Source organism: Pongo abelii, chromosome 8 (genome assembly GCF_028885655.2).
Source record: "Pongo abelii isolate AG06213 chromosome 8, NHGRI_mPonAbe1-v2.0_pri, whole genome shotgun sequence".
Lineage (NCBI taxonomy): Eukaryota > Metazoa > Chordata > Mammalia > Primates > Hominidae > Pongo > Pongo abelii.
In genome coordinates, this window is record NC_071993.2 from 137099742 (window position 1) to 137388099 (window position 288358).

At 45.9% G+C, this 288358-nt stretch overlaps 4 protein-coding genes and 1 long non-coding RNA gene across 11 annotated transcripts; 3 read left to right on the forward strand and 2 right to left on the reverse strand.

The window, feature by feature from the left end:
• Nucleotides 1-69640: 69640 nt before the first annotated feature.
• On the reverse strand, nt 69641-132473 carry C8H10orf143 (chromosome 8 C10orf143 homolog). Of its 4 annotated transcripts, XR_008510717.2 has the most exons (6): nt 128772-128921; nt 96130-96294; nt 95959-96021; nt 80493-80656; nt 79748-79944; nt 69641-70083 (listed from the first exon to the last, which is right to left on the reverse strand). XR_008510717.2 is itself a non-coding variant. In XM_009245939.4 (4 exons), exons 1-4 carry the CDS (start codon nt 128838-128840, stop codon nt 80627-80629), a joined length of 327 nt encoding a protein of 108 aa, XP_009244214.1. In that variant the 5' UTR covers nt 128841-132473; the 3' UTR covers nt 77579-80626. The 4 variants fall into 4 exon arrangements, 2 of the variants coding, with proteins under 2 accessions (XP_009244214.1, XP_063583892.1); XR_008510716.2 differs by lacking the exon at nt 69641-70083 and having other exon boundaries at nt 77579-79944; XM_009245939.4 differs by lacking the exon at nt 69641-70083 and having other exon boundaries at nt 77579-80656; nt 128772-132473.
• On the forward strand, nt 124019-126682 carry LOC100435311 (cTAGE family member 2-like). The gene has a single exon (XM_009245937.4). It carries the CDS (start codon nt 124089-124091, stop codon nt 126411-126413), a length of 2325 nt encoding a protein of 774 aa, XP_009244212.3. The 5' UTR covers nt 124019-124088; the 3' UTR covers nt 126414-126682.
• Nucleotides 132474-145219: 12746 nt separating the features above from the next.
• On the reverse strand, nt 145220-155058 carry LOC129048396 (uncharacterized). 3 transcript variants are annotated; one of them, XR_008510719.2, is made up of 7 exons: nt 154801-155058; nt 154611-154707; nt 151132-151892; nt 149752-150022; nt 149276-149412; nt 146030-146093; nt 145220-145491 (listed from the first exon to the last, which is right to left on the reverse strand). It is a non-coding gene; the product is annotated as an uncharacterized LOC129048396 (long non-coding RNA). The 3 variants fall into 3 exon arrangements; XR_008510718.2 differs by having other exon boundaries at nt 154611-155058; XR_010141646.1 differs by lacking the exons at nt 154611-154707; nt 154801-155058 and adding an exon at nt 152307-153047.
• GLRX3 (glutaredoxin 3) lies at nt 153593-196642 on the forward strand. 2 transcript variants are annotated; one of them, XM_002821285.6, is made up of 11 exons: nt 153593-153977; nt 162312-162420; nt 177350-177424; nt 178143-178344; nt 183840-184012; nt 184251-184312; nt 186459-186516; nt 188622-188674; nt 191897-191936; nt 192027-192119; nt 196374-196642. In XM_002821285.6, exons 1-11 carry the CDS (start codon nt 153649-153651, stop codon nt 196422-196424), a joined length of 1245 nt encoding a protein of 414 aa, XP_002821331.2. In that variant the 5' UTR covers nt 153593-153648; the 3' UTR covers nt 196425-196642. The 2 variants fall into 2 exon arrangements, with proteins under 2 accessions (XP_002821331.2, XP_054379044.1); XM_054523069.2 differs by lacking the exons at nt 191897-191936; nt 192027-192119.
• Nucleotides 196643-196778: 136 nt separating this feature from the next.
• Nucleotides 196779-211550, forward strand: LOC134762088 (collagen alpha-3(IV) chain). Its single transcript, XM_063727823.1, has 2 exons — nt 196779-197345; nt 200897-211550. Exon 2 carries the CDS (start codon nt 207072-207074, stop codon nt 208104-208106), a length of 1035 nt encoding a protein of 344 aa, XP_063583893.1. The 5' UTR covers nt 196779-197345; nt 200897-207071; the 3' UTR covers nt 208107-211550.
• Nucleotides 211551-288358: the final 76808 nt, after the last annotated feature.

Sequence of the window (288358 nt, forward strand, 5' to 3'; positions counted from 1 at the left end):
AGAAGGATCTGACACAAAATAGTTCAAGTGATGGAAAAAAGAAACTGTTAACCCATAACCCTATATCCTGAAAAAATGTTCTGCAAAAATATAGAGAAAATAAATACGTTTTCAGATGGACAACTAAGATAAGTTGATTCTTTAACACCTATCTCAAAAGAATGGCTAAAGGAAGTTCCCTAAACAAGGAAAAAAGAAAAGAAGGAACTTTAGAACAAATAGACTGATTCATGGAGAAACAGACAGTTACCTCAGTGAAATTCTAAAAAGGGTTTCAAGTAACCCACAAGAAAGTGGAATAAATAAAAGAGATAAATAAAAAACAGAGAAAATAAACTGAGAACAAAAAATAAAGTGGCAGACTGAAGCCCAGACATATTAAAACTGCATTAAATGTAAATGGTCTAAATACATCAATAAAAGAGAGAGACTAGCAGAGTGGATTAAGACTCAACTATATCCTGTCTATAAGATACTCACTTTAAATATAATGATATAGGCAGATTGAAAGTAAAAGGATGAAAAAAGGATATATAGACTTTAATCAAAATAAAGCAAGATTGGAGGTGAGGTTAGGAAAATGGCTGATAGGAGGCAGGACTAAATTGCAGTTTCCACTTACATGGACAGAGCAGCATGTGGAGACTTACATAGTAAACACTTACTTCAAGAACTACCACAGGAACATACTAGGAAAGCGGAGACAATCCACAGACTCTTTGAAGGAAGCAGATTCTGCCTGCAGGCCCTGGGAGACAGCCCAAAAACTGTGAGTGCCCAAAGTGTGAAAGGGGGATTGTCTGCTTCCAAACACACATTCTTACTGGGGAACCTGAAGGTCCAGATCACGAGAGAAGGATTTGACCTTACCTGGAGCTGAGACAATTTTAGAGAGCTGAGTGAAATACAGGGGTAGAAGAAGCAGTGGGAGGAGACCGGTGGGCTCTCTCAGTCCCAAGGGAAGACATTTCTGACTTTATATTGCAGAGTTCCTTGGGGAGGGCTGCCAGAGGAACTGGGAAAAGATCACAGGGAGAAGAAAACCTCCAGCTGAACTTTGTAACAATTTTAACCCTGTGAAGTTTTCTGGACAGAACTTGGGGTAGGGGGTGAATCCAGAGTGCAGATATAGCCCAGAAGTTGCAGCAGGCAGGGAGGGGTGAAACCTAAAAGCCCTACTTGCTTTCACAGCCCTGAAAGGTAGCCTGGGGCAAGTTCTCACCCCTGCTCACCTGCTGCATGGAAATAAACTTGGTGCTGTTGGGGGCAGGGGCACTGTGGGAGTGAGACCAGCCTTTTGGGCTGTGTGGGAGCTGGGTGAGGCCTGTAACTGCCAGCTTTCCTCCACTTCCCTGGTGAGCTGCATGACACAGTAGAGGAAGCCATAATACCCCTGGGAACATATCTCCATTGGCCTGAGAACCATAACCCATCTTCCACAGCAGCTGCAGCAAGCCCTGCCCAAGGAGACCCTGAGCTCAGATATACCTAATCCCCACCTGATGGTTTTTCTCTACCCATTCTGGTAGCTAAAGACAAATGACATATTCTCTTGGGAGCTCTAGGGCCCACCCACAACCCAATCATCCCTGTAATACCACAGCTGACGCTGTCTTGAAAGCACCACCTCCTGGCAGGAGACCAATCAGCACAAAACTAGTGCAATTAAAAAAACTACAACTCAACAAGGCGCAGTGACTCACACCTGTAATCCCAGCACTTTGGGAGGCTGAGGCGGGTGGATCATGAGGTCAGGAGTTTGAGACCAGCCTGGTCAATATGGTGAAACCCTGTCTCTACTAAAAATACAAAAATCGTCAGGGCATGGTGGCAGGTGCCTGTAATCCCAGCTACTTGGGAGGCTGAGGCAGGAGAATCCTTTGAACCCAGGAGGCAGAGGTTGCAGTGAGCTGAGATTGCGCCATTGCACTCCAGCCTGGGTGACCAGGCGAGACGCCATCTCAAAAAAAAAAAAAAAAAAAAAAGACAACCAAAAAAAACTACAACTCACTACCCTCACAGAGTCCATTTCACTCCCCTGCCACCTCCACTGGAACAGGTGCTGCTATCTATGGCTGAGAGAGCTGAAGACAGTTCACATCACACAACTGTGCAGAAAAGGCCAGAGCCCAATAGCTCTGCTAGGTGGCAAGGTCCAGAAGAGAAATAATAATCACAACTGTTCAGCTCTCAGGAAGCCACATCCCTAGGAAAATGGAGAGAGCACTACATCAAGGGAGCACCCCATGGGACAAAAGAATCTCAACAGCAGCCCATGAGCTCCAAATCTTCCCTCTGGCATAGTCTATCCAAATGAGAAGGAACCACAAAAACAATTCTGGTAATATGACAAAATAAGGTTCTTCAACATCCCCAAAATATCACACTAGTTCACCAGCTGGTGGGAAATAAAGGAAATAAAGTAAATAAAGGACACACTTTGAGAAATGCAAAATGTACTAAAAAGTCTCAGCAATAGAATCAAACAAGCAGAAGAAAGAACTTCAGGCTGGGCATAGAGGCTCAGGCCTGTAATCCCAACACTTTGGGAAGCCAAGGCAGGTGGATCACTTGAGATCAGGAGTTCAGACCAGCCTGGCCAACATGGCGAAACCTCATCTCTATTAAAAATACAAAATTTAGTCGGGCATGATGGCACATGCCTGTAATTCCAGCTACTCAGGAGGCTGAAGTGGGAGAATCACTTGAACCCAGGGGGGCAGATGCTGCAGTGAGCCGAGATTGTGCCATTGCACTCCACTCTGATGACAAAGCAAGACTCTGTCTCAAAAAAACAACAAAAAAAGAACTTCAGAGCTCAAAGACAAGGTTTTCAAATTAACCCAATGTAACAAAGACAAAGAAAAAATTTTTTTTAATGAACAAAGCCTCCAAGAAGTTTGGGATTATGTTAAATGACCAAACCTAAGAAAACTGGTGTTCCTGAGGAAGAAGAGATATCTAAAAGTTTGGAAAACATATTTGAGAGAATCATTGAGGAAAACTTCCCTGGTCTTCCTAGAGATCTAGACATCCACATACAAGAAGCTCAAATAATACCTGGGAAATTTATCACAAAAAGATCGTCACCTAGGCACATAGTTATCAGGTTATCTAAAGTCAAGACAATGAAAGAATCTTAAGAGCTGTGAGGCAAAAGCACCAGGTAACCTATAAAAGAAAACTTATCAGATTAAAAGTAGACTTCTCAGCAGAAACTCTATAAGCTAGATGGGATTGGGGCTCTATCTTCAGCCTCCTTAATCGAAACAATTATCAGCCAAGAATTTTGTGTCTAGTGAAACTAAGCTTCATAAATGAGGGAAAGATAAAGTATTTTTCAGACAAACAAATACTGAGAGAATTCGACACTACCAAGCCAGCACTACAAGAACTGCTAAAAGGAGCTCTAAATCTTGAAATAAATCCTTGATATACAGCAAAATAAAACCTCTTTAAGGCACAAATCTCACAGGACCTATAAAATAAAAACAATTTTTTTTTTTTTGGAGACAGAGTCTCGCTCTGTCACCCGGTCTGGAGTGCGGTGGTGCAATCTTGGCTCACCACAACCTCCACCTCCCGGATTCAAGCAATTCTTCTGCCTCAGCCTCCCAAGTAGCTGGGACTACAGGCACACGCCACCATGCCTGGCTAATTTCTTTTTGTATTTTAGTAGAAATGGGGTTTCACCGTGTTGCCCAGGTTGGTCTCAAACTCCTGAGCTCAGGCAATCCACCCACCTTAGCCTCCCAAAGTGCTAGGATTACAGGCATGAACCACTGCACCTGGCCACACAGTTTTCTTGAAAAAAGATATTCAGGCAACAAATACCATGATGAATAGAACACTACCTCACATCTCAATACTAACATTGAATGTAAATGGCCTAAATGCACTTAAAAGATACAGAATGGCAGAATGGATAAGAATTCACCAACCAAGTATCTGATGTCTTCAAGAGACTCATTTAACACATAAGGACTCACATAAACTTAAGGTAAAGGGGTGGAAAAAGATATTCCATGCAAATGGACATTGAAAGTGAGTAGGAATAGCTATTCTTATATCAGACAAAACAAACTTGAAAGCAACAGCAGTTAAAAAAGACAAAGAGAGACATTATATAATGATAAAAGGACTTGTCCAACAAGAAAATATTACAATCCTAAATATATATGCACCTAATACTGGAGGTCCCAAATTTATAAAACAATTACAACTAGATCTAAGAAATGAGATAGACAGCAACACAATAATAGTGAGGGACTTCAGTACTCCACTGATAGCACTAGACAGGTCATAAAGACAGAAAGTCAACAAAGAAATGATGGATTTAAACTACACCCTAGAACAAATGGACTTAACAGATATTTAAGATTTACAGAACATTCTACCCAACAACTGCAGAATATACATTCTATTCATAAAACAATACAAAAGATAAATGAAACAAAAAGCTGGTTCTTTGACAATATAAATAAAATTGATAGGCCATTAGTGATATCACTCAAGAAAAGAAGAGAGAAGATCCAAATAACCTCAATTAGAAATGAAATGGGAGATGTTAATATTACAACCGATACCACTAGAAATACGAAAGATCATTCAAGGCTACTATGAACACCTTCACACACATAAACTAGAAAACTTGGAGGAGATGTATAAATTCCTGAAAATATATAACCCTCCTAGGTTAAACCAGAAAGAAAAAGAAACTATGAACAGACCAATAACAAGCAGTGAGATTGAAATGGTAATCTAAAAATTGCCCACAAAAAAAGTCCAGGACTAAATGGATTCACAGCTGCATTCTATCAGACATTCAAAGAATAATTGGTGCCAATCCTATTGACACTTTTCCACAAGATAGAGAAAGAAGGAATCCTCCCTAAATCATTCTATGAAGCCAGTATCACCCTAATACCAAAACCAGGAAAGGACATAACAAAGGAAGAAAACTACAGACCAATATCCATGATGAATATAGATGCAAAAATCCTTAACAAAATACTAGCTAACCAAATACGCAGTATATCAAAAAAAAAAAAAAAAAAAAAAGTCCACCATGATCAAGTGGGTTTCATACCAGGGATGCAGGGATGGCCTAACATACGCAAGTCAATAAAGGTGATACAGCACATAAACAAAATTAACAAAAATCACACAACCATCTCAATAGATGCAGAAAAAGCATTTGACAAAATCCAGCATTGCTTTATGATTAAAACCCTCAGCAAAATTGGCATAGAAGTGACATACCTTAATGTAATGAAAGCCATCTATGACAAACCCACAGCCAACATAATACTGAATGGGGAAAAGTTGAAAGCATTCCCTCTGAGAACTGGAAAAAGACAAGGATGCCCACTCTCCCCACTTCTATTCAACACAGTGCTGGAAGTCCTAGCCAGAGCAATCAGACCAGAGAAAGAAATAAAGGGCATCCAAATTCGTAAAGTCACTGTGTGTGGATGATATGATCATATACCTAGAAAACCCTAAAGACTACTCCAAAAAGCTCCTGCAACTAATAAATGATTTCAGCAAAGTTTCAGGATATAAAATTAATGCACACAAATCAGTAGCTCTGTTATACACCAACAGTGACCAAGCTGAGAATCAAATCAAGAACTCGACCCCTTTTACAATAGCTGCAAAAATAATAAAATACTTAGGAATACACCTAACCAAGGAGGTGAAAGACCTCTACAAGAAAAACTACAAAACACTGCAGAAAGAAATCATGGATGAGACAAACAAATGGAAACACATCCCATGTTCATGGATGGGTAGAATCAATATTGTGAAAATGACCATACAGCCAAAAGCAATCTATAAATTCAATACAATTACCATCAAAATACCACCATCATTCTTCACAGAACTACAGGGAACCAAAAAAGAGCCCACATACCCAAAGCAAGACTAAGCAAAAAGAACAAATCCAGAGGCATCACATTACCTGACCTCAAACTATACTATAAGGCCATAGTCACCAAAACAGCATGGTACTGGTATAAAAATAGTCACATAGACCAATGGAACAGAATAGAGAACCCAGAAATAAAGCCAAGTATTTACAGCTAACTGATCTTCAACAAAGCAAACAAAAACAAAAGTGGGGAATGGACACTCTATTCAACAAACGGTGCTGGGATAATTGGCAAGCCACATGTAGAAGAATGAAACTGAATTCTCATCTCTGACCTTATACAAAAATCAGCTCAAAATGGATCAAAGATTTAAATCTAAGTTCTGAAACCATAAAAATTCTAGAAAATAACATCAGAAAAACCCTTCTAGACATTGACTTGGGAAAAGACTTCATGACCAAGAATCCAAAGGTAGGTGCAACAAAAACAAACATACGAGATGGTATTTAATTAAAAGATAAAGCTTCTGCACAGGAAAAAAAATCAGCAGAGTAAACAGACAACCCAAAGAGTGGGAGAAAATCTTCACAATCTATACATCCAACAAATAACTAATATCCAAAATCTTCAAGAAACTCAAACAAATTAGCAAGAAAAACACACAATCCCATCAAAAAGTGGGCTAAATACATGAATAGACAATTTTCAAAAGAAGATATACAAATGGCCAACAAGCATATGAAAAAATGCTCAACATCACTAATGATCAGGGAAATGCAAATCAAAACCACAATATGATACCACCTTACTCCTGCAAGAATGACCATAATAAAAATAAAATAATAAAATAGATATTGGTGGGGATGTGGTGAAAAGGAAACACTTTTACACTCCTGGTGGGAATGTAAACTAGTACAACCACTATGGAAAATAGTGTGGAGATGCCTTAAATAACTAAAAGTAGAACTACCATTTGATCCAGCAATCCCACTACTAGGTATCTACCCAGAGGAAAAGAAGTTATTATACAAAAAAGATACTTGCACATGCATGTTTATAGCAGCACAATTCACAATTGCAAAAATAAGGAGGCAGCCCAAAGGCCCACCAATCAATGAGTGCATAAAAAATTGTGATACACACACACACACACACACGCACACACCATGGAATACTACTCATATTTTATTGCGTTCATAAAAAGGAATGCAATAATGGCATTTGCAACAATCTGGATAGAATTGGAGACCATTTTTCTAAGTGAAGTAACTCAGGAATAGAAAACCAAACACTGTATGTTCTCACTCATAGGTGGGAGCTAAGCTATGAGGATACAAAGGCAAAAGAATAACACAATGGACTTTGGGGACTCAGAGGAAATGGTGGGAGTCAGGTGAGGAATAAAAGACTACACGTTTGTTACAGTGTACATTGCTCAGATGACGGATGCACCAAAATCTCAGAAATCACCACTAAAGAACTTATTCAGGTAACCAAACACCACCTGTTCCCCAAAAACCCATGGAAATAAAAAATAATAATAAATAATAATAATTTAGAAACAGAAAGCAAAATTGGCTATATTAATATCAGAAAAAGTAGGCTTCAGAGCAAAGAAAATTACCAGAGATGAGAGACATTATATAAAGATAAAAGGGTCAATCTACAAGGAAGAAATAGCAATGCTAGATGTGTTTATACCAAAAGACAGAGCTGCAAAATGTGTGAAGCAAAAACTGATAGAAATAAAAAGATAATTAGACAAATCTACAATTATATTAGGAGATTTTGACACCCCATTCTCAACAATTGATGGAATGATTTTACAGAAAAACAGCTAAGAGAAAGAAGAATTCAACCACACCATCAACATAATTTGATCCAGTTAGGGTCTAGAGGACATTTATAAAACATTTCACTCAACAAGGGCATTGTATATATTGTTTTTAAATATCTATTGAACATATACCAATCTAGACCAAATAACCTATGCCATAAAACAGACCTCAACAAATTTAAAAGAATTAAAATCATACAAAGTGTCTTCTAGGATCACAACAAAATCAAAATCATATTTAATGGCAGAAAAATCTTCAAATACTTGGAAACTACACAAGGTAACTTCCCCCCACCCCCGCCCCCCGAGATGGAGTCTTGCTCTGTCACCTAGGCTGGAGTGCAGTGGTGCGATCTCAGCTCACTGCAACCTCTGCCTCCTGGGTTCAAGCAATTCTCCTGCCTCAGCCTCCCTAGTATCTAGGATTATAGGTGCCCACCACCACGCCTAGCTAATTTTTGTATTTTCAGTAGAGACGGAGTTTCATCATGTTAGCCAGGCTGGTCTCAAACTCCTGACCTCAGGTGATCCACCCGCCTTGTCCTCCCAAAATGCTGGGATTACAGGCATGAGCCACCACACCTGGCTATACAAGGTACTTCTACTAAGTCCATGAGTCAAAGAGGAGATCTTGAAGGAAATAAAAAACAAATGCATTCAACTGAATGAAGATGAAAATATGATATATCAAAATTTCTAGGATACATCTAAAGCTGTGTGGAGAGGAAAATTTATAGTATTAAATGCAATGCATACATTTGAAAAGATTCCAGATCAAATGGACATTCATAGATAAAAACATGAACGTTAACCTAAGTGTAACTAACACCTTATACAAAAACTAATTCAAAATAGGGGAAAATTTTGAGTACCTTGGGCTAGTCAAAGAGTTCTTGACTTGACATAAAACCACAATCTGCATAAGGAAAAATTGATAAATTAGTCTTATTAAAATAAGAAAAAACATTTGTTCTGCAAAAGATCCCACAATAAAAAGATCAAAAGATAAGTTATAGACTAGTGGAAAATATTTGCAAATTATATATCTGACAAAGAAAAGGTATCTAGAGTATACACAGGACTCTCAAATCTCAACAGTAAAAAAACAAATAATCTAACCAGAAGATGAGCAGAAGATATGGAGACATTTCACCAAGGAGGAGACACAGATGGAAATTAATCACTTGAACATATTTAAAACACTGTTAGTCATTAGAGAAATGCAAATTAAAATCACAATGAAATAACACTACATTCCTATCAGAATGGCTAAAATACAAAATAATGACAACATGAAATTCTGGTGAGGATGTGGGGAAACTGGATAACTCATATATGGCTGGCGGGACTGTAAAATGATGCAGCCGTGAGGTGAAGGAAGATGGCCAAATAGAAGCCTCCAGCAATTGTCCCCCTGGCAGGAACACCAAATTGAACAACTATCCACACAAAAAAAGCACCCTTATAAGGATCAAAAATCAGGTGAGTGGTCACAGTACCTGGTATTGACAACATATTAAGGAAAGAGGCACTGAAGAGGGAAGGAAAGACAGTTTGAAGGACAAAAGATTCAGCAACCATCTTATTGAAGTCCCAAGAGGAAAATAATGAGATCAGGGCTGAAAAAGTACTTAGAGAAATAAAAGTTGAAAACTTCTCAAATTTGGCAAAAGGTATAAATCTACAGATTCAAGAAGCTGGGCAAGCCGGGCACAGTGGCTCACTCCTGCAATGCCAGCAGTTTGGGAGGCCGAGGAAGGTGGATCACTTGAGGTCAGGAGTTCAAGACCAGCCTGGCCAACATGGCAAAACCCTGTCTCTACTAAAAATACAAAAAAGAAAAAAAAGGAAAAAATTAGCCGGGCATGGTGGTGCCTGTCTGTAGTCCCAGCTACTCGAGAGGCTGAGCCATGAGAATCACTTGAACCCTGGAGGCTGAAGCTGCCATGAGCCAAGATCAAGCCACTGCACTCCAGCCTGGGAAACAGAGAGAGACTCTGTCCTCCACCCCTCAAAAAGAAAGAAAAAGAAAGAAAGAAAGAGGAGGGAGGGAGGGAGGGAGGGTGGGAAGGAGGGAAGAAAGGAAGGAAGGAAGAGAAAAGAAAGAAAGAAAGAGAAAGAAAGAAAGAAAGAAAGAAAGAAAGAAAGAAAGAAAGAAAGAAAGAAAGAAAGAAAGAAAGAAAGAAAGAGAAAGAAAGAAAGAGAAAAAAAGAAAGAAAGAAAGAGAGAAAAGAAAGAAAGAAAGAAGCTGGGAAAATCCCAAAACAAATTCAAAGAAATCTACACTAAGGCACATCACAATTAAACCTCTGAACACTAAAGACAAGGGGAGCTTCTTGCTGTCTTTTGATTAATGTCTATGTAATATATCTTTTTTCATCTTTCTACTTTCAACCTGCCTATATCATTATATTTGAAGTAAGTTACTTACAGACAGGACATGGTTGAGTCATGTTTTTTTTTTTTTTTTTTTTGAGACGGAGTCTCTCTCTGTCACCCAGGCTGGAGTGCAGTAGTGTGATCTCAGCTCACTGCAAGCTCCACCTCCCGGGTTCATGCCATTCTCCTGCCTCAGCCTCCCAAGCAGCTTGGGACTACAGGTGCCCACCACCACACCCAGCTAATTTTTTGTATTTTTAGTAGAGACGGGGTTTCACTGTGTTAGTTAGGATGGTCTCGATATCCTGACCTCATGATCCACCTGCCTTGGCCTCCCAAAATGCTGGGATTACAGGTGTGAGCCACCGCGCCCAGCCGAGTCATGTTTTTAATCCACTCTTTTAGTCACTCTATTTTTAATGATGTATTTAGACCATTTACATTTACTATACCACCCCTCTCCCATCCCCTAGCAGCAGCTGTGTGGCTTGGAGAGAGAATCTGTGCACTTGGGGGAAGGAAAGCATGGTGATTGTGGGACTTTGAATTGGAACTCAGTGCTGCTTTGTCACAGTGGAAAGCAACATGGGACAGAACTCGGCTGGCACCCACAGAAGGAGCATTTAGATCAGGCCTAGCCAGAGGCAAATCACCCATCCCAATGGTCAGAACCTGAGTTATGGTAAGGCATCACAGGCTAACTTGCTCTGCAGTCCTAAATAAACTTGAGAGACAGCCTAAGCTACAAGGACTGCAATTCCTGGGCAAATCCTGGTGCTGTGCTGGGTTCGGAGCCAGTGGACTTGGGGTACATGTAACCTAGTGAGACACCAGCCAGGGTGGCCAAGTGAGTGCTTGTGCCACCCCTCCCCCAACCCCAGGCAGTGCAGTTGCCACAATGAAAGTGACTTCTTCCTTCTGCTTGAGGAGAGGAGACACACCAGAGTAAAGAAGATTTTGTCTTGCAACTTGGATACCAGCTCAGCTGCAGTTAAAATAGGTCACCAGGCAGAATCCTGAAGCTCCTATTCTAGGCCTTCGCTCCTGGATGACATTTCTAGACACACTGTGGGCCAAAAGGGAACTCACTGCCTTGGAGGGAAGGACCCTGTCCTGGCAGGATTCATCATCTGCTGACTAAAGAGCTTCTTTTCCTCTGAATAATCAGCAGCGGTAGCCAGGCAATACTCACCACAGGCCTGGGGCAAGACTCAGAGCCACACTGGCTTCAAGTGTGATCCAGCACATTCCCAGAATGATGCATGCCTACGAGATTTAGAAAACTGCCTCAAAGCCAAATGTAAGAGTGACTGGAGGTAGAGAGAGAGAGATAAAAGCAGAAAGTTTATTCAAAGGTCTAGTTAACACAGAACTTCCCAAACCTAAAGAAAGATATCAATATTCAAGTACAAGAAGGTTTTAAAACACCAAAGAGATTTAACCCATATAAGACTACCTGAAGATATTTAATATTCAAACTCCTAACAGTCAATGATAAAGAAAGGATCCTAAAAGCAGCAAGAGAAAAGAAACAAATAACACACAAAGGAGCTCCATGTCTGACAACAAACCACTCAGTGGAAACCTTACAGGCCAGGAGAGAGTGGCATAACATATTTAAGGTGCTAAAGAAAAGAAGTTTTTACCCTAGTATATACCCTACTATATGTACCGCAGTATATCCATCAAAAATATCCTTCAAACATGAGGGAGAAATACTTTCCCCTACAATCAAAAGCTCAGGGATTTCATTAACACCAGATGTGTCTTACAAGAAATGCTAAAGCAAGTTTTTCGATCTGAAAGAAAAGGATGTTAAGTGAGCAATAGACATCATCTGAAGGTAGAAAACTCACTGGTAATAGTAAGTACACAGAAAAACGTAGCCTATTATAACACTGTAACTGTTGTGTAAACTACCCATATCTTGAGTAGAAAGATTAAAAGATGAACCTATTGAAAGTAATAACTACAACAACTTTTCAAGACGTAGTATAATAAGATATAAATAGAAACAACAAAAAGTTAAAAAGCAGGGTGATGAAGTTAAACTGTAGAGTTTCTATTAGTTTTCTCTTCGATTATTTGTTAGTTTGTTTATGCAATCAGTGTTAGGTTGTCATCAGTTGAAAATCGTGGATTATAAGATATTATTTGCAAGCCTCATGATAACCTCAAATCAGGAAACATACAACAGATATACAAAATATAAAAAGCAAGAAGTTAAAACACGCCACCAGAGAAAATCATCTTAACTAAAAGGAGGACAGAAAGGAAGGAAAGAAGAAAGGAAGGAAGGGAGGACCACAAAACAATCAGAAAACAAATAACAAAATGCAGGAGTAAGTCCTTACTTATCAATAGTAACATCGAACATAAATTGACTAAACTCCCCAATCAAAAGACATAGAGTGGCGGAATGGATTTTCAGAAACAAGACTCAATAATCTGTTGTCTACAAAGTAAAGATACAGGTAGACTGAAAATAAAGGGGTAAAAAAAGGTATTTCATACAAATGGAAAACAAGAAAGAGCAGAAGTAACTATACTTATATCAGACAAAATAGATTTCAAGACAAAAAGTATAAAAAGAGACAGAGAAAGCCATGATACAATGCTAAAGGAGTCCATCAGCAAGAGGGTATAGCAATTGTAAATATAAATGCACCCAACACTGGAGCACCCAGATATATAAAGCAAATATTTTTAGAGCTAAAGAAAGAGATAGATCCCAATGCAATAATAGCTAGAGACTTCAACACCCCACTTTCAGAATAGAACAGATCATGCAGACCGAAAATCAAACATTGGACTTAATCTACACTACAGAACTTAATCTACACTACAGACCAAATGGACCTAATAGGTGTTTACAGAACATTTTATCCAACAAGTTCAGAAACACATTTTTCTTCTCAACACATAAATCATTCTCAAGGATAGACCATATGTTAGGCCACAAAACAAGTCTTTAGAAGTTAAAAAAAAGTTGAAATTATATCAAGAATATTCTCTGGCCACAACGGAATAAAACTATTAGTTAATAACAAGAGGAACTTTGGAAACTATACAAACACATGGAAATTAAACAATATGATTCTGAATGACCAGGGGGTCAATAAAGAAATTAAGAAGGAAATTTAAAAATTTACTGAAACAAATGAAAATGGAAACACAACATACCAAAACCTATGCAAAAGCAGTACTAATAGGAAAGTTTATAGCAATAAGTGCCTACTTCAGAAAAGTAGAAAAACTTCCAATAAACAACTTAATGATAAACCTTAAAGAACTAGAAAAGCAAGAGCAAACCAAACCCAAAGTTAGTAGAAAAGAAATAATAAATAACAGAGCAGAAATAAATAAAACTGAAATAAAAAACAATAAAAAAGATCAACAAAATGAAAAATCGGGTTTTTGAAAAGATAAACAAAATTGACAAACCTTTACTCAGACTAAGAAAAAAAGAGAGAAGACCCAAATAAATAAAATCAGAGATGAAAAAGACATTGCAACCAAATACCACAGAAAGTCAAAGGATCATTAGAGGCTACTGCGATCAACTGTATGCCAATAAATTGGGAAACCTTGAAGAAATGGGTAAGTTCCTAGACACATACAACCTACTGGCATTGAGCCATGGAGAAATCTAAAACCTGAACAGAACAATAACAAGTAATGAAACAGAAGCCATAATAAAAAGTCTCCATCAAAGAAAAGCCCAAAACCCAAAAGCTTCACTGCTGAATTTCAGGTCTTGGTTAGTTTTGAGTGGAAAGACTAAAAGATGAACCTATCAAAAGTAATAACTACAACAACTTTTCAAGACATGGACAGTATAATAAGATATAAATAGAAACAAAAAAAGTTAAAAAGCAGGGTGATGAAGTTAAACTGTAGAGTTTAACCAACCCTACTCAAAGTATTCCAAAAGACAGAGGCAGAGGGAATACTTCCAAACTCATCCTATGAGGCCAGTATTACCCTCATATCAAAACCAGACAAAGACACAACAAAAAAAGAAAACTACAGGTCAATATTCCTGAGGAACACTGATGCAAATGTCCTCAACAAAATACTTGCAAACTGAACTCAACCAAGCATTAAAAAGGTCATTCATCATGGTTAAGTGGGATTTACCCAAGGATGCAAGAATGGTTTAACATATGCAAATCATTAAGTGCGATATACCATCTCCATATATCCAAATGATCATATGGTTTTTGCCCTTCATTCCATTGATGTATGGAATGAAGGGCAAAAACCATATGGTTATTTTGATTGATGCTGAAAAAACATTTAATAAAATTCAACACCCCTTCATGATTAAAACCCTTAAAAAACTGGGTATTAAAGGAACATACATCAACACAATAAAAGCCATATACAAAGGACCCAAGGCTAGTATCATACTGAATAGGGGAAAACTGAAAGGCTTTCCTCTAAGATATGGAATAAGACAAAGATCCCCATTTTCACCACTGTTATTCAACATAGTACTGAAAGTCCCAGCTAGAGGTATCAGATAAGAAAAAGAAGTAAAGGGCATCCAAATTGAAAAGGAGTAAGTCAAATTATCCTTGTTTGCAGATATGATCTTATATTTGGAAAAACCTAGAGGCTCCATCAAAAACTTATTCGAACGGATAAAGAAATTCAGTAAAGTTTCAGGATATGAAATCAACATACAAAAATCAGTAGCATTTCTATATGCTATAAGTGAGCAACCTGAAAAAGAAATCAATAAAGTAATCCTATTTACAATAGCTACAAATAAAATAAAATACCTAGTAATAAATTTAACAAAAGAAGTGAAAGATCTCTACAATGAAAACTATAAAACATTGACGCAAGAAATTGAAGAGGAAGCACACAAAAAATGGAAAGATATTTCATATTTGTGGATTGGGAGAATCAATATTTTTAAAATATCCATATTACCCAAAGCAATCTCCAGATTCAATGCAATCCCTATCAAAATGCCAATGACATTTTTCACAGAAATAGAAAAAAAATTCAAAAATTTATATGAAACCACAAAAGACCTAGAATAGCCAAAGCTACCCTGAGGAAAAAAAAAAAACTAAACTGAAAATACAAAACCGGAAAAATCCCATTACCTGACTTCAAATTATACCACAAAGCTATAGTAACCGAAACAACATGGTATTGGCATAAAAACAGACACACAGACCAATGAAACAGAATAGAAAACCCAGAAATCAATCCATACATCTATGGTGAACTCATTTTTGACAAAAGTACCAAGAACATACATTGGAGAAAGGGTAGTCTCTTCAATAAATGGTGTTGGGAATACTGGACATCCGTATGCAGAAGAATGAAGCTAGACTCCTTTATCTGTCTATAAAAATGAAATCAAAATGGATTAAGGAATTAATTCTAAGATCTCAGACTATGAAACTACTAAAAGAAAATATTTCAGAAACTCTTCAGGACATTGGTCTGAGCAAAGATTTCTTGAGTAATACCCTACGAGCACAGGCAATCAAAGCAAAAATGGACAAAAGGGATCACATCAAGTTAAAAGTCTTCTTCACAGCAAAGGAAACAATAAAATTAAGAGACAATCCACAGAATGGGAGAAGTATTTGCAAACTATCTGACAAGGGATTAATAACCAGAATATATTAGGAGCTCAAACAACTCAATAGGAAAAATCTAGTAATCTGATTTTAAAATGGGTGAAAGATCTGAGTAGACATTTCTCAAAAGAAGACATACAAATGGCAAACAGGTATATGAAAAGGTCATATACCTCAACATCATTGATCATCTGAGAAAAGCAAATCAAAACTACAATGAGATATAATCTCACCCCAGTTAAAGTAGCTTTTATCCAAGAGACAGGCAAAAACAAATGCTGGTGAGGATGCAGAGAAAAGGCAACCCTGTACACTGCTGGAAGAATGTAAATTAGTACAACCACAATGGAGAACAGTTTGGAGGTCCTCAAAAACTAAAAATAGAGCTACCATATGATCCAGCAATCCCATTGCTGGGCATATACTCAAAAGAAAGGAAATCAGTATATCAAAGAGATATCTGCACTTTCATGTTAACTGCAGAACTATTCACAATAGCCAAGATTTGGAAGCAACCTATGTGTCTGTCAACAGATGAGTGGATAAAGAAAATGTGGTACATATACACAATGGAGTACTATCTAGCCATAAAAAAGAATGAGATCTTGTCATTTGCAACAACATGGGTGGAACTGGAGGACATCATGTTAATTGAAATAAGCCAGGCACAGAAAGATAAACTTCACATGTTCTTACTTATTAGTGGGAGCTAAAAATTAAAATAATTGAACTTATGGAGATAGAGAGTAGAAGGATAATTACCAGGGGCTAGGAAGGATAGTGGGTGATGGGGAGTGGAGATGGTTAATGGGTACAAAAATATAGTTAGAATGAATAAGATCTAGAATTTGATAGCACAACAGGGGGACTACAACCAACAATAATTTATTGTACTTCTTAAAATAACTAAAAGAGTATAATTGGATTGTTTGTAGCACAAAGAAAAGATGAATGCTTGAGGTGCTGGAGACTCCACTTACCCTGACATGATTATTATGCACTGCATCCCTGTGTCAAAATTTCTCACGTACCCTATAAATATATACATCTACGATGTACCCGCAAAACAAAATTTTAAATACTTAGAAAATCAACATTTATTTATTTATTTATTTATTTGTTTATTTATTTTGAGACAAAGTTTTGCTCTGTTGCCCAGGCTGGAGTGTAGTGGCACAATTTCAGCTCACTGCAACCTCTCCTTCTAGGGTTCAAGTGATTCTCGTGCCTCAACCTCCCAAGAAGCTGGGATTACAGGCATGTGCTACCATGCCCAGCTGATTTTTTGTATTTTTTTTTAAGTAGAGATGGGGTACTCTGTGTTGGCCAGGCTGGTCTCTAACTCCTGGCCTCAAGTGATCAGCCCTCCCCAGGCTCCCAAAGTGCTGGGATTACAGCCATGAGCAACCATGCCCAGCCAGAAAATCAATATTTAGAAAATGGTGCAGCCCCTCTGAAAAGACTGGAGCACCTTCCCACAAAAAAACAAAACAAAAAAAACCCTTTGATTTTGTAACTACTATATGATCCAGCAATTGTACTTCTGGACATTAATCCCAAAGAAATGAAAACTTATGTTTCCACAAAAACCTATACACAAATATTTAAGCAGCCTTATTTAGAATAGCCAAAGACAAAAAACCAACCCAGATGTCCTTTAGTGGGCAGCAAATGGTTAAACAGACAGGTACATCCATACCATGGATACCACCAAGCAACCCAAAGGAACAGGCAATACACACGGCGACCTGGCTAAGTCTCCAGAAAATTATACTGAATGGGGAAAGACATCCCAAATGGTGATATACTGTGTGATTCTACTTCTTCCAATATTATTGCCATTCTTGAAGTGAGCACAGTATAGAGGATTCTCCAGGGGTTAAGGAAGGGTGGAGATAGGGAAGAAGCAGGTGTAGCTGTAAAAGGACAGCAGGAGGGATCCTCGTAGTGAAGGAACGTTCTGTATCCTGACTTTATCAACATCGCTTTCCCAGTTGTTGTACAGTACCTTGTATGAGTGCACCAACACTGTACTGTACTCATATGAGATGTTATCACTGAGGCAGCTTTTCCTGCCTGATTTCCCCACACCCCTCTGAGTGTGTCCTAGGATCACCTCCCTGGTAGACCAGTGATATGGTTTGACTGTGTCCTCACCCAGATCTCACCTTGAATTGTCATCCCCATAATCTCCATGTGTTGAGGGAGGGACCCAGTGGGAGGTGATTGGACCTTGGAGGCAGTTTCACCCATGCTGTTCTCATAATAGTGAGTGAATTCTCAAGACTTCTGATGGTTTCATGAGTCAGTTTTCCCAGCTCTTGCTAACACTTCTCTCTCCTGCTGCCATGTGAAGAAGGTCCCTGCTTTCCCTTCACCTTCCACCATGACTGTAAATTTCCTGAGGTTCCCTACCCATGTGGAGCTGTGAGTCAATTAAACCTCTTTCTTTTATAAATTACTCAGTCTCTGGTATGTCTTTATAGCAGTGTTAGAATGGACTAATACAACCAGCTATCTCAGAGGCTGGGGCCCCCATCCTGGGATGTGCACACCAGCTCCCTGGGAGCCTTCCTGCACACGGGTGATGCCAAACACCTCTGTGCCTGGAAGACTACCTGTGTTCATGTCCTGGGGCTGCTGCAACACATGGCCACAAACTTGGTGGCTTAAAACAACAGGGACCTATTCTTTCATAAGAAATGGAAGCCCAAAATCAGAAATCAGTATCACTGGACTGAAGTCAAAGTATCAGCAGGGCTGCGGTCCTAACGGAGGCTCAAGGGGAGCAGCCGTTCCTTGCCTCTTCCAGCCTCTGGAGGCTGCAGGGCCTCCTTGGCTTGTGGCTGCATCACTGCTCTCTACCTCTGAGGTCATAGCGGCTTCTCTTCTCTGTCTGAATCAAATCTCCCTCTGCCTCCTTTGTATAAAGATCCTTGTGATTGCATTTAGGGCCCACTTGGATGATCCTGGACACTCTCCTCATTTCCAGATCTTTATCACATCTGCAAATACCCTTTTTCCTTATGAAGTAAGATTACAGGTTCTGGGGGTTAGGACCTGATATCTTTGGGGTGGCCATCATTCAGCCAACTACACTCCTCAATCTGGGGCTCCAGCCCAGACTGGTCCCTTCTCCACTGGGCATGTGTCCTGTCTAACTCTGAACTCCTCCTTCTTAACTGACAGCTGGGCTGCCCTTCATTTTTTTTTTTTTTTTTTTTTTTAGACACAGTTTCCTTCTGTCTCCCAGCTGGAGTGCAGTGGCACTATCTGGGCTCACAGCAAACTCTGCCTCCTGGGCTCAAGTGATCCTCCCACCTCAGCCTCCCAAGTAGCTGGGACTACAGGTGTGCACCAACACACCTGGCTAATTTTTGTAGTTTTGTAGAGGTAGGTTTTTGCCATGTTAACCAGGCTGGCCTTGAACTCCTGGCCTCAAGTGATCCGCCCACCCTGGCCTCCCAAAGTGCTGGGATTACAGGTGTAAGCCACTGCACCTGGCCCTCTGGACATCTTTAACCAAGGCTGCAGCACCCATCTGTTGTAGAAACCAGAAATCAGGGCGTCATCCTCACTCCCACCTCTCCCTCAACCATTTTGGCCACGGGTCCACCCAGGGCCTGTGCTGCCACCAGCATGGCTATGGGGGCCTTCACCCTTGGGAAGATGCAGGAGGAGCTCCTCTCACTCAGAACCAGCAGCTGTAACGTCACCCAGGAGCACACGGCCATGCAGGACACTTGCCTATTCTAGAGATGAGCGGTGGTTATTGTTTGTTGCCTCAGAAACCATAAGCCCATTGGTTTCTCTGGGGCCTGGGTCTGGCTCCTGTCCCACTGCTGGCGCAACCTCTCCCCATGATCTTAAGCTGAGAAGTAGCCATCCTCTGGGCCCAGATGTGTTGTGGACTGCAAGCTTTCCAGACACAGGGTGGTGGCTGTGGACCTGTGCTGGGACTCTGAGGGTGCCAGGCCTGTCCCAGCAGCCCCACACCCAGATACCCTCTGTGAAGGAGATGCAGAGGCAAGGGGGAGGCCAGCTGCCCAGACGATCCTGCCCGGCATGCTGGGCACTGCCAGCCACTGGCTCCGGCTGTCATACCCAGGCCGGATTCTGAGGCCGGGGCTGGCCTCCAGACACCTGCAGTGGGCAGCCCCAGCCAGCCCAGCTGTCTTCAAAGACAAAACTGGGGATGGCCTCTTCTCAAATGTGCAGGAATTTCCTCCCATCTGCCTTTTGGCCAGGCCAGGGACCTGGGCTTCCACAGCAAGGCAAGGTGTCCAATCTGCATCTGGGCCCAAGGATGACCTGGCATGCCCTGCACAGACTACCCAAATGGAAGGCACAATGCCGAGAGATGGGGCAAAGGGAAAACGACATCCAGGTCTTAGGGGCCCAGCTGCAAGGGTCCCTGGAAGACCCCATCAGAGTCTACCAGTGCCCAGGAGCACACCACAGTGACTCACATAATTGGAGCCAATTGTCCAGCTGTGCCTGGGCATCCGCAACCACAGTTTACAAGGGGAAAGACACTGACCTCAGGTACTCACTCAAATCATTTCCGTCAAGAACTTTCTCTCTCTCAGCTGTTTGTCTTCAAACCTCCCTCAAGGTGGGAAGCTGGGGAGCAGGGCATAAATGAAAGTTGCCAGACAGATGTAACATTTGGGGTCTTGTTCTGACATGTGACTTCATAGAAACTGGATATGGGCAGGCAGCCACAGGTGATAACTCCACCCCAAGCCTAGGCGATGACAAGTTTCTAGACCTCTGCTCCCTAGAGCTGGCTGAGAACAAAGGCATGGCTGATGTGAGCACTTCTGGGAGGACTCTGAAACTGGGTTCCCACTGGACCCAGGCAGCGCGATGTTAGCCTGACAGGTTAAGTTGTTTCAGTGCCGACTGCAAAGACGTTCCTGATTTCTCAGCTGGACCTGTGATGTGTCAAGGACTTGACGTCACGGTTCTAAACTGTGCCTGCATAACAGGCTTTGTTAACCAGCCATTGCAACGCTGGCACACTTTCAGAACCATAGTGCCAGACAGGTTACCCTCATCTGTGTGTGAGTCAGGGTGTGAGTGTGCTTGGTGTGGGTGAGGAAGTGGAGTGTGTGGGTACTGTGGTGGTAGGAGGGGCTCTGTGCCACAGAAGGTCTCCATGCACATGCCAAGAACTAGAGCTTCCTCGGACCTTACAACTCTCTGTTTACCTTTCCTGGGAGCTGTTGGCCCATTAGCCACTCACACCTTAGTATGAATTTGTCTGCCCTGCACAGGCCCTCTTACAACACAGCAGCTGGCCACAGCCTGCATTCATGTTTCAAGCTACCCAACCCTGTTGGTCCTGTGAGATTCTGTTTCTTGTGCACCTCGTACCAGACTTGGGGAATTTCAGGATATCAAGAATTATGGAAAGATCTCTGGAGCAATCACACAGGAAAAAACAGGCAAACCACAGAGAAATGGGGATCTGATTGGCAACATACTTTTCATCAGGCTCAGTGGGTGCTGGAAAACCACAGAGCTGACCTTTAGAATTGTAAGAAAGAAGAGTACTTTGAACTCAGGATCCGTGCCCAGCTAAACCATCAATTATGTCTGGGGATGAATTTCCAGATATGCGAGTTTGGGGGATGTTTATCTCCTGCTCCTTCTTTTGTGCTTTTTCTGAGAAGAAATTGTTTCAGGATGTACTCCAATAAAGCCAGTTACAACAAAAGGAATTCAAGAAAAAGAGAAATGGGATCAGAAAACAGTTGTATTACCCCATGTGCAACAGAAAAAAAATTCTAGTCTGAAAGTCTAAAAAGCAGCTGATACAAATGAGCCATTCAGAATAGTACAATGAGGATGCTGGATGGTCTTCCTCACGTGTTTCTTCCATCAACACGGAAAAACAAAGGCAATTAGCAAGGCCAGGATAAACAAAGAGTTATAGAAGAGTATCATGGGCAATTGATAGAGTGTAAAAAAAATCCATTTAAATGTTAGCTCCCAGATTATCCCCTGCCAGCAGCCAGGCTTAGGAGTGTAAGATTTCATTTCCTTCCTGGGTACAGAAAGGAATCATATTTATGAAATCATAATGCATATTTCCTAGCTTAAGAATTATAGACTCAAAATATTGGCAATTACAGGGAAGACATAGTTACAGATTCAGAACAGGGAGTTAATGTTATACATCTTCTCTGGCTACTTATTAAGTTATGACTCTCTCTTCCTTTATTCCTTGCTTTAGTTTTCTCCATAGTTCTTATCACCACCTGACATATTGTCTAATTTACCTACTGATTTTGGTTTATTTTTTGTCTCCTTCAAACTGGAAAGTGAGCTCTGAAAGGCTAGAGGCTTTTGTCTGTTTGGTTTGCTGCCCACAATAGTGGTCGGCATATAGCAGGTGCTCACTACATTTTTTTGAGCAAATGACATCTGAGCAATGTAAACATAAGGGCTTCATGACACCAGCTGGCACACAGGGTATAGAGCATAGGAGCCCTCAGCGCTTCACTTGACACAGAAGGGAGTCATGAAACAGTGCCCAGGCTGGTGAAACAGAAACAGAGGTCTATGCACACGACTCCAGGCTATTTCCAAAAACATGGAAGAGCTAAAAATGACGTAACTAACAAAATTAAGGGGATAATGTAGGAAGTGGAAATGACTTAAACTTCTCTTTCATGCTGGGACATCAAATAGAAATGGTCAAAAATTGATAAATCCAGAAACAAAGTAAAAGCATTTGATTTAGAATTATGGTGGTAACAAGAAGATCTGAAAACATAAACTGTTAAAATGGTTCTCTCCCGAGAGCGGGACTAAGGGCAGGAAACTTTCCTTTTTTCATTTAATATCAGTCTATACTGCTTTAATATTTTTACTTTGTGTGTGTATTACTTTTATAATTTTAAAAAATGTGTGGAAAAAGCTATGTACACAGACCTCAATATCCTTGTTTCCTCTAAAAATGTCTTCACTTATTTATGATTTAGTATTATGCCACTGGACTTTATAGAGGGTCAATATAAAAAATGGCCATCTGAAGAGTGTATCTATATTGTTTGAAAACTGCAATAAAAGACACTCATGTCCATTATGTCACCAAATGTCCCTTATGTGAGGATTCATGCTGTAAACTTCTAGAATTTCACATCTGAAAAAAGTTTGTCTCAACTAGGGAAAAATATCTGCCACAGATATGGAGGACAAAGAGGTTGACATTCTTAATACAAAAAACTTTCTCAAATTAATAACAAAAATCCTTAAATACGTCTATAAAAAAAAAGAGAGAAAGGATACAAACTCACCAAAGAAGAAATTAAAAATCGCCAAATAAGACAGTCAATTAACATTTTACCTCTAGCAAAATTGAAGGAAAAGCGGTGTGGGGAGAAGTGGCAGGAAGAGGAGGAAAGGCAGGAAGGTGAGGAGGGAGGGGAGAAGAGCTCATAATGACAGGTGTATGGGGAGCCTGGTCCCCTGGTCTATTCAGGCCAACTGGATAACATGATCAAAACTTAGAAAAAAGATTGCTGTGAGTCCAGCAGTTCACATCTAAGAATTTAGGCTAAGAAAATAATTGAGTAAGTATGTAAAAATACATTTCAATTGGATCCCTCAGCTCTTCACTTGACACAAATGAACAATTGGACGAGGAACAGTATTGATTGAGTGCCTATTCTGTCCCTGGTATTTACTAGGATATTCATTTAAGGAATTAAAAAATAATAACAATCCAAAACATTGGAAACCAACTCTCTATCCCTGTATTAGCTTGCCAGGGCTGATATAAAAAAACTACCCAAAAATAGGTGATTATAAATAACAGACATTTGTCTTCTCCCAGTTCTGGGGGCTGGAAATCTGAGATCAAGGTGTCAACAGAGTTGGTTCCTTCTGACTATAGGAGGCAGCATCTTCCCCAGGTTGCCCCACTAGCCTCTGGTGATTTGTTGGCAATCTTAGGTGTTACTTGGTGATATGGTTTGGCTCTGTGTTCCCACCCAAATCTCATGTTGAATTGTAATTCCCAGCGTTGAAGGTGGGACCTGGTGGGAGGTGATTGGTTCATGGGGGTGATTTCTAATGGTTTAGCCTCATCCCCCTAGTGCTCTCTCGTAATTGAGTTCTCATGAGATTTGGTTGTTGAATGTGTAGCACCTCCCCGTTAGCTCTCTTCCTCCTGCTCCATCCATGTACAACATGCTGGCCTCTCCTTTGCCTTCTGCCATGATTGTAAGTTTCCTGAGGCCTTCCTCAGCCATGCCTCCTACGCAGCCTGTGGAACTTTAAGCCAATCAAACTTCTTTTCTTAACAAATTACACAGTCTCTGATAGTTCTTTATAGTGATTTGAGAATGGAATAATTCCCTTGGCTTGCAAATCTCTGCCTTCATCTTCACCTGGTGTTCTCCGTGTGTGTGTGTTTCTGTGCTCACATTTGCCCGGTCTGTAAGGACTCTAGTTGTATTAGATTAGGGCCCACCCTAATAATTTCATCTTAACTTGATCCTGCAAAGACCTCATTTCCAAATCACATCATATTCACAGATACTGGGTATAGGGGCTTCAACATCTTTCCGGGGAACACGATTCAACTCATAACAATTCCAGATAGGGAAAGGGTAAAGTAAATGGAGGTAACCCATATCATCAGTGCTACCCAGTCAATAAAATAGTACTGGACATACATATTCTTAATATAAATTAAATGTTTAAAAAAGATTATACATCAGTATAATAGCATGATTCAATTGTAGTCACATACATGCGCATTTGCACACACAGCTGGAAAAATACATTCTAGAATGCTCACAGTTACTTTCATTTAAACATTTAACTTATTTAATATCAAGATAGATGAGGGATCTCCCTGGAGTCTCATGGTTACAAGTGGAGAAGAGGTTTTTTCCTTCCTTTCTAGTATTTATCAGAATTCACAATATATTCACTCGTGTGTCCTTCTATTTCTCACTGCTGCTTTACTAGTCCAGGGGAGCCATGAGCACCAACTTTGCTCACAAAAATTGCTACTGGGATCCGCCCAGTAGACCCAAAATTGGTAAAGTCAGGCAATGCATAACAACATTTAGGTCAACAATGAACCATATATACAATGATGGTCTCAAAATTCTAATGCTGCATTGTGACTGTACCTTTGTGATATTTAGATATGTTCAGATACACAAATACCTTCGTACAACCGCCTACGGGATCGGTACAGTGACGTGCTGTACGGTGTGTAGCTCAGCAGCAAGATTGCTTAACAATGCACTCCCCAGAACATGTTACTGTCACTAAGCGAAGCATGATTGCTTTTAATAAATGGATGAATAAAGGAATTGTGGATGCTTTAATTTTTGTCTTTACTTTCTTTGTCTGGATTTTCTAATTTTTCTACAAATGGACACATATTATCACTTTTATAATCATCATAAAAGGCCTACATGGTTTTTGTTGTGGCTCAGATGAATTCTGTGCCATTTCCCTGAGAGAAGGGTAACTCCATGTAATGGGCTGATATTTGGAAGACACTCATGTTCTTTTTCTTGTTCAGCACAAAGACAACCTTCTCCCGGGCAGCTAGGAGCATCCACCCCACTCTGTGGGCAGATGGTGGGTGAGCATTTCTGCAGCAAGAAGAAGTTAATGTCCAGGTTCTGACATTCCAATCCAAGCTGGAATTTATGGCAAGACTTAGAGTACAGGCATTTTTAAAAACAAAGGACTTTCTAAATTCATTTAACTTCTAGTATGTTGTGGGTTAGGTTTGGTGGATCAGATCCTGGGATCTTACCTTTAAAAAGGTCCATTGAGGACAGAGAAGGAAAGGAAAGCCTGCCCCACTGCCCCACAGATCATGGGAAGCGGGGGATAGAGCCAGCTGTCTGGGAGAGGGGGTGTCCAAATTGTGGCTCCCAGCCCAAGACTTCAGATGTGGGTTGGAGAGTTGAAGGGCATGCAGAGGGCAGAAAGGCATTTACACTGATCCTGTCCTGGGACCCTGGGAACCCCAGTGCAGGGAGACGGACCTTTAACACAAGTCTCAAGGGTAGAGCAGCATGGTCAGGGGCAGCCCTTCCAGCTCCCAGCAGACGCTACGCGGAGGGGCTGGTACAGGCCCCGCCACAATGGGGGCAAGGTCTCCCACAGGAGGTGCTACATATGGGAACTCTCTAAGCTGGAGACAGAGGAACCCAAGGCAGCGGCTAGAGGGTCTTAGCTAGGGGCTGCAAGATGCACCATCTTTCTTTTTATAGAGATGTTCTATTTCTGAAGTTAGCACGTCCTCTGTTCGAGGTGTCAGCTCTTCCTGGCTGCTTTGGCCCCTGGCTCAAATCACCAGGGAGGTAACCTGACTGGTTAGTGTGTTAGGATACAGGTAAAGCTATCATAACCAAGGATCTCAAAGGATACTGCAATTTAAATAAGATGCTATTTCTCTCCTTGTACTCGGCTGGATAGCATCCTCCCAAATTCACATCCACCCTCAGAATGGGGCCTTATTTGGAAACAGGGTTCTTTGCAGATGTGACTAGTTAAGATGAGGGTGCACCCTGATACCCTTTGGATGTGTGTCCCCTCCAAACCTCACACTGAAATTTGATCCCCAGTGTTGGAGGTGGGACCTGGTAGAAGGTGTTTGGGTTGTGGGGCTGGATCCCTCGTGAATGGCTTGGTGCTGTTCTTGCAGGATTGAGTAAATAAACTGAAACTATCTGAGACAGGTCTCAGTCAATTTAGAAAGTTTATTTTGCCAAGGTTAAGGATGTTGCCATGACACAGCCTCAGGAGGTCCCAACAACATGGGAGGTGGTTGGGGTACAGCTTGGTTTTACACATTCTAGGGAGATGTGACTCATCGATCAACACATGTACGATGTACGTTGGCTTGGTCAGAAAGACAGGACAACTTGAAGTGGGGTCTTCCAGGTCATAGTAGATTTAAGGATTTTCTGATTGGCAATTGGTTGAAAGAGTTATTATCAATAGAAAGTAAAGTCTAAGTTACGATAAGGGGTTGTGGAGACCAAAGTTTGATCAGCAGATGAAGCCTCCAGGTAGCAGGCTTCAGAGGGAATAGATTGTAAATGTTTCTTATCAGACTTAAAGATCCTGTTCAATCAGTGATTCCAAAAGGGAGGAGGGTAACGAGGCACGTCCAGCTCCCCCTTCCCAGCATAGCCTGAATGAGTTTTCAGGTTGACTTTACAATGCCCTTGGCTGAATGGAGGGGTCCATTCAGATGGTTGTAGGGCTTAGAATTTTATTTTTGGTTTATAAATGCAAGCTTTCTGAGTCCTTACCAGAAGCAGATGCCAGCACCATGCTTCCTGTATAGCCTGCAGAACCATGAGCCAAACAAACCTCTTTGCTTTGTAAATTACCCAGCATCAGTATTCCTTTATAGCAATGCAAAATGGACAGAGACACACCCTAACCCACTGACTGCTGTCCTTATGAGGAGAGGAGAGGAGAGGACACACAGAGACACGGACAAGGAGAATGACATGTGATGACAGAGGCAGCTATCACTGTGCTCCAGCTCCAAGCCAAGGAATGTGGAGGGACCCCAACAACCCCTTGAAGTAGGAGAGACAGGAAGGAGCCTCGCCCTGGAGCCCTCGGAAGGAACACAGCCCTGCCAACACCCTTGATTTTGGTCATGAGAAAGGCCTCCAGATCTGTGAAAAAACAAATTTCCATTATTATAAACCACCAGCTGGTGGCACTTTGTCATGCAGCCCTGGGAAGCCCATGCGTACCTCAAATAGTGCTGAGATGGGCACACAGTTGGCTCCACAGGGCCCTCCAGCCCCTAGGCCTGGGGGTTGCTCCCACACATGGCTCCATCGCTGCTCCATGGCCACCATCACCAAGGCCCCTGCTGTTTGGCCGGGAGGCAGAGGAAGATGTGGGGCGAGTGTTTGTTTCTAAGGAGCCTGCTCAGGGTAGCACCAGTCCTAGTCAGCCCAGCTGCTCAGAGCTGTGAAAGGCAGTCTCTCAGGGGTCCATGGTTTCAGCTGGGACTCACAGGAGTCCTTTCCATCTCTCAGGAGGTCCATGGTTTCTGCTGGGACTCACAGGGGTCCTTTCCATAGAGGAAGATGGGTGAAGACCCTGAGGCTGGTTCAGGGCAGTTTGGCTGCTCATATCCCTCATGCAGTGACTGTGGCCTGGGAGGTGGGTCTAGGGAAACAAACAGGGCTCTGAGGACCACCTGGTTAATGAGGGCGGGTCCTCCAAGGAAGCAGGGCTCTCCAGGTCAGCTGTGCAGGTGAGAGCAGGATAAACACAGCAGACAGAGCCACGCTTCTGAGTGTTCATGGAGTAGCCCAAAACCACGGTGCCTATTTCCTTCCATTCTTTTAAAAATAGGCCACATAGGAACTTTATGCCACATTTAGAAGGGGATGCATTACTTGTAGGCTACAGCAAGAAAGCCAAAATCAAAGGTGATTTGTCCGTGTCTGACCAAAAGCCACCAAGCATGCAGGTACCAGGATGTCCTGTAGCCCAGCTGGTACTCGAGAGAGTCCCAGCGCCATTTGTCAAATCTTCCAGACTCAGATGGACACATTCCTTTGACCTTTGACAGGTCCACATGAGGGTGATGTGTCACTTCCTGACAAACAGTTTAAGGGCCTCAGTTCTATGTTCAAAACCCCTTCGCTCCCCACTCTGGGAGGTCGCAGAGCCTGTGAAGGAAGGTGTCTCCACCAGCCTGGGCTCCTGGAGCGGGCCAGGCTCCCCCATGCTGCACTGGCAGTGCAAGCTAGAAGTAACCGGGCTATGTTAAGACAGTATGATCTGGGAGTTGTCTATTGCTAGCTCATTCAATCAAACAAAAGAAGCAACATAAACATCTATCAGTGGAGGAGTCTTTAGCTCAGAATCGCAACCCCCATCCTTCAGGGGCCAGGCAGGAGCAGGAGTGCCAGCCAGCAAGGCAGGCCAGCAAGGGTGGCCAGGACGAAGCTGCTGGGGTGATGGGCAGGTGCTCCTGCAGAGCCGATGCCAAGTGGGGAGGGGTACAGGTGGCTGTCTCCTCCCAATTTCCAGAAAAGCTGGACATGCAGATTCTACGTGCTTTCCGACACCGAGCAGGAAGTTCAGGAAGCCAGAGGACGAGACAGCGCATATTGTACGACTCCATTTATCTGAATTGTCTAGAGCAGGGGACTCTATAGAGACAGAAAGGAGGTTGGTGTAGTTTAGGGATCCGGGCATGAGGTGGGGGAGGTGGGGGGGGACAGTTAAAGGGGAGGGGTTTGTTTTTGAGTGCTCAAAATGTTCTAAAACTGCTGTAGTGATGAGCGTACTTATCTGTGGATATACTAGAAACCTCTGCATTGTATGCTGTGAATGGGTGAATTGGTTTATATGTGAATTTTATCTCAACAAAGCTGTTTAAAAGGGAATGTGTATATTTGTACATAGACAGACAAGACTGGCTGGTGGCCTTTGCTCCAGGGAAGGGGTGTGGAAGGAAGAGAAGGATGACAGGGGTTTTCCCTTTGAACTTCATGCTATGTCTGCTTTATTTCTGTGTTAGATGAATTTTTGCAATAAGCAATTACTTTTGTTTTGTAGGAACTCAGTAAGGATTGAAAAAAGGAGAAAAAACAAAAAGGAAGATACAAATAGTTTCTACGAATGTGAACTTCCGTGGCTTTGCTGGCATTGTCTTTCTGATTTTGAAAAAAGTGGACGTCCCCATGGGCCAGCCCAGGTGAATAACCTCAGTGTCCACGGCCTGACCGAGATGCACCGTCCTCCACACAGCAGCAAGTACATATGTGAACATCCAGGAAACACACGTGTGTGCTCGTAGGTAAACATGGCAGACTCTCATTTCTGGATGGCATCACAGCCATTTAGGGCAAACCTGAATCGGGTTCCATATCAATCACATCGTTATTGAAAGGGTCTGGTTATAAACCTTGTCCTCAGAACGGATAATTAGAAGATGGATTAGACACAAAGTGCCGTTTCTTTTTCTTAGAGCAGGGAACCTGACGCAAGGCTCTGCAGCCGCTGCGGGCTTGCCGACCGTCGCCTGGTTGTAATCACCATGACTTATGGGTCTTGGCTGGTGTTTTAGGCAAGATGAACATTGTTGGAGCAGAAATTCATAGCGTGTCACAAGCATTCTGCTTTTTTCACTTTTAACAAAACAGACTTTCAGTTCCAAAGGCAGCCTGGGTCTGGAATGTGTGTTAGATCTTTCAGAAGCATAAACTTGTTTCCTCGCGCTCACCCCTGACGTGTGCTTCCAGGAAAGCACGACAGGCCACAGGCAAAGTGCAGTCACAGCGGGGCCTTGCGCCGAGCAGGAAAAGCCTGGATTTGAAATCAGAGTGGGGCCTTGCCAATGCCACTCTGTTCCTTCCCAGCCGAGATCTGGATTTCCACATTCTGCTTTATTCTTGCTTTTGAGGTTGGGGAAGAAAACATCTGCCTGGTGTACTTAGTCCTGAAATCTAGCCCAAGGCAGGCGCAGGACATGTTCAGGAGATCCACAAATCCCCCTTTGGTGAGGTCCCTCCGAGCCCATCCGGAGGATGCAGGAGGTTAGTGAGGGGAGCTTTGGAGCACAGGAGCAGGCCTGGAAGAGCAGGGCCTTGGTGGGGGCCAGACCCCAGGCTGGTGGCATTGAGAGATTCAAGGGTGGTGCTGGCGGCTCTCTGGCAGGACCAGCACAGGGCACCAGGGCCCAGGGATACGAATAGGGCCCTCCCCAGCACAGCTGCCCCACTGGGGACCAGGCACACAGTGGCCCTGGGCACACATTTCCTGGTGGAAATGCGTAAGCAGCTCCCAGAGTCTCAGTAACACGGGGGCCTCTCATCCTGCAAGAAACACCCTGGGGCTCAGAGCCGGGGCGGAGCTATGACCAATGTCCCATGACTCCGCTCCTGGCTGCAGTGTTCAGCCTCATGCAGGCTGAACAGAACAACCAGGGCGAGCAACCAGGGCCGCCAACTGGAAACCAAGCGACATCTCCTCTGATCCCCACCGTGCCTGAAAGGTGGTGGAGTGGGCAGAACGGTGGCCCCAAAGGTGTGTCTATGACCCAATCCCCAGAACCTGCAAATGTGATTTTATATGGCAAGCAAGTGATTATTACCTTCGTGACAAAAGATGCAATGAAGTGAAGATCTTGAGTGCGGAGTGCACCCCAGTCATCCCAGCGGCCTTCCTAAATGCCACCGCGTGTCCTCATAGAGGTGTGCACGGGAGATGTGATACAAACCCAGAGGGGAAGGCAGACTGGCGGGGTGCAGCTGCAAACCCAGGAAAGCCTGGACCACCTGGACCTGGAAGAGGTGAGAAAAGACCCTCCCTGGGAGCCTCCGCAGGGGCTCGGCCCTGCTAGTACCTTGGTTTTCAACTTCTGGCTCCTGGAGCTGTGAGAGAATAAATGTCTGTTGTTTTAAAATAAACTTAAATGCACTCAGTTTGCGATCATCTGTCCAGGCAGCCGTGGAAAACAATACAGGCAGCATCACACTCCCAAGCCAGCAGCGAGGTTTTCCAGGCTCAAAATCTCCGGGCGGCTCTCTGAGGCCACGAAGCTGGGAGCTGGGGGACCTGGGGTTCACCGGCGGGTCTTTCCGAGCACAGTCGCTCCCGGCCCACCCACGTGACTGAGCATTTCTTCTACTCCCGCCCTCACTCCAAGTCATTTCTGAATCTCCGCCTGATATGACAAAGCTAGCGGAAGAGAAGGCGGGCCACGGCAGGGGTGAAGGCGTACTGAAGATGCTTGCCTGAATGAACAGCAATGCTTTCCTGGCTTTTTGTGTTGACCTAATGTTTCCATTCGCTTCTCAAGGACATTTCTCTTGGGCATGAATGGGATGGCCTCACAGAATCTCCGAGGCTCAGGGTTTCAAGGCCCCTTGGTGTGATGTGCAACCTAAGTCAAGTTCATTATCCAAACAGGAAAACTGAAATGTCTGTGAATGAGCAGGGTAGAGCGCCGGTGAGGGTGAACGGGTGGGCGCTGGCATAGCGGAGCTGCGGGACTGGGCCTGGGGCACTGGCCCAGGATGTGGGCGTGTCTCTGTCAGGTCAACCGGCTGCCACAAATGTTGGGCCACTGCCCAGCCAGGAAGCCTCCTTCCCTTGCCATGTGGGTTGAAAATAACAGCAGGAATAATAATAACAGATGATACCAATCAGCAATGGGAAGAGCTCAGATGGAACTCTGCAAGGTGGGAAGGATCCTGCCCCTGTCACAGAGATGCAGAAACAAAGAGCCGCTGCCCCAGCTGTGGCTGGAACACACCCAGGTCACACTCAGTGCAGGGACTTGGTTCCAGACACCTCCTGTCCGCCTGGGTCCTGGGCTGCTTCCTCAGGAGAGCTATTTCAAACTTACCAAAACAAGTGGTTGATTTGAAGGCTTATATTTTACATGGAATTTCATGGTTTTCCTATTATGTGGTGTGCTCTTAGATGTGAATGAAAGCGTTGATTCAGAGACAAAAATCATACGGAAACCTCCATTTTCACCTCCAGGGCTTTGGTTGTGCACAGCAGCCGAGCTCAGGGCCCTATTCCAGTGGGCCTGGGGCCAGGCGGGCAGGCTGGGGATTGGGGAGCAGGGGTGGGGGTTGGGCTGCTGCTGTGCTGCTTCTTCCCCTCCAGATTCTGCCCCCAGCCCTCCACCCACGCCACTGTCCCCCCGAGGCCCCACCATCCCTCTGCTGGCCACTGGTCGAGTCTCCCATGCATTTTGGGAGACATGGAAACCTGACTGGTCAGCAGAACAGCAGCCAGAAGTGTCTGTCCCCTCCCTCTGCATGGGAGAGACTGTCCTTCCTCTAGTGTCCCCTCTGAGAGAAGCGCAAGGGGTATATGCAAAAGGAAATAATTCATTCTATCAAAAAGACACACAGGCACTCGTACGTTCACTGCAGCACTGTTCACAATAGCAAATGGAATCAACCTAGGAGCCCTCCAACAGTGGATGGACATATACACCATGGAATACTACACAGCCCTTAAAAAGAACAAAACCATGTCCTTTGCAGCAACAGGGTTGGAGCTAGAGGCCATTATCCTAAGTGAATTGACACAAGAACAAAAGACTAAATATCACATGTTCTCACTTGTAAGCGGGAGCTAAACATTAAATGTACACAGACATGAAGATGGGAACAACAGACACTGAGGATGACCAGGTGGGGAGGAATGGACTGAAAAACCACCTACTGGGTCCTGTGCTCACCACCTGGGTGACAGGATCATTTGGACCCCAAACCTCAGCATCATGCAATATACCCATGTAACAAACCTGCACACGTACCCCTTCATCTGTAATAAAAGTTGAAATTATAAAATAGTAAGAAGAAGGCAGAAGGAAGCCATAGGGGACCTGGCCCTGAATGGGCCCACGGCTCAGAGGGGAGATGCAGGTGAGGTGCCAGCACGGGGTCCCAGGGACTGCTCCAGAGAACGGGGCCCTGCACTGGAGTCTGGAGGCAAAGTGGTGGACAGGAGAGCGCAGCCCCCTTTAGTGACGTTGGATCTACTTGAAACCATCTGCCCATTTCCCTTATCTTTCATCGTTTCAGGGGGACTTTGGGTCAGAACCATGGCTGGCATCTAAAAGATTCATCTATGGCCTTCCTGGGGCAGTGCTGAAGAGGCAACACAGGAAGGATTTAGGTTCTTATCAAACAGTTCTCATAAAACAAAATAATGAATTCACCCAAAGTATGAGATATTGATTTAGCATCACCTAAGAAGTCATCCTAACACTCCATGAAGAATACGTTTTCAGTTCTAAAATCTTCTAATGGATATGTCAATTTTAACAGATTTTTCCCCATCTAAATCTCTGCTTTGGACGGTAGTGTGCGGCCGTCAGGAGCACGATCGCATGACAAATGGGGTTATGACGTACATTTCCATTTTCCAAATGAGCCTTGCAGCTGGGGCTGCAGCCGGCCTGCCTCTCTCCAGGCAGAGTCCTGAGGCTTGGGCAGCAGCCGGAAGCTGGGGTCCCGCGGGTGGGAGGTGGCTCCATCCACGGAGAGCCAGGCAGGGTGGGCCAATGCCAGCTGGGGCCATCCGTAAATTTAATTGTTTTATGGTGATACCTAGTGTTATTGTCTCCATTTTGCAGGGGAAAAGTCTGAAGCCCAGGGGTAGGAAATGACTTGTCTGAAGTCCTGCAGCTGCTTGTGATCATGATAGCAGCTTCCATAACAAACACCGCTGTGGTGCCCATTCTGTGCCAGGGGCTGGTCTGAGTGCTGCATCCTTATTAACCCCGTTTGCCCTCACAAGTCACGGCATTATTCACATTTTACGGAGGAGGAAACTGAGGCACGGAGACGCAAAGTTTAGAGATACTCACCAGAGGCCTTTTGGTTGATAGGTGTGAAGCTGCGACTTACCCCCGATCACCTGGGCTCTTGCCTTCAGTGACAGAAGCATCTGCTGACTCCTTTGCCCTCTCCCAGGTGTTCACACGCACCCCCACCTTCGGCCCCACCCTGGGGGCAAATCACAGCTCTCAGCTATGTGAGGCTCCTTCCCTCCAGAAAGACAGGGTCTGTCCTGCCACAGCACCGGGCTCTCAGCCAGCTTGGCCATCCTGGGCTACAGTCAGGGTGGCCGGTTGTCCCTTGGGCAGGGTTCCAGGCCTGCCTGCAAGCAGCCCTTCTGAGGCGGCCAGAGCAACTCGGCGTAGTGAGGGTCCTCATGTCCTTCATCACACAGGCCACGTGCTGCTGGGTTTTTTTTTCATCGATTTTGTTGCCTTGCTCTGCAAGGTTTTCCCCAGGACTTTACCATAATAATGTTTCTAGTCAGGCTGATGATGTCTCCCTTAAGAGATATTAATATTCGAATAATGTTCTTAAGGTGCATCTCCTTATGAAATAAACTGTAATAAGCATGCTGTAGTGTTCCATGGAACACAGTATGCATCATGATATATAGAAGGGCTGTCACATATCCATAACTTTGCTTCAATTTCCTGAATCAGTCTGCAAGGGCTAGGATGCCTTTCTAGAACAATCTGTATTGGAGAGGAAAACTCACCAAGGCTTCTTCAGAATGAGCTAGGATGTTGGGCTGGACCAGCCTTGGCGGTCAGCTGGGATGCAGCGGTTTCAGGGCTCTTGGGGAGCCCCTCCCGATAGCAGGAGGGGGCTGCTGTGCTGCAGGCTCCGAGAGCGAGTCCACTGTCCAACCAGGGAGCTGAGGTGTGCGATCCACCTCCTTCAAGATCATCCTTCCCCTTGCAACTCAGCTGGACGATTCATTGCTTCCTGCTGCAAACTACTGCTGGAGGAGGGCTTCACTGCATTTGAAGCTCTTTTCTTTAATGGCAGGTGTTTGATGCATAGCCATATCCAAATTTACTCTTCATTTAGTATTAAACATCTGTTCCAAACAGCATTGTGAAATGCAAATGATAGCATCTGTGTTAAACCTTAATACAAAATTCATTAAATGCATAGCCCAAAACTTTCCAACCTCATTATAAAGCCATGTGCTCTGCACTCACTTACCAGAGCTGTGTCATGGCCCTGCAGCCTGTGCTTGAAGGCTCAACATTCAGGCTGTGTGGCACACAAAAACAATGCCAGGGGGATGGGGTGAGGTTGCCACCATTACCCAAGAGAGGCAGGAAGTCAGGCTCTGCTTGTTTTGTGCATCTGCAAGAGAAACTGGATGCCCAGTCCAAAGAACTCTCAGGCTTCACCACCCGCGTAAACTCCAATGTGTCCAGGCCTGGGACCTTGGTGGCTTCTGCAGTGAGGGGCAGGACAGGGTGGACCACTGGTCAAGACCTGTGGGCTGCTCGTGTAGTCAGCACCCACAAGGCCAAGAAGCCATTTGCAGAGAGGACTTGCAGGCAGTAGGGCCCCCACCCACCTGGGGTGCCAGGGAGGTGAGCTCACCATGCTAGTCTAGAACTGAAAGGCAGACAGGCCACAGGGCTGGCTAGAGTCTCGGAGCCTCTCCTTCTTAGTGCACAGATGCTCAAAACCATTTCCATAGGATCTCTGCTAAAACACAAGGGACACCTCAGGGCAGCTGGCTACACAGAGGCACCAGATGCCACTTGGCCACTGTTGTGTTTGGTGACCGGGACATGTGTAGGGAGATGCAACTGAAGGCAGAAGAAATGGGCAAATCCCTTGGAATAGAGAGGAAACTCAAGAGCACCAAGAGGCTGCTGTGACTGATTCTGCTGTTCCAGATATCTGTCATCAATGCCTTGCACCATGGTTTAATTGGCTGTGTTCTCTTTCTTCGTTGGTCATAAAATCATGGTACATCCACTTAGGTGGATGAAATAAATAATGTGTAACTAAAATAGGTTTTGCAAACCAGCACTCATCTGTAGTATGTAATTTGCTCTAAACGTGTTCTATTTTATTCTATCTCATTTTTCAAACATACTGGTCATGGTCTACTATATAGTCATGACCAAGATTTCCTGGTCCACTAATGGGCTGCAGTCTGAATAAGATGGTGCTGGGAGCCAGCTCACCAACCCTGTGTGGAAAACCTACCTGGATGTGGAAGAAACACGCCACATGGTTGAGCCTCTAAATCAGCCCTGTCTGACAGAAATGCAAAGGGAGTCACAAATACAATTTCAAATTTGTAGCAGCCCTGTTAAAAGCGTAAAAATAGGCTGGGCGCAATGGCATGCACCTGTCATGCAGCTACTAGGGAGGCTGAGGCAGGAAGATCACGGGCCCGGGAGTTCAAGACCAGCTGGGGCAACACAGCAAGACCCCATCTTTGAAAAAAAAAAGTGTAAAAATAAGCAGGTGAAGTTAACTCTATGTTTTATTTAACCCAACAATTTAAAAACATCTTACTATGTAATCAATATACAAACATTACTAATGAGCTACTTCACATTCTTCTCTTCACACTAAGTCTAAAACCTGGTGTGTTCTGTAGTTTGCACTGACAGCCCATCTCCATTCAGACTAGACACGTTTCGAGAGTGCAGAAAACAAGAGCCCCATGTGGCCAGTGGCTGCCATATTGAACAGCAGAGCTGCAGGGCAGAGGTCGGTCAATCTCTTCTGTAAAGGAACAGACAATAAATATTGTAGGCTTTGCAGGCCAACGGTCTCTGCCACACCTACTCAACCTTGCCACGGTAGAGTAGAAGCAGACAAAGACAATACTTGAACAAATGTCCATGGCCGCATGTAGGCGGCAGGGCAGATCTGGCCTTCGGGCCACAGGCTGCCAACCCCTGATATGGGTCACTCCATGCCTGAAGCCACTGATGTTTCTAGACTCTCCAGTTCAACCCAGTAAATCCTCTTTCTAAACTTGCTCAAGCTGTCATCAAAAATTCCCAATTCAGAGAGTTACCATTTTGATATCTGGCCCCCATTGAGAAGCACTGGGCAGCCCTCAGAGGTCCTCTGGTCCACAGATTCCTCCCGGCTCTCTCCCAGGAGAACACTCCCCTGCCTGTGTGGCCCAAGCGCTCTGTGTCTGCCTCTCCTCCTCTCCCTTCCACCCCTTACTTCCTGCTGTCTTCTCTGAGCTGTTGACGGGCTCGCCTGCACTTGAAAAGCATGCAGGAACATGAGGCTGTCATCGGTGAGAGCCAGGACTGTCTGCTCAGGGACTTGGAATCCCCAATCCAGGGAGTGGGGGTGACTGTCAGGCTGGCTGCGGGCAAGCTGATGGAAAAGGCCCTCTGAGAGCATGGTGTTCCTGGCCTAGAGAAGCTTCCACACCCTCCCTGGTCACTGCACCTCAAGGCCCTGGAAGAAGCTGGTGGCACCGGCGCTGGAGCATCACTCACTTATAAGCACAAGCAGATGCCAGCCAAATGGTTCCAATGGCTGCTCTGAGCTCCAGACCAGGCACTTGCCCAGCCCTGCACAGGGAATGAGTTTCAAATGACAAACATTTGCCTAGTGGCTTCCAAATGCCATTCCCGGAACTGAAGATCACTGTGTGATGGCAGCGTGGTGTGCACTTCCCTGGTTTGCCTGCCCAGTCCCCCACCATCCCCCGGGGGCTCCTTGTCCCTGGCTGGCCTCTGCTGATTAGGAGGCCCTGACCAATGAGTTGCTGCTCTGAGGTTTCTGTACTTGGAGAGGGGAGTGGGGCTCTCTCTGTCAGCTGAGATCCCATTTGGAAGCTGTTGGCTGCCATGGAGAAAGCCAATTTGCAGTGCAAGCGAAAGAAGCCAGTGGCCCATATGCCAAGGGAGGAGAGTGGGGAAGGAACAGGAGGGCCCCAGGGGCATCTGTGGCCTGGAGCTCATGTCCAGAGTCTGGCTCATTCTTGCTTTTTCTAGTAGCTTAGTGGCTCTTGAGACGTCTCCAAGTGTTTTCACTGAGTCATTCTTTCTGCTTGAGCCAGTTCCCATTTTGTGTCTACCACATGCAAGCAGATGAGCCCTATGAAGTCCGGTTAAATGAGTCCAATCTAAAGCAGTGGTGGAAGCTGCAGCGAGTGCAACCAGCAGAGAGGGGCAAGAATGGTGTGTCCAGGGACACCAGGAGGAGCTCAGCCCTTCAGTGGCTGGAACCTGAGGCCAGCAGCTCCGTCCCCACCCATTGCCCCGTTGTCACTGCTGTAGGGCTTAGTTTAGGCTTTGGGGGAAGCACTTCCCCTCCCCAGAGGAGAAAGCACAGGGCCGCTTGTCTAACCCAGACAGAACTCCGTGCCCATGCTGTTTTCATCGTGGAGAATGCAAAACACTTGCGATATTCATCGATAGCACATGAGGCTTTGGGGGCATCATAGGCATCACCTGGAGAAGAAAAGCCGAAGTCATCCCAAGCTGGGCGCACAGGAGCTGCTCTTTAGACTTCCCAAAGAGACTGGAGTGGGTTGCACAGTGTCCCCCCAAATCCACATCCACTTGGCACTTCAGAATGGAACTTGTTGGAAATAGGGTCTCTGCAGATGCTGTTAGTTAAGAGGAGGTCATGCTGGATTAGAGTGGGCCCTAACCCAGTGACTGGTGTCCTTATGAGGAGAAGAAAGGACACACAGACAAAGGGAGGAAGACGGCCATGTGGTGCTGGAGAGGCAGACGGGATGCAGCAGCTGCAAGCCACGGAACCCAGAGAGCACTGAGAACCCAGAGGCCAGATGGAACCCTCCCCAGAGCCCTGGGAGGGAGCACCGCCCTGCAGACACCTTGATTTTGGACTTCTGGCCTCCAGAACTGTGGAAGAATAAATGTCTGTTGTTTTCAGCCATCCTAGTTTGCAGCCATTTGTTGCGATGGCAGCCCTAGAAAATTCATTCAGGGATTCAGGGAGCCACTGGAAAAACTCAGCTCCCTGCAGCCAACGCTGCAGCCCACCCACCCTGCACTGTCAGGTTGCCCTGCCGAGGCAGCGTGGGGCACCCCCAGCACAAAGCCTTCATTCCCTCTCGGTGCGCCATGGGCTCCTTGCCTTCCTGGGCCCTGCCCTGTCCTCTGGGTTCCCTTTGCTGCCGCACATCCAACTTTTCTGATGACCTCAAGGAGTGTTATTATATCATCTACATTGGCATCTGCCTCTCCTTCCTGCACGCAGGTTCTGGAGGCTGTCCCCGGCCCACAGAAGCACTCATGAATGAATCACCAAATAGGATCATTCAGCTGAACTGAACTTTACCTGTACTTCAAGAAGAAACAGTTGGGCCTTGTTGGCAAAGCAGGGATTAGAGAAGCAACTGTCGCTGTTTGTCAAGGGCTTGACATTTGTCAGAACAGGGGCCAAGCGCACGTTACCTGGATGGATTCGTTCTTTCCCACATCCAGTGAGGGAGATGCTCCTATCCCCATTTGACGGATGAGGTGACGGAGCCCCCGTGATGTGTCACTGGGGGGCCCTGCCAGTCTGGCTCTGGCAGCCACAGGGTGCCACCCACTCTCTTGTGCACCCCTGCTCTCTCAGGTGGTATCAGCTCCGCAAAAAAGGGAGGAGTGAGGCCAAGAGTAGTTTTCCTCAGAAGGACCTGGAAACCACCTCAGCTCCATGCTCGATTTGCTAACAGGACAGTCACCCAGCTCGCATTCACAGCGACAATGGCTGACATTTTGACATTAAATTCAAATTCCCTTAATTTAGGCGATTCTGTTTATAATCAGCAGCAGCCACACTCACTTCTGAGCCCTGCTTCACGAGGTTGGAGAGGGCGCCTCTTTTGATCATCCAGACTCCTAGGTGGGGAGCACCGGGGCTGGCTGTCCTGGGAGCCTAGGTGGGCATGGGGCACAGAGCTGGGTGGGCCAAGCAGGGCTGCCTTGGGGTCAAAGAGCTTTGGGGTTCCTGCAGACATAGTGGAGCAGGATGGGATGTGTTCCCGGGCCTCCCTCCCCACCCTGGTGTGCCTTACCATCTGCCTCCTCCAAACCTGGCCCAGGCCCAGCCAGCACACCTGGTTGCAGAGGGCACGAGTCCATGAGGACCAGACCACAGAGCCATGTGTCAGCTGGACTGCTCATCCTGAGCCCGGGACCCCACTGGCTTGGCAGGACAGGCCTCCCCAGGAGCCACAGTCAGCTTCTCTGTGCAAGCCAAGGTGGTGAGGATGGTTCCGCCCCCACAGGGCGCTGGGCCCGGTCTCCTTCATTCAGACTGTGCCTTGGTGAGAATCAGTGTGTGGCCCCTTCCCAACAGGCTTCACTCCCACTTCACGTCCTCGCTCAGGAAGTCGTCCTGCAATTTCTGATGTGTTAGAACAAGACAGCCATGGCCTCAGCTCTCCAATGGACAAGGTGGCAGTGTTTGCCAAGCAGCCTGGCCCCTAGTGGCCCACTACCCTGTCTCTGATGCCATGAAGAGCTGCCCCGGCCCCACGGGATGCACCAGGAGCAGAGACCTGGGGCGGCTTTTCCTCAGGGCCCACCCTGTTAGCCCACATCCTGCCCCACTTCAAGCCTGTCCCCCCAGCACACTTCTGGCCGCCTTCTGCCTGTGCCCGTCTCCCGCCTGTGCCCGTCTCCCGCCTGTGCCCGTCTCCCACCTGTTCCCGTCTCCCGCCTGTGCCCGTCTCCCGCCTGTGCCCGTCTCCCGCCTGTTCCCGTCTCCCGCCTGTGCCCGTCTCCCGCCTGTTCCCATCTCCCGCCTGTACCTGTCTCCCGCCTTTGCCTGTCTCCTGCCTGTACCCATCTCCACCTGTACCCATCTCCCGCCTGTACCTGTCTCCCGCCTGTGCCCATCTCCTGCCTGTACCCATCTTCTGCCTGTGCCCATCTCCTGCAGATGATGGAAACAGCCCCAGAAGAGCCTGCTGTGCACACTCATCACCTAAGACCAATTCATTCCCACTTGAGAAACTCTTGCTCCTAATGAGGTCAGCAGACATTTCATGAAACACAGGTGTAAGAGGTGCTGGAAGTTCATTTTCTTTTACATTCGTTGGAAGCAGCTTACAAATTGCCTTCTAAAAGTAAACAAAAAGTGCAAATTGGAGACAGGATGGTTCAAAAACGCTTCTGAGATGAACCCCCGCCCATCAGCGTGGCCATTTGATGCTATCCACAGGGTACATGGGCACCTCACGGGTTTGTCTCTCACCCTGGACAAAGCCAGGAAGGTCTATGGCCCAGCTCCGTCTCCAGGGCCTGGACACATGAGTCCAGTGGCTTGGGAAAATGGCCTCACCTCCTAGAAACTCGGTTCCACCCTCTACAAATGGGACTGTTACCCCTGGTCTTGTAGGTGTGGCAAGGATCAAAGATGAGGTGCAGAAACCCCCAGCAGCGTGGCTGGCGTGGGGGAGGCCCTCACCCCAGGGCCTTCGGTCCCAGGCTCCCTGCTTCAGAGCAGTGATGGGCGAGCTTCTATTCTGGGTTCTGAGATTCTATGGGCCAAAGCCAAGCAGGAGCTTTAACCAACACTCAAGCCAGGAAGGAGAGCATGTTGGTGTTTGTCAGGGTCTGAACTGTGCCCCTCCTGGTTCATAACTCCAAACCCTGACCCCCATTGTGACTATATTTGGAATTGGGGCCTTTAAGAAGGTAATGGAGGTTAAATGAGGTCCTAAAGGTGAGGCCCTAATGCAGTGGGACTGGCATCCTTATAATAAGAGGGAGTGGCACCAGGGATGCATGCACAGAGGGTAAGGCCAGGCGAGGACACAGCACCTTTGCTGTCTGCAAGCCAGGAAGAGAGGCCTCAGGGGAAACCCACCTATTGGCACCTTGATCTTGGACTCTCAGCCTCCAGATAATGAGAGAATAAACACATTGTTTAACACATCCTGCCCCAGGTGGTGGCATTTTGTCAGCCCCAGAAGATGAATACAGCAAGCCTCCGTGATCTTATTCATTTGTCCTTAGAATTCTGTATTTTGACTGATTCGCTGATTGATACCCTGCCATATGCCAAGAAGGACGTGTTCTAATGTCTGTGTTTACAGGCAAATGGTTCCCATGAACAGTGTTAGGAGCCGCTCACAGTGGTGAGAATTATCCTTTCACATTTCCAGGCACGTGGTCGGGCGCTCCCATTTCACGGGTGATCTTATGGAGTGAATCGCGTCTGTCTGCAGCATTGACAGTGGGATTTGCAGTTGAAAGGTGAGGGGACACTTGGGCGGCCGGACGTTCGTGCTGCTGTCCACATCGCGCCTGCCTGTGCTTCTTCAGGCTCCACACTGCCTGTGCTATACTATCCAGGGGATGCCAGCCTGGGCGCTCTTCACATCCTCCTTCCAAAGAATTCGAGACGCATCCACGTGCCGCTCCAGGGTATTCTCTGCTGGGCAATTTCAAGGGATATTCATGGAGGGTAATTTTTCCTCTCTTTGAATCGCATTTAGACAAGGTTGTGTTTGTGAGGCTGGAGATTCCAAGTGCTCCTAGTTACTGGGCGTCCTCCCTGATTTGAAAATGTTTTCCCCTCACAGCCCTTGAGAATCCACAAAATGATCCCAGAGGCCAGCTTTGCACCAGAGCTCCAGTGCTGACCAGTGTGGGGGGTGGGGACAGGTAATTTGGATACCATGTTCAGGCAATAAACACCTCTCCATGCATACCAAAATATACAAAAGGAGCCAGGCACGGTGGCTCACGCCTGTAATCCCAGCACTTTGGGATCACAAGGTCAGGAGTTTGGGACCAGCCTGGCCAATATGGTGAAACCCTGTCTCTACTAAAAATACAAAAAGTAGCCAGGCATGGTGGCAGGCGCCTGTAGTCCCAGCTACTCGGTAGGCTGAGACAGGAGAATCGCTTGAACCTGGGAGGTGGAGGTTGCAGTGAGCCGAGATGTCACCATTGCACTCCAGCCTAGGTGAGACTCCATCTGGAAAAAAAAAAAAAAAATATATATATATATATATATATATATATATATATGCCCCTGGCAGGACCCTGTGCCCACGGTGTTCCAGGGAGCACAGCCCTCTGTGTGGGAGGCAGGAGGCTGACAGTGAGCACCTGCCAGCCCTGAGTCCTCAGGCTCAGCCCGAGCCTAAGTGCCCCTTGGCTCCGAGGGGTTCCGAGTGAGGGGAAGGTTCCCACACCCACCGCCCACCTGCTGCCAGGCCCTGGGGGAGCTCTAGTGAGAAACGTCCACGTACTACTGCCCAACACGCTCGCCGCTCCTGAAGAGTTTTGTTTGAGTAGAAATGTCCCCGTGTCCACTGCCGTTTTGCTGGAACAGACTCCAGGCCGCACAGAGGCACCAACACTGTCCCCAGCTGGAGGCCACCACTGCTGCCCTCACTGCTGCCAACTCACAGTCTCCCCCTGCCCCACTGCAGGGCTCTCCCGGGGGGGCCAAACAAGGCCCGGCGATGGGGTGGAGTCACCAGCAGCCTCCCCCAACCCACGCGCCTGCCCACCACCCCACACCCTCCCCCCAAACCTCCACACCCGAGTGGAGACCACGGCCAGCCGGGGACATAGGGCCACACTCTGCCCCCAGAGCTGTTGGGATGGAGAAGAGTGTGCTACATTCCCATGTGTGGGACCGCTATCCCACCAGCAAGATCAAATTAAAGGTAGACTGAGAGCTGGCGTTCAGGAAGGTGGGGAAGGATGCGCTACAGTCCTACCCGGGGACTTGCTATCCCACCACGGGGTGAAGTTAGGGTGGATTGGGAGTTAGCATTAATTCAGGAAGGTGGGGAAGGATGCGCTGCAGTCCCCACCTGGGGACTTGCTATCCCACCACGGGGTGAAGTTAGGGTGGATTGGGAGTTAGCATTAATTCAGGAAGGTGGGGAAGGATGCGCTGCAGTCCCCACCTGGGGACTTGCTATCCCACCACGGGGTGAAGTTAGGGTAGATTGGGAGTTAGCATTCAGGGAGACAGGAAAGGATGCGCTACAGTTCCACCTGTGGACTGGCTCTCAGTGAAGCTAAGGTGGGCTGAGTTAGCGTTCAGCAAGAGCCAAGGCTGCAGCCGGGGCTCAAGTCAGCATCATTGTCAGAGCTGAGACTCCAGTAGGTTTGATTGCAGATCCCTGAACACCTCATCTCTATGGGGGATCCTGAGACCCTGAATGGCCACCACCCCAGTCCTGGCAACCCCGGCCCCTCGGCCGTAAGACTTTCCCTTGCAGCTGCTCGGAATAATCAGGACATTCCCTGAAGGCCCAGGTGCTGCTCTGCTCTCCTTGGGGGCCGAAACCCCTTCCTCAGTGCGTGTGCTGTGGGCGTCACATGCAGAGCTTCACCTGCTGCCTCCTCAACTTGTCTCAGCAGGAGGGCCTGGCGAGGGGTCGTTCTGCCCCTGGCGAGGGCGGTCCCTGGATGTAGGGTCCCAAGCCCTCTGCTCAGCTGCCTGTCCTGTTGAAGGGGATGACCCCCTGGGATTCTGAATCCTGCATGGACAACTGTCTTTTGTGCTAAGTGCCTGCCTCTGAGGGCCTTGCATAGGCCACACAATTCAGGCACCACCACTCTAAATGCACCCTGTATAGAACCAGCGGCGGTGGACGGGGACTCTCCCTTTGGTCCTGTGCATTGCTTGGGCTCAGCGCCAACAGTGCCAGGGCCTCCCTTCCTTGGGTGAGCCCAGCCGGCCAGCTGCACAGGTCTCTCTGGCAACAACCTAGATGCCTCGCCTGCCTGAGTGACAGGTGGGCTCTGGGCAAGTCCTCAGCAGCTGGCAATTGTGGGGGAGCGGCAGGGCAGGGGTCCCCTTACCCCACAGCTCTGCCTGACCTGAAAGGAAGCTTGAGAAGAAAAGGCAAAGAGGGAGTGACCCAGTGTGTGGGCCCAGACTACTCATCCACAAGTCCCAGAGGCTGGGTGGCTTCAGGGTATAAGAGGTGATGTGGCCTCCGATGAGGCCCCAGCCATGACCGTAGGGATTCCTGCTGCTGCTGTGGCCCTGGGCAGAGTGGGTCTTGGGCATGGGCCAGCACCCAGGGAATGGACAGGGGCAGGAGGCCAGGCCAGCTCCTTTGTCAGGGCTGCTAGGAAGGTAGAGGGGAGACCACTGATGCCTCAGGAACTTCACTGCAGGCAGAATGAGTCCAGAAAAGCCCAAGAAGGAAGTGAGTGTGATTCCCCATGTCTGCTCCTGCCAGCCGACGTGGCAGCCTGGTTCTCCCTGGAGCCCTTGGGCATCTGCTTCTGGTGGTGACAGTTCAGGAGACCAGCACTCTGGGCAGATTGGTTTCCTATGGCTGCCATAACAGACCAGCAATTGGGTGACTTAAGCCAACAGAAGTGTATTATCTGACAGTTTCAGAGACTAATGTCTGAAATTAAGGTGTGGGCAGGGCTGGTTCCTCCGGGAAGCTCTGAGGGAAAACTCATCCCATGCCTCTGTCCCAGCTTCTGGGGCCTGCCAGCATCCTTCACACTCCATGGCTTGCGGACACATCACTCAGTGTTGGCATTCACGGTCACAGCGCCTTCTCCTCTGTGTCTGAGTCCTTTCATCCACCCTCATCCAGCAGGATCTCATCTTGAGCCTTAATTACATCTGCAAAAACCCTACTTTCAGATAAAGTCATATTCTGAAGTTCTGGGTGGACATGAATTTTTGGATGGACACTAACCAACCACTAAGCTGGGTAGGGGAATTGCTCGTCCAGCCAACTGTGAAAAAGGTGAACATTGCTGTCCAAACCCCACTGCAGTGCCAGGCAAGGGAGGCACAGGGGGAGCCAGATGCAGCTCTCCTCCAAGACACGCTCCTCTTTAGTTTCTAACCTCCTTAATTTTAATTAAGCCTAATTATTGTAACAACCCTAGTGAACTGAAATTTGGGGTTGTATTAATTTTCTATTGCTGCCGTAATAAATTACGACATACTTAGTGACTTAACACAAAATTTATTATTTTACAGTTCTGTGAGTCAGAAGTCCAACATGGGTTTCACTGGGCTAAACTGAAGGCACCAGGCAATTTGCATTCCTCTCCAGAGGTTCTGGGAGAGAATCAATTTCCTTGCTTTTCCTGGATTCTAGAGGCCACCTGTGCTCCTTGGCTCATGGCCACCTCCTTCATCCTCAAAGCCAGCAATGGCTGGCAGAAACTTTTTCACATTACTCCCTTCTGATTGCTTCTTCTCTTCCCTCTTCCACTTTAATAGGCCTCTGTAATTACATTGTACCTAACCAGACAACCCAAAATAATATTCCTATTCTCTGAGTAAGCTGCCTAGTAGCCTTAATTGCATCTGCAACCTTAATTCTCCTTTCCCATGAAAGGTAATATATTCCCAGGTTCCAAGGATTAGGATATGGATATCTTGTGGGGTGGGGGGTGACCTTATTCTGTCTAACATAGGAATTTTTCCAGATATCTTATTATTGATTTCTAACGTATTCTATTTTTGTTGATGTACATCTGCATTATCTCAATTGTTTAAATGTATTAAGACTTGTTATGTGCCCCAGCATGTGGTGGTCTATCTTGCAGAACATGCCACACACTTGAAAAGAATGTGTATTCTGAAGTTGCAGCATATAGTATAAATACCAATCAGGTCAAGGTCATTGATCATCTTTTTATATCACCAATATTTTAACTGAATTTTTCTCTATTTTTTCTATCAATTGCTGGGAAATGGCTGCTAAAATCTCTTAGACTGTACGATTGTCTATTTCTTCTTTTATTAGGTGCATACATATTTATGATTGTGAGGTCTTCCTGATACACGGACTATTTCACCATCATGAAGTGACTCTCTTTATCGCCCTTTTTGTTTGTTTGTTTTTGTTTTTGTTTTTGAGACAGTCTCGCTCTGTCACCCAGGCTGGAGTGCAGTGGTGTGATCTCAGCTCACTGAAAGCTCTGCCTCCCAGATTCATGCCATTCTCCTGCCTCAGCCTCCCGAGTAGCTGGGACTACAGGCGCCCGCCACCATGCCCGGCTGATTTTTTTATTTATTTATTTTTTATTTTTTTTAGTAGAGACAGGGTTTCACCGTGTTAGCCAGGATGGTCTCGATCTCCTGACCTTGTGATCCACCCACTTCGGCCTCCCAAAGTGCTGGGATTACAGGCGTGAGCCACTGCGCCCAGCCTCTTTATTGCTTTTAATGCTCTTTGTCTTGCAGTTGGTTTCATTGGATATTAATGCAGACACTCCAGTTTTCTTTTTTCTTTCTTTCTTTTTTTTTTTTTTTTTTTGAGATGGAGTCTCGCACTGTTGCCCAGACTGGTATGCAGTGGTGCGATCTCAGCTCGCTGCAACCTCCACCTCCCAGGTTCAAGTGATTCTCCTGCCTCAGCCTTCCGAGTAGCTGGAACTACAGGGGTGCACCACCACACCCAGCTAACTTTTGTATTTTTAGTAGAGATGGGGTTCCACTGTGTTGGCCAGGCTGGTCTTGAACTCCTGACCTCGTGATCCACCCACATCAGCCTCCCATAGTGCTGGGATTACCAGCATGAGCCACCATGCCTGGCCGCCACTCCAGTTTTCTTATGCTTGCTGGCTGCATGGTATATCTTTCTCTGACTATTTATGCTCAATCTGTCCAGGTTTTCAAATTTGAAGTGAATTCTTAAGATAATTGTTACAGCTAGGTCTAGCATTTTTAAAAAAGTCACTTTTTGTTGTGTTAAAATACAGATAACATGTAATTTACCACCTTAACCATTTTTAAATACACAGTTCAGTAGTGTCAAGTATATTTACATTGTTATGCAACCAATCTCTAGAACTTTGTCACCTTACAAAACAAACTCTATACCCATTGGATTCGTCCATTCTTGCATTGCTATAAAGAACTACCTGAGATTGAGTAATTTATAAAGAAAAGAGGTTTAATTGGCTCACAGTTCTGCAGGATGTATAGGAAGAATGGCTGGAGAGGCCTCAGGAAACTTACAATCCTGGCATAAGGGGAAAAGGAAGAAGGCACGTGGCTGGAGCAGGAGGAAGAGAGAGAAGGGGGAGGCACTACACATGTAAACAACGAGATCTCATAAGGACTCACTCACTATCATGAGAACAGCAAGCAGAAATCCACTAATAATCCAATCACCTCCCACCAGGCCCCTCTTCCAACACTGTGGGTTACAATTCAACTTGAGATTTGAGTGGGGACAGAGACCCAAACCATGTTACTCATTAACAATAATTCCCCATTTTTCTCTTTCTCCAGCCCCTGGCAACAACCATTCTGTTTCTATAAGTTTGTCTACTCCAGATATCTTAGGTAAGTGGAATCATGCAGTATTTGTCTTTTTATGACTGGCTTATTTCACTTAGCATAATGTCCTCAAGGTTTAGCCATGTTGTAGCATGTATCAGAATTTACTTCTTTATTACGTTTAAATACTATTCCTTTTTTTGGATATATCACATTTGTTTGTTCACTCGTCTGTCCATAAACTTTGGTTCCACCTTTTAGCTATTGTGAATAATACTGCTATTAATGTGGGTGTCATGAGTGTATAAATATTTCTCTGAAACTCTGCTTTGAATTATTTTGGATATATATCCAGAAGTGGAATTGTTGGATCATATGGAAATTCTACGTTTAATTTTTTGGAACTGCCATACTGTTTTTCTACAGCAGCTGTGCCATTTTACATTTTCCACCTACAAGGTACGAGAGCTCTGATTTCTCCACATCCTTTTCAACATCTGTCCTTTTTCTGTTTTTGATAGTAGCCTTCCTAATGGTTGTGAAATGTGGGTATTGTTTCTTAAAATCTAGTCTGACAATCTCTGCCTTTTAATTATAATGCTCAGTCCAATAACATTTAACATGATTTTTTATATGGTTAGATTCGGTGTGCTAATTTATTATTTGTTTTCTGTTTCTTCCCTCTGTTTCATGTTCCTCATTTCTGGGAAAGGGACACCTTTCCCAGTTTTGATACTCTTCATTACTTCTTGAAATCTGAATTTCCAACTGGTATCATCTCCCTTCAAAGAACTTCTAAGTGTTCTTTGATCTGAGAATAGCTTCATTTTGCCTTTATTCTGATTACAGAATTCTAGGTTGATAGTTTCTTTTTCCAGAGCTTTTTTTTTCTTGAGACGGAGTCTCGCTCTGTTGCCCAGGCTGGAGTGCAGTGGTGCGATTTTGGCTCACTGCAAGCTCTGCCTCCCGGGTTCACACCATTCTCCTGCCTCAGTCTCCCGAGTAGCTGGGACTACAGGTGCCTGCCACCAAACCCAGCTAATTTTTTGTATTTTTAGTAGAGACGGGGTTTCACTGTGTTAGCCAGGATGGTCTCAATCTCCTGACCTCATGATCCGCCCGCCTCAGCCTCCCAAAGTGCTGGGATTACAGGCGTGAGGCACCGCACTCGGCCTCCAGAACTTTAAAGATATTGTTCCACCGCTTTGTGGCCTCATAGATTTGAGGAGAATTCTGCAGTTATTTAAATCATATTCCTCCATGTGTAATGTGTCTAGTTTTTCTCTGGGTGCTTTAAGGATTTCATCTTTCTTTTGGTTTTCAGCAATTTAACAATAACGTACAGGCATAGATTTCTTTAACCCTTTCCCTGTTTTCCCTGAGAACACTGGGGTTGGCACTGCAGTGTTTAACCTGAGATAATTTTGCCACAGAATATCTCACTTTTATTATTATTATTATTATTATTATTATTATTATTTTGAGATGGAATCTCACTCTTTTGCCCGGGCCATACTGCAGTGGCACTATCTCGGCTCACTGCAAGCTCTGCCTCCCAGATTCACGCCATTCTCCTGCCTCAGCCTCTTGAGTAGCTGGAACTACAGGGGTGCGCCATTACACCCAGCTAACTTTTGTATTTTTAGTAGAGACAGGGTTCCACTGTGTTGGCCAGGCTGGTCTTGAACTCCTGACCTCGTGATCCGCCCACCTCAGCCTCCCAAAGTGCTGGGATTACAGGCGTGAGCCACCACGCCTGGACTTTTATTATTATTTTGGCATCACTCTGGTATATCTACTTTGGAAACAAAATACATCATTCTATTTATAGCATTCTGTTTTCAGCAGTGATATTTTCATTTACATAATATAGTAAATCTTCATTGCTGAAAATGTCAAATCTTAGAAGATGTGGCTTTCGTACACATGATGTTATCATCATTCTCAAACAGTTGTTGGCCAAAGATTCATTTGATGAATCAGATTTTTCTGGAATAGACAATTCTGATGATTCAGACAATTCTGACGTGAGCTCTGTTTAGAAATAACTCCAAGAGGCCAGGCACGGTGGCTCACGCCTGTAATATAAGCACTTTGGGAGGCTGAGGCAGGCAGATCATGAGGTCGGAAGTTCGAGACCAACCTGGCCAACATGGTGAAACCCCATCTCTACTAAAAATACAAAAATTAGCCAGGCATGGTGGCACACGCCTGTAATCCCAACTACTCCAGAGGCTGAGGCAGGAGAATCACTTGAACCTGGGAGATGCAGCTTGCAGTGAGCCAAGATCGTGCCATTGTACTCCAGCCTCAGTGACCAATCTCAAAAAAAAAAAACCCAAGAATAATTTTATATTTTATTTTCACATTGAAATTTAGCCAGATTTGCTTCAGCCTCAAAGAGCATGTTTATGTAAAACTAAGTGACTGCTGGCAGCAAGCTGCACATTTTTTTCTGAACAAGAAAAGGACTAAATCATCCAATTCAGAGTTCACTGAACTTTTACAATCCCACATTTGTGCGGCACAACAACAAATTTAGGAAATGTTTTGGCCACTATACCTTCGAATGTTTTGTCTGCGCCATCCTGTTTCCTTTACTCATAGGACTCAAATTATATCTATGTTACACCTTTTGATATTACCCCCTAGGTTCCCACAGCTCTGTTCATTATTTTTAAATCATTTTTCTCTCTCCTCTTCAGAATAGATTTTATCTGTATTCAAGTACACTGATCTTCATTTCTCATCTCTGTTCTGCTATTAAGACAATCCACTGAATCTTTAATTTCAGATATTGTCTTTTTTTCAGTTCCAGAATTTCCACTTGGTCCTTATTTTCAGTTTCTATTTCTTAGCTGAGATTTCTTATCTTTTCTTTCCTGCAAGCATATTTCCCTTTACTTCATTGAATATTGTTGTAATATCTTTCTTAAAATCCTTGTCTTTTTTTTTTTTTTTGAGATGGAGTCTCACTCTGTCGCCCAGGCTGGAGTGTAGTGGCATGATCTCGGCTCACTGCAAGCTCCGCCTCCTGGGTTCACGCCGTTCTCCCGCCTCAGCCTCCTGAGTAGCTGGGACTACAGGCACCAGCCACCACGCCCGGCTAATTTTTTGTATTTTTAGTAGAGATGGGGTTTCACCATGTTAGCCAGGATGGTCTTGATCTCCTGACCTCATGATCTGCCCACCTCGGCCTCCCAAAGTGCTGGGAAAATCCTTGTCTTTTAATTTCAACATCTTGATCATCTCAGAATTGTTCTCAGTTGATTGACTTTTTGGTTTAAACTGGGTCACATTTTCCTGGTTCTTCATATGTCAAGCAATTTTAGATTGTATCCTGAATATTAGGAACATTATGTTGTGGAAGTTCTAGACTCTGTTCTAATCTTCCAGAGAATGTTCATTTTTTTCTCAGTTAAAATTAAACGGCAAATTTGTCTCTTTAGTATCAGCTCAAATCACAGTTTAGATATTTTATCCTTAGCTAAAATGCATTAAGTCTGCCTAAAAGCATGTGTAGTTCAAAGGTTAAGCAGAGAATTGAGTAGAGCTTGTTTTCTGTTTTTCTTTTTTGTTTAGAGTTTGTAGTTTTTATTTGCAAGAGGTTTAGGTCCAGTAGGAGTTAAAGCCATGCCCTATTTTTTCTAACATGTAAGTGTTTTGTTCACCTGTCACAAAGCTGGGAGGCCTGTGAGCAGATGACTTAGTGACAGACGGAAAAACCTTCAGAGGAGATTGAGGAATAAAAGAGCAACTCTCTCTAGGCAGAGGGCAGAGGCAGCTGTGAACAAATCAACCTGTATTAGGCAGCTCAGGCTGGGTGGTTTAACCAAGAGAAATTTATTTTCTCACCATCCAGGAGGCTGGAAGTCCAAGATCAAGGTGTCAGCAGGTATGGTTTCCTCCAAGGCCCCTCTTCTTGGCTTGCTGATGCTCACCTTCTCCCTGTGTCATCCTATGGCCATCCTTTGGTGTGTTTCATCTGTGTCTTTGCCTCCTCTTCTTCTGAAGGCACCAGGCATATTGGATTAGGACCCACCCCAAAGACCTCATTTAACTTTTGTTACTTTTAAAGACCCTATCTCCAAATACTCACATTCTGATTTACTGGGGGTTAGGATATCAATACATGAATTTGGGGGGACTCAATTCAGCCATAACACTGCCCTTCAGAGGCTGAGGACTACCCTCTCCTAAAAGGCTGCAAAGGGGTACAGCTGCCTCATGGCCCCTATGTTGTGGGGCATTCAGGCAGCAACTCCCCAGGCATGAGTTGCCCCCTCACTGCTTACACGGTGCCCTCACATGTCCTATCTTGCTTTATCCTCCCTATCCTCTAGGGTGGTAGCTGCCAGGATTCCCATTTTGCAGACATGAGAATGACTCCAAACCACACAGCTGGGAAGTGAGTAGACCACCACACATCATGTGTTCACTGCATCCTGGGCCTGTGCTTTACATGGTTAATTCAGTTATCTACCCAATGTTGTCTTAGTCTGTTCAGGCTGCTATAACAAAATGCCACTGACTGTGTGGCTTAAACAACAGAAACTCACTTTCTCTCCATTCTGGAGGCTGGAGGTCTGAGATCATGCTGCCAGCATGGCTGGGTTCTGGTGAGCCCTCCTTTCCTGGCTTGCGAATGCTTGTCTTCTTGCTGTATCTTCACCTGGTGGAGAGAGAGGGACAGTGAGCTCTCTGGTTTCTCTTCTTATAAGGACACAAATTCGATCATATCTGGGCCCCATCCTTCGGACCTCACCTAACCCTTATTACCTCCTTGTAGGCTCTATCTCCAAATAGGGTCACACTTGGAGTTAAGGCTTCAGCATAGGAATTTTAGGGGGACCCAATTCAGTTCATAGAAACTCCATGTTTCTCCTGTACTCTGATGGGGAAACTGAGGCTCAGGAAGATCCAGTCACAGAACTAGGGAGTGACACAGCTGAGTGCCCACTTCCCAGGCCAGGCCTGTCTGCCCGGGAGCCCATCTGGGGTCTTGAGCCCGATAGGTCATGGACACCATCCACAGACCTCAGGCCATTCTGTCATAGGACGATGGTAATCACCTGTCCAGGCAGCTGCCATGCTGGCTGGAGGGGACGACACGGTTCTTTGGTCCCAATCTCAAGGCTCAGCCCCAGTTCCTGGCAGCCCTGATTGTTTGACCCAAAAGCAGGCAGCTCCCTCTGCAGGTCCCCAGAACACCTTGGGCTGGGCCATTTCTCCAAGCCCTGCCTGGAGCCTCCACCCTGAGAAGAGTGGCCCCCATCTCACCAGCTGCCACCTGGTTCCTGTAAGCATCCTGCGTTTCAATAGTATTTGACAAAGTGGGAAGCCCACATGGCTTGGAGATTGTTCTGACTCACTGTAGAAAGTGTCCTAGGTTCCCAAAATATGATGCAGCAGCGAGTCAGGCATGCAGCCCACCTAGGTGCACACTGTCCTGTGTTGCTTTCTCTCCAGAGCACCCTGGGTGCTGGCTGCAAGTTCCCAGAGAACAATGGTGCCCAGCAGGTGTGCAGAGTGTGGGCCTGTCCTGGAGCACCCAGCATCCCACACTTTTTGCTCACCCTTCCCACCAGGGGCCGCACTGGAGACGAAACCTCTAGGAGGATGTGTGCACTATGGATGGGGCTGGCTCCTCTGAGGTGCAGATGCAGGGATGCACCTGCTACAAGCAGAATTGGACTATTTTGGAAAGCTTGAACGCAATGGCATTTTAAAGTGCAGATGACCCTGAAGAGTGCCCTTGGAGAAAGTCTGGGTGGGGACCATGGGGACAGGGCGATGCCCTCTGCCCTGTGGGAGGAGATGGGTGAGCAACAAGGCTTCTTAGCATTGAAATTCACCGAGGCCAGGCAGCCTCTTCCGCTGTATGTTACATGTCAAAGAACACTTTTAACTAAGCACTGCCGCTTTCCTCCGGCTGACTTCACCCAGTTACTTACCCCAGTCACACTGCTAGCAGCCCATCTGCATCCTAGAGGAAGCACTGAATGAACAAGCAAAACAAGAGAAGGCTCACCCCCCAGCCCATCATTCACAAGCCCTGCCTGCTGTGGGTGGACTAGGGTGCCCGGTCTCCAAGAGAGTGGCCCTGACTCTGTCCCCTGTCTTTAGCACGTCCCCTCTTCCCCTCCAGCCACCCACCAAGGGAGGTGCCACTGACAAGGTGTGCACACCCCGGGGAGGGCAGCCCCACCTGTGCGTCCTGCCGAGGGCAACTGTAGCTCAGCGCAACCGAGGCTAGCGCCACAACAGGAGGCTGTGCGCTCACAGGGACAAAAATACCCCAAGGAAATCAATGCAGGCCTTATTAATATCAGACCCATACGTGACAACTGTCAGACAATCGGTCAACAAGGGGCCTCGTGTCTGCATGATCCTGGCTAACCCACTGTGATCTTCATGAAGTGTCCTTCTGGGGGGTCCGGATCTTCAAATATGAGGGGAAGACCCTTCCCTTTTATTAGCAGCTAAGCTCTTTATACTTTTCCCATATTGCAGCAGGTTAGAAGTCTAAGCTTTATTGTCTTATGTTATTGAAAATCCAGATTCCGGCAGGCATCTCCCTCAGGTCAAGCTTTGTCTGCGAATACATTCTCATTTTTCCATATACAGAGACCGTCTGGAGAGGGGCAGAAAAAGATTATGACTGTAATATACTTAAATCCAATTTATTTGCCTGGCCAGAAACTTCCACCCTCCACAATTGCTTCCTACCCAAGATGCTCTCTTTAATTCTTTCTTGACAGGGAGTAACATGCGGCGGCCTCTTCCAGCAGGTACAGGCACGGAGGGAGGTGTGGACCCTGCAGCAACTGGGCCAGCAGGTGACAGGTGGCCTGAGAGAGGGGGCCAGCCGCTGACTGAAGTTTCGGGTTCGGAACTGCTCATTTGTGCATGAGAAGTGGGTCCTCAGTTGTATGTTGTTTACCGGGTGAGAAATGTGGTAACTGGAGAATAACAGGCTGTTGTCCAGGCAAGGCCGCCCCGGCCTGTGGCTCCCTTGCAGCCTCTGGCTTGCACTGCATTTCATCCAGGAGCGTCTGTCGCGGGGGCCCCTGGGATGAGGGTGGGCCCCACAGCCTCACTTAAGGTCTTGATGAGCCTGTGTAACACTTCCCTGCAGGCTTACCTCTGATGCAGGCTCACAGTCTGGGAGGAAAGTGGTTTTGGGGTATTATTTTATTAATCAGCATTTGCTCGTTTTAAAGGATGGGATGTCAAGGGACTGCCAGGACAGACGGAGGTGTGGGCGTCAACCACTGCCCAGGCCCTTCCCCACCCCCAGGCTGAGCCATGCCCGGGGCCGTCCTTGGCCTTAGCCTGCCCGGCTAATGAACCTGGGACTGGGCTGCCCTCCCAATTATCATCTGCTGGCCCTGCCTACAGTCCACCTCAGTGCAGCACAGAGCACAACCATTAAGCACCGACTGTGTGCTTTTTCCTGCTAAGCTGGAGGAGGCAGAGATGGTAGCAAGGCAGGAGGGAGTGATGGGCCAGCAGGATCTGACCACAGGGCAGGGGAGTGCTGCACTGGGCAGGGAGGATGCAGGGAGGGGCTTGACAGATAATGTGTGGAGCCACCACTCTTCCCAGTTTGCCCAGGATGTTCTGGTATTGCTGCTAAAAGTCCTGCATCCCAAGAAAGGCTCAGCCTCAGACAAACCAGGACAGTTGGTCACCCCAGCAGCCAGGAACAGTGACACTAGTCCAGCCAGTGCTGCTGTGTCACCCTAGCAGCTGGGAACGGTGACACTAGTCCAGCCAGTGCTGCTCTGTCACCCTAGCAGCTGGGAACGGTGACACTAGTCCAGCCAGTGCTGCTCTGTCCATCTGTGTATTGGCCAGTGTCTCTAGGGAAAGAGAACCAACAGGATATATACAGATACATGGAGAAAGATTTCTTATGGGGTCGGCTCATGTGATTTTGGGGGCTGAGAAGTCCCACACTCTGCTGTCTGCAAGCCGGAGGCCTGGGACAACCGGTGGTGCATTCCAGTCCGAGCCCAAAGGCCTGAGAGCCAGGGGAGCCCGCCATGTGAGTCCCAGTGTGAGTCTGAAGACTGGAAAACCAGGAGCACCAGCGTCTGAGGGCAAGAGAAGACTGGCAGCCCAGATCAAGCAGACAGAGCAAACGTGCCCTCCTCATCTTCCTGTTCTACTCAGCCCTCGGTGAGCTGGATGCTGCCTGCCCACACTGATCTCACGAGTGTTTCATGCAGTCTCCTGATTTCAAGGCCTTTTCCAGAAACGTTCTCACAGACACACCCAGAAATAATATTTCGCTAGCTATCTGGGTAGCCTGTGGCACAGCCAAGAGGACCGTGTACAGAGACCATCTGTACACTCACGCCCTGCAAGTCAGAAGATGCCCTGGGTCTGTTTCTCATCCATACGCTGCAGGCAGGGAGGCTGACCTCTGCCTCTAGGAAAGCTCCTGATGTCTCATGTGCTCTTCTCCTTGGGTCAATGGCCTTCTCCAAGGGTACTGTGGATGACTCTGAGCAAAGCACAGTGGGTGACTACCAATTTGTTGTCCCCAGAGAGCCACTGGGCATGAACCATTTAGGGACGTGGCAAATCACACAGCATTGCAAATCACACAGTTTCTTATTGGGATAAGAAACTGGCCTGCCTGGGGAAGCTAATTCTGAAGTCATCAGTGGGAGGTCTGGAAGCTCCAATTTCTTGGCATCTTAGTGAGGATGCCCCAGGAGGGGACCTGTCCCCTGCCATTCTCCCTTTCCACGGGCTGAGTGCACTCATCAGCAGGGAACATGAGGAGCTGGGATGGGAGTCATCTGAGCCTGGATGCCCCCTCCCTAAGGGAGTGCTGGGAAGTTCAGCAGCTAGCATGAGGAGGCCTGGGATCCATGCCCCCAGCCCCCAGTCCCTGCTGGGCTGAAGGCACCCCAATCCCAGCTGGCCTGTTGCAAAGCAGCCCAGAAAGAGCACCGAGGACCATATCATGACATCTGCCTGTCCCTGTATATGGACAGAGCAGCCTGATCCCTAGCCTGCCATGCAAAGGTGGTATGAGTTCTGGGTCTCTCCAAGGTGATCACTCAAAGGCTTCTTTTGCAAAACGGCTTAGGAAGTGGATCATTTGGTTCATAAGACACTGAGTACTGGAGTCACATTCTTCCTGCACATCAGAATAAGGCAGCAGCAAGTCCCCTGAGACTCTCCACTCCACCCTGCAGCCTCCAGACGGTGAAGCGCCTTATTCAAGACAGTAGAATGGGCCGGCGTGGTGGCTCACGCCTGGGGAGGCCGAGGTGGGTGGAGGTCAGCTGAGGTCAGGAGTTCAAGACCAACCTGGCCAACATGGTGAACTCCCGTCTCTACTAAAAATACAAAAATTAGCTGGGCTTGGTGGCAGGTGCCTGTAATTCCAGCTACTCAGGAGGCTGGGGCAGAAGAATTGCTTGAACCTGGCAGGCAGAAGTTGAGATCACGCCACTGCACTCCAGCCTGGGTGAAAGAGTGAAATTCTGTCTCAAAAAAAAGAATGAAGGGACCACAGTGGCAGGTCCTATGGCTCAGTGAGGGGGCACCAAGGGACATGGGGCTACAGGAAGCTGCACTAGCCTCCTTGCTCGGGGAGCACTCCTGGGCGTGAAGCAGCATGGGAAGGGACACTGGGTCTTAGTGAGGACCCCCGCCACCGGCACTCCCAGACCTCCAGGAGGCCCTGGCAGGTGGGTGGGAGGGGCTGCGCCATCCTAATGGTATCAGCTCTTCCCTCCACTGAAGGGCAGGTGGGTTGAAATCCGTTCTACTTCTCAGGAGGCCAAACTCCTGAACTGCCGTCTTGCCAGGGAGAAGCTGTGTTTGAGATAAAATGGAAAGCAGCGAGCACCTAAATACCGAGGCTCTGGTTCCTGAGTCCAGATGGTTTCCACAAACCTGAACCTTTAGGTGTGCGGACAGGTGTCACCAGCTTGACCCCTACTGAGTCCCCTCCAAAGGTCAGGGGACAAGGCTGGGACAGCAGCTTCAGGCATGAATCTAAGCTCAGAGTCAGTGCCAAGGAGGCCATGAGGGACCAAAAAGCAGGGGCATTTCAAATAGCGATAGGTTTTGCCAAATTGTCTTCCACAATGATCGAAACTCTTTTTTCATTGCTACCAATGGTGACTGAGTGCCTATTTTCCAACATCCTCACCAGCGCTATTATAATTTTTAAAACATGTTGCCAACTTGATAGTAAAATGATATAAATTTGATTTGCATTTTTAACTTACGAGTTTTAACACTTTTGCTGTAGCCAAAATTTGAGAGCAACTTAGGTGCCTGTCAGGGGGATAGCAGCTATGTGAATTACTGTTAATCTTTTCAATGTAGTAACACATGGCTTTTAAAATGATGAGTTCCATCTGTGCTGATGAGATGTGTCCATAGGAAACACTTTCAGGACAAATTAAGTGAAAAAAACTTGTAGGACTTTTATGTATAATTTTAATAAGCTCTACACACACACACACATATATATATGCATGTATACATGCACCCATGTGCATACTCAGACATGAACACGTGTAACACATGCACACATGCACACACACACTGCACACGTTCATACAATTACACACATATGCCCTATGTGTACACATAACCACGTATGTACATGCCCATGCACACCCTAAGCACACATTCACATGCATATTCATACACATTACACATGCACACACGTTCATACATACCCAGATATGCACTTGTGTGCACACCTGTACACACACACATGCACACTATGAACACACAGACACACATTCATGTGCATACCCATATGCACACACACATCCCCAGGCAGAGCTCTGTGGGCTTCATGCGGGAAGAAGGGAATGATTGTTACTTTCTGATTCAGGGCTAGACTGTTTAGGCTAAATCAGAAAATGTGCGTAGAGTTATCATGTACATGGAACGATCATTCTGCAAATGTTAACCACTTTCAGGCCGTTTGTTAGCCAACTTAACTGACAAAGGAAACAGAAGAATAGAAAATCTGCTAATTTGATTAAACTTACATTCTTAGAAGAGTTTGTGAATGGATAAATATGAGGAAGTTCCTTTGGCTCACTTCCTCAGAAGAAACATCGTGATCGATTTCACCAACACTTTCTCAAACAGTCTCAATCCTGGACAATTAGCTGGTGTGTTTGCAGATTGGAGCCCAGAAGCCCTTTCTGTGCTGCCCAAGGCAAGCTCAGCCCCTCGGATGGGAGACCTCCCTCAGCTCCGGCCCACCCCTCCTCGAGGGCATCACTCTGCTGTTGCACCACGGGCATCCGAAATCAGTTCTTTGCCGTCAGGTTTGGATCCACCTCTCTGTCCTTGGATCCAGAGCTGCCAAAAGCCACATACTGTTTTCATCACCTCAGCCAACGTCTGGAGAGCCTATATTCATATAGCCAGTGTGAGAAGGTGGAAACTGAAAATACAAGCAGGGAAAGCAACGCTGGGAAAGGAGGTGGGCCGTCACGGCTTGGAGGAATCTTGAAAGTGAACTGAATATCAGACTCTATTAAGGAATTACGGATCATTTTGTTAGATGTATGTATCAGTCGTGTCAAAATACCCTTATCTGTTAAAGACACATACTGAGGTACTCAAGGTGGAATTACGGATTGCCTTAATACACTCCAGGAAAAAACCTGGAGACAGTGCGGAAGCAAGCCTGCAAAACGCTGATGCTCACTGCAGCTGGGTGAGGGGCGCGGAGGCTCATTGGCCTAGCATGCTTGAGTATGTTTGAATTTTCCATAACAATACATTTTTTAAAATAAGAAAGTTAAGCAGCCGATATAATTAAAACACCAACAGATGAGACAATGCTGCCATAAGTCTCAAGGTTACTGCAGGGAATGCTTCATAACCTAAGTGTGTTTTCCCGAGGAGTTATACCGCAAAAAATTGATCACCATTACTTATAAACATGCTGGTATTCCTGGAAAATTGAAGAGAACGTGTTAACATATTAAAGCAAATTGGAAAGGTTATCAGCTGGCTAGACACAAAACACACCAAATCTAACAGTCCTCCTAAATATTAGCCGTAACCCACTAGAAAGTATGATTTTTACAAGATGCCCATTACCAAGATGGGCAGGTGGGAAAAAGCCCCGCCCCTCTGTATTGTGCTTCGCTCTCTGGGCGGCTCAGCAACTTTGCTCGTTCCAGCAGCAGAAAGTCTCTCCGCAACCCCTCCGTCAGCCCTGGTCTTCTTCTCCCCTCCTCAACCATGGCATTCATGCCCAGACCAAGGGGCAGTTTGGGGGAACAAACCCCATCAGCACCCCCAGGCACCCTGCTCTCCCGCTGAGTCAGACGTGCCTTTTCTCCTGTGCTTGATACCCAGATGTTCTCCCCGAGGGGTGTGGTCTTCCAGAAGTTGAAGCATCTCCACCCCACTGTTCCAGAGGTGCTTATGCCCTGCCTTGGCATAACAAGGGCACCGTCCATCCTGGCAGTTAAACCAAAATGAGCAAGCAGATGCCCCAGCAGTGCAGAGCTCCGCCTCTTGCAGGTGGAACCTACTTGTAGCTCGTCATGATGGGAGGCTTTTTAGTTTCTGCATATTACAGAAGTGACACTCTTAGGGTTGGGGCTCAGCCTGGGCACCTGGACAGTGCCCAGGGGCCTTTGCAGGCTGCAGCAGGGAGAGAGAGAGAGAGGAAGAGGGAGAGGGAGGAAGGGAGAGGGAGAGAGAGATGGTAAAGAGGGAGAGGACTTTAGCTTGGGACAGCTGCTTTCCTCCAGTCTGACCAGGCCAGCCTGTGAAGCTGGTCAGGAAAGCTTGCAAGGCTGTGGGGACGCTGTCTGGGGACTGTCCCTGAGGAGCCACCCACTGGTGCACTATGGTAGGAGAAGCCTTGGCGGGAAAAGTGGCCGAGACATTTGAGAACAGGCTGAGCCTCGATGGGGGCCAAGCTGGGAACTGGAGGTGAGATTCTCTGTGACTTAAGAAATAGGATATGGGGATATGGCTGGAGGAGGAAAGTGGAGAGGTCTTGGCTGCACCACATGACGCCTCCTCCAGCCCAGCCCAGCCCGGGCTTCCCTTCACTCCCAGGCTTGCTTTTATTCCTTCCTTCCACGTCTACCTGCCAGGTAGGCTCTGCTCCAGCCAGGGCTGCCAGGGAGCCAGGGGCTGGGAACCCTGGGTGTGGCCTTTGAGAAAGGGGGCTTCATTGAGGTGAGCTGGTCGCTCTGCTAAGGGCTCAGAAAGGCATCATGCTGGGCTACAAAGTGCACCCAGCTGCAGATGAGCAAAGTCAGGGAAAGGGATGCTTGGCTCTTAAATCCCATTTGGCTTCTGATGGAAGGGGCACGTGTAAGTTGCCAGCATGATGGAAGGGAAATCATGAACCAGATGACCCGGTGGATCCATTTGTCAACGGACCACTTGTCAGCCTTGGGAAGTCCAGACTTCCTCTGGGGATGTACCCTCGCCACCTCTGTACCCCAGAAAGGGCTTCCTATGGCTTGTGGGACAAGAGGTGCAAACAGAGAGGCCGTTACTGCCAACAGCAATGCCCAGCCCTGCACACAGGTGTGCGGATTGCAAGCAGGGTCCTTACTCAGTGAGGTGAAGACCTAGGCTGGAGCTCAGGTCTACCGGCCCATCACTGGCATGTGGCTGATGCTTCAGTGCCTGCCACACGCCGATGCCTCCCTGCCAGCCCCTCCTGCCCTGTCCCCCCGTCCCCTCTGTTCTCTGGGGTCCAGGGGCCCCCACTGCCTGTGGAGGTGAACAAAACCCAACCCATGGAGAAAGTTTAGGACCTGACCCAGCGTGGGTCTGGCTTTCCTGAGGGCAGGGAACAGCTTTGTCCCAGTACTGGCCACTTGGGGCCTCCAAATGGCTTTTTCTTGCAGGGCAAGGCAGGCTCTGGGCAGGCACCTCGCCAGGCATTGCGCCCTCTGCCTGCAGGTCGGCAAGGCCTGCTCTCCCCGGCTCCTGAAATGCATTTCCTTCCCGACTCCGAGGCCCTGCTTCCAGAACTTTTGGCAACAGAAAAGGAAACCCGCACAGGCGTCAAATGTCTTCGGACTGAAACCAGCAGGTAACGAACCATACAGCCCCAACTCTGCTGCCTCGCCCACAGTGTGGCGCAGACAGGGGCAGCAACGCCCCGCCCCGCAGCACTGCAGCTGCACCCCCCAGGACGCCCCCCGCGAGCGCCACGACCCAAAACCGCGAGGCGCCCCTGGGAGCTGCCTCCAGAACTTCGTTCCGGGAACGTTTCTGTTCTTTGGAATTTTCATTTGAAGCAGAGGTGTCAAAAATAAATGCAGCCAAGGTGTCAATAGGCTGCCATGGTATGTCCAGCCACACCCCACACAATTGGACGTGAAGTCACGACTCAGAAAGTCACAGCCGCGTCCCGCCACGTGGGCGGGAAAACGTGGAGGCAAATGCGATTGCCTGGACTCGAGCCCCAGCTAAGGAGCAGTCAGGTCCGCGTCACCTGTGGCTTCCACTCCCAGGAAGTCTGATGGCTCCCGTCGTGGATGTTGCGCGGAATCCGTCGTGTGGAGAACGTGCCTGCCACGTGCGGGGGAGAAAGGAGCCACCTTCCGAGGACGTGACCTCACCTGCCGGGCGTGAGGTGCTGGACTGGGACCAGGGTGGGGCTCGGGGCATGGGATGTGGGGCTGGGCGTAGGGCGCGTGGCACAGAGGGACGCGCGTGGCAGGGCTCAGGGCAGACGGAACGTGGAACGGGGAGTGGCTCAGGGCATGGGGCATGGGGCAGGGCGTGGGACGGGGCGGGGCGTGGGGGCACAGGAAGAGGCAGGGCACGAGGAGTGGGGCGAGAGGTGCTAAGTGGGGCCTGAGTGGGGCGCGGGGCGTGGCGCGGAGTGGGGTGGAGCGGGTGGGGCGAGGCTCGGCGTGGGACACGAGGGACGGGACGCGGGGCACGGCAATGGGTGGCGCAGGGCGCACACTCGGGCTCCCTGCAGATGGGCAGCCCCACCTGTGCACGCCGCTCCCCCGCCCAGCGCCTCCCCCGGGACCTGCTCCAGAAGCGCCAGCTGCGGGACCCCACACGGAAGGCAGTCTTCGGTGGTTCTCACCGCAATTCCTCTTAATTATGTGTGACATAAAAAGACCACCTACAGACGAGACAATGCTGCCGTAAGAGTCTCAGGGTTACTGCAGGGAATTCTTCATAACCGAAGTGTGTTTTCCCCGAGGAGTTATGCTACCATTTGATTTAATTTTTAATTTTTACATTTTAATCAAAAATAGATCAAATGGTGGTGGTCTCTCCGGGGAAACACACTTCAGATAGGAAGCCGGCCATGCTCCTTTAAATATGGAAACTGCCGTCTCCGCGCCGCGGGCTGGGCGTGTCCTTTCTGGGAGGGGCCTTGGGCTGTGCACCTCAGGCCACCTGCTCACCCACGCCGCCGGCTCACCTCCACGCGGAGGTTCATTTAATCGGTGCGTCTATGCAGCGCCTAGGCCTAAATCTCCCAGGAGGCGCCAGTCACGTCCCCCAGGGGGAGCTCCCTGACCTTTCTGGGGGTGCCAGAGTGGGGAAGTGGGCAGTGTGAGCCCACCCCTGAGGCGTGTGTGTGTAAGCGTGCACACGTGCTTTTTAATGTTCTGTATTCTAGTCAACAGACAGTACAGCTGTTCAGTTGCAAGGAAAGGCGTGCACACTATAATCCAGGTGTTTCACTGGAAGAGATGTGTCTTGCATCCACAGTGGTCAGCTGGCTTGTCACATCAGGGCACTGAGGTTGGTCTAGGCTCCTGCCAACATCCAGATGGGCTCCAAAAGCAGCCACCCAATCCCCTGTGTGAGCCTGGCAGATGCACTGGGTGCATTCTGCAGCTTCTCTGGACCTGGTGTTGTCACACAGGGGAGGCTTGTGTGGACCCCATGCGGTTGCCGTGGGGAGGAAGATTCCATGGGTGAAGTGCTACAGTACTGGCTGCAGGTAGGAAGTGAAGCTATTTTGTTCCTGTTGTTATTGCAAGGGAAATAAAGGCAGTCTGCTCCCTCGCTCTCTCTCAGCCCCAGCATCAGCACAGGGCATGGGGGGTCTGTGTAAGGCACTGAGGGGGGCTGCGTACTTGGTAGGGAAGCCTCCAGAGCCCGCCTTCCCTGAGGCTGCCTTAATGCCCTGATGATGCCCACAGCTCTCAACCTGCAGCCGCTTTCTCAAATTCCTGGATTCCTGCACTAAGTAACTCACTAAGGCCCCCGCACTCCAGGCTTCCTGCGTCCAGAGCTGGTCAGACCCGGACAAACCTAGCTGAGCTGAATGATGAGGTGTCCACCTTCTCTTTCACTCCTGTCCCTAAACCCATGGACAGGTGACACCCAGGCCACGTGACCCTAGCTCCATGAGACACGCTTTCACATGCTTCTATTTTAACACGGTGGCCTTGGCCTCTAGTGCCCATAAGAGATGCGCAAACCCAGGTTTCCCCTCCTCCCATCAATGTCATTTCCATAAAGACCCACTGGAAACTTTTTTTTTCGGATTAAGCACCAGGAAAAGTAATGTGGCTTCCCCTAAAGCACAGATGTGCTTCCTTTCTGGAGGCCAGCTGTTTTTGCCTTTGAAGCCCAGACAAAAATCGAGTGCTCCAGTCCGGCAGCCTGACTTTTGGTCCAAGTGTCTCCCCCTCAATACTATTTGCAATTTGTCTCCTGCCTCTGCCTCTGTGGCCCATCACAGGACTTCATCCCAGTCATGGGGCACCACAGGCCCCCTATCATCTTGGTGCCCTGGAGCCCAGGAAGCAGACAGATGGAAGCTATCAGGGAGGAGGAGGCAGGAAGGGGAGGACAGCAGGCCTGCCAGCCCTCTGTGGATATATGAGGGCTGTCTGGGGGTCAGCTGTCCAGCTCACCCCTACAGCTGCAGGACAGCAGGCCCAGGGTAAAGATGACCTGGCTGTGGTCCCTCTCTGGACCCACCTGCCTTGACAGAGGGTAAGAGCCCCAGTCTGTGGGTGCCCCTCCTACTGGCCAGGTTGGCTGAGAGTAGGTTCCCTCTCTCCTGGGGCACCCACTCTCTGGCATCCCCCTCCTTAGCCCCATCATTATCTAGCCTGTGACTGGCTGGATACACACTCGCCTAAGTCCCCTGTACCCTCTGCTGGGACACCAGGGTCTCTGCAAGTCCCCAACTCACGTCACAGGGCAAGTGGATTTGGCTATTCCAGATCCATGGGAGCCCAAGGAATTGAGATGTGCAGGGACCTCGGTCACTTTTAGGCTCCAAGGGCCACCTACTAGCCCCACGGCTACAAAAGCTCCAGATTCTCTGGTGCACCAAGTCTTCCTGTAGACCACGCAATGCAGAGGAAGCCATAAGCTTGAGAGACATCTTCTTTTTAAGAGTCAGAATCTCCTCTGTCTCCCAGGCTGAAGCGCAGTGGTGTAACCATGGCTCACCGTCATCTTGAACTCCTGGGCTCAAACAATACCCCTGCCTCAGCCCCCCAAGCAGCTAGGAGTACAGGCATGCGCCACCATGCCCAGTTAGTTTTATTTATTTATTTATTCTTAGACATAGGGTCTCACTATATTGCCCAGGCTGGTTTCCAACTCCTGGTCTCAGAGGATCCTTCTGCCTCGGTCTCCCCAGTCACTGGGGTTACAGATGTGAGCCACCGTGCCCAGCTCCATTTTCTTAATATAACCGAATGCAGAGGCTCTGAAATGTGCAAGGCCGCACCTGGCCCCTAGGACTCCGGGGCTCCCTTCTCTCAGCACTGTCCCAGGTTTACCCCTGAGAGACAAGCCCCAGCTTGTGCTCCTTGGCAGCCCACTGCCCGGGCTTCCTTTGCAATGTCAGGTGCAGCGCCTGGGCTCACGCGTTTGCACCTCCTACGTTGGATCTCCATCCACAGGAAAATCATCCCGTGGTGATCATGGAGGCAGCAGGCATCTTGGAGCAATGGGGGCTTGGGCAAGCTCCCCCTCTGCCACTGGAGGGAACACCGTGCAGGGACCCCTTGCCACTGTGGTGTGTTGTGACTCTGTGGCTCATTTATTCAGAGCCGGAGCTCCAAACGACTGATCCCAAGTGGAAAACATGCCCCAGGTGCCATCCAGGGTGGGGCAAGTATGGTGTGCAGCAGACCAGGCAGCCCCTGGGCCAGCCAGATCGCCTCCATCTGGAGGGGCCCTTGTTGAACCAGCCCTGGAAAGATGCTTGAGTACCCTTTGGTCCTGGGCAGGGGCTTGGGGACTAGAGCCCCACTCAAACTGGAGCCCCCACTCATACCGGTGGGCGCTCAAAGGTGGGTCCTGGGAAGGGAACCTACAGGGGTTTTGGGCTCATGCTGTGGCCAACTCGCGCTGACTTCACAGTCACTTTGTTGTCACTGCTACCAGTGACAGTTCTTTTGCAGACATGTGGAAAGAGCCGCTTTGAGTCCTGAGGAGGGAGACCATTCCACCGGCAGGGCTGATTCTGGGTTTTTAGGATTTGAAGACTTCTCCAAAATAACAATTAGGGAGATTTAAAAGTCAAAGGAAATGATTTAAATATTAAATGAAAAATTCAAGATGTTAATTTGAATTTCTATCCTTGTAGATGGTATTGCTACAGAATCAAAGGAGAGAAAGAGGGAAAATACAGCAACATTTAAAACATGGCTGTAAAACCATCTGTGATGAAATTGAGTGGTTTAAAATCTCATCTCCAAGTGTTCTGTGTTTTCAGGGCCTCGACAGTGTGCATGGATAGCTTTTATACCCAGGAGAAAATCATCAGCCATAATGGAAAAACGAGAAGCTGGGGCAGGATTCAGAAACAGAAAACAGGTGGTGGGACCCGCCTGGGCGAGACATTCCCGGCAGGCTGCAGGCGCATGACCAAGAAGCAGGAATGGGCCAGCCTCACACCCAAACTTGCACTCTCGCTGGCCCCGGCCAAGTGCAGAATTGCGGCTGTGGCTCCCAAAGTTCTGAGGCTCATTAAGAATAGGTTCGGCCAGGTGCAGTGTCTCATGCCTCTAATCCCAGCACTTTGGGAAGCCAAGGCAGGAGGATCACTTGAGCCCAGGAGTTCAAGACCAGCCTGAGCAACATGGCGAGACCCCCACCTCAACAACAACAAAAATTAGCCAGACGTGGCAGCGTGTGCCTGTGGTCCCAGCTACATGGGAGGTCAAAGCTGCAGTGAGCCCTGCTTGCTCCACCACACTACAGCCTAGATAACGGAGCAAGACCCTGTCCATTCATTCATACATAAACAAAATAATCAGAATCACCTTAGTCACAAAATAAAGGCAAAATGGAAAATAACGGGTACTAAGGCCTTAAAACAATGTGTTGTTTTAAAGAAATTCGAACATCTATACATGCCATTTTCTACCTCAATTACAATAGGGAGCATCTGAGTTCATTTCACATAAACAAAGAAGCATGCATTATCTCTCAGATGCTATTTAAGAAATTATTCTACGAGATCGTTTTGAATATAAAGAGCATGTGGCAACCGAATCAGCTCTTAACACAGGACGTAAACCCTGGCGCCTCTCCGTCTGGGGTCAGTTCCTGCTGGAGCACCGATCTCAGCCATAGGCAGCTGTGTGGCCTTGGCCAGTCCCCCGACTTCCTTGTCTCCAACATGGATGATGGTCCCAACTCAGGCTGTGGCGGGACCACTGAGCTGTTATGTGCAAAACACATTGGCCCGTGCGTGGACAGATGCAGCGCTGGCTGTGATTACAGTCCTTAGATTCCACCGCTAAGCCAACTTGCCATTTATTCAAGGTTCATGTTAGAAATGCACAAAAAATGGAAAACTACAATACATAGCGAACATCCATGTTCTCACCAGAATTAACTGTTAACACTTGGTCATACTTGCTTTTGATTTTGTGATACTTAGTAAACGGTGACCGTTGTGCTCACCTTCCTTCAGTGGCTGTTGAGAGTCTCATCTCCCTCTCCCACCCCCGCCTCGTTAAGAGTCTCATCTCCCTCTCCCACCCCCGCCTCGTTAAGAGTCTCATCTCCCTCTCCCACCCCCGCCTCGTTAAGAGTCTCATCTCCCTCTCCCACCCCCGCCTCGTTAAGAGTCTCATCTCCCTCTCCCACCCCCGCCTCGTTAAGAGTCTCATCTCCCTCTCCTGCCCCTACCTCGTTGAAAGTCTCATCTGCCTCTCCCTCCCCCACCTAGTTAAGAGTCTCATCTCCCTCTCCCACCCCCACCTCATTAAGAGTCTCATCTCCCTCTCCTGCCCCCACCTCAGGAGGCCACCGCCATACATCCTTCCGGCCTGTATAAAATAGCTTCTCTACAATGCACTTCTGCCCTGGGTTAGGAACCCTGATGGGGATCACATGCTGCTCCATGGAGCTCCTTGAGGCAAAGAAGTGGGGGTTCATGTACCCCGCACAGGACAGCGGTCAGCCCTGGGCCACCCAATCATGGAGCGTGACTCCAGGCACCTCTGGGTGAGGCAGCTTGAACCACCAGGGAGATCTCTGGAGAAGGTAGCCATGGATGGGAGCTGGGAGCACCAACCACAGTCCCCCACACCCAGAAGCATCCCCGTGATAGTTACTGCCCCCAGATGACACAGCCAGGACACGTGAGGTGCAAGCTGGGTCTCACGCCCAGACCAGCTTTGAGGAGGCTGCCCCAGCCTGCATCAGCCCCATGGTACACTTGAGGTTACACAGCTGAATCTTTGGACCCCCTCACCTCGTCATCATAGACTTTCACTGTACCTATCTGATCATAAACGTAAGCTGCCTATTTTAATATCAGGAGCTATTTTAATAAAAATACAGGATTAAAGGAAGAGCTTAGACCAGGACACGAGTGAATAAGACTAGTGGCCAACTAATCAGCGTTGCTATTTTGTGGGCCTCTCAGTACCCTTGAAGATAAAGAAAATTATTAGTAGAGCATTTGAAAATTCTTGCATTTACTCTGAAGACAAAAACAATGCATGTTCTAAGAATGTTTTCCAAACAGCTAACTCTAGTCGAATATTGGTGGAGGTCATTCATACAGTAAACCTTTGCAGCCAAACAGGAATACCAAGTCTGGGGCAGAGTCTTGCACATTTCTATGAATTGTGTATACAGAGGAACTATGGGCAGGCAGTGGCAAAATGTTGGGTTTTGTTACGCTAGAAGTTTCTAAGTGTTTTTTGTTTGTTTGTTTGGAGATGGAGTCTTGCTCTGTCACCCAGACTGGAGCGCAGTGGCACGATCTCGGCTCACTGCAACCTCCAACTCCAGGGTTCAAGCGATTCTCCTACCTCAGCCTCCTGGGTAGCTGGGACTACAGGCCCCCGCCACCATGCCCAGCTAATTTTTGTATTTTTAGTAGAAACAGCGTTTCACTATGTTGGCCAGGATGGTCTCGAGCTCCTGATATATCACATGACCTCGTGATCCGCCTGCCTCGGTCTCCGAAAGTGCTGGGATTACAGGCGTGAGCCACCACACCCGGCCAAAGTTGCTAAGTTTTTATACTGATGGAGAGCTTGAAAGAATACAAAAAATACTTCAGGATGTTTTTTAAGCTGCTAAAACAAAACTGTTATTCATTAAGGTTTTTGGGACCAGAGTCAGACCCCCTGGTTCTTGCCTCTACCTCTGTGATGGTGTTTTCCAGAACAAGGCCCCAGGCATGTGAGACCCCCACAGGAGTATTTCCACCTGTGTCAGGAGCTTGCTGTTGGGCGTGAGACTCGAGGGGGCGAATGGCTGGGACTCGGGGCGGTTTGCGGGTAGCACAGCAGCCAAGAGGGCTCCTCGAAAGCCAGGACTTTTGGACAAGGGATCCCGAGTACATCTGTCAATTACTATGGATGCCAGCAAAACCGCGTCTTAAGTGGAACCATCTGGAAAGACAAGGAAGCTTTGTCAGAGTCTCCTCCCACTCTGTTGCCAGGAGGCTGGCCCAGCGCCAACTCAAGGAGAAACTGCGGGTCCCCGGGAGAGTGGGGGAAGGCCCCTTAGGGACCATCCAGGGATGGGGAGATTCTCACGTGGGAGAGTGTCTGAACCCAAATGGAAAGGACGAGAGCAAGCGTGAGCCCTCCCTCCAAGTGCCACCGTGGGTCACGGGCCAGTATGCTGTTTTTAATTTTATTGTGGCAGGAACACTTGCCATCAGATCTGCCCTTTTAGCAGAGTTTTAAGTGTACAATATGGCATTGTTACCTACAGGCACAGTGTTGTTCGTGGATCTTGGGAACCCATGCATCTGCCATAAGTGAAATTTTATACTGGCTGACTTGCAACTGCCCGTTTTCCCTCCCTCCAGCTCCTGGCAAGCATCATTCTATTCTGTGCTTTTGTGAGCTCAAAGTTTCCAGGTTCCACATAGAAGTGAATCACACAGTATGTTTTTTCCTGTGTCTGGCTTGTTTCACGTAGCATGATGTCCTCCAGCTTTGTCCATGTTGTCACATAGGACAGGGTTTCCTCCTTTTTAAAGACTGAGTAATATTCCATCATATGTATACGTCACATTTTCCTCATCCGCTGTCTTTGGGCATGCAGGTTGTTTTCACATCCAGGCTATTGTGAATAGTGCTACAATGAACACAGGAGTGCTAATACCTCTTTGAGATCTCATTATAATTCTTTTGGATACATACACAGAAGTGAGATTGCTGGATCATAGGGTAGTGCTATTTTCAGTTTTCTGAGGAACTTCCACACTGTTTTCCATAGTGGCTGCACCATTTTGTGTTCCTACCAACAGTGGGCGTGGCTTCCAATTTCTTCACATTCTCACCAACACTTGTCTTTTGTTTTTTAAATGGGTGTGAGATGGTATCTCATTGTGATTTTGATTTGCAATGCCCCGATGAGTAGTAACATTGCATATCTTTTCATATATCTGTTAAAGGCATCACACTTTCTAATTTCAAAATATATTACAAAGCTACAGTAATAAAAATGGTACAGTACTGACATAAAGACAAATCTATAGACCAATGGAATAGAGTCAAGAAATAAATCCAACCATATATGGTCAACTGCTCTTCAATAAGGGTGCCAAGAATATAAAATGGGGGAAAGACAGTCTCCAACAAATGGTATTGAGAAAACTGGGTATGCAAATGCAAAAGAATGAAACTGAACGATTCTCTTACACCATACAAAAAAAATCAACTCAAAATGGATAAAAGACTTCAATGTAAGTCCTAAAACTATAAAACTCCTAGATTTCACCAAGTGGGCTAATGTCTAGCAAACAAACAAAAAACAAAAACCTCCTAGAAAAAAACAGAGTTTCATGACATTGGAATTGATTTCATGGATATTACCCCAAAAGCACAAGCAACAAAAGCAAAAACAGACAAGTGGGATTTCATCAAACTGAAAAGCTGCTTTACAGGAAAGGAAGCAATGAAGAGTGAAAAGGCAACCTACAGAACGGGAGAAAATATTTGCAAACCACATATCTGATAAAAGGTCAATTTCCAAAATATATAAGGAATTCACACAACTCAAAAGCAAAAAAAGTAATAGCCCAATTTAAAAATGGGCTTTGGACATTTCTCCAAAGGAGACATAGGAATGGCCATGGGTCATTTTTGTTCATCAACAACTTGCAGTGATTGCCCAAGGCATTTATGACTCCTGAGATTTAACTTCTTCTACTGATTCAAATTAATTTTTAAAAGGCTTGTTAAGAATGTTTGAAAAAATTAAGAATTATGAATCATCACTGAATTGGCTTTCCTGAAATCTGAATAAATGGGCCTCACCTGGCTGGGCACGGTGGCTCACGCCTGTAAGCCCAGCACTTTAGGAGGCCGAGGCAGGCAGATCATGAGGTCAGGAGTTTGAGACCAGCCTGGCCAACGTGGTGAAACCCCATCTCTACTAAAAATATAAAAAAAAAGCTGGATGTGGTGGTGTGGGCCTGTGGTCCCAGCTACTTGGGAGGCTGAGGCAAGGGAACTGCTTGAACCCAGGAGGCAGAGGTTGCAGTGAGCTGAGATCGCATTCCAGCCTGGGTAACAGAGCAAGACTCCGTCTTGAAAAGTGGAAAAAAAAAAAAGGAAAAGAAAAGAAAAATGGGCCTCAACAGAAGAGTGATGAAATAGATCATTTTAACTGAAAAATGCATTGGTGGCTGATGGTTGTTAACTTTTTAAATAACTTCACTCTTTTTAATAATGGTCACTGAATAAATGAGTAAATGCAATTTAAAGTAAGTAAATTTAGATGTCAGAAAGGAAATCTTGTCTGTCCTGATTTAGGGCTGAAAACATCGCCGTGTATTTAGTAAATGTGCAATTAACCCTTACCGACCCTAGCAAGCCCCTGGTGGTCTTTGGGCTCCTGCCCAGAGGGAAGCGCTGCCCCTCATGGCTCCAAGCTCCACTGGCCGGACCGGAAGATCGGGGGTGGGGGTGCCGTCATGAGCAGGACGAGGGCAGCACCCCTGAGAGCCGCTGCATGCACAGGGCTCAACAGCAAGGGTCATGCTGAGTCGAGCATTCAGTGAATACCCCAGGACCTTCATGTGGGTGACTGAGAACTCGTACTTGGCTGGTCCATAGTCAGTGAGAAATGAGGAAAAGAAACAATGTCATTTCACAGAGAAAGGGAAGGGTTGAGCCACTGAGGTTTTTTTTTTGTTTGTTTGTTTTTACATTTTATTTTATTTTATTTATTTATTTATTTTTTTTTTTTTGAGACGGAGTCTCGCTCTGTCGCCCAGGCCGGACTGCAGTGGCGCTCTCTCCGCTCACTGCAAGCTCCGCCTCCCAGGTTCACGCCATTCTCCTGCCTCAGCCTCCCGAGTAGCTGGGACTACAGGTGCCCGCCACCGCGCCTGGCTAATTTTTTGTATTTTTAGTAGAGACGGGGTTTCACTGTATTAGCTAAGATGGTCTCGATCTCCTGGCCTCGTGATCCGCCCGCCTCAGTCTCCCAAAGTGCTGGGATTACAGGCGTGAGCCACCGCGCCCGGCCAGTTTCCTTTATATTTTATACAGAGTCTCACTGTGTCACCCAGGCTGGAGTGAGGTGGCTCAATCATGGCTCACTGCAGCCTTGATCTCCTGGGCTCAAGTGACTCTCCCACTTCAGTCTCACTACTCGCTGAAAGTACAGGCATATGTTACCACCATGCCCAGCTATTTTTTTTTTTTTTTTTGGTAGAGATGAGGTTTCACTGTGTTGCCCACGCTGGTCTTGAATTCCTGGGCTCGTGTGATCCTCCCACCTCAGCCTCCCAAAGTGCCGGGATTACAGGTGTGAGCTACCACATCCAGCTGAATTTTTAATTTTTCGTGGTGGTAAGATATACACGGCATAAAATTCACCATTTAAACCGTTTTTAAGTGTGTAGTTCAGCAGCATTAAGTGCTTTCACACTGTTGTACAACCATCATCCCCATATCCATCTCCAGAACTCTCATCTTCCCCATCTGCAACTCAGTGCAACACTAACTCCCTGCTGTCCCCTCTGGGCCCTTCCAAGTTTGCACTAGGACCACCCTGTCTTTCTACCAAGCTGCCGAAGACTTGACAGTGATCATAGACACCAAGGCCAGGAAATCCTCACCAAATACTCTTGACATATTGGTAAGCAACTGGGGGGCCAGAAGTTTCTAAAGGTCCTCAAAAAACTGCATAAAAATCACAAATCCTAGCTAAGAGGCAGTGGGTAGAGAAGATGAGGTCTGAGACAGCCTCTCCGCAAGGCCTGCGATTGTGGGGGAAGGGGGGCTTCACAACAGGGTCAGCATGTGGATGGCAGAGGGCTGGCTTTAATCCTATACCACTGTAGCCCTGGGTGCTGGAGTGGCGGGTTCTGAGGCCTGTGCAAGCACACGCGGTAAAAGTGGCTACGGCCACCATGCTCCATTCCAAGAGCGTCAAATACAGACCTATGTCACTAACTCCTCAGTGAGTGATGACGCGGGTACTGTTGCTATTCTCATTTCACAGATAAGGAAACTGAGTAAGTGGCAGAGGAGCCCCAGGCAGGCAGCCTGCCCAGGCCCCCAGATGTCATGACTCCAGGAAGTGGCACCAAGGTGAGGGGCTTCCTAGACTGGCAAGGTAAGCTGTTCAAATTATTCCCCAAAACAGAATGCTTTCCACTCTAGAGCCGGGGAATTGTCTGCACCTCCACAAGATCCCATGTTACCACATTCTAAATGATGTGGGCAGGCAATGTGCTGTAACAGTCCTGAGCATGGTCTGTGGCATCTCCTGGGAGCTTATTCGAAATGCAGAATCCCAGGCCTTGGCCCAGACGTAAGAGTCTGCATTTTAACCAGACACCCACCCCTACTCCGCCACCCCACGATCCATGTGCGGTTCTAGGAGTGAGGGTCTGGAGGAGGCAGATGCTGGAGTGCAGGCCAGGTCTGACCCCAGCACCTGACTGTGGACAAGTGATGCAGCCTCCTTGGGCCTCTCTTCTTCTTAGTACAATGAAAGTACTTCTTCTCTCAAGGAGTTCTGGGGGTTAAATACGATAATGTAAGTCAAGTATTCAGCATGGTGTCTAACATACAGTGTGCTCAGGAAGGATGGGCTTCCTGAGGACGGCCACACAAAACAAAATCATTATGAAATTGATGAAGCATGTAGAAATTTGATCAAAATTTCCCTTTGCATCTGGGGAAAATGCACTAGTAGGTTTTAAACAGCATTTTTTTTTCCAGAAATGATCTGGTATAACAGTTATACACAGAAACAGTAATTGAACAAAGATGATCTGGGATGAGCTTAAAGTGCAGGACCTATACTAACAAAACAGGAAAGTGTTTATCAGAGCAAAATGTATCATGTGTCTGCATAAGTCTCAATACTGTAAAGCTACCCCTTATCCTGCAATTCATCAATAATCAGCACAGACCCCATCAACACTTTATGTGGGTTTTTTGAGATTTGACAAAATGATCCTAAAGTTGATCATACCCATGCAGGTGCACTAGACCTGGACACACATTTATTCACTCTTCTGCATGTGTGTTATATTTTAATAAAAAGGCCACCCACACACATGCACAATGTTACAGCCACTGCATAAGAAAGATCGAAGAACAGAGAAGCAAGTACAGAAACTGATCCATGTAAGATAAAAATGGAATGGACAGTCAATGGAAAAGATGTGGTTAGAATAACTGGTTAATATTTGGGGAAAAAATAAAGTTAGACATATCACTCTTTACCCTCCAGAAAGTTGTAGCTAGAGTAAAGTTTTAAATGTCAGAATTGTGCAAAAATGTAGATGTGTAAGTTACAATCAACTCATGTAATGTAGATGACCTTGGGGAAAGGAAGGCCTTTCTCGAATGATTGTAAGGCTAGAAGCCAGCAAAAAAGAGGCTGACAGATATGACAGAGAAAAATTGTTTGGCAAACGATATATAAATATCATTGAAAACAAAGTGAAAAATAATAAACTGGGAAAAATATTTCCAACATGAGAGAAAAACAGATTCAATGGCCTTAATATATAAAGAACTCTTAAAAATAAATAAAGACACATGCTCCAATAGAAAAATGGGCAAAGGTGGAAAGTTTACAAAAGACACACATGGCCAGTAAGCATCTCTGAAAAGCAGTGTGTGGCATGCAAATTAAAACTGCAACTAGCAAAGATCATACTGGCATCAATCAAAAGAGAAGACTTGCTAAAAAATCAAAATAGAATCCGCTTAAGCTTCTACATCAACTACCAATCTGTAGGAAACACAGGTCAGGGAAGCAGATAAAACCTCAGGGAGATATAATTAGCGAAATCAGCACAAACTCTATAATCCAGTTTCTGGAGGGGGGAGAGAGAGAGAAGATCCTTGCATAGAGAGAGAGACTTAGGAACCCATCAGCTTGTCACAGTGTGTGGCCCTGATTTGGATCTCAATTCATACAAGCTGTAAAACACAAAACAAAACAAAATCATCATGAAATTGATGAAGCATGTAGAAATTTCATCAAAAGCTAGCTATTTCATGATATAAGGAATTACTGTAAATTTTGTGTTAGGAGTGACAATTGTATTGTGGTTTTGCTTTTTTAAATGTCTCTTTAGGAGAAACACTAAAAAAAAGCACAGCTGCAGTCATATTCTGTCTGGTATTTGCATCTAACAGTGGGACCAGGTGGGAACAGGCAGGCAGGACTGGCAGTGGCCAATCATCACTGGAGCTGGATGAGAGCTGATGGGGCTCCTTGTCCTGTCTGTTTGTCCTGCCTACTTTTGTGGGTGCAAAATGCTCCATGCTAAAAAAAAATGTTTCTGCCAATGTTGGTGCACAGGGACAGGACATGGGCTCTTGGTACCTTTCCAGAGGGCAGAAAACTAGAAGGTGCCCTCTGCTCCAGCAGCACAACTTCTAGAATGTTCTTTTGAATATAATTGCAAAACTTTACAGAATATAAGGATGTTTAGACAGCAACTTCTATTATAGCAAGTAGACAGATACAACCTAAGCACTCATTATAAACGAACTGGGTAAATGTAGCATTTCCATTTAATGGTATACTGTGTAATCACTTAAAATGGTAATCTAATATATATTAATTGACATGAAAATATTTACATGATGTTAACTTTAAAAAGTATATGCGGCCAGGCGCGGTGGCTCACGCCTGTAATCCCAGCACTTTGGGCGGCCGAGGCGGACGGATCACGAGGTCAGGAGATCAAGACCATCCTGGCTAACACGGTGAAACCCCATCTCTACTAAAAATACAAAAAAATTAGCCGGGTGTGGTGGCGGGCGACTATAGTCCCAGCTATCGGGAGGCTGAGGCAGGAGAATGGTGTGAACCTGGGAGGTGGAGCTTGCAGTGAGCCGAGATTGCGCCACTGCACTCCAGCCTGGGCGACAGAGTGAGACTCCATCTCAAAAAAAAAAAAAAAAAAAAAAAAGTATATGCTAGGCTGGGCGCAGTGGCTCACACCTGTAATCCCAGCACTGGGAGAGGCCAAGATGAGCAGATGGCTTGAGCCCAGAAGTTCAAGACCAGCCTGGGCAACATGGTGAAGCCCCACTTCTACAAAAAATACAAAAATTAGCCGGGTGTGGTGGCACACGCCTGTGGTCCCAGCTGCTCAGGAGGCTGAGGAGGTACTCATCTGCGCCCGGGGAAGTCAAGGCTGCAGTGAGCCATGCCTGCACCACTGCACTCCAGCCTGGGTAACAGGAGTGAGACCTTGTCTCAAAATAAAATAAAATATAAATGTTAAAAGTACATGCTTAGGAGCATATATTCACACAGAAAAAATTTTGAAAGGATGCACATCAAAATGTGAACATTAGTTACTTTTGAGTAATGGGATTATGGATGACTTAGTTTCATTTTTATCTAAAATTTATAATTAAAAATTTTTTTCTTTAATAAGTATGGATTTCAAGTATACTTTTTTATTGTTTTAAAAACAAATTTGGAAATAAACTATATTTTTAAAGGAGGAAAAACATGTCAAATGATGTTAACACATCTTTGTTAACCACTTACCATGCTTTTGAATGTTCTAAAATGAGTTTCATAAGTTGTTGGTTTAGAAACCATTACAAACTTTGTGAAATTATTAAAGGTATGTTTTGACATTTTTAGCCCCTATATCCCCCTAAAAGCAGTAACAGATTATAATTAAAGAACAAATTGAAAATTTATCTAATGGAAATACACACACATCAATGCCCAGTCTGTTTCCTCAGGGTGTAAGAAAATGTCTTTTTCCTCCTCTTTTGACAAGAATACAAAGATGAAGCACTTTAAAGGGATAATCCCATTTCACGCTTGTCACGGGTGCATCAAGACCCAGTTTAGTGAAATCTATGCAGGTTTTGCCTATTAGCTAATCTGTTTTAGTACCTGTGGTGCTGACAAATTAATTTGCCAGGGAGAAACAGTTCTGCACGGGGTGAGCTCCTCCAGGTAATCCCAGCAGGAGGCGGGTTGGGCTGGAGAGCAGAGACCGTCCTGTGGCCAGGGATGACTCTGGAGCCAGGGATGACTCTGGAGCCAAGGAGGTGGGGCTGAAGGCCAGGATGGATGCCAGGGCAGCTGTGACAGCAAGTCAGGGGGTGGGCGGGGGGCGGCTGCCAGGGGACAACAAGGCCACGGGCAGGACCTCTGTCCACACAAGGCCAGACTAGGATGGGACTGAGGTGTGGACCACACCTAGAAAAATCTAGAATTTCTGAGCCTTCTGTTTCATGGCCTGTACTAAAATGGCTGAAAACACCAAGAAAATGCTGCCATCCCCCTTTTTAGGTACCCAGTGACAAGCTCCTCCATTCCCTTCACAGTCCAGAAACTCCAGCACCTGGATAAAGCTGCTGGTTCTCCACTGTGGTGGTTAATATCAAGTGTCAACTTGATTGAAGGATGCCAACTATTGATCCTGGGTGTGTCTGTGAGGGTGTTGCCAAAGGAGATTCACATTTGAGTCAGTGGACTGGGAGAGGCGGACTCACCCTCAATCTGGGTGGGCACCACCTAATCAGCTGCCAGCTTGGCCAGAATAATGCAGGCAGGAGAATGTGGAAAGACTAGACTGGCTGAGTCTTCCAGCCTTCCTCTTTCTCCCGTGCTAGATGCTTCCTGCCCTTGAACATCAAACTCCAAGTTCTTCAGCTTTTGGACTCTTGGACTTACACCAGTGGTTTGCACGGGCTCTTGGGCCTTCAGCCATACACTGAAGGCTGCATTGTCGACTTCTCTGCTTTTGAGGTTTTGGGACTCAGGCTGCCTTCCTTGCTCCTCAGCTTGCAGACGGCCTATTGTGGGACCTCACCTTGTGATCGTGCAAGTCAGTACTCCTTAATAAACTCCCCTTCACTTATACACCTGTCCTCTTCTGTCCCTCTAGAGAACCCTAATACACCCACATTCCGGCCAGTTGCACCTCATCCCTTTCGTCCTTGTCACCTGGGTCATCATGTTTCGTGAGCTTTGCTTTTACAGAACAGAAGGCCTGCTTTGGGCTGAAGGGGCTGTGTACAGGGAGGGAGGGCACAGACACCGAGGAGTCGCACTGTGGGCTAAGGGCAAACCCCGAGGGCGACCTCCCCACCACACAGATGGGAACCAGAGGCTCCAAGAAGTCCAAGGACTCATCAGGGTCATGTGGAGATGGTAGGTGGAGATGAGATGGGAACTCACATCTGTCTGACTCTGAAGCAGGGGCATTTTCCTTGGGGCAGGAGGATGCCCGGGGACTGTTCTCTACAAAAGCCAGCTTCGTATGAACAGCTGGAGGGACGTGCGCCATGTCAGCTACAAAACACCCACCTGACACCACGTGGACACCTGCTCTCTCCATGAACGAGGGTGAGAAGGAAGAGTTTACACACAAAAAAGAACATGCTGTGAATCTAAGAGTTTTCTTTTTTTCCCATAAAAATTAGATGTGTATCTCATTTTGAAAAGAGAAGAACAAACTAAACCTCTTCATAAAAATCTTTCGTAAGGCCACGAACGCCAATACCTTCTCCCTCTCTCCCGGCTTTGGTTGTTTGGCGCGAACTGGCATTTTTTGATCGAGTCACAGCTCTGGGATCTTACCCAGGGTTAATGAAGATGTGTCCTGTAATTCTGGATCATCCATATCCCAGGTGGCACTGTACCGGTTTCAACACCTTGTCTTCCTCTGCTCCATCTTTCCCGTACAGAACTCTCCCATGACTGAATTCCATGATGACTTATAGAGGGGGCTCTTCCCACATCAGTGCCGAGGGCACTCCCTGGAGGGAGCACGTTCCCTGCAGATAACGTGATGCGGACAGGAGCTTACAAACAGGACATCTCAGGAAGCTTTCAAACCCAGAGAAAATAATGCCAGCCTCACAGTCAGACGATACATTGAAAACCCAAGAGAAAATGAGTAATTTCCACTTGAATATAAAAGGGATTCTGTCTCTGATAACTTCAGTTGGGGAACAGATTGGACACTAGCATTTAGTAAAATTCACTCCAAGATTAGCACATTTTAAATATAAAAATAAGCCTTTTAATGAAAGAGTGTGTAAATAGCCCTGGGTACATCCACAAAACAATGAAAAAGCATGATGGCGGGGCTGCGTCTGGGCGGGCCTCCATAGGCCATGAGTGCCCAAGCTCATAGGAAGTTTGATACAAAATTTTTTGACTTGAAAATAATGCAATTGATGTCCCTCTCAACCAGGAACATTCGAAAAGAGGCCGTAGTACGTAGTAATGATTTGGGGGCTCTTTTGAAGTGACGTAGATTCTCCTGGCTCTCATGCAGAGGATGGTGGATTTACTAGAATGAAAGGACAGGCAAACCTACCCCACCCACAGAGGACACCGGGCTGCTATTTGAACAGGTAAATCCCCAAACCCATCTGTAGGAGATTCACAATTGCTGCAATATGAAGGGTTGGAAACCAAAACTGGGATCTTCTTTTTTCCAGCTTGCATCTTCTAATGATTCTTGGTATGGCTAAAATGTCCCTACAAAGATAAAACAGCACATCGCGGGAATTAGTTTACCTTGGCCAAATTAATACACCTTGGCTATATATACATTTGCCAACACAAAGCACTACATTTAAAATGACTACTTTTAAGTGATATCTTAATTCCTGATGTATCTGTTTATAGACATATTAATATATATTACATTATAATTAAGATATTTAAAGCATTTCCAGTAGTGACTGGTACACAGAACACTTTCGATAAATGTTACTTCCCTTCTTTCCTATAGTACTTTGAGGAATAGCAAGAGAATGAAAACACTATTCATATATTCATAAAATAAATTTTTAAAAAATGTCTAAATATTGAATCAGGATTCAGCACAAAAGCAACACAAAAGTGGCTCCTCTCACCAGGGACACCTGGGAGTAACAGAGGCTCACGGCAATCCCCGCCAGGGCCCCTCCGGCCCCCCACCCATCTCCTGGAGCAGGCAACTCATCTCCTCACCTTCACCCGCAGAAGTAACTGGGAGAACCAGATGGCTGGGGATAGACAGTTGGCCAGACACTGTACCACTGTGCAATGAGAGGCTCGTCAGCATCTAGGAATCTCTGTCACACTTGGCCACATATCCTGGCACATAGCAGCACGGCACTCTGGCCCACAGGCAGAGACAGGCACAGCCTCCCTGTCCTGCAAGGACTCCACCATCAGGGCAACAGGCTCCTGAGCTGGCTGCAGCCCAGTAAGGGTGGGGTAGGCTGGGTGGTGGGGGGACAAAGCAGTCCAGTCCTTGATGATGTCCCTGCTTCCTGGAAGGCAGGGGCTGCCCTGACCCACAGGAACCAGACAGGAGAGACTCTGGACTTGCCTGGAGGGAATATCAGACAGCAGAGTACTGGCGTGAGATACTGATGGCTCCTTCGAGTGATCAGAATGAAATGCTACAGGAGCCAGGGAAGACAGCACGTGACCCTACCTGGTAAGGGGCCTGAAGAAGGCTTCACACAAGACAGGAATCTCGGGTGGGCCACGAAAGAGCAAGAGAATCTTTGGAGGTGGGAAGGTATACCCCAAGCAGTAAGAACAGCACAAGGTCAGACCGTTCCAGGATCAGAGAAGCTGTGGCGGCTGGAGCAGGGGCTTGTGGCGCACATGGTAGGGATGGGAGCAGCTGTCTGGGAGGTCAAGCAGCACTGAGATTTGAAGGGCCCTGGATGCCATGGTGAATACAGGTGCTGCATTTACTCAACAGGCCTGTGCTTCCCAATATATTCCCGGAATCACATGTGTAGCAGGTATCCCTTTACAAAAGGACATTTTGGAAACAAGTTTCTTCATGCAGTTCTTGAGGTCTTTCATAGTCTAATGGACATCAAATCTCTAAAAGGTAGGGGAAAGTACGTAGCATTTCCTGAACTTCTTTGGATAAGAACCTGTTCTGTTGGGAGACTCTGAGCACAGGAGCCCAGCTGGCAAATTGTGGCTCTGGGCCGTGCACTGAAGGGGCAGAGTCAGAGGAAGCCTGGGAGGCTCACTTGGAGGTGCCGTGGGGTGTGCAGGCCCAGGAGACAGTGGGCCTCTCTTAGGGGAGAGACGGGGGGATTGCAGGGAAATGCTGTTTAATTCATTTCATCATCACCAACCACGTAACTTGAAAAACACGACTTTTTTTTAAAAAAAGCTATTCACTGAGGTGACTTTCTCCTGACTTTCTTCCCCGCTCTGTTCAAGGAGGGGTACATCTGGAAGACATGTTTGAGACAGAAAGGATAAAACTTGGGTACGAAGAGCCACATCAATTTGAGGACTGAGACCCAGAATTTGTTTTTTTGTTTTTTTGTTTTGAGATAGGGTCTGGCTCTGTCATCCAGGCTGGAGTGCAGTGTCTCAGTGATGACTTACTGCAGCCTCAGCCTCCTGGGCTCAAGAGATCCTCCCAGCTCAGCCTCCTGAGTAGCTGGGACTACAGGTGCTTGCCGCCACACCTGGCTAATTTTTTTTTTTTTTTTTTTTTTTTTTTTGGTAGAGACAGGGTTTCATCATGTTGTCCAGGCTGGGCTAGAACTCCTGGCCTCAGGCGATCCACTCGCCTCAGCCTCCCAAAGTCTTGGGATTACAGGTGTGAGCCAAAGCAGCTGGCCAAGACCAAGAATCTTAGACACAAAGGAACCTTTAGAAATTGCTCTTTAGACCTTTTGCCCCAGTGTGATCTCAAGCCCCTGCATCATTCTACTCTCTCTTAGACACAAAGGAACCTTTCGAAATTGCTCGTGTAAACCTCTGCCCTGGCATGATCTCAAGCCCCCCATCATCCTACTCTCTCCTCTTGACATGTCCCAGTTTGTCTCTCTCAAAGCAAGCAGCCCCCAGTGACACCCAAAGAGAAACCTCATACTGACCCCAATCTAGACTGGGGCTGGGCCAGTGGGACCTCAAGCCCTCGGACTCTGGGACTCACAGATGGCCCACACCAACCACCAGAGGCAGGTCTGATGAGGAGCGTCAGGCTCATTGTGCCTCGACTGTGAGTCTTACTGTGGACAATTAAAATGCCCTGCCTCCTGTCTGGTCAGGCTTGAAAAGTGATTTGATCAGCAATAATGGGAAACCCTTTTCCACTTTTGGTAAAACACAATTCCACGGAGCAAGAGAACAATGTTTGTGAAGAGGGAGTTTTTATTTGCTTCTAACCCTGGGATGAAAAGGGCCCGGGGCCAGCTGCTCCTGGCTGCACCCGCTGCCCAGAGCCTTCTCCTCCACACCCTTGGGGCACACGTGTGTGGCCTCAGCCCTTCTTTCATCTCTCACTGCAACGGCTTCTTTGCGGGGTTTACCACCACTCATGAACTCCCTCAAAACGTCCCCCTTTCCTTTTTGGAAGCCTTCCTCGCTGGGCTCTCCATGACCTGTCTGTGGAGCCAGCAAGGACAGCAGCGCCAACAGGGACACACCTCACTCCATCTGGGACCACCACGTGAAACACCCAGATTGATGCCTTCACCTCCGGTACATCTAGCTGCAAGTCATCCCTGTGGACTGGGGGAGGAGAGAACTGCACCCGCATCCCCTTCCCTTTTTGTTGAAGCCATTTTTCCTTAATGGGCAGAGTCCTGGCCGTGGCTAGCTCTCCGCTTCTCCTCGAGTACCTGTGTGACAGAATGACAGCAGCCCTCTGTGGGTTAAAGATGTTGATGATTCCTGCCATTACCATCTGCCAGAGGAGTCATTTTTTCTTCCTTTAACAGCATATTCGTCTTTACTGCCATAAAACACTGTCCCTTCTCAAGAGAATTCTTCAAAGGCCTAAAGTAAAAGCTTGGACCTCTAAGACAATCATCTGTCTTTGCCTGCATGCATCTTTGTATGATGAAATGTCTTTAGAGCACCTGCTGTGCCCTGTGCCGATGGACACCTGTCACACCCTTGCCTCATCTTCCTCCCTTCCTTCTTGGAGGCATCAACACTCGAAAGTGGGCGTGCACCCTTCTGTACCAGTCATAGCCCCAACAAGAAACAGATACATGGGTGAATAGGAGACCTCACAAAGGGGTTATTACAAAAGGATTTGTCACAAAGTTGTCCTGGGAGCCGCGAGGGACAGTGCAGGGGCCAGACCCAAGGGATAAAGGGGAGCAGCGGCTACCAGAACCTCGAAGGAGGAGGTGACACATGCTGCTGAGTGACACTGGCCAGGGGACATGGCCACATACACTGCCCTCGTTCTCCGGCCTCCTGTTGCCGGCCCCAAATCCCCCTAGTGGCTGAGCCCAAAGGGAAGTGGGAGAGCCCAAGCACCCCCTGGATGTAAGCCATGCAGGCTGGCCTCCTGCGCAGATGCCAGGAAAGGTGGGCCAGTGGATCTGACCTGGAAGGGCAAACAGAACACAAAGCCCAGACATGAACTTACCAGACAGATACTTCACCTCAGCCATTTTAAATATGGTCAAAGAACTAAAGAAGGTCATGGCCGGGCATGGTGGCTCTCGCCTGTAATCCCAGCACTTTGGGAGGCCGAGGTGGGTGGATCACTTGAGGTCAGGAGTTTGAGATCAGCCTGATCAACACGGTGAAACCCCGTCTCTACTAAAAATACAAAAGTAGCCAGGCGTGGTGGCGCACACCTGTAATCCCAACTACTTGGGTGGCTGAGGCAGGAAAATCGCTTGAACCTGGGAAGCGGAGGTTGCAGTGAGCTGAGATCATGCCACTGCACTCCAGCCTGGGCAACAAGAGCAAAACTCCATCTCAAAAAAAAAAAAAAAAAAAGATCATGATTAAGAATTAAAGAAAAGCAGAATGATGTCTCACCAAATAGATAATTATCAATAAAGAGAGAATTTTATACATACAAACTAAACAGAAGTTCTACAGTTTAGAAGTATAAGTGAAATTAAAAATTCATGAAAGGGGCTCAACAGCAGATTTAAGCAAGCAGAAGAAAGAACCAATGAACATGAAATCAATTGAGATTATCCAGTTTGAGGAACAGAAAAAAAAAAAGCGAAGGAAAATGAACAGAGCTTCGAAGACACCAGTGCAGCACCATCAGGTGTCCCAACACACCTGTATGCGGAAGTCTCAGAGGAAAAGGACACAGAGAAAGGGCAGAAAGAATATTTTTAAAATCATGGCCAAAGACTTCGCAGATTTGATTTGAAAACATTATATATACAAGAAACTCAATTAACTTCCACTAGCATGAACCCAGAGGGATCCACACCTAGACACATCATAATAAAATGATCTAGAACCAAAGAATCTTGAACACAGAAAGGGAGAAGCGACATACCACATGCAAGTGAGCCTCAGTGATACTAACAGCTGATTTCGCATCAGACATCATGGAGGGAGAGGCAGTGAGGTGACATATTCCAAGTGCCAGAAGAAAGACTGTCAGCACCTGTTACTCTACTTCAAAACCATGTGGCCACACACGCCTTTCCTCAATATCCAACAAAACCAAACGACATTGAAATTATAATGATAGAGAAATTAAGACATCCCCAGATAAACAAAAACAGAAAATCTGTCGCTGGAAGACTTGCCTTACAAGAAATGCTGACGGGAGTCCTTCAGGATGAAATACAGAACACTAGATAGTAACTTACATCCTCATGCTGCAACCATATGAATGGAGTTTTGTTCTTCTAATTGACTGTTACCAGTAAATAAGAGTCTATCTATTTTTGTGGGTTCATCTTATATTCAACAACCTTGCTGGATATTAGTTCTAGTAGTCTATCTGCAGATTTTCTGGAAATTTTTTTTTTTAAGAGATGGGTTCTCACCCTGCCGCCTGGGATGGAGTACAGTGGCATAATCATAGCTCACTATGGCCTCCAACTACTGGGCTCAGGCAATCCTCCTGTCTCAGCCTCCCAAAGTGCTGGGATTATAAGCATGAGTCACTGTGGTCAGCTTTGGATATTCTATGTAGATAATTATACCGTCGGGAAATAACAATTTAGATTTTTCTCTTTCCAATTCTTATGCCCATTGTTTCATTTTTTTCTTATCACATTATGCCAGCTAGGAGCTCTAGCATACCGAGCAGAAGTGCTAATAGCATCCTCGTCCTTTTCTCTTCAACACAGATGCTTCTACTAAGTATCACGTCCTTAATTTTTACCAGAAGAAAGCCTTCTATTTCTGGTTTGTGGAGTTTTTAAATATATATCATGAATGGGATTAGCATCTGTACGCTGTTTCTGCATCTAATAGATGATCTCTTTTTTCCCTTTGATCAGACAATGTAGTCGTTTTTCTAATGTTAAATCATCCATGTGTTCTTTCACACAGGGTTTTTAAAATCTGTAAAATCCCTGTGATGGGAGCTTTTTGATAACCTTCCCAGATCCTTCCATTGTTACTGATCTGATTTTGTTCTCTGTTCTTGAGTCAGTTTTGGTAACTGAATTTTCTGGGGTGGGGAGAGGAACCCCACTGCAGTGGCCATCGCAGCCCCAGACCTGGTGCAGCCTGTCCACATGCACGTCACAGAGCAGTCCCCTTAGCAGCTCAAAGATGCGTTCCCAGGTCTTCTGACATCTATTGCTACTAATAAGAGATCTGTTGTCAAATTATCATCCCTGCGTGCTTAGCCAGTCATTTATCTCTAGCAGCTCTACAGATGTTTCTCTGCCTTTGATGTCCTCCAGTGTCACGATGACCTATCTATGTGTGGATACATAACACCCAAGACTCACTGTGATCCTTCAGACATACAAAAAAAGGTACAGACGACAGTATAACAAACACTCATGAACCATCACAAAACTTAGGAGATAAAACATTAGATATCACCAAAACACTGCGCCCTGAGCCCTTCCACTCAGTAGAAGTAACTCCCTTATTTTGAAGTTGTTTACCACTCTCACAAATGTTTTTATTCCTTTAGTAGATATATATCAATGTTTCCCATGCTTAAAATTGTATCTAGAATAGTATCATTCTACACAGATCCTTCTGTAGTTTCCTTTTTTCTCCATTTGATCCATTTTCACTGCTCTCTATAACATTTCATTGAGTAAATCGATTGCAATTCATTTATCCATTCTATTGATGAACATTTAGGTTGTTTCTGGCTTTTCTTACGCTAACAGTGCTACAACAAATATTTTGTTTTGAGACAGAGTCTTGCTGCGTCACCCAGGCTGGAGTGCAGTGGTGGGATCTTGGCTCACTGCAACCTCCACCTCACAGGCTCAAGTGATTCTCTTGCCTCAGCCTCCCGAGTAGCTGGGACTACAGGCATGCACCACCACACCCAGCTAATGTTTTTGTATTTTTAGTAGAGATGGGGTTTCACCATATTGGCCAGGCTGGTCTCAAACTCCTGACCTCAAGTGGTCTGCCCGCCTCAGCCTCCCAAATACAACAAACATTTTGTATACACTTTCTTGGGCATCTACTAGGGTATACACCTAGGACTATATCTTCTAGCTTACCAGAAATGCCCACCATAAGCTTTACCCATTTACGTGGCTTCTGAGGAAGTGAACACGTCCTTTCACTCTACAACCTCACCCACACTTATAGCAACATTTTTATTTTTGCTAATTTGATGGTTTCATTTGCAAGCCCTTAAATTACTGGTTTAACACCTATTTATATTTATTGGCTATTTTGAGTTTCCTCTTCTCTGAACTGCCAGGTGATATACTTTGCCCATTTATTTACTGGACTGATTTGCATATTTATTCAAGATACCCATCTTTATATTTTGTGCATTGTAAATATCTTTCCTGCAAAGAGCTTTTCTTAGACAATGATGAAAGAATTCTGATATGTAGCATGTCTTAATATATGCAGTTATATTCTATATATATATATATATATTTTTTTTTTTTTTTTGAGACAGAGTTTCACTCCTGTTGCCCAGGCTGGAGTGCGATGGCACAATCTTGGCTCACCGCAACCTCTGCCTCCCAGGTTCAAGTGATTCTCCTGCCTCAGCCTCCCGAGTAGCTGGGACTACAGGCATGCACCACGCCTGGCTAATTTTGTATTTTCAGTAGAGACGCAGTTTCTCCATGTTGGTCAGGCTGGTCTCAAACTCCCAACCTCAGGTGATCTGCCCGCCTTGGCCTCCCAAAGTGCTGGGATTATAGGCATGAGCCACCGCACCTGGCCATCATATTCTATATTTTCTAACCTTAACTAACAATGTTAAAGGTTTTGTTTTTTTTTTTTTTTTCATATATAGGTTCTTATTAACTCCCATCCCCACCTCCCACCTCCTAGAATTGATTTTGTGTGAGACAGAGATCTAATTTTATCTTTCCTCATATATGGATAACTAATTGCCCTGGCACAATTTATAGGTGTATGTAAATCTCATTTATAATGCCTTCATACTGCCATGTATGCATGTTTAAAGATCTCAATTTTATTTCATTGGTTAGTCTACACTTAGGCCAGTTAACACATTGTCTTAATGGTCACAGCTTTGTAATGTATCTTGATATCTGATGGATAATTTCCCTTGCTTGTTATTCTACTTCAAAATTGTTTGACCACATAGGCCTTTCTTCAATTCTGGAAAATTCTCAGCCATTATCTTTTCAACTATTCTACTCAAACGTTCTCTAAAGTCCTTCCTTCTGGATTTCCTAATGGGCATTCTCATTCTTTCCTCTATGACTCCTAATTACACTTTTATACTTTCCATCTTTTTATCTCTCTTGCTATGCTTGGGGGATTTATCCAGCTCTGTCTTCTAATTCACTAATTCTGTCTTTAACTTTGTTTAATCTGATGACTTTTTAAAAAAACTTCAATGAACGTATCATGCACTTTTAGTTCTTTTTAAAAGAACCTTCCAATATTTTTTTCAAACTGTCTTCGTTTCTTACTATGGCTCTATTTCTTCTTTAATTGTTTTATAAAATAACTACAGGACACCTCACAGACACGGCAGGCTTGGTTGCAGAACACTGCCATAAAGTGAGTCACACAAATTTTTTGGTTTCTCAGTGCATATACAAGTTTTGTTTACAATATGCTTGTAGCCTATTAAGTGTGCAACAACATTCTGCCTAAAAATATGTACACACCTTAATTTAAAAAATACTTTGTTGTTTAAAAATGCTGACACAGAAGCATGAGATGAGGATATGTTTTTGGGACAATGGCACCAAACAGGCTTGTTCAATGCAAGGTTGCCACAAATCTTCAATGTGTAAAGACCACAATACCTTCAAAGCACACTAAAGTGAAGTGCAATAAAATGAGTTGTGCCCATACTTTATATCCAACTTCAGGTTCTTCAATTATTTCTAGATTGTTGGAGATTTCGATTCTACTGTTTATTTCCCGGCCCCTCTTCTCACCATGGTGGTAGATTTGTTTATGTGCTTATTTTTCTGTTGTGATCTTATCCTCCATGGGGGTTGTTTTATCTCCAAATCTTCTGCACACTGGGTGGTGGAGGCATGCCTACAGGACAATTCTGCACCTGCCGCCACCCAAGGCCTTCAGGACTTCAATGGGCTGCAACTGTTTTTATGGCAGGGCTTCTACTTTTTGTTCCTATACGATTGCGATAAAATAAACTTGGAGCCCACACCCATGCATGGCCTGGTATTGTAATTTCCAGTCCCCTTTTAGGGTATAATCAGATCTTCATGCTCTAAACTTTATGCAAGGATCCAAATTCTAGCTCCCACACCTCTGTTAGGCCAAAACCACATCTATCTCTGGACATGAGCATTCCAGTTCCCAGCCCTGGGTGCATTCTAGGACCAAACCCAAAAAGTACCCAGACCCAGGAACGGCCACTAAAGAGTGTGTTGGTCCCAAGGGCTCTACTTTTGATTTCTCTCTTCGCCTATTACATGATCAGCTGTGTGTTTTTTATCAGAGTCTACCTTGAGTCTCCGCAGCAGGAGGAGGACACATCTGTGTCGGTTTTATCTAACATGTTTGTAGGAAGTCTAAATTGAACTTTTTTCTTTTTTCTTCTAGTCATCTGAAGCCCCTCAGCTCCTTCAGCACCAGAAAATGATCTAAATAACAGTTAAAATTTTTTTTAAAGGTAGTTTTTCAATATCCATATTCCAGAGAAAGTACTCACTGTCAGCTACTGCTAGTAGCTAAATCCGAAGATTTTGTCAGTGGTCTATTCAGACCCGTCTATTCTGGGATTCGTATTTGGCTATACTGACACAGCCAGACTCTTCTGTTCCCAGCTTATTCCCTCACAGTGTGAGTAAATCAGCCCTGTGTCTTAGCCAAGAGCTTCTCACTGTGTCTGGGGATGAAGTCCACAAAAACCCGCACTGTCACTGCCACACTTCTCAGAGGGTGTTTGAGCCTGACGCTGGGCTGTCAGTGTCAGGGAGTGATGTCGACATGCTGACTGCAAACACACTGATCAGCCAAAAAGAGCAGAAAGCAGAGGGGGCTCCAAGCCGAGTGCTCAGGCCCCTGCCTCCCCATCAACCACGGTACGTGGCAGGCCAATGGCTTAGCCCCTGGGGACCTCACTTTCCTTATCTGTAAATTGACAGGGTTAGACCAATGAACTCCAGGATCCTCGACAAACCTGGGGGGAGAAATGCATGGAGCACAACTTGATTCTCAAAGAATGATCAATGAAGTTCCCGTTGATCCCTCCATGATTGTGTTTTCTTCTCTCAGGACAGAAAAAGAAAGAACTGACAAGGATGCTTGCTATCAGCTGTGGCCGAGACAGGACACAAAGAGCAGGGCACTGCGCATCGATCTCTGTTCATCGATGTCAGAACGTTACATTTCCATCTTTGGTCCCATCCCCAGCTTGACACTCGGACCCGCCCTAGCAAGCACAGGCAGCGTTCTCGGCCATCACTGCAGGCACCAGAGGAGGGCAGAGATCACTGGGTTCCAGGCCTTCCTGTTCTAGTGCAGTATTTATAGATGATGTAGATGTAGAAAGCAATGACCAATAACGTACAGACATGTAAACAAAATAAACAGAAATACTTTAAAGGTAACCCATTTGGAGATAAAAAGAAATACAAAGAAAAAATGCATCCATTTAGAATCAGAATAATCATACTTTGGCTCCTCCTGGTGTCCCTACAAGGGAAAACTGAACCAAAGCAATAGGTTTGGACCAAACACCTTCCTTCCCCTACCCTCAATTTCTACTCCTACGTTGCCTGACTCCACACACACAGACGTGCACACACACTACATACGTACACAGACACACACAGGCACACATACCATATATACCACACACACACAAATGTTGTCAGGCAATAGATTTCAATGTCAAAAGTGAATAATATGGAAGCTTATTAAGACTGCTCCTTTGCTATTTGCCCTCAATAAAAAAAAAAAAAGAAAAAAAAGATAAGGCTAATGACAATGCTGGTATCCAGAATCAACGCGGGGAGCGGAGGCTGCATGGAACCAGGAAACACCACGTTTTGCATGCTGGCTTTTCAGTGGTAACTCCCTACCCGTTTGAGCAATAAAAACCAATAACCACAGATAAAAGGGAGCGAAGGAGCATTAGCAATGGGCAACATTGAAGGGCCTGACTGTATTTTTAACTTTCATGTCCAGGCTCTCGGGACTCATGTGGCTTATCACCAGGATCAGCCCTGCCAGCACTCTGGAGTGCCAAGCTTGTGGACTACTGACTGAGCCCTTGCAGGGGACAACAAAGGCCGGAGACCTCTGTTAGAAACAGCAACCTTCCTCCCCAGGAGAATCTGTCCATTCATTAGATGATTAACGCAGGTAAGAAAACAGAAACCAATCTAGGTATATTTCAAACAGAGGGACTGTAACAGGATTTGGCTACACAAATGATGGAAGAGATGAGAAGCCAAATGGGGGAGCTGATATGGTTCAGCTCTGTGTCCCCACCCAAATCTCATCTCGAATTATACTCCACACGTGTTGGAGGGGAGCCGGTGGGAGGTGACTGGATCATGGGGGCGGACTTCCCCTTGCTGTTCTCGTGATAGTGAGTTCGCATGAGATCTGGTTGTTTTAAAGTACACGGCACTTCCCCTCTGGCTCTCTCTCTCTCTCTCTCCTGCTGCCATGGTAAGGCATGCTTGCTTCCCCTTCACCTTCCACCAGGATTGTAGGTTTCCTGAGGCCTCCCAGCCATGCTTCCTGTACAGCTTGTGGAACTATGAGTCAACTAGATCTCTTTTCTTTATAAATTATTCAGTCTCAGGTAGTTTGTGTGTGTGTATGTGTGTGTGTTTTTTGGCTTTTTTTTTTTTTTTTTTTTTGAGATGATGGAGTCTCATTCTGTCACTCAGGCTGGAGTGCAATGGCGCAATCTTGGCTCACCGCAACCTCCACCTCCCAGGTTCAAGCAATTTTCCTGCCTCATTCTCCCAAGCTGGACACTGACAGGCACCAGGTAGTTCTTTATAGCAATGTGAAAATGGACTACTATAGGAGCCAAACACTCACAGGGAGGACAAAGGGAGGAGGAGGTGGACCTCGCAAGAGATGGGCCCAGAGGGACTACTCTGCAGGAGCTATGTCCTGGGGGAGGGCTGAGAGAGAGAGAGAGAGAGAGAGAGAGAAATCCTCTGGCCTCCTCCTCCTTCTCCCCCACATTCCTGTGTCCTACCAATGCCTCACGTTGGCTGGATTCTCCCAGAAGTCAGAAGCAAAGGAGTCTGGGAAACACAGTCTCCACAACACAGAGGAGGGGCAGACAAAGGAGGTCGGAGCTGAGAAAAAAACAGGCAACGGGCTGACCAGTGACCCAATAAGATCTGAGGGTGGCCCCTTCTCCAGAGGATTCCAGCACTGAGAGGCTACAAAACGTCAGAGACCAGAGACCACTAGGAAAACACGGTGCTCAGGAAATATCATCACGTCTCCCCTCAACCAATATCCTAAATCCTTTCTACAGTTCTCTGCCTTATAAGCCTTCCTCCCCTTTTCATGTACCTTCTTTTCATTATTTTGGAGACCTCTGGCAGACCCCTAAGGTTTCATTTAATTGCTCTGAATTTGCAAGGAGCAGCTTCATTTCCATTTTACACTCAGTTACCATGTGGCCTGTGCACACGCAAGCCGCGCAGATCCGGGAACGGAAGGCTGCAGCCCAGGTGACTGCCCAGCGTGGAAGCCATTAGTGGCAGGAAAGGAAGCCTCCTAGCGATGGCGATCATCCTCTACGGGACTTGCAGCCCCAGACAGCGCACAACAGGGAGAGCAAGCAGCCCGACCCTGGGCAGAAGCGGACGCCCTGGATGCTGCAAGACCGGGTCCCACCACATTCATTTCGATCATCAATAACATGAGCAGGGTGATTCAGGGCTACGAGGTGACGCTCCTAAATAATAATGTACAGCAGGAGATAAACCCTAACAGTAATTACTATAAGAAACCACCTCAGTCACTCCTGCAATAGTAACCATTGTAACAATGGTTACAATGCGCCAGAATGGGTCAACAGAAATAGACCGAAATGCAAACTTGGAAAATGAGGTTGAAGAGGTCTACCGAGGAAGTCCTTGCATATGAGAAAATGTCAAAACCCTCTATGTGTGAGAAACAACTCAATCATAAACGTAAGGAAAAGCTTAGGAACAGAAGGACCACCAAGCTCAGACGGCTATACTGAGAATTCAGAGCAGAACAGATCAGATTAGCTGACATCCTACGAAGGTCAAAAATACACTAGAGAATTCAGGATGCAAAGGAGCTTACTGGAGAAAAGCCAGCAAATAAACTGAGAATCACATGTAAGTTTCCCACTAGGAATTCCACACAAACTACCCCTCACATCACTTTGGCTTCTCTCTGACCAAGAGAACCATTCTGAGCTGCCTACGGGCATCACGGGAGAGTGGGCAGGCCCATGTGTAAGCGGGCATTTGTGAATGGAACTGCAAGTTTAATAAAGTCTTCTGAAATTTGGAATTGTGCCCCATTGGTGATTTATTGTTAAGCACGACTCCCAGGGATCTTGCATTTCTAAAAATACTATTTGCTTTTTATTTAACACTGAACCTTTTGATGTTTTATAATACAAAAATAGTGTCTTATTATTTTAAAAGCTTAGGAGAGAAACTAGCCATATTATTAGAAGAAGAAGATATATGCAGCTATAGTCTGTTCAAATATCAAGAGGTGTGACTTTTCAAATTCACATTTCAATCTTTATTTACATTAGACTTTCAGAAATAGTGGGTGTAAATATTAAAACGCCCAAGCCTGGGTGAAATTTTATTGAGAATAACTACAAATAAAAGGAAACTGATTTTTTAAAGTCAGTTTCTGAAATTTAGATGAAAAGAATATTGAGTATTAACAAAAAAAATGATATTTACATATCAATGAAGGTTTTCTGCTCATAGATTCATTTCCAACGAAACATAACAGAGGCAAGCTTGGGGAATTACAAAGAAAGGAAAAACCCTAATCAAATAGGTACTGTTGTTCAAACAGAATATTAGCCAAAATGATCCAATCAGTTGCTTGAACTAAATTTTTTTTTTCTTTAAGCCATTCATGCCAGAACACAAGCTCTCAAAGCAATAAGAATCTGGACTACATTCCAAGTGTTTGCTTCCAACAGATGGGGGGGATGTGAAAGATACATTCCATGGAAATGGGGTGGGGACAAACAAGGCACTGGTCAGTCATCGGCAAACAAGGAATTCAACCCCAATGGAGGCGTAGTTCTCAAAGTAAGCATTATTCGTTTGTATTCTAGGGTATGTTTAACAGTTACATGAATCAACCTAAGCATACTAAATTCAAGTTGCTGGATCTTTAATTTCAACATTGTTCAGAATTACAACATAGAATGCAACATAACCTATGAAAATTTTTCTAAAGAGAGTACAAAAAGTAGCAAAGTATACCTTCATGGAATGAGTTACATACTAAACTTTGTTTTCCTATTTGTCTAAGGACTTCAGATAATTAGAGGTTCACCCTGTCATCAGACACGGTGATGGCTGTCATGGTTTTAGGTCTTCGTTTGAAACACAATCAGTGCTTATCATTGTAAAACACAGTAGCTTACAGTATGTCAATTGAGGATCTCCATAATTTATTGACTCAATCTTTTGCTTATCAAAAACAGCAATACATTTCTCTAAAGATCTTTAGGGGGCAATCTCAGAAATACACACGAACACACACACAAATTCCTGGTTTCTAGGTGGAATTTAAATATAATTCTATTTTATTGCAGTATTAAGATTTCAAATGTAAAATTAAAGAAACCCAAGAATTATAGAGGTTATCAAAGACATATTAACTTGTTCCTGGAGTACGTTCAAAATTAATAACAAAGGTATTATTATGCTAATATATACTTTATGATATTCTGCCCAGTAGAAGAGACTGAGAATCTGACTCTGGCAGTTTCTGACCTCCCTTTACTTTGAATTAATGGTGTGAACACTGTGTTTCCTTCTGAAATCTGTGATTTATGTGAAGTTTACGATAGAAACATGCAAGAAAAGCATAAACAGGGAAAAGAAAAAAGCAATGTTGATTGCTATTTGAAAAATTAAATGAGAAAGATCTTTTCTCCAAGATGTCCTTAAATGATTCTCTACTTTAACCAAATCCAGTGGTCCCTTTCCTAAACCTTTCCTAAACCCTGTTTTTTAGAAGGAATTTTAAATGTATTTGCAATTTCTATTTCCAATCTGAAGCTGGACACAAATTAGTTTGTACCCCGATAGAATGCTAAGAAAAGCTTAAATCAATTTTCACCTTTTTATTTATGTTCCTCATTCTTCAGAAACGTAACTGCAGTTTTTATTAACTTTGTTTTATGGATGTAATATTTAAGAAGAAGTCTATCTTTTAAGTCACAGCAAGAAGGTTAATGCACTTACAGATTCCCCTGCAATACATCTTGGGCAAGGCTGGGCTGAGCTCCTTCCACCATTCTGAGAAATCTAGTTAACAAATCACAGTTGCAGATATATCAGAACAATGATTATTTACACTTTCTATTAAAATATTTCAACATGCTCACAACTAGTTTTGTGGGAACAGGAACATACCCCTGTACTTAGCCTCCCCTGGCCACTCTCTGGCCTCGGTGCTGGGGGGCAGCCTCTTGATGGAGGCTTCCGGTCCTCTGGGCCCCAGGACGCCAGGGCACAGACGTTCACCTGGTGGCAGTCACGCTCGTGCCCACTGGCTTCTAATCTCCTGCATGCCCGTTTCTGAAACAAACAAAATTTCACTTTAGATGGTCTCATAAAGCATACAACACTCTAATTGAATTTGCTTTCAGAAAACTTCAGCTGCAAATACAGACCCCTGTGGAGCTGGAAAACTTTATAGGGCATTTGAGGAGATGACTTTAAACTTTATCTTTTCAGAATAACAATCATCCACTACATTTAACCTCATTATTTCTTGCATTGCCTGATATTTACTTAGCTTTATACATTTAAAATAGTCATTTCAAATAATTTTGGCTGAAACTCTTGTAATAAACTATGGTGACTGGTTTATTGATATTGAAAATGTGCAAAACCTATAAATTTTGTTCAAGAAACTAGTTATATGCTTTTGCTTAGTATCAAATTACATACTTTCTTAATACAATATGAATAATTCACAGGTGACTACTTCTGTGTCTCACTGGCACTGAAGAGCAAATTAATTTTATTTATTTCAAAGGTTGCACACACAGTCCATAACTGATAATCTTTGGGAAAGTTAGCATTTGGTTTTTACTACTATGTGAACTAAAGAAAATAATTACAAAAGGAATCCTCTAATGCTAAAGGAAAAAAGTACTCAGTTTGAAAGTCCCAAGACTTTGTGTATTTTTAGGGTAACAGTGTTGTAACTGACACAGAGTTTCAGAGGCAGGAGGACCTCTGTAAACAGTCATGGAGGCCACCCTGGCCCAGGGCCAGCAATCCACCCCAGGAACCCTGGCAACCAGCCCAAGAGGCCCCGCTGCTGGACGGCCCCGATGTCAGAACACACTTCATGGTACACTGGCATCTCCCCAACCTCTGCAGTCACTTGCAAACCACCTTTATCACTTTTGTAAAATGTATTTATTATCCGTACTACTATTATTTAATATATTCTTAATGGACTTTTTTCACTTAATGCATTTACACAATATAGAAACCTTATGACAGACTAGAAATGATGCATTAAAAATGGGAGATGAGGGAAAAGGAAGAGAGGAGAATTCTTATTATTGTATAGTTCATTATTGTATAAGCAATAGGTGAGTATTAACTGATGCTGAAAAAAACTGAGAATCAGACAATAAAGGGTTAAATAATAAAACAGGGGACCTAAGGATATTAAATCGGTTTAAATACAAATAATCACTAGAAAATACAAATCCTTCTACACCCAAAATTTTAAAAGAACAAGACCCAACTATACAGATGCACTTAAAATCAAGTGATTTTGAAAGGCTAAAAATAAAAAGGATGGACCAAGGTATAATAGAGAAATAAAAACAAAAAGAGAGCAGGAGCAGATCACATAGAACATAAGCCCCAAAGTGTTAAATACAACCAAGGACTTTTTTTTAATGCTAAAAGCCACAGTTCACAGTGAAGACATAATACTCATGAACACCTATGAGCCGAACAATACAACCATAACCTTTATCGAACAAAGACTACAGGAGATGTGAGCAAACACGGTTAGAAACATACTAATAACAGGAGGTTTCATACACCATTCTCAGTACAAGGCAGAGCAAGTATACAGAAAACAAGTAAGGAGATAGATTTAAACAACATAATCAACCAAGGTTGACCTTATGGACACATATATTGAACTCTATACCCTGATAATAGAGTATACACATTCCTCTCAAGAACCCACATCACAGTCACAACTGATGGCATTAAAGGAAAAAACAATGATTTCTGTAGGGTAGAAACGTAACCAATACTTTCTGATTATAATGCAATGAACTATCAATTATTAACAAAAACAAAAAAACAGAAAGGCACTTCCACCTGGAAATTGAAGAGTCTTATTATTTCTTAGGTCACCAACTGAGAGGAAAGAATTAAAAAAAAAAATTACAATGAAAACACCACATATCAGAATCCATGAAATACATTTAAAGCAGTAATCAGAGAAAAATTCATGGCACTGGCACTTTTATCAATAAAAATCAAAGAATGAAAATTAATTAATAATTCCCAGCCAGGCACGGTGGCTCATGCCTGTAATCCCAGCACTTTGGGAGGCTAAGGCAGGCAGACTGCTTGAGGCCAGGAGTTTGAGACCAACCTGGGCAACATGGTGCCCTGTCTCTACCAAAAAATATAAAAATTAGCCAGGCATGGTGGTGCACCTGTAGTCCCAGCTACTCAAGAGGCTGAGGTAGGAAGATTGAGCCCATAAGGCTGAGGCTGAAGTGAGCTGAGATCATGCCACTGCACTCCACCCTGGGTAACAGAGCGAGACTGTCTCAAAAAATAAATAATAACAATAATAATTCCCAGCTCATAAAAACTAGGAAAAGAACAAGAAAGCAAAACAATAGAATACACAAAGAAAAAATGAAGGAGAAAGCTAAAATTAATGAGAAAAAAGAATATATAAGATAAAATTAATGAGGTCGAGAATAGAAAAACAGTAGATCTAATGTACAAATATAAATCCTGGTTTTTGGAGGGAAAAAAGTAGACAAACCACTAGTTAAGTTACTCAAGAAACAGGAGGAGTAAATACAAAAATAGAAAATAAGAAAGGACACATGGGAAATAACCAATGAAACAAGAAATTATAAAAATCTTAAGGGAATATTTCACAGACCTCTATGCAAATGAATTTGAAAAATGTAGATGTAACTGATAACTTCCTAAGGATAGTCTGATTACCAAAACTGATCCCATTAGAGTTAGAAAGCTTAAACTGATGATTTCCCAGAAGAAACAAAAGAGTTATTAAGTAACTACCCACAAGCCCCAGGACCAGACGGTTTCCCAGGGGAATTCTCCCAAACCTTCAAAGGCCAGGTAATGCCAATGCTCTATGAAGAAGATTCTAGCACACTGTCTCCTTTTATGAAGCAAATGTAACACTGATAAACCAGACAGAAAGAAGAAGAAAATACAACTACACACCAATCAATTGCTCGATATCGATGTAAAAATATGAAATGAGGTCTAAGATATTCAAAATATTAGGAAACTCTCAATGTAATGTACTATATTAATAAACATAAGGAAATAGTGTGATGACCTCCATAGATTCTGAAAAATCCTTTAACAAAATTTAAAACTTATTTACGATAAAAGTTAAAGAAAACAGGAATTGAGGGTTATACTGTTAAATTAATAAAATACACATTCCTTAATTCATTACTAAATGGGGAAAAACTAGTAGCATTTCTACTACTATCAAGAACAGGGCAAAGATGCTCACTGTCTCCATTTCTGTTCAACATTGTATGAGAGGTATTACCCAATATATTGAGACGAGAGAAATCAATCAGCATTATAAGACGGGGTAAAGCAGTAAAACCACTTCTATTTGCAGTTGATAACCATATATATCTGGAAACCCCCAGAGAATCAATGATAAAACTAACTCAAACAATAAAAGAATTCACTAATACAGAATTAACAAATAAAAATCAATAGCTTTCAAATACAAAATAATAATCAGAGAAAACTCCATTTAAAATAATTGCAACAAGGATTAAATATCTAGGAACAAATTTAACAAGCATTGCACAAAATCTATACAAGGAGAATGTAAGGCATTCTTGAAAGACACTAAAGTAGATATGAACAAGAGAAAAGACATCCCCAACTCTTGGACAGGATAACCCAACATTATAAAGATGACAGTTCTCCCTAAAAATTAATTTGTAAATTCAATATAATCCCAGTAAAACTCCCAGTAAACTATTTTATAGAGTTACACTAGTTGATACTAACGGTCACGATGAAAAACAAATATGCAAGAAGAGCTAGGAAAACCTTGAAGAAAAAAATAAAACAACTCCTGGACATGAAAACAAACCATAGACACTCCATAATTAAACACGGTGGCACACAAGGAGACAAACAGACCAGTGTGGTAGCGTTAAAAGTCCAGATATAAATCAAAATGTATATGAAAGTTTGGTTTCAAATCACTGTGATAAGGATGGACTTTTTATATATTCATATATAATTTTCTTTTTTTTTTAGAGATGAGGTCTCACTATGTTGACCAGGCTGGTCTCACACTCCTGGCCTCAAGCAATCCTCCCATCTCGGCCTCCCAAAGTGCTGGGATTATAGGCATGAGTCACTGTCCCCAGCAGGATGGACTTTTTAATATACGGTGCCAGGACAACTTGGAGCCATTTGAAGAAAAGAAATTTAGGTCTGCACCTCACACCATGAGATGGTTTGGCTGTGTCCCTACCCAATCTCATCTTGAATTGTAGCTCCTATAATTCCCACGTGTTGTGGGAGGGACCCAGTGGGGGATAATTGAATCATGGGGCGGTTCCCCCACACAGTCCTCGTGTTAGTGAATAAGTCTCATGAGATCTGATGTTTTATAAGGGGCTTCCCTTTTGCTTGGTTCTCATTCTCTCTCATGCCTGCTGCCACGTAAGACGTGCCTTTCACCTTCTGCAATGATTGTGAGGCCTCCCCAGGCACACGGAACTTTGAGTCCATTAAACTTCTTTTTCTTTATAAATTACCCAGTCTCCAGTATGTCTTTATCAGCAGTGTGAAAACAGACTAATACAACCACATACAAAACCAAACCAGATGCATCAGGGACCTGAATGCAAAAGATCTAATTATAAAGAACTATGCAATTCCTAGGAGAAAATATGAGTGAATTCTCTCATCTTGGTGTAGGGAAAGATTTTCTAACTATGATTCAAAATACAGAGGCAATAAAATCAAGATTGATAAGTTTGACTATATGAAAATAAAAACTTCTGTAAGGCCAAACAAACAAAAAAATCCTAAACAACATCAAAAGATAACTGATAAAAGGGGAAGAAAAATGTTTGCAACATATACCACAGAAAAAGGGTGAATAACCTGAATATAAAAAACTATTACAAAAGCCGAGCAACAAAGGACCAAAAACCTGAAAGATAAATGGAGAAAAGACATAAACAATTTACAAAAGCTATTAAAATGGTCTTCAAACATGAAAAGTGTTCAAATGCACTCATATTTAAAGAAATACAAATTAAGACAACATCAAGATATCATTTATTATCAGAATGGCAAAAATTGTAGAATGTGGTGTAGCCTCTGTTGGTGAGGCTGCAGGAAAACAGGCACCTCCCGCTTTGCTGGTGAGAATGCAAATTCCTGCAGGGAAATTTGGCAATACCTTACAAAGCTATATGCACATTTTTTAACCCAGCAATTACAACTCTAGAATCTACCCTAAACATACACATCCAACAATGTGGGAAAAAAGCACATTTGCACAGAGTTATTCAATAGTGCAATATATTGGAAACAACCTAAATGCCCCTACACTGGAGAGTGGTTGGATAAACTATGGTACATCCAAGCAATGAAGTACTATGCAACTAAGAAAAGGAAGAGGAAGATTTCCATGAACTGGTCTAGAGTGATTTCCAGAATATATTGTTAAGTGAAAAAAACAAAGTGCAAAAGAGTATCTATAATATGCTATCCTTTGTGTAAGAAAGAAGAGGTTATAAGAAAATGGACACTATCTGCTCATTTCTGCAAAAGAAATACAGGAAGGATATTTGAGAAATGAAAGAGACTGCTTTCCTATAGAGAGTGGGTAGGAAAGGGTTGGGGAACAGGGTGGCATGGGAACAGAAATGAAGAGGGAGTGTATAGCTCTGCATTGAAGCACCAGAGTAACATTTCACACGCCAAAAAGTGAGGGAAAAATGTAAGTAAACCAGGACATAGGGGGAGGGGAACCCAAGTGGAATACAAAAATAATGAACCTAACTACATTATAAATAAGTAACATAGCAACACTGAAAAGAACTACCCCAAATAACTTTTAAAAATACTATTTTGGGCCAGGCGTGGTGGCTCATGCCTGCAATCCCAGCACTTTGGGAGGCCAAGGCAGGCAGATCACAAGGTCAGAAGTTTGAGACTAGCCTGGCCAATATGGTAAAACCCCATCTCTACTAAAAATACAAAAAAAAAAAAAAATTACCCAGGCATGGTGGCAGGCACCTGTAGTCCCAGCTACTTGGGAGGCTGAGGCAGAAGAATCACTTGAACGCGGGAGGTGGAGGTTGCAGTGGGCCGAGATCACGCCACTGTACTCCAACCTGTGCAACAGAGTGAGACTCCGTCTCAAAAAAAAAAAAAAATACTATTTTGACTAGAAACTCAAATGCTAAATAAAGACAAAAAGCACTGTATAGAAATGCTGTACTCTAGCTAGTAAATGTGTTTATTACAGGGTTAGCAATTTTGAAATTACTTTATTGGCATTGGATAAATAAGTAAATACACTGTAAATAATAAGAACTAAGTTTCTCACTGTTGAAGAAATAAGCTACAAATACAGAAAAGGGAGAGGCTACAATGAACCCAGTGATGTTGTATTAGAATTTTTAATACATACCCAGACAGAGATATAGAAATATATAAAGATATGTATGTGTGGGTTACTGTGTGTGCGGGTGATACACACACACACACACACACACACACACACGTATATACATCCTAGCTGTGTCCGCTAAGGACAGTGGCATCCTAGTAGCAAGATTATACTAAGCACCTAGAAATTGGTTTCTAAATATCATTTTCCCATAAAAGGAATCTGGACTCCATGGGAAGCAGCTGATTTAGGGAAGGAGCAGGGAATATACAAGATGAGCCCGAAACACTTTATAGGCCAAAAACTTAGAAAGTTCTTGTAAAATGAGGGCATGTCAAAAAGACAAAGGCATCCACCTGAAGAACTTCCTGTTGGCCAAAGCTGGAATTATTTAAGCAATAAAATAAATAAAAACAGCACTAGATAATCCACAGAATAATGTAAATGCCTATTAGTCTACCCATATCAAAAATGATTGAGTAAATAAATAGCTGAGAAGGGAAAGGACTTCCTTACGTTGAATTCTATTAACAAATGCAAAAGGAAAGAGGGAAATGCATTAAGTAAATACCACAGTAAAAATTATTGCGGGCAAGATCTAATAAGAGATGCTAAAATCAGGAGGCAAGTTTAAGGTGAAACTGGATGTTTGCACAGCCTCCAACTATCTTCCCCAAGATTCGTGTTAATTGTAAAGAGAAAAATAGTAACTTTACAATGGATAAAACCATTGTAGTCAAGTGACAAGGTGAACAACAGCAGTAATGAGACGCGATACCATGAACCCTCCTCCGTACAACGTACCAAGATGGCACAACATCACTTCTGCAGTGCTCATGCCACAAATGCACACCCTGACTCTAATCATACGAAAACGTGGGACAACAAATAACCAACCAATAATCACTAAGGGTCGAGGTCCTAAAAGACTGTCAAAGTGTCACAGATTGGAAGAGAGGAAGGAAACACAACAACTAAATGCAATGTGGGATCCTGGGTTAGATCTTGCAACAGAAAAAGGACATTAGTGGAAAAACTGGTAAAATGGAATAAGGTCTATAGTTAACAGTACTACACCAACATTAATTTCATGGCTTGCTAACTATACTAAGATCATTAACAAGCTTAAGTGAAGGATGTATATGAACTCTATACTATGTTTTTGCAACCTTTCTGTATGTCTAAAACTATTTCAAAATAACAAGATTTTTAAAATGAAAAAAATATATATATCTTGCATCCCTAATGTGAGAGAAATACTGATCTAAACCAAATTGCCTTCTCACAAACTCAACCCACTGTTTCTAACTATTCTCCTTTGAGCAACATAAAATAAACAAAGCCCCTTGTGTATGAGATAAACATTCAGATATTTGATGATCATTCTCAGACACTTTGGAGGCTTGTTCTCTCCAACCAAACATCCCTAGTCTCTCTCACTATTCCATTTCAAAGATGTTCTTCAGACTCTTCATATCCTAGACACCCTAGTCCAGTGTTTCTAAATTGCCAATATCCCGCTTAAAATCAACCATGCAAAATACTTTCAATGCCATGTAACTAGCAGAGTAGAATCACCACTTGCCACTGTGTTTGCACAGGAGAAACCCACACTAGGCCAACAGCCCCAGCAACCACAACACACACAGGTCCATGCGAGCTCACCTCCCCTGCAACCCCCTCAGCTTCTCCACACAAACGTACTCTCTCATTCCTGGGGCTTATTAAGCCGTCTTTGTCTTCCTCTTTTTCTTCTTTTAATTTAACTGTAGGCTCTCCTATGTACACTAGTTAAATCTGATTTCCCTGGAATATGTATTTGATTTGTAGCATATCAAGATATATTCAATCCTTATTCTGCCATATATTACAGTAATCGTATTAATCATCTTTAGGACTTTTGCAAATAATGCAGCCTTCTACGTCTTCACCTAAGTTGGATGACAGTTTGAAGAACTAACACCAAGGCTTTCGATCTCTGGTTATTCAGGATCTGCTCAATCCTTACAGTGCAAAAGGAGGTGTGTTATGTTAAAACTGGTTTGCTGTCAACTTTCAATCATCTGATTAAAGGGGAAAAGTGGAAATATTAAGTATTCCCCACATAATTTTACAAGTTTCAATTTTCCCCCATCAGTAACACCATAGTCAGCTAATAGCAATAATATTATTTCCCTTCCTCTTTTCTCAATAACACAGGACTTACTCAAAAGGAAAGCAAACAGGCATGCATGAATATGAATGAGAACCTGTACTTTCTGGATGAAATTTACAACACTTATGAAACTATATTCTACACCTTTTCTGTGTGGTTGAATGACCCTTGGCACGTTAAGGTCAGCAGACTTGTGATTATCTGCAATGAAAAGCTGACATTCTTCAAGGGGCGCAGGGGGCTGAAGGGCCAGGGTCCCGACAGCCTGTAGTAGGAGAAAGGAGAGCCAAGCCATACTCTGCCACCAAGGCGAGCAGAGCGTGGGTTCCACTAGGGAATGTGAGGATGACGTCTCAGTGGCACTCAGCCAGCACAGTGAATTAATTTATTCATATTTTCTGTTACTTACTGTGGATTATTGAGAGCTGACCACATACAATATTGATCTATACACTTACTTGGCAAATAGTTCAGTTGTCATGGATTGGCCTGGACCAAAGATAAATGACTGCCACAGAGGCATTTACATCTGGGGCTGCTTATGTTGAACAAGAAGATCTGTCAGCCTTCGCAAAGGCAGATGAAGACTTATGCCAAGCTAAAAAGACACTTGCGCTATATGAATGAAATGAAAATCCTAAGTATACACAAAGACCCCATTACGTAACAATAACTAGAATAGATCAAGTGACCAGCATCCTCATCAGAGAAAGGTGAAGCAGGAGCATGGCCGAGAAATAGATGCTGTTTCAAATGATGCTAAATTAAAATAGCAAACAGGGATGGTGCTGCCTCAATGATAGAAACACATGAAGCTGCCACAGGTCTCAGGAAGCCTTGCTGCCTGTCCTGAGGAGGCAAGAACAACCATTTGTTGAGGGGGACTTTATTGGCGGTGATGGTCCCAAGTGAGCTTAATGAGTGAAATGTCTATAAGGGATAGGGGATTGAAGACCTAACAGTTTGCCAGAGATGAGATTCAAAGCTTTGGTTTCTATGCTGAGAAGAGCCAGCCCTTATACAAACCAGACAAGGGATATCTCCCCAAAGCCCCTAGAAACACACAGCAGAGCCAGAGAACAGGGAGCAGGGTGAGCAGAGCCCAGTGCCAGCTCTGCCACCAGTGGGGATCAGCCATGCTGGCAGCCTCCGCTCTGGGCTCAAAAGGAGGGTGGAGAATAGAGAAGAGGCATGGTTCTCTGACCTCTTCAACAGAAAAGCACCACATGCTCTCTTCAGTCAGCAAAGCAAGAAAATGGCACACTCTTCAACATCAAACACACTGAATTAAGCGTATGTATTACATGTGTTAACACATGAGCAAGCATATGAGTTAAGCCAATATACAGCAAATTAAAATACCAAAGGAGCTGGCCAGGTGCAGTGGCTCACGCCTGTAATCCCAGCACTTTGGGAGGCCAAGGCGGGTGGATCACCTGAGATCAGGAGTTCGAGACCAGCCTGGCCAACATGGTGAAATCCCATCTCTACTAAACATACAAAAAATTAGCCAGGCATGGTGGCACGTGCCTGTAATTCCAGCTACTCAGGAGGCTAAGGAAGGAGAATCACTTGAACCTGGAAGGCAGAGGTTGCAGTGAGCTGGGATCACGCCATTGCACTCCAGCCTCGGCAACAAGAGCGAAACTCCATTTCAAAAAAATAAATTAATTATTTAAATAAAATACCAAAGGAAATCATTAGAAATCACTAATGCAATTAATAAGTCCACAAGAAAATATATTTTATATAAAATAAAATAATCTAATATTTCATTTTGAAGGTATTTTGAGAATTTTTATTGACTAATGGCCCTTATGCTGAAGATCATTTGTAGTGTAAGTGTATAATGCTGGGTAATTCATCCTTAGGTACTAGGAACAGTCGGCTGAGGGAGGTTTCTTCGGTTCAGTTTAGTTCAAGTCCTACCATGATAAAGTTTCTTCTGCAGGATGGAGCAGCTGATATGGATGCCCACTGGTCTGAACACAGAACAGGTAATGCTGGATGGAACAAGATTAAGAAGGCGCCATAGACTGCCATTTAGAAAGAAAGCATTCTTTCCATCAAGTAAAGATTCCTTTCCTATGACATTTTCATTTGGAGAATGACCTTGTAGTCTTAGGAGGTTTCTTTCTATGACATTTGGTACTGCATCAACTAAGGAGGGCCAGAAGTTAGGATTCTCACACTGAACTCCTGCATTACCAGGGCACACTGGGGCTTTAACCAACTGGATCTTAACATCTTGATACTGTGACCTTTTTTAAAAAAGACTCCTCGGCCTACTATGCTCAAGCTTTCAGTCCACACTCTTGACCAAGTCTAGCTTGGCAAAGAGAAGGCAAGTTCTGATATGAGCAAGCCAACACTCAAAGTAAGAGGGCAACTGAATTCTAGGGGAGCGAGTTATCTTGAGATAATGGAGAAGATTAAAGAAAAACCACTCTTCTACTTTGATTTTGAAAAAGACATAAATGAACACACTGGACTTGTTGAGGATTAATTTTAGGCTTGCAAGGTTTACCAAGCACACTGTAAACCTAGGTTATAGTCCTGAATAAATTAAGGATCTTAAGGAAAGCAGTTATGCACATTTACTTGCAACAGGCAGAGCCTAATAAATGTCCTTTGCATTTATAGAAAACTAGTTTAGATGTTTCCACGTTTGTTATTTCATTTGACGCTCACAATAATCCTGTCACAATGGAGGGATGTGGAGTTCTATTTCTATTTTATAGATGAGGAAAAAGAAGTAAAAAAAAAAAAAAAAAAAAAAAAAAACCTTAGCCAACTTGCCTGAAGTCTGGTGACATGAAATGACCAAGCTGGGTCTTGAGTCTGCTTTCAGGCTAGGTGGAGAAATAAGACTGAAAAATACAACTAAAGAAACACTAGAAACTAAACAATGTATAAAAAAGACTTCAAAACTTAATATAATAGAAACTTAATATACAGCTCCAGTAATCAATATGGTATTGGCATAAGGATGAACATACAGGTCAATGGCACAGAACTGAGAGTCCAGAAATGAACCCTTATATTTATGGTCAAATGATCTTTGACAAGGGTGCCAAGAAAATTCAACAGAGAAAGAACAGTCTTTAGAAGACATGGTGCCGACATGATTCAATATCCACATATAAAAAGATAAAGTTGGGTTCTTGACATATATCATGCACAAAAATTAACTTGAAATGGATCAGAAGCCTAAATGTAAGAACTAAAAGTATAAAATTTTTAAAGGAGAACATAGGGAAAAAAAATCCTTATGATCTTGGAATAGGCAAATATTTCTCAGATGCAACACCAAAAGAATGATCCCTAAAAGAAACAAGTTGAAAATTTGGATTTCATCAATATTCAAAGGTTTGGGGCTTCAAATGACACCATTAAGAAAGTGGAGGCTGGCAAGATGGCCAAATAGGAACAGCTCCAGTCTGCAGCTCCCAGCAAGATCAATGCAGAAGGCGGGTGATTTCTGCACTTGCAACTGAAGTACCTGGCTCATCTCACTGGGACTAGTTAGACAGTGGGTGCAGCCCATGGAGGGAGAGCTGAAGCAGGGTGGGGCATCGCCTCACCCGGGAAGCACAAGGGGTCACGGAACTCCCTCCCCAGCCAAGGGAAGCCATGAGGGACTGTGCCATGAGGAACGGTGCACTCCAGCCCAGATACTATGCTTTTCCCATGGTCTTTGCAACCCACAGACCAGGAGATTCCCTTGGGTGCCTACACCACCAGGGCCCTGGGTTTCAAGCACAAAACTGGGTGGCCATTTGGGCAGACACCAAGCTAACTGCAGGAATTTTTTTTTCATACCCCAGTGGTGCCTGGAACACCAGTGAGACAAAACCATTCACTCCCCTGGAAAGGGGGCTGAAGCCAGGGAGCCAAGTGGTCTAGCTCAGTGGATCCCAACCCCAAGGAGCCCAGCAAGCTAAGATCCACTGGCTTGAAATTCTCACTGCCAGCACAACAGTATGAAGTCAACCTGGGATGCTTGAGCTTGGTGGGGGGCGGGGCATCTGCCATTATCAAGGCTTGAGTAGGTGGTTTTCCCCTCACAGTGTAAACAAAGCCTCCAGGAAGTTCGAACTGGGTGGAGCCCACCACAGTTTGACAAAGCCACTGTAGCCAGACTGCCTCTCTAGATTCCTCCACTCTGGTCAGGGCATCTCTAAAAGAAAGGCAGCAGCCCCAGTCAGGGGCTTATAGATAAAATTCCCATCTCCCTGGGGCAGAGCATCTGGGGGAAGGGGCGACCACGGGCACAGCTTCAGCAGACTTAAACGTTCCTGCCTACTGGCTCTGAAGAGAGCAGCGGATCTCCTAGCACAGCACTCAAGCTCTGCTAAGGGACAGACTGCCTCCTCAAGTGGGTCCCTGGCCCCTGTGCCTCCTGACTGGGAGATACCTCCCAGCAGGGGTTGAGAGACACCTCATAGAGGAGAGCTCCAGCTGGCATCTGGCAGGTGTCCCTCTGGGACGAAGCTTCCAGAAGAAGGAAAAGGCAGCAATCTTTGGTGTTCTGCAGCCTCTGCTGGTGATACCCAGACAAACAGGGTCTGGCGTGGACCTCCAGCAAACCCCAGCAGACCTACAGCAAAGGGGCCTGACTCTTAGAAGGAAAACTAACAAAGAGAAAGCATCAACATCAACAAAAAGGACATCCACACAGAAACCCCATCCAAAGGTCACCAACATCAAAGACCAAAGGTAGATAAATCCACGAAGATGAGGAAAAACCAGCGCAAAAAGGCTGAAAATTCCAAAAACCAGAATGCCTCTTCTCCTCCAAAGGAACACAACTCCTCGCCAGCAAGAGAACAAAACTGGAGAGAGAATGAGTTTGATGAATCGACAGAAGTAGGCTTCAGAAGATGGGTAATAACAAATTTCTCTGAGCTAAAGGAGCATGTTTTAATCCAATGTAAGGAAGCTAAGAACCTTGAAAAAAGGTTAGATGAATTGCTAACTAGAATAACCAGTTTAGACAATAACATAAATGTCCTCATGGAGCTGAAAAACACAGCATGAGAACTTCATGAAGCATACACAAGTATCAATAGCCGAATCAACCAAATGGAAGAAAGGATATCAGAGATTGAAGATCAACTTAATGAAATAAAGCATGAAGATAAGATTGAGAAAAAAGAATGAAAAGGAATGAACAAAGCCTCCAAGAAATATGGGACGATGTGAAAAGACCAAACCTACATTTGACTGGTGTACCTGAAAGTGACGGGGAGAATGGAACCAACTTGGAAACCCTCTTCAGGATATTATCCAGAAAAACTTACCCAACCTAGCAAGACAGGCTAACTTTCAAATTCAAGAAATACAGAGAACACCACAAAGATACTCCTCGAGAAGAGCAACCCCAAGACACATAATCATTAGATTCACCAAGGTTGAAATGAAGAAAAAAATGTTAAGGACAGCCAGAGAGAAAGGTTGGGTTACCAACAAAGGGAAGCCCATCAGACTAACAGCAGATCTCTCAGCAGAAACCCTACGAGCCAGAAGAGAGTGGGGGCCAATATTCAACATTCTTAAAGAAAAGAATTTTCAACCCAGAATTTCATATTTGGCCAAACTAAGTTTCATAAGTGAAACAGAAATAAAATCCTTTACAGACATGCAAATGCTGAGAGATTTTGTCACCACCAGGCCTACCTTACAAAAGCTCCTGAAGGAAGCACTAAATATGGAAAGGAAAAACTGGTACCAGCCACTGCAAAAACATACCAAATTGTAAAGACCATCAACACTATGAAGAAACTGCATCAATTAACGGGCAAAATAACCAGCTAGCATCATAATGACAGGATCAAATTCACACATAACAATATTAACCTTAAACATAAATGGGATAAATGCCCCCAATTAAAAGACACAGCCTGGAAAACTGGATAAAGAGTCAAGACCCATCGGTGTGCTGTATTTAGGAGACCATCTCACCTGCAAAGACACACATAGGCTCAAAATAAAGGGATGGAGGAATATTTACCAAGCAAACGGAAAGCAAAAAAAGCAGGGTTGCAATCCTAGTCTCTGATAGGATTGCAGACAGGGTTGCAATCCTAGTCTCAGACAGACTTTAAACCAATGAAGATCAAAAAAAGACAAAGAAGGGCATTACATAATGGTAAGGGGATGAATGCAACGAGAAGAGCTAACTATCCTAAATATATATGCACCCAATAGAGGAGCACCCAGATTCACAAAGCAAGTTCTAAGAGACCTACAAAGAGATTTAGACTCCTACACAATAATAGTGGGAGATTGTAACACCCCATTGTCAATATTAGATAGATCAACAAGACAGAAAATTAACAAAGATATTCAGGATTTGAACTCAGCTCTGGACTAAGTGGACCTAACAGACATCTATAGAACTCTCTACCCCAAATCAGCAGAATATACATTCTTCTCAGCACCACATTGCACTTATTCTAAAACTGACCACATAATTGGAAGTAAAACACTCCTCAGCAAATGCAAAAGAACAGAAATCATAACAGTCTCTCAGACCACAGTGCGATCAAATTAGAACCCAGGATTAAGAAATTCACTCAAAACCACACAACTACATGGAAACTGAACAACCTGGTCCTTAATGACTACTAGGTAAATAACGAAATTAAGGCAGAAATAAATAAGTTATTTGAAACCAATGAGAACAAAGACACAATGTAACAGAATCTCTGAGACACAGCTAAAGCAGTGTTTAGAGAGAAAGTTATAGCACTAAATGCCACAGGAGAAAGTGGGAAAGATCAAAAATTGACATCCTACCATCACAATTAAAAGAACTAGAGAAGCAAGAGCAACCACATTCAGAAGCTAGCAGGAGACAGAGATACAAAAAAACCCTTCAAAAAAATCAATGAATCCAGGAGCTGATTTTTTGAAAAGATTAACAAAATAGACCACTAGCCAGACTGATAAAGAAGAAAAGAGAGAAAAACAAAATAGACACAATAAAAAATGATAAAGGGGGCCGGGAGCGGTGGCTCATGCCTGTAATCCCAGCACTTTGGGAGGCCGAGGCGGGCGGATCACGAGGTCAGATCGAGATCATCCTGGCTAACACAGGTGAAACCCCGTCTCTACTAAAAATATAAAAAGTTAGCCAGGTGTAATGGCGGGCACCTGTAGTCCCAGCTACTTGTGAGGCTGAGGCAGGAGAATGGCATGAACCCGGGAGGCGGAGCTTGCAGTAAGCCGAGATGGTGCCACTGTACTCCAGCCTGGGCGACAGAGCGAGACTCCGTCTCACAAAAAAAAAAAAAAAATTATAAAGGGGATACCACCACTGATCCCACAGAAATACAAACTACCATCAGAGAATACTATAAACACCTCTACACAAATAAACTCGAAAATCTAGAAGAAATGGATACATTCCTGGATACATATACCCTCCCAAGACTAAACCAGGAAGAAGTCAAATCCCTGAATAGACCAATAACAAGTTCTGAAATTAAGGCAGTAATTAATAGCCTACCAACCAAAAAAAGCCCAGGATCAGACAGATTCACAGGAAAATTCTACCAGAGGTACAAAGAGGAGCTGGTACCATTCCTTCTGAAACTATTCCAAACAACAGAAAAAGAGGGACTCCTCTCTAACTCATTTTATGAGGCCAGCATCATTCTGATACCAAAACCTGGCAGAGACACAACAAAAAAAGAAAATTTCAGGTCAATATCCCTGATGAACATTGATGTGAAAACCCTCAATAAAATACTGGCAAACTGAATCCAGCAGCACATCAAAAAGCTTATCCACCACAATCAAGTTGGCTTCATCCCTGGGATGCAAGGCTGGTTCAACATACACAAATCAATAAACGTAATCCATGACATAAGCAGAACCAATGACAAAAACCACATGACTGTCTCAATAGATGCAGAAAAGGCCTCTGATAAAATTCACCAGCCCTTCATGCTAAAAACTCTCAATAAAGTAGGTACTGATGGAATGTATTTCAAAATAATAAGAGCTATTTATGACAAACCCACAGCCAATATGATACTGAATGGGCAAAAGCTGGAAGCATTCCCTTTGAAAACCAGCACAAGACAAGGATGCCCTCTCTCACCACTCCTATTCAACATAGTATTGGAAGTTCTGGCCAAGGCAATCAGGCAAAAGAAAGAAACAAAGGTATTCAAATAGGAAGAGAGGAAGTCAAGATGTCTCTGTTTGCAGATGACATGATTGTATATTTAGGAAATTCCATTGTCTCAGCCAAAAATCTCCTTAAGCTGATAAGCAACTTCAGCAAAGTCTCAGGATACAAAATCAATGTGCAAAACTCAAAAGCATTCCTATACACCAATAATAGACAAACAGAGGGCCAAATCATGAGTGAACTCCCATTCACAATTGCTACAAAGAGAATAAAATACCTAGGAATCCAACTTACAAGGGATGTGAAGGACCTTTTCAAGGAGAACTACAAACAACTGCTCAAGGAAATAAAAGAGGACACAAACAAATGGAAAAACATTCCATGCTCATAGATAGGAAGAATCAATATCGGGAAAATGGCCATACTGCCCAAAGTAATTTATAGATTCAATGCTATCACCACCAAGCTACCATTGACTTTCTTCATAGAATTAGAAAAAACTACTTTAAATTTCATATGGAACCAAAAAAGAGCCCGCATAGCCAAGACAATCCTAAGCAAAAAGAACAAAGCTGGAGGCAACATGCTGCCTGACTTTAAACTATACTACAAGGCTACAGTAACCAGAACAGCATGGTACTGGTACCAAAACAGCATACAGACCAATGGAACAGAACAAGGGCCTCAGAAATAACGCCACACATCTACAACCTTCTGATCTTTGACAAAGCTGACAAAAACAAGCAATGGGGAAAGGACTCTCTATTTAATAAATGGTGTTGGGAAAACTGGCTAGCCATATGCAGAAAACTGAAACTGGACCCCTTCCTTACACCTTATGCAAAAATTAACTCAAGATGGATTAAAGACTTAAACATAGGACCTAAAATCATAAAAGCCCTAGAAGAAAACCTAGGCAATACCATTCAGGACACAGGCATGGACAAAGACTTCATGACTAAAACACCAAAAGCAATGGCAACAAAAGCCAAAATTGATGAATAGGATCTAATTAAACTAAGGAGCTTCTGCACAGCAAAAGAAACTATCATCAGAGTGAACAGGCAACCTACAGAATGGGAGAAAATTTTTGCAATCTCTCCATCTGACAAAGGGCTAATATCCAGAATCTACAAGGAACTTAAACAAATTTACAAGAAAAAAATAAACAACCCCATCAGAAAGTGGGTAAAGGACATGAACAGACACTTCTGAAAAGAAGACATTTATGAGGCCAACAAACATGAAAAAATGCTCATCATCACTGGTCATTACAGAAATGCAAACCAAACCACAATGAGATACCATCTCATGCCAGTTAGAACGGTGATCATTAAAAAGTCAGGAAACAACAGATGCTGGAGAGGATGTGGAGAAACAGGAACGCTTTTACACTGCTGGTGGGAGTGTAAATTAGTTCAACCATTGTGGAAGACAGTGTGGCAATTCCTCAAGGATCTAGAACCAGAAATACCATTTCACCCAGCAATCCCATTACTGGGTATAAACCCAAAAGATTATAAATCATTCTACTATAAAGACACATGCACATGTATGTTTATTGCAGCACTATTCACAATAGCAAAGACTTGGAACCAACCCAAATGCCCATCAATGATAGACTGGATAAAGAAAATGTGGCACATATATACCATGGAATACTATGCAGCCCTCAAAAAGGATGAGTTCATGTCCTTTGCAGGGACATGGATGAAGCTGGAAACCATTATTCTCGGCAAACAATCATAAGGACAGAAAACCAAACACCACATGTTCTCACTCATAAGTGGAAGTTGAACAATGAGAACACATGGACACAGGGAGGGGAACATCACACACCGGGGCTTTTCAGGGGGCGGGGGGGCTAGGGCACAGATAGCATTAGAAGAAATACCTAATATAGATGATGGGTTGATGGGTGCAGCAAACCACCATGGCACATGTATACCTATGTAACAAACCTGTACATTCTGCACATGTATCCCAAAACTTAAAATATATTTTAAAAAAAAGAAAGTGAAAAGACTAGCCACATTTGTGAAGAAATGTTTACAAATCATATATATGATACAAGTATCCAGAAAATATATATATATAAAATTTAATTTACTTTTAATTTTTTATTTTTTTTTTTGAGACAGAGTCTCGCTCTGTCACCCAGGCTGGAGCGCAGTGGCGCGATCTCAGCTCACTGTAACCTCTGCCTCCTGGGTTTAAGCGATTCTCCTGCCTCAGCCTCCCAAAATGCTGGGATTACAGGCATAAGCCACTGCACCCAGCCCAGAATATATTAAAAACTCAACTTGACAAAAAGACAACACAATTTTTTAAAGGGGCAAAAGATGTGAAGAGTAATTTCCCCAATGAAGATATACGAAAGGTCAATAAGTATATGAAAAGATGCTCAACATCAATACTACAGTGATGGCCAGACATGGGCGCTCATGCCTGTAATCCCAGCATTTTGGGAGGCTGACTTGGGAAGATCATTTGAGGCCAGGGTTTGAGACCAGCCTGGGCAACATAGCAAGGCTGCACCTCTACAAAAAAATTAAAACTAAAAACTGCAGTGAGATACTGCTCTGTGTCTACTAGAATGACCATATATGAGGGTGTGGACAACATGGACCCTCATATGTTGGTAGTGGGCATGCAAAATGGTGTAGCCACTTTGGAAAATATTTTGGCAGTTTCTTAGAAAGTTAAAAACAAATTTACCATAGAAACCAGCAATTTCAGCCCTAAGTATCCATCTAAGAGATATGTTCACACAATGATCGGTACCTATGTGAATTTTCAGAATTTTCTGCACTATTCATAACGAAAATGAATGGATAAACAAAACGTGTTCTATTCACACAATGGAATATTAAACAGCCATAAAAAGGAGCACACTACTGATCTATGCTTTATCTGGATGAACCTTGAAAACATGATGCAAACTGAAAGAAGCCAGCTGCAGGAGACCCTATCAGGTATGACTCCCTTTACAGGAAAGTTCCAGAAAAGGCAAATCCAGAGACAGAAAGTCAGTCAGTGGTTGCCTGGAGCTAGGGGTGTGAACGGAGTGACTGCCAATGGCCAGAGATTTTTCTGAAGTGAAGAGAATGAAAACTGGGTGGTGATAGTTGCACAGCTGTAAATTTACTAAAAACCACTTAATTACACACTTAAAAAAAAAACTCTAAACCTGGCTAGGCACGGTCACTCACACCTGTAATCCCAACACTCTGGGATGCCCAGGCAGGAGGATCACTTGAGGCCAGGAGTTCGAGACAAGCCTGGCCAACATAGGGAAACCCTGTCTCTACTAAAAATACAAAAATTAGCTGGGCATGGTGGCACGTGCCTGTAGTCCCAGTTACTCTGGAGGCTGAGACATGAGAATCACTTGAGCCCAGGAGGCGGAGGTTGCAGTGAGCTGAGATCGCACCACTGCACTAAGGCCTGGATGATAGAGGGAAGCTCTGTCTCTAAAAACAAAAACAAAAAAACTCTAAACCCAAATAACATGGTCTTGATAACTGCCAAGAGAGAAATCTAAAAAGATGGTAGCTAGGTGATGATAATGAAGGGTGCCATGTGGCATGCTGATGGCGTTTTCCCCAAATGAATTATAATTTGCCCTAAACAAAGATGTTTTGAAAATACCAACAATTTTCTGCATTTGCTTAATCCTCCTTTCACCAATTCTCAGTTAAACACACGCACACCCTCACGTGTCAGTCAACCAAAAAGCCTTTCCTGAATACCTACTATGTGCCCCGCTCAGTTCTGGGCACTTGGTAATTACAGAACCAGAAGCCAAGGCAGAGTCCTTCCAGGGTCAGTGCTGGACACAACAGACACCTGAAGAGGTGGCTAACCACAGAAAATGGCCTCCTTGCCGATCCTAACCTCATTGTGACTTTCTGTGTCATATATAAAGAAACCTGCCAAAAATCAGAAATGACTGGCTGGGCGCGGTGGCTCATGCCTATCATCCTAGCACTTTGGAAGGCCGAGGTGAGTGGATCACTGAGATCAGGAGTTCGAGACCAGCCTGGCCAATGTGGAGAAACCCCATCTCTACTAAAAATACAAAAATTAGCCGGGCGTAGTAGTGCACGCCTGTAAAATCCCAGCTACTAGGGAGGCTGAGGCAGGAGAATCAGTTGAACCCAGGGGGCGGAGGTTGCAGTGAGCCAAGATCATGCCACTTCACTCCAGCTTGGGCAAAAGAGGGAGACGCCATCTCAAAAAAAAAAAAAAAGAAATGATTGAGTGTGGGTATAACTGGCAGGGTGAACACCTGTATTAGGGTTGTAACCAAACATGAATTATCATCCATCAATTTCCTATATCTAGATGGGAGGATAGTGGAATCTCATTAAACTGAGTATAACAAACAGTATAATATAGCTCAACAGATTGTTTCCAAAATACAAAATGGGTGAGAGAATTAAATACCTTGCTTCTTGAGGAATGGGTGATAATTATTTAGAAGGAGAAGAGTGACCACAGAAGGCAAAATGACGGCTTCTGTCAGGGGCTGCATCATCAGCTGGTTATTTACTAGGTTCTCACAGCAAAGATCTCACTCAGCAGATGAGCTATAAAATCTGCAACCAATGGTGTAAAACAAGGAAATTTAACTCTGAATCTTCTTCTTTTATTTTTATTTATTTATTTTTTTTGAGACACAGTCTCACTGTGTCGCCCAGGCTGGAGTGCAGAGGCATGATCTCGGCTCAGTGCAACCTCTGCCTCGTGGGTTCAAGTGATTCTCCTGCCTCAGCCTCCTGCGTAGCTGGGGACTATAGCCATGTGACACCATGCCCAGCTAATTTTTGTATTTTTTGGTGGAGACGGGGTTTCACCATGTTGCCCAGGTTGGTCTTGAACTCCTGACCTCAAGTGATCTGTCTGCCTCAGGCTCCCAAAGTGCACGGATTACAGCCACCACGCTCGACCTAATTTTTTTTTCTTTTTTCTTTTCTTTTTTTTTTTTTTTTTGAGACACAGTCTCACTCTGTCACCCAGGCTGGAATGCAGTGACGTGATCTTGGCTCACTGCAACCTCTGCCTCCCGGGTTCAAGCGATTCTCCCACCGCAGGCTCTTGAGTAGCTGGGATTACAGGCACGCGCCACCACACTCGGCTAATTTTTGTATTTTTAGTAGAGACGGGGTTTCACCATGTTGGCCAGGCTGGTCTCGAACTCCTGACCTTGTGATCCACCCAACTCAGCCTCCCAAAGTGCTGGGATTACAGGTGTGAGCCTCTGCGCCCGGGCTTCATTTTCTTTTAAACTCTGACCCAAACTGTATTATCCAACTTCCTCTTCGGGCCAATCTGGACCAACAAGATTTACTCTCCTGCATGAACTGACCAAAAATGGACAAAATAGGGCCAGGCACAGTGGCTCATGCCTGTAATTCCAGCACTTTGGGAGGCTGAGGTGGGTGGATCACAAGGTCAGGAGTTCGAGACCAGCCTGGCCAACATGGTGAAACCCCATCTCTACTAAAAATACAAAAATTAGCCAGGTGTGGTGGCGCGTGCCTGTAGTCCCAGCTTCTCGGGAGGCTGAGGCATGAGAATTGCTTGAACCTGGGAGGTGAAGGTTGCAGTGAGCTACTGCACTCCAGCCTGGGCAAGAGAGGGAGACTCTGTCTCAAAAACAAAAACTGCCAAAGAACAGACACAGATGTTAAATTTAGCAGAGAAGAATATTAAAAGAGTTAATATAACTGTATATGTACAAAATATTAAACAAAACATGGAAGATATTTTTTAAAAGATAAAAATCAAATGTTACGAGATCCAAATCAAATGCTATAATGTCTGGGATTAAAAATGCACTGGATGTAATTAGTGGATGGCTAGACATTGCAGAAAAAAAGATTCATGAACTTGAAGGCACAGCAGTAGAAACGATCAGAAATCAAACACAGAAAAGAGATTTTTAAAAGTAGACATAGCATCAGGGAACTGTGGGACAACTATCAAGAAGCTTAACAGATGTGTAGTGGGAGTTCTAGAAGGAGAGGGGAGAAAAGGGACAGAAAAAATATTGAAAGCTATAATAGCTGACGCCGGACAAGGTGGCTCACGTCTATAATCCCAGCATTTTGGGAGGCTGAGGTGGGTGGATCACCTGAGGTCAGAAGTTCAAGACCAGCCTGGCCAACATGGTGAAACCCCATGGCGACTAAAAATACAAATAATTAGCAGAGTGTGGTGGAGCGCACCTGTAATCCCAGCGACTTGGGAGGCTGAGGCAGAAGAATCACTCGAACCTGAGAGGCGGAGGTTGCAGTGAGCCAGGATTGTGTAACTGTACTCCAGCCTGGGCAACAGAGACTCTGTCTGGAAAAAAAAATCTATCTATTTATCTAGGCTGAAAGTGTACCAAATTTGATGAAAACTATAAACCCAGAGATCCAAGAATCTCAATAACCCAAGCACAAAATCATGAAGAAAACTATATGAGAGCACGTGATGAGCAGTTCAAAACCACAGGTCAAGGGCAACCTTAAAGGCAGCCAGAGACAAGAGACACGTTCAACACTGAGGAGCAGAGAGAGGGTGGCTGCAGATCTTTCACTGGAAGCAACTGTGGCAAGACAGTGGAGCAACATTTTTATATTACTGAAAGAAAAAAACCTATCAATTTAGAATTCCACACACAGTGGAAATATCTTTCAAAATAAGGATAAAATTAAGATTTTTTTGGCCAGGCGCAGTGGCTCATGCCTGTAATCCCAGCACTTTGGGAGGCGGAGGCGGGCGCATCATGAGGTCAGGAGATTGAGACCATCCTGGCTAACATGGTGAAATCCCATCTCTATAAAAATACAAAAATTGGCTATGGTGGCAGGCACCTGTAGTCCCAGCTACTCAGGAGGCTGAGGCAGGAGAATCTCTTGAACCCAGGAGACAGAGGTTGCAGTGAGCTCTCTGCAACTCCAGCCTGGTGACAGAGCGAGACTCTGTCTCAAAAAAAAAAAAAAAAAAGACTTTTTCAGGATATAGAAGTTAAAAAAAAAATTATCACCAGCAAACCTGTCCTATAAGAAATGTTTAAAAAAAATTCCTTCAGGCAGAAAAAATTGAGGCCAGGCATGGTGGCTCATGCCTGTGATCCCAACACTTTGGGAGGCTGAAACCAGGCAGAATGCTTGAACCCAGGAGTTTGAGACCAGCCTGGACAACGTGGTGAAAATCTGTCTCTACAAGAATACACAAAAATTAGCCGGGATGGGGTGACACGTGCCTGTAGTCCCAGCTTATGTTTATTGAGGCTTCTTTTATGGCCCAAAATATGATTAGTCTTGGGAAATTTGTATTCTGTTGTTTTTGAGTGAAGAGTTCTATAAATTCCAAGTAAGTCAGGTGGTTTGATAGTTTATTTTATTTTTTAATTTTAATTTTTTTTTTTTTTTTGAGACAGTCTCACTCTGCCACCCAAGCTGAAGTGCAGTGGCGCCATCTCAGCTCACAGCAACCTCTGCCTCCAGTGGTTCTCCCACCTCAGCCTCGAGTAGCTGGGATTATAGGCGCCTGCCACCACACCCAGCTAATTTTTTGTATTCTTAGTAGAGATGGGGTTTCATCATGTTAGCCAGGCTGGTCTCAAACTCCTGACCTCAAGTGATCCGCCTGCCTCAGCCTCCCAAAGTGCTGGGATTAAAGGCGTGAGCCACTGCACTGGCCAGTAGTTTAAATTTTCTATATCCTTAGTAATTTTCTTCATGTATCTATCAATTTTTGTGAGAAGACACTGAAACTTACTAATATAATTGTGGATTTGTCTATTTTTCCTTGCAGTTCTATCAGTTTTTGCTTCATGTATTTTGAAGCTCTGTTATTAGATGCATAAACATTGATGAATTTTATGTCCTCTTGATGAACTGACTTTTTTAATCACTATGAAATCACCTTTTATATCCATGGTAATATTCTTTACCCTGAAATTGACTTTGTCTTTTATTAATATAGCAACTCCACCTTTCTTTTGGTGTTAGCATGATTTTTTTTTGCATCCTTTTATTTTTTATCTATTGTATCTTTATATTTAAAGTGAGTTTCTTATAGATGGACTTATAATTGAGTCTTGTTTTTTTTTTTTTTTTTTTTAAAGATTGTGTTTTGCTCCTGTTGCCCACCCAGGCTGGCGTGCAATGGTGCGATCTCGGCTCACTGCAACCTCTGCCTCCCGGGTTCAAGCGATTCTCCTGCCTCAGCCTCCCAAGTAGCTGAGATTACAGGTATGTGCCACTATGCCCAGCTAATTTTGTATTTTTAGTAGAGACGGGGTTTCTCCATGTTGGTCAGACTGGTCTTGAACTCCCGACCTCAGGTAATCTGCCTGCCTCGGCCTCCCAAAGTGCTGGGATTACAGGTGTTGAGCTACCACACACAGCTGAGTCTTGATTTTTTTATTCTCTGCCTTTTCCTTTGGGTATTTAGTTTTATCTCTACTAAAATTAGAAAAATTAGCTGGCACACGCCTGCAGTCCCAGCTACTTGGGAGGCTGAGGCAGAAGAATTGCTTGAACCCAGGAGGCAGATGTTGCAGTGAATCCAGATGGCACTGCTGTACTCCAGCCTGGGTGACAGACCGAGACTCTGCCTCAATAAGTAAATAAATAAATACATACATACATACTTGTACATGAGGCCAGGTACAGTGGCATGCCTGTAATCCCAAAAATTTGGGAGTCCAAGGCAGGCGGATCACTTGAGCCCAGGAGTTTGAGACCAGCCTGGGCAACATGACAAGATCCCGTCTCTACAAAAAAGTTTTAAAAAAGTAGCTGGGTGTGGTGATGCTTGCTTATAGTCCCAGCTACTCAGGAGGCTGAGGCAGGAGGATCGCTTGAACCCAGGAGATTGAGGCTGCAGTGAGCCATCATCGCTCTACTGCACTGCAACCTGGGCAACAGAGCAAGACTCTGTCTCAAAAAGAAAAAAAAAAAAAAAAGCTAGAAAGAAGGATCCTGAATCAACTCATATGACACCAGAAAAAAAAATATATATATATATCAACTTGATTTTCCAGCCCAGGTTTCTTGTTCTACCCAAGAAACCTGGTCTTCAGTGAGTTCTTTAGGGAGGAGAGTCTCAGCAGAGATGAAAGACTGAGTGGACCTGAATCTTTAGGCGTTCTAGGCAGGCAACTTTCAATCTGAAAGACATGAGTGTGGCCAGGGTGTGGTAAGCAGGGGCACTTACTGTGTAAAAAGCCGAGCACTGGAGTTGCAGAGTAAGCTTCATCATGAGTTGCAGGATAAACGTAAGCAAGGCCTCTACTCATCTTTTCTTCATCTCATCCCCAGTGCCTAGGACAGGGCTTGAGACACAGCAGGTGCTCAAAACATGTCTGCCCAATGGAAACGATAAAACACTACTGTCATTGAACTATGACACATGTGACCACGCTAGCTAACTGGACTGCAAGGAAATGCACAGTGATAAGACACTCACATCACAGCAGAGGTGCTTCACTCTGGCCCTGCCCGAGAATCACCTGCAAAGTCACTACAGAGATGGGTCCTGGCTGCTGTGTTTTCCAAAACTTTGCTGGTGGTTATGTGCAGAGTATAGAGCCTCTAGGCTGTGAACAGAAGTAAGAAACTAGTTACCGTTCCTCAGTAACCAAATTCTGGAGACGCCTGTGAGAGAGAAATACACAGAGAGGCAGAGAGAGGACAGAAAACTTGGTAGAACTTGGATACTTTATTGAACTCAATCTGGATTATTAAATCAAAGACTAGGACACAATACAACATAAACAAAATTTTATCAAATTAAGAGGCAATATACACCATGCCAATAAGATACCCAACTCATTATTCTTTGCTAAGTCAAGAAGTATTGCAACCTGAAGCCTGGCACTCAATTTCAGCAATTCCAACCTGATAGATCATTCAGGGTGTCTTCCATTAAACCTTCCCTGTTGGCTCTGATCAATAATGACCTCTGGCTCCCCTTCCCTGACAGCCTACAGCATCACACGATGGTCAATTTAGGACTTCATTGTGAAGCTTTGTGGGTATATTTTATTTTTACTTTTTTATTTGAGACGGGTCTCACTCTTTCGTCCAGGCTGGAATGCAGTGGTGTGATCTCGGCTCATTGCAACCTCTGCCTCATGAGTTCAAGCAATTCTCCTGTCTCAGCCTCCCGAGTAGCTGGGATCACAGGCGCGTGCCACCAAGCCCAGCTAATGTTTGTATTTTTAGTAGAGACAGGGTTTCACCATGTTGGCGGGGCTGATCTGGAACTCCTGACCTCAAGTGATCAGCCTGCCTTGGCCTCCCACAGTGCTGGCATAACAGGCATGAGCCACTGCGCCCGGCCTGCTTTGTATTTTAGTTCCACAAATGCCACATGGGAAGCTGTGTAGCCCTGTGATTAAGAGGGCAGGCTCTGGAGCCAGATGGCTTGGATTTAAGATCTAGTTCCACCATTTACTAGCTGTGTATCCTTAGGCCAGTTAATTACCCCCTCCGTGTTTCAGTTGCCTCCTTTGTATCGTGGGAATAATTTAGCAGTGTTGTGCTATAAATTCAGATAATCCAGGATGGGCACGGTGTCTCACGCCTGTAATCCCAGCACTTTGAGAGGCTGAGGAAGGCAGATCACCTGAGGTCAGGAGTTCGAGACCAGTCTGGCCAACATGGTGAAACCTCATCTCTACTAAAAATACAAAAGTTAGCTGGGCATGGTGGCGGGCACCTGTAATTCTAGCTACTCCGGAGGCTAAGGCAGGAGAATCGCTTCAACCCGGGAGGCAGAGGTTGCAGTGAGCCAAGATTATGCCACTGCACTCCAGCCTGGGCGACACAGTGAGACTCCGTCCCCGCCCCCCCCAAAAAACAAAACAAAACTCCCCACCTCCCTACGGCTGCCTGGCCAAAACCAAACCGAGGGGTGGGGCTTGCTTGGGTCCAACATGTGCTACCTTAGGATGTAGTGTAACAAGGGGGCTGGGGTGGGCAGCGTGGGCCTGTGAGCGCCCGCAACCCCCAGCTCCCCCCCGCAGCCGGCTCCACAATGGTCCGCTCCGGTTGCCGGGTACGGATTTGGGTTCTGAGTTCTCCGCTGCTTGTTGAGGCCGGGGTTACTGTGGCGACCGCCAGAGCAGCCTTAGCGCTATGGAGGAGCCAGGGGCTACCCCTCAGCGATACTTGGGGCTGGTCCTGGGGGACCTACACAGGGTTGTGGCAGCGCCGCCTGAAAGTATGAGACTGGATTCGAATCCTCATGGTTTTCCATGGAAATTGGTGATATGTGCAGCTGTTGCTGCATTTTTTGCTGTTCTCCTTTTTCTGTGGAGAAGTTTTAGATCGGTTAGGAGTCGGCTTTATGTGGGAAGAGAGAAAAAGCTTGCTATAATGCTTTCTGGACTAATTGAAGAAAAATGTAAACTACTTGAAAAATTTAGCCTTGTTCAAAAAGAGTATGAAGACTATGAAGTAGTGTCATCTTTAGAGGATGCCAGCTTTGAGAAGGCGGCAACAGAAGCACAAAGTTTGGAGGCAATCTGTGAAAAGCTGAACAGGTCCAATTCTGAACTTGAGCATGAAATACTCTGTCTAGAAAAAGAGTTAAAAGAAGAGAAATCTAAACATTCTCAACAAAATGAATTGATGGCGGATATTTCAAAAAGGATACAGCCTCTAGCAGATGAGTCAAAATCCCTCAAATCACAAGTAACTGAAGCCAAAATGATCTTCAAGAGATTTCAAATGACTGAAAAACAACTGAAGATAGCAATAAAAGACGCTTTGAATGAAAATTCTCAACTTCAGGAAAGCCAGAAACAGCTTTTGCAAGAAGCTGAAGTATGGAACGAACAAGTGAGTGAACTTAATAAACAGAAAATAACATTTGAAGACTCCAAAGTACATGCAGAACAAGTTCTAAATGATAAAGAAAATCACATCAAGACTCTGACTGAACGCTTGCTAAAGATGAAAGATTGGACTGCTAGGCTTAGAGAAGACGTAACGGATGATGATAACTTAGAAGTGAACAGTGAATCAGAAGATGGTGCTTACTTAGATGATCCTCCAAAAGGAGCTTTGAAGAAACTGATTCATGCTGCTAAGTTAAATGCTTCTTTAAAAACCTTAGAAGGAGAAAGAAACCAAATTTATATCCAGTTATCTGAAATTGATAAAACAAAGGAAGAGCTTACAGAGCATATTAAAAATCTTCAGACTGAACAAGCATCTTTGCAGTCAGAAAACACACATTCAGAAAGTGAGAATCAGAAGCTTCAACAGAAACTTAAAGTAATGACTGAATTCTATCAAGAAAATGAAATGAAACTCTACAGGAAATTAACAGTAGAGGAAAATAACCAGTTAGAGAAAGAAGAGAAACTTTCCGAGGTAGACAAAAAGATCAGCCATGCCACCAAAGAGCTGGAGACCTACAGACAGCAAGCCAAAGATCTTGAAGAAGAATTGGAGAGAACTATTCATTATTATCAACGGCAGATTATTTCCCATGAGAAAAAAGCGCATCATAATTGGTTGGCAGCTTGGACTGCTGAAAGAAACCTCAATGATTTAAGGAAAGAAAATGCTCACAACAGACAAAAATTAACTGAAACAGAGTTTAAATTTGAACTTTTAGAGAAAGATCCTTATGCACTCGATGTTCCAAATACAGCATTTGGCAGAGAGCATTCCCCATATGGTTCCTCATCATTGGGTCGGCCTTCATCTGAAACGAGAGCTTTTCTCTCTCCCGCAACTCTGTTGGAGGGTCCACTCAGACTCTCACCTTTGCCTCCAGTGGGAGAAGGAAGAGGCTCAAGAGGCCCAGAAAATCCTCTGGACCATCAGATTACCAAGGAAAGAGGAGAATCAAGCTGTGAGAGGTTAACCGATCCTCACAGGTCTCCTTCTGACACTGGGCCCCTGTCACCTCCGAGGGAACAAGACCGTAGGATGATGTTTCCTCCACCAGGGCAATCATATCTTGATTCAGCTCTTCCTCCACAAAGGCAAGACAGATTTTATTCTAACTCTGGTAGACTGTCTGGACCAGCAGAACTCAGAAGTTTTAATATGCCTCCTTTGGATAAAATGGATGGGTCAATGCCTTCAGAAATGGAATCCAGTAGAAATGATACCAAAGATGATCTTGGCAATTTAAATATCCCTGATTCATCTCTCCCTGCTGAAAATGAAGCAACTGGCCCTGGCTTTGTTCCTCCACCTCTTGCCCCAGTCAGAGGTCCATTGTTTCCAGTGGATACAAGGGCCCCGTTCATGAGAAGAGGACCTCCTTTCCCCCCACCTCCTCCAGGAACCGGGTTTGGAGCTTCACCAGGTTATCTTCCACCAAGGGATTTCCCAGGTCCACCACATGCTCCATTTGCAATGAGAAATATCTATCCACTGAGGGGTTTTCCTCCTTACCTTCCCCTCAAGACCTGGATTTTTCCCCCCACCCCCACATTCTGAAGGTAGAAGTGAGTTAGTTCCCTTCAGGGCTGATTCCACCTTCAAATGAGCCTGCTACTGAACATCCAAAACTGCAGCAAGATACCTGACAATATTTTTGCTGTCTTCAAAAGTAATTCTGACTGATCTCATTTTAAGTAACTGCTGTTACTTAAGTGATTACACTTTTGCTCAAATTGAAACTTAATGGAATTATAATTCTTAGGATAGTATTTTGTAAATAAGGATGATTTAAATATGAATCTTATAAGTAAATTATTTCCACTGTATTTTATTCTAGATAGTATAACTATTTTAATTTGATTAATCCACTATTATAGAAACAACAGTGGGTGTTTTACATATGTAATCTTGCAGGTGGGGAGGCTTTAAATTCTAAAGGCTGTGTCTTTATGCCAACAACTGTATTTACTGTAGGTGTAGACAAATGTGAAAGTAACTTTATGCTTAAATCAATTTTAGTTGATTAAAAAAATTCAGATAATCCACGTGGTAACCATTCAATCACTAGCAGTATTTGCCATGTCTCCACTAAATGTCTCAAAGTCGCAGAAAACACAGCATGGCCTAACAGGAGCTCTTCATTGCCTCCATACCACTCTTCTCTCAAGGAACAGCAGTACTGCCCTCCCAGGGCTCAAGTCAACCCCGGCAACACCCTGGACTCCACTCTTCACATTACCCTGCCATTGCCACTCCATCAGTGAGACCATCTGCTCTCCCTCTAAATATACAGTCACGTCTGTCTAGTGTCACCACCCCACTGCCCTCTCTTGTGCAAGCCTCTGCCACTTCTCCTCTGACATACTACTGTAGCCACAAGCCTTGCCTCCCTGCCTGCACCCTGATCGCACCTTTCATTTTCCAAGGCAGTGGAGTAAGGTCTCAACACATCAGCATAATCATGTCACTTTTCTGTTTGTTTTCCTGCCATCTGGTAGCAAGGTAGTGGTGAGCCACCCTTGGCTATGCAGAGGAGGGTAATACCCAGGGGATGGTGTGAGGGGAAGGAACCTAGGTCCCTGCATATTCCCTGATTTGGGTGCCACCAGCCCTACGCCTGTATTTAGTGACCCTGGGTTCCGCCCCACTGGACTGCTCACCTCCATGCTGTTCTGTGCAGGAGAATGAAACTTCCATCTTGTTAGAGCCAGCGTGCTTTGAAGGCTCTTGGTTACAAAAGCACCCTAACCTGCTATATTACTGTACTACACTGTTACTATACTACATTACTATACCATATTATTACTATATTACTGGGGTAACCTGCACCCTGTTAATATTACAATTGGTACCTGGAGGAGGGGTGCGGCTGTGACAGAAACCTAAGTGGTACTGGCTTCACGGCCAGGCAGTGGGTGGTGAGGAAAGAGATGGTGCAGGGTAGAAAGCTAGTCATTCCCGCTGCGCAGTAAATACATCTAAAAAAATGCTGCCTGTATTAACTGGGAAGACGGATCCTGCACTTACCAAGCCTGTGTAGCTCTAGAAGAAAAAAAAAAAAAGCAAATATGCGGTATGTTGGCTGCTCACTGCTGCCCCTAGCAAGGAACTTTGAAATAAATGAGGTTAAGTAAGAACTAGCCAATTTGCAAGCAGAGGTGGAAGATAAAATACAGTAATGCCAAGCAGCTCTGTCTTCCAGCTCCAATCCTGCAGTACTTCTTTCAGTGCCCCTAAGACGCTAAGCTCCTTCCTCCAACACTGTTTTTTGTCACCTCCCAACCTGCCTACCCCTGGTCATCCTTCAAGTCTCACACATACCTGACTTACCCACCCACCCTGGGATCTTGTGCAAGTCTCCCCATTACCATCTCATCTTACCCTCTTCTCATCAGTTAATGGACTCAGCCCAAGAAGCACTAACACGCTCAATGCCGGGTAATTTTCTGCGCGTGTTCGCTCCCCACGTACCCGTCCCCCAACACCCAGCCCTGGGCCTGGCACGTGGCAGGCGCTCAGTGAACGAGACTCAGGAACAGTCAAGTGTAGACGGCAGAAGACATGACACGGATACCAAGCACCCGAGGTCCTGCAGTGAGTCCCGGCCTATGTTTTAGGGAGCCTGGGTCTGGAGCCCCACTGAGCGTGTGGGTCAAGAAGGTACCCGAGCTCCGCGCGCGTCCGCGCAGGCGCGCAACCGGGAGGGCGGTGTCACATCCCCGCCCTAACAGGCCACGCCCATAACGGGCCACGCCCACCCAGGCACGCCCTCCCAGGGAGGTGCGCGCGCGTGCGAGTGTCTTCGGCCAGGCCTCCTCACAGGCAGGGCCGCGCCGGCAAACACGAGGCGCGGTGGGAACCCGCCCAGGAGCCATCCGCCCTCCCGTCCCTAATGCCCAGGCCCCGGGGGCTCACCACGTCCCCCGGAACCTGCAGATCCTCCGCCCTTCGCCGTCGCCAGCGGCCGAGCGCTAAGCTGTCCATGCAGCTCGAGGGTCAAACCCTCCCGGCCTCTCAGGCCTGGCCGAGACCCGCGCACCACGCCCCCTTCCGCACAAGGCCCTGGGGAGCCAATAAGGAGACGGAGGGGCGGGACGCCGCGGGAAGCGCGAGAGCACCAAGGCGAGGACCGCAGGCAGAAGTAGCAGAGACCAGAGTCTTCTGGGACTATTGGGACGCTGTGGGCGTTGTCCGTCTGCCCCAAGTCATTACTTCGCAGAGAGGTCCCTGCATATCCCTGCTTGTCGCTTCTCCCGTCACAGGAGCAGCCGTGGGGCTCTAAAGAGAGCATTCTTTCAGGATCCCGCCAAACTTTTGACAACACCCCGTGGATCGGCTGGAGGAGCGCCCGCCTCCTCTGTCTTATGATTGGTTGTTAGGCCTCGTGGGGAGCCGTCTCCCTGTGGCTGGTTGGCTAATAGATGGCGCAGCGGGTCAATTAGCTTGAGCGAGACAGCGGGTGTTTTTGGGAGTTTTGGTCCGCAGGGCTGCCTCGCTTCCGGGTGGGAGCTGCTGTGGCCGCGGTGGGAAGGCGGAGAGCTTTCAAGCAAGCCCCGCGCGGCGCACGGCTGTTGTGGCTGGTGGCTGCTGGTTGGGAGGCCCCGGAAGCACTTCTGCTTCTTCGTAGGCTGGAGGGCACTAGGAGGTCGCAGGTGCTGAGCTGCCGGGGCCTTTGCGCTGTGCTGAAGGGGAAAAGCGCAGCCACTGTTGGGAGTGTGTGCTGTGGAGGCAGTTGCCGCGGTGATGTTCGCTCCGCCTGGCCCCTGCCGGGGATTCAGCCAACCAACCGTCAACAGCCGGCGGCGGCTCAGACTCTGGCCCGGCGCGGTGCTGAGCACCCACTGAGCCTTCATCGTAGGGCACCGAGGCCCGGACTCCGGCAGCCGCATGTCCAGGCCCCTCCTCCCTTAGCACGGAGCTCACTTGACTGCTCCAAACAGCCCAGACCGGCGCCTTTTTTGGATGAATTAAAACGGGGCCAATCTGTTGCCAGCGATTGGCTAGCAATGGGCACATGACCTAGTACGGGCCAGGGAGAAGTAAGCGAGGTCTGTTGAGGCAGAGTTTTGGGAAAGATTTTTCTTCTAGATAAAGAGCGAGTTGGGTGGGTGGGGGCTATTTTCTTCCTGTTGTCCTTGCCCAGTGTAAGTTTCCTGGAGCTGCGGCAGCCTTTTTGTCACCATGAGGGCAGCTGGTGGGAACCCTAGGAAAGCAGGAAAGCACCTAGAGCCAGAACAGCCTGAGCCTCTGAACCAACCCACAACTGACTACCCGTCACTTTGTCGTGTCTCTGTGATTTGAGTCCATCATTCTGCTGCAGTTGAAGGTATCCCTTGACAAAGCCCTGTTCTTAACCATTATGGTGAAACGCATGAATCCCTCTTCGGGCTATTTGCTGCATGATCCTCAGCAAATTAAATAGTTAATCTCACTCGGTTTCCTCATTTATAAAGGATAGGATGATAAAGCATAGAGATTGTGAGGATTACATGAGGCATTTACCTAGAAGATACTTAGAACAATGCTGGACACAAACTAAGTACTCAACAAATGTTATATTTCTCCTATTAGTTAGTACTCCTAAGACTATGCCACCACTGATTCACAGTCCCTTATCAAAAACCTTTCAGGCCAGATGTGTTTGTGAAATTCAGAATTTTTTGAATGTTTAAAAAAGGAGATACATTGTATGCCCCCGTAGTCAAACAATGTTTCTATAGCAGAAATGTGTGAGTATTCACAACTATTCACCCTAAGTGGGATATATAAAGGTTGTAAATAGGGCCAGGCACAGTGGCTAATGCTTGTAATCCCAGTACTTTGGAAGGCCAAAGCAGGAGGATTGCTTGAACCCAGGAGTTTGAGACAAGCCTCGGCAACACGGTGAGACCCCGTCTCTACAAAATAAAAATAACAAAATTAGCCGGGCACTATGGCGCCCACCTGTAGTCCCAGCTACTCAGAAGGCTGAGGTGGGAAGATTGCTTGGGCCTGGAAGGTTGAGGCTGCAGTGAGTTAGCTGTGATCACACCACAGCACTCCAGCCTGGGCAATAGAGTGAGACCCTGTCTCAAAATAAATACAATAAATAAGTAAAGGTTGTAAATAGTCTCATATCAGTTCAAATGAGTTTACTCCAAGCGTGGGGAAAAACTAATTTGGAGGACTTTCTGCATTTCAGAATTGAAAATAAGGTATGTTGTAGGCCTCTAAAAATGCTTGTCTTGCAGTTTAGATTAGATGACTCTTTGTTACCCATTTTTGTTATCACTGGCCTTTATACTTATGGCTGCTTTTCAGATGTGTATAAGAACAAAATTTCAACAAATTTAGTTTCAAACATCTGATTGGCTTTTATTAGCATTGCATGCACCAGGCAGTCTACAAGATAGATAGGTGCTCCAGTGAGGACCGAGTGGGTGAGCTTGACAGGCAGGAAAAAGTGGAGGAAAGCAGGAAGAATGAACAAATAGCAGATCAGTCATTTCAAGATTACTTTCCTTATAGAGGTGTAAACGAAATCTTGGTGTAATGTAATTTGGCTTTCATCTCTCTCCAGATTTCTCAGAAGATCTCACAAGTAAGCAACCCAGGTTTCAGTTTGGTGGCATGGATCCTTAGCATTTAGTGACTCCAGTTTTGGTCTGCTGTCTTTCTTAAATGGATACATGAGGCAACCATTTGGTACGGGGTCGGGGGACTACTTAGCCCAGGAATGAGATACAGCAATAGGTATATTTAGAAGGATGCAGTTTAGCTTAGCACAGTATTTACCAAGCATCAGTCACTTGGGTACTAACTGCAAGATGTATGCTAAACCTCGCCTATTATTTACATAGTATATTTATTTAAATTCTCAATATCTTAAGTTTGAAAAACTTTAAAAATAATATGTGACATCTATAAAGTGATGGTTTGAATGCTCACTATTTTAATATGTTAAATAGATTAATTATTAGAAGAAAATATGGGAGGTCAGGCACAGTGACTTATGCCTGTAATCCCAGCACTTTGGAAGGCCAAGACAGGCGGATTGTCTGAGGCCAGGAGTTCAAGACCAGCTGGCCAACATGGCAAAACCCTGTCTCTAATAAAAATACAAAAATTAGCCAGGCATGATGGCACATGCCTGTAATCCCAGCTTTTTGGGAGGCTGAGGCATGAGAATTGCTTAAACCCTAGAGGCGTAGGTTGCAGTGAGTCAAGATCACACCACTGCACTCCAGGCCTAGGCAACAAAACAAAACTCTATCTCAAAGAAAGAAAAATTGGCCAGGCACAGTGGCTCCGGCCTGTAATCCCAGCACTTTGGGAGGCCAAGGCGGGTGGATCACGAGGTCAGGAGATCGAGACCAGCCTGGCCACCATGGTGAAACCCTGTCTCTACTAAAATACAAAAAATTAGCCAGGCATGGTGGTGGCGGCACGTGCCTGTAGTCCCAGCTACTCAGGAGGCTGAGGCAGGAGAATCTCTTGAACCTGGGAGGCAGAGGTTGCGCCACTGCACTCCAGCCTGGGTGACAGAGTGAGACTCCGTCTCAAAAAAAAAAAAAGAAAAAAGTAAAGAAAATATGGGAAAACTTCATGATATTGGATTCTTGGATATGACACCAAAGCACAGTCAACAAAAGAAAAAAATAGATAATTTGGACTATATCAAAATTTAAAATTTTGTACATCAAAGGACACTATTAATCCAGTGAAAAGGCAACCCAGGAAATGGAGAAAATATTTTCAAATCGCATATCTGATAAGGAGTTAATATTCAGATTATATAAAGAATACCTGGCTGGGTGCAGTGGCTCATTCCTATAATCCCAGCACTTTGGGAAGCCGAGGCGGGTGGATCACGAGGTCAGGAGATCGAGACCATCCTGGCCAATATGGTGAAACCTCATCTCTACTAAAAATAAAAAATTAGTCGGACGTGGTGGTGTGTGCCTGTAGTCCCAGCTACTCAGGAGGCTGAGGCAGGAGAATTGCTTGAACCTGAGAGGCGGAGGTTGCAGTGAGCCAAGATTGCGCCACTGCACTCCAGCCTGGACGACAGAGTGAGACTCCATCTCAAAAAAAAAAAAAAAAAAAAAAAAAGAATGCCTACAATTCAACAACAACAACAAAAAACCTGATCGAAAAATGGACAAATACCAGCATGGGCAAGACAGCAAGACCCTGTCTCTCCACAAAGCAAAAAATTAGCCTCTTGCTAGAGAGACTGAGGTGGGAGAATCACTTGAGGTCAGGAGTTTGAGGCTGCAGTGAACCATGATCTCACCACTGTACTCCATCTGAGGTAACAAAGTGAGACTCTGTCTCAAAAAGAAACAAAACAGAAAAATAGACAAATAACTGGAATAGACAGTTCTCAAAAGAAGATATACAAATAGCCAATAAGCACATGAAGATAATATCATCAGTTATTAGGGAAACGCTAATCAAACCCATATTGAGATACCACTTCACACCCATTAGGATGGCTATTATCAAAAAGAAAAAGAAACAGTGACCGGGCACTGTGGCTTATGCCTGTAATCCCAGCACTTTGGGAGGCTGAGGCAGGCAGATCACTTGAGGCCAGGAGTTCAAGACCTGGCCAACATGGTGAAACCCCATCTCTACTAAAAATACAAAAATTAGTCAGGTGTGGTGGTGCAGGCCTGTAATCCCAGCTACTTGGGAAGCTGAAACAGGAGAATCGCTTGAACGCAGGAGGCAGAGATTGCAGTGAGCCAAGATCGTGCCACTGCACTCCAGCATGGGCAACACAGCGAGACTCCGTCTCAAAAAAAAAAGCAGCCGGGCATGGTGGGTGGCTCATGCCTGAAATCTCAGAGCTTCGTGAGGCTGAGCTGAGCGGATCACTTGAGTGTAGGAGTTTGAGACCAGCCTGGGCAACATGGCAAGACCTCGTCTCTACAAAAAAACAAAAATACAAAAATTAACCAGGTATGGTGGCTCCTGCCTGTAGTCCCACCTACTCAGGAGGCTGAGAGGTGGGCAGATTGCCTGGAAGGTCGAGGCTGCAAGTGAGCTGAAATTGTGCCACTGCACTCCTCCAACCTGGGCAACAGATGAAGACTCCCTCTCAAAAAAAAAAAAGAAAAAAAGACAATGACAAGTTTTGGCTAGGGTGTGGAGAAATTGGAACCCTTGTGCATGTCTGATGGGAATGTAAAATGCTGTAGCCACTGTTGAAAACAGTGTGGTGTTTTTTCAAAAAATTAAAAATAAAATTACCATATAATCCAGCAGTTCCACTTCTGGGAATATACACAAAATAACTGAAGGCAGGGACTCAAAACAGACATTTGTACACCTGTGTTCATAGCAGCATTATTCCCAATAGCCAAAAGTTGGAAGCAACCCAAATGTCCATCAGTGGATAAATAAAATGTGGTCTGTATGTGTATATATATATAATATTCCACTGTATATATATATGGTAGAATAATACACAGTCTTAAAAAGGAAGGGAATTTTGGCACATTTTACAACATGGATGAACCTTGAAGACGTAGTGCTAAGTGAAATAAGCTCATCACAAAGAGTCCAAACTATGATTCCACTTATATGAGCTGCCTAGAGTAGTGACAGGTGTGGAGACAGAAAGTTGAATGGTGATTGTGAGGCCCTGGGAGGAGGAGGAGGAATGGGAAGGTACTGTTAAGTGGGTACAGAGCTTTCACTTGGGAAGATGAAAACATTGTGGAGCTGAATGATGGTGATGTTTGCACAATATTGTGAATGTACTTAACACTACTAAAGCATACACCTAAATACAGTTAAGGTGGCAAACTTCATCTTATGTATATTTTACCACAATAAAACATGCATTATTAAAATAAAAGTGTCTCAGCCAGGTGCAGTGGCTCACACCTATAATCCCAGCACTTTGGGAGGCTGAGGAGGGCAGATCGCTTGAGCCCAGGAGTTCAAGACCAGCATGGGCAACAAAGCAAAACCCCATCTCTAAAAATAAAATAAAAATTGTTTCTCATGGCCCAGCATGGTGACACACACTTGTAACCCCAGCAGTTTGAGAGGCATAGGTGGGGAGATCACTTGAGCTCTGGAGTTCTAGGCCAGCCTGGGCAACATAGGGAGAGTCTGGTTTCTACAAAAAAATACAAATTAGCGTGGCATGGTGGCGTGCACCTGTAGTCCTAGCTACTCAGGAGCCTGAGGTGGGAGGATCGCTTGAGCCCAGGAGGTCAAGGCTGCAGTGAGTCATGATCACGCCACTGCACTCCAGCTGGGGCAACACAACAAGACCCTGCCATAAATAAATAAATACCTGTTTATGCACCACTAACTGTCATCTTGCACACCACCTTCAAGGGAAGTATCTCTTAGGTGGAAGGTGATTCGAATTCAATCCCACCCTGCCAGTTTCCAGCATCTGGACAAAGCTGCTTGAACCTCTAAGTCCCCTTCCCCTTTTTGGTGTATAAAATTGGTATCAGGGGAACCAGCCCCCAATATTTCAATTAGGTTCTTTCTATTTTCCCTAAGTGTAGGCCAGTCTGAGAAATAAAGAGAAAGAGTACACAGAGAAATTTTCAGCTGGGCCTCTGGGGGTGTCATCACATATTGGTAGGACCATGATGATGACCCTGAGCTGCAAAACCATCAAGTTTTTATTAGGGATTTTAAAAGGGGAGGGGGTGTAAGAACAGAGAGTAGGTCACAAGGATCACATGCTTCAAAGGGCAATAAAGATCACAAGGCAAGACAAAATTAGAATTACTGATGAGGGTCTATGTCCCACTGTGCACGCATTGTCTTGATACAACATCTTAACAGGAAACAGGGCTCGAGAGCAGACAACTGGTCTGACTACAATTTACCAGGCTGGAATTTCCCAATCCTAGTAAGCCTGAGGGCACTGCAGGAGACCAGGGTGTATTTCAGTCCTTATCTCAACCGCATAAGACAAACACTCCCAGAGTGGCCATCTATAGACCTCCCCCGAGGAATGCATTCCTTCCCCAGGGTTGTTCCTTGCTGGGAAAAGAATTCAGTGATACTTCTGCTACTCTCACATCTGTCTATAGGCTTTCTGCAAGAAGAAAAATATGGCTCTATTCTGCCCGACCCCGCAGGCAGTCAGACCTTGTGGTTATCTTCTCTTGTTCCCTGAAAAATCGCTGTCATTCTGTTCTTTTTCAGGGTGCACTGATTTCATATTGTTCAAACACATATATTTTATAATCAGATTTCATATTGTTCAAACACACATGTTCTACAATCAATTTGTACAACAGTGGTCCTGAGGTGATGTGCATTCTCAGCTTACAAGGATAACAGGATCAAGAGATTAAAGACAGGCATAAGAAATTATAAGAGTATAATTAGGGAAGTGATAAATGTCCATGAAATCTTCACAATTTATGTTCAGAGATTGCAGTAAAGACAGGCATAAGAAATTATAAAAATATTAATTTTGGGAACTGATAAATGTCCATGAAATCTTCACAATTTATGTTCTTCTGCCTTGGCTCCAGCCGGTCCCTCTGTTCAGGGTCCCTGACTTCCTGCAACAATTGGAATAATAAAACCTGGCATGGTGGCACGTACCTGTAGTCCCAGCTACTTGGGAGGCTGAGGCAGGAGGGTTGCTTGAGCCCAGGAGTTTGAGGCTATAGTATGCTATGGTGTAACCTGTGAATGGCCACTGCATTCTAGCCTGGAGAACATAGGGAGACCTCGTCTAAAAGCTAGAGAAATAAAATTAAGAATTGGGATGCTAATAGTATCTACCTCAGTGGAATACTTTTGGGTTTTTTTGTTTGTTTGTTTGTTTGTTTGTTTGTTTTTCCCCCAAGACGGAGTCTTGCTCTGTCACCCAGGCTGGAATGCAGTGGTGTAATCTTGGCTCACTGCAACCTCCGCCTCCCGGGTTCAAGCAATTCTCCTGCCTCAGCCTCCTGAGTAGCTGGGATTACAGGCACTTGCCACCATGCCCGGCTAATTTTTGTATTCTTAGTAGAGAAGGGGTTTCACCATGTTGGCCAGGCTGGTCTCAAACTCTTGACCTCTTAATCCGCCCACCTCAGCCTCCCGACGTGCTGGGACTACAGGCATGAGCCACCGCACCCGGCCACTTTGGAGTTTTAAGTGAGATGTTGTCTGTGACTGTGGAGTGGTGAGCACTGTGTCTGGTAAGGTCTCAACTAATGGTAGCTGGTGTGACTATCTCTAGTCTTTCTCTAACTGAGCACATAGTCTTTCCCCTTCCTGGATCACATAGAGTTCAGGAGGTTTCCAGAGAGGTTTGATTTGGTAATGGCTCCTGTACTCAAATGATGAGTGTTTGTTTCTGAGCCTCAGTTCCCTCATCTATAAAATAGGAATAAAATAGACTGCTTCTGTCATCTGCCTTCCAGAGAAGTCAGAGCTTCCAAGACTGGCTGCTGATTTGCCAATGAACACACTCATCTTGGCCATGCCAAGGGGGATCTGTGTGTGTGGTGGGGCCGGGCCAAGGAGCAGTTCGATTCAACTGTTGCAAAGCCATTACTTCTGTTCTTCCATTTACCCAATCTTCCCCCTTTCAAACTCCCATGACGTCTTTTAAAAAGCACCATGTCTGCTCATCTTACTGAGATGTACAAGATAACATGTAAAGCCCGTAGTAGGGAGCCTGGCATGGAGTAGGCATTTCAGAGGCGCTCCTTCCATTCTCTGCTGCCCTCTTATTTAACATTCCCAGCACTTCCTTGGGCACTAGAATAAGGTTAGTTTTTACCTTTGAAATTTACAGTTTCTTTAGATATTACAATAACAATAATTGGTTATCGTCTTTACCTGGAAATGCTTCCCCCTTTGATTAGTCTGTTTTGCACTGCTATAAAGGAATACTGAGGCTGGGTATTTACAAAGCAGTTTATTTGTCTCATAGTTCTACAGACTGTACATGAAGCATGTGTCAGCATCTGCTTCCAGTGGGGCCTCAGGAAGCTTTCAATCATGGCAGAAGGCCAAGGGGCAGCAGGGTCTCACATGGCAAGAGAGGGAGGAGGAGGTGCGAGCCTCTTTAAACAATCAGCTCTTGCATGAACTCATAGAGCCAGAACTCACTCACTACCTGGAGGACAGCACGGAGACATTAATGAGGGATCCACCCCCATGACCCAAACTCCTCCTACTAGACCCACCTCCAGCACTGGTGGTCACCGTTCAACATGAGATCTGGAGGGGACAAACACCCAAACCGTATCACCCTTCAACCCCTCAACTACACCTGGTTTGCTCCTTGTTTTCTAGATTTTGACTGAACTGGCCCCTTCCCAGCAAAGCCGTGTGGACCACCCAGGCTAAAGCAGCCACCTGGTGCTGGCCTGTGTGGCCCAATTCCAGTTCTCCAGGGTGCTCATCACTCTGTGGCAGTTTCTCTTCTGGTTTGTGAGAGAAGAATAAATCGTAGGGACCCAAAATCACTAAAGGGAAAAGTCAAGCTGGGAACTGCTTAGGGCAAACCTGCCTCCCCTTCTATTCAAAGTCACCTCTCTGCTCAATGAAATAAATGCATATCTGATTGCCTCCTTTGGAGAGGCTCATCACAAACTCAAAAGAATGCAACCATTTGCCTTTTATCTACCTGTGACCTGGAAGCCCCCTCCCGCTTCAAGTTGTCCCTCCTATCCGGACTGAACCAATGTACATCTTACATATGTTGATTGATGTGTCTCCCTAAAGTACATAAAACCAAACTGTGCTCTGACCACCTTGGGCACATGTCATCAGGACCTCCTGAGGCTGTGTCACGGGCGTGCATCCTCAACCTTGGCAAAAATAAACTTTCTAAATTAACTGAGACCTGTCTCAGATATTCAGGGTTCACAAGCTGATGTTCTGTACTCGCTCCACAACCCCCCAGAATGCTTTGTTCCCTGCTGTCCAGAGCCAGGCACACTGCAGGCACTCAGGAAAGAAGTGTGCCAACAGAGACTTCGCCAGTTAGCCTGGCACCTTTGATTTCACTTAATTGTTACAATAATACTGCAGGACTATCCTCATCTTCAGACAAAAAAACTGAGGCTCAGAGAAGTTACCCATGGTGTCCACGGCCGCAAGGCCACCAAGTGGCAGACCTGAATTCAACCAAGTCCATCTGGTTTCCCACCCTTCTGCACCCAGTAGCCTTTGGGTTCCCATGTAAAGCCTCCTTATTAAGCTGCAAGTCTTCCTGAAAACAAGGTGAGTTAGACAAAAACAAACAAATGAAAACAGCAACCCACAGCTCTAGCTTGTCAGTTACCCCAAAGGCCTCCATTTCCCAGTGGCATTTTCTGGGTGCCCTGCTGGGGAGTGATGTGCAAGACCCAGGGCGTGGCTGACATGAGCCTCTGTTGCACACGCTTGTGTACTCTTTATTCTGCATCCTAAGTGGCTTGTGCAGGGCCGTGTGCGATTAAGGGCTTTGTCTACCTCCCCACCCAGCTCCTTGCTGGTCCCACTTACCAGCCAGTAGCCGGGGCCTGCACTGCCCCGGGGCCGTGCATTCCAGGCTTGGCTTCATGCCATGCCCTCTCCACCTCTCTCCTCCTGCGACGTGCAGCCAGTGTTGCATGGGGACTTCCCGTCATGGCTCAGGCTTGCTCCTCTGACCTCTCCTGGCACTTGGTCCTCCAAAGGAGCTCCCCCTTCTGCCGGCCATCTGCATTTGCTCACCTGGACTTGCTGAGGGAGCTCAGGTGCCCTGTGTGTGCTTATCTGTGTGTCCCAGCGCCCAGCACAGGCAGGGCCCAGAGTGGGTGCCTGCTCGAGGCCAGGGGATGGGTGAGTTCAGCAGTTAGCTGTGGGGTGTCTGCTTAGGCCCAGCCCTTGGGGGGCCTCTAGGAGGGGTCCCCCTGCCCTCCTGCCCTTTCTGCAGGAGAGGCTCCAGTGAAGCAGACACAGTTCGATGTTGAGACAAGTCGGTGAGAATGCACAAGACATGCAGGCGCTGCTTCGTGATTTTCTCATGACATCTGACACTTGTATGTTCAAATCGCGTCACTAAAGAGTGGCTGCATAGGACTGTCTACGGAGGGTCTCATGGTTTGCTGTCTCTTGTCTCTCCTGTCTAGCCTCGGTCTTTAGCCCTCTCCTCTCCCTGTGGACAGGGCAGTTGTTCTAGCCCAAGAGGATTAGAACCTGAAGGATGCCCTTCTCACTATAAGGGAAGCCACACATTTGTTTTGGTGAGGGTCATGGTTTTGTTCCAATATCGTTTTAGCTTAGACTGAATTTTCTTTTATAAGACTCAGTTTAAGACTTTTCTACCTGCTCATAAAAATGAGATTAAAAAAAGAGAAAGACTTTTCTAAATGCAATCCTTATAATAATCCAGGAATACTTCATTAAAACAAAAAAGAAAGTAACAATCCACTATTTTTCAACTTTTTTTTTTTTTTTGATGGAGTTTTGCTCTTGTTGCCCAGGCTGGAGTGCAATGGTGCGATCTCGGCTCACCGCAACCTCTGCCTCCTGGGTTCAAGCAAGTCTCCTGCCTCAGCCTCCCGAGTAGCTAGGATTACAGGCATGCGCCACCATGCCCGGCTAATTTTCTATTTTTAGTAGAGACGGGGTTTCTCCATGTTGGTCAGGCTGGTCTCGAACTTGTCCCCACCTTAGGTGGTCCACCCACCTGGACCTCCCAAAGTGCTGGGATTACAGGCGTGAGCCACCGCACCTGGCCTCAACTTTCAAAATAATGTCTCTACATGCAGACTTTTGTCATCTAAGCCAGTGCCCTGAATTATTTTCTGACATTGTAAATGTCTTTTTTAAGGATGATAAAGAAAGATAATTATTTAATATCAAAAGACTTTAGGCCAGGCGCGGTGGCTCACGCCTGTAATCCCAGCACTTTGGGAGGCTGAAGTGGGTGGATCACTTGAGGTCAGGAATTCGAGACCAGCCTGACCAACATGGTGAAACCCTGTCTCTACTAAAAATAAAAAAAATAGCCAGGTGTCATGGCCGGCACCTGTAATCCCAGCTGCTCAGGAGACTGAGGCATGAGCATCACTTGAACCTGGGAGGCGGAGGTTGCAGTGATCCAGGATCTCACCACTACACTCCAGCCTGGGTGACAGAGTAAGACCCTGTCTCAAAAAAAAAAAAAAAAAAAAAAAAAAAAGACTTTATGACCAGTGCAAATTAGAGATCTATATGACACTATATGACACTGTATAATGTATATGCCCAAGTCTGTCTCACAATGGTACTATAAACCCTTGCTCTCTCTCTCTCTCTCTCTCTCTCTATATATATATATATATACAGAAGGTAAGAATTTTATAGTCATTTTGCATTTCTTCATAGGTTTTATTTATTAATAAATAAAAATATTAATAAACCACAAATGTACCTTCCAAAGTCAATAGTTTTATGTTTGAATGGAAAGTACTGTCTCCCATCTTAACCTACCCCTGCTTCTAATAGCTTGACAATGTTTGTTAAATGCCACACACCAGTGTCCTTTCTAAGTCATGTTTTGTTTCAAAAATAGATTGAAATTTTACCATGGTGTTTTATATTTCATCCTAAATTTTTTTATTTTCAAGTGTATGAAGTCATATGAGTTATGTCTGATAATCCATTTTGGACATGTATTTTCATATAAATTATAGGACATTTTTGCCTCTCAGTTCTCACAACATAGTAAGGAAAAAAAAACAACTCCAGCATGTGGAAATATGACTGATGCCATGTTAGTGTGTGGTTGGAAATAATAAAGATTATAAATGACTCCATAGGTGTAGAAAATAAGGGGAGAAGACTTATTGGGGAGAAGTAAAAAAAGCTTGTTTTCTTTATGCATAGCAGAAAGAAGGCACCATGACTGATATATTACTATTCACCTTCTTTTTATTTCTAAGGGGGTTTTTATCAATCAAAATAAATTGATTGCCAGTGAATGCAGTATTTTCTGACTATTTGAAATTATACAATGAAAGCAAAGCCATGTAAACTCACATACTACATTTGCTGACAAACAAGAGACAACCTTTCCCCCAAAAAAGGCTTGCTAAATAGTTAAAGATTGTTATAGCTATCTCTTAAGAAAAGAACATTTTTAGGCTAGGCATGGTGGTTCTCACCTGTAATCCCAGCACTTTGAGAGGCCAAGGCAGAGGATCTTTTGAGCCCAGGAGTTGGAGACCACCCTTGGAAATATAGGAGACCCCCATCTCTATAAAAAATAAAAATAAAAGTATCCTGGTGTGGTGGCACACAACTGTGGTCCCAGCTATTTGGGAGGCTGAGGCAGAGGATCCCTTGAGCCTGGGTGGTCTAGGATGCAGTGAGCCATGATCACGCCATTGCACTCCAGCCTGGGTGAAAAAGCAAGACCCTTTTTCAAAGAAAAGAATATTTTATTTAAGGATAGGATTAGGCCTTGGGATTCCTTTGGAATTCAACTTCATCCAGCTGTGTTAGTGGTCGTGTAGCCATTAAATATCAGAATACTGTTATTTAATAAATATACACCATCATAAAAGGACATATTTCTTTAGGGCAGATACAATTATGACCAATCTCAGTCCTGGGCAAGGACTTACCTGATTCAAGAGGGGAGAAAACAGGGTGGTCAGGAATGCATTTGTGATTCACTCCCTGAAGAGGCAGTCTGGTGACGTGGTTGGGCTGTGTCTCCACCCAAATCTCTTCTTGAATTGTAGCTCCCATGATTCCCACGTATTGTGGGAGGTAATCAAGTCATGGGGGTGGGTTTTGCTTGTGCTGTTCTCCTGATAGTGAGAAGTCTCATGAGATCTGATGGTTTTATAAAGGGGAGTTCCCTGCATAAGCTCCTTGCCTGCCTCCATGTGAGACATGACTTTGCTCCTCCTTTGACTTCCGCTGTAATTGTGAGGCCTCTCCAGCCATATGGAACTGTGAGTCCATTAAACCTCTTTCCTTTATAAATTACCCATCTTGGGTATGTCTTTTTTTTTTTTTTTTTGAGACACAGTTTCGCTCTTATTGCCCAGGCTGGTGTGCAATTGCACAATCTCAGCTCACCGCAACTTCTGCCTCCCAGCTTCAAGCGATTCTCCTGCCTCAGCCTCCCGAGTAGCTGGGATTACATGCATGCGCCACCATGCCTGGTTAATTTTGTATTTTTAGTAAAGATGGGGTTTCTCCCTGTTGGCCAGGCTGGTCTCAAACTCCCAACCTTAGGTGATCCACTCGCCTTAGCCTCCCAAAGTGCTGGGATTACAGGCGTGAGTCACCACACTGGGCCAGTATGTCTTTATTAGCAGCATGAAAACTGACTAATACATCTGGTCACTCCTAGCACAGTGACATAGAATGTGCACAAACTAAAAAATAAGGATTTCAACCAAACTGGTGAGAGCATTCCTCTTGGTGTTCTCTAGGAAGAAGGCCAGAGAGTTTGGGACAATAGAGATAAAACACAGTGGTTTTGAAAATGGGGCCAAACTGTGCTTCCCCATGGAGGGGCTGAGGAGGAGAGAGCGGGGCACTGAGCCCTCTGTTCGTTCGGCCTCTGGGCTCTCTGCCTCCTACCATCAGCCCTCAGGGCAGCTGCTCCTCGCTGGCCACCTGGCTGCTGATTGGCTTGGTAGCCGGCAGAGTTGCCTTGTGTCTGTGCGGAGTCAGCCAGACGTGGCTCAGCGCAGCTCTTTCCCTCGGTTTCATGGAGTAAAGGGTTCCTCATTAGGACCCCACACATCTGTCTCTCATCATAGGAGGGTGACTTTCTTCCTGCATCTCCTGTTTCCACTTCTTAGTCATTTCAACCAGCAGCAAACTGGAAAAAGAACGTATATGTTATGGTGGGAAAGTCTGAAGGTAATGTTGGCATGGAGTGTTTCAATAAGATGTTTCTTTTGATTAAAGCATATTTCATATGATGGGCAAGTAATAGATACGACCTCAGACGTAGGCTAATCATGGAGTCAACAGCAAACTTCCACTTGACTCTTAGGAAACTAGCTCCCTCACCAGAACATTACCGCTGTATTTCTTTCTTTCTTTCTACATACCATCAGGCAATTGGGGCCTATGCATCCTTTAAAAATTAGTGGTTTGTTTTTTCTTTTCTTTTTTGGTTTGTTCTAGAAGAAGAAATTTAAAGCCAGCCATTGTTTTGCAGAAAAATCATCCTGCCATTGAAACCCAAAGTGGTCCATCCAGTCTGGAGGCCATGGGAACCATGAATCCTTTCAGAGTTTGAAGTAAATGCAAAATTGTTCACATTATCCTGGGTTATTTTATTGTCTCACCACCTTCCTGAAATGGAACTCGAGCTTCATTTAGAGTAGCTCTCTGGCATGCTGGCAGGGGGGCTCCCAGAGCTGAGTGAGCAAAGGGTGCCATGAGAAGCAGGCGTTCTGCCCCGACCGGCCCACCTCACTCTCGGCAGAGGGAGGCATTTGTGGTGGGCCAATGTGCGTGCAGCCCCAGGCTGGTGAACTCCAGAAGAAACTCAAGAACACAAATTTAGACGATTAACCAAAATAGTCTGTTCCATCTTCCTGCACTGGGGGGAAATGTCACTTGTATTTTAGAGGAGTGAGAGAATGGGAAGGAAGCCACTGCAGGAGTGGCAGACATTGGAGGACTCAGGTCAAGTATAAAACTGCTGTGGCCACTGATTTAACTAAGTTTCAACCAAGTAGCTTCCCAGGTTGGGTGACATCTGCTACATGCTAGAACTAGCTGTGGAGTCTGTGCTTTGGCCCCAGTTTGGAGCCCAGAACTATTAGCGTGTATCACCGAGTTGTGTTTGTGAGGGTTGTGTGTATTTTTAGTGCTTCCCAGACCTTTCTACCCTGATTGCCTTCCACAGGTAGGAGGGGCCGACTGTACCTGGTGCCTGGGGCCACTCCAGAGGTCCCCTCTGGGAGGTGATGCCTCTGTGCAAAAGCAGCCTGTGCAAGAATGTCAAGGTCAGCGGAAGAGAGGGCACACACCCTCCAAGGAGGTGGTGTGGGTTGGGACTCAGTGTCCTGGAAGGGGCCTCCTTCAGGCGAGAGCTCTTGGAGTCAGACAGCACGAAAGAACCTGAGTATAGAACTTCTCAGGTCTCTAAGGAATTACATCTGATTCTATAAGAATCAGAAATTTGTTGGCCAGGTGCAGTGGCTCACATCTGTAATCCCAGCACTTGGAGAGGCTGAGGCAGGAAGATCACTTGAGCTCAGGAGTTGGAGACCAGCCTGGGCAACATAGTGAGACCTCATCTCTGTTAAAAAAAAAAGTTTGTGACACCAAGGAAAGCTCATCTGGGTCCTTAGTTTCTTAGATATGAAACATGAACCACAAATAACAGCAGAAAATTAACTCCAACTGGACTTGGAGGATAAATACACATACGCACACACATGCACACAATACTATTTACATATAAAACATTGTGACTCAAACGGAGAGAAAATGCAGCTGCATGTAAACATCCGTGGTGATTAGGTATACACACTCAGTGACCAACAAATTGCATTCAGTGTGTCTGGGGTGATCGCCTCAGGAACTGGGCCTTCAGTTAGTAACGATGCTTTGGAATCGTGTATGCCAGTCACAACATGTGGAGGGCTCTTCCTCTCTCCCTCCCTGTGTTAACATGCTTTCATATGGCTAGTACAGTCTTGATAAATCTTGCAGGATCTCAAATAACCTAGTGAAACGGGAAGAGAAGAAGGTGTTAAAAGTTTGCAGGTCAGGGGAAAAGCACGTGTTCTGGGTGGGTTGGGGGAGCCTCCACAAATACGGCATTGGTTTGTGTGAATTCTCAGCTGTGGTTTCTCAGGTTGAATAAAGCCACTCAACAAAGGCTGCTGTTTCTCCAGCCTGAAGAGGCACTTATGCCACCTACAGCCTGGAATCTGGCACTACAATTTGCACGCAACTCCCTGGCTCATCCTAGGTGGGAGAGAGATTAGAGTCTATGCAGGGAATGGAAAATGGGCAGATATTCCAAGGTGAGTCTTTCTTCCCCCTGATAAACTGTAAACAAACAATTACAAACATGTTTGAAAATTGTTTTAACTAATTTTTAGAGATTGCAATAGCTGGGTTGGAATTTATGAACTACATTTCTTATAAATACATTTCTTCTAGAGAACTTCTTGTGAGACATAATCACTTTTCCCCTCTGTATAGCAGCCCCCACAACTCAACCCAAAGCTAGATTAGGCTACTGGGTACGCACTTACCCAGATAGTCTTAGCTTCTTAGGGGAAACCAGATTACTGTGAAGCCATCAGATAAGACATACTTCTGAAAAGAAATGGAATGTATTTTTATTGGCAGAGCCAAGATTAAGTATATCTTGAAATCCGTTTTACAAATAAAGTTACACATAAATTGTCCATCCACTGCTTGGAAATCTTTTTTCTTGTTTGAGGAGCTGTCAGAGGTCTCTAATAAACAGTAAGTCTTATTTAGTTTACTGGATATGTAATTCTTTTCTTTGAAAATAATTATTTTTCAAGCAAGTGCAGCAAAAATACAACCAATAAAAATCTAGCTATGACAGCATAAACAACCTTTATAGCACGCATATACATAGACTTCTTCCAATAAAAGCAGTTCCTGGCAAGAAAGGGAACAGAAAATTGGCTGATGTGTTCCCAGATAAGTTCTGGACTCCTAAGGGCTGAGAGAAGAGTCCTCACAGCCCATCCCCAACTTCCCATCCCAGACCGGTCCTTGGTTAGCGCGAGGGAGGGGGTCCCCATTGCCAGAGTGGCTTGGGCTAAGGAGAAGGGACGGGCTGCTGTCAACTTGGAGTCAGGGGAGACCCTTCCTAAGGCCCGTTCTTGGGGCCAGGAAGTCTGCTGGACAGAGGCTGAACCCCCCTGCAGGCTCCGGAGGAGCGCGTGGGAGACCGGCCACTGTTCAGGCTCCCCATTCTTGGTCCAGGCCAATTGTCCCCGCGGGAGGGCGGTGCCAGGGTGGGTGACAGGGCTGGGGGTGGGGTAGGGGTAGACTTAGGATAATCTGGTCCAGGGGTTCTGCTCTGGGCTGGGTCGACCTGGCTCGTGGGGAGGCTGTTTGCCCCGGGCCTTCCCATCCCCGCGCCCACGCCGCGGTCCCCGCGCCCAGGCGAGCAGCGTGGAGGGTCGGCGCGGGGCTGCTCCCGGGGAGCCTGGGGTTGCAAGTTCTCAGCAGACATGCGGGTGCTCATTTATGCTTTTTATAGTAGCTGGAGAAGATGTTATCGCAGCTTGAGAACAGAAATTAAAATATGTATCCTTCAGGTGCAAATCTACTGTACTTACAGTTTTACTGTTTCTCTGCAGGGGGGCTCCATTAATCTTGTAAGAGTGAAATTCCTAAGGAAATTAATTCCCTCCAGTTGGGGTTATTCTCAACTGGTCTTTGGGGGCGGAGTAATTGGAATTTAAGAGTCGCTCTTAAAAGAAAGGAAACGTTGGCCATTTTACTCGAATAACAACACTTTCTAATGCCAGGCTTTACTCTTTAAAACACCTCCTCCTTCTTTCTCTCCCTGCACCTCTTTGTGTCTCTGGGCTTCTCTTGGTAGGGTTTACAAAGACTCCTGTCAGGTGGGACCTCCCCTCCTAGTTTTCCTGAGGCTGACCCCGCATTGCTCTCCACATGGGTTATTTGTGGTCCCCCACCCCCCTTCTCCCACTGCGCAGGCTGAGGACCACGGGACCGCAGGAGGGAATGAGGCATCATGAAAAGTTCATGGCTAAATCATTTCCTTGCCTGTTTAGGAGCAGTAAATGTTTGTTGTCATTACCCAGCAAAATAATTACACCTCAATTTCTCTCTCTCTCTCTCTCACACATACACACCCTTTAAAATACAGTCAATTCATAGGCAAGAGGTGAAGGTTTTTTTTGCTGCCAGGAAAGTCCAGGAAAGCATCTTCCACTGGAGCTTCAGGTCTCCCAGGCCCAAGCTTCAGTCCCCAGGCCCAGAGCCCCAGGCCCTTATTCTTCAGGCTGTGGGAACCCCACCTCCACCACCAAGAAGGAATAGAACATGGCTGAATGGCTAAATGCGGGTGTGGTGGCGCATGTCTGTAGTCCCAGCTGCTCGGGAGGCTGAGGGAGAAGAATTTCTTGAACCCGGGAGGCGGAGGTTGCAGTGAGCCGAGATCATGCCACTCCACTCCAGCCTGGGTGACAGAACAAGATTCCGTCTCAAAAAAAAAAAAAAAAAAAAGCATGGCTAAATGATGCTTATATACTTATATACAGGGTCAGTAGAATATTAGTGGCCAGGAGGAACCCGTGGGCACATGGCCACAATCAGCCACAGTCCTTGCTTCTCAGCTTTAATGGGGCTTAAGGGAAAGTCCATGTCCAGCGCATTCTGTGCCAGCCCAAGCCAATTTAATAGGGTCGTGGCCAGTTTTTCCCTGTGGGCCCTAACATGGTCATAGGGAGAGAGGATGGACTTTCCAGGGCACTGTTCGGGGCAGTGAGTCCTGGCACTGTCCCTCCTCTGCTGTGGGTTGGGCAGTTTCCTTAGCTATACAGCGGGACATGGGCAGTGTGGGTCCCACATCATCAGCTTAAGGGGGTGCTGAATGATCAATACAGATGTTTACCTTTGGGGGCTTTTAATAGCTGAAAAGTGCCATCTACCAGTGGGCACCTGTGTATCCCATAGCTCCCCAAAACCTGGCTCAGCTCAGGGCAGAGCCTAGTGGTCTGTTGTCCACGTCAGAACATCAGAGCTAGAGCTAGGAGGAGGTCATCTGCTGCCCCTAGGCCTCTTGATATCAACAGTGACAACACAGGCTCAGGAAAACAGAACCCTAGATAGAATGAGGCCTCAGCTATAGGCTCAGAAGCAAAAGTTTTTCTCTGACCTTCTCCTGCCCTCCTGTCCCTGCCCGTCATTCTCCTCTGAGGCTAGCCAGAGAAACTAGAATCCTCTTCCCTTAGGCACGTCATAGAAACCAGAACCCCTTTCCCCCAAATAATTACTCTAACTCCCTGCGCCCCAACACCCAAAAATCCAAAATTCTCCATGCTACCTAACACACCATATGCTATATCGAGGTCAGCTAAATAAGCTGACCCCACCTTTCCTATGTAAAAACACAGAACCCAACACCCCACCTTTTCTCTGTTAAAAACTGGCCACAGGCCAGACATGGTGGTTCACGCCTGTAATCCCAACACTTTGGGAGGCCAAGGCAGGTGGATCACTTGAGGTCAGGAGCTCAAGACCAGCCTGGCCAATGTGATAAAACCCCATCTCTACTGAAAATAAAAAAATTAGCCTGGTGTGGTGGCGCATGCCTGTAATCACAGCTACTCGGGAAGCTGAGGCAGGAGAATTACTTGAACCCGGGAGGTGGTGGTTGCAGTGAGCTGAGATCATGCCACTGCACCCTAGCCTGGGTGGCAGAGCGAGACCCCATCTCAAAAACAAACAAATAAACAAAAAAACTGGCCAAAAAGAAATGTTCTGACCTATCTTGCTTGAGTGTAGTTCATAAGACCCCATTCCAGAGAGGGTCTTGCTCCTTTACCCAGAAGGAAGGAGGCTGCACAGAGCCCAGGAGGAATCTCAACACCAGACCGGCCTTGCTGGCTTCTCCCAGTCAGTTCTTTTTAAAAGACAAAACACAAAGTCATATTTATTAGCGTTGTCCACAGTCAGCAATGGTGACCTTCTTGCTGGTCTTGCCATTTCTGGACCCTTATGCCTTCTTTCATCTTGCCAAAGACCACATGCTCGCCATGCAAACACTGAGTCTCGGCAGTGCAGATGCAAAACTGGGAACCCTACGTGTTGGGTCCAGCATTTGCCTGGGACAACATGCTGGGACCTGTATGCTTCAGGCTACAGTTTTCATCATCAATGCCACCAGTGCCATTACGGCGTGTGAAGCCACCACCCTAACACATAAACCCTGGAATAATCCTGTGAAAGCAGGAAAACTTACGACAAAATCCTTTTCCTCCAGTGCTCAGAGCACGCAAGTGTTCTGCTGTCTTTGGAATCTTGTCTGCAAACAGCTTGAAGGGCCGTTTGATGGCCCCAGGGCTTGCCATTGATGGCCATGTTGAAGAACATGGTGGGATTGACCATGGCTGGTAGCAGGGGGTTCCGGGGGGCGTCAGCATCTGCAAAGTCCCCAGTGAGTTCTGCTAGCATAAGAGCATACCCATTTTCTCCAATCGTATTTCTACATAACTCTCCATACTTTGTTGAACCTAAGCATAAAAATGGACAGTTTTCCCTGTATCTTTGAGTCTTCACGTGTCACATGAAACTGTGATCAAATAAATTTGTATATCTTTTCTCCTATTAATCTGCCTTTTGTCAGTGATTTTCAGCAAACCATCAGAGGGCTAAGGAGAAGCTTTCCTGTGGCCCCTACAATAATAAACTACAAAAAGGGCGGAAATGGAAGTGTTATCTAGGAGTTTTCATAGCATTTTTTTAAAAGAGTCTACTCTGCAACTGGTTTGTGCCACTTTCAGCAAATTCCATTTAAAAGAAAAATCAGCGGGCTGGGCGCAGTGGCTCACTCCTGTAATCCCAGCACTTTGGGAGGCCGAGGCGGGCGGATCATGAGGTCAGGAGATCGAGACCATCCTGGCTAACACGGTGAAACCCCATCTCTACTAAAAATACAAAAAATTAGCCGGGCGTGGTGGCGGGCGCCTCTATTCCTAGCTACTTGGGAGGCTGAGGCAGGAGAATGGCATGAACCTGGGAGGTGGAGCTTGCGGTGAGCCGAGATTGCGCTACTGCACTCCAGTCTGGGTGACAGAGCAAGACTCCATTTCAAAAAATAAAATAAAATAAAATAAAAAATAAAAGAAAAATCAGCATTTATAAAACAGCCACATTTGAGGGGTGATTACTGCTTTTTTTTTTGAAAAGGATTCACTATAGCACATTTCCCCTGTGCAATACAATTTCATTATTTTTTAAATGTCAAAAGCAGTCCATGCTATTGGAAAACAAGCAAATAACACAAAGAAGTGTGTAAGTCAAAGTGAAGGGCCTCCCTTTAGCTCTCCTCTGTTTCTGCTCTCTGGAGGCAAGCTCTGATAATAATTTGGGGAGCATCCTTCTGGAGACTCTTTTCTATGCACCATTCACTGATATAGTTATATGTTTTATTTACATTCAATTCCACTTAAAAATGATAATCACAGGCCGGGCACAGTGGCTCACGCCTGCAATCCCAGCACTTTGGGAAGCCAAGGCGGGCGGATCACCTGAGGTCAGGAGTTCGAGACTAGCCTGACCAACATGGAGAAACCCTGTGTCTACTAAAAATACAAAATTAGGTGGGCGTGGTGGCACACACCTGTAATCCCAGCTACTTGGGAGGCTGAGGCAGGAGAATCGCTTGAACCCGGGAGGTGGAGGTTGCGGTGAGCCGACATCACGACATTGCACTCCAGCCTGGCCAACAGGAGCAAAACTCCATTTCAAAGAAAGAAAGGAAAAGAAAAAAAATGATAACCAGAATGTGTATCTTGTTTTATGACATGGTATCTTTTTCTTTTTTTTGACATGGTGTCTTTTTTCCTTCCTATTGCATTCGTTTCATAGTAAACTTTAAAGTCTTATTTACATTGTTTTTAACTAAACTTTTTAGTTTAAAACAACTATAGATTCACATGCAGTTGTAAGAAATAATACAGATCCTGTGTACACTTTCTTCCAATGACAACACCTTGCAAAACTGTAATACTACAACCAGGATGTTGATATTTATAAACAATCCACTGATCATTTTCAGATTTTCCCAGTTTTACTTGTACTCGTGCACGCGTGCATGCGTGTGTGTGTGTGTGTGTAGTTTGTTTTTGTTTTTGTTTTTGAGACAGGGTCTTGCTCTGTCGCCCAGGTTAGTGGGCAGTAGCAGTGGCAGGATCATGGTTCACTGCAGCCTCCAACTCCCAGGCTCAAGTGATCTTCTCACCTCAGCCTCTCACCTACCTGGGACCACAGGTGTGAGCCACCATGCCTGACTCTTTTTTTTTTTTTTTTTTTTTGTAGAGACTGGGTCTTCCTATGTTGCCTCGCTGGTCTCCAACTCCTCGGCTCAAGTGATCCTCCTGCCTGGGGTTTCCAAAGTGTTGGGATTACAGGTGTGAGTCAGAGCGCCCAGCCAAGTTCTATACAATTTTGTCATGTTTAGTTTGTGTTCCCACCACCACAGGCAAGATACGAAATGGTTCCTCATCATTCTCCTGTTGCATTTTAAATAACACAATTTACCGAGTTCAATACCATGTATTTCTCCAGGTGAGGTATACATGTGACAGGCTCCAAAAGGCCACTTTTAATCACCACAGTAGTGCTGCCCAAGAAAATTCAAGGGCCACGAATGAAAGTTGCCTATTAAATTAGACATTTCTCAGGAGCCAAAGGTAAAAGAGGCCAATTTAAATAATATATTTCAGAAAACCCAATATATCCAAATATCCTCATTTCAACATGTAATCAATGTAAAAAGTATGAATGATATGCTACTTTTCTCGTATGAAGTCTTTGCAATCCAGTGAGCCTGGTCCTCTGGCAGCTGTTAGCACGGAGTGAGCATCTCCTATGTGTCTGACTCCTGCCCTTTAAGAACACAGGCCAATGGAGGACAAGCACAGTTCTAGAACAGAAGACAGGCCACGGTAGAAGCAAGCAAAGGGGGCCTGGGAACACCTGGCTAGTAGGGAAGGCTCTGTGGGGGCTTGGCCTCAAAGCCCAGGGACAGCAGGGGGACCAACCAGAAGGAGCCCCAAGTGTCTGGGTGGGAGCGATGGTGTTCCCTGAGATGGGAACCAAGAGGAGAGGCACTTTGGAGGGAAGGCCCAGTGTGGTTTGGGGATATCCAATAAAAGATAGCCCCTCCTCAAAGTTAATGGATGCTAGGCTCTGGGGTGCAGGGGAGGGTTCTGGGCTTGCTATTGAGGTTTCCCTGGAGGTTGATGTCACTGGGGGCATGGAGATTACTCAGGCCAGAAAGTGCGTGGGAAGCATGGGGAGTGGGGTACAGAGTACACCACATGGAGAGCCAACATCAGGGGGATTCCCAAGGGAGAAAGATAAGCCAGGGATCACCCAAGGAGGCCAGGTGGGAGGAGTGCAGGGATCTTGGAGCCAGGCCCCCAACCCAGTGGACCCACGCAGCCCCTTCTGTTCTGAGGTTACAATGGGTGATGGCTCGGTGGGGCTGCAATGAGTGGTGGCACGCGCGGAGGGCCAGGGGAGGAGGGACATGCTGTAGGCTCCGGGTTCAGGTCCCTGGACTGAATTGGAAGCACCCTGTCTGTGTTGAAGTTCAAGATCTACCACTTCTGTTCCCAGACCTCCCTGTTCTTCCTCACCTTTATGCAATTTCATTTTTGATAATTTCAGCTTCCTAAATGTACACATCTGACTTCACTTTTCACTCACATGTCTCACCCCCACCCCTCCACCGGCCCCTTCTCACTATTACAGACCCAGGAGACACAGGAAGTGCAAGGAAGGCCTGGAGCCCCAAAAGCCAGGAGCCTCAGGAGTCAGGTGTCCTGACAGACAGGAATCCTGACACCCAGGAACCCCAAGAGCCAGAAGCCTCTACCACCAGGAGCCCTGACAGCAAGGAACCCCGACACCCAGGAGCCCCTACTATAGCCAGGAAGCCAGGAACCCTAACACCAGGAGCCCCTACAGCCAGGAACCCCGACACCCAGGGGTCCCGACAGCCAGGAGCCATTACGGCCAGGAGCCCCGACAGCCAGGAACCCCCACAGCCAGAATCCACTACAGCCAGAAGCCCTTATAACCGGGAACCTCCATAGCCAGGATCCCCTACAGCCAGGGAGCCCCGACAGCCATGAACCCCGGGAGCCAGGAGGCCCGCAGCGGAGTGCCCAGACTTGGCAGGGTCGGAACCCCCCGGCGGGATCCGGGATCCAGAGCCCGCCTCCGACGCCCCTTCTGGGATTTCTCAGGCTCTGCTGCCTCAGCACAGGCAGAGGCGGGGCTTTCCCTCGCGCAGCCGCTCAGCTCTCCGCGGCCCCGCCCACATCCGGCCGCCGGCACTGGATTGCTCCTGTCTGGCGGCGGCAGCATGGCGGCGGGGGCGGCTGAGGCAGCTGTAGCGGCCGTGGAGGAGGTCGGCTCAGCCGGGCAGTTTGAGGAGCTGCTGCGCCTCAAAGCCAAGTAAGCGGGGCGGCCAGCGGCAGGAGTGAGGAGCCGGAACGGAAGCGGCCGCGAGACCGGGCCGGTGTGGGGCGGCGGGTGGCCCAGCCTGGCTCCTTGGCGCCCGGCTCCCTTCGGCCTCGGGGGACCGGGCCCGGCGCCACCGGTAGACTCCCCCGAGCCTCCGCGTGAGTGGCCCGAGCCGCGGGTTCCCAGCCCCGGAACAGCGAGCAGGGCGCGAGGCTCGCCTCGCAGCCCCGGCCCCAGCCCTGGCTCCGACCCCGACGGCTGTCCAAGCCCGGGGGACGCGACCTTCCCGGCCTCTGGCCGGGGCGGCCCCGCCGCAGGACGGAGGCGGTGGTGACTCAGCCGTGCCGCAGTGGCGGGGCGGGGGACGGGGCGGCGCCGAGACCCCGGCCCTCCGCGCCACGGAGCGGGGACCCACGGCTGCGGGCTCCACCTTTCCTGTGCCCGCCGGGAGGGAGCGGCAGGCTCGGCGTCGGCCCATTGCTCTTCAGCCTCCCTTCAGGAACGCCCCTGTCACAGGAAGAGCGGCCGGGGAAGGCCCCGCTGCAGTAGCTAGGCCTGGCTGCCTTTTGAAGTCAGCCTTTAAAGTTTGTTGGTCAGCAGGTAGCCTCAGTCTTCAGACTTAACCTGTTGCCGGAGACAGAGATTTCCTGTTCCGTGAACTGGTGTAGTGAGAGTCTGTTCAGATTTGGCGCCGGTGTCAAGTCTTCAATCCCTGGGAGGACTACAAAAGGAGATCCATAGGAATGCATAGAAAACGTTTTCTGGGTGGACTAGAAGCTCTGAACTGCAAGCATGCTTACGAGTAAATGCTTACTAGCCTGCGTGCCTTCAGGGAAAGGTCTGCACGTGGACTCTCCGTGATAATACCACCTCACATTGTAGACTACTCCAAGGACTGAGTTGTTCTCTTAGTTGTATTGTTAGCGGTTGTTATGGGAACTCTTACGTCGGATTGCCTGGGATCCAGTCCCACCGCAGCCACTCACTAGCCATGTAACCCCTGGGCACGTTTCATACCCAAGCCTCAGTTTCCCAACGGTGACATAGATTAGCACCTGTTAGTACCTCAGGGTTGTTGTGAGGGTTAAATGAGATGACGTATGTAAAATACAATTAATACAATGCCTAGTATGCAGGAAGCACTCAGTAGATGTTGGCCCTTAGTATTTCAGTAGGAAGTAGAATGGTTCATGGAATTCACAGGCAAAAAGCTTTGTTTTGTTTTGTTTTTGAGACAGGGTCTGGCTCTGTCACCCAGGCTGCAGTGTAGTGAAGCGATCACGATCACGGCTCCCTGCAGCCTCCGCCTCCCAGGCTCAAGTGATTCACCCACCTCATCCTCCCGGGTAGCTGGGACCACAGGTGCTCACCACCACGTCCGGCTAATTTTTATATTTTTTTATAGAGACGAGGTCTCGCCGTGTTGCCCAGCCTCGTCTCGACCTTCTGGACTCAAGCGATCTGCCCTCCTCAGCCTCGCAAAGGGTGTTGGGATTACAGGTGTGAGCTACCACGTCCGGCCAAAAATGCTTATTGATCTAAATTTTGTTTTGTTTGTTTTCGAGACAGGCTGTTGCTCTGTTGCCCAGGCTGAGTGCAGTGGCGTGATCTCGGCTCACTGCAGCCTCTACCTCCTGGGTTCAAGCGATCCTCCCACCTCAGTCTCCTGAGTATCTGGGACTACACGTGCGGTCCACCACGCTGGGCTAATTTGTGTATTTTTCGTAGAGGCAGGGTTTCCTCATGTTGCCCAGGCTGGTCTCTGGAACTCCTGAGCTCAAGTGATTCGCCTGCCTCGGCCTTGTAAAGTATCGGGATTACGGTCTTGAGCCCCTGTGACCTGCCCTGTTGATCTAAATTGAGTGAAATTTTGCTGACTGAATTTGAATTAGAGGCAAGTAGTACTCTGACTTTGCAATGGAGAGTGCAGGTGAGATGGGGTGTTGCCTTTGGAAATGGGGAGGGGTGAGAGTTACTGACTGATGGTTAGAAATGCTTTATGGGGGTGATGAAATTAAAGTGTTATTTAAACAGCTCTTTAGGCATTTCAGGTTTACCTGGGAAATTGTTAAGGAAAAAAGCGGGGGTTGGGATGGGACATGTGACATTTATTCGCTGATGGAAGCTGAGCTCTGACTCATCCAGTACAGATCAGCACAATCACGGGAGTCACCAGAAGTGGCCTCTTGAAATGAGCAGGTCTTGTGTGGACCTGCCCTAAGTAAACGTTTTGCAATTTACCATCACCTGAAAAGACTGTTTTGTCTATGTGTTTTATATGTTTGTTTTAAATGCTTCATGTTTTAAAAAGTCTTTAAACTATCAAAATGAATAAAGTTTTTTTTTTTTTTGGAGACAGAGTTTCTCTCTGTTGCCCAGGCTGGAGTGGAGTGCAGTGGCACAGTCTTGGCTCACTGCAACCTCCGCCTCATGGGTTCACATGATTCTCCTGCCTCAGCCTTCCGAGTAGCTGGGATTACAGGTGCCCACCACGACGCCTGGCTAATTTTTGCATTTTTAGTAGAGATGGGTTTCACCATGTTGGCCAGGCTGGTCTCCAACTCCTGACCTCAGGTGATGGGCCCGCTTCCCAGCGTGCTGGGATTACAGGCATGAGCCACTGCGCCCGGCCAAAATGGATAAAAGTTTAAATGTAAATACCATTTGGATGTATCCTTGCCACTGGCCTGTACTTGAAATGACCCAGGAAACAATGTACACTTTCCTTAGTGACTAGTTTAAACGGACACATGATAAATGATGTGTGGCATCTGGGGAAGGAGCAAATTTCTGCAGCTTTTTTGGTGAAGATGGAGACATTGAAGGATATTATGGTGGCTCACACCAGCAAACCCAGCACTTTGGGAGGATGGCTTGAGGCCAGGAGTTTGAGACTAGCTTGGACAACATAGTGAGAACCCATCTCTACAAAAAATAAAAAAAGTAGCCAGGCATGGTGATGCATACCTGTAGTCCCCAGCTACTCAGGAGGCTGAGGTGGGAGGATTGTTTGAGCCCAGGAGTTCCAAGCTGCGGTGAGCTATGATCCTGCCACTGTACTCCAGCCTGGGTGACAGAGTGAGACCCTGTCTCAAAAAACAAACAAAAAGTGCCCGAATTTTAGTACTTGTGTTGATGTAATAATTATAAATCTACTTTCCAAATCATCGCTTCTCCAATTTTAAAATTTGACATAAATTGAAATTTTTTTCTTTTAAGTAGTTGAATCAGATATTTACATAAGTTGCTGAAATCTGAGCTGGTTTGTACAATGGGGTTATTAATATCCATTTGCAGAGTAATTAAGCAGGTTTAGTATATGATATGTTTAATAAGCAGTAGCTGGTATTATCTGCAGATGAATGTAGCAGAATACTATAGTAATTGAAAAACAACTATTTGCTGATGAAGAGCTGAAGTTTATTACATTGTCTAAAGTTACATTACTCAGGATTTGAATGTGGTTTTTGTCTGATGGTTTTTCTCCAACAATGCTCCAGGCATATGGGGCTATCCATTAAGATGGAAAGAATACTGTAACGTATAATCCAAAAGGGGATAACGTTTATATTTGTTTCAGATATAGTATGTCCTTATAATATTGGACATTATGTGCTTAACTGAGAAATGGAAGGTAAGCATTAAATAGGAGAATATTGTGGATAATTTCAGTTAACTAACAATATCATGTTGTAATGTTTTCAAATGTTTTATATTTTTGTTTCATCTTCTCAGCATCCCGGAGTGTTGGTCGTTGCTATTTTACGGATGTAGAAGTTAAATTACTCTTCAAAGCCATGTTGGTAATAATGAAACTGAAATGAATTCAGTTTCTATGGCATACTTTCTTTTCTTTTTTACTTATTTGGGCTCATACTGTTATAAAGTTTGGTAACCTACTTTGATTTTTGAAAAACGTAGTTATATTAGTATTTTCCTGTGGCATTGAAAGTTCTTCGAAAATTTGATTTGTGATGGCTTTATAATATTTTCTTATGACCATTTAAAAACTATTATTGAGCATCAGAAATTTTTCTGATTTGCTATGTAAAATAGTGGGAAAATATCCATATACAGAAAATCTTTGTCTCTTAATTACTTCCTTAGGATTCATACTTATGTGTAAGAAATTTCTGAAAGGTCCCAATTTAATTTTTACCAGCAGGACATGAAAGTACTTCTCGTCATCCTTTTTATCATTGAATATTATGATTTAAACAGTCCTTTTGTTGGCTGGGCACGGTGGCTCATGCCTGTAATCCCAGCACTTTGAGAGGCGAATGCAGGCAGATTGATTGCTTGAGCCCAGGAGTTTGAGACCAGCCTGGGCATTGGCCAAAGCCCAACTTTACAAAGAACAAAGTATGCCTGTAGTCTGGGAGGCTGAGGTGGGAAGATCACCTGAGCCCAGGAAGTCGAGGCTGCACTTGCCTCGCACTCCAGACTGGGCATTAGAGTAAGACCCTGTCTCAAAAAAAGAAAAAAAAATTTTTTTTGGGTCAATTTGGTGGAAAATGGTATCCCAGCTTTAAAAACAAATTGAAGTATTACATACAGTAACAAAATGCACAGATCTTAATTGTCAGATGTGGTGAATTTTCACAATTGTATACACACCAATAACCACCATTCACAGGAAGACTATAGAACCCAGGAAGTTTTCTATCCCCTTTAGCCAAACGACTGATTTCTTACTGTCACTGTAGATGAGTTTTCCCTGCTCTTGGACTTTGTGTGAGTGCAATCATGCAGTTCTTTGTCTGTGACATCTTTTGCTCACATATTTTCGAGCTTCATCTGTGTCATTGCTTGTGTCTGTAGTTGGTTCCTTTTTACTGCTAAGTTACATTCCATTGTATGAATGTCTATCACTTTCTCCTATTGGCGGACATTTGGCTAATTTCCAGTTTTGAGTTATTATGTATAGGGCTGCTGTGAGCATTCTTGCATGAGGCCTCTGTGAACCTCTGTTTTGTTCTTGCCGTCCTTAGGCAATGGACAAAAAAGCCTCCCTGGATCCTCTTCATTGCTGGAGGCTATGGTGGGCAGAGGCTCCTGAGGGAGAGTTTTGAGGGGTCAGGCCTGTGGTCTAGTTTTAGGGCCAGAATTCAGTTCCAGGGCCCCAGACAACTGCAAGGAAGACTGAAAAATGTAATCTAGCTGAATGCACAGGAGGAAGATGAAACAGTGCTTGATTGAAACAGCACAGTCTCTGCCGTGGATCTGAGGCCCCACCTACTCAACCATTGAAGCTGCTGAGTTGTGCTAGACGCAAATTAACACCCAGTGACTAGGAGCTCCTACAATGTGTCCTTCCCTGCCTTAGGTGGGTCTTTATTTGGAGCTTCCTGCTTTCCTTTTGTGTGCCTATAGACACTCTCCCTTCATCAGTCCTACCAGTGGTCTCTGCCCTCTGTTTTCCTATGCTTTGATAAAATGACCTTGCTTCCCACCTGAGAGAAAACAGGATTTCAAGTAGCATCTCCCCGAGCCCTCCTTCCACTCCCACCTCTCCCAACACCATTTATTTGTAGCCATACCCATTCTTAATTCCTTGGCTCCTGACTCAGAGGAGACTGCCTTCTTCTTCAAGGTAAGCTCTTCTCTGCTCTGCATTTCCCCTCTCCTGCCTCTTCTGAGTCCTTGCATCCTCACCTATCTTGTGTCTACGGCCCTTCTTCTCCATTTGCACTATCCCCTGGTAAAGTAAACATATGAGGATTTTCTTGTATTAAAAAAGCCCATCCCTTGATTTTGTCTTTTCCTCTGCCTGTATAGATCTTTTAGGGTAGATCTCTGCTTCCTCATCTTCCCTTCAGTCCTCAGTGGACTGCAGTCTGACCTGCGCTTCTGCTATTCCATTGAAGGTACTCTCTCTGTTAGTTGCCCTTTCCCGCTGCGTTGTATGATTGTCACTTCCTCTTGACACTCTTCTCTTGACTTCTGTGCTACCCTTTAATCTTCCAGTACCGCCCTAGGACCCCTTCTCTGCTTTACTACATGAGTTCCTTCTCCTCCATCTGTTGTAACTTAATGTTGATAAGCCCCCTGAGGCGCTGACCTCGGGTCTCCTCTGTGTCCCTCTGTATCCCTTTGGGGTGTGCTGGCACTGTTCCTTTCTTGATTCCCAAATCTGTATATCGAGTGCAGACTTCTTCTCCGAGCTCTAGACATCATACTAACAACCCATTACACTTCTTTCCTCAGGTTGGCAGCTTCTGCCCTATGATTTGAGGCACAGTGCCACCACTGGCCATCAGTCTCTAAGCCGGAACTTGAGCCAGCTGTAGACGGCCTTATCTGTCACCAAATCCTGCCCCTTCTACCTTCGAAATCCTCATGCTGCTCTTTGCTTCTGCTTTCCTGACACTTTATTGTAGGCTTATTCTCTTCTCGCTGGTATTATTTGATCAGTTTTTACAGTTTGTTATTCCTTTCTTTACCCATAGGTTAGTTGTCCTTGGTTCTTTTTGCCATGGAACATATTTCTGTTCGTGATTTTTCATATTTTTTTGGGAGGTGGTGTTATACTTGAACAGAATTCCATAAAACTGAAGGATTTTTCAGTTGGATATGACCATAGATATCTTTGCCAAGATAATTTTGTATGAAAACTAGCTAAAATAGATACTGAGTTATTAATATATTCTGTGTGTTCATACTATAAATGTTTAGAATTTTTTTTTTTTAAATGGGTCTTGCTCTGTTGCCCACACTGGAGTGTAGTGGTATGATCATGGCTCACTGCAGCCTCGACCCCCTGGGCTCCAGTAATCCTTCTACCTTAGTCTGCCAAAATGCTGAGTACAGGCATGAGCCACCTTGCCTAGAAAAATCCTTTTTTTTTTTGAGACAGAGTCTTGCTCTGCCACCCAGGCTGCAGTGCAGTGGTGAGATCTCAGCTCACCGTAACCTCTGCTTCCTGGGTTCAAACAATTCTTCTGCCTCAGCCTCCTGAGTAGCTGGGATTACAGGCATGCACCAACACACCCGGCTAATTTTTTGTATTTTTAGTAGAGATGGGGTTTCACCACGTTAGCCAGGCTGGTCTCAAACTGCCGACCTCAAGTGATCTGCCTGCCTTGGCCTCCCAAAGTGCTGGGATTACAGGTGTGAGCCACTGCGCCGGGCCTAGAAAGATATTTTGTAGCATAATATTAAAAAGTATAAAAGAATGTCTTCGTGAAAAGCAGTTCTGTTCTTTTCCTTGTTTTCCACTGGCATGCCTTCATTTTCAACACTTATTGCTGTTTCTATGGTCACGGTTATGTCTCTTCATCACTATACCACATTTAAAAAGTCAATAATGATATTATTAGTAATGTGTCTACAACCATTTTTCACAAACATTGTGCCGTTAGTACAGAAGTTCAGTTTCCACTTTGCCCAGGGGTCTGAAAATATGGTTGATTTGCCTGGCTGTTTTTTGTTTTTTTCGTTTAAGTTCTGGGATACACGTGCAGGACGTGCAGGTTTCTTACCTAGGTATGCATGTGCCATGGTGGTGTGCTGCTCCTATCAACCCATCATCTAGGTTTTAAGCCCTGCATGCGTTAGGTATTTGTCCTAATGCTCTCCCTCCCCTTGCCGCCCACCCCCTGACAGGCCCTGGTGTGTGATATTCCCCTCCCTGTGTCCATGTGTTCTCATTGTTCACCTCCCACTTACGAATGAGAACATGCAGTGTTTGTTTTTCTGTTCCTGTGTTAGTTTACTGAGAATGGTGGCTTCCAGCTTCATCCATGTCCCTGCAAGGGACATGAACTCATTCCTTTTTATGACTGCATAGTATTCCGTGGTACATATGTGCCACATTTTCTTTATCTAGTCTGTCATTGACGGGCATTTGGGTTGGTTCCAAGTCTTTGATATTGTAAATAGTGCTGCAATAACATAATGTGTGACGTGTCTTTATAGTAGAATGATTTATAATCTTTTGGGTATATAACCAGTAATGGGATTGCTGGGTCAAATGGTATTTCTGGTTCTAGATCCTTGAGGAATTGCCACACTGTCTTCCACAATGGTTGAACTAATTTACACTTCCACCAACAGTGATTTACATGACTTTTAATTGAGGTGGATGAATATTCAGATCTACTTCAAATGGGCTTCACTCGAAATATCATTGACTTGAAAATTTATCTGAAAGAGTCTCAAGACCTTGCAGAGTGCTTTTATATTCCAGTGTTGTATACAACAAAATTCTAGCAATATGAAAAACTTCAGACGGTTTCTTTTTTTCCTTTTTGGTAATTTATATCAGTATTTGTTTATTTCCAAAATTGGTATGATTTTAAATAAATGCGTTTAATTGATTTACAGGTCCCTCCTTGTGGTCCATTTCTGGGCACCATGGGCTCCACAGTGTGCACAGATGAACGAAGTTATGGCAGAGTTAGCTAAAGAACTCCCTCAAGTTTCATTTGTGAAGGTATTTATCTTTCCATGTCATGTCTTTTGTGAATTTAATTCTGATTTATGGGTTAGATTAGGGCTGTGTGCGGTAGCTCACGCCTGTAATCCCAGCACTTTGGGAGGCTGAGGCGGGCAGATCACCTGAGTTCAGGAGTTTGAGACCAGCCCGGCCAACATAATGAAACCCTGTCTCTACTAAAATACAAAAATTAGCTGGGCGTGGTGGCGGGTGCCTATAATCCTAGCTGTGCAGGAGGCTGAGGCAGGAGAATCTTTTGAACTCGGGAGGCAGAGGTTGCAGTGAGCCGAGATTGTGCCACTGCACTCCAGCCTGGGTGACAGAGCGAGACGCCGTCTCTAAATAAATAAATAAATAAATAAATAAATAATTAGATTTTATTAACTAATATAAAGATGGAGTGGTGTGGAATTCCAAATATCTATAATTGGTGTGGGATCTGTTATTTTTGCACATTATTCTTAAAAATCTTAAAATAATTTTGCTTTTTTTTATTATTATTATTTTTTATTTATTTATTTATTTTTTTTTGAGACGGAGTCTCATTCTGTCGCCCAGGCTGGAGTGCACTGGCACTATCTCGGCTCACTGCAACCTCTGCCTCCCCGGTTTAAGCGATTTTCCTGCCTCAGCCTCCCATGTAGCTGGGACTACAGGCACATGCCACCACACCCAGCTAATTTTTTGTATTTTTAGTAGAGACGAGGTTTCACTACCTTAGCCAGGATGGTCTTGGTCTCCTGACCTCGTGATCTGCCCGCCTTGGCCTCCCAAAGTACTGTGATTAGGCGTGAGCCACCGCGCCCGGCCAAATGTACACTTTTCCTTGATCATCCTCGGGTGTGGGGCATGACTACCAAATGTCAAGGTGGCTGTCGGCTGGAGTTTTGGAGAGCACAGGCAGACAAGTTAGTTCCCTGTGGGTAACTGTGGTTTTAAGGCATTTAAAATAGTAACACAGATTATGTCATTGAAAAGCTAGGTGTGCTGTGGAAAATAATTCAGGAAAGGGTATGTAAATGCTGCTAGGGACCAGGGAACAGGAAGTTGCTATCTTAGTTTAGATGAAGGCAGACTTACAGGAGAAGGTGAAAGTCTTTCTAACCTGTTCAGAATGCAGAGGAAGATGGAAGCCAGTCAGTCTCTTCCTTGCCTCTTTTGTTTTTCACTCTGGTTTTGTGTGCTCCTACATTCCTCCTGTCTCTCTTGAGTGGATGAGTGCTAGGAAAGCCGCAGTGTTGACTGTGGATTAACTCAATTGGTTTAGCACATTAAAGATATTATTCAGGGTTTAGTATTGGTTTAGGCAGTACTGGTTTAGGGCCAAAATATGTGTTGAGAGTCTTAGAAATGAATTATCAGGAGGGGAGGTGCACCTTGTATTCCAAAGCCTGAATCCTTAAGATTTAAAAATCAAATGAAAAACCAAAGTCTTATTTTTTAAAACAAGAATCTGTGAGTTCAGAGTACATGTTACCCAATATACTCATATATGGGGTTAAAAATAACATCAACTGTATTGGTCTGTGTGTCTCTTTTTATGTAAACTGAAAACACAGAATTCTGACAGGATAATTCATTCGTATAGTAGGTGATAAAATTTTCAGGAGGCTTCTGTATAAATAAGTTTGCTTTGAATAGGTATTATACTCAGATGGCTCAAAATTCCAAACAGTATAGAAAGGTGTCCGTTGAGAAGGCTCACCCCGTTCCTCCGTTGTCACCCTTGTGTCCCACCACATAAGTAACTGCTTGTATTAATTTTGTATGAATCCTTCTAGTGTTTCTTTATGCAAATAGGGCAGATGTGAATATAGTGATTAGCTTTTTAAAATTTAAGGACTTATTTAAAATTCCAATGAAATGTATAATGTAACTTTAGAGTGTAACCCTAAAATGTCCAATATAAATAATAGAAGGGGCATTAAAACTGCATGTTTGGTCAGTGATAAAAGATAATGATTACAAGTGAAATGAATGATTAAACATTTCAATCATAAGATTAATCAAGATGATGTAATTGTTCTAAGTCTGCTTTTATGTGTATCATGTTACTGGTTTAGGTAACACATTGTTCTTAGCTGCTGTCTGAATGATTTATTTAAAGTGACGATAGAATTACTTCTCACATTGGTACCAGACTTGGCAGTGAGATTTTAAGTTGTTCAAGTGCTTAAGTATCTCTGTGAGCCAAAGGTTGGAGGAGACCTCAGCGATTTTGGGTTGTGGGGGATACCTGAGCCTGACTGCACCTGCCACTCATGAGGATGATGACAGCGTAAGATTGGTCATTCTTCCAGGAGTCATCACTTTCCAGAAATTCACTCTATAACACAGTTTTTCTTTGATTAGCCATCATTAAGGGCAAAGGTACTTCGCATGGCATTTATAAGGCAGCTAATTAAAAGGCACTTGCCAGTCAATAGTAAGCAAAAGAGAAGCGGAATGAGAGATCATTGTTCTTTCCCAGTAAGAGAGGCATGCAGGCTGGGCGCCGTGGCTCACACCTGTAATCCCAACACCTCTTGAGGCTGAGGTGGGAGGATTGCTTGAGGCCAGGAATTCAAAACCAGCCTGATGCACATAGCAAAACCATCTCTACAAAAGAAAAACTAAAAAAGTTAGCTGTGCATGTTGGTGTGCACCTTGTAGTCCCAGTTACTTGGGAGGATAAGGCAGAGGATTCCTTGAGCCCAGGAGGTCTCAAGGCGGTCACACCACTGGGTGACATAGAGTGATACCATGTCTCAAAAAAAAAGGAATGTAGTTCATTTTAAAACAGCTTTCTTTTTGTTAATGAGAGTTTTTGGAAAATTCTAGAGTATGAACTAATGTTCTTCTGTTTCATCTTGTGTCTATTTGATTTCTTAGTCTTTTTTTTGGAGACAAGGTCTCACTCTTATTGCCCAGGCTGTAGTGCAGTGATCTTGGCTCACTGCATCCTCTACCTCCCAGGCTCAAACAATTTCCCTACCTTAGCCTCCCGAATAGCTGGGACTATAGGTGCGCACCCCCTGCCCAGCTAATTTTTGTATTTTTTATAGTGATACGGTTTCGCCATGTTGCTCAGGCTGGTCTTGAACTCATGGGCTCAAGCAGTCTTCCTACCTTGGCCTCCCAAAGTGCTTGGATTATAGATGTGAGCCACTTTGCCCTTCAGTCTTTTTTTTTTTTTTTTTAAATGATAAAATAGTTTGGCATTTTTGGCTTGTGAAGTAAAGGGATCAGTTCGTTTTTGTGACTGGGATTTATAAAATCATTTAAATAAGTGATCATAAACTAGATATTTTTAAACATTGTAAACTTTTCTGACTATCAACAATTTCTTATTTTGTAGGAGCTGGTAAAATAGAAGAGTTAGTCACCCATTTTTGGTCAGAGTAGTTAGTTTGTGCTCATTGGAATTGAATGCTGAAAGACAAGGTTTTCATATTTGTTGCATCTGAATCCCTCATTCTCTGTATTGATAATATGGTCATAAAGTGTATTTGGGGTGGGGCACAGTGGCTCACACCTGTAATCCCAGCACTTTGGGAGGTGTGAGTGGGAGGATTGTTCAAGGACAGGAGTTCGAGACCAGCCTGGGCAACATAGCGAGACTTCGTCTCTACAGAATAAAAATTTAAAAAACTAGTTGTGTACACCTGTTGCCCCAGCTGTTTGGGAGGCTGGGGTGGGAGGATTGCTTAAGTCTAGGAGTTAGAGGCTGCAGTGAGCTATGACGGTGCCACTACACTCCAGCTTGGGTGACAGAGTGAGACCTTGTCTCTTAAAAAAAAAATTAAAAAGTGCATCTGTACTCCTTTTGGGTGCTGTGTTTATAATGGGTGGTGTTCCATTTACCTGAGTCACTGCCATGTCTAGTGGGCTCTTCTGGGCTCCATCCTGAGGCTGTCACACCTCCAAGGGCACAGAGGAGATGATGTGGTATTTCTGTCACTAAAAGGAGTTCAAGACCAGCTTGAGTAACATGGTGAAACCCTGTCTCTACTAAAAATACAAAATTTAGCCAGGCATGATGGCGCACGCCTGTAATCCCAGCTACTTGGGAGGCCGAGGCAGGAGAATCACTTCAACCTAGGAGGTGGAGGTTGCAGTGACCCAAGATCGCGCTGCTGCACTCCAGCCTGCATGACAGAACAAGATTCCGTCTCAAAAACAAAACAAAACAAAACAAAACAAAACAAAAACAGAAAAAGTCTCAGAGAAACCTTGTGTTTATTCAGAATAAAATGAAATAGTTAAAATGCTTTAGTGCCTTTTATTTTCAAATTACATAGTCAGTATCTTCTCTCATACTGATCCTTGTGTCTTTACCTAAAATAGGAGTACACCTTTGTCATTTAATTAATTGTTTGATAGAATCTTCCAAAATATGGTATCTGGCAGAAGGGGGTGGGAGAGAGGAAGAATACCACAAGGCTTTGTTGGGTGCCTGTTGCTAGTTGTATTTGAGATCCAAATCAACTATTTTGTATGAAATCATAGCTATTTTTTCCTGTAGCTTTTTTTTTTTTTTTGTCTCTGAACTTAGTCTGTGCCATTGGTTGCTTGGATCAGGAAATGCCCTATATTTTTGTCTGTATTGTCATTTAATTCCCCTTTTCATTGCCTCCTTGACTAGATGGTGAGATACTTGAGATGGGGACCTTTACCTTATCAGGTTTTCATTAGTGGAAAAAAAAAAAAAAAAAAATAGGGCCGGGTGTGGTGGCTCACGTCTGTAATCCCAGCACTTTGGGAGGCCAAGGCGGGTGGATCACGAGGTTAGGAGATCGAGACCATCCTGGCTAACACGGTGAAACCCCATCTGTACTCAAAATACAAAAAAAATCAGCCAGGTGTGGTGGCACATGCCTCTATTCCCAGCTACTCGGGAGGCTGAGGCAGGAGAACTGCTTGAACCCAGGAGGCGGAGGTTGCAGTGAGTTGAGACCACACCACTGCATTCCAGCCTGGGTAACAGAGCAAGACTCCATCTCAAAAAAAAAAAAAAAGAAAAAAATGACTTTCCTTTGTTCGAATGGCTCCTGCTTTCCATGCAAGCCTCCCCGATCCCACTTCCAGCTTAGTACTCCCATCCTGCTAGGCCATAGTATACTCATTTTACCATATCATATGCTTCAGTGCAAACATTCTCAAAGTCAGACTTACCAGCTAGCTGGTTGGTGAGATTTTATACTATTGTATATCATTTGACATTAATTTTGTTTATATAGTAGCTGCTGTACTTGCATTTTATTTTCATTGTAATTTAAAATATACGATCAAGGGTATGGAGGAGTTATGTATTTAAAGGTATTTTTGCTTCTTAAAAAACAAGAATCTTTATAGTTTATTCTTATTTTGAAAGTGCGACTATCTTAAAGATACAGATTGCACTGTTGAATTTCTAAAGATCTGTATAATCATTATAAATGTAAATGTAGTTTATGTTTAATTTCTGAGTGTATAATTACTGTATGTAAACAGATAGTGTTGGGCAATCTTCTGAAAGGGTACCAACTAACTATATAACCAGGGGCACGCTAACTAGTGGAATTAAAATTTTTCAGTGTCAGAGAATGTTGGCCAATTTATTTGGCATCTTAAGAGAGCATATGTTGGATTTCATACTACAGGACAGAACTCTAAAAATGCTTCTCAGATAATTCTGGTAGAATTTTTTTTTTTTTTTTTTTTTTTGAGACTGAGTCTCACTGTGTTGCCCAGGCTGGAGTGCGATGGCGTGAACTCAGCTCAGTGCAACCTCTGCCTCCCGGGTTCAAGGAATTCTTCTGCCTCAGCCTCCTGAGTAGCTGGGATTACAGGTGTGTGCCACCACTCCCGGATAATTTTTATATTTTTAGTAGAGACGGGGTTTCACCATGTTGGCCAGGCTGGTTTCGAACTCCTGACCTTGTGATCCGCCCACCTCAGCCTCCCAAAGTGCTGGGATTACAGGCATGAGCCACCGCGCCCAGCTCTAGTAGAATTGTTAAATCTTAAAAAGACTGTAGGTTTTTATCTGTGCTATCTTGGTAATTAAAAAAACCCCAAATTAGCATGGTTTTATTAGCTGTTTCTGGGCTAAGTTTGGTGAGTCTTTAAAGAAGTTATCAAAACTTTTTTTTTTTTTTAATTATTATTATACTCTAAGTTCTAGGGTACATGTGTACAATGTGCAGGTTCGTTACATAGGTATACATGTGCCATGTTGATTTGCTGTACCCATCAACTCATCATTTACATTAGGTATTTCTCCTAACGCTATCCCTCCTTCAGCCCCCCATCCTCCAACAGGCCCCGGTGTGTGATGTTCCCCTCCCTGTGTCCATGTGTTCTCATTGTTCAGCTCCCACTTATGAGTGAGAACATGTGGTGTTTGGTTTTCTGTCCTTATGATTGTTTGCTGAAAATGATGGTTTCCAGCTTCATCCATGTCCCTGTAAAGGACATGAACTCATCCTTTTTTTGTGGCTGCATAGTATTCCATGGTGTATATGTGCCACATTTTCTTTATCCAGTCTATTATTGTTGGTTTAAAGTCTGTTTTATCAGAGACCAGGATTGCAATGCCTGCTTTTTTTGCTTTCCATTTGCTTGGTAGATCTTCCTCCATCCCTTTATTTTGAGCCTACGTTTGTCTTTGCACATGAGATGGGTCTCCTGAATACAGCACACCGATGGGTCTTGACTCTGTCCAATTTGCCAGGCTGTGTCTTTTAGTCTTTTAATTGGGGCATTTAGCCCACTTACATTTAAGGTTAATTTTGTTATATGTGAATTTTTTTTTTTTTTTTTGAGACGGAGTCTCACTCTGTTGCCCAGGCTGGAATGCAGTGATGCGATCGGCTCACTGCAACCTCTGCCTTCCAGGTTCAAGCGATTCTCCTGCCTCAGCCTCCTGAGTAGCTGGGATTACAGGTACGTGCCACCACGCCCAGCTAATTTTTGTATTTTTAGTAGAGACAGGGTTTCACCATGTTGGCCAGGCTGGTCTCGAACTCCTGACCTCAAATGATCCACCTGCCTCAGCCTCCCGAAGTGCTGGAATTACAAGCATGAGCCACCACGCCCAGCCTTTTACGTGTGAATTTGATTCTGTCATTATGATGCTAGCTGGTAATTTTGCCCGTTCGTTAATGCAGTTTCTTCATAGTGTTGATGGTCTTTTACCATTTGGCCTGTTTTTGCAGTGGCTGATACTGGCTGTTCCTTTCCATGTTTAGTGCTTCCTTCAGGAGCTCTTGTAAGGCAGGCCTGGTGGTGACAAAATCTCTCAGCATTTTCTTGTCTTTAAATGATTTTATTTCTCCTTCACTTATGAAGCTTAGTTTGGCTGGATATGAAATTCTGGGTTGAAAATTCTTTAAGAATGTTGAATATTGGCCCCCACTCTCTTCTGGCTTGTAGGGTTTCTGCCAAGAGATCTGCTGTTAGTCTGATGTCCTTCCCTTTGTAGGTAACCCAACCTTTCTCTCTGGCTGCCCTTAACATTTTTTCCTTAATTTCAACCTTGGTGAATCTGACAGTTATATGTCTTGGGGTTGCTCTTCTCGAGGAGTATATTTGTGGTGGTCTGTGTATTTCCTGAATTTGAATGTTGGCCTGCCTTGCTAGGTTGGGTAAGTTTTCCTGGATAATATCCTGAAGAGTGTTTCCTAACTTGGTTCCATTCTCCCTGTCACTTTCAGGTACACCAGTCAAACATAGATTTGGTCTTTTCACATAGTCTCATATTTCTTGGAGGCTTTGTTCGTTTCTTTTCACTCTTTTTTGCTCTAATCTTGTCTTCTCACTTTATTTCATTAATTTGATCTTCAATCACTGATATCCTTTCTTCCGCTTGATCGAATCGGCTATTGAAGCTTGTGTATGCTTCACGCAGTTCTCATACTGTGGTTTTCAGCTCCATCAGTTCCTTTAAGCTCTTCTCTACATTGATTATTCTAGTTAGCCACTTGTCTAACCTTTTTTCAAGGTTTTTAGCTTCCTTGCAATGGGTTAGAACATGCTCCTTTAGCTAGGAGAAGTTTGTTATTACCTACCTTCTGAATCCTACTTCTGTCAACTTGTCGGACTCATTCTCTGTCCAGTTTTTATTCCCTTGCTGGCAAGGAGTTGTGTTCCTTTGGAGGAGAAGAGACGTTCTGGTTTTTGGAATTTTCAGCCTTTCTGCTTTGGTTTCTCCCCATCTTTGTGGTTTTATCTACCTTTGGTCTTTGATGTTGGTGACCTTTGGATAGGGTTTCTGTGTGGATATCCTTTTTGTTGATGTTGATGCTATTCCTTTCTGTTTGTTAGTTTTCCTTCTAACAGGTCCCTCAGCTGCAGGTCTGTTGGAGTTTGCTGGAGGTCCACTCCAGACCCTGTTTGTCTGGGTATCACCAGCGGAGGCTGCAGAACAGCAAATATTGCTGCCTGATCCTTCCTCCGGAAGCTTTGTTCCAGTGGGGCACCTGTCTGTATGAGGTGCCTCCCTCTCACTGGGAGGTGTCTCCCAGTGAGGCTATACGGGGGTCAGGGACCCACTTGAGGAGGCAGTTTGTCTGTTATCGGATCTTGAACGCCATGCTGGGAGAACCACCTGCTCTCTTCAGAGCTGTCAGGCAGGGACGTTTAAGTCTGTAGAAGCCTTTTGTTCAGATATACCCTGCCCCCAGAGTGGAATCTAGAGAGGCAGCAGGCCTTGCTGAGCTGTGGTGGGCTCCACCCAGTTCGAGCTTCCCTGCCACTTTGTTTACACTGTGAGCATAGAACTGCCTACTCAAGCCTCAGCAATGGCCTACTCAACCTCAGCAATGGCGGACGCCCCTCCCCTAGCCAAGCTTCAGCGTCCTAGGTCAATCTCAGACTGCTGCATTGGCAGCGAGCAAGGCTCCATGGGTGTGGGACTCACAGAGCCAGGCACGGGAGGGAATCTGCTGGTCTGCCAGTTGCAAAGACCGTGGATAAAGCGCACTATTTGGGCAGAAGTGTACCATTCCTTCAGGTACAGTCACTCATGGCTTCCCTTGGCTAGGAAAGGGAAATCCCCCAACCCCTTGCGCTTCCTGGGTGAGGTGATGCTCTGCCCTGCTTTGGCTCGCCCTCCATGGGCTGCACCCACTATCCAACCAGTCCCAATAAGGTGAACCCTGTACCTCAATTGGAAATGGAGAAATCACTCATCTTCTGCATTGATTTTGCTGGGAGCTGCAGACTGGAGCTGTTCCTATTTGGCCATCTTGGAAGCGATCTCCGCCTAAGCTATCAAAACTGTTAATTTAAATTTCTGTTTTGAAATTTATATTTGGCTGTTTGACAAATATTTTGATTTTGAAATTCTATTTTTTTTTTTTTTTTAATATCACACATCACAGAGTAGAAGGAAGCCTCTTTTGGAGGTTTAACCAAATGTTCCTGAATAGCAGGTTTAAGTGTTCTCTCCTTACTCTTGCAGCTCAGTGCCATCATTGGCAAGTGGCCATCCCCATTCTTGGCTTAGGTATAGTGACCACCTTTGTTTAATATTCTGTCAAAATTTATCAAACACTAAATGCCACACAGTAGTCTAGGCACTGAGGATACAGAACATCACACTAAGGGTCACAGACAACAAATAGTAGACATACATGTTATCAAGGTAATTTTAGGTAGTAATAAGTTCTGCAAAAGAAAGAAATAGGCTATGAAAAATGGGAACTGGGATAGGTGGGATACTTTATTTAGATTGGGCTGGAAGGGTGTATCTAAGGAAGAGAGATCTTTTTTAAAGAGATAAGGTCTCGCTCTGTCACCCAGGCCAGGGTGCGGTGGCGTGATCATAGCTCGCTGCAACCTCAAACTTCCGAGCTCAAGCATTCCTCCCGCCTTGGCCTCCCAAAAGTGCTGGGATTACAGGTGTGAGCCACTGTGCCGGCAGGGATTACAGGTGTGAGCCACTGTGCCGGCAGGGATTACAGGTGTGAGCCACTGGGCCGGCAGGGATTACAGGTGTGAGCCACTGTGCCAGCAGGGATTACAGGTGTGAGCCACTGTGCCGGCAGGGATTACAGGTGTGAGCCACTGGGCCGGCAGGGATTACAGGTGTGAGCCACTGGGCCGGCAGGGATTACAGGTGTGAGCCACTGGGCCGGCAGGGATTACAGGTGTGAGCCACTGGGCCGGCAGGGCCATTTGAAAAATGGAAAGGAGCCAGCCATTGGGGGAGCGAGGAAGAGCTTTTAACCAAAGTGCAGAGTGTCAAAGCAGAAGGCTAGTGGGGCTGGAGGGTGGCGAGAGTGTGACATGAGGTTGGAGTGGCAGGCTGGGGTCAGTGACCTTGTGGGGAACGATAACATTCAGGTCTTATTCCAAGTGCAATAGCGATGACACAGTTCCATTCCTGTCATAAGTCAGTTACTCTGGCTGCTGGGTGGAGAATGGCTTGAAGGGGGAAGGGAGCAGAATAGAAGCAGGTACCCCAGTTAGGAGGCTCCTAGGCCACGTGAGAGATGAAATGATGTCATGGTCTGAGTGGGATTATATTTTGGAGGGGAGCCCAGAACACCTGTTGATGGAGTAGGTGTGAGAGTGAGAGGAATGGATTAATCAAGGTTGTCTCCTTTTTGATTTTAGGAACTGGATGGATTTTGTGAGATAGAGATGCCTTGTGGGAGGAGCAGGTTTAGTGAGAGGTGTTTGATAGAGCTTTGAGTGCAGATGTTGAGTGTATAGTCTGGAGGTGAGGGGAGAGGCCTGGGCTGGGAAGAAGTTGGGAGTTGTAATAGCAGCGTCGTTTAGAGCCATAGGATCGGATGAGCCCACTCCAGGAGAATGAGTGTGGATAGGCATAGAAGAGGACTCAGAACCAAGGCTGGCACATGCTGGTGTTCAGAGGCTGCCAGAGATGACAGAAGCAGACACTGAGTCTGAGCAGTTAGGGAGGGCAGAGGAAACATGGAGAGCCAAGTGGAAGGTGTTGCAGGAAGGCGGTTGTGGTCACTGTTACTGAAGGGTACTGAAGGGTCAGTGGAATGAGGACAGGGCAGCAGCCATGAAGTGGAGCATGGTGTAGGGAGGCGCTTGGCTCCAGAGACACACTGTCTGCTTACATCACTCAACAGGTTTGTAATTGTCCTAGTCAATTTGTGCTACTATAACGGAATACCTTAGACTGAGTAATTTTTAAGCAACAGATTTATTGCTCACAGTTCTAGAGGCTGGGAAATCCAAGATCAAAGCACCAGCAGATTCAGTGTCTGGCAAGGGCTTGCTCTCTGTTCCCAAGATGACACTTTGTTGCTGTGTCCTCACTAGGCAGCAGGAGAAGAAGGGCAAAAACGGACTAGCCAGCCTCAAACTCTTTTATAATGGCACTGTTCCCATCCATGAGGGCAGAGCCCTCTTGGCCTACTCACCTCCCGAAGGCCCCTCTTAATTGCTGTCACCTTTGATGTTAATTTCCAGCATATGAATTTAGGAGGGACATAGACATTCAAATCATGGCAGTGATCTAGGTCAAGTTATGGAACCTCTTTAAGTTCCAGTTTCTTCTGTAAAATGGATGTTAAAGACAGTACCTGTTATTGTGAGGATTAAGTGAGTCCATACGTGAAGCACGCTTAGAATAGCATCTGGCCCAGAATAAATTGTAGCTATTCGCCGTTACTATCACAGTGGCCTCTGATGACCCCTGCTCAATAAAAGTAGAATAGAGAGAGGATTCCCCATCTCTGGATTTACCTGATGCCCCTTGTGCTTTCTTTCCGTCTCCATAGACACATAGCAGGTGGGACTGGTCCCAAGGTTTGGATTCTTGGTATAGGAAGCAAGTGGTTCCCACTTGAGGCATTTTGCCTGGATTCTGTTTTGGAAATGTTCATGTTTGATTGGTCCTGAAGTCATGTATAAATCCTACTTTGACATGTAATCTTTCTTTTTGATTGTAGTAGTAGAAAAAATTAACCATAGGATAGTGAAAAAAGCACAGGTTTTATAGTCAAACAAACTTGGATTGTTTCTCAGCTCTGCCATTTATTGGCCATGTATCTTTAGGCAAGTTACCCAAGTTATCTCCTGTGTTAGTTAGGGTTCTCTAGAGAAACAGAACTAACTAATAGGATAGGTACAGATAGATGAGAGGGGATTTAGGAGGCTGAGAAGTCTCACCATCTGCCCTCCACATGCTAGAGAACTAGGGAAGCTGGTGGCGTAGCTCAGTCCAAGTCTGAAGGCCTGACAACCTGGGGGCTGCTGGTGCAAGTCCTGCAGTCTAACGGCTGGAGAATCTAGAGCTGTGATGTCCAAAGACAGGAGAAGGTGGATATCTCAGCTCCAGGAGGGAGGGATGGGGCAGGAGGGGTGGGGGATGGGGATGTGCGGAGGAGAGGGAGGGAGAGAGAGAAAGAGGGAGAAAGACAGGATTTGCTTTTTTGCTTTTCCTCTGCATTTTTTTTTCCTAGTTCTTTTCAGGCCTTCAACCTATTGGATGGTGCCCCCTCCCCCCTCACCCACATTGGGTGAGAATGGATCTTCCTTACTCAGTCTACTGATTCAAATGCCAGTCTCTTCCCAAAACACCCTCACAGCCATGCCCAGAAGTAATGTTTTAACAGCTGTCTGGGTATCTCTTAACCCAGTCAAGCTGAAACCTTAAACCAACCATTGTACCTCCTCTTTAACTACTTATTAAGTTGAAATGATAACATGCTAAAATTTTGCACCTTTCGAAATTGTCTGTAGGCTAGGCCGTTTTATGTTAAGGCCTTCTCATGGTTTATGGCACAGAGTAGGTCGCCCATGAATGATAGCTATTTCTGATAATCTTTGAGCTCTTCTGAATGCAGATCCTTTAAAAATATTTATATATTTATTTTCTATTTTCATTGTTAAAACTGTTACATTAAATCCAACAAAAATATTTCTAACGAATTTTAGTGCTGCAAGGGTTTTAGGACTTCAGATGCCCTTGATGTTCTGGAGAACTCTTTTGCCTTAAATGATATTCCTGTTCCCTTCTTCTTAAGATTTGTCTGTTACCATTGTCTCTGTGTTATGAGGATCTCTTCTTCTGGGAGCTGACTGAGTGGAGGCAGTTGTGGTAGTTCTCAGCCTTCAGCGGGAATTGTAAGAGGTCATTTGCTTCCCAGAAGAATTGTTACTCCACTGGAAACCAGCAGGAATATAAGAATGTAAGAAGAAATCAGATTTTTTTTTTTTTTGGAGACGGAGTTTTGCTTTGTCACCCAGGCTGGAGTGCAGTAGTGCGATCTTGGCTCACTGCAACCTCTGCCTTCCGGGTTCAAGCGATTCTCCCACCTCAGCATCCCGAGTAGCCAGGATTACAGGCACCTGCCATCATGCCTGGCTAAGAAATCAGATTTTAAAAGAAGATAGGAATTTGTTTTTATGAGTCAGGGTGCTGCCTGTTTTGTTCTGGTTTAAGATCACATTACCTTATTTCTACTTAGTATTGCCTTTTTTTGGATTTGTATTACTTTTTGGTTAGAATTCAGTAGTACTAAAGGAAGGGCCCTTTTGTGATCCTTGCTCAATGCCCAGTGCGTAGTGGGCACTCCATAGATGTTAGTTGAAAGACAGAAAATAATGAGCTGGAGGATGGTAGTGTAGGCATGCCCTAGTCATCAACTTTTCTGGTCATCTTTCATCTGAGTGTGCTGTTGTGTATGTGAAAGAAAATAACACAAACGTCTTTAAAACTTTTGAGAGTCTGTTCTAAATAGCTGTCTCGAATGCCTTATCTTTTTCTTTTTTCAGATTATTAGACTATTGTTGATTTTATAGAATTTTCATATAAGTACATTTTAAAAATGGAAATAATTATTAAAAATATTGTTGCAAAAGGGTTTTCTAAAAGAATAAAAATTAAGGTAGTAAAAGAGCACCCAAGAATGTAGGAGATAGAAGATAAAAGCCAAATACATAGGACTCTGCTTCCCACTTTCTCTGCAAGCTTTACTTGGGTAGATATAACCTGATTGGGTAAGGCTCTAAATAAAAATAGTATTTTAAGCCCAGTGGAAATCTTTTACTCTTGGAAAAATACAGTGTATATATTTTAAAAACTTTTAACAATATAATTTATCAATAAATTTTATTTCCTACAGGTATAATGTGAATACAGATTTTTATTGGTTTCAAAAGTTTATATTAAATTGACAGTCCTATGAGGGAAGGATATATCTTGGTATTTCTCAAAGTGTATCATTTATAAAGACCTACATAAATAGCTTACAGTAATTGTGCCCTAATTATTTAGAAATTGTTACTAAATATATTTTAAATTCATGCATCAGATATCATATCTTGTCTTGTTCAGGGGCCTCAAGGAAATTATCAAACACAATGCAGTCATCTTATTTAAAAGGTATTTACATTGTAAATAGACCGGAAGCAAGTAACCTAGCAAGATATCTGCCTAGTGTCCAGCAGCCTTGCAGGAGTTAAAAGCAAAATTTATCAGACATCAATAGTTTATTGAAGAAATAGTCCTTTTTGCTTCATAATTTGCAGAAGGCTGCAACTGTCAGTCATGATGTACTGCCTCTTGAAATTAGTCAATAGAGCAAACAGCAAGAATTGCTGTGGGCAGAAAATAAGCACTGTAATCATGACATAACTGGGGTCAGTGATTTATGGATTTCAATATAGTAGTAGCTGCATATGATTGAAAATTTACTAGGTCACTAGTGCACCAAAAATTTTATTCACAGCCTCCAGGCATCTTTTGAAATGTGCAACAAAATAAAAACCTCTGAACCTGTTTTGACACTGCAAACTCAGTGGATGACATGCCAGCCCAGTGAGTCTCATTTAAATGTAAATGTGTCATCAACTTTTGTACCATGCTCTTTAAAAATGCCAGCTACTTGAAGGGATAATGCATGTGAAACTGATTTACATATTAAAGTAGTGAAAAAGGATCTTGTAATAATCAAGTTTGAATTTTTTTATTTTAAAGTTGGAAGCTGAAGGTGTTCCTGAAGTATCTGAAAAATATGAAATTAGCTCTGTTCCCACTTTTCTGTTTTTCAAGGTAAGGATAAAGGTGGTACAAGAGATTATCCATTTGTAGGGTGCCATGGTGCTACCTATTTTGTTTCTTTACCCTCTCTCTAATCCCCAAATATTAGGTGTTTGGCTGTTTCTAGCCCTCCACCTTTCTTCTGATAGTCTCATTTTTGCACCGATGCTGAGAAAGAAGACCATGCCAGCTGCTTGCCAACATCTTAGAAAAGTGGCATGGACTGTGTAGGGCCAGCAGCCAGAATCAGAGCTTCTTGATCAAAATTCAGATATGTGGCTGTGGAACCCCAGTTGGTTAAATTGGTTGTTTAGAGCATGTGCCTGGACATAATGGAACCTCTGGCTGGTTCTGGTTTGATGAATGACTTTTAGGAAGCAGGCGCGCACCTGTGCTTCCAGGCACCCATGGGTGTCATCGTAGTTCCCCAAGTACCTCATTTATACTTAATAATAGTTTCATTCCAGCCAACGTGGGGGCAGTCTTTTTTGTATTATATTAGACTGACCTGATTTGACTTTGAGATGTTGCAGTGTTTTCTCAGTGTGTTTCCAAGAAAAGAAAAAAATTATTATGTATTTCTAAAATTCAGATGCAGTGCAGGCAACTGGCAGTGAGGGTTTCTTTTTTTACATCTCCGGTAATACTGTTGTCCCCTTTAACAATTTGCTATAACAGTGTCATTATTATGGAATGCTGCATGTATTCTAAATAACTTTTTAAACTTTAGAATTCTCAGAAAATCGACCGATTAGATGGTGCACATGCCCCAGAGTTGACCAAAAAAGTTCAGCGACATGCATCTAGTGGCTCCTTCCTACCCAGCGCTAATGAACATCTTAAAGAAGATCTCAACCTTCGCTTGAAGAAATTGACTCATGCTGCCCCCTGCATGCTGTTCATGAAAGGAACTCCTCAGGAACCACGCTGTGGTAAGAAGCTGCCTTTAAGATAATATAAACAAAATGGGTGCTTTCCCAGAATGGGGTATGGTTGAGATGGGCATCCTGTTTCCAAGCTATACCATACATCTTATACTTGTGTTCACATACTTTTAGAAAATCAAAAAGGTTATAATTCCCAATGACACTATATAAGAATTAGTTTGCATTATGGACTCAGCATGTTGGAACCAAAAGCGGTCTCAGAACTCATCTAATTCAGATTTTTGTTTTATACTTAAGTCCTCAGACTCAAAGATAGAGGTGACTTGCCCAAGGTCACCTGGCAAGCAGAGTTAGGATTAGGTTCCAACTACCATATTGCTGTCTCTTTTGCCTGTTTAGCTACTTTTGCTGTTAACAGTTATTTTTTTCTTTCTTGGCAGCCTCCTGTTTTTCACCTAGTTCAGATTCAGCAATTAAAAAATTTGCGGAATTTTTTAGTGTTTTTGTGTCCACCCTGTGTGCTTTTGCCTCCCCTCTGTCATCACTGTCTAATGATTCTCTTCCCGCATTGCTGTCATTTCCAGTTTATAGCTGCTAGTAATGGAAAGATTCTGAATTCTTGGCTTGTAGTCACTCTTATTTTCTGTACACATGGATGCTTATAATTTTGTCCTTAAGTAAGTTTTAGAGTTATTTGACCCCTCTGGTACTGGGTTTATGTTATTTTCTTTTTACTGTGCCTAGTACAACATTAGTATGCTGCATAATTGAGCATTTAATGCCATTTGATGATGCTGTTGAGACTCTAAGAGTATTTGTATCAACTACACAGGAGGGACTTTATTAAGATAGGGGCAGTAACATTGAGTATGCTCTTGATATGATTACAGCATGTCCAGAGTGACTTTATAAAGATAACCAAGCTTCCAGTGTGAATTTGATTCTAAATTCTTCCCTGTAGGGTTATTAAATTACGTATTAGGTTATGATAATGTCTAGTTTTAAAAATAAAGTTTCATGATGAATTCTTATTTTTTCGAGATGGAGTTTCACTCTTGTTGCCCAGGTTGGAGTGCAATGGCGCAATCTTGGTGTGTCTGAACCTCTGTCTCCTAGGAGTCAAGTGATTCTCCTGTCTCAGCTTCCCGAGTAGCTGGGATTGCAGGTGTCTACCACCATGCCCGGCTAATTTTTTTGTATTGTTAGTAGAGACGGGGTTTGTCCATGTTGGTCAGGCTGGTGTCGAACTCCTGACCTCAGGTGATACGCCTGCCTTGGCCTCCCAAAGTGCTGCTGGGATTATAGGCGTGAGCCACCTTGAATTCTGTCTTAAAAGTATCTCTTAGTTCTGCCTAAAAAATTTTCCTGCCAGTATTTATGTGTCAGATAATGCCTGCTATATATGTATTGCAAAGCTAACTTAGTCTGTACTAAATTAAAGGTAGCAACAGATAGTCTCTGTTGTGTTTGTTATTTTGTTTTTAATGGGGGTTGCAAATGGTTCGCATTCACCTTCTTCCATGAAACATGAAAATCATTTCTTGTACTTTATGTGGTAGACACTAAATGGGAACTTACCACTTCAGTTGAATGGATTGTATTCAGCACCTTCATTCAGATCTCAGGTACAGTAGAACTGGCTGTGAAATGTGGGTGAAGCACACCTACAGTGAAATCTCTACAGTATTCTCTCCTTTGGGGTTGAACAGCAGCAGTCTCAGTCTTTTCTGAATGATAAACCTAATGAAAAGGCAGGTGGCAACACTGAAGCTTGGGGAAGGAGTGCTCAGAGGAGAAGGATGTCCTGGGAAGTGTGCTGCACTGGATGTCATGCCAGGCGAGCCTCAGGCCCACGCCTGCGGCCTTAGCAACTTTGGGGACAAGTCAGGTACCCTCCTTGTGTCTTTAATTCCTTCTAGTGCTGTTGGGAACAAGATTGGCTGTTGGAGCCAATCTTGGAGGGCCTTTTCAGTGTAGATATTGTATGATTATTCAAGTCAATTAGAGAGAAACTTAGAAATTATAATTTTTCTGCTTACCTTTTACTTTATTAAACTGAATTTAGAATATACTGCTAGCATTTTTATATTTATATTAAACTTATTTAAATTATGTTTATTATAATGGAGTGACATTTGGAAGACTGTACAAATAATAGAATAAAAAAGAAGCTTTGAAATATTTCAGGGCTGGGCGTGGTGGCTCATGCCTGTAATCCCAGCACTTCGGGAGGCTGAGGTGGGCGGATCGCTTGAGGTCAGGAGTTCGAGACCAGCCCGGCCAACATGGCGAAACCTCGTCTCTACTAAAAATACAAAAATTAGCCGGGCATGGTGGCGCCCTGTAATTCCAGCCACTTGGGAGACTGAGGCAGGAGAATTGCTTGAACCTGGGAGGCAGAGGTTGCAGTGAGCCGAGATCGAGCCACTGCACTCCAGTCTGGGTGACAGAGTGAAACTCCATCTCAAAACAAAACAAAACAAAACACATTTCAGAGCCATCTGAAAACATAGTATTATAGATATTTAATTAATAAAAGACAATAAATATTTTGAGATACATATGATTGAACGGTTACAGTTTCTTTTAAAGTACTTCTATATAATTTTTATAACTACATTTTCAATGGGTTTTTCTGTTTCCTGATATTTTCTGTTACATGTCTTTCTGTCATATATAGTAAATAGATCATTTAAGAATGTTGCTGTTCTTTAATAAAATACTTAGGATTAATTGGAAAATATTTTTAAACTGTTTTCTTACGGGAACGTAAGTCACCTTGACCCTCTACTGTTCCTTTCTGAGCCTGCTTAGTGGAGCATTGTTTTTGCTCTTCTGCTGGCATTTTAGAGAAGGATGTAGGCAAAGCTCCCTTTATAAAAGCACTGGCCATCTCATCTTGTGAACACGCACGTGGCTGCTCTTTCCTTATTTTGCTCCAAATTAGCTTTGAAAGCGCTACCTCTGCTAATACCACTGGACTCCCACTGTGGAGTATAACGATGTTTGTTTTTTGATTAGTTTGTCCCCACCTTGCTTTCTGCTAATCAGAAAAACATGAATGAATAACATTTAAATTTTATATCTAGAAAACCTTGAAAGCCACTTTTAGGGTCTCTCCTGGAGCCCCACTGGACTCAGCCCAGTCCCTGCACAGGTCATGTCTCCATCTTCTTATCCTTCACGTGGGCTCTACCTGCAGAATTGTATGGTGTGTTATGAGCCTGGCATGTAGATAGGGTCTCAGTTGAAAAGAATTGGATTGTCCTTACTCTTCTCCTCATGAAGACAGGAAAATGCTTGTTTTAGGAAGAGTTTCCAGAAGCACTGAGGTACATGTCATCTTAAACAGAATCTTAAAACCTTGAGCAGGTTAATTATTTGGGAATTCTTGTAACTATTTCAGTTAACAAAGCTTTTAGCAAAGCAAAAGGTATTTGAGGCATAGTCAGATATTACTCCTGCAGTGAGAGTCATCCAGCTGGGCTCTTACTTTTAAATCAGCCACAGAATCAGGTTTCAGAGATGTTTTTTAGGGTTTATTGTTAGGTAGTGATGAGATGCGGTGTTAGGCACCTATTCATGTCATGAGTAGAAATGACTGGGGGTGGAAATGGGAATTCTGTGGCAGTTAAACATTACTTTTCTACATTTAAATATTTTTATTGCATGCATGCATTTTTCTTAAAAAAAGTGTGTAAATATTTTGTTACTAGAATAAAGCCTTCTTGCCATCTTATCCTTAAGCGTAACATTTCTAGTCTGCCACTTTAACCCTTAAAAATGAAACACTACCAATCAATCTTTCTAGTCTGCATGTAATTGCCTAAAGCTAAAATAAAGCTTTTTCTCAGCCAGTTACAGTAAAAATGAGTTAATATATTGGCAACAGAATAACCATCAGCAATCAGCCGTTAGCTGTTTACTAATGAACTCCCAGATGAATAAAAAAATTTCAGAATCAGTGTTTTACTTCAGGCTGTACATGAACTTAACACTTCAGATGTAGGAAAAGCAACTTATATGCTGTACAAATAAATACTAGTGCTTCATCTCAATAAACTGCAGATTTGGAAAATGTTTAGAGCTCGCTTGTAGATCCATGTTTTAATAGTAAATATGATTTTGGGTGACATCAGTAAAGCCCATTCTTGCAATTAATCTTACATTTTATGGTTTGATTTTATTTAAAAACAGTTGCTGACACTGCTAAGTCTTATAGAAATTTTGAATCTGAAGAATAGGTTCTTTTCCAGTGAATTACAACTGTGTTTGAGAAGAAGAATGAGGCGTGAAAGAGTATGGCCCTACAAAGTATTGGGAACAATGGAGAAGAATTAGCTTATGGAAAGAAAAATACTTTTTTTTCAGACTAGGCTAATAGGTTTATAAAAGACTGATATTCACACTCCTGTTCTTCAGTTCTAATGTCATAATAAGATGATGTCAAAAAAGTACAGAATAAAAATGTGTCACAAAAGTATAATAAAATCATGGAACATAAAATTGTCACTATAGTGTAGTAAAAAAATTACATTACATACTTTAGGGAATGTAAATAGTTTTAAAAAAGAAACTGTCAAGTTATGACATGAGATGAGAAAGAATACCGTCAATCTGTTGATGGTTCATATATAACAACAGAGAAGATAGCTTTAAAATTCAATGTACTGTGTGTATTTTAGACTACTGGAGAACACATGCCTTCTTGATTTTTAATTTATCCTACTTAGAGATAGTGAAGATTGAGAACTACTGAAGTGGGAACTCAGGAAGTAGTAAAATGGCAGTAGAAACGAAACAGCATTGGGTTTTCAGTATAGTCAAGTAGTAGTTAAAAATAACAATTGTAGAATTTTTTTCCTCTGCCCAGAATTGATTCTTGTAGATTCACAACAGAAAGGCTGGGAGGGACTGTCAGAGCGTCAGGTCAGTCTCCTGATTACTAGGAAAGTGCTGAGCGGAGGCCACCCATGGCCTCATCATGTGTCACCTTGGTGGGTGGAGGGAGCAGGTGTCGGATTCAGATTTCTTGTTTTTTTTTAAAGACAGGGTCTTGCCCTGTCACTCAAACTGGAGGCTGGAGTGCAGTGACAATCTCATAGGTCGCTGCAGCCTCAGACTTCTGGGCTCAAGTGATCCTCTTGCCTCAGTTTCCCCAGTCTCTGGGATTACAGGTGTGCACCATCACCCCCAGGTCTCTGCTTTTTGGCTAGTGCTATTTCTCCTGTGACAAAAAATGTCCATGATATTGAAGAGTAACTTTAATAAATACACACAGCACTTTTTTTTTAATAGTCACAGTTGTGTCAAAAAGTTAAGTCATATCTGAGTGTGTGATATGGTTCAAGGTCAAATAAAGGGATCCAGGACTTTATTTTCTCTTTGTATATTATTCAGCCATGCTAATTAAATCACCAGCAAAATAAGGCAGGCGTCTATGTCCTTCAGATGATATGTATGCTGAACTAATGTATTATCATGTGTATGTGTTTCGAGAGAGAGAAGTTAAGTGCTTTATTTTCTTTTTTTGTGTACAGGTTTCAGCAAGCAGATGGTGGAAATTCTTCACAAACATAATATTCAGTTTAGCAGTTTTGATATCTTCTCAGATGAAGAGGTTCGACAGGGACTCAAAGCCTATTCCAATTGGCCTACCTATCCTCAGCTCTATGTTTCTGGAGAGCTCATAGGAGGACTTGATATAATTAAGGTTAGAATTGAGAAGTCTGTGCTTTGTAAAGAAATTCCATTTAGAGCATACTTTTTAAAATGTTGTCATAAATCTAAGATCAAATTTCTTATGAATCTATATTTACTAATAAGAACCTGCAGTGAATACACAGTATTTCTGATTAGTTGATTGATCAATAATCTGTGTTATGGTATGATCAAGGAGATTTATGTTATAATAATTTTTTTCCTAAAACTGACATGTGTGCTTATTTTAGGAGCTAGAAGCATCTGAAGAACTAGATACAATTTGTCCCAAAGCTCCCAAATTAGAGGAAAGGTAAGTGTTTTAGAAGGTTTCAAATAGCCTATCATTTAATATGTTAAAAATATTTTAAAGTTCTCAGGTTTTTCATTGCTCTTTCTGTGTAGAAATCAAGGATTTGGTATTTGTGTGCCAGAGGTCATAATTGTTTAGTCACATTAGCCGTGCAAACTTTGGCAAATCTAATTTTAGCACCAACTTAGTGATCATGTGGAGGATCTTCTTTGCTTTTATAGAAATGTCATTGTTTCTGTGGAACAACCAAATTTTGCTTACCTCTCTGCATTTCAGAGCCAGGGTCCAGTTGTTTTGTCACTGCTCCTTGGCGTAACCTCAGCACACTCATGTTTTCCTGGGTGCAGCCTTGGTGACTGCTGCGGGTGCTGCCCCAATGCCAGAGCACTGAGTGACTAGTGGTGAGTGTGAAAAGCTCATCACGTCGCAACAAGCTTTGGGCACTTCTCATGGCCTTTCTAGACCACGAGAACTTACACGAACAGATTTTGGAGCTGCGAAACATGTATTTGTTTTATCAAGGATCTCACTTGGCTTTTAGAGAAGTTCTCTTACAGAAATGTTGGACTTTGGTGTGTAAGGCAACTTAATGGGATTTTTATTGCAGTAAATGTGAATTAATATAGAACTTTAAAAAGGAATTTATTATATCAGCAATCAGCCATTCATAGTTGGGGCTGGAGATTGTAAGATAAACCTTCCTTTGGTGATTTTTTTTTTGCCATGTAACATCTTGAGAATTTCTAAAAGTGTTTAATAGTAATGAATACCTCATTTGTCTGTCATTAATTAATAATTTCTATAAAGAGTGTTCATTCCACGTATGTCAGGCTGATCTTTGAGTGCCGCATTCTGTCCTGTGGTTGGTACCATTTCCTGTGTTCTTCATGAGAAAATGATGCTCCTCATCCCTTTGTTGACTCTGGGCGTCTTCATGTGTGGTTCTTGCCTGTAGCCTGGTGATGCCCTTGGCCCATGGAGGCTGTGTGGTCTCCAAAGACAGCTGTGTTTTTTATATGCTTGTATTTGCTGTTCAGTTGATTTTCCTTCTCTGCTGAGTACACTTGCTGCTGTTAATGGCCTTGTCTCCATCAGACCTCCGTTTTCCTAATGTGCTGCTTCTAAATCTGTACTTGCAGACACCAAAAGGTTAACTGGCTAGAATTATGTAGGAAGTAAAATTCAGCGTATTTTGAGTAATAATTTAAAGGACTCCTAGTGAGCAGAGTTCAGGAAGTGGAGTTCATGGACTTGTGACATGTATTTTGGCAGTACATTGTGAGCTGTGGTTCCGTGTATCCAGGTGGCTGGGTTAGTTAGTTGGGTTGTCAGGGTCAGCATCATATTCCTATATCTGTTCATATTTTTCTGAACTTGAGCTAATCCCACTCGGTTGGCAATGTAAGTGATACAGCTTTGTGCATGATTTATGCATTTCATTTGGGATGAGTTTATAAGGAGATTTTTGAGCTGTGAATTGGGAGAACATGGTGGTGTGACCTAAGCCATGGGGCTTAGGTTCTTTTGTGACCCGTTGTCCCAACACTGACTTTTCTTGAGATTTGTGACTAAACTTGTGGCTGTATACAGATAATTAAAATTCCTGACAGCATGTTAGATTATGATGTTTGAAAGACTATAATAAAATATAAAACATAATGTTAAGATGAGAGAATTTGATTTTAGTATCTGGCATTAGTTGATGTTCTGAGGTTTAATGCTGTCACCCTGCAGTCCGACCTTGTGAGCTTTACACGTGTACAGTGGTATGCAGCATCATGATGGAAGATGGTGCACACAAGATCTAGTTCTGGAAGTTTTGGATGGGCTTAATATATAGGCCCCTTATTGAACAATTCCTTACTGAATTGGTTATTATTATTATTGTTTTATTACTGTGAGTTGATGGGCTTAAATTGCAACTTGAAGGAACATTCGTTGCCTTAAAAGCCATATTGTGTTTTACAGTGGCTTAGGGAGAGAATGAAATCAAGGAAAATGTCAACGCATTTGCTTGTTTAGTACCACTCAAAGCTGTGAACTGTCATCCTGCCATCCCTCAAATATGCATGTTACTCACGAAGCGGAGGAAAAGTGGTGTTGCATAATTGAGCTGAGCCGTTTTATATCAATTTTCTCTCTTTAGGCTCAAAGTGCTGACAAATAAAGCTTCTGTGATGCTCTTTATGAAAGGAAACAAACAGGTAAAGAACTCAAAAATGGTTTTATTTGTAATTTCTTTTGATGTTAAGATCTGCAACAAGGGGACAGTTAAATCTCTTTTTCCTAGCTTTAGCTAATGAAGCTGTAGCAGTATCAGGAAGTTATCCAGGCCTTAATTGGTGCTTATGGAGATCAAACAAAGTAATCTACATTTTGCTTGACTTTATCATCAACATCTCAGTGGGGTGCATTTCTTTCTGCTGCCAAACTTTGTCAGCTAACGTGGTCAACACTGTTAACACTTTACTGGTTGTATGAGTTGTTATTTCATTATCCTTTGTTTGAGTTTGTGGACTGCTGGAGTGTGCAGCTGAGTCACTGGACTTCCTGAATGCAGGGAACCTGGTTGTGCTTGGGTTTGCACCCCTAGATTGTCCTTTCGTGACAGTGGAGGAGCAAACCCTGGCTGTAGCAGGTGTGCTCTGTGTGTGTTTGATGAATGAGTGCAATGGTCAGCAATTCTCATTTGTAATGGGATGGTTCTTGTAGCTTTTTGATGCAAGTACATATTGATTGTGCGTCATTTTGAATATCAAGTTTGATAGATTACTTCCACCAATAGTTTGAGCAGAACTAATTTTCTTTCAGATTGAGATCAGAGGTAATTTCCAGAAACCAGCCATACACATTTATATCATATTTTGTAGTTTTCATAGCAATTGAACCTCTACTTAATTCTCAATCAGTTGTTGAAGTGGGCAGGGTTGGACAGACTTTGGCCTATTTTAGAGATAAAGAAACCAAAGCTTTGAAAGGTGAGGCTGTTGGAATAAAGAAACTGCCTCACTTGTTAGCAAGATGCACTGGGCAAGTGACACGGAGAACCACTTTGCTCATTGGGAAAGGGTCACAATACTTCACAGGGCAGACTCTGGTTGCCATAACTGGTGTATAAGTTAACATAACTAGTATAATGAAGGTAATTAGTTAACATAACTAGTTAATATAATTAGGTAATAATGAAAGTAACAGTAACAAATAAAATGTTAATATAAATTTCAGCATGTTGGAAACATTAGGTTATGGCCTAAATTCTTTGATTTTGGTTCAGTGTATCGAAACAATAGAGGAAGTTAATAATTCCTAGTAATGATAAAGTGACATTTTTTCTTATTCTCAGTAATTGTTTAAGTGGATATTTATTCTCAAAACTATTTTTTTCCTGGAAACCCAGAAAGTATTAATACATTTTGAAAACAATGTTATTAGGGCTATTAAAATATTTACATGGTACCCATATGTTTTCCACAAGATTGCTGGAATTTGGAGTCCTGTGGCATGAAAAAAGCTTAAGATTCTCATAAACTCAAAAAAGTGTTAGTATTCTGTAATGTAAAAATAAATGAGGCTGGATGCGGTGGCTCATGCCTGTAATCCCAGCACTTTGGGAGGCCAAGGCAGGTGGATCCCGAGGTGAAGAGATCAAGACCATCCTGGCTAACATGGTGAAATCCCATCTTTACTAAAAATACAAAAAGTTTGCTGGGCGTGGTGGCGCGCGCCTATAGTCCCAGCTACTTGGGAGGCTGAGGCAGGAGAATCGCTTGAACCTGGGAGGTGGACATTGCAGTGAGCCGAGATTGCACTCCAGCCTGGGGACAGAGTGAGACTCCGTCTCAAAAAAAATAAAAATAAAAATAAATAAATAAATAAATAAAAGAAAAAGAAAAATGGGAGTTAGAATCCAGTTGGAAATGGGAAAATAATTGTCATAATCATTGCAGAAAGAAAGACTAAGTGAGTTAAGATCATTTTGCATGAGTGAATTAAAGAATGAACTGCAATCTCTGTAGAAAATCTAGGTTTCACTTAGAGGAACTTGTTGACCACAGAGATTATAAGCTGTTGGAACACACGTCATCTCAAGTGGTTACAAACCAAAGGAAGTCTGTGGGTCACGTGTGCCTGGGTTGATGTGTAGATGGGTTCGTACTTGAAGAGGGATGAGCAGAAGCTCTGGGAGCTGAGTGAAAGTAGTGGCAGCTATGCTGGACAAGTGCTGTGCTGGTTGACAAGAGTATTAGGTACAACCATGCTGCTTGGGTCATATAAAAATTGTAATCTTTGCAAATTTTTTTTCATTTAGGAAGCAAAATGTGGATTCAGCAAACAAATTCTGGAAATACTAAATAGTACTGGGTATGTAAATGTTGTTTTCAAATGGTGTATTAAAAAAATTCCAACCTGGCCAGGCGTAGTGGCTCACGTCTATAATCCTAGCACTTCGGGAGGCTGAGGCAGGGATATTGCTTGAGCCCAGGTGTTCGAGACCAGCCTGGACAACATAGTGAGACCCCCATCTCCACAAAAAAATAAAACAATTAGCCAGGTATGGTCACATACATCTGTGGTCCCAGCTACTTGAGAGACTGAGGTGGGAGGATCACTGGAGTCTTGGAGGGTGAGGCTGTAGTGAGCTGTGATTGCACCACTGCACTCAGCCTGGGTGACAGAACAAGACCCTGTCTCAAAAAAAAAAAAAAAAAAATTTCAACTTTTCAGTGCTGCCACTGATGCTTTTCAGTTGTAATGTCTATATCCATAAATATCTGTATCTCTCTTTATTTTTTGCTGTATTGTGTGAATGCCTTAACTTAGATCAAAATAGTATTTTCTGGCCAGTGTCAACCTATTAGTAACATAAAGGAGGTCCTTAGGCAACCTTTGGAATAACTATTTGTCTGCTTTCCCAGAGGAAAGTGTATAACTGAGTCCTCACCACGCATAAAGATATTTCGGGGGAATATATTATAGGTAGTTTTAAATTTTTCTCAAATATCCTAGTTGCTAAACAATACAGAAAGCTGAGGGGCGCATATTAAGGTCGATTACCTGGATCTGAGAAGTAGCGGAAGTTAAATTGCAGTGCTCCTAGTTTTGATGTGCTCAGTGGTGAAGCTGTCGGGTAAGAACATTGCCATTGATTTTTGTGGTTAAAAACAAAAGCACTTATTTGGGGATATACAGCACATGTTCTGTAGGGTTTGTCAGATATTTTTGTTTATTTCTCATTTCATGATTGCATCTTTTAAAAATCATGTATTTTAACTGTAGCTTTAAATAAATTACTTTCAAGTAATCTTTGATATACTTCAAAGATCTGTTGAAAATAGTTGAATAGCATAGGTTGAATACAGTTTCAGGGACATAAAAAGAATATGGGGCCAGGCACAGTGGCTCACACCTGTAATCCCAGCACTTTGGGAGGCCGAGGTGGGTGGATCACTTGAGGTCAGGAGTTCGAGACCAGCTTGGTGAACATGGTGAAACCCTGCCTCTACTAAAAATATAAAAATTAGCTGGGTGTGGTGGCGCATGCCTATAATCCCAGCCACTCAGGAGGCTGAGGCCTGGAGTATCACTTGAGCCCAGGAGGTGGAGATTTCAGCTCACTGAAACCACACCACTGCACTCCAACCTGGGTGACAGTGAGACTGTGTCTCAAAAAAAAGATGTGATTGTTTTCTTTAGATTATTATGACATTTTATAGAGGCAAATATAGTCAGTTTATTGTAATTGTAACTTCAAGCCTGTTCCTTTCTTCACCCCTGCCCTGGGCCATACAGTGGGGGCTGGCTTGTTTTTGGTCATTTTTGATTTTCCCCTTTCTTTGTCGACCCTCTGCTGCAGCTCCACAGTGAGACACACACAGTCCATCCCTCTCTAGCAACACCAGGTTCCTCAGGTGTCTTCTGAGCCGACACACTGGGCCTGACCCAGCTCATGTCTTTGGTGGAACATCTTGGTAACTTGGCTTTCTGTCCCATATCTGTCTAATCTCCATTGTATTGAAAGCACCCTGTTGTCGCAGAGAGCAGGAGGATGCTTTGGGAGAGAATGACCTCCCAGCTCCGGACTTGCTAAGCATGATTGGCCCTAGGATGAGTGAGGCCATCCAGGACCTCAGCTTCTTTTAACGTGAACAGACCATGCTCTTGCTGGGAGTCAAAAGTATGTGGAGAAAACTCCTTTTTACTTTTTCTCATTTCTTATCTTTTCCTTTAGTAGCCAAACTACACATGCATGAGTGTCTGAGAACCAAGTGTATATTGAGGTTTGAAAGGTACCCTTTATGAATAACTTTTAGGAAGTATATTGGCTGTTAGGACTCCACATAGATACACTTGGGCCCAGTGCTTCCTGGATCCTTTATGAATAGTTATATAACTCATTGTTTTTATCACAGTATTAAGAGATCTGCCACCTTTAGTTAGTTCAACTTGAACAAAGACTTACATTGGGGTTTTTAAAAAGCATTAGGTTTACATTGGGGTCTTTTTTTGTTCTTCTTTCAAACATTCCTTTTTTGGTAATTGCTTCTGATTTATCCCGTCATTTAGTTTTTTTGACTGTTCCCTGCACCATAGACAGTTTCCTTGGGAACTTGTTTACTAAATAAACAAGATTTCCCTATGATGGTTTCAGTTTTATGGAAAGTCTAGGTTTTTTTTACATGTAGCGTTTTCTTTGGCCACCTTTGGGAATTGCACCTGTACCCTCAGGCACCCTGCAGGGATTTAGGCACAGATGCTTGCGAATACCTGACCACCTAACGGTGAAATCGCTCTGAGTAGATACAGTTGGATATTCATGCAGTGATTTTTCATTCTTTGTACAAGTAATGTTCATTGTACAGTATAAAGCCACAAAGCTTTCATTGGCCTTTTGTACATTAAAAACAGCACCCTCTCTGAAATAAGTTTAGTGTGGAAAGCATGTCTCTTGCTAAGGTGGAGGGAGCTGGCAGCGTGGTTGTCATCTGGCTGCTGAGCCCTCCAGCCTCCGTCCACGAGCGCTACTACATTCTGCTCCACGGGCAGCTTCCAGGAGGTTAAGAAGCAGCAGCCTGGGGTGGGTTAGATATTAGAAGTGGGTGAGAGTGTTCAGTTAATGAAGGCTCGTGCAGATGGGGGTGTGGGTCTGACCCAGGGGTTGGCAAGTTGCAGCTGGCTGCCCATTTTTGTAAATAAAGTTATATTGGCACATAGCCACATCCCTTCATTTATACGTTGTCTGTGGCTGCTTTTATGCTGCCCAGCAGAACTGAGCAGTTGCAGCAGATACTGTCTGGCCTGTAAAGCCTGAAGTGTTTACTGTCTCACTCTTTAAAAAGAAGTTTGCCCACCCCTGCTCTAACCCAATATTGTCCGGAGAAAAATCCAGATAAGGTTGTATGTTGGAATGACTAATTCTGTGTAGTACCAGACAGATTAAGAAGTAAAATCATTTCCATTGGTCTGTAGTACATTTTGTTAGCAGTGAAACAGTTTTCTTGATTATTTTAAAAACATCAAATGCATAGAGGTTTTACAATTTGATTTAACTGTATTTCCAGTTAAAATGTCTTCTCTTTTTTGCAGTGTTGAATATGAAACATTCGATATATTGGAGGATGAAGAAGTAAGTTCTGTGTTTGATGTTTTACCCTTGTCTTAGCTTTAATCATAAGGGCCTGATAGGATGGTTTCAGGATTCCCGTTGTTTCTTTAGGTTCGGCAAGGATTAAAAGCTTACTCAAATTGGCCAACATACCCTCAGCTGTATGTGAAAGGGGAGCTGGTGGGAGGATTGGATATTGTGAAGGTAAGGCCAGTTCTGCTGCTGTTCTAAAGAACGGAAAAGATTTTGGTATGTTTAAAAATGATTTCATATTGAATGGAAACTTGAGAGTTGTTTTTGACTCCTGTTTCCAGCCTGACTGTCAGACATTTCTAGACCAGTATCACCGTTTCTGTGTGCATGAGTACCCTGCCATTCTCACTGTCCCCACGTGGCAGCCTGTTCTTACTTCCACACCTGAACTAACCATTGCATCTCCTTTCTGTGGGGTGATCTTCTCTGTCACTCAGGGTCCTTATTAGATCCTGCTTCAGCTCCCAGCCAACAAATTATTTTTTCTTGCCTTACTCACCTGCCCTTGAGTGCATGGAGTGACAGCAGTGTGAGGCCTGTGGCCCAGTGCCGCCCATCCTTGCCACAGAGGCTGAAGATCACTGCCCCTGGTCCCCCGAAAGAAAAAATGTAGGTCCGTTTTTGGTTTTCAGATGCTTGGAAATCCGTTATCTGTTAGATTGTGTTTTAGATAAGACAACATTTCTTATGTATCTTGAGTCCTTCCTGATGCTTTGTGTATTTTAGGAGGTCAGTAAATGGTTGTTGGATGGATAAGTGACTTTACTTCTTGATTGAGTTTTAAATGGATGTTACTTTGCATGTATTTAATGTCTAGAATTTAGGGCAGGCCCACCAACTAGCATCTGTGTGCTCCGTAGCTCTTTGATTAGCCCAAAACAATAAACAGAAGCTGTAGCTTTAATATCTACACACAGGCCCCACTGCACCCCAGGCCCACTGTGGGCATGGTGGCATCGAGGAGGGTGGTAGCTGGTTGGGTATAGAGAAGAGCTAGACAGGAATGCTGGGCAGGAATGCCAGGTTCTGCTCAGGGACATGAACAAAACTGCCCCAAAAAGTGGGCTGCTGACTGCCCTCAGGCCTTCCTCTTGCCTCAATCCATTAGAGAATTTTCTCTGAGGTCAGATCTTCGACTTTTTATGTGGAAAACAAATAGCAAGTAGTACTACTTCTAGTTATGTTGTACAATAAAAGTTGTTTTTTTAAAAAATATTTTTTTGAGAGAGAGTTTCGCTCTTGTTCCCCGCTGGAGTGCAATGGTGCAATCTCGGCTCACTGCAGCCTCTGCCTCCCAGGTTCATGTGATTCTCCTGCCTCAGCCTCCTGAGTAGCTGGGATTACAGGCACCCGCCACCACGCCCCACTAATTTTTGTATTTTTAGTAGAGATGGGGTTTCACCATGCTGGCCAGGCTGATCTTGAACTGCTGACCTCAGGTGATCCGCCTGCCTTGGCCTCCCAAAGTGCTGGGATTACAGGCATGAGCCACCGTGCCCGGCCAAAATAAAAATTTTTAACATGTGCTTTTGTAAAGTGAAGCACCAGCTTACCACTGAAATGACATCAGCATTTTGGACCAATATGTTTTATAAAAACAAAGCTTGAGTTCCATTGATGCAGAGGCTGTTTTTGTCCTTTGGTGGCCTCTGTGTAGGTTGTTTCCTGTGGAGTTCCAGGTTTGATATCATACTTCTTAAACAAGCCAGTGAGACATTTTTCTTGGGAAATGGTCTCACTCCTGGAGGAAAAAATTTTTAAGACTATAGCTCTTGAATAGCCCTGAAGCAGCAAAAACAGATCTGCATCTGTTTCTTCCCTCCCTCCCTCCTTCCCTCCCTCCCTCTCTCTCTCTCTTTCTCGCTCTCTCTCTCTCTATATATATATATATAATCTTATTTTTGTAAGACACAAACAGTACTCAAACCCCAAATACTCCTGAGCCTGTTCTTGTCTGAATGTTTTATAGCCTGTACCTTAGCCATTGGTAACTCTTGGGAAGATACAATCAATAAATCTCATTTAATTCTAAAGCTAAGCTGTGTGGGTAACTTCTTTTTAGTTATATAACAGAATGTTATATGATTTTTTATGTTCACCTGCTAAGAACATATACATTTGTAATGTGTGATATTGTTAACGTTTTTCCTTGAGAAGATACATGGAGTAGCTCTTACGATGCCATTTTGATCTGTTTCTTGCAGAATGCAGTTCTTCATGTTCAGTTCAATTAAAAGATGTTTGAAATGGTCTAATCTGGCTGGCCTCTTTGGAGCAATGAGCGTTTGTTTTGTTGAATGAGGGACTGAATAATGATTTAGTTACTCAGCCAATCTAGTGTCCTGAGAAAATTGTGAGTTGTTATTGCCTCTGAAGAGTAAACGGTTCACTACTGCTGTTGCAGAATGTTTGGACTTAAGACAGTTTGTTGAGAGAGATTTAGAAGATTTGGTTAGGTTTAGACTTTCCACCTGCCGGCTCACATTAACAGCAGTGAGGATGGTGAGGACTGCCTTATTTGGCGCACTCCCAATGTTCCAGGCACACTGCTTTGGTGCTTTAAGAGGCTGCTTCACGTAATCTCCCAAGCAGCCTCAGAGAGCAGAATTCTTCTCAGTCATTAGATGAGGAAACAGAGACATGGAGAGGTCAGGTGAATTGTCCACCATCCCATAACTAGTAAGCCATTGAGTGCAGATTCCACCTGAGGGCCACCTGCCCTTGCCCACTCAGCTGCGTGGTCCTCTCTGTGCCTTCTTGAGTGTGTGCTCAGAAAAGTCCTGCTGGGTCCCTTGGAGGGGCAGGGTGTCTGCTCGTTGAATAGGTAGGAGGAGATCCCTAGACATGACTGAAAGCCGTCTGGGTTTTGTGTGACAGCATCATTCCTATTTGAATTTCATCCAGAGAGGAGGTCATACGGATTTTAATGGTTTTATTGATTGATGTTTATGCTGTTCAGTGATAACCTGAAATGTTATATCATATTAAATGTTTCTTTAAACCAGAAAATCTTATTTATCACGTCTCTCCTTTCAAACTTGGTGTCTATAGTACAGATTTTAAATCTGAAAAACAGGCACAAGGAGCATGGCACCTATACTGCCGTTCCAGTCAACCTAGTGGTAGCTCTTTTGATGCCATGTCTGTTTCTGAATTGTTAGGTCTTTTTAATGGTTTCTGCCTTTCCCTGTTACTGGTACTCTAGCTTTTCCTGAGGCAGAGTTGTATTCCCAGGTTGGGTTTCAATAGCAAAGCCTGATTCCTCTCTGTGAGTGGAAGAACGGGAGGGGAACAAGCATCATATTTGAGTAGACTTTTAACGTCACACTGCTTTTTTTTTTCTTTTTTTTTGAGACAGAGTCTCACTCTGTCACCCAGGCTGGAGTGCAGTGGTGCATTCTTGGCTCTTGGGTCACTGCACCCTCCACCTTCTGGGTTCAAGCAATTTTCATGCCTCAGCCTCTTAAGTAGCTAGAATTACAGGCACATGCCACCACGTCCACCTGGCTAATTTTTTTTTAATAGAGATGGGTTTTGTCATGTTGGCCAGGCTGGCCTTGAACTCCTGACTTCAAGTGATCTGCCCCCTCGGCCTCTTAAAGTGCTGGGATTATAGGTGTGAGCCCCTGCGCCCAGCCACATTACTTCATTCTTCAACCTTAAAGTCACTGGATTTATTTTCCTTATTTATTGCTGTAGTTTAAATAGGGGGCTTCATTGGCTCCAGTTGCTGCGTTTCCTAATACTAAACAATCTGTTGGTTTTAGGGTACCTTAACTTCATTTATTTATTTATGAATGAATGAATGAGATGGAGTCTCGCTCTAGCCCAGGCTGGAGTGCAATGGCACGATCTTGGCTCACTACAACCTCCACCTCCCGGGTTCAAGAGATTCTCCCTGTCTCAGCCTCCTGAGTAGCTGGGATTACAGGTGCCCGCCACCATGCCCAGCTGATTTTTGTATTTTTAGTAGAGACAGGGTTTCACCATGTTGGCCAGGCTGTTCTCCAACTCCTGACCTCAGGTTATCTGCCCTCCTCGGCCTCCCAAAGTGCTGGGATTACAGGCATGAGCCACTGCACCCAGCCTTATTCATTTATTTTTTAAGAGACAGATTTCACCATGTTGGTCAGGCTGGTCTTGAACTCCTGGCCTCAAGTGATCTGCCCGCCTCGGCTTCCCAAAGTGCTGGGATTACATTTGTGAGCCACCACACCTGGCCAAGAATACCTTGTTAATTTTTTAACCTGATAGTGTATTCAGGGTTTATGGTTCATTTAGTTTGAGAGTGTTAAGAGACTGGAGTTTTAATCCAATAGGTATTTCTTTTGGTTCTCAGATATACATACAGGCTGTGATTGTTTAGATGTTTCCATCTTTTTATATATGCATATACATATTATTATTGTTGTTTTTTATTTTTAGGAACTGAAAGAAAATGGTGAATTGCTGCCTATACTGAGAGGAGAAAATTAATAAATCTTAAACTTGGTGCCCAACTATTGTAAGAAATATTTAATTACATTGGGAGCAGTTCATGATTTAGTCCTCAGAAATGGACTAGGAATAGAAAATTCCTGCTTACTCAGTTACATGTTTTGTGTATTTCACAATGTCATGCTAAATAAATGTATGTTACATTTTTTCCCACCAAAAATAGAATGCAATAAACATCTTCAAATTATTAACAATAATTGTATGAAAAAAGTGTATCTTTACAGCAATATTAAACATACAGCTACTATAATTAACCCACCTTAAATCTCTTTTTCTTAGTACATGAGTATCTTCTAGCAGTTAAGAAAGGCAGTCTTCAGAAAATGGAGAACTGTGGCGGAATACAACAGTATTTAGGACAACTCCTTTGCCAACACAGTGGCTCCCCTTGCTGGTGAAAGATCTCTTTACAGCTTAGGGAAAACAACGGAAATTAGTTTCTGATGTCATTGCTGAGCTCGGCACTGCTTAAATTGCAGAGGCAGTGTAGGACGTGTGCAGGTTTAGAGACTCATTTCACAAGGCACCAGTAGTGAATTATCAAGAAACATTTAAGAGGAAAATGATTTCTCATTGAATATGGTACAACAAGCACTTTTTTCATAAGGTCTAGAAGAATGGGTAGTCATGGCAAAGAATGGAAAAGTATTGTCGTTTATTGTACGCATCACTACTTTTTTTTTTTTTCAGACGGGGTCTGGCTCTGTCACCCAGGCTGGAGTGCGGTGGCATGATTATGGCTCACTGCAGCCTCGACTTCTCGGGGCCAAGCGATCCTCCTGCCTCAGCCTTCTGAGTAGCTGGGACCACAGGCCTGCACCACCATGCCCACCTAATTTTTTTATTTCTTGTAGAGATGAGGTCTCCTGCCTCAGCCTCCCAAAGTGCTGGAATTTACAGGTAGGACCACCACACTTGGTCCACTTACTTATAATAAACATTGATTTGGTCCTTCAAGTTCCTTTGGTCCTCCTATTGAGGACAGTTTGAAGTCCATGAAAATTTTAACAATATTTTTGATCCTGAATCTAACATACTTGAAAAATGGTTGCTCCACTAGGCTTCCACAGTGCAGGCTTCAAGTGGGATGGCTAAATTCACCTCATGGTTCTTAGTATTTTTTGTACTTGTGGCACATTCTCTTCATATATTACCCCACCCTGTTTGTTTGGGCAGTTAAGACGCTGGCACTGTCTGGTGGTGATAAGGAAAGGGAAACAGAAGTCAGTAATTCAGACAAGAATAAACAGGATGAAATGCATCTATTCCTAGGTAAGATTAGCCCACCACCTCCACACTGCTGCTGTCTCTTCAGTTCAGGCTGTTTTTCTCTGTTTTGATTGTGTAAAGAGTAGAGTGCTGATTTGTGTGTTACAGAGGGTGGTCTGTACAAGTCATAAAGCTCGACATGGCCTTGCTTCCTGCTAGGTGTTAGGACACCCATGATGGTGGATTTTCTTGGCATTCTGTGTAATTAGATAAGGCTGTTTATAGCATTGGTCCATGAGAACTTCCTTGTTTCTATTTAAAGTGAAAATCATTGTATAAGTAAAACTTCTTAAATGCAGCTAGAAATAGAATTTTAACTGAAATTTTATGAAGCTATTGGCTGCAGGGATGTGTGTCATGGAGGAGGGCTCCATACTTTTTTGGTATACTTATCTCAAACTTAAATCATTTGCATACTGCTTTTTCTCTAAGTGCCAACTGTCCTAGTATATTTTCTAAGTCAACTTTTAATTTCACTTTATCCTAAGTAAGAATATCTTTGCCATCACAGATTCAGTAAGCCCGTTTTTTTCTAATGCACATACAAATAAATAAAATGCACAACTTCTAACATAAATGGCTACTTCCAATTTGGGAAATACTGTTCTAGCCAGAGGCCGTTGCTCTGATAACGTCATGTGGTTAGTGCATTTTAGGAAGACCTCCTTTCCCTTTGGTTGACTCCTGCAGGACATAAGATATCAGTGATGTTATTCTTTGTTGAGCCATCCTGGTTTGAGTCAGCATGAGTGTTGAGAGTTTTTGGGGAGTTGCCCCTGTGTCCTATATGAATTTATCCTTTTAAATTCTGGTGGTCATTGGCTCCACTGACTCCAGGTAAGTTGGGGTGACAGTGCAGCGTATTTCTGTTTTCTAGTTGTTTCTGGCCAGACATGCGGAAGGTCAAGACATCTTGTTCATGCAAATGGATTGATGGCCATTCCTAATCTGATTTTATTAGTGTGTTTTAGGAAGTAAAGTAAGATTCTTGAGCTCAACTGAACTTCCCCTATTGAATTTTCTAACAAAAAGAGAGTTTGCGTATGGGTTTATAATTGAGCCTCCTCTTGTAGAAATGTTTTATCAGAATTGAAATCCTCTCTGATCCTCAAATTCTAGAGACAAAGTTGTTTTCTGAATTTGAGAAATCTGTTTAGTTCACAAGGAAAGGTGACAATGTGTCATTTGGATGTTGTCCCACACGTGAGGCCTCGTTGGGTGCTTGTGGTGGGAGGGACCCTCCAGGCAGGTTTTGTATGGAGGGTTTTCATGTCTGGACACATTTCTGTCCCAAGAAGCACTGCTGCGCTTTTGGGAGCGTGGACCCTGGCCAGAGCCTGTGGCCAGCTCTGCCTGCCCTCCCTTTCTTGGCCTGCTCTGTTGAGTATGTAGTGGGGCTTTGTGTGGCATCCTGCCAGGTTAAAGCTGCATGGTGCTTAGGATAGAGCTGGTGCTGTGGGGAGGCTCTCGATGATGGGGGCTGCCATCTATTTGCCTGTTACCTCTTAGAAACCAAACCTCAAATGTCAGAATTTCCTTTCTAGAAGAGGCTGGTTGAATAGGAACCAGAAAGGCCATCATACAGGCAGGGCTGTTCACTCTTCTTGACTTGCATGTTTGTGCCTTCCTTGTAGGAAGGCTTCTCAGGGAATTGGTATCTGTTTAGGGGAAATAAGCCTGCAGGAATGAACTTTTTTTAAAAAAATAAAAACTCTTGATCAAAAATGGAAAGAAAAACTAAAACCAGTGAAACAGGCTAGGTAGTTTGTGGAATTCTCCTTTGCAGGTGAGGGGAGAAAGCAGCTATCTCAAGGGCACAGCTACAGGTTGGGAGCTGGGGCTTCCATCCAGAGTCTGGGACACCCAAACCTTAGGCTTGCCCCTCCTGGGAGGCCTTCCCCTCAAAGCTATGTGGGATGCGTTGCCTTTTTACCTGTGATGAGAAACTGGTGAATTGCCAGGATTCTGGCTCTGGCTTCAGTCTGCGCCTTTCCTGGGGATTAGAGGGCATTAATCCTACTTCCTACAGCCAAGCAGCTCTTCCTGATGACTCTACTTTCTAACTCCAGGGGTTGACTGATTGATTTGAAGACCGCCTTGTTGATGAATGTGTTGAAACTTGCTATCTTAATGTAAATGCTCCTTAATAAAATAACAGGACCTGGTGGGTTCAGTTGCCTTGCCCGCGTGTGACGTACATGTTTTTGCCTTTTTTTGTTGAACACTGAGCCTTGCAGAACCAGCAGGAAGTCCACCTTGGTCCCACTGGATTGATCATTAAGAAGGAAGGAAAAAAGTTATTTGCCATTTCCATTCTTTACAAAAATGTCTTAAGTCTACTGAGGAGTAGACTAAAAAATAGCATGTTTTTATAATTAGAAAGCCTCATTTTAATAACTTAAAAAATGTTTAATCTCTGAAACAACTGTAATACATTTTAAGCGCTTGGTAATCATTATCTGCCTTATTGGAAAGAATTATACAAATAAGACCTATCTTGACAGTCAAAAGTTAAAAGCTTAAGATTGCAATATGAAACATGATGTCTGGTTTAGTTTTTAAAGTAAAATGAGCTTTCTTTTCCTTTGTTTTTTGAGACAAGGTCTCCTCTGTCACCCAGGCTGGAGTGCAGTGGTGCAATCATGGCTCACGGCATCTTTGACCTCCCAGGCTCAAGATCCTCCCCCCTCAGCCTCCTCAGTAGCTGAGATGACAGGCATGTGCCACCATGCCTGGCTGTGTTTTGATTTTTTTTTTGTAGAGATGAAGTCTTACTATGTTGCCCAGGCTGGTCTCAATCTCCTGGGCTCAAGTGATCCTCCCACCTCAGCCTCCCAAAGTGTTGGGATTACAGGCCTGAGCCACTATGCCTGACCTAAGATCAGGTTTCTTAAATTTGACAGTTGCTACTTTTCAAAATTCAAACCTTTCTAAATAAAAGTAAGTTGATTATTTGCAGGTGAATTCTTGTTTGATACACATTTCAGATGTTGAGTTTGAGGACCTAGACCCTTCCCTGTTTGTCTAGTCACATTTCCTCACGGCCATCCACTAATCATTGAATCAGCGTAAACATGGACAGTTTCTCTTGAGTCTTTGGGTCTTCATTTCTGAAGGCTCCTGTGTCACGTAAGACTTAAATAAATCTTATGCTTTTCTCTTGTTAATCTCTTTTTTTATAGGAGTGTCGGCTGTGCCCCTTGTGATGGATGAGGAAAGGTATCTACCTTTCTGAATCAGACACAAGCTGCAGTAGCTTCCTGATGCCTCATTCACCAGGATGGGTAACTTTAAAGACAAGTTTTATAGCTGGCATCCCATCTGGTTTCAGAGTCTTGGGGGCTTTTTTCATACAGCTTTGTCTGATAGTTAGAGACATTCAGATTCAGAAGACGTGAGTTCAGTTAGCTCATGGGCCGGGCACATGCACTGACTCACTGAAAGCAGCAGAATACATTGAGGAAGGAGTCTTGGTCTAGGAGCTGGGATTTGAACCAGGATCCGTCAGTGCAGCCCCAGTGCTGTGCTTGAAGCCTCATGCCACACTGGCTTTGAGGTAGCTGCAAGTTAGTGAGTGGAGTTGCCCAGGTCTGGGGCTTCTGAGATGACCTGGTATTTTTACCTTCCTGTTAGAAATGGTGTGGCTTTTACAAATTAAGTGCCAGGCTGGGCACAATGGCTCATGCTTGTAATCCCAGCACTTTGGGAGGCGGAGGCGGGTGGGTTGCTTGAGCTCAGGAGCTTGAGACCAGCCTGAGCAACATGGCGAAAGCTCATATCTACAAAAAATAAAAAATAAACTGGTCATGGTGGTGTGCACCTGTAGTCCCAGCTACTTGGGGAGCTGAGATGGGAGGATTGCTTGAGCCCAGGAGGTCAAGGCTGCAGTGATCGTGCCATTGTACCCCAGCTTGGGTGACAAAATAAGAGCCTGTCTCAGAAAAAAAAAACCAAGAAAACCTAATTGCCAGGACCCACAAATTCTGACTGAAAAAGACCTTCTTGTTCTCCCCACAGTCATTCATCTAAATGGTTGTCAGTGGTACAGTGTTAAACTTTTCTCAAAAAATCAAGTTTTATTTGAGGAGGTTACAGATTTCCATATGAACTCCTAGAGAGAGAGCCTGCCCTTGTTCGGGGTTGCCTGGGGGATGCCTGCCATGTGGTAAGGTAAGGGTTTCTCTGCCCCTCATCTCCCAGCCTGCTGTCCCCAGGAGTGAGTTCCCCAACCCCTAGCCCTGTTGTTGAGCCCAAGCTTGTAACCTGGATATGGGAGCTGTCTATTTAGGAGGAAGGCATGTGTGGTAATTTCTAAAGGAATTAAAATAGATTTTTATGCTCTTGTCCTATGTTTTGTGCTTAAAAGGAAGAGCCCAGATATAATAGAAAAGCCAGAAGGAGCTTGGATGCCCTCAGAGAGCCCCATCATCTGTCTGTAGGGGCAGAAAGGAGGATGCCTTTCCTCACCCATCACAAGGGGCACAGCCAACACTTCTAGAATAGATTACCAAGGGAAAGTATAAAATTTATGTAAAGACTTAGGTGACACAGGAGCCTTCAGAAATAAAGACCCAAGATAAACTGCATGTTCACACTCAGATTCAACGAAGGGTGGGTGACCGTGCAGAAATGTGATTTGACAGAAGGGAAGGATCTAATCGTAGACTGGATGGGGAAACCTTGCCCCGTGTGTAGCATTCCTTCCTTCCAGGTATAGGGCAGGGCCCTTCTGGGATGAAGGTCTGGGATCCACTTCCAGATAAAGTAGTGTGGAGGATGTCTTTGTGGCCGGCTCCTGTAGTGGAACTCAGGTCTGGGTGCTCGCCAGTTACAGAGTCCAGTTGACAAGAGCAAGGTCTGGTAGAAAGAAAGTGACTGTTAACCAGAACTAGTCGTGGGGATATGGCTGGATTCCCACCCAAAGTAACTACTTTGAATTTCTGGGGAGAAGGCAAGGGTTTAAAAAAGGGGGGAGTAGGGAACTTGAGATGGGAGATTGTGCTGAGTACAATGTGTGTCTTGTTCTGATGGCTGTCCTGGGCCTCAGTCCACCTGGAGTGTGGGCTGGTGTCATCTCAACAAGTGGCCAGATTTGACTGGTCACCTTGAGGTAAGCTCTGGGATTTTGCAGCTGGGTTTCCACGCTTGGTCTGTCTCAAGATTAGTCCCTAGAACTTTGAAGTAAGCACGTAATTAGAGACTAGCTCACAGACACATGTGAAGAGGGTATATGGTAAGAAAGGGGAGGGTTATGGAGTCTATTTTAAGATTAAGGGAAAAGGCTTCTGCAGTTTGCTCTAAGGTTGCATCTTAGGACTAAAGAAAAAGGAAAAAAAAAGTCTAAAAATGCATTTTGAAGTTACACTGCTCAGTTACACTCCTACACAAAGGCCAGGGAAGGTTAGAGTCATATTTCTAGTTTTTTTTTTTTTTTCCTTGAGACAGAGTTTTGCTCTTGTCCCCCAGGCTGGAGGGCAGTGGTGCGATCTCGGCTCACTGCAACCTCTGCCTCCTGGGTTCAAGCGATTCTCCTGCCTCAGCCTCCCCAGTAGCTGGGATTACAGGCATGTGCCACCATGCCCGGCTAGTTTTTGTATTTTTAGTAGAGATGGGGTTTCGGCATGTTGGCCAGTTGGGTCTTGAACTCCTGACCTCAAGTGATCTGTCTGCCTCAGCCTCCCAAGTGCTGGGATTACAGGCTTGAGCCACAGAGCCTGGCCATATTTCTAGGTTTTATGGCTGACCTTGCAGGAGAGGGGTTCTGGTTTTTATGACCTGCATGAGGGAAGAGGCATTCTACTTTCTGTGGCCTACCTTGCCGGGAGGTGGGGTGCGGGCAAGGGAGGGGCCAGAGAGGGTCAGAGAGCCCTTGCTTCTGAGGCCCTTCCGGTGTCCTGCAGTTCCTAGTACTCAATGGGCCAAAACCACAGCTTGGGGTATCATTTTCTGAGCCCCAGCATATCCCTCTATTTTGCCTTTAGGTCTGGAGGAAGGTTCCAGGGCATTTGCCCTTGGTGGGTGCGGGTAGGGAAGATCTGAGGGTCTTCCTCATGCCAGGAGTCTTATCCCAGAATCAAAGGCTCCTGGTGGGTAGGAGCGTGTTCCATGCTGCAGCATGCTTGGCTGTCTGAAGTTGCTGATGAGAAGCAGCATAGGATCTGGCAGGGACGTTGCTGAGTGGAGAGGCTGAGATGGGAGGTGGTGGCCCACGGTTAGCGGGCTGGATTTTCCGGGCCAGCCTCCATGCCAGCATTCTGTCTCCATCCCTGAACCCCATGCACTGAGGTGCAGGAAGCGTGTGTAGTTTCACACACTTAAGTGTAAGAAAGCATGTTCCTGTTGAAAATAACACCCCGCTCGGCATGCTGTGGGGTGACGGCAGGGTTTTGCCCTCCTGCAGCTAAGCCCTGGAGCCCTGGGTTCCCATCGGGGCTGTGGCACTCTGCTGTTTCCCGGGCCACTGTCAGGGAAGGAGCCTCCTATATTGCTGGGCAGGGCCTGCGTGCAGGTCCAGGTTTATAAATTTTAGGGCTTTTTCAGAAAGCAGGCAAAAAGTGCCGTTGGAGGTGCTAAGATATAAAGCTTTTTCCCCGGGTGTGTATTATTTGCACTTAATATTCTAAGTAAAGAAAAATGAGAAAGTTAAGTTACTAAGATGAATGTTTCTGCTTTTCTTGACACTGTGCAGTGGCAATTTCAGATGCAAATAGAAGAGCATTTAACTTGTGCATGGGATACTTGAGCTGGCCCATCTATGTCTATCTCAGCTTCTGCCAGGATACTAGAAGCGCTGCGCAAAAGGAAATGCTCTTGATCCGTGCACATTCCCTCAGCGAACGCTGCCTTCAGGCTAAGGTTACCACGAGAGAGAAGGAGCTGTGGGTTGCCCTCTCATTGCCTGCCTTCTGTGTCATCTTCAGTGTGAGTAGTTGGCTAGTACAGGCAAGAGACAAGGCAGAGAAGATATGATGGCTTCCTCCGCCATCCGTGTTTCTTAGAATGCAATTGCTCTCTTTCTGGGCTGGAAGCAAGTTCTCGTGTGATTGGAAAGCGTGGTGCCAGGGCTGTCAGCTCCAGCTCTCCTGTCGTAGCTGGTTACATGCTGAGGTTGCCCTCGCCTTGAGTCTTGTCACCTCCAATGCTGGGGCCCACTGGAACGCTGCTTCTGGCGCATCGTGAACCCTGCATGTTCGCCGGGTGGCAAGGAGTAGCCAGTTCTCTGCTCACCCACATGCTCTGTGGTGCCTCTGCACTAACAGCACGAGTTCAGATAAAATTATTAAGAATTTCGAGATGACGATAGCAGAACGTGAAACCAAGTGTAGTCCTTCCGAGTGCAGGGCCCCATGGGACCGCACAGGTGGCAGGCCTGGAAGGCCAGCCCTGCTTCAAGGAGTGTGGCTGAAGGAGGTTGGGGAAGTCAGGCCCTGACTCCAGGGTTCTCCTTTTCTGGAGATTCTGTTAAAGGGCCACTCACCTTAACCATGATCTTCTCTTTGAACTTGCTCCGAACTGCTCACTAGAGAAACACACACCCGGTCACCTGTGACCCCTTGTCCTATGTGCATTCCTGAAGGGACATACTCTCCACCCGATGCTGAAACCACCACAGCAAACAGGTGCTGTCCTGAGTAGTTGACATGTATTAAGTCATTTAATTCTCACCACAACCCTATGAGGTAGGCATCGTCAGCCCCATTTGACAGATGGGGAAACTGAGGCATGGGTGAAGCAAACTGCTCCTGGTCACAGGTACCTGGTGGACCTGAGATTTGACTCTGGGCCTCCTGGCTGCAGTTTGCCCTCTTAACCCCTATGAAGTGTGAGGAGTCAGTGAATTGGCTCCTGTGGCTTGGGAGGGGAGACATGTTCCTCTGGGTGTCCAGGGACAGCACTGAGTGCAGGGTGGGAGTGCTGGGCTGTGGATGGGCCCATACTGGTCCTAATGGTAGGCAGAGAGGGTGAGGAGGTGCCCAGGACCGGCTTTGCCGGAAGGAGAGAGAATGCTGGCACCACAGGAGCAGCCCACCGTGAAGGCCATGCCCTGCCCGAAGCACGGTGCCTATTTAGAACCTGCTGAGGCCCCCCAGCACGATGGCGTTTTTGGTGTTATTTTTGCTGGTGGGGAAACATCAGGAATTTGCCAAAGCTGTTATCCAAGGAGAGAGTGGCTCAGCCAGGGTTCATACCAGGCTCCGGATCCTGCTTCTCCCGGATCACAGCAAGCGCTGTGCTTAGGCCTGGGGCGGGGGATGGATTCTCCCTGAAGGCAGGTCTGACGTGGGCGGGAGCACCCACCCCGGGCGCGAAGCGTGCTGGGTTCTTACGGCTGATCCGTTACCTGGGTCTCCAGAGGGTGAGGTCGCCCTGGGTACCCTGGGAGCAGCAGTTCAGATAGAAGCCCTCCCATGCCGTGTGCAAACACTAGTTTTTGTTTTGTTTTTGTTTTTTGTTTTTTTTCTTCAGACGGAGTCTGGCTCTGTCGCCCAGGCTGTAGTGCAGTGGCGCGATCTCGGCTCACTGCAAGCTCCGCCTCCCGGGTTTACGCCATTCTCCTGCCTCAGCCTCCCGAGTAGCTGAGACTACAGGCGCCCGCCACCACGCCCGGCTAATTTTTTGTATTTTTAGTAGAGACGGGGTTTCACCGTGTTAGCCAGGATGGTCTCGATTTTCTGATCTCGTAATCTGCCCTCGGCCTCCCAAAGTGCTGGGATTACAGGCGTGAGCCACCGCGCCTGGCCACAAACACTGGAAGTTTTAAGTCAAGCGAACAAACAGTGTTCTGTCCTCTTACCTTGACAAACCTACCAGTGACCGGGAAGGCTGCCTTGTGAATTTAGAAAGTCCTGGGTCTTGGCAGCTTCAGGGGACAGATCGCCCCGGTCACGTGTGCCCCCCTTGCTTCCCACCCTGTTTCTGTCCCCTCCCCCGGGCCCTGGGGCACACGGGGGTGGGATCGGGGGTCTGGGCCGGGAAGGGCTGCTCAGGCTCCGGGCGCGCGCTCCTGGGGGCGGCCAGTGCACATCCGTTTTGGAAGGGTCTGCCCCACGCATCCGGGGAGGCGCGCAGCCTCTGGTGCCCGGGTCTAGGTGGTGCCACTGGGGAGGGCGCGTGCAGGAACCAGCAGCTCTGGAACCAGACGCCAGGGTAGGAGCCGGTCACGAGCCCTGCCTGGCTGGGTCGGGTCCCTGTCCTGGGTCCCAGAGTGCCCTGTACGTTGGGGCTGCAGGTACACCCCGGGGCCAGCAACGGCAGGTGATGTCCAGGGCCCCGCGCCAACTGGGAGCTTTGCTGCCACTGCGGCCTGGTGTGACTTTGGAGGGACAAGGCCGGGGCGCGAACTGAATCTTCTGTCATATGCGGAGTCAATGCACCATCTCCAGGACCTCCAGAGCCTCAGTTTCCACGTATGCAAAACGGCCCATGGTGCCCTCGTTCCCTGGTCGCTGCTGCACCATCGAGGTCAGCGCGCGGCAAGTCCCAGGTAGGCCACGTCGGCTGCAGACGTCGGCGGCGGGCGGTGGCGACGCGTGTCCACGCGAGGGCGCTGCGCACCGCGCTCCAGCCAGGCCTCGCCGTCTGCAGGGGCGGTCTCCTGGCGCCAGGGGGCGTGCGAGGACCGAGGACCGAGGAGAGCGCATGAGTAAGCTCGCGGATGCCGGAGCGCGCGCCCCGCTGTGTGCCGGGTCCAGGGCGCGCGGCCGGCCTGCCCTGGCCTTCGCAGACGAAGCGGCCGGAACGTCTCGGGGGCGCGCCAAGCCAGAGGCGCGTGCCTGCACACCTGTGCGGGGCTCACCTGGTGCTGCGGCCGGCCCGGGCGTTACCTGCACGCACCGTGCTCTACCTGCGGGAGCGGAGTGGAGTCCGCGGTGCCTGCGTGGCCGGGGCAGGACCCCCAGGGTCCGGCTCAGAGCCCCACCCCGCTGCCTGCGGCTGCCGAGCCTTTCCGAGCTCGAGGGGACCGGGACATTCGGGAAACCAGCGCCTGAGCCTAGGGGGCGGCCGTGCTGGGAGCGGAGGCTGCGGGGAAGCAGGGCGGATCCCCGAACCCCTGGACCCCTGCCCGCTTGTCCCCGGGGACCCGGGGGTCTGTCTGGTTGGGGGCCTAGCGGCCTCGGGGTGGGCGCTGCATCCTGGCCCGGGGTGCGCGGTTGTGCAGGGGACGCACCTGTCCCTTCCTGCACGGGCTGCGACCTGGGCCAGAGAAGGGAGCGAAGCTGGCATAGCCCCAGCCCCAGCCCATCGGGGCGCCTTGTCCGCCTCCCCAAGCCTGGGCCGGCTCGGCCGCTGCAGCCACCGGACCTGGGCCCCAGCACTCGAGCTGCAGGGCGTCGCAGGCCTGGCCTCGCGTCCCCAGCGTCGGCCCTCCCCAGGAATTTTTTTGTTCCTTAGCCCTAGTGAACCTTCTGCGTCCCCTTGAAGAGGGGAGCCAAGGGACCTTGGGGACAGTTGAGGTTCAGGTTTTTAAAACACCAAGAGGCTTTATTTTTAGAACAGTTCTACATTTACAGAAAAAATGAGCAGGTAGTCCGGAGTTCCTATCACACCCCCTGCTGCCCGCCCCGTGAACATCTTGCACAGACGAGGTGCATTTGTTTAATGAATGAACAAATGGTGACACTATTTGTTCATTCATTGAACAAATAGTGTTAATTATTATTAACACTATTAATTAGTTAGTTACTATTAGCTAGAGTCCATACAGCCGAGGTCCCCTATCTGTCCCACAATCCCACCGGGTCGCCGTCTGCTCACGCTCCTTGGCGGCAGCATTTCTCGGACTCTCCTTGTCTCTGGTGACCGTGACAGTGAGAGAGTATTTTGAAGGCTGTTTCTCGACTGGGGTTTTCTCATGGTCAGGTTGGGGCAGCAGTGTTTTGGGAGGAAGCCCGCAGAGGCAAGGCGCCACCCACCTCCCGTCACATCGAGGCTACACGCTGCTGACAGGCCTTCTGGCTGCGGCGCTGACCTTGGTCACCTCCCAGGTCTCCACCCCAGTTCTGCTTTCTCCCTCCTGAAGTCCCTGTGTGCAGCCTACACTGAATGAGTGTCCCTGAGGGGGAGGAGCCCATAAATTGCTGAGTTCTGCATGGAAACTTCTGCATATTCATCTCTTTTCTCCATTTTTTTTTTCTTTTGGAGACAAGGTCTCTCTCTGTCACCCAGGCTGGAGTGCAGTGGGGCGAACACAGCTCATTACAGCCTCGATCTTCGGGCTCAAGCGATCCTCCCACCTCAGCCTCCCAAGTAGCTGGGACCACAGCCGTCATCACACCTGGCTAATTTCTTTGTGTTTTTTTGTACAGACGGGGTTTTGCTATGTTGCCCAGGCTGGTCTTGAACTCCTGATCCTCCCACTTTGGCCTCCCAAAGTGCTGGGATTACAGACATGAGCCACTGCACACAGCCTTCTCTGCATTTACTCATCTATTCGATCATTCTGTCAGTGTAGACTCATAGGTATTGTATACGGGGTTAGGAGGGGTGTGGTTATAGGCTGCTGGTGTACACTTGGGCACTTGTGTGGGTTCCTATGCTTGTCTGTGTTTGAAATGTTTCTAATGAAGTAAAATAAAGATGGGGTTAGGACCACCACTGAGGGGTGAGCCAGGCTGGCAGACAGTCTCTTACCAGAGCCTGCCCCTGTGTCAGGGAGGGCTGGGTCTGGACCGGGCTGTGTTGGGCCTTTGTCCCTGCCTGGTGCCATGTCTGTGCTAATGGCTATGGTCCTAACAGAGGCTCCTGGGGCCCAGGGGTGGTTCCTGTTGGCCTCCAAAACCTGCCCTACTCAGTGACCGAGAGAGCAAGTTGGGACCCACTGGGACTGGGCCCTGCCCTTCAGGTGGCCCTGTGGCCTCTCCGAGTGCATGGCAGTAGAAGTGGTGGGGGACATTGCAACCTACAGAGTGCTGACCTGGAGGCCACTTGCTGAGTCACGCTGTTTCTGGCAGGGACTTTCTGACAGGGCTGATGTGTGTCCTGAATGGGACTCCTGCCTGCGTTTGGGGCTGTCCCTGAAGTGAGAGCACGGGGTGTCTATGGGGCTGACTCCCCTCTCCTGAGCCCACCCCGGCCTCTGTGGATGGCTGCCCGCCTGGGTTGATGGATGTGGGCTCATTATCTTGTCTGTTTTAGGGGAGGGTATTAGCTTGGCAGTTAATGAAAGATTTTAATTAAAGAGGGAAGAATCATTTTGGCAAACTAGCCTTGTTCTCAAACTCAAATGACCTGTCAAAGTTATAAGTTCGGTTAATTTCCACACAAAACCTTGCTATTTTGGGGGAATTCAGCCGGAGTCTGGGGTGACACAGCCCTGGTACTGGGCACCCTGGGTGGAAACCTGTTTCCTTCTCTCTCTTCTTGCCTGTGAAAGCCCCTGGCAGCCACCCTGTCCCTGCTTCTCCGAAGCCCCGCTCCCTCTGCCCATCTGCCCACAGTCCCCATGGGTCCCAGTGTTACCCTTGACCCCTTCTCCACATGCCCTTCCCACCCAGGTCCTGGTCTCCTGCAGAGCTGCCTCCTCTCCAGGCATCCACGTAGGCTGTTACATCCTCTTCTCCACATGCCAGTGATGGGATGCTTAAAATACATTTTGAGAGTTATGGGTTCACAGGCAATGGCGAGGGATGGTACAGAGAGACCCCGTGTACCCTGCCCTGTTCCCCACAGCAGGAGAATCTTGCAAAATTGGAGTGCAGTAGCACAGCTGGCATATCCCACCAATATACCACGAGCCTTGTTCTAGCTTCAGTTTTGTGTGCACCGGTCTGTGTGTGTGTGTGGGCACGCTGAGTTCTAGACAATTCCACCACAAGCACCCACAGCCAGATGCAGAACAGCCATCACCGAAGGCCCCCTCCTGCCCTTTCACCCACATCCACCTCCCCTCCCACCCAGCTCTCCCGGGTCGGGGGTGGGTCTTTTTAAACCACACCGCAGGTCATGCCTCCTGCAGCCTGCAGTGGCATCTCCCAGGCCCTCCCAGGCTGGGTCTGTAGGGCTCCTCACCGTGGCGGCAGATGTGGCCCCTGAGTGACAGCAGGTGCACTTGCCCTGCCCGGCTCTCTCAGGACCTCCTCACCCCTGCCTGGATGCTGCCTGGTCTACCCCTTCCACTGCCTCCCTCACACTCCTCCCCCTCCGCAGCCCGCCTTCCCCTACGCTCTCCCTTTGACTAAGGGAAGTTTCTCGGGAGCCTCGCTGCCCCTCTCTCTGTCTCTGTCTCTTTCTCTCTCTCAGTCTCTTTCTGTCTGTGTCTCTCTGTCTCTCTATATCTCTGCCTCAGTGTCTCTATCTCTGTATCACTCTGTTTCTGTCTATATGTCTCTGCCTCACTATCTCTCTGTCTTTTCATGCTACCAGGACGTCTGGCTGCCCTTGCCTCCCTCCTGAATCCCTGGCATGTGGAACGGTGCTCGATGACTCAGATCCCTGCTCCTTACCTTGGTCTTTCCTGAGCCTGCTCAGGGCTGTGCTTGGGGACAGGATGGGGACCTGTGGTTTCTCTCACCTCCTCTCCTGCCCACGCCTGCTGCCCTGCAGGCCCCTGGAGGTCCCAGGCTGGTGACTGGGCATGCAGACGATGGAGGAGCCCCCAGGGATCCTCGAGGCACCCCCTGGAAAGTGGCCAGGTGTTGGTTTGGGCCGAGCCGTGTGTGGGTCTCCTCTGGCCTGGCCACCAGCAGGGACAGAAATGGCAGGGTGATCACTGGATGACCCAGAGATTTTGTCTCCACAGAGCCTTGGCCTTCGTTGACTGTTACCACTGGGCTTTGAGTCAGACGTGGCATGCTGCTAGAGAGTGAGAAAGAGAGAGAGTGAGAGAGAGAGAGAGAGAGAGAGAGGGAGGGAAGGGGAGGGGAAGGGAGAGGAGAGAAGGAGGGAGAGGGAAGGGGAGGAGGAGGGGGAGGGGGAGGTTCTGAATTCTCTCAGACCTCCCGGCCGGCGCCTCCAGGCCGATGGAATATTTAGTTCTAAATCCTTCCCTGGTGCAGATTTCAAGTGAGGAGGGTGATCTGGGGCTTGTCCATTTGCATCATCTCTCAGGTGTCTGGCAGGCTTGGCCCCTGGCTCCTGGCCATTGTGGGGACACAGAAGGAGAAACAAGGACGTCCCTCGGCCTCAGGGGCTGGGTAGACGCAGGCAGGAGTGAAGATACACGCGGCATGGAAAGGCAGGCGTGGCCCTTAGTGACAGTGGCGCTGGGAGCCTGGCTCCCTGGGGGCTGCTGCTGGATGGGTTCAGAGATGAGCAAGGAGCGGTGAGCTGGGAACGCTGTGCCCTCCAGGCCAGGGGGAGCTGGGGATGGGGCTGTGGGGGGGCTCTGCTGGGGTCCCTGAGTCACACCGGCTCCTCTGTGGCACTCCTTGGCTTCAGCACCCCCTCCCCACTCCCTCCTGGGTGCAGGATCCCCTCCTGCGGTGTCCCCTTGCTCCCTAGTGCTGGGTCCATGGAGGCTCCAGACACCGTCTGCTTCTGCACGTCCAGCATCCATGCCGAGTCACTTGGTCACTCGGGGGACATGCATCTGGCACCAGGGGTCTGCAGCGGATGGAGGTCCATCCATAGTAAGTATGGGGCTAGCCCTTGACCCCACAGTGACTGGGAGCCCCTCAGCTCCTGGGCAGGGTAGGGGTGATGGAAGTGGAAATGCTGCTGGAAATACATTGGCCTGGGCCACTGCGGCAGGAGGAACTGTGCAGGGCTGGAAACCCAGGTGCAGGCAGGCTATGTGGGTGGTGGCTGCTGGCCTGGGGACAGAGGCTTCAAGGACTGCAGTCCTAGTGACCCGACACTGACATAGGTGGGACTGGCAGAAGAGGCAAAGGCCAAACCTCGAGAATGAGCCCAGATGGCCGGCTGGACCTGAGGGGTGGTCCTGGAAGCGATTTTTGGCCCAGGGTGCCATGGGTCAGTGCCAGGAGCCCCACAGGCAGCTGCATCCTGTTTGCATCAGGCCTGAAGGATGGAAACAGGACAGGGAGCCAGGTTCCCATTGCCCATCAGGCCAGGCCTTCTCAGGAGCTCTCTGTGGGCTTCGTTAGGCTCCTATTACAAGGCTGCGTGTGGACAGGTGGGGCTTACCTGATTCTCGCAGCATGGATTCTATTTTTTGGAGCAGGGGATCAGGTGGGCACCCTGCACAGCCCGGCCATTTAGTAAGACTCACTTCTTTCTGGGTGTGCTGGGTGTTCACTATGCTTTCATGTCAATAGGAGAGTCACTGTCCCCACCCACTGTATCACGCACCCATTGCCACAGTAACAACAGTCAGAACCCCGACCCCAGTTCTCTGCTCCTGTCTGTTGACAGCTTGGGCTTGTGGACTCTGCTTGGCGGGGCACTCACACACGTGGGGTTGGCTGGGGGCTGGCTGCTCTGGGACAACACTGGCTTGACAGCTCAGCTGGGCTCCACTGGGCCTCTCATCCTCCCCACAGCTGGCCTGGGCTTGTCCTGAGGGAGCTCACAGAGTCCAAGATGGCAAGTAGATTTGTGTGAGCCTCTGGAGCCCAGGCTGGAGCTAGTGCCATGCCCAGCGTCCAGGGGTTGGGAGAGGCTTCACCTCTTAGTGGGGGCTGCAAAGGTGCATTGTGGAAGTGTCAGACTGCAGGGAGAGAAGACTGGTGTCCACTTACCTTACCAGCATAGTTAAGCTGTGGGGAGATGACCAGCACTGGTGTGCATGTGTGTGTGTGGGTGCCCGTGCGTGTGTGTGGGTGTGTAAACTTGTGGGTGCATGGATGTGTGTGCATGCGCATGGACACGTGCACAAGTGTGTTTATACATGTGTATGTGTTTATACATGTGTATGTGTTTATGCATGTGTATGTGTTTATAGATGTGTATGTGTTTGTGCATGTGTACATGCATGTATATGGGAAGATGCAAGCTCATTTCCAGTATCCTGCTGGTGACCCCCTAGGACATCTTGTAGAGAGCCAGGATCTGAGCCCAGATGGGCGCCAGGGCAGGAGCTCCAAGCTTGGAGTCTCCAGCCTCCAACAGAGCATGGACTGGCCCTGCTGCCTAGGAGAGACCCCAAGGATGCTCACACAGCACCCTCAGCTGCAGAAGGTTGCAGGGAGCATGTTTGTGCAGCCTCTGCTCTGAAATGGCTGTCCTCCACTACAGAATCCTATGGGCATCCATGGACACAGCAGGCCACAGTGTGGCGCCAAGGCCTGAGCTCACCTGCCACAGCCTGTGGTGGGCATCCAGCCTGGCCCCTGCCACCCCATGACGTGTGGGGCATCCCTGCTTTCCTGGTAGCAGCACGGTGTGGGCTGAGCACCAGTCAGGGATGACAGGCTGCCCCTCTCCAGGTGGAGGGGGTATTCCCTGTCCCCCATATTCCCTGTCTGCCCCAAATCCTCTGGGTCAGCCTGGAATCAGGGGTTCAGTGGAGCATTCTTCTCTAGGCAGGGCCTCATCGCAGTGTGAGCAGAGAGAATCTTTCCTTTATTAGGATACAAACTGGGAACTGATTTCTTCTACTGCTTGTGGCTGAGACCCTTGACATAAAAATTACTCTGTTGAAAGGGGATAATGCTGTTACCAGCTTCAACACTAACAACCGTAACGGGGAATGATCTTCCAGCTCAATTGAGTAGCTGTTCTGCTGAGTAGAAGCCACAGAGGAGCATGGCCTGGTAGGGGCATCACCTGGTGGAGGAGCATCGCCTGGTGGAGGAACATTGGCTGGTGGGGGAGCATCACCTGAGGGAGGAGCAGCACCTGGCAGGGGAGTATCATGTAGTGGAGGAGCATCGCCTGGGGGGAAGCATCACCTTGGGGGGAGCATAACCTTGTGGGCAGCATCACTTGCGGTGGGGGGGGACATAATCTTGTGGGGAGCATCACGTGGTGGGGGGAGCATCACCTGGGGGGAGCATCACCTCGGGGGGAGCATTGCCTGGTGGGAAGCATGGCCAAGGTGCCAGATTTTGTGGCTGTCCTCTAAATCCAAGTGTAGTGGCGTATCCTTCCCCCTAAGCACAAAAGTCAACAACATAGTGACAAGCTGCTCATTAAGAATTTTGCTTCAGGCTGGGCGTGGTCGCTCACGCCTGTAATCCCAGCACTTTGGAAGGTTGAGGCGGGCAGATCACCTGAGGTCAGGAGTTCGAGACCAGCCTCGTCAACATAGTAAAAAACCGTCTCTACTAAAATACAAAAATTAGCCAGGTGAGGTGGCGTGTGCCTGTAATCCCAGCTACTTGGGAGGCTGGGGTAGGAGAATCGCTTGAACCCTCCTGGAGGTGGAGGTTGCAGTGAGCCGAGATCATGCTACTGCACTGCAGCCTGGGTGACAGAGCAAGACTCCGTCTAAAAAAAAAAAAAGATTTTTGCTGAGAACGTGTTTGGCTACCTGTGCAAAAATGTGAGTAATTGATTTCAAACATAGCTAAAAATACAAATTGTAAAAAAGACACCAAATTTTTGACCAGTAGAATTTTTGTTTCCCTCAGGAGCTCTTGGATCTCTTTGAGAAATGTATTCTGTTTCATCCTTAAGCTACAGATACGGAAAGAAAATTTCATCTAGAGGTTTCACAGCACACCTGGATTTATTGTAGCAACTCCCTGCTAAAGAGGAACATCAGTGAAATGATATTCCAGTAAAAAGCTCACTGAGTCTCAGTGAAAAGTCTGAGTTGCAGAACATTGAGGAAGCAATTTGGTTTCATTACTTTTAAGTGCATCGTGCATTACAGAGTTGGGTAGGCATGAGAAGCATGGGGCAAGTTAATGGAAATGCCCTTTTACTAGAGGGACACATTCCATGATGCTCTTTTCATAAACATACATATAAAAATCTTATTACTCCTAAAACATCCTTTAGCTTTTAATCATGAGTTCCTAGAAGCCCAGGCTGCAACCACGCGCTGCTGCCCCAGGACCAGGTTCTGGGATGGGTGTGACGCCACGGTCTCCAGGTGACCCTGGCCGGCCCCTTCCTCTGACCACTGAAGGCCCTCCTTCTCCTGAAAGACTGCATCAAAAGCAGATGGTGGGCTGGGCGTGGTGGCTCACACCTGTAATCCCAGCACTTTGGGAGGCCGAGGCGGGTGGATCACCTGAGGTCAGGAGTTTGAGACCAGCCTGGCCAACATGGCGAAATCCTGTTTCTACTAAAAATACAAAAATTAGCTGGGTGTGGTGGCAAGCGTCTATAATCCCAGCTACTCAGGAGGCTGAGGTGGGAAAATCACTTGAACCCGGGAGGCGGAGATTGCAGTGAGCCGAGATTGTGCCATTGCACTTTAGCCTGGGTGACAGAGGGAGACTCCGTCTCAAAAAAAAAAAGCAGATGGTGGTTTCAGGTCTTAAAGCTTTGCTTGTAAAAGGCACTGGTTTTTAGCCTCAACTGCACTCAGAAGGGAGACTTTAGAGCTTTATAAAAATCCCTTCCATGCCCAGAGGGCCTTAGAAGGAGTCCCTGAAGGCGGAAAGCAGGAACGCTCTGCTGCGATCACATTTTGCCTGCTTTATACCTAGAGAGTTTGGATTTGAAGGTGTTTGTGTATCTCAGGATGGCTGAGATGCTAACTCATGTACTTACACTCCCTATAGATCCCTTCACCCCATGCCAGCAGATTTCTGCTTTCAGTTGCCCTTAATGCGGAACGGAGGCTCTCACTGGTGTCGGGATGCAGCAATAATAGGAAAGTGGAGCGACAGCTCCTGGGCCGGTGACACCTGGGGGAAGGACGGTGCAGGTGGAGGGTGGTGAGCATGAGCACTGAGCCACAGGGGCTCCTGGAGCACCGGAGGGACCCCAAGCAGTGAGGGCAATGAGGGTGAGGCCTGGCCCAAGCCTCAGATTACGCAGAGTGCTGGGTGAGCCCGAGTTCTTAGCGCAGGCAGGTGCACAGTTGCAAGTTCAGGGGAAACAAGAGGACCCCCAGCTATGGCATGGGGACAACTTTTGAATCCTCTGATTCTCTGTCCCCACCCTCCATTTAAAGCTAGCACTCTCCTTGCTTGAAAACCACACGTGGAGGCCCAGCCTGCAGGGCAGCGCAGCCTCCCTCAGAGTTTGGCCTTCCCTCCCCTCCTGAGCCCCCAGGGGCCCTGTACCCTGTGGGCACTGCAGGACCAGCCAGCTTGTGCTGCCAGGAGCTGGGAGAGGCCACATGGGACTGGAACTTGGGGGTGGCATATAGGAAGGTGGGAGAGGAGAATCTGTTGCTATGGGAGCTTTGGGGTATGGGGTCCATGCCCTGGCAGGCCCCAGTGCTCAGAGGGCTCCTGCAGGCTCAGGGGCGATGGCCTGGCTAAGTGAAGAAGCGCCAGAGGGTCCAGAGAGGAGGGGGCCAGAGGCTCAGAGACACGGATGTCCACATGAGGTCACGTGTATGCTCTGCGGGGAGCCTGCTGATGAGGGCTCCAGCGCCCCTGGGGAGCCCAGCGCTGGCCTCTTCTGCAGGCCAAAGCCGTGCCATAGAGCAGGGCTCACCATTTGGGGTGGGCGGGGCAGGATGTCACTGTGATAGGTACACAGAGAAAGGACACGGTTTTGCAATGGGTGGCAGCGAGGCCCTGACCTGTGGGGTACTGTGGGGAGATTTGAAAGGGGGATATGTGGCCCCAGGAGAGAGTGGGCTGCCCCCTGGGCATTGCTCAGTCTCTATGGCCATGAGAAATGAGGAGACTGGGGGTCACCACCAGGACACGGTCACAGTCCTTGGCCACGTTTCTGGGCCTGAGCCAGTTTTCCAGCTGGAACCCACTGTCTGAGGAGGCCTGGTCTGCAGGAGGGGAGATGTCCCGCTTGGCTTACACCCCTAGCCTGGGCTTAGAGAACAAGGGGGCCTGGCCCAGGACAGAACCTTGGGGAGCCCCTGGGCTGAGCTGGGAGTTTGCATAGCAGCCCCATGGATGTCCGCGGGGGCCTCAAGGTCCTTCATGAGCTGGCTCTGGTCAGTGGACGGGGCACATGGTGAGTACCCGGAGGGAAGGAGCCAGGGCCTCCATGGCTGGGGAGACTCAGGTTGTCTTTTCTTATCTGGGAACACCAATACCAGGGGGAGAGAAGGGCACAGGCTCCAGGAGCAGCCCAGAGGGAGGCCAAATGTGAGCCAAGGGCAGTGGCTGTGATACGGACTGCAGCGGGTTGCTGCCTCAGGCCTGGGGGACACATGGAGAGGAGTCTGTGGGGTGATGACCAGTTCTGAGGAAGAAGGCCCAGTGAATAGAGGGACCCACTGTCCCAGTGTGCCGAGACCGAGGAAGTGCCTGAGACATGGGAATGTTAGTCCTCAAGCCAGGAAAGTCCTGGGTAAGACAGGCCCAGTGGGTCACCTAGTTGGGGAAGAGGGGGAAATGGAAGTGAGGAGGGACCTGAGGAGGAGAGGAGGGATCTGAGGAAGTGAGGGGAGATCTGGGGAGTTGACGGGGGATGTGGGGAGGTGAGGAGGGATCTAAGGAGGTTAGGAGGTGAGGAGGGACCTGAGGAAGAGAGGAGGGATCTGAGGAAGTGAGGGGAGATCTGGGGAGCTGACGGGGGATGTGGGGAGGTGAGGAGGGATCAGGGGAGCTGAGGGGGGATCTGAGGAGGTGAGGATCTGAGGAGGTGAGAGGGGATCTGAGGAGGTGAGGGGGATCTGAGGAGGTAAGGGATCTGGGGAGGTGAGGGGGGATCTGAGGAGGTGGGGGGGATCTGAGGAGGTGAGAGGGGATCTGGGGAGGTGAGGGGGGATCTGAGGAGATGAGGGGACCTGGGGAGGTGAGGAGGGATCTGAGGAGGTGAGAGGGGATCTGGGGAGGTGAGGGGGGATCTGAGGAGGTGAGGGGGATCTGAGGAGGTGAGGAGGGATCTGAGGGGGTGAGGGGGGATCTGAGGAGGTGAGTGGGGATCTGAGGAGGTGAGGGGTATCTTAGGAGGTGAGGAGGGATCTGAGGGGGTGAGGAGGGATCTGAGGAGGTGAGGGGGGATCTGAGGAGGTGAGGGGGATCTGAGGAGGTGAGGGGGGATCTGGGGAGGTGAGGGGGGATCTGAGGAGGCGAGGGGAGATCTGAGGAGGTGAGGGGGATCTGAGGAGGTGAGGGGGATCTTAGGAGGTAGGGGAAGATCTGGGGAGATGAGGGTGAATTTGAGGAGGAGAGGATGGATCTGAGGAGGTGAGGGGAGATCTGAGGAGGTGAGGGGGATCTGAGGAGGTGAGGGGAGATCTGAGGAGGTGAGGGGGATCTGAGGAGGTGAGGGGGGATCTGAGGAGGTATGGGAAGATCTGGGGAGGTGAGGGTGAATTTGAGGAGGAGAGGGTGGATCTGAGGAGGTGAGGAGGCATCTGTGGAAGTGAGGGTGGATCTGAGGAGGTATGAGCCGATCTGGGGAGGTGAGGATGGATTTGAGGAGATGAGAGGGGAACTGGTGAGCTGAAGGGAGATAGTGAGGCAGTAAGGAGGCTCAGCTTGACTGTGGCTGCTTCCAAATCTTTTTAAGCTGGGTGTAATGGCTCATGACTGTAAACCCAGCACTTTGGGAGGCCAAGGTGAGTGAATCATTTGAGCCCAGGAGCTTGAGAGCAGTCTGGAAAACATAACGAGATCCCGTCTCTACAAAAAACAAACAAAAATTAGCTGGGTGTGGTCCCAGCTCCTCAGGAGGCTGAGGTGGGAGGGTGGCTTGAGTCTGGGAGGTTGGGGCTGCAGTGAGCCGTGATTGCACCACTGCACTCCAGCCTGGGAGACAGAGTGAGACCCTGTCTCAAAAAACCCAAACCCAGCAACAAAACCAAGTCTGTTTTTTTTTTTTTTTTTTTTTGAGCCGGAGTCTTGTTCTGTCGCCCAGGCTGGAGGGCAGTGGCGCAATCTCGGCTCACTGCAACCTCCGCCTCCCAGGTTCAAGCGATTCTCCTACCTCAGCCTCCTGAGTAGCTGAGATTACAGGCGCCCACCACCATGCCTGACAAATTTTTGTATTTTTATTAGAGACGGGGTTTCACTGTGTTGCCCGAGCTGGTCTCGAACTCCTCCTGAGCTCAGGCAGTCCACCCACCTCGGCCTCCCGAAGTGCTTAGGAGAGCCACTGCGCCCGGCCCCAAATCTTTTTTTTTTTTTTTTTTTCCCAAAAATCAATTAAGTGGTGGTAAAATACACATAACATGAAATTGCCCTCATTGTCCTTTACCCTCACAGCCCGCACAGCCTGCACAGCCCGCACGGTGCCCACACAGCACACACGGTGCCCACACAGCCCGCACGGCATCTGCACAGCCTGCACGGTGCCTGCACAGCCCACACAGCCCACACGGTGCGGTGGTGCCAGGTGTCCTCCTCTTGCTGCTGTGCAGTGCCCTGAGGTCCCTTGGGAAGCCACTGCCACTCTGTTTTGTCATCACTGACAAACTGTCGCACGCTGCTGGTGGCTGTGGCCGGTTGCTAATGATCGCAGGGAAGAAACACCTGACCTTCTCTGATTTCTTCAAACTACACAGTTAGCCTGTTTCCAATGGAGAACTGAGAATTACCATTCATTCCTAATGCTTAATCAGTGTTTAATACATGGAAGATCTTACTGTTAACCTCCCAAGAGGACGCTCTCATCTCATTCGCCTTTTAAGAGGGCTTCTTGAAAGTCAAAATAATTCCCACTGGTTATTTTTAATGCTCTTATTGTATGAATTGCACAAAAATATTCAGCAGATGAATGTAGTTTTTTTTTTCTTTAAGCTCCAGAAGATTGGCTCGAGAAAGGCCTGCCTGCCCCTCCTGCCCCTGTCCATTCTCACCAGCCCTGGCTGCCCTCTGTCCATCCCTGCCCCCTGCCCCCGCCTGCCCCCGCCGGCCCCCGCCTGCCCCCGCCTGCCCCCGCCTACCCCCGCCTGCCCCCGCCGGCCCCCGCCTGCCCCCGCCTACCCCCGCCTGCCCCCGCCTGCCCCCGCCTGCCCCCGCCTACCCCCGCCTGCCCCCGCCGGCCCCCGCCGGCCCCCGCCGGCCCCCGCCTGCCCCCGCCTGCCCCCGCCGGCCCCCGCCGGCCCTGGCTGCCAGGTTGGGCGTTCTTAGGCTCTGCCTGCCCCAGGCCCTTGCCAGCCCTGACAGTGCTGGGGAGGGTGACAGGTACCAGCATGCCTGTAGCCAGGCATCTTCACAGCTGGTGGCCCTGGTCTCACAGACCATGCCCCTGCCTCAGGTTCCCCGAGGACTTCCCCTGGGCCTAGGCCTGGGCCCTGCCTTGCTGCTGGCACCCTGATAAAATTCTGTGTCACAAACACCAAGTTTACGTTTATAAAGGCAGCGCACAAGGGCACTTGTAGTAAACATAAACTTGGGATATTTTTCTGTTTCTCGTGGAGGTTCACTACTCAGTGGGCATGAGATTTATCTCATGCGTTTGTCCTCATTTTCCTGCAAAGATAATTGTGTGTGATGTCCTCTGGCATGCCGTGTTTCCCTTTCTGTGTTCCTTGACTTTGAAAATGCGAAAGTTTTATAAATAAGTACAATAAAGCTGATTCTGTATAGAATGAAACAAAAGCCTCTCTTTCTAATTGCATCTGTTAATCTTGTGCACATCTTCATTAGGGGTTTTAGGATATTGGAAAGATGCATCAAAGTTAGCAATTAAAGTCTCCTCATCAAATATGGGTTGCTTGGCCTTTCTTTGTCGACAGCCGAGGGTCTGGATGCTTCCAGCAGACAAGTCCAGGTGCTGACCCTGCCTCCTCCGGGCTCTCAGGTGCGACGCGTGTCTGCTCTTCAGGGTGCACTGATTTAGTCATGGGGCCATTTCGCGGCCTGGGTGTTCCGGACCCCAAGCTAGCAGTTTGTGTGCACTTTAGTGTCACAGCAAAACGGAGGGTGACTCGGATTCCCGGTTTGCAGACAGGAAATGAAGATTCAGAGAGGTAAGGACAGGTACGATGGCACGTAGCAGGGATTAGAGCCCAGGTCTGCTGATCTGAGCCCCAAGTGCTGATGGCTTTCCCTTAGAGCACAGGCCTCCCTGAGGGTGATGGGACGGGGAGTGGGTGAGGCAGAACATCATGCTGGCCCCAAGAGCAATGTGGGTGTTTGTGACATGAGTTTGGTTTGCAGTGGACTCTAGGTGCTTCTCACCTGAGGTCTCCCTGGGTTCTCACGGCAGCCTGAGTGCATTCTCCCTCTTTGTTGGTGGGAACTCCTGCTCCGCCGGTCAGTGGTCCCTGGTCACCCTGTGGGTCCGTGGAGGAGCTGGGCCTTGCACTGGCCGCCTTCCACGAGGGCCTCTGGAGCCCCTCAGCTGGGCCCAGCCAGGGATGGACTGAGGAGAGGGAAGAAAGGGTGGGGAGGAGACCCGAATGGGGAGGATGGAAGGGGACAGAGGACAGAGAGAATTCAAAATCTCCATCCCTGCCTCACCAAGCTTCTGAATGTGGGCATGTGGCTTTAAGAGCTGAGAGTGAGGCGTTAGAAAAACTGTAAAGAGAAAGACACTTAAGTAACAGTTTGTTGCTCTAATTGAGGAAAGAATTATGGAAATTTATTTTCCAAAGGAATGGGGGTATTTAATTAGACACTGATAAACAGGTTCACTTGAGTCTGATTCAGAACTTCGAGGGACTCTATTTTCCTCTTGCCGCTGCCATGGTGAGTGGCGTTAGCTCATTTTGTCTGCTCCATTATTCTCATTCTGATAATTAACTCAGCAAGCCAGATGCGGCGTCTATACACGCGTCAGGAATCTTCTGTGCAGAGCAGCATTTGTGTTCACCTGAGAAGGCGCCTGGGCTGGGATGTGCTTGGAGAGGCAGTTATGAAAGGAGCGGGTGGAAGGACCACCTGCTGAGGCCAGGACGGGGTCCTCCCTACGCCTTCCTGCAGGGAGGGTCCAGGGTTCTCCATTCTGCCCAGGGGGGTCCTCGTCCGAGGTTGGTGTCTGCATTACATCAGGGTAGGCGGGCTATTGTGGCGATGTTTAAGACAAGAGGAACTGTCAGATGTAGCATGCCTGGCCTTAGCATTCTGGTGCCAGTCATAAGAGATGGGGAATGTCGCTTAGCTCCGCCCTCTGTGAGGCCTGGGGTCTGCTACGGGGGAGTGGGGCTTCAGTTTCATGTCACTAAATGGCAGTGACGTTTCATGAGGTCCCAACACCTGCCGCCCCCATCTCTTCCTCAGCAACAAGGTGCCAACTGAACGACAGCATTGGACCCTATGCTGGCTATTGAAACGCTTCCGCGGGCGACGGCCTCCTGTAGGTTTAATTCTCATTTACTCCTCAGGACAACCTTGGGAGGTGCTCTTTGTCATGTTTGGGAGACAACTGAGAAGTAAAGAATCTGAGACTCTTGATCAAAGTCATACAACCAAGGTGCATATTCAAGAACAGCAGGATCTTCAAATGCTTAGCTTCATACAGAATGTATATCAACGTATTTGTGGAATTCATCTTAGAACATTCTATTACAGAAAGTGAGTTTATCATGCGTTTGCTGTGGGGCACTGTGCTGAGTTCCATGAGTACAGATGAGTGAGGCCGAGTCACTGGGGCCCTCAAGGCCCACGTGGGAGGCCGCTGTGCTGGACGCTCCAGGCGTCTTGTGCATCAGTTAAAAGCTGTCTGCTCAAGCTCAGGTTGAAGAGGCCCTTGGTAGGCAGGGAGTCCTGGGGTCACACGGAGCAGAGGTCTGGCATATGGGCTCCTGGTTGGATTCCCGGGATGCCAATCCTGGCCCTGCCTGCCTCGTGCTGTGTGGCCTGGGTAAATCACTTGGCCTTTCTGTGCTTCTGCCTTTCTGTCTGCTGAAGGGGATGGTGGTTCCTGCTGTGGGGTGCACTGTGGGATGGGCAGCAGGTGCGGGCATGTGGTGCCTTCAGCTCAGGTCTGCAGATGGCAGACACTCACTGGCATGATCTAAGTCACTGTGTTTAATCATTCCCTTATTTGATGGGTGTTTAGGTGCCCGCCCCCCACTCCTCTCCTGCCCCCACTTTTCAATGAGAAGGAATGTCCTAACAGATGTTCTTGTATGTTCATCTTTAGATGGGAGGAAGATTTCTGTTCAATGAAAGCAAAAACCAACATGTTCAGCGTCTGCCCAGTGACCTGAGACCTGGCTGGGAAGTCAGCACGTCCCATCTTTGGGATAGCCCCGATTAGGGCAGGTGGGCTGTCTCTTGGGGATGTTGTGTGTGTGTGTGGGGGGTTTCTGGGCTGGGGGGGCACAGCTTTTTGCACATGGAAATATTCTGGCAATGAAATTCAGAGTCTGCATAGACTTTTCAGTAGAGAAGGAAATACTTGTATTGAGAATTAAGAAAATTACAGTAGGAGAATTAAACATTAATTACAAATGGAAATGCATCCAGAGAAAGATCTCCACATGGATGAAAGGTTTTAGAACCACGCTTTAGGCAGAATGTGGATGCTTCGTCCGGGAAAGGCATGGGAAACATCATCAGTTATCACCTGTTGGAAGGACTTCACATGAAGGAGGAGCAGAAATTTTTCTGGGTGGCTTCGGAGGGTAGAGGTAAGACTAAAGATTGCAACTTAGAAGAGGCTGATTTTGACTCTAAATGCAGGTGAAGCTTTTAATGTGAAGACCTGTCTATTGAATACTGGGCTGGACTTCTAAGCCCCGATGAGGGAGTGGAGCCAGGAGTCATCCTCTCCCCTTTGCTCCTAGCACAGGTCATAAGTAAACTGTTTTAAAAAAGAAGAAATAAACATATTCAAAAGCAAGGGCAAACTGCAGGCCCATGAGTGAGAAGGCCCATGGGGGTAAGCAGAGGCTGAAGCAGTGGGTTCAAGGGACTGGGGACCAGAGTGAGTGACCAGCAGGACTTTCCAAGCCTCCAGTGCTTATTGGAGGAGCTGCTGTTAACCATGCAACCTGTGGGGCCAGGCCGAGGCAACTGCAGTCAGGTGAGAGGAGCAATGTCCACGTGAGACATTGCAAACAAAAATTGCAAATCACAAGAAACTTACAGCCCCGAGAATCAATTGGTAGACAGTACACGTGGGAAAAGGCACACCTAAGGAAATGGAAATAATAGCACAATCTGAAAACAACTTTAAGGAGGGAGAGTTCAGAATCTCAAGGAAGACTGAGGAAACTGAATCCCTGAAATGGGAATGGGGGGATTATTCATCCAGGACAGGCCTGATTCCTGGGAAGAGGACTTTAAGATGAAGATCTGCACAGGGCATTTATTGAGAAGGCTCGGGAACAATGCCTGTGAGGGACATGGGAGCAGTCAGGGCAGAGTGAGGGGTTGAACTGTGGCATGGCTGCAACAGAGACATGGATGAGTCTATAAGGACCTCGGAGATGTCCCCTATGAAGCAGGGGCCAGGCATCCTCCTGGGAAGCACAACATCCTTCAGCCAGGCTTGAGCTTTGGTGCATGGTTCAGGCAGTGATTTTGATGCAGGGACACCGATTCCTCATTTTGTGTCCAAGGTCCAGCTCTCTAATTTCCTCGTTGGTTAGTACAATGCTGTTTCCTGATCCTGATGAGGTTATTGGATTCGTGCTTTCTGTAAACGTTGTTTCTCTTGTATTATAACCTAATCAAATGGCTCTCAGCAATACAACACTGTGAAACAGCTCTTCTAACTATGACATTTTTCCAGCTAAAAAGCCATGCACGGTAATGTTCATGTATATTTCATCATTGCTTTTGTTTGAAATTATTCATGTCTTTAGAAAATACAAATTTGTTGCTCTGAAAAAAATCCCCAAAGCAATACAGCCTGAAACTGACGGGAATCCCAGAAGACTCTGTGTGTTTCACAGAGAGGATTGTTTAGCTCAGGGCACCTGTCTGAGTGTTCTCAGATGTCCCGTAGGCCACATGGTCTGTGGCCTGTGGGGATGGCCAGTGCAGAGCCATCAGGGGTCCAAACCCAGAGTACAGAGGCCAGTCACCTGGACCCAGCCCCTCTTCACTGGTAGCTTGTAGAGGATTCCACAAAACCAGGCCCAGTGATTTCAGGTTATTTTAAAATGCGTGTTGTTCTGCAATTCCATAGCTGTTATAAAAGCACCACCCCAAGACTATGAAAATCCTTTCTTGGAACAAGCAATTCTGAATGTTCAGCCTGTGGGTTGCAGAAAGAGGCTCTGAAATGTTACCCCCAGAGACTGTGAGCTTTTGAATCTCTTGCTTTTAACAGGCCTCCTTCCTTTCTCCTGACTTGTTCTAGGGTTGGCGAGGAGTCGCTCATGTTTCCCCTAGTGGGTCAGTGGAAGCAATTTTTCACATTCTTTTTTCTTATGTGTATTTCTCTCCCCAGATGTGCTTGTCATGGCAGGACTATAATAACGGGTATTGCTTCGCCCCTAGCCATGCCGTATGTTTGTCAACTGTATTCGTTTCCAGGGGCTGCCATAACAAATTATCACAAATTGGGTGGTTTAAAATAATGGCAACTTATTCTCTCACAGCTCTGCAAGCCAGAAGTCTGAATTCAAGGTGTCTGCAGGGCTGTCCTCTTTCTGGAGGCCCAGGGGAGGGTCCTTCCTCACTTCCTGCGGCCAGAGCTCCTAGTGCTTCTTGGCTCTGGCAGGATAAGTGCAACCTCCGCTTCCATCTTCACATAGCCCTCTCCACTGTGTCTTCTCTTCTGTCTCTTAAAAGGACACTTGTCATTGGATTGAGGGCCCACCCAAGTAATCTGAGATGACTCCATCTTGAGATCCTTAATGTCATCTACAAAGACCCTATTTCCAAATAATGTCATATTCATGGGTTCTGGGGTTAGGATGTGGACATATCTCTTCGGGGCCACCATTCGATTCACTACATCAACCAAGATGCATATGGAATTGTAGACTGTAAGTGAACATCCAATGTTTGGGAACTGTAGGTAGCTTAATGGTTGAAGGAAGAAAACAAGGTGAAGTTTATGAGGCAGGGAAGATAATTTGGGATGAGAATGTGAACCCTGTGAAAGGAAAATAAGAATCTCAGGACCCCAAACTCACTATGCCAAAGGAAACAGTGAAGCTTAGGAACCAAATCATGCAAAACTGCCTCCCAGTTTGTTCCTAAATAGCTGCAAAGATGGAGGCTGCCTACCTCCCCATGGGGGCTCCTCACAAGCAAGTTCCTTTCAGGCCCCAAGATCTTTATCCTAAAACAGACTTCTGTTGAGTTTCACCCTGACAGTGTAAATTAACAGCTTATCTGCTCAGTAGGGACAAAGATGGAACTAGAAGTCATTCCTCTACTCCCCTGAGTCATTCCTATACTCACCTTTGAATGTTTCCTCTATGTTTATTTTATCTTATGTAAAAATGCAGTTTCACTGAGCGCCAGACAAATGCACAGTTGACAGTTCCTCTACCCACTCCTTTCCCAGGTAAAATGTGGATTCAGTGAACGCTGATCAAAGCCTCAAAAGAATGCAACCACTTGCCTCTTTTATCTACTCCTCCCCCTCCTTTTTTTTTCTTTACTCCTTCACCTGCTGCCCACTATTTCCCCTTTAAAGACTGAAGTCTCCAAACCCTCTTTGGAAAAAGTACAGATGGCCCTGTGGTTTTGTGTTCCTTTTTCCTTGGCAAACTAAATCTCTAAGTTGATTGAGATGCACCTGGGTGATTTTTCTTTGATTTTCAACTCCATGACAAAACAAGAGAACTTTATTCCGTAGGCAAAAGAAAGCCATGGCAGTGGGGTGAGAGACTCTGATGTCAGCCACAGCCGCCACTGCCATGCTCATGCACACCCTTCCCACAGGTGCCTGTCCCTTTCATCAAATGGATTGCCTCAACCTGGGGCGGGGGCTTCAGGTGCGGATGCTCCTGCAGGGCAACTGGCATTACTTCCAGATCTTGCTCTTTGACAGGGCTGGGTCTAAATTCCCTTGATGGGGTTGGCTTGACTTTGGGTGTAACAGAGTGAGGACGTCACCCCCAGTGGTACCTGTGTGGACAATTCCCTCCCCTTCAGTTCCAGCCTCTGGCCCAGAGTGGCTGAGCTGTTGGTTCCTGGGAAGGCCGCTCCTCCTCCAAGGCTGCTGAACTGATGTGTGGGCAAGGGTGATGGCCCTGCACACAGCCACATGCAGCCCTGGTGGCCACTCAGCGCTGGGGTTACCTGCTTTATGTAAACACACCAGTCTTGTGGGTGATGCGCTGTTGGGGCCGGTCGGTAGCCCTGGAGACCCCAGGGTACAAGTAGCGGGAGAGTCTGCTCCTCCAACACTCTCCCAGGTCAGAACTAGCCGCCTGCTCTGGAAGCTCCTCCTCCTGGGGGGAGCCACTGAGGGAGTCTCTGTCCCTGTCACACTTTTCTCTCTGCTGGAGCCACCTAGTCTCTCAGGAGGCATCGGGTGGGTGGGGGAGCGCCATGGTCTGGGCTGCATCAGAGCTCTCTGAGCACTGGGACCCCTCCTCTGCCTGGACCCTTCCCAGGGCCTCCTGATATTGTTCCTGGGCCCTTACTCTACAACAAACATTAAAAATTGTATTTTAGATTGTGTTGGTGCAAAGATGAGTATAGTGAAGAAGTTCGCCATCTCGTTTGTTGCCAGAAATGAAACATTTCCAGGGTCCCCAGCAGGCGTCTGCTATGCCTGATGGACAGGCTTCTGGAGTGGGGGACGGGAAGCTCCCTTCAGGCCCCCCTCCCCTCCCACTGGTGACCCCTGCCTCCAGACAGCCTCCAATGCCCGGTGCTCTCCTGCTCTGATCTCCTTCTGTGTCAGGAGGGGGCTCACATCAATGTCCTCCCATCTTCCCCCCGCCAGTCCCCAGCGCCCAGCACAGGGCTGGACACAGAAATAAACATCGCCCTTTGGAATAAACAAATGTGAGAGTGACTCCTGACCTGAACAGCCCGGCCCCCTACCCCGGGCCTTTCCCAGCTGTCATAAATCTAATGGCTTTTATTGCTCTAGGATTTTTACAGTACCCATTACTATAGCAGTTGGGAACTTAATTGGCAAAATTAAGGACATGTACTTAAGAATTCTAGTAAATATTCGCTAATGGATTCATATTAGCAGGTCCTACTGGGACATCTGGTACAGTCAGAGCTTGTCTGCCTAAAAACTTGTCCCAAAGTTGGGGGAAGCTGTTCCCTGGCCTGAACTTTCTCTGGGGCTGTGAGAGGCGAGGGCTCAGGAAAAGATGGTCAGGTTTAGTGGAATTTGGATCCTTGAAGAAAAGGGTGACGGAAAGGGCAGAGGGAACTGAAACTGGATCCTAAGACACCCCATCTATGACCTGGGCCTTGTCACTGCAAGGCTCTTGTATTGGTTGGAACCCCGAGAGCGCCAACAGACAACACGAGGCGGCGTGGAGCGACACGCTGTTTTAATGAGCGCCCAGGTGCAGGCAGGTAGAGGCCTAAAATAGCGTCAGCACCAAATGGGGACGGGGCAGGGGTTTTATAGTCTCCTGTAAACAGGAAGTGTCTCAGTCTGATGTAACTGCTACGCGGTATCGGACGCCCTCTCTGCCGGTCTTCAGGGGGTACGTGCCTTCCCGCCGACCGCCGACTCTCTTCTGCTTCTGCTATCTTGCTGTGCCACGCTGCTGGTGCAAGTGGTCTTGCGCCTTGGGACTGGGCCCAAGGAGGGAGGAGTTATTCATTCCCTTCAGCTTTCAGGCCCCGGGGAGAACCTTTCAGTCACAGGCAGCCTAGGCTCAAGAAAAAGAAAACCTGAGACCTCGGCCCACCCTGACAGGAAAGTGAAGTGGGGACTGCTAAAGGACTGCGAGGTCTCACTGCCCAGGGCTGTCTAACCACTTGCTTTAGACTGTGGATGGACGGAGTCAGTCACTCTGCTTCTAGGACCAGGGCTTCTGATGTGTGAGCCCATTCCATTCCCACAAGAACCTCGCTCCCGCTAAGGCCTCCTGAGCTTGGGTAACGCCTCTGGGCCTTGGAGAGCCCTGGGGAGGGAGGCGTCTCTCCAGCACGCAGATCCTCAGCCCACAGGGCCTGGAATGGTGGGTGAGATTACAGGGGGGTCTTGGGGGCCTTTCCTAAGTCTGTAGACCCATGTCCTTTTGAGAATTCTGAATTGACTCCAAATGGAAGGCTTACCGTGCGATTGGAAAAATCAAAGCAAAACTGTACGACCCTATTCGTCCCTGGCCTCCTCTGGCTCATGTTCTGTGCATTTGCTGGAATCCCTCTCTACTGCAGAGGTCACCAGGAGGGTCTGTGCGTGGTCTGGGGATGGGTAGCGAAGCACAGTTTCCGGTCCTCCCAGCAGCACCTGTTTTCCCGAGGGACTTTCTGGGAAACCGTGTTCCAGGTGGTGGATTCCTCTTTGTGTTTTACTGCTCGTGGTGAGGAAATAGGTGGAGGTTAGAACAGAGACCCCAGAACAGGACTGAATCCAAAGCAGGCCAGGGCAGGAGGTCTCACTGGTGTCCCAAACCATCACCTCCAACGGGGGTCAAGAAGGGTCTGGAAGGCCTGGTGCAGTAATCGCCACTCAGGAGGAGGAGGAGGAGAGGGAAGGTCTGGGCATGGGAGGGCCCATTTTCCAGGGGGAGTTGTACTTGGTGAATCCTAAGATACAGGCCTGCTGCTGCCGCCTCCGCTGCCTTCAGAGCGTGCTCCGGGGCCTGAAGGTGGTGTGCTGTGCACCTTGGGAGCCATGCTTTATGAGTCCAAGAGGGAGTGACTAGGACGTATTTCAGCATGTCTCGCTTCTAAACTCATCACATCATAGATGGGTTCCCAACCTGTGTGAGTGTCAGAATCACCTGAAGAGTTTTAAAAACGTATGTTTCCAGGCCTGTGGCCAGCCTTGCAGAGCCCTAGGAGGGTGAGAGGGATGGATCTGGCTGTGTCCATTTAACAGTCCTATTGCCAATGGCCCTCGGTATATAGTGTATCCATGTAACAGTCCTATCGTCACTGGCCTTCAGTATGTAGTGTGTTCATTTAACAGTCCTATCGTCACTGGCCCTTGGTATATAGTGCACATATTTCAAAAATATTGGTTAATGCTTTAGCCAGGTGAATTTGAAAAAGAAGGAAAGGAAAAAGAAGAAAACCAGAGAGAAAGCTGACATGCAGCAGTGTCCCCAAAGGTGGGGACTCCAACTCAGGGGCCACCTGGTTTAGTAGGGGCTTGTTGAAAATGCGGGTTCCTGGCCCCATCCCCAGCTACTGTATCTGCACCTCCTGGGCTGGGGTCCTAGATGTCCATGCTAAATGCATGCCCAGGGGATTAGGGGTCGGGGCCTGAGGACAGTGGTACTGGAAGCAACTGGAGACTGCTGCCTCCTGGGTCCTTCTGGGCTTCTGGTTCTGTACCCTGTGGCCCAGGAGATACACACTGCCCTGAGAGGGCTGTACTGGCTGTTGGAGATGTGGCGTTCATTAATAATGCATTCCAGGGGTCAGCTACAAGATCATCACTTAAAACAGAATCCTGCTAACTTCTGACACAAAATCAATGCATGCCATCAACACCATCAGAAGCAGCCTGGGAGGTGAGGCCTTTGATGTGCCCCCATGGGCTGGGGTCACAGGACTGGTCCTGCTCACTGGCAGCTCTATGAAAACCAGCTCCATCTTCCTAGGAGGCCAAGAGGGCCCAGGAGGTGAATGGCTGGCCTGGCCGTCCTGGGTGTCCTAACCTGGCCTGGCAAGGTGTGGCTTTGGCTGGTGGGGGAGGCCTGCAGGTGCAGAGGCACTTCACTGGTAGTTGCTTCCCCAGTCGGTTGCAGCCTGTTTGCACTAAACATCAGCTCTGCGTTGACAGCAGAATCTGATGAGCTTTTGGACAGACAACCTTGGGAATCCCCACAGGCCCTGGAGGTGTCGCATCCTGTCCTGGTTGCCTTCATTTTGTGCCCTTGCTTCATAGGCGTTTATTTAGCAAATTTAATGGAGTCAAAGTTGACTTCTTTTTCGGCTTTGTCACACACTGCCGCTGGAGTGGGACTTGGCGTGGTTTTTCTGGAGGGTGACATACATCAAAAGCTTGTAATAGATAAAGTTCTAAATGGCATCAAAAGAACAGACACAGTAAATCTCATTTTGGTTAAAGATGAGAAATAAAAATAATATGCCTGAATTTGTAGGTGTATATACATATGTGTCTGTGTACATGGATGAGTCTGTGGAAGTATATACCATACACCAAAATGTTGGAGGGGCATTTCTGGGTGGTGTGGTTACTTATAACTTCCATTTTCCTGCGTGTTTTAAAATGTTCTGTGATACAAATGTAGGTTTTAAAATGGCAAGACAGAAATAACGTGCAGTAGGTGTCATTTTCTAGAATCCCTTTTTTTTCTTTTCTTTTTTTTCTTGAGACAGAGTTTCGCTCTTGTTGCCCAGGCTGGAGTGTAGTGGCGCAATCTAGGCTCACTGCAACCTGTGCCTCCTGGGTTCAAGCGATTCTCCTGCCTCAGCCTCCTGAGTAGGTAGATTACAGGTGCCCACCACCATGCCTGGCTAATTTTTTTGTAATTTTAGTAGAGACAGGGTTTTGCCATGTTGGGCAGGCTGGTCTCGAACTCCTGACTTCAGGTGATCTGCCCGCCTCTGCCTCTCAGTGTGCTGGGATTACAGGTGTGAGTCACCGCGCCCGGCCTAGAATCCCCTTTGTTTTGGAGCGCGGTGATGCGCAGGTGCTGGGGAAGTACATTCTGGAGCTCTTACGCAGAAGATGGCTTACGCTGACAGGAGGGAGGCGGCCGTGCCTGGTGGCTGCCCTGTGGTCGCCCCTTGCTGGCTGCAGCTATCAGCCCTTCACGCTGGGCGTGCAGCGGGGAACGTCCTCACTGGACTGGCGTGGTTGCACCTGACACCGAGCTTTCTTTGTAGGGCTGTTGCCCAGCGCCAGCTCTTCTCCTGGGGGTGCTTTTGTGGTTCTCTGGACCCCCAGCTGCTGGGCTTGCCTTCTGGTTGCCCTGTGCCCTGCCCGACTCTGCTTTCTTTTCTGGGTTGGTCATTTCCCAGCAACTCGGTCCCTTCTCCTGTGTCTGTCTCCTTACCTGTGTTCTCTTTTTCTTTTTTTATCGTAAAGTTTACATAACGCAAACTTTACCATTTTAATCAATTTGAAGCGTACAGTTGCGTGGCATGAAGCGTACTCACAGCCTTGTGCAACCGTCCCCACCATCCATCTCCAGAATGCTTCCTTCTTCCCAAACTGGAACTCTGTTCCCATTCAACACAGACTCCCCGCGCCCCTCCCCTCATCTCTGGCAGCCTCTACTTTCTGTCTATGAATTTGATGACTCTAGGGCCTCAGATAAGTGCAGCCATAGGACATTTGTCTCTTGTGACAGGCTTATTTGACTTACCATAATGTCTTCAAAGTTCATCCACGTTTTAGCATGTATCAGAATTTCTTTTCTTTTTAAGGCTGAATAATATTCCATCATATGGATACACCACGTTCTATTTATCCATTTATCCATTGATAGACACTTAGCTTGCTTCCACATTTGAGCTATTGTGAATAGTGCTACGATGAACATGGCTATACAAATATCTCTTCAAGACTCTTTTTAATTCCTTTGAATATATATCCAGAAGTGGAATGGCTAGATCATATGGTAATTGTTTTTAATTCTTTTTCTTTTTTTTTGAGGCAATGTCTCACTCTGTCACCCAGACTGGAATGCAGTGTTGTGATCACAGCTCACTGCAGCCTTGACCTCCCAGGCTCATGCGATCCTTACACCTCAGCCACCCAAGTACCTGGGACCATTAACTGGGACCACAGGTTTGCACCACCATGTCTGGCTAATTTTTTTTTTTTTTTTTGGTACAGACAAGGTCTCACTATGTTGCTCAGGCTGCTCTCAAACTCCTGAGCTCAAGTAGTCCACCCAAAGTGCTGGGGTTACAGGCATGAGTCACTGTGCCTTGTGGTTTTTAGATTTTTGGGGAGCCGTTGTCCTGTCTTCTACAGCAGCGACACCATTTTCCACTTCCTGGCAGTGGCACACGATGATTTTGGAGGAGGGAGTACTTTTGGTCGCCGCGCCGCGCTGGTCTGAAACAGTCTGCCTGCACGTGTCCTAAGGCGACTGAACGTTTCTGTCTTGTGTTTGTTTCGTGGTACTTGCACCAGGCCTTTGTCCAGGCCGGAAGGGAGGACCCAGGGTAGACAGCAGCTACTTTCTTGGCTGGCTCTTCTGTGGCCTCCATGAGACCTGACAGGACCCGCTCTGTGTGCTGGGGTGGTGCTGAGACGGTGACCAGGCCTGCTGCTCCTGCTTGCTGGCCACAAGGCCAGGGTCTGGCTAAGATGAGGGCTCCTTTGGACTGGGGCTTCTCTGTCCCAGAAGCCTCTGTGGGAGGGGCCCTTCCCAAGGGAGCTGTTGCTGCCTTTTGTCTGGAGTGGCTAAAGCCGTGGATGCCCATGGTGGTGCTTGTCTTTGGCCACACCAGGACTTGACTGCAGTCCCCTCCCTGGCCTGGGAAGCTGTGGCCTGCCCTAGAGCACTGGAATTTTCCTTATGATCTGGGCCCCTGACTTCCATTGCCTGATGAATTGTATCTGGATTTCGCCCATTTTTGATTTTTTTCTTTTTTTTTTGTAGTCAAGGTAGATGCAGAGACAAAACCAGATCCTAAGAGATCTGACCGGCAGGAATGTGAAGGCTGGACGGGACTTCAGAAATGATTTGACCCAAGCCCTCAGTTTTGCTGATAGGAAAGCTGAGGCCCATGTGGGGTAGGTGGCTGGTCCAGGGTCATGCAGCAGCTGTTAACAGGGTCAGGGCCGCTCACATTCTGCTCACTGGCCCACCCCACGGTGTGTTCAGTGGAGTCCTGTGTCGGGGGCCTGGAGGAGCAGTAATGACAGCAGGTACTCTGAGCTCTCACTCAGGCCAGGCACTGGGCCAAGCCTCACAACAGCCTGGGAGGTGGGCCGGGCACTAACTGCCTTTTGCAGGTGAGGACACTGAGGCCAGAGAGGTGCAGTTTCTTGCTCGAGGTCACACAGCTGGGAGGTGTTCGAGCCAGTGGGCTCTAGGCTCCAAAGTGAGGCTGACTGCTTGATGTACAACCCTCGAGTCAGTCATGGGCCTCATGTTGGTATACATTCTTAAAAAGTGTGCTTGGGAAGTAAGTGTTAAATCAAACTAAATATGGCCTGAGACAGCCTCTGTACTTCCATACCTGCTGAGTCCTTGTGGATGAACTGTAACCTGGCTTAGTAGGTAGACAGACCGAAAAGCTAAACTGGGAGTAGGCTTCTGTAAGAGTTGTTGAGTCCCAGCCAATCCCAGCAGCCGTACTTCAACCACTCACAGCAGCTGACTGTTGAAACTGTATTCAAATAAGGTAAATGCCAAGCTGTAACCAACCCGGCCGTTTCTGTACCTCACTTTCGTTTTCTGTGTGTTGCTTTTCTTTTTTGTCTATAAATTTGCTCTGACCACAAGACATCCTTGGAGTCTCTCTGAATCTGCTGTGATTCTGGGGGCTTCCTGAGTTGCAAATTGTTTCTTTTTTTTTTTTTTTTGAGATGGAGTTTTGCTCTTGTTGCCCAGGCTGGAGAGCAATGGCGCGATCTCGGCTCACTGCAACCTCCAATTCCCAGGTTCAAGCAATTCTCCTGCCTCAGCCTCCTGAGTAGCTGGGATTACAGGCACCCGCCACCATGCCCAGGTAATTTTTTGTATTTTTAGTAGAAATGGGGTTTCACCACGTTGGCTAGTCTGGTTGCAAACTCCTGACCTCAGGCGATCCACCTGCCTCGGCCTCTTAAAGTGCCGGAATTACAGGTGTGCCTGGCTGCAAATTGTTTTTTTAAATTGCTCAGTTAAACTCTGTTAAATCGAATTTGTCTATAGTTTTTCTTTTAAGAGATTGAAGGGTTGCAACAAAGTTGAGAGAGATATAGAGAATAAACGTATGTCAGTGAAGAGAGCCCCAGACAGAGAGGGACAGTTGTCCTCTGAAAGGCCCGTGGCTGATGCTGGCCCTGCCAGCCTGAGGCCTGAGAGGCCATTGGCCCTAGAGGGATTTCTGCACATAGGGAGCCGACCCAGAGCTTCTGCTGTGTGCTTGTGGGTGAAGGGCCGAGGGCAGGTGCAAGGGCAGGTGCAAGGGCCAAGGGCTTTCTGCTGCAGTTGGGACCAGTGGGCGCGAGGCACTCAGAGCGTTTGCAGGTCTTTGAGAGGTGTCTCTCAAACGGTGAATGGGCAGGCTGGGTGGAGGGCGTTGATTTAGGACACATTCCCCGTAGCAGGGCCTGATGGGGCTGGCCATCTATCACTTCTGCAGGGAACTTTCTACAGCAAGCATGTATCTTCACATGGTGAAACCACGCTCTCTGACAATGTGTGGCCAGGGAGACATTTGTTCAGGGCTGAGGAAGTATCCTGACATAAACTTCCTGCAAAATCACGGCTGTGTAACAAGCTCCCCATCATAAGGTATATCTTTTTAATAATGTGATGTTTCCAGTAACTCTGGCTCGGCGGCCAGCCCTTGTCAGCCGTGAGCACACACACAGGTGGGGGTGCAATGAATGGAAGGGCCCCCTCCCAAAACCTGCTAGCCACGGGGGACACAGTGCTGTCCCCACCGCAGCTCGAGCCTGCCCCCGTGGGCAGGATGATGGTGATCACAAGGCACACATTTGGGTAAAACTCTATCCTTTGGCCAATAGTCACAGCAGAAGAAAAACATCTCTGCAATGGAGGAGGAATCTCTGTCAGGCTTTATGTCAGGAGGCATCACAGATGAAACAGGTGAACGCAGGCATTGGGCTTGGTCAGCCCTGTGGAGTCCAAGCTCTGTGGACACAGAGGGGCCGATGGTTTGAGGACCAGCCAGAACATCCCACATCAACAGAGGCGTGGCCATAGACGCAAGACTCAGCTAATTGTCTTGCCAACCCCTGTACACCAGTTGGCGTTTGTTGCTCCATCTTGATTTTAGGATGCTCAGGATGTGTGTGTCTAATACATGTGTGTGTGAGTGTGTGTCTGTGTAGGTAACTGTGCAAATGCATATGTGTGTGTGTGTGTTAAGTTGAACATTCAGCCATGTTGAGTACAACAATAGCAGTTGCTTATGGTTCTACCTAATATGTCTGTGTGAATGTGTGTATATTTTATATTACATTTTAGAAACAAGTCTTTTTCTGAATATAAAATATGAAAAATCTAGTGTGAGAATATGGAGCTAGAGAAAGGTGTGAAGAAACAAAGGTTCCCCTGGGACCCCAGCACATGTGATGACCCCTTGTAGCTTTTGATGTGTGTGTTTGACTCATACGTTCATAGAAGGCAGTGGCAGATTCCTCCACTCACTGCAGCTTTACGTCCCTGTCAGGCCAAAGTCTTCATGCCCCTATATACGATGGCTGCAGGAGTTGTTCCTGAGCCCCCTGCCCATCCGTCTCTGCTTCTCTCTGCCCTCCTTGGTGCCCCTGAAGCCCAGCCTGTGAGGGCAGCATCTCCTGGGCTCTGTTCCCTCGCTGGCGGGGTTTAGGTTGGGCTCAGAGTTTAGGTTGAGGCCAGCTGGACATTGGGAGTGGGAGGAGAGCGTGGGGAGTGTTCTTCCCGCTCCCTTGTGCTGTGGTGCCAGCCTCCCCGGCAGCCTTTCCTTCTCACGGCCGGATTTCCCTGCACTGGTGGGCATGCTCTTCCTTTGGCCCTTGGCCTTTATGCCTTGGGAGGTAATGGCCGGCCTCTGGGTGTGTCTCCATCTCAGCCTGTGGTGTGACAGGTCTCCCACCAGGTTACTTAAGGGTATCTGTCCACTGCCTGAACCCTGAAGGCCAGGCAGTGAGCCAAGGTCATGGTGCCCGGCCCAGGAGCAGGTGTGCCTGAGAAACCAAACATCCTGGAGAGGATCTGAGAACCTACCAGGAAAAACAGTCTCATCATTCAAACACAGGAGGCAAAGAGCCAGGAAATTAGCTTCAAAGCAGCTTAGAGATGGGAGGCGGTGCAGATCTCTAGAGCAGTCCTGCTGCCACCCGGGAGTGCCCCAAAGGTAAGTCCTAATAAACAATGCGTCTACTCACCAGGCTGGACTGGCCCCAGTCATTCTTTGGTCTGTCAACGTCTTTCCAGTTTAGGGGGAGGACGTTACAGTCCCAAGTTTCTCTCGTAACCCAGTTGTACTTTGATTAGCAACTTTTCCTCTGGACCTCGTGGGGTGAGTTCTCTCTCCTGCAGGTCCTGACTGGCACAGCGCATCACAGGTCTTAGCTCATTCAGCCGTCATAGCCACTGTGTGACAGTGCCATGGAAATGTTCCCGTGGCTTGTGCTGTGTTAAGGTGTAGCTAACACCTGATCAGGGCTTGCTCTGCCAGGGGCAAGGGTAGGGTGTGCTGTCCACCCAGTGTTGTGGTTGTGACCACACCCAGGTGTTCTTCTCTGGCAGCAAGTCAAAGCCGCAGCACTGGGCCCAGATGCCTGGAAATGCTCGTCTGGACTTCTGTCCTCTGAAAGACCAGGAGTCTTAGGTGGTTGGCCTCCAGATTTCATACAAAATGATTATGTATCCAATAACTTCTTGGAATCCCCTCACCCCAGAGGGACACTCTGTGGCTATTCTCTAAAAGCCCAAAGCCACTCATCTGCAAGTCAGGGCTTGCGGCTGCTGCAGGTACTTGTGTCCTCATTTCCTGGAGAGTTACGGTGAAGCACTCAAAGTCACACATTTTATAAATAGTCAAAGCGTAATTTGCAACCAGGTAATTTACATTTTATGTCTTTTTAAAAATACACTAGCATGCCAATTATATAATTGTCTCCAACTGCTCTGATTCTCCCTGTCCCCTGGGTCCTGTATCCTATGTGACTGCCAAATCACCAGAGTCTCATTATGCACCACGGCAGCACCGAGAGGGAACTGTTTACCTCTCCCTGTCTTCCTGGGAAACTGCTGTGGCCACCTATTTACAAAGATTCCAGAGAACAGGGTGGTCCAATGCACTGTCAAACCTACTTTCTTGTTTTGTTTTGTTTTGTTTTGAGACGGAGTCTCGTTCTCTATCGCCAGGCTGGAGTGCAGTGGCACAATCTTGGTTCACTGCAACCTCCACCTCCCAGGTTCAAGCGATTCTCCTGCCTCAGCCTCCCGAGCAGCTGGCAGTACAGGTGCACACCACTATGCCCAGCTAATTTTTGTATTTTTAGTAGAGATGGAGTTTCACCGTGTGGGCCAGGATGGTCTCGATCTTTTGACCTTGTGATCCACCCGCCTCGGCCTCTGAAAGTGCTGGGATCACAGGCGTGAGCCACCGTGTCTGGCTCCTTTTTTTAAATGCAGTTGATTTAATCATTTGGATTAAAACAAAAGCAAAACCAACCACTGTACCTGGTTGCTTTATTGAATAACGGCAGCACCAGCGCCTCGTGTGAACCTGGGTTAGCAGAAGAAAACATGCCTGAGGGAGGGGCAGGCAGGGCTGAGGAGGGGCTGAGTGGGGAATTGCTAGTTAGTTTTTGGTTAGTGTTAGGGAAGGAAGTGGGAGTGGTTCTCAACAAGAGACTTGGAAGACATCCCAAGTATGCCAAACCTCTATGCTTTTTTTGTTTGTTTGTTTGTTTTTAAGTATTTATTGATGATTCTTGGGTGTTTCTGGGAGAGGGGGATGTGGCAGGGTCATAGGATAATAGTGGAGAGAAGGTCAGCAGATAAACACATGAAAAAAGGTCTCTGGTTTTCCTAGGCAGAGGTCCCTGCGGCCTTCCGCAGTGTTTGTGTCCCTGGGTACTTGAGATTAGGGAGTGGTGATGACTCTTAAGGAGCATGCTGCCTTCAAGCATCTGTTTAACAAAGCACATCTTGTACCGCCCTTAATCCATTTAACCCTGAGTTGACACAGCACATGTTTCAGAGAGCACGGGGCTGGGGGCAAGGCCATAGATCAACAGCATCCCAAGGCAGAAGAATTTCTCCTAGTCAGAACAAAATGGAGTCTCCTATGCCTACTTCTTTCTACACAGACACAGTAACAATCTGATCTTTCTTTTCCCCAAATTTCCCCCTTTTCTTTTCAACAAAACCGCCATCGTCATCATGGCCCGTTCTCCATGGTCGCTGTCTCTTTGGAGCTGTTGGGTACACCTCCCAGATGGGGCGGTCGGGCAGAGGCGCTCCCCACTTCCCAGACGGGGCGGCCGGGCAGAGGCGCTCCTCACATCCCAGATGATGGGCGGCTGGGTAGAGGCGCTCCTCACCTCCCAGGCGGGGCGGCCGGGCAGAGGCTGTAATCTTAGTACTTTAGGAGGCCAAGGCAGGCGGCTGGGAGGTGGAGGTTGTAGCGAGCCGGGATCACGCCACTGCACTCCAGCCTGGGCAACATTGAGCATTGAGTGAGCGAGACTCCGTCTGCAGTCCCAGCACCTCGGGAGGCCGAGGCGGGCAGATCGCTGAAGGCCAGCCCGGTCAACACGGCGAAACCCCGTCTCCACCAAAAATACAAAAACCAGTCAGGCGTGGTGGCGCGCGCCTGCAATCCCAGGCACTCGGCAGGCCGAGGCAGGAGAATCACAGGAGCCCGAGGTAGGGAGGTTGCAGCGAGCTGAGATCACGGCAGTACAGTCCAGCCTCGGCAACAGAGGGAGACCGAAGAAGGAAGGAGACGGGGAGGGAGAGGGAGAGCTTTTTTTTTTTTTTTTAAAGTGAACTTCATTTTGGAATAATCTTATATTTACAGAAAAGTTGCAAAGATAGTACAGAGAGTATCTGTGTGCCCCTTTCCTCGTTTTCCCTAATGTTACATCTTCTTCTCCCGGTGTATTTCTGAAAACTAAGACAGTGATGCTGGCACATTACGATGAACTACGCTCCAGACTTCACTTGGGTTTCACTAGTTCTTTTTTCCTTCCAGGATCCAATTCAGGATATGATAATTGCGTTTGGTTGTCATGTCTCCTCAGTTTCCTCTGGTCTGTCACAATTTCTCAGACTTTCCTCGTCTTTAATGAGCTCAGTAGTTTTGAGCAGTGCTGACCATGCATTTCCTAGACCCTCCCTCCAGTTTTCATTTTTTTTTTTGGGAGGAAGACCACGGAGGTGAACTGTCCTCTTCATCACATCATGCCAGAGGGTCATACCCTCAACCTGACTCATCCCTGGGGATGGTGACCTTGACACTTGTTCAAGGTCACATTTGCCAGGTTTTTCCACTGTCCAGCCACTTTCCCCCGCATGCAGACTCTGTCCTTTGGAAGCAAGTGATTGAGCCCAGCCATTGCTCAGAGTGGGGAGGGGAAGTACGCTCCACTCCTTGGAGAAGAAAATAGCTGCATAAATTATTAAAAATTCTTCTGTAAAGATCTCTCTTCTTCCCATTTATTTATTTATTCATCCATTTATCAGGCATTTATTTATATCACTAGGAACTCATGCATATTTATTTGCTACTTTTGGTTGTGATTCAATCCTGTGTTATTTATTTTGTTGCTCACATTGTTCCAGCTTTGGCCATTGGATGGTTAGGTTTTCAGATTGGGTCCTGGGTCCTTTGACGTTTCCATCCTTTTGTTCTTTAGAGCGCTTCCTTCCTTTCTGGCACCAAAAGAGGCTCCATGCCCATTTCACATCTTCTCCGTCCTGATCCCAGAATCAGTCATTTCTCCAAGCAGTCCCAGCTCCTTTTATTGAAGAATGGCATTTAGAAAACAACATGTTTGTAGGGTATTGTTGCCTCTATGTGCCCTCTGTGTCTAGAATGAGAAAAACCTGAGTCCGTGCTTATGTTCCTGCCTCTAATCCAGGGGTGCATGGCCCTCCCTGGCCCTCCTTGTGCTTATCTGTCATTGTCCTCTCTGCCAGTGAGGACCTGGCTGCCACCACCCACCATTCTTTTACTTGTTTATTCCATGTCATATATGTGCAAAGCAGATTCAGATTTTTCAGCCCTTCTCCTGTGAGTAACAACTTTTCCAAGGAGAGTATAGTGATTATTTATGGCTGTTTTTGTCTTTAGCCTTAGAGCTTCCAGTCAAAACACCATTTTCCAAAGTGCCCTTCCCCTTCTGACAGCTTACGCTGTGTGCTTGCAAGAGTTTCCCTCATAGGGCCGGGTGCAGTGGCTCATGCCTGTAATCCCAGCACTTTGGGAGGCAGAGGTGGGTGGATCACGAGGTCAGAAGTTCGAGACCATCCTGGCCAACATGATGAAAACCCGTCTCTATTAAAAATTAAAAAAAAAATTAGCCGGGCATGGTGGTGTGCTCCTGTAATCCCAGCTACTCAGGAGGCTGAGGCTTGAACCCGTGAGGCAGAGGTTGCAGTGAGCTGAGATCATGCCATTGCACTCCAGCCTGGCTGACAGAGCGAGACTCCATCTCAAAAAAAAAACTGTTTTTCTCACTTGACCCAGCTTGCCTTCCTTCCTGGCACCTTCTGTCTTCTTGGTTGGTTTTGTAAAATCTGTGTATGTGAACCTTCACTTTTGTGATGCACAGTCTTGTGGGTTTTGAGAACTGCCTAGGGTCTTGCCTCCACTGCCCTAGTACTGCACAGAGAATTCCGTGCCCTTGCAATTCTGCTGTGCTTTCCCTTTGCAGTAGCCACACTGTCCTTTGCCAGTGTGGATGTGCTTCCCATCCCTTCCTGATGCCACGTGGGTGGGATCTGCATGATGGGGCCTTGTTGGGCTGGCTCCTTCCACTTAGACCTGCCCCTGTTGTCGCATGAATTAACAGCATGATCCTTTTGAGCCCTGGGCAGTATTCCATGGCATGGATGCACCAGTGTTTATCCATTCCCAGATTGAAGGACATCTTGATTGCCTCCAGTTTCTGAAGGTTATGAATAAAGCTGCTATAAACATTGGACAGGTTTCTGTGTGAAAATAAGTCTTAAGTTCTCTGGGATAAATGAATCCAGTTTGGGGCTGTGACTTGCATGGGCTATGGGGGCTTTTATAGCTTTGGGGAAGATTCTGAGGCAGAAAAGAAGAGTGTTGAGTTGGAGAGGAGACACCCCACCCAACCACTGCCCTGCTTGGCTTCCCTGGTCCTGAGTGAGCTTGCCCTTCCAGGGGATCCTGGAAGGCCTTTCCCATGGGCCGGCCTTTGAAGGAGTCAGAATGGACACAGGAGGTGACCACAGCAATGTGGTGTGATGGAGCTGATTCCCCAAAGGGAGGGACACAAGAGGAGCCAGCAGTGAGACCCTCAGTGACGACAGCCAGCATTTGGCAGCATCACTGATGTTGGCACTCTCCATGTGCTACTTTAATCGTCCAGCAACTCTCTGCATGGGTGGGGTCAGCCTCATTGTCCTGCTGAGGAAACTGAGGCAGGCACAGGTGTGTTACCTACAGAAGGGCTCACTGCTGGCGAAGGTGGGGCTGGTATCTGAACTGGCTCTGGTGTTCATACCCATATGCATACATCCCACCGTCTCTCCTGGCCTGGGTCAGGGTTGGGCATTGGGAAGTTTTCCAAAGGCAATGGGAAGCCATGGGGACATTTTAATTGGAGGAGTGACCTATTGGCTTTGTCTTTCAGAAAGGCCACACTGGCTCTGGATGGATTGGAGGTGCAGGCTGAATGGCTGGGGCAGGGGCTGTAGCTGTCCATGTTGGGATCAGAGCTGTGACAGCAGGGGAGGAAGGAAGATGGGCTCAGTTATGGTGTGGGCAGTGTGTGGCAGGAGTGGGTGGCTAAGTACCTGGGTAGAGGGGAGCTAGTGTCATCTAGAAGGACTCTAGGGTTCTGGTGAAGAGACATGTCCATTCTCTAAGATGGTCAACGGTGGGGAGATGGGTTTGGCTTGGGATGGGAGTTTGCTGAGCTGCCATAGCAAAGGACCACAGACCGGGTGACTTCAACCATGGAAATTTATTCCCCCAGAATTCTAGAGGATGGAAGTCTTATTGGACTAGGGACCCACCCTAGTGACCTCATTTAACTTTAACCATCTTTTTAAAGATCCTGTTTCCAAATGCAGTCCTGCTCTGAGGTACTGGGGGGTTAGGACTTCGGCATGTAAGTTCTGTGGGGACAAAGTTCAGCCCATAACACTTATGAATTGGGTTAGAGAAGCCTGTGGGATGCACATGAGGAAATGGACTGGAGTGGTGATGCAGATCTGGAGCTGGGGACAGAGGCTGTGGAGCAGGCAGTGTGTGATCCGAAGGGATTGGAACTGAAAAATGTAAACTGCTCTCCCTCCTGCATGCTTTTCTTACAATGTGGATTGACCCTCCACTGGAGAGGCAGGGTCTGGGTTCTCTCTCCTTGAATCTGGATGGGATTGTGTTTTCAGGGAAGGTGACACTATGTGACTTGAGAGACTATGTCATAAAAAGCATTATGTCTTCCATCTTAGGATGCTCAGGATGTAACTGAGCCCAAGTTCAGTGGCTTGCCTCTGGAAAGCCAGACTTGAGAGACAAGGGTTGGTGGGAGGAAAAGCAGGTTTATTTGGAAAGCCAGCAAAACTGAGGTGGTGAGCTAGCATCCTAAAGTGCCGTTGTATGCCAGTACAAATTTTAGGCTCCTTTTATGTTAAGGACAGGGAGAAGAGGAGGAGGTTGAGATCCAGAGGTGACTGATGACTGCAGAAATCTGGGTGGCAGCCAGGGTCCAAGGAGGTTGGGAACTTTGTCAGGTCACAATGTTCCTATAAATCTTTAACAAAACATAGTTAGTTGTGTATGTAGTTCCCCTTTAATCCCAGACTTAGTTATAAAAACCAATGGGTAAAGGCCCCTTAAACAAAAATGATGTTAGCTACGTTAGTTCTTTGCTGTTTCACTGTTATACTTGCTCTTGGAGCCCAGTTATGCTGTGAGGAGACAGAGATGATAACAGAGAGGCCATGTGTGGATGTTCTGGCTGACAGCGCCCACTGAGGGCCCAGCTGACAGCCAGCATCAGCCTCCAGATAGGTGACTGAATGAGCTTGAAGAGACCCAGAAGAAAACCACCCAGCTGAGCCCTGTCAACCTCCAGCGTGAGAGTTAATCATAGAACCCTGTTGTTGTCTTAAGTCCTCAAATTTTGGGAGTGATTCATTGTGCAACAACAGTTAACTTGAACCACTGTTTTCTCTCCAGCTTCAGTGAGTGAAAGCTTTATTTTATGATGCTTTTTAAGCTTAGTGAGACTAAAAGAAGACATGAAATGTGGTTGGTTATATGTGGTTTGTGCTCTTCATATTCCCATTGATTTATGGGAAAAGTGTGTCATGGAGCCAGTGTTAGTGCAAGTTTACAAATGGCAGATTTGTAAAAAGTAATGCTTGTTAATCAAACCTAATGGTCTCTGATGTTTTTATGTGAGTTTCAGAATTCAGTTTTGCTAATTGTCTTCTTTTCAATTTGTGATTCTCCTATGCAAGTTAGTCAAATGATCTCACTATGGTTGAAATGACAATCTCAGTGCATAGATTTCTAAGTGTAATTTTTAAAAAAAAGCACATGGTGGGAAGTTTGATTAAATAGACGTTTATAGCCTTGGTTTTCTAAACAATAAGAGTTAATTACAGGGGGGCATCACTTGCAATTGTATAGAACTCTTCGTCCGTGGAATTCTGAGCAGTTTACTAAAACTTGAAATGTTAGTCTTGCATTTATTCAGTATGCAAATAAAGCATATAAAATATTCCATCAAGCACTTTAAATAGTCAGCCAAACATATCTTTTTATTATTAGATCAGGAAACTCAAATATAGTTACTCTTTATTGATTTAATTAACATATTGAAAATACAATTTGGTGTAAACTTATTCTTTTCTCATCAAAGCTTGAAATCCCAGCAACTGGTTCTGCAGGATTTGAAATTCTATTCTTGAAGGTAAATAGCTGTGTTTTCTATTAATGCCCTTGTTATTTATTTAGATCCAGACAGGAAAGCAGCCCTGGGAGGAAAGCATTCATTTAAAGGCTGAGGGGGATTTTCTGTTTGTTTGATGCTGAACTAATACTGCCCCACTAGGAAGGTTCATTCTTTCTGTTTTGATAGAAACCTCCAAAGCCAATTACTGCTGGATGTTTCTGATGTTGAAGGCCATAGTCATGCTTTCAAGGCCTCGGCTGAGGGGAACCCCAGACCTGGGCTGACTTTCTGGCTATGTCAGCCAGGATTAGGGGAGGGCCCAGGGGTACAGTGTGGGTAGAGGAGGTCAGTGAATGGCATTTTGGGGTCCTGCAGGTGGGAAGAGCTCCAAGAGGGGGTTGGCACAGAGAGATGGGAAGGAGGGAAGAGTATGAGGTGACAATGAAAAAGCCAAACTCTGCCAAAATATCTAAAGAGGTTTATTCTGAGCCATATGAGTGACCACGGCCTGGGGGAACACAGACTCAAGAGGCCCTGAGAAAGTGCTCCCGAGGCCGTCAGGTTACAGGCTGGTTTTATACATTTTAGGAAGACAGGAATTGCAGGTAAAATCATAAATCAGTACATGGGAGATACACATTGGTTTGGTGTATATCTATCTTCAAAGGTCGGACATCTTGAAGTGGGGACTTAAAGTCATAGGTGGGTTTCGAGATTCTTTCTTGGCAGTTGATTGAAAGAGTTGAGCTTTGTCTAAAGCCTTGGAGTCAGTAGAAAGGAATGCTTGAGTTAAGATAAGGGGGTCTGCTGTCTGTCATGTGAGGCCAGGCCAGAGGCAGGCTGGAAAATAGGCCATGATATACTGGGCCAAAGAGACCCATTTAACACAATTTTATGGCTTATAAGGGTGACTTTCCCCAGGCTTCTTAGACAGGGATTTGAGCAAGGAAAAAAGGTTAGAGTTCAGTCCTTGGGGGGAGATGGTGATCAGGGAGTGGAGAGAAGGCTCCCGCCCCCACACCACACAGCCCGTTTCTCAGATGTGAGGACCTGACCTCCCCCACTGGAGATGCAGTATTGAGATTTTTTCATCACCTTCCCCAGGGCCTTCTTTAAAATGCACATTTTCAGAAGAATAGGTGTGGGTGGGTCAAGAACATCTTGGTCCTCAGCATTCATAGAGAGATGAGCAGAGCAGGGCTGAGATGCAGCTGAGGGTCCCGTGTGGGGCGGCTGTGCTGAGGCAGGCAGATCTGCTCACCTGGGTCACTCTAACGGCTGTGTCCACTCACTTGTCCCCAGGCAGGATGGGGCACCTGGCGGGGTGCTGTGTGTTCCATGATCCTCTGCTCTGAGCCAACCCCACTGCTCCCTCTACTCCAATCTCCCTGAAATTCCCAGAGCAGATACTTTCAGGGTTAACTCTGAGGAGATGATGGGGATAAAAGGACTGCACCCCAGCTCCACCCTGCTCAGTGCCCTTACCTGGAAAGGACACTGTCCATCTGTCCAAGATCATCAGGGAAGATGAGAGGCTTCAATCTTTAAGGTGAGGGTAGGGTGGGGTTGGGGATGAGCATCCCACTTCTCAAAATGGGAGGCGAGGCTTTGCAAATTTCCCTCCCAGGGGATTGGGAGAGGCACTGCAGAGGCTCAGCTGGCCTCCACTGAAGGGAGGGTGGGGCAGGGCAGGTGGCCCCAGGTAGGAGCTCTTCCTGCCCTTTACTCAGCCCCTGCCCCACCTGTGTCCTCCAGGGAACCTGCTCCTTAGTGACTGTGGCTGTGCCCCCACAGCCCAGAGGCCCCACCTGTATAAGGAGCCGCCTGCATAAGGAGCCCAGACCCTGAATCCTCTCAGCCTGGGGAGTCACCTGTCTTCGTGGGGCCATGGTCCCAGCAAAGCTGGGAGCTTTCATATCTGGGAAGCTCTGTCTCTGTGCCTCTGGAGGTTGGAGACTAACAAACCGAGATCTTCCTGGGTGAGGGGACTGACCTGGTGTCCTTCTGAGAGGCAAGGGGAAGCTCAGTTCTTGCCGTGCCTAATGGAGTTACAGGAGAGCACCCCAAAGATGGCACTGATGCCCATGCGAGCCTCCTGGGGCTGCTGGGACAAATATCCACACACTGAGCAGCGTCAGACAGCACAGCTGTTATCTAGCAAGAGGCAACAGTCCAGAATGGGGTGGCAAGGCTGTGCTCCCTGAGGCTTGGAGGAGCGTCTGTTCCTTGCAGTGTCCGTTCCTGGAGGCTCCCGGCTCGGCATGGGGCTGGCTCCCGACCCTCTGCCTCTGCCGTTGTCATGTCTCTGGCCCTGACTCTCCTGCCCTGCTGTGAGGAGGCCCTTGAGATCCCACTGGGCCCCCAGATGATGCAGGTTCATCTCCCAGCTCAGCCACAGCTGCTAAGTCCCCACTGCCATGGAAGGTGACGCATGCACAGGCCGTGGATGTTGAATTGTAGGCATCTGTAATTCCACTGCTCACATCGATTGGTGCAGCTCCCCCCCGGGATGCAGACTTTTGCTTCCCAGCCTGGCTCCGACTCCACTCCGGGCTTTTCCTGCTCCTGGGGCCACTTGGACTCTTCCGAACCCTCCTTGGCCTGTTCTTAAGGAGTTTTTAGCCAGGCCCTTCTGCAGGTCAGGCCTGGCTCTGTCACCCCAGTGGCGTCGCCCCTGCTCACCCTGGGGCTCAGCTTCCTGATGTGCACACAGGGGACGGGAATCCTGCTTTGCTAGTTGTTTGGGGTAAAGGGAGGTTTTCTGGTTCCCATGGCCAGCACGTGCCTGTCTATCAACTCTGAAGCTACTGAGGCCGGAGACAGGAGGAAACCATCCACCTAATGTTAGAGGAGGCTGCCGGGGCCACTGCTTTTAAAGTTTATGCAACTTAAAGTGGCAATAATTGAAATATGAAGTCAATGGAAGCCTACATCTCTGCCAGGTTCAGTGTGGGCAATGTCCACGACCTGTCCTCCTGGCCTCTGAGCTGGAGATGCTGGCAGGGCTGTGACAGAGTTGTTTATTCTGCATACGATCCAGCGTATTTGGGGGCCTCTCACATATACAACTGACATAAATTAGTTTTTCTACATAAACTACTTTTTTTCCTTCTTTTCATTTCTCTATTCTGCATTTAAAATATCAGCAAATCTTCCCATACGGTTTGTTTTCTTAATGGCTGGGAACCACGTTTTCCTCCGTCATTTGTGTTACATTTCTCATGTTGGAGCAGGAACGTCTCCCCCGAGCGGGCAGGTTGCTGTAATACAAACAGAAGAGCTTTTAAAATTAACGTGACATCAGAGGTTTGTTGTAGAATTTCTCTAGGAACACAGTCTGTGCATATAAATGCTACAGCTCCGACTGGATGCGGTGCGTGTCTTTTAAACACTGCTGCCGCGCTGGGCACTTCTGGACCTCCCTCCCTTCATCCCAGTGGGAGCTCAGAGCTGCTGATGCCAGTGGCCACAGGGTGGTGAGAGCTGTGCAGGGAGGGGCAGAGGCGGTTTCGGAGCCCAGCAGAGTGAGACCCCAGCCTGGCAGACAGGAGTTGGAGTTCCTAAAGGTGGATGCTTTAGGAAGATGCCGGCTGCCCTGGGGAAGGGGAAGAGACTGGGAGGATCATGGAGGCCACGGTGAGGCCCAGCCCAGGGCAGTCCGGGCTTGCAGCAGTGATGATGGCAGTCATGAGATTGTTCAGTATACTATGCATAAGGCTCTGTGCCAAGTGCTGTCCCCCATCATTGCCTTGATTCTCACGCCACCCTACAGCCAGGCCTTCTCTTCTCCATGCCTGGCGGAGCTGGTTCTCAGGGCTGGCTGTGGGCAGGAGCGGAGGTGGTGCCAGCAGGAAAGCAGGTTCCAGGAATGGCGAAGCTAAATGTCAGTGCTGAGACTGGACTTGGAAGGGAAGGAGGGCGTTGGCACAGAAGGCGCGTGCCCGATGGCGATGGCAGGAGAGTCTGTGCACGGCGGGCAACCCGCAGAAGGACTTTCGGCCCTCGGCAGTCTCTCTTGGCTCTGGCTTTGCAGACTCCCGTCCTCTCCTGGCCCTGGAGGCCGAGAGGCATCTCTAAAACACAGAAGTCAGTGAAAATGTGTCTCGTGCTACCTGATGCTCTGTCCTTTCCCGAGTCTGCAGGCACTGTTTGTGTGTCATTTAATTTTTATGGGCACTTCCACTGAGCGCTGGGTCCAGGCTTCAGGTAACAAGGTCTGTGGATATTTGTAGCCGCCTGAAATACCATAAGGGTGAACAATTTCGCGACTTCACGATGCACGTTTTCATTTTATTGCAGGTCATTTTAGACAAATAGAAATCAAATGTGAAGGAAGCACCGTAAAAACGTGTGCTTTCCAAGGGCCAGTTGTTCCTGGATCATACCCAGCAGTGGTCACGTCGTAAAATGTCCCATAAAATCAGCCTGAATAGTGCAGGGATGCAGAGCGATCCCATGCAGAAAGGACAGGGGCACCTCAGCTGCCAATTATGGTGACGCCTGGATGTGATCCTGCACGGGCTGTGCTCAGGTGGGGGACCTTGGGGCTCCAGCCCATGGTGGCCACCTCCTCCTCTGGCTGGCATGCTTGCCACTGTCCCACCCATGGTGACCCCAGGCAGAGCCCACCCGCTGCCAGTGTTGGTCTTGCAGGTTCCCAGAAGCTGCAGGGCTGGGATTTTCATAAGACTTTGTAAATGAGGCTTTGTACTTGCCTGCAAGGTTAGCCTTTCTGCAGGACAGAGGGCTTACGGAGAAAAGATGCCCTGAAGTTAGCCTGTGGGGAATGAGGTCTGGACTCTAGACAAGAACTCTGGAGCTTGTCCTTGCTGGCTGGAGCTCCAGAAGGGTCTGGATGAGAAAGAAAGTGCATTTAATGCAAGGAAACAGGTGCAAGATAAGCAAATGTTAAGTAGACAAATAGAACGTTAAATCATTATGATCCAAGTTGAGCAATATAAAAATATAGATAGGTATTGTGGGATGAACTTCTGGAAGACTCTACATCAAGTCAGGAATTGTGGTTATTTCTGGGTGATAGCGTGCAGGTGATTGTGGTTGCTGGGGTTTATTTACATTTTAAAGATTTCCTAAAATGAAGAGGACCCTGTGAGAACAAGGATGGCTTGAAGGAGAGCTAGGGGAGTCCGTGGCCCAGCTGGGGAGTTGGGCAGCCAGCAAGCTGCATCTTCCCAGTCCCTCATTCTTCCCTGGCTTTCTCCATTTTCCAAAATCCTGTCCAGGCAGGTCACACGGTGACCTGGCCACTCAGGGGCCACTCTCTTGTGTCCACTGGGCCCTGCCAGCTGCACTTTTATCTGACATGTAATTAGGTGCCTGTGTATGTAGTATTTTCTGTGCTCTGGTATGTCCCCAGATGCAAACCCAGGAAGGCCATTCACGACGTTGTCACAGAAGAAGTGGAGGTCAGTACCACTGCCGTTATGGCTGCAAGCCGAGCAAGTGGACAGAGCTCGCAGAGTGGACCCAGAGCCTGCCTGGGCCCCCTTCTCACTGCTCCACCACTCCCTGGTCTGCCGAGAGCTGGTGAATGATGACTCCCGTAGGCCTGCCGGCGAGGGGCAGTGCTGGGAGCCGGATGAGACACGCCCTGCAAGTGCATCCTGCTGCTCCTGCCAGGTCCGGCTCCCACCATTGGCACCACTCTGCCCAGCCCTGGCCAGTGGTACTGTTTGCAGTTAGCTTCTCACTGCCCTCTCACTGCTCCTGGGGGGGGGGGGCCATGGACCTGCAGCTGCCCTGTCCTGCCAAGAGGCTTTACCCCCATGGCTGGGCTTCTGCTTGGGCTTACACTCCTGCATCTGGAGGGATTAGCACCTTGTACCAGATTCAACACCCCCAGAGGGGCCTTGCCCCTGGAACTCTGCCCAGCTGGTGCCAGCTGCCTTCTCCAGGGTCTGGACCTGTCCGCTGTCCATGGCCTCCAGCCACTGCATGGAGTCCTCCACGCTGGTTGGACCCAGCAGTTAGAACTTTCCAAGATTGAGTGCATTTGTTTCTGCTATAGCTGCTGCAATGAATTACCACAATTTTAATAGCTTAAGTAACACACATTTATCACCCCATGTTCTGTAAATCAGAATTCCAGTATGGCAAGGCTAGACTGTCTTCCCAGGGCCTCACTGGGCTGAAATCAAGGTACTGGCTGGGGCTGGAGTTCACCTGGGGCTCAAGGTCCTCTTTCCAGCTTGCTCATTATTGGCAGAATTCGATTTCTTCTCCTTCTTTCCAAGCCTGCCAGGATGGGCCAGGTTCTACTTGCACTTTGATTCTCTCTGACTTTCTCTTCCGCTCCTCTCTTCTGCTTTTCCAGGCTCATGTGATTGAGTTCACCCTGATTATCCAAGACAACCTCACTATTATAAGATTAACTGATTAGTAACCATAATTACATCTGCAAAGTCCTCTTTTCTTTTTTTATATAAATTTATTTTATTTTGTTATTATTATACTTTAAGTTTTAGGGTATATGTGTACAATGTGCAGGTTAGTTACATATGTATACATGTGCCACGCTGGTGTGCTGCACCCATTAACTCGTCATTTAGCATTAGGTGTATCTCCTAAAGCTATCCCTCCCCGCTCCCCCCACAAAGTCCTCTTTTCCATGTATGGAAACAGTCACGGGAGTAACGCCAGAGGGCATAGGTCATAGGGCCTGAATTGTTTCTCTCACTGGGCATTGCCACTGCTAGAGTGCCCCCACCTCAGCTGCCTGCCCACTGGCAGGTGCCTAGGCCTCTGTGGTCCTGGACACTGCGATTTGAAGCAGAGTTCTGACCCAGCTTCCCCTTGACTCCTCCTCTTCTCTCCTGCCTCACCTCCCTCTCCCTAGCCATGGCCAAGACTGAAAGCCTCAATTCGGAACCAAAGCTGGTAGGCCACCTGGAGGTCATTTCTGTATGAAGTAAGGAAACACTTTCAATGGGTTGTGTGGACCAAAATTGTTGATGCTGCCTTGGGTGCAGTGAGCTTCCCATCACAAAAGGCAATAAAGCTGAGGTTGCACACCCACCATACATGTTTTTCCTTCAAGCATGAGAAGATGATCAGATATGACAATTTGTAAAGCTTTCTTTATCTGAGAGAGTCTGGAATTTTATGAATTCTGCCTGTGGGGAACCCCAGGCAGCAGCCACATGCCTTTTGAATATGTTGCATTTCCAAAGTCTTCTTTCAGGAAGCAGCAGATACTCAGCAGTGATGGAGATGGCCTGTGCAGTGGCCTCCTGGATTTGGTAGAAGTTGGGTTATTTGCTCTGTTAATGTTCTTGTTCCTCAGAGATTCCTTTGAGTCTCTGGGAATATCAGCTTATCCTTGATGGGTAGTGGGGAAAACTTCATTTTAAAGGGTAAATATCACCAGCCTTAAGGAAAAATCCTCCAGAATTAAGTTTGATTTATAGCATGAAACACAGAAGAGACAGCTGGGATGCTGCTCATGAAGTGACTTGATTTGTCTGCCTCTGGGGTGGTGGGAGGCAGGCTGGCTTGTTACTGAGATCCCAGCTGCAGGGGTGAGAAGATGCGGCTGCAGGGGAGGGGGCTTCAGCTTGTGGAAGGAGTGTGTGTGTGGTTGTTGACTGATTAACAAATAAGGTAATCTGTGGGAAAGGTCATGGAGAACTGTGAATTGCCACAGAAATGCGAGATCCTCTGCACAACTCCAGGCAGGAAATCGAGAAGACTAGAGGGTTGAGTCTCAGCTGAAGAAGGATGATGTGATGAAGACAACCTCATCTTGGCGGGGATACAGCAAAGACATGGAGTAAACTCTGGACTATAGGACTTGAGGAACCTGGTCTGGCCTTGGATATGCTGCTCAGAAGACTCCTCAGAATCTCTGTGCCTCAGTTTACAATGGGGATGATAAAAATGTCCTGGTTTTAGCAGGGCTGGGTGCTGTTGGGATGGTGTGTGTCCCCTGGGCACAGCTCCAGGAGCCAGCACTGTGCCAGTAGAACTTGATGCTATGCACACGGGACTTCCATGCCTGGAGAGAACCTCAGAGAAAGCCCCTGCCTGGGACATGCAGTGAGGGAAAGAGGACCCGGGTCCTCACCAGGAGGCTTGGCTGTCCCCACCTTCCCTGTAAAGGGCATTTAGCATGGCCACTTTTATGACCCACATTAATATGGTTTTGTTAGCAAAAATGGTTTCAGTCTAAAGAGAAATCACTTTCTATATTCTGATGGAAAAGCTACAATAATTCCACCAGCATAAAGTTTTTCACTGGCAGCTGGTCACCAAATGACCACAGGTTTATGTTCAGTTCAAATAAATATCTAAAACTGGCAGCTCAGAAATCAGCCCTTCCACCACAAAAGAAAACCAGATTGGAAACTCCTAACTTTTCTTGGGGTTCAGTTTGATGAAAACCCAAAGGTCAAGCTTAGAGATTCTTGATATCTAATTTCTAAAAAATCCATTATATTGAGGTACAGTTACATAGAGTAAAACACATCCATTGTAATGTACATTTTGATGAGTTTTGACACAGTTAGTTAGACACCCATGCAACCACAGCCTCAGTAAAGATATCAAACATTTCTTTCACGGCAGTAAGTTCCCAGGCAATCTCCACCATGCCTGGCAATCACTAATCTGCTGTTACTGTAGATTACATGAGTCATTTCTGGAGTGTAACTTAAATGGAACTATACAGTATGTATTCTGTTGTATCTGGCTTCTTTTTCTTGGCTTAATACCTTTGAGATTCATCCATGTTGTTGCCTTTTTGTGTCTTATTTAAAAAATTTTTACCTAGCTCAACATCATAAGGATTCTCCTATGTTTTCTTCCAGAAGTTTTGTGGTTTCAGTTCTTGTGTTTAGGTCTATGACCGACTTTAAGTTTATTTTGTATAAGGTGTGAGGTAGGGTCGAGGGCTTTTTTTTTTTCATGTTGATATCCACTTATTTCAATACATTTTGTAAGAATTGCCCTCTCTTCTCTGCACTACCTTTGCACTCTTGCTAAAAATCAAGCCTATTTATGTGTGGATCTATTTCTGGATTCCCTATTATGCTCTATATTTATTTGCCTATCCTCTTGCCAATGTTACACTTTCTTCATTACTAAAGCTTTATAATAACTATTACAATTAGGAAGTGCAAATTTCAACTTAAAAAGTCTTTGCAAATTGTTTTGGCTATTTGTGATCTTTTCTATTCCCACATAAATTTTAGAATCAGCTTGTCAATTTCTGCCAGAAAAGTGTGCAAAGGTTTTGACTGGTATTAAATCCATATATCAATGTGGGGAGCATCAATCTATTAGCTATATTGAGTACTCTGATCCATGAACATGGTACATATCCCCATTTAAGTCTTTTAAAATTTCTCTCAGCAGTGTTTTATAGTTTTTTAATGTACAAATTGTGAACATATCTGACTCTCTAAAGATTTCATGAGTTTTCTTTATGGTTGCTGTTGTAAATGGTATTTTATTTTAGCTTTTCAGTTTTCAATTGTTCATTGATACTGTGCTAGTAGAAATACAATCATATATTGACCTTGTATCCTAAGGCCTTCATAAATTAAATATTGTCTCTAGTAGTTTTTTTGTGTAGGCTTCAGAATGTTCTATATAGACAATTATGTTCGTGAATAAAGACAGTTCTACCTCTTCCTTTTATTTGTATGCCTATTATTATTATTATTTGCCTTTTTCACTGACTAGGACTTCCACTATGTTGAATAGAAGTGGTGAGAGGAGACAGTCTTGCCTTGTCCCTGATCTCAGAATCAACCTTTCATCATTAAGTGTGATGTTAGTTGTGGGTGTCTATAGAAGCCCTTTATCAGGTTGAGACAGTTTCCTTTTATTTATAATTTGCTGAGAGATTTTATTTATCACAAATGGATGTTAATTTCTTATCAAGTGATTTTTCTGCCTCCACTGAGGTTTTGGTTTTTATCTTTTATGAAGTGTTGCATTGTTCAATTTTTCAATGCTAAAGCAGGCTTATATTTCTGGCTTAAATTCCAATTGATCATGATTTATCATCCTTTTTACATAATACTATATTTTATTTGCTAGTATTTTGTTAAGGATTTTTAGTCTATATGCATAAGCATGTTGAATTGTAGTCTCTTTTTTTGGTAATATCTTTGCTTTTGGTAACACAGTAATGCTGGCCTCATTAAATGTGTTTCATTCTCTTCTATTTTCTGAGTCTATGTAGAATTGGCATTGTTTCTTAAATATTTAGTAGAGTTTACCAGTGAATGGATATGGGCTTGGAATTTTCTTTCTAAGAACATTTGTAGCTATAAATTCAATTTTGATTAAGTACTATTTTGGTTATCTATTTGTCCTTGAGTGAGTTCTGCTAGTTTGTGTCTTTCAAATAATTATTTCATCAAAGTTTTCAAATTTATGGGAATAGAATTGTTATAGTCTCTTACTATCCTTTTAATGTCTGTAAGGTCTGTAGTGATATCTTCTCTTTCATTCCTCATAATAGTAATTTGTTTTCTCTCTTTTTTTTCTTGATCAATCTGACTAGGCATTAATCAAGTTTATTGATTTTCTTTTAGTGAACCAGCTTTCGGTTTCATTGTTTTATTCTTTATTGTTTCATAAAATTTCTCTATTGATTGTCTATTTTCTATTTCACTGCTTTCCAGTAATGTTTATCATTCCCTTCCCTCTACATACATTGAGTCCAATTTGTTCTTTTTTTCTATTAGTTGAAAGTTTATTTTATTAACTTTAAATCTGTCCTTTTTTCTAACATAAGCATTTATTACTATAAATTTCTCTTTAAGCATTTCTTTAGTTGTATTATACACATTTTAATAAGTTGTATTTTTATTTTAATATAAAGTATTTTCTAAATTCCTTCACAATTTTTCCTTTGACCCATTGCATATGTAGAGTGTGCTGTTTATTTTTTACATGTTTGAAATTTTTTTCCGATAGCTTTCAGTAATTGATGTCTAATTTAATTCTGTTGTGGCCAGAGAATATACTATGTAATGTTTTGATTATTTAAAGTAAATGGAGTCTTATTTTATTACTTAGATTATGATCTATCTTGGTAAATGTTCTATGGCAAATTCTGGTATTATTGGGTAGAGTGTCCTATAAATGTCAATTCTAGTTGGTGTGTTAGTGTTGTTCAGTTTTCTATGTCCTTAGCAATTTTTTTAATCTCCTTGTTATCAATTACTGAAACGAGTACTTGTAGATTTCTCTTTTCGTTCTATCGGTTTTACCACGTATATTTTGAATCTCTGTTATTAGGTGCTTAATACTTACGGTTTTATATTTTTTGGATGAATTGGTCCTATTTTTTATTTTCAAGAGTTTCTCTTTATTCTTGGTAGTATTTCTTTTTGAAGTCTACTTTGTTGGACAGAAATATAGCCACTAAAGATTTCTTTTTCTTACAGTTTGACATATATAATTATTTTCTATCTGGGATTTATGGTAGACAGCATATGGTGGGTCTTTTTGTTTTAAGAAGTCTGAAAATTAATGCCTTCTATTGAAGTGATTAGACCATTTACATTTAACATAATTATCAATATGGTTGAGTTTAAGTTTACCATGTTTTAATTTGTTTTCTATTTTTCACCTATCTTTGTGTTCCTTGATCCTTTTCCCTATTTTCTGTGCTTTTAGATTGAGTAATCTTAATATTTAATTTTATCTCCACTGTTTGCTTATTTGTTTTTCTCTGATAATGATGATGATGATGATATTTGTTTGCTCTAGGATTTATGTATAATGTAAGAACATTTCCTTTTGCCTGAAGACTTCCTATATTTTTTGGTAGAGTTTTCTATGTTTTATAGAGCCAATTAATTATCACAGTTTTTGTTTCACAAAGCCTGTATTTTGCCTTTATTTTTCAAATATATTTTCACTGGATGTAGAATTCTAGGTTGACATTTTTTTCTTTCAGCAATTTAATTATATAATTTCATTGTCCTTTGTCTTGTGTAATTTCTGGTAAGAACTCTGTTATCATTCCTTATTCCTTTGCACATAGTATGTGTTTTTCTCTGGCTCCTTTTAAGTTTTTCTTTTTAACCCCATTTCCAGCAATTTCATTATGATATACCTGTGTTATTTTAATTACTTCTTATTTATTTATATTTATCAAGTATAGCATTTGTTCAGCTCCTTGAATCTTTGGCTTTATAGTTTTCTCTTAATTTGGAAAATTTTTAGCTATGATTTCTTCAAATTTATTTTTGGTCTCCTTTCTCTCTTCTTCCCTCACTGGACTCCAATTACACATATATTAGACCACTTTGTATTGTCCCACAGGTTACTGAGCCTCTGTTCATATTTTTTCTCTGTACTTCATTTTATATAGTTTTTATTGCTATGTAATCAAGTTCACTGATGACTTCTTTTTTTTTTTTTTTTTTTGAGATGGAGTCTTGCTCTATTTTAATCATGAATATCCCAACAGCTACCCCTGGATTGATGTAATTTTCCTAAAAATGGGGCCAATTAAGCCTCCAAACCCAGGCTGGAGTGCGGTAGCGCGATCTTGGCGCACTGCAGCCTCCACCTCCTGGGTTCAAGCAATTCTCCCTGCCTCAGCCTCTTGAGTAGTTGGGATTACAGGCACTTGCCACCACGCCCAGATAATTTTTGTATTTTTTAGTAGAGACGGGCTTTCACCGTGTTACAGTGTCTAATCTGCTCTTCTTATTCTGTATATTGTTAAAATTTCAGATGCTGTATTTTTCATGTCTAGAAGTTTTATTTGGGTTTTAAAAAATATCTTTCACTTCCCACTGCATTCCTATTTTCTTTACCTATTTTAGCACGTAGAGCAAATTTATAATGGTTACGTTAATGTACTTATCTGCTGATTCTATCATTTCTGCCTTTTCTGTGTTTTCTTTCTATTGATGGATTTCTCTACTGGTTATGGGTCACGTTTTCTTGCCTTTTTATATGTCTTTTTGATTAGATGTTGGACATTTTCTTGTTGAGTTCAGGATTTTGTTTCATTTCTTTGAGAGTGGTGGACTTTTTCAGGTATATAAATTACCTTTGGATTAGTGTGATCTTTTTGAGGTTTGCTTTTAAGCTGTTTTAGAGAAGGTCTAAGTAGCTTTATTGGACAGCTAATTTAGCTCCACTTTTAAAGAATTACACTTCTGGGGTCTCTGTGGAATGCCTGTGAGGTCTCTCCAATCTGCCTGGAGAAAGCTGGACAATTTCCAACCCTGTGTGAGCTCTGGGAATTGTTTGTCTGATAGCATTCTGATCACTCTTCTTCTGGAGGAGCTGATCTTGCCCAGCCTGGGGGGGATCCATGCGCAGGTTTGTATTTAGCCAAAGACTCAAGGGAGCCCTTAGGCAGATTGCTGAAAGTCTTTCTTGACAGAACTCCCTCCAGTCTGGAATTCTGCTCTTCAGATTCCAACTGCTTTTTAACCTCCACAGCCTCTGACCTTCTCAATTCAGAGAGACCCCTAAGCTCTGTTTGGGTCCTCCCCACCTGCAATATGGCCTGGAACCAGCTAGTTTATTGTCCAGGCACTAATCTGGGATTCACCTCATTTGTTTCCTTTCAATCAGGGTCAACAGTATTGCACTGTATTTTTTCCACTTTTTTTTTTTCTTCCAGAAAACAGTTGTTTTATGTATTTGTCTGGTTTTCTAGTTGTTTATGGCAGGAGGACAACTCATGTAGCAGTAAATCCTTTGTGGCTGGCAGCAGAAGTTCTTAGAAGTTAATTTTGAAAGAGGATTTTCTGAGTCCTTTATTATTGAAAAGCTCTCTTGTCTTCTTGGGAGATGGCAGCTGCTGAGCCAGAAGTGGCCCCTGCCCTCTGCAGGTATGCAGAAGCCCCAGGCTCTAAGCAGGGAAGAGGCATCAGAAACCCTCCTGGGGAAAGGCTGTAGTGATTTGTCTTTTTGAGGAGATGGAAAGTGAGCCATGGAGGTGCCACATTCGGATGAGTGGACTTTTCCTCCTTGAGTTCTGTAGGCTTTTACTTGATGCTCTTCAAGTGCTTAAGATTTGGGAACACTGCAATAGAGGTAGAACATTTAGAGATGTGTTAGGTATAAAAATTGCTGGATACATTACTTTCTCAAGTGATTTCCCCCCTCTCCTTTTTACATTTAAGAGGAAGAGGAACAATATGTTTTTCTTTGCAAAAGTGTTTGGCAGCGCAGTATATTTGGAAAGTTTACTAACTGCAGAAAGGGGAGAAATAAATTTTATTACACTGGCAAATGATTCTTAAAGGCAGCTTATATGAAACCGTCAAAGTTAACTTTGCATGCTGGTAAGACCATAAGCCCTGGGTTTCCTGGGCTGAGTTTGTGTCCTGACTTCCTTCTTTACTGGCTGTTTGATCTTGGGCAAATTGCTTATTGTCTTTTCTGGTCTCAGTTGGCATGTCATTAAAATGAGACAATAACCACAAATATCTCATATCTCAAGGGCATTGTTATGAAGGTTAAATGAGATGGTACCTACCAAGTGCCTGGCATAGCATAAATGTTCAGCAAATATTTGCTGATGTCACTATAGATACTGCTGTCCATGGCCACAGATGTTCACTCACATCAGGGTGACGTTTGATGTGATCCCATCAATGGGACAATTTTCACTGGCAACCCCAGCAGTTACCAAATGTCTCCCAGGACTGGCGGCTTCCAAAGCACTTGGTGAGCTCATTACAATACAAGTGTCTCAGACCAGCTGAATTAGAAGGTCTGGGGCATGTGTGTTTAATATGCTCTGTGGGCAGGTCTCATCTTCCGCCAGGTTTGGAACCAGCGATCTACACGAAGTAAAGTTTTCTTATTGGGTCAGTATTTAATGCTAGTGAAATTTGGGAAAAAGCAAATATTAAAATAATAATAAGTACCAGAATTGTATTTGTCCAAAAGATGTTTTATTTTGCTGTTCTGAGCTTTAATGCACAGAATTACTATATCCAGCTGTTGGGCAGATGTTGGACATGCTAAATGTCAGGTGTCATGCTAATGTCAGGGGTTTCCTTTCCCTTTGCAGGGTGCTGTCTCATTTTGTTTTCTGCCTTTTTGATGGTTACCTTAAATCTAAGAAATTGGTAGATTCAGGTGAAGGAAGCAAGTGTGGATGATATTATTAAAATTTTGGAGACCCATGTGTGTGAGGTAGCCTAGGAAAATGTTGAAGCTCTGTTTAGCAATTACCAGTCCCCATCTGTGGCAGATCTTGTGCTAGGCACAGGGACACAGAGAGAAGCTGCCATCTAGCGTTCAGGAGCTGATGGTCTGCAGAGGAGACTGGGTGGCTAAAGCTTCAGCAGGGCAGGGGCTATGGGTCCAGGGGGCGTTCAAAGCTGGGCTGCTCCGGTTCCTTGACTGGCTACCACTCCAGCAGGAAGCATGGAGGAACTCCCCATGTGAGCTGAGCAGGCCTTGGATCCTCAGGCCTGGGGTGCTGTGTCTGGCCCTGACTGCTTGCTAGAAACCTGAAAGTGCTCCATGAGCACCACTGAGGCCACACTTGTTGCAAGGATGCACCGTCCTGTGGCCCTTTGCCCCCAGCCTCAGCCTGCGGCCTCTGGCCCTTTTCTTGGCCACCATCCCCTCTGGTTACTTCCGGGGCTCCCTACCTGAGCATATTTGCAAAAGATCCTCTCATGTCATTCCTTCCTAGGCCCCTGTCCCTTGTGGCCTGAAGTCCGCAGAGTCACTTGGGCATGACATTTCACCTGCCCCTGCTCTTGACAGGTGTCCCTGGTCCTAACTGACAGGTGAGAGTGCTCTTGCCCCCCAGCCTATCATGTGGCATTACTTGTGCTCTGGGGCACACAGCAGCCCCTGCAAGAGGCAGGCTTGTTCTCTCACCCAATGTTTCCTGAGCACTTGCCAGCCTCCAGGAATCTTCTAGTGCTGCAGGTACAGGTGCCCTAACAATATGGCCCGTTCCGTTCCCCGGGTCTCCTCGTCTCAGGGGCTCATGCAAATTGACTCAACTGTGTGGTCTCCTCTGGCCTGGTCCCATTTGCTGGGTGGGTGCTGATTCCTTTGAACTTAGTGCTGGACACGACCTAGTGCATCTGATTTCCAGGCCGTTGCTCTTCTGGGCCAGGCAGCCACACATTGTCCCTAACAGAGGTCCTTCCCTCATTGTAGACAAGTCCCCAGCCTGGCCGTTGCCTTTCATCCCCCAGTAACTGAGTGTGGCTCACCTGGGCCTGGCTTCCTGTTTTATTTGTGATGCTCCCAGGTCTGATATGATGGAAATGCTAAACCAGCATTTGCATTGGGAAGGAAGAAATATACCTCCTCCCCTTCTCCTGGTGCACCCAGCCCTTCCTTACGCTGCCCCATGAGCACGTGGTGAGGCAGCAGGAGGCTGCTGCGGGGCCACCTAGGGTCATCGTTCCATACCAGCAGGAAGAGAAGCAAAGCCAGCACCTCCCCCTGCTGTCCCCTCACCTCCCCCATGTGGAGGTCAGATCCTCTCGTAGGGAGTGGGGAGCCTTTGCATTTGTGTTTCATGGTCACAAGAGTCACATGGAAATGAGCATCTGTGCTGTGGTGATGGGAGACCTGGATCTGGGCTCTGAGTGTGCTTGACTGGACAAGCCAAGACAATTAGAGAATTAGGGTAACCAAGGGTTAAGGCATAAGCAAGAGAATGGCAGGTGCAGACAGTTCTAGGCAAGATAGGGCCGCAGACAGGCCATGTCCTCACTCCTGGTGGGGAACAAGACAGAAGTCTCCATTTCAGCCTCTGATTGGTTGTGGGCCAATCCTTCATAGGATGTAACAAATTGGAGGCCTCTAAAGGGCCCCTCGGGGTGTTACCAATTTTTTTTTTTTGAGATGGAGTGTTGCTCTGTCCCTCATGCTGGAGTGCAGTGGCACGATATCTGCTCACTGCAACCTCCACCTCCTGGGTTCAAGCGATTCTTCTGCCTCAGTCTCCCTAGTAGCTGGGATTACAGCTGCACACCACCATGCCCAGCTAATTTTTTGTATTTTTAGTAGAGACTGGGTTTTACCATGTTAGTCAGGCTGGTCTCGAACTCGTGACCTCAGGCGATCTGCCTGCCTCGGCCTCCCAAAGTGCTGGGATTACAGGTGTGAGCCACTGTGCCCGGCCACCAAATTCTTTTAGCTTTATCAAAACCCTAAAGAACATTGTAACTGGGGCTCTTGAGCTGCTTGCTCCAGCCTGCCCTTACTCTGTAGAGTGTACTTTCACTTCAGTAAATTGGTACTTTCCTTGCTTCATTCTTTTGTTGCTTTGTTTGTGGGTCTTGTTCAGTTCTTTGTTCAATGCACCAAGAATCTGGACAACTTGCAGTCAAGATCTTCTATAGGGTAGCACTCCTGTGGGATGCATCAGGAGGTGAGGGTCAGCCATGTCTCCACTGAGTGGGCTTGGGTGTCCCAGCTTTAGGGATGTTAGGATAGAGCAGGCTGTTCAATGCTGGCAGCCTGATTGCCTTATGTATTAGTCAGGGTTTTCTAAAGGGACAGAACTAATAGGATAGGTGAAAATATGAAGGGGAGTTGATTGACTCACACGATCACAAGGCGAAGTCCCACAATTGACCATGTGCAAGCTGAGGAGCTATGAAACCAGTCCAATCCAAAAACCTCAAGAGTAGGGAAGCCGATAGTGCATTCTTCAGTCTGTGGCTGAAGGCCTGAGAGCCCCTGGCAAATCACTGGTGGTAGAAGTCCAAGAGTCCAAAAGCTGAAGAACTTGGAGTCTGATGTTCAAGGGTAGGAAGCGTCCAGCATGGGAGAAAAATGGAGGCCAGAAGACCCAGCAAGTCAGCTGTTTCTGTGCCTGCTTTTATGCTGGCAGCTGATTATATGGTGCGCATCCAATTGAGGGTGGGTCTGCCTCTCCCAGTCCACTGACTCAAATGTTAATCTCCTCTGGCAACACCCTCACAGACACACCCAGGAACAATACTTTCTGTCCTTCAATCCAGTTGACACTCAATATTCACCATCAACCTTATTAGAAAATCTTCTGTTAACTTACCTTTATCTGATAGGTGATTGGGGATGTGAAATGGTGACTGGTGGCCACTTTTTTCATTTTTCCTTTCCGTCTCTCCATAGAATCAAAACGCCACTATCACACCTAAAATGTCACCAATAAATCCTTTATACCATCCAATCACAGTTCAAATTTTCATGGTTGTCTCATGCTTCTTTTTTTAGTTTGATCCAAATGAATTTGATCCACTTCAACCAACTAATATGCCTCCTTTCATCTGTACATTCTTCTTCTTGTTCTTGTTCTTTGTGTTCTTTTTCTTCTTCTCCTCCATCTCCATCTCCTTCTTACCCTCTCATACCCCTTGCAATTTATTTTTGAAAAAAATATTTCACTGGTAGAGTCTCCCACAGTGTGTATTTTGCTGACTACATGCCTTGTAGTGGGGCGTGTGTGTGTGTGTGCGCGTATATGTGTATGTATATTTAACATGTTTTCTCTGCATTTCCTATAAGTTAGTAATTAGATCTAGAGACTCAATGACATTCAATGGTTTCGTTAGTTTGTTTTAGCAATAGGGAGCTGTGTGCACTTCCGTCAGGAGCAACAGTGTCTGGTGATCTCTTTTTTATGATGTTGCAATCCATGATAGTCATTGCCCAGGTTCATTTACTAGAGATTGACAAATGGTGATATTCTAGTTAACTATTGTTGCTTCTTCCTTTATTAGATGTAATACGTTTACAAAAAGAAACTTCTCATTGATTATTAGTTATACGATTCACACCAGGAATCAGATCCGATTCATACAGGAAAGGCTGGGGAAATGCTTACTTCTTTCTTTCTTTTTTAAACCAGCTTTCAAAATAATGACTTGGTTCTCCAACATTCTCCAAAGGTGACTACTGAGTTTTAAAAAAATCACTGCTCTGAACTCATGGATTTGAGCTATTTGATGTATTTGAGCTGCTGCAGTGTTATCTTTATTGATTCTAAAATTGTCCCATCTGTGGCATAGGGGACGTCTTCTGGTTGGATTCTGAGTACATCTGACATGATCCCAATCTTTTTTAGCCTCTTTGCTTTCTGCTGAGACAAAATGTTCCAGGCACATCTTACTGAATCAGATCTTTTTCTGAGAAACGCTGCTTAGTATTAGTGGGAAGTAGCAGTACAGGAAATAGGGTACTAAGAATGCTTATTGCTGCTAAGCTGCTCACCGTTTTTAGACTTTTTCAGTGGCCGGGCAAAAAGACAGATAGATGATTTTAGAGAGAAAGAAGTTATAGGCCAGGTGTGGTGGCTCACACCTGTAATCGCAGCACTTTGGGAAGCCAAGGTGTGTGGATCACCTGAGGTCAGGAGTTCAAAGCCAGCCTGGCCAACATGGTGAAACCCTGTCTCTACTAATAACACAAAGAAATTAGCAGGGCATGGTGGAGCATGCCTGTAGTCCCAGCTACTTGGGAGGCTGAGGAAGGAGGTGAAAAAAAAAAAGAAGAAAAAAAGAAGTTATAAATTCATACTGTAGTTTCAATTAAAGACTATAGCGTTTTCACTTCATCTCTGCAGTGTTGTATCTGTATCTCCTTTCTCCATATGAAACCCATTTCCCTGTTACACTGACATGATTGCTGATTTGCATCATCCACAGCACACACACACGTGCAAGTCTCAGGATCACACATGCTCATCTAATCACTCCCCCTCCAACCCCGCCAACCGCCACTAATGAGGGGATTCCTGAAATCAGTCTGAGTTTCTCATGGCTTTTTGTCCTTAGACTGTCTCCCACTAGGGATGTATGATTATCTTACTGTGATTTAAAATTACTTGAAATAATTTCTCTCTAAGAGGGGATACCATTGAATCAAAACACAGTTATCTTCAAATGGTTCGACTTCTTTTTTTCTGAGACAGTGTCTCGGTCTGTCGCCCAGGCTGGAGTGCAGTGGTGCGATATCTGCTCACTGCAACATCTGCCTCCCGTGTTCAAGTGATCCTCCCACCTCAGCCTCCTGAGTGGCTGGGATTACAGGCGTGCGCCACCACACCTGGCTAATTTTTTGTATTTTTAGTAGAGATGGGGTTTCACCATGTTGGCCAGGCTGGTCTTGAACTCCTGACCTCAGATGATCTGCCCTGAGGCTGATCAAAGGGCTGGGATTACAGGTGTGAACCACTGCGCCAGGCCCTCGACTTTGAATTGTAGAGACTGATTTATAATTTAATTTCATTTATAGATACATAGAATATTTACCTGTTTCTGAAGTCAAATCTATAACATGAGATCTATTTACAGGAGTCAGCCTTCTCTTCTTGTCTCCTCTACTCTGCCTTATCCTCCCAAAGGCTAGCCATTAAAATGATCTTTTCATTTATTATTTATTTTTATATATTCAAATATAGATTTACATATTTTAAACAGTCTTCTTTCTTAAAAGAACATGTATTTTTGTTAATCTTTTTTCCATCTAATAATATACTAGAGATCATACCATATAATTATATAGAGAAATTCCTTTTTTCTTTTTTATAGCTGTGTGGCACTTCGTCTTGTGAATGTATCATTGTTTAATTAACCAGTCCCCCATTAATGATCGTTTTAGTTAAATCCAGTCTTTTACTGTTAAATAGCATGGTGCATAGGTCTAATGTGCACCAGGGTTGGTTTCTGAAGTTGCAAAAGAATAATTGCATGTGTAATTTTTATAAATATTCCCATATTCCTCTACCCTCTAGAATGGTTACAGCAGCAACATGGAAGTTTTTAATTCTGTCATTCCTTTTGCATTTGCTGACTGTACACTGTCAAAGAAAATCTTGCCTTCATTAACTGTTTGATTCATCTGAAAATAGAGTCCTATAAAAAAGGCAGGAGAGGTGCCTTACTCGAAAGAGTAAAGAGAGAGAGTATATATCAGTATTCTGACTGAGTTGGTACCCTAGCTGTCTTCGTAGGTGGTCAGTGAGTCTTTTTCGGCATCATTATGCATCCATGAACATATCTATTTCTTATAGTTTAACTTAAGTCATTTATACTTTTAAAAACACACTTGTTATTGGGATAATTTTAAGTTTGCAGAAAGGTTGCCATGGCAGCACTGAGTCTGTGCACACTCGGCACAGCTTCCCACCGTTGCTGTCTCACGTCACCATGGGGCATTTGCCAAACCCATGAAAGTAACATGGGTATGTGACTGTTAACTCCAGGCTTTGTTTGAGTTCCTTCAGTTCTTCCACCATTGTCCTTTTTTGAGGAATCCAGTTCAAGACACCACATTACAATTAACATTGATCTTTCTGATGTTCCAATCTTTCCTTAGTTGGCTGGTGAGGGTTCTATCTGGTCTGCTCCTCATGTAGATGAAATCCCAGTGGCTTCTGATTGTGTGTATGTGTGTGTATGCATGTGCATGTGTGTATATGTGTGTGTGTGTATACACACGTGTGTGTGTGCAAATGCATGTGTGTGGTGTGTTGGGCCAATGAAACATTCTCAAACTCATCTTAAACATTTCTTGCTCCAGACCTGATTTGAGCCATTTCTCTAAGGAGCTTTTGTTCTTTTTAGAGAGAAGTGGTAGTTAGAGATCATCATCTGAGTGCTGGGGTGCTCATTGCTGTTGGATTTTCATTGTTTTAGGCCTTCAATGAATGAAGATAGGCAATGCATACTTTTTAGAAAGAAAAAAATTATGAGCTTATACTGATAACAGTTCAAATGAAAAATTACAAGGTGTTAAATTCAATTACCTTGATTTTATGTTGGTTTCTCTTTTGCACTGAGAGCACAATGACTACCTTCCTAATTGTGTATAATAGTTATGCTGCTTATTATATACCCAGCCAAGATCAGTAGAGACAAGCTAGATCATTCTGCGGGGACAAATGGCCCTCGAATCTCCATGAGCTGCAGCAGCAAAAGTTCATCTACTGCTTCTGCCCTGTGTCCACCTGAGTCGGCTGTGGCCCTGCTTCTTGGGCTAGGCCCAGAGGCCCAGGCTGTTTCATTTTTATTAATTTTTCTATTTTTTCTTGAATTACTTGAAGTAACCATGTAGCATGGTCCATGCTTGGCAGAGAAAAAACAGATGTAGTGGACTGGAACTTGGCTTTTATATTTCTTTTTATTTATTTATTTATTTTTTTCTTTTATTATTATTATTATACTTTAGGTTTTATGGTACATGTGCGCAATGTGCAGGTAAGTTACATATGTATACATGTGCCATGCTGGTGCGCTGCACCCACCAACTCGTCATCTAGCATTAGGTATATCTCCCAATGCTATCGCTCCCCCCTCCCCCCACCCCACAACAGTCCCCGAAGTGTGATGTTCCCCTTCCTGTGTCCATGTGTTCTCATTGTTCAATTCCCACCTATGAGTGAGAATATGCGGTGTTTGGTTTTTTGTTCTTGCGATAGTTTACTGAGAATGATGATTTCCAATTTCATCCATGTCCCTACAAAGGACATGAACTCATCATTTTTTATGGCTGCATAGTATTCCATGGTGTATATGTGCCACATTTTCTTAATCCAGTCTATCATTGTTGGACATTTGGGTTGGTTCCATGTCTTTGCTATTGTGAATAATGCGGCAATAAACATACGTGTGCATGTGTCTTTATAGCAGCATGATTTATAGTCCTTTGGGTATATACCCAGTAATGGGATGGCTGGGTCGAATGGAATTTGTAGTTCTAGATCCCTGAGGAATCGCCACACTGACTTCCACAAGGGTTGAACTAGTTTACAGTCCCACCAACAGTGTAAAAGTGTTCCTATTTCTCCACATCCTCTCCAGCACCTGTTGTTTCCTGACTTTTTAATGATTGCCATTCTAACTGGTGTGAGATGGTATCTCATTGTGGTTTTGATTTGCATTTCTCTGATGGCCAGTGATGGTGAGCATTTTTTCATGTGTCTTTTGGCTGCATAAATGTCTTCTTTTGAGAAGTGTCTGTTCATGTCCTTCGCCCACTTTTTGATGGGGTTGTTTGTTTTTTTCTTGTAAATTTGTTGGAGTTCATTGTAGATTCTGGATATTAGCCCTTTGTCAGATGAGTAGGTTGCGAAAATTTTCTCCCATTTTGTAGGTTGCCTGTTCACTCTGATGGTAGTTTCTTTTGCTGTGCAGAAACTCTTGAGTTTAATTAGATCCCATTTGTCAATTTTGGCTTTTGTTGCCATTGCTTTTGGTGTTTTAGACATGAAGTCCTTGCCCATGCCTATGTCCTGAATGGTAATGCCTAGGTTTTCTTCTAGGGTTTTTATGGTTTTAGGTCTAACATTTAAGTCTTTAATCCATCTTGAATTGATTTTTGTATAAGGTGTAAGGAAGGGATCCAGTTTCAGCTTTCTCCATATGGCTAGCCAGTTTTCCCAGCACCATTTATTAAATAGGGAATCCTTTCCCCATTTCTTGTTTTTGTCAGGTTTGTCAAAGATCAGATACTTGTAGATATGTGGCATTATTTCTGAGGGCTCTGTTCTGTTCCATTGATCTATATCTCTGTTTTGGTACCAGTACCATGCTGTTTTGGTTACTGTAGCCTTGTAGTATAGTTTGAAGTCAGGTAGTGTGATGCCTCCAGCTTTGTTCTTTTGGCTTAGGATTGACTTGGCGATGCGGGCTCTTTTTTGGTTCCATATGAACTTGAAAGTAGTTTTTTCCAATTCTGTGAAGAAAGTCATTGGTAGCTTGATGGGGATGGCATTGAATCTGTAAATTACCTTGGGAAGGATGGCCATTTTCATGATATTGATTCTTCCTACCCATGAGCATGGAATGTTCTTCCATTTGTTTGTATCCTCTTTTATTTCCTTGAGCAGTGGTTTGTAGTTCTCCTTGAAGAGGTCTTTCACATCCCTTGTAAGTTGGATTCCTAGGTATTTTATTCTCTTTGAAGCAATTGTGAATGGGAGTTCACTCATGATTTGGCTCTCTGTTTGTCTGTTATTGATGTATAAGAATGCTTGTGATTTTTGTACATTGATTTTGTATCCTGAGACTTTGCTGAAGTTGCTTATCAGCTTAAGGAGATTTTGGGCTGAGACAATGGGGTTTTCTAGATATACTATCATGTCATCTGCAAACAGGGACAATTTGACTTCCTCTTTTCCTAACTGAATACCCTTTATTTCCTTCTCCTGCCTAATTGCCCTGGCCAGAACTTCCAACACTATGTTGAATAGAAGTGGTGAGAGAGGGCATCCCTGTCTTGTGCCAGTTTTCAAAGGGAATGCTTCCAGTTTTTGCCCATTCAGTATGATATTGGCTGTGGGTTTGTCATAAATAGCTCTTATTATTTTGAGATACGTCCTATCAATTCCTAATTTATTGAGAGTTTTTAGCATGAAGGGTTGTTGAATTTTGTCAAAGGCCTTTTCTGCATCTATTGAGATAATCATGTGGTTTTTGTCTTTGGTTCTGTTTATATGCTGGATTACATTTATTGATTTGCATATATTGAACCAGCCTTGCATCCCAGGGATGAAGCCCACTTGATCATGGTGGATAAGCTTTTTGATGTGCTGCTGGATTCTGTTTGCCAGTATTTTATTGAGGATTTTTGCATCAATGTTCATCAAGGATATTGATCTAAAATTCTCTTTTTTGGTTGTGTCTCTGCCAGGCTTTGGTATCAGGATGATGCTGGCCTCATAAAATGAGTTAGGGAGGATTCCCTCTTTTTCTATTGATTGGAATAGTTTCAGAAGGAATGGTACCAGCTCCTCCTTGTACCTTTGGTAGAATTCGGCTGTGAACCCATCTGGTCCTGGACTTTTTTTGGTTGGTAAGCTATTGATTATTGCCACAATTTCAGCTCCTGTTATTGGTCTATTCAGAGATTCAACTTCTTCCTGGTTTAGTCTTGGGAGGGTGTATGTGTTGAGGAATTTATCCATTTCTTCTAGATTTTCTAGTTTATTTGCATAGAGGTGTTTGTAATATTCTCTGATGGTAGTTTGTATTTCTGTGGGATCGGTGGTGATATCCCCTTTATCATTTTTTATTGCATCTATTTGATTCTTCTCTCTTTTTTTCTTTATTAATCTTGCTAGCAGTCTATCAATTTTGTTGATCCTTTCAAAAAACCAGCTCCGGATTCATTTATTTTTTGAAGGGTTTTTTGTGTCTCTATTTCCTTCAGTTCTGCTCTGATTTTAGTTATTTCTTGCCTTCTGCTAGCTTTTGAATGTGTTTGCTCTTGCTTTTCTAGTTCTTTTAATTGTGATGTTAGGGTGTCAATTTTGGATCTTTCCTGCTTTCTCTTGTGGGCATTTAGTGCTATAAATTTCCCTCTACACACTGCTTTGAATGCATCCCAGAGATTCTGGTATGTTGTGTCTTGGTTCTCGTTGGTTTCAAAGAACATCTTTATTTCTGCCTTCATTTCGTTATGTACCCAGTAGTCATTCAGGAGCAGGTTGTTCAGTTTCCATGTAGTTGAGCGGTTTTGAGTGAGATTCTTAATCCTGAGTTCTAGCTTGATTGCACTGTGATCTGAGAGACAGTTTGTTACAATTTCTGTTCTTTTACATTTATTGAGGAGAGCTTTACTTCCAAGTATGTGGTCAATTTTGGAATAGGTGTGGTGTGGTGCTGAAAAAAATGTATATTCTGTTGATTTGGGGTGGAGAGTTCTGTAGATGTTTATTAGGTCCGCTTGGTGCAGAGCTGAGTTCAATTCCTGGGTATCCTTGTTGACTTTCTGTCTCGTTGATCTATCTAATGTTGACAGTGGGGTGTTAAAGTCTCCCATTATTAATGTGTGGGAGTCTAAGTCTCTTTGTAGGTCACTCAGGACTTGCTTTATGAATCTGGGTGCTCCTGTATTGGGTGCATATATATTTAGGATAGTTAGCTCTTCTTGTTGAATTAATCCCTTTACCATTATGTAATGGCCTTCTTTGTCTCTTTTGATCTTTGTTGGTTTAAAGTCTGTTTTATCAGAGACTAGGATTGCAACCCCTGCCTTTTTTTGTTTTCCATTTGCTTGGTAGATCTTCCTCCATCCTTTTATTTTGAGCCTATGTGTGTCTCTGCACGTGAGATGGGTTTCCTGAATACAGCACACTGATGGGTCTTGAGTCTTTATCCAATTTGCCAGTCTGTGTCTTTTAATTGGAGCATTTAGTCCATTTACATTTAAAGTTAATATTGTTATGTGTGAATTTGATCCTGTCATTATGATGTTAGCTGGATATTTTGCTCGTTAGTTGATGCAGTCTCTTCCTAGTCTCAATGGTCTTTACATTTCGGTATGATTTTGCAGTGGCTGGTACCGGTTGTGCCTTTCCATGTTTAGCGCTTCCTTCAGGAGCTCTTTTAGGGCAGGACTGGTGGTGACAAAATCTCTCAGCATTTGCTTGTCTGTAAAGTATTTTATTTCTCCTTCACTTATGAAGCTTAGTTTGGCAGGATATGAAATTCTGGGTTGAAAATTCTTTAAGAATGTTGAATATTGGCCCCCACTCTCTTCTGGCTTGTAGGGTTTCTGCCGAGAGATCTGCTGTTAGTCTGATGGGCTTCCCTTTGATGGTAACCCGACCTTTCTCTCTGGCTGCCCTTAACATTTTTTCCTTCATTTCAACTTTGGTGAATCTGACAATTATGTGTCTTGGAGTTGCTCTTCTCGAGGAGTATCTTTGTGGCGTTCTCTGTATTTCCTGAATCTGAATGTTGGCCTGCTTTGCTAGATTGGGGAAGTTCTCCTGGATAATATCCTGCAGAGTGTTTTCCAACTTGTTTCCATTCTCCCCGTCACTTTCAGGTACACCAATCAGACGTAGATTTGGTCTTTTCACATAGTCCCACATTTCTTGGAGGCTTTGCTCGTTTCTTTTTATTCTTTTTTCTCTAAACTTCCCTTCTCGCTTCATTTCATTCATTTCATCTTCCAGGGCTGATACCCTTTCTTCCATTTGATCGCATCGGCTCCTGAGGCTTCTGCATTCTTCACGTAGTTCTCGAGCCTTGGTTTTCAGCTCCATCAGCTCCTTTAAGCACTTCTCTGTATTGGTTATTCTAGTTATACATTCTTCTAAATTTTTTTCAAAGTTTTCAACTTCTTTGCCTTTGGTTTGAATATCCTCCCGTAGCTCGGAGTAATTTGATCGTCTGAAGCCTTCTTCTCTCAGCTCGTCAAAGTCATTCTCCGTCCAGCTTTGTTCCGTTGCTGGTGAGGAACTGCGTTCCTTTGGAGGAGGAGAGGCACTCTGCTTTTTAGAGTTCCCAGTTTTTCTGCTCTGTTTTTTCCCCATCTTTGTGGTTTTATCTACTTTTGGTCTTTGATGATGGTGATGTACAGATGGGTTTTTGGTGTGGATGTCCTTTCTGTTAGTTTTCCTTCTAACAGACAGAACCCTCAGCTGCAGGTCTGTTGGAGTACCTGGCCGGCCGTGTGAGGTGTCAGTCTGCCCCTGCTGGGGGGTGCCTCCCAGTTAGGCTGCTCGGGGGTCAGGGGTCAGGGACCCACTTCAGGAGGCAGTCAGCCCGTTCTCAGATCTCCAGCTGCGTGCTGGGAGAACCACTGCTCTCCTCACAGCTGTCAGACAGGGACATTTAAGTCTGCAGAGGTTACTGCTGTCTTTTTGTTTGTCTGTGTCCTGCCCCCAGAGGTGGAGCCTACAGAGGCAGGCAGGCCTCCTTGAGCTGTGGTGGGCTCCAGCCAGTTCAAGCTTCCCAGCTGCTTTGTTTACCTAAGCGAGCCTGGGCAATGGCGGGCGCCCCTCCCCCAGCCTCGCTGCCGACTTGCTGTTTGATCTCAGACTGCTGTGCTAGCAATCAGCGAGACTCCGTGGGCGTAGGACCCTCTGAGCCAGGTGCGGGCTATACTCTCCTGGGGCACTGTTTCCTAAGCCCGTCGGAAAAGCACAGTATTCGGGTGGGAGTGGCCCGATTTTCCAGGTGCCGTCTGTCACCCCTGGAAGGGGAACTCCCTGACCCCTTGCGCTTCCCGAGTGAGGCAATGCCTCGCTCCTGCTTCGGCTGGCGCACGGTGCGCTCACCCACTGACCTGCGCCCACTGTCTGGCACTCCCTAGTGAGATGAACACGGTACCTCAGATGGAAATGCAGAAATCACCCGTCTTCTGCGTGGCTCGCGCTGGGAGCTGTAGACCGGAGCTGTTCTTATTAGGCCATCTTGGCTCCTCCCCCGACGGCTTTTATATTTCTTGCAACATTACTTCCATCCACTTTTTTTTTTTTTTTGGCTGCATCCGGTTGCAAAGCCAATCCTGAGTGCAGCAGGGGGGGTCTTCTCATCTTCCTGCAGAAAGGGCCTGCAAATCACACAGCCAAGACTCCTGTCAACGAGGAGCCCTGTCTTGGAGGATGGATGAGTTCCTTGTGGCTATTGTAACAAATGGCCATGCACTAGGTGATTTACAGCAACAGAACTTTATTCTCTCCCAGTTCTGGAGCCCAGAAGTCTGCAATGAAGGTATTGACAGGAATGTAAGATCCTCCATCAGGGAGGGCAGGGAATAGCCTACTAGGAAACTGACGTTATTAATAAAAATTAAGATGACTGCATGCAGTTGAAGATTCCTTTTTGCCCACAGCATTTCTCATACAATATGGGGCTGCGCAACTGAGATACCTTGTTTCAGGTTTATTCACAGTAATTTTTCTCTGTGTGGTTGTACCACCTACTTGATGTACCATTAAGTTTTTTTTTTTTCGATTTATTTTTGGTTTTTAAAGATGACCATTTTTATGTTTTGTATTTTATAGAAAACATTTACATAATTCCAAAGTCAAGACATAAAATCAGGCATATTCAGAAAGGTTGGCTTCCCTCCCTATCCCTTCCTCTCTCTCCTCACCCTCACTCTATAGTGAATGCTTTTTTTGTGTTTTGTTAGTTTTTGTTTTATTCCTTTGTTCACATGTTTGGAAATACACGTAAACATGCACACAGGTGTTGTGCAGTAAACTGTGATGCCTTATCTTGGAGGATGGATGAGTTCCTTGTGGCTGTTGTAACAAATGACTATGCATTAGGTGATTTACCACAACAGAACTTTATTCTCTCCCAGTTTGGGAGCCCAGAAATCTGCAGTGAAGGGATTGACAGGGCTATGCTTCCTCTGCAGGATCTAGGGAAGACCCCGTCCTTTCCTCTCCGTGGTTTCTGTGGCTGCTGGCCATCCCGGGCCTTTGCTGGCTGGCAGCTGCATCACTCCAATCTCTGCCTCCGCCCTCACATGGCCTCCTTTCCTGTGTGTCTGCGCCTGCAGATCTCCCTCTTCTGGTAAGGACACCAGTCACTGGGTTCAGGATCCACCTGAATCTAGTATGACCTCATCTTAAGTTGATTACATCTGCAAAAACTCTGTCTCCAAATTAGGTTACAGTCACAGGTGCTGGGGGTGAGGACTTAGCACATCTTTTTTGGGGGGCACAGTGTAACCCACAATAGAGAAGCTCTGCTCCCAGCCAGCTGTCCCACTTTTAGACAGTGGTATTCGGCTGTCACCCTTTGAATTTTTCTGCAGGGCTGACTCACATGCTGAGATGTGTAGCCCCCTCAGCCCCTGGAATGATGTGCTCGGACTGCCTCTCAGCCTGGTTTGCGGGGTGACTTGTCACAATCTCTGGTGACCCTCCCTTTTGCACTGAGTTTACAGCCATGTTTATTTTGAGGGGAAGGAGATGTTGATGGAGGTGTGGCCATTAATCAGCCATGGAGCTTCTCAAGTGTGTGGCCCTGAAGTCTGATCTGGACACAGATAGATAGAGCGATGGCGCTGGCCATCCTCTCACTCAGATTTTGTTAATGGCTCCTGGCCTCACTGTGCCAGGTCCAACCTGAACACAACAAATGCATCCCTCCCTTCTAAATGAATACAGCACATTGGCTGCAGCAGCAGAGCCTTGAGAGCGCCGCTTCTCAGAGGTCAAAGTGAGTCCAAATTAGAGGGCGTGAGAGTGGACTCAGAGCCTGGTGCACACCCAGCTCTAAGAGGGCAGCAGCTGGTCAAATAGGGTTTGTAATGGCTCATGCATTGCCCTGAAGCAGTACTTGTTACTGGAGCTCATTCCAAAGGGACCCTGTTGTGCTGCTCCTTCTAGTGCTCACCCAGGAGCTGCGTGGGTGAACTGAAAGTTTACTCTTCCCGAAAGAAACATCACTGTGAAAAGGAGCCCTTGACAGTGAGATGTGTTGAAAAGCAATGTCTCTGTCGTCTTCTGGTCTGAGTTCATGTGTCTTAAAACAGGTATCCTAGCAAACAAGGCTGATTTTCTTATTAAAACCCGGGGCAAATTATTACTGGATATGATCTTGTTTGTGTTTCATTCTCTCCCAAAACCAAGGAGTGATTTATTTTAACTCCCGCAAAAGGGCTTCCTGGAAGGGGCCCGCGCTGGCGGTGGCTGGCTGTGTTAGGAGGTGGATGTATTAGGGGTACTCCAGGGTAAGAACCTTGTGGGTCTGTTGGGAGATTTAATATGATTTTTTATCTCTTTTATTGATGCTGTCAATGCAGCTAACAAGGCTTAGGTTCTCCTAGCGAGAGGATTTGTGATTTTGAGCACCATTTTGTACTAAGATGTTGTTTATGGAAATACTCTTTCATGTTTGGAGAATCATATTACTCCACTCCACCAACAAGGACGCATTTCAATCAGAATTTGGAACTGGCTGGTTATTGATTGACAGCCTCTTTTGGGTCCTAATGGTCCGTCTACTTACCTTTCTAGAAATGATCTCAGCTGTAAGCTTGCATTACAGCACATGACTTATTTGACTGATGTTTGTCTCTTTCCCATCTATAAACCCTGCAAGGACAGGGTCGTGTGTGTGTGTGTGTGTGTGTGTGTGTTTTCTCTCAGAATCATGTGCCTAGTGTCCACCATGGTGCCTGACTGTGGGGAGGCTTAAGAACTTTTGTGAATACATAAAACAGTATCCCACAGCTCCGGAATCCCAAGAGAGCCACAGGGCTGAGCATTTGCATGTTGGCTTTACAAAAGCTCCAGGAAGGACCAATTCCAGCACCCGACCCGGTAATCTAATTGCAAAACCGATACACGTGAGTGTCAGCATAGACACTGTTTAAGACAGATTCTGACAAACTATAAGAAAATCATGTTAAAAATATGATAGTTTTTATTCTCCCAAAGGCTTATTTTTCTCTCTTAACATGAGATTTTCCCCTCCTTTAAAAAATATCAACCTATTAAACGTAGCTATGTAAAAATTGCTTGTTCAGAACTTTATAAGCTACAAAATGTATTATTGCAGTCTGTAGTTATGTAATAAAGAGGCCTGCAACTATGTAACAATTCCCAGTATGAAATAATCATAAAATCTGATATTACTTTTCTCCGGCATAGCCTATATTTTTAAATAAACTGTCATTGCTTCCGAACTTGGCAAACACCAAGTTTCCTTTGCAGCCTGAGTTTTGTGCTTTGTCTGGTCTTGAACATAACAAGCAAGGGATGCATCTTATCTTCCCCAGTGAATTGCCCAGGGATTTGCAGTGATAAACAAGCTGGCTTTTAAGTTGGTCCGAACATTTAAGAACTGTCCAAATGCTGACTGCTTCTTGGGAGAATGTGTAGTTATGGATACCCAAGCCGTGATGAGCTCCAGCTGTCACTCCTGTCTTTGAATGTGTCACAGGCAGCCTCTGAAAGACACCCAGCTGCTGATGGCTGTGGCTGTGTCCCGTGGCCGGGCACGCTCTTCTTGCATCCCCCAGTGTTCCCAGCACCATCGTCTCCGTCGTCTGTGGGGCTGTCTGTGGGGCTGTCTGTGGAGCTGTCTGTGTGCTGATGCCCCCAGGCACCACAGTGCAGCCCAGGGGGACGGCACTTCCTCTTCTCATTTGCTCTTTACCAATTTAGAAACATAGTTTAGGAGGGGAAAAGGGACATTAGAGAGAGCTTCCTGAGATGCCTAAAGCAAGAATAGGTTTCTTTTTTGAGGAGAATGGACTCGTCCTGCTCCTGGATCCCAGCCCCACCTTATTCTCTGAAGGTGGAGGTGGCTGTGCATGGCCATGCAGACGAATCCCACAACCACTTCCCCACCTGGGGGCAGCAGGGCTTTAGGATGGAGACTGGCTCCACATTTCACACTTCAATTTTACATCTTTTCTTTCTAAGTCTAAATGTTTGCTCTGCCTTGTGGAGGGCTGATTTCTTATCAAGAGCCTCCCTTGGTGCCAAATGGAACACCTGATGAGATTTGCAGGCTATGGTCCAGTTGTTGGAGGGTGATGATAGTAAAGGTACTAGCCCAAGGCCAGCCCTAGGGGAGCCTGTGGCTGTTGAAGGGGCCTGGGTGGGAGCCACCTACCTCCCATGAGTGGGATCAGGAAGCCCCTGTGGCAGGGCACCAAGCCACATTCTCCAACAGGGACAAGGCAGACCTTCTGTCTTTCTGTCCTTCCTCCCTTGTCTCTCTTGATTGGTTCAGGACTCCAGATGGAGATCGGCCCCCTCAATCCCCTAGTCAAGTAGCCGTCTGAAGACGGTCCCTGAGTGTGCAATTCAGCAGAAGGCAGGGTCACTGATTGGGTGAGGGAGGTCAGGGAAGGGAGAGGCCTGGGGTGTTCCTGGGGGTTTGTGGGGGAGGGGAAGTTGATTGTTGCAAACCCCAGGCAGAGAGCAGACCAGATCAAGATGAATTTACGTTTTAGAGCAGAACAGTCAAGCTTTTTAAGGATGGAGGCAACAGGAATTGCAGATTTGAAATAACATAATTGAAATAAGGTCACATTCTGAGGTTCCAGGTAGACATGAATTTTGGGGTACACTATTCAAACTGCACACCTTTAGATAATTATGAGTCATAGGACCCCATGAATGGCAGGTGAAAACTTTTCCTCTAAATATGTATTATTTCAGAGAAAGCCACAATGCACTTTTTGCTAGTTAATGAGGGAAGAATGGAATTGTCTGGATCTCACCTGTATTTGTTTTCTGAATTGACGCTAAATCCTGCAGCTGGCCTGTGCCTGAGCTCCATGGAGCCCACAGGGGAAGGCCACTGTGTTGGTGCACAAAGCAATACCATCCTTCAAACTTTGGAAACTCGAATAATGTCATAGATGAAACACAGGCTTTTGGTTCTGAAAGACGACACCACTGTCATACTCAGCATGTAGGGATGCTCCAGTCCTGGTTCTCCTTAGCACATGGGTTGTTTTAAGCCCACGCATGTGGTGGGGAGCCCTGCACTTTGATCTTTCCTGGGAAAGAGATAAGTCATCCCCACCCTCTCTCTATCCCAGCATGGAAATCCACCTGAAGAAGTGAATGGAGTCAGCAATCCTAAACTAGCAACTTTGCAGGTCATTTCTGCGGACAAGATCCTGTGCTCCCCTAGACAGAGGGCTGTGGGCCCAGTTTGGCTCATCTAGTTCACGACTTTGCACACTTAGATGTGCTCAGTAATGTTTGTTAAACAAATGAATGGTTTATTTTTTTTTCACCAGATTGGTAAACAATTCAAACATTTCAATTTAGGAACAGAGTATAAAGCCTCCCTCCCGTTGCAGACTTGTAGCATCTCCTGAGAGGCAAGCACAGTCTATGGTTCGTGGGTGTCATTCCAGGTACATGGCAGCATACAAAGGCACACACGCTTACACACGTGTGTAAGCTAACAAGAACATGAACACACATTCCTCTTCTGCCGCTTGCATTATCTGCCCGACATGTCTTGTAAATTGTTCCATATTTGCACTTGGAGATCTACACCCTTCTACTAACAGGCTGCCTAGATTCACAGTAAATGGATGCACCATGATTTGTTTAACAAGTCCCCTAGTGGCGGTTTCTATAGCTTGCTATTTCAAACCACCAGGCATCAGCATAATGGTGCCCACATCTTGGTGCCTGCAGGTGATTGTTTCCATGATATTCAGTCCAAGGATTGAAATCGTTGGGTCCGAGGCCAGGTGCACTTACAGTACTGGTGGATCTTGCCAAAGTGCTCTCCAAAGAGAACATCCCCGTGTATGGGTGCCCGTTCACAGTGCCACAAACACCACACCAAGGGGCCCTTTCCTGTTCTTGGCCATCAGGACAGCTGGTCACCACAGCCTTCTATTGACGGCTTATTTGATGGTTTTGTTGATGCTTTGAAAAATGAGTGTTAGAAATGGTTTCTCTTTAGAATTTACTTTAAACTACTAGTGTTTTGTGTGTCTTATACTGTGTTTCAAATGAAGTAACAGGTAGTTCCCGCGGCCACTGACTAGCACATAATTAATATTCAGTAAGTGTTACTCTACTTCTTTTGCCCCTGAAGGACAATGGTCCGAGGCTATTTTCCAGAGAAAGGAGACACTTGATTGATGTATGTTGGGGAAGGTGTGGGGCCCTCGCTGAGGGTGGGGGCACCACGGCCTCGGACTGGGTGACTTCCTGATTCACAGACAAGCAACTGAGGCCCAGGGGGGTCTGGATGTCCTCTTGGGGTCATACCTTGGGAGTGACAGAGCCAGATTCTACCCCCAGGCTCTGTGTTCACCCTGCTCTAGTGATTGTCCAGCTCTGGAGCAGGGCACCATTGCTGGAAGCGAGGTTCTATGGAAAATGGTGTGGATGCTGCTCCCGTCTCTGTGTGTATGTGTGTGTGTGTGTGTGTGTGTATGTGTGTGTGTGTGTATGTGTGTGCAGATCTGCATGTGTGCACGGGCCTGCACGTGTGTGTAGGTGTGGCTGCTAAGCCATCAATCACCATGTGGGAACTGTGGAAAGGATGTGCATAGATCTCATGTAAGCTCCGAGTTCCGTGTCTGTCTTTGACCATCTGCCCTAAAGGCCTCCGTGTTGTTTACAAATTATTCCAGTGAGGAAACAGAACTGGAAGGAAGTCATGGACACATCCCATGCATTATTAATACAGCACAGAATAACTGAAAAAGCAATAAGATCTTTGGAAAAGTAATTTTAACTTTGATGTGGCCACATAGACTTTAGAGGGGAAATAAGGTCATTTTATACCAAGTTCTCTGAGCTTCAAATGAGGCAGAGAAATTTATAAAGAAGCCCAAAGGAAACAATTTTGACAAAAGCTCAAGCCTGTATTTTCCCCATTATTAAGTGGATCTCTTCCTGAAGAATAAAGTATTTGGTAAAAATATTTTTCTTGTAAGTGCTCTCACCAGCATGGGGAATTCTTGAATGACAGCTGTGAGTCCTGCCCTTTCTCCAGTGCAGGAGGCCCTGGACTTGCTGGTCAGGTCCCATCCCCAGAGGAGGTCAGCCTCCCTGCCTTCCGACCCCAGCTGTCCCAAGCCCAGGGGTGGGGCCTGCTTGCTGTCTGTTCCTAAAAATGTTTGGCTTTGAAACTCTCATGTGAATAAAACCATTGATGGTTGACTTGCCGAATGAAGATCCAGTGGCGATTTTGTAGAAGCCCAGCACTCCTCTATCATATACATGCTAAATAGTCACATTTCCTGTGGCTGTTATGGCAACTTATCGCAAACTAGGCGTACGGCAACGTACTCTCATCTCTCATGGTTCTGGAGCCAGAATTCTGAAGTCAAAATGGCAACAGGGTCATCCTCCTTTTGAAGGCTCTGGGGGCAGATCCTTCCTCGCCTCTTCCAGTTTTGTTCTTGTGGCTTCTGGAGTTCCTGGGCTTGTGGCCACGTGGCTCCAACATCTGCCTTCATGTTCACAGGGCATCTATCCCTGTGTGTTCTGTTCCACTGTGTGTGTCCTCTCTGTTGCGGGGAGCAACTCTCTGGAGCTGGTGTTGTGCAGGTGGTAAAGTGATTTACCAGACAGTTGTAGGTAAAGAAAGGCAGATTTATTAGAGAAAGTAAGAAAATACATTGCAAGAAAGCAATGGGCAAGTCAGCAAGAGAGGAGCTGACTACTAGGAGACAAAGACTTGCTAGAGATTTGATAGGATGGTGCTTGTGCGGGAGACAGCTACATCAGTACTGATAATGCCAAAGTTGCAGTGTGCTAGCTTGCATTTTTCTATCAGCTGGGCACGGGAAGATTGTGAGTTATTTGCCCAGGAGGGATGTGTGTCCTGGAACATGAAGAAAGGCGACTTATAGCTCATCTGCCTTTTCTTTTTGCTTTTCCCTGGTCCCACCAGCCTAACTCCTTTTCCTGAATTAGGACTCCACACTTTCCTCTTCTTGTGAGGACCCCAGTCATTGGATTTGGGGCCCACCCTACTCTATTAGGACCTTACCTTAACCAATTGCATATGCAGTGACCCTAATGAGTTTCCAAATAAGGTCACATTCTGAGGTTCCAGGTGGACATGCTATGACTGTTGGGGAAACACTATTTAAGCCACTATACTAAAGCAAATATTTACCTTAGAGACTGATAAACTAGGAAAAATATTTATATGCAAAGTTCCTTGAAATTAGGGAATTTTTTTGTCTTGAACGCAGACACTGTTGCCTAACTGTGTTGTTGCAACGTTGCTCCAGCAGACATTGCAAATACGCGACCAATGGAAGAGGCCAGAGAGGCTTGGGAGTTGTGAACTGGAGTCAATCATTCTTCATTTCCCTGGTCCTTAGAGCTACAGGACTTTATGCCAGTGAACATAATGTTAGATAGGGCCTTGGCGTTGGCCCTGTGTTAATTATTTCCTCACCTTTTGTTCCTGTTTTTAATAAGTTGCAAGTACAGCCTGTTTGGGTCCATTGTGGCTGTTGACTCCATACAGGAACCTGTTTTCTTGCTATGGGGCCTGGTATGCAGGGTCCACCTCTGCCTTCCTTGGCATAAATGCACGAGGGTTGCTGACCTTCAGCATCTGGGCATGGCTCTAACTGGCCAGCCAGGCCACGTGGTCCTGCCCCCAGCAGCAGCTTGTGAGTGGCATCCCTGTGCTTTTAGGATGCACGGGTGGATGAGTGCCTTAGTGATGCCAAAGATTAGATCTTAATCCTCAAAACCCAGAGTTGAGGATTCTTTTTTGCTATTTCACTTTTGTTGTATCTTCTCAAGATTATTTTCTTTGTTTATTTTTACAACCAACTAGGCTTTTCTTCAACCATCGTTTCATAATACTGAATTACAGTGGTACAAATAATATGACATTCCACATGCCCAAAGCCTATTAGAGATGAAAGCGACTTTTATGAAGTCAAGGCGGGCAAGAGACGGGCTCTGAGTTAAAGCTTTGTTGTCAGAGCAGGAGGAGACGGAAGAAATGGAATGAAGCCAGTATGGGAGAAGGAGGCTCAATTTGCCTGTTAAGTGCTGCAGCTCTGCAACCCATGACCTTGCACGGAGTTCCGAGAGGCTCTTGGCTGCTTCTCTGGGGATACTGGTGCCTTTCTGCATCATGCCGTGCTCCATTCCTGAGGCAGGACAGTGGGGTTAGTGCCCAGCATCACTCCAAATCCATGCCTTAGGGAACTTTGTGAGGGTGTGCAGCCATTTTACATGGCCCAGTGCAGCTCCTGAAGAAGGTAAGAGTTTGGGATTTTTTGCTTCTGAGCAAAATCAGAACATTCCAGTATCCAGTCACTCTACCGGAATTTAAAAATATGTCAGTTGTGTAAAAGTGAAGGAAAAACAGTAACATGGGGTTTTCATAGGCACACATACACATGCATAAAAACAGAAAGAAACTTAGAGACGGGAAAGGGAACTTTCGATGTATCTTAATGTTTAATTTTTAGAATAATTTTTTTAAGAGACCGGGTCTTGCTCTGTTGCCCGGGCTGAAGTGCAGTGGTGCGATCATAGCTTACTGCAGCCTTGACCTCCTGGGCTTAAGGGACCTCCTCTTGCCTTGGCCTCCCAAAGCACTGGGATTACAGGCATGAGCCATGACACCTGGCCACTTTTAAAATTGTTTAAATCAAAGTAATAAACATGTGGTTTAAAAGTCAAACGACATCACCAGGCTGATCACCCAAAACTGCAGCTGCTCCCTGACCCTCCTCTCCCACTTTGATTTTCATTGTGAGAAGAAACCACCTTGATCTTTTTGGCTCTTTCTTCTGAAATTTAAGTCTCTACATCTAAAAATGGGCTTATACTGCTACTTTCGATTGTTTGTTCTTGTTCAGAGTATTGTCTACTGACTTTCTGTTGGCTCCCATTATTTTATAATTTCTTCTTTTTCTTTGTCCACTCTTTCTGGAATTCCTATTGTTTGCATGTTGGACCCCCTAGACAAGTCACCTAATTTCTTTTGTTTTTAAATCTCCTATTTTCTATCTCTGTCTTTTTATTCGCCTTTTCAGGATATGTCCTTAATTTTACCTTTCAAGCCTTTGGTGCTTTTTCTTTAGTTCTGCAATCACACTTTTAATGTTGAAGCCCTCTCCCCTATCATCTGAATGTTTTAGAGATTCCTGTTCTTTTGTGGATGCAGCAAGCTATCTTTGGCAGGATGTAGGTCACAGCTCTGCTCTGTTCTTACAGTGTTCCCACTCTGACCTCTGCACATACCTGCATGCTATGAGTTTCCTTTCCTTCTTTGTGTTTTCTCCTTGGCTTGGTCTCTGGCCTGGGACTCTTCATGGCACAGTCCTAGACACGGGTTGCAGCTTTGTGCAGAGTGGCCCGTTCTCCAGGTGGGCTCCAGGTGGAGATGGTGGGGACTTCTCACTTCACAGAGAGGCTCCAGGTGTCACTGTCCAAACTTTCTTCCTGGGCAGAGGCTTCCTAGAGAGGCCTCCTCCACCTCCTGCTTAGAGGGTGTCTTAGTTGGCTTCAGCTGCCATAACAACCTTCAACAGTAGGAATTTATGTCTCATGGCTCTGGAGGCTGGAAGTCCAAGATCAAAGTGCAGCAGGGTGGGTTTCCATCGGAGGCCTCTCTTCCTGGCTTGCAGAGGGCGCCCAGGAGGGTGGGTTTCCCCTGAGGCCTCTCTTCTTGGCTTGCAGATGGTGCCTCCTCGCAGTGTCCTCTCCTGGCCTTTCTGCTGTGCATATGCATCCCTGCCATTTTCTCCTCCTCCTCTAAGGACCCCAGTCCTCCTAGATTAGGGCCCCACCCTTAGGACCTCATGTCAACTTAATTACCTTGAAGGGCCTACCTCCAGTCGCCTTCCCTTGGGTGGCTAGGGCTTCCACCTGTGACTTTTGGGGGACAAAATTCTGCCCACGTCCTGGGTGGAAGGTGGCTGTTAGTGGTCAGTGAGCCCAGGTGGGGCTGAGGGAATGCCAGCTTTCACCGAGTCCCCTGGCGTTTGTTGCTTTATTCCTCTCCCATGTTCAGCTGGGTCCCATGTCCTGGAGTTGAGAGTCTGCCTGGTTCTGCCTCCCCAGAAAGTCAATCTCTGTTTTCTCCCAGGGTGGGGTGGGGTGGGGTGGGGTGGGGTGTTGTCTGCATCTGGTCTCAGCAGGGTCTGGGTTGCTCCCTGTGCCCCTGTCACTGTTTGCAGGTGCTGTTTGCAGGTATGGCCTGTGCTTACCCTCAGAGCAGCGGGCGCTTCCCATTCCTCTTCTGGGGAGTTCCTGGGCCCTGCACCCCTTTCTTCCCCAAAGCCTTAGCTTCAGCTTTCTCCATTCTGTGAAGTCTGTTCCTACCCTGGGCTGCCTTCCAGTCTCATGGTGACCTCACGGGCCATCCCCTGGGTCTTCGTTTGCAGTCGTTTTCTGGGTTTCGGGTAGGGACAGAGAAAGCAGTGAGTGTTTGATCTGCCTGTCTGCTTGGAAGTTCTGTAGCGTCTGAGACTGAGTTCTTTGGACATCAGTGAATGGTGAGCCACGGGGGCAGGCCTGCGGATGTGGCAGACTCTACCGTTTTAATTTCTATGACCTAAGAAAGTAGCATCCATTGGCATGACTCCATCCATAGCACAACGCTCATGGACTCCAGTCCAGGGAACCCCTCCGGTTCCCACCCTTGGCACCTGGCCTGGCCTCCTACCCTTGGCTGCTCCTTCCCTGCCTTGGCTCACCTCTACCTCTCTCCGCCTCCTCCTCTCACTGCCGTTTTCCCACAGTTTCTCTCTCTTGGGCTCAATCTCAGCCCCTGATGGGCCCTGGAGCAGAATTCCAGCTCCCCAACATCTTTTCTTGCAGAAAGCTCTGGATGTTTGGCCCTCAGGACAAGAGTTAATGTTTAAATGATGGGTTTATTTAATTGAAGTATGCTGAAAATATTTTGTGTAAGTGCGTGCTACTGAGAATTTAGGAATTTCAAACAATGAAATTGTAATATCTGCTTTATTTCGGAATGAATGGAATCTAGAAAGATTAAATAGAAAAAAACCATATTCTGACCTGATTTTGTGCTACCATCTGCTATAGATTTTGAAACAAGTTGAACTATTTTTTGCACGCACATCTAAGTGTCTGTCATGATCAGACAGGAGCTTTCCCATAGTATTGCTTCAAGTGGCTGTTCTGTTCTGCCTAAAATTCAACACCTCCCTCTCCTCCTCTTGTTATTTTCTGTTGTTCAAGCTCATATTTTGACCTTAATTCCTTGCCTCGTCAACTATTAAATAATAAAGTAACCCAAATGGGAATGCTTCTAATTACTTCCTTAAACTTTTATGGGTAACGTGTGTGAGTTGAGCGAAGCCCCGTAGGTGAATGACCTTCCCACTTCGGTGTAGCCCATCCTATGATGAGCCTAATTAATGCCAGAGTCCATAAAAGAGTTGCCTGTGCCTCATAAAACTTGGAGAAGACATAAAATCTCCCTCGTGCCGTTGGTTGCCATGGTTACCATTTGAGAAACACTTTGTTACAATTCCCAGCCCCTTCCTTTTCTTGCCAGGGGAATCCATAGATTTGTGGGTCTCAATGTGCCCCTGACGGGCCTGTCATTTTCACCCTGCTGAATGCATGGAGGTCAGAGGCAGGGACGCAGGGGCGTGGCTAAGTGCATGGCCATGACCATGGGAGCACCTCCGGGAGGGGTGGAGGGTCAGGCTTGATGGGTTAATGACAGTGCTTTGGGGGATGAGCATTAGATGGCAGTTCGCTGACCATCAGAGCTGGCCATAGCCTTGTCAGCCACAGGTGGGTTGCGGGAGGCTGTGGAAGGATGAAGACACACAGTTGTTGTTGAGATACCCACACTGCTTTTCCTTGGGAGACTGAGGCCCGTAGTGGACCCCTGGGCAGGAAGTACAGTCGTGCCCAGAAAGCAATTTCTGTCTCAGCCTCTGAGTGAGGGGACAGCTTCCAGTGCTGGAAAGAACATGGGGCAGGGCCCAGTGACCATCTAGGGGATGCCAGGGAGGAGTCTTGGCCCTGGGGAGCAAGGCCAGACTTAAAGACGTTCCACCTGCCTGAGACTTTGTTTCCTCCAGTCCCCACGCTTGGCACCTGGCCTGGCCTCCCACCCTTGGCTGCTCCTTCCCCGCCTTGACTTGCCTCTGCCTCCCTCCGCCGCCTCCTCTCACTGCCGTCTTCCCACAGGTTCTCTCTCTTGGGCTCAACCTCAGCCCCCGATGGGCACTGGAGCAGAATTCCAGCTCCCCAACCGGCCTTCAATTCGGTATACCCTGATCCTCAAACCCACAGAGTCCAAAACAGGGCTGCTGTTTTCCCGTGACTTCCTCTCCTCTTCCACCCCGGGATCTTTCTCACTTCTGAGTTATCTACTTCCATGGCTGGAGCTGCCAGCTCCTGGGGGTCTCATCCAGGTCCACTCGTTTCCTGGTCTTGCCCCTCTGCCTCCTCACAACAAATATCCCTGGGCTTCCACCTGTGAAGCGTGCTGGACTTCTTACCTTTTAAATTTCATTTCCCCCGTGCTGGTGTAGTTCTCACGCTGCTGATAAAGACGTACCTGAGACTGGTAATTTATAAAGGAAAGAGATTTAATGGACTCACAGTTCCACGTAGCTGGGGAGGCCCTGTAATCATGGTGGAAGGCAAAGGAGTGGCAAAGGCACGTCTTACACGGAGGCAGGTAACAGAGTGTGTGCAGGGAAACTGCCCTTTACAAAACCATCGGATCTCATGAGACTTATTCACTATCACTAGAACAGCATGAGAAAGACCCACCCCCAAGATTCAATTACCTTCCACTGGGTCCCTTCCACAACACATGGAAATTATGGGAGCTATCATTCAAGATGAGATTTGGGTAGGGACACAGCCAAACCATATCAGCTGGTCATATTGAGGTTTCGTGTATGTGATTCACATGCAAAGATACTGGAAACCTTTGAAAAATGGGGAGGGAGGGGGAATTATTACCGAAGGCCAGAGGCAAGGAAACAGAACCTAGTTTGTGAGTCGCTGGCCTCAGGGGCTGAGTCTCAGGGTGGCTGGCCAAGGTCCAGGTGCTCATTGCACTCAAGTCATGCCAGCAGGTGCTGGCTCTTGTATGGTTGGCATTTCCTGGTTGGCATCCTTGTCTAGGTCAGTGGCCCCAGCCTAAAGGTCAGCAGAAAGAAGGTTGTATAGGACGGAAGGCTTGGGCTCTGCTGGATTCACAGATCTGGGCTTTGATCCCAACTCCAGCCTTCAATAGCACTGAGATGGTAAGCCAGTCCCACTGCCTCTCTGAGCCTCAGGTCATGGTAGCACGTGCCCCACATGCTTGTGTGAGAGTTACACAGATGAGCCATGGTGGAAAGCCTTTGGACAGTGCCTGACACATGGCCTCCTCCACTACATTATGTGCTGCTGTTATTGTTGTTGATTTTAAAATTGGGGTTGCATAGTAACTTTGATCTTGGGGTTGCCCTGCACTTTTGGGCAACTCCAGCCAACAATGATGAATCTTCAGTTTTCTGGAGCATGAGGAGAGAACAGTGAGGCATCATCACCCTCCTCCTGCCAGAGGTGCTGTGGGAGGGTAGTAAGAAGGGCTGGGACAGAGGTCATCCAACATCCCTGTGTTTTCCACACAGGGAAACATGCCCCCTGGCTGTTTGTCCTTGGGGGAGAAGCAGCCTGGATGTGCTCTCCATGCTGGGCAGGGCCTCGGGTCCTGGGCACCCAGGCGGGGAGGACACGGTGGTGCCACTCCCAGGGCAGAGCCTTGGGGAAACTCAGTGTGGAGGAGGCCTCTTGGCCAGGTTGGTTTGGGACGGGAGGCAGATGAGAGGAGGGAGCCCTGACCTGGGGATCCTACTGG

Coding starts and splice junctions, on each gene's coding strand:
- LOC100435311 (XM_009245937.4), top strand. CDS start 124,089: ATGGAGGAGCCAGGGGCTACCCCTCAGCGATACTTGGGGCTGGTCCTG.
- C8H10orf143 (XM_063727822.1), bottom strand. CDS start 128,840: ATGGACAGCTTAGCGCTCGGCCGCTGGCGACGGCGAAGGGCGGAGGAT. Junction 96,022..96,129: donor AGGGGAGGCTAAGTACAGGG/GTATGTTCCTGT, acceptor TTTGTTAACTAG/ATTTCTCAGAATGGTGGAAG. Junction 82,372..95,958: donor GATGTATTGCAGGGGAATCT/GTAAGTGCATTA, acceptor CATGTCTTCCAG/ATGTACCCCTCCTTGAACAG.
- GLRX3 (XM_002821285.6), top strand. CDS start 153,649: ATGAACCCCGGGAGCCAGGAGGCCCGCAGCGGAGTGCCCAGACTTGGC. Junction 184,013..184,250: donor GAGGACTTGATATAATTAAG/GTTAGAATTGAG, acceptor TGCTTATTTTAG/GAGCTAGAAGCATCTGAAGA. Junction 184,313..186,458: donor GCTCCCAAATTAGAGGAAAG/GTAAGTGTTTTA, acceptor TTCTCTCTTTAG/GCTCAAAGTGCTGACAAATA.
- LOC134762088 (XM_063727823.1), top strand. CDS start 207,072: ATGCGGAGTCAATGCACCATCTCCAGGACCTCCAGAGCCTCAGTTTCC.